This window comes from Pipistrellus hanaki, assembly GCF_964339955.1.
Source record: "Pipistrellus hanaki genome assembly, chromosome: 18".
Classification (NCBI taxonomy): domain Eukaryota; kingdom Metazoa; phylum Chordata; class Mammalia; order Chiroptera; family Vespertilionidae; genus Pipistrellus; species Pipistrellus hanaki.
The window spans coordinates 38,149,568-38,396,561 of record NC_140520.1 but is presented as its reverse complement, the minus strand read 5'-3'; the positions used below and the strand labels follow the sequence as shown (position 1 = coordinate 38,396,561).

Sequence of the window (246,994 nt, the reverse complement as noted above, 5' to 3'; positions counted from 1 at the left end):
CATGGGGAAGGGGAGAAACTGTACACACACTGTGCCGAGGGGCTATGGCGTGGGGTGTGGTTGGAGCCCCGGGGCAGCTGTACATAGGGCCCCCCGGTGCTGCTGGTCCGGGCCCCAGAGGAGCAGGGGGCACCTGCCAGACATGTGCTGGCCAGGGCACACCTCCACGCCCCTCTGGACAGGGAGGCAGTGAGCAGCCGCCTGGCTGTGCCCCCAGGCTTCTCTGGCTCCGGCTCATGAATCTACTTTCCCGACGATTCTGGGGTGATACGGGGGCTGCTGGTCCCAGAGCCCAGTCTGCTCAGGCCGCTGGCTCCAGGCCCTGCCATCCTGACCACCCCCGGCCCCGCTCCTCCTTCTCAATTCCTCTCTCTCTCTCTCTCTCTCTCTCTCTCTCTCTCTCTCTCTCTGGAATGTGCTTGCAATGTCCACCTGTGGCACTCTCCCCATTGCTGTGCTGTGTACCTTTGGACATTTTGTTTACCTCCATTTTAGTGGGTTCTCAAGAGGCAGAAAAGTTAAATGGGCCCATCAATCAGCCGCATTTTTGCCATGGTTTGATAAAACGTTTTTAAAAATTGATATTTAACAGGATAATTTCTATTTAACTGAAAATTAACTGCAATGACCTGCCTCTTCAGTGGAGATGGACAAGTGCACATTATGTATTATTATAAAATGACGGTGCTGAGCCCGGGACCGGACTGCCCTCCACTGGGCCTGGTGCACGTGGGGATCACCTTCCCCAGTAGCTTCATCTACAAAATGTCAATCTTACAATTAGCCCCGATTCCTGGTTAACTGGAGTGCTCAGAGGTTAAGTGGGAGGTTATTTACTAGACAGCTCAGGGCCTGCGTGTTTCCGGAGGTCCGGCCTGGCTGCCTCTCCCCGCCCGACCGGCAGGAAGGACAGGGACTGAGGGTCAGCTCTGCGGCCAGCCCGGCCTCTGCTCTGATCTGGTCTGAGTCACCCCCCATGCTGTCGCACCCGCAGACACACCGCAGGCCTAACAGCTCTACGTAAAGCTGCAGCTTCCCGCTGAGAACACACGCCCTCCTGAGGATCACCTACGACCAGCAATGCACCAGAGCCCACAGGCTGCTCACACATCACACAGGAAGTGTGTTCGATCTTGCCATCCATTTTTGTGAAGATGCAAAATTAAAACAAGGTCTCGTTTTCACCCATCAGTTAGAGCACATTTCTTTACGTCACAGCACGCACTGCTGTCTCCTCCCCACAGCAGGCACTGTGTCAGGGTGAGACCTCCTGTCAGGGAGAGACCTCCTGTCAGGGACTTTCAAAGCAGGACTTGAGAGCCTCAGAAACGCTCACTCCTAGGCACTCAGCAATTCTTCTTTTGTACATGAACTGTGTGTACACACACATGCACACACATACACAAACATGTGTGCACGTGTGTGCATGTACACATGTGTGTGCATGCACACACACATTGCAGATAGAAAGAGGGAGTTACTGATCCTGGCACCAAGAAAACAGAACTAAGCTGGGCCTATGCCGGGAAACCAGGAAGCATGGCCTCCTGCCCATTAGCCAGGGACCCCGGACTTCCACGTGTGGCCTCACTGATAGGAAGAGAGCGATTGTGGGCACGATGTCCTGAACCTCCCAGACACAGGGCCTGGGCTGCTCCCCACAGTGGCGTCCGTGAGCCCCAGGCCCTGGCTGCTCTGTGCACACCCAGCTAGGCTCTGTGGTTCCCTTTCTCTGGCCACGGCCACGGCCACAGGACAAGCCACGCTCCAAATCCAGAGTCCAGCCACCACCCGGCTGAAGACGCCACCCCCTGAGGAGACGTGCTGTTCAGCTGGGGACAACGCCAGCCTGCAGGAGGCACTGAAATGGCAGGCACCTCAGAAGACAAGTCCCCATTCCACCCGCTCTGTCTCCCTGACCCACCCTTTCTCGCCCAAGAACAGAGTGAGCTCAGATGAGAACTTAGGACCCGGGTGTGAAGCCAGACGCCCCTGCCTAGTTGTTGACCACCTGGGCCACTCAGCTACGCTCTCGGAGCCTCACTGTCCTCTGTGCAGAAAGCGGTGATGACACCCCTCCTCCTTCCCGTCTCACAGGTCTCGCCCTCACAGCGTGATGTTGGCCAAAGAGCGCCACACACTGAGGGTCCTCAACAAGGTCCGTGTGGCAGGGACTGTCAGGCATGTCTCCTCATTTAAAGGAGAAATCCAACCCCTGTGGGGTGGCCCGTCCTCCCCACTGTGCATGGCCAGATCCCGGGGGGGGGGGGGTGCCCCTCACTGCCCTGCCCTCCACACACTGTGCCTGGTGCTCCTTACACACTGAGGTCCGTGGGGGTGCGGGTGGGGGCCCCGGTGGGCCGCAGGGTGCATGCGTGGGGGCCCCGGGAAGACCCAGGCGCGAGCAGCAGCAGCTCTGGAGTGGCCACGTCCGAGGTCCGCCCTGAGCGCTGAGCGGGAGGTGCGCATGGAGCGCCTCCAGGCTGTGAGCCAGCAGGCGGCTTTGCGAGGAAGAGTCTGAGCCTGCCAGGTGGCCCCCATGGGACTGCCCGCCCGGGAGCCGTGTCCGGGGCAGGCAAACTCCTCACCCGATGGCAGGGTCCCAGGGGCTCCCACCACCCAGCCTCCCGCCAGGTCCGTCCGCGACAGGCCGGAACGGGTGGGTGTGCGAGGCGGCACCTTGAACGCGGCTTCCCAAGGACGGTCCGGGCGACTGTCACAGCCAGAGAGCCCCTCGGAGAGACGCCGGCGCCTGCGGGTTTACACTCGATCCAAATCCATCGCAGAGCCTGGCCGGGGCTCTGCTGGTGGAGTGTCCCCTGTCCACCCAGGGGCCGCTCATTCCTGGCCGGGGCACACACCGAGGTTTTGGGCTCAATCTCCGGCCACAGCTCAATGTTTCTCTCACCCTTCCTTTCTCTAAAAATTAATTTTTTAAGAATTCAAAATGATACAAGACAGGAAGCAGTTTGATGGGGACCTAGTATTTCTAAAAAGGAGGGAAATTAAAGAAATATCACATGTAAGTCAGGTGCTTTGCTTAATGCGCAGTCATTGCTTCAGTCTCATGTTTCCTTCCAGGGTCCCAGGAAAAGTGACTAACTGACCGCAGGCTGCTGTCTGTTCCCAGCATCAGCGGCTCCCACGCTGCTTGTGGTGTGTGGCCTTCACAAGATGTTAGCTGAATCCATGTTTTTAACTTTCGTATAGACGTAGTAGCTTTTAATTGCTATTATAAACCGCCATTTCTCTCTGAAACCTACATGCTTCAGCGCAAGGATTGCAAAATCTAAACGGCCCGGGGTCAGGCGGAGCTCAGCTGTGTGGAGGGCCGAGCCTGGGGTGATGGTGCTCTGGGCTCAGCCAGGTCCACGCTCACAGGAAGCCATTCCAATTAAAATAAGAAAAGCACTCACCACCGTGCTGACAACAAAACTCGGCTTCTATCAGGCCCGCCCACGTGGTTTCTCCTGAAACTACTTTCCCTGAGACCCCAAGCCCACATTTCTCCTGACCAGTTAAATCAGCTGCGGAAATAAGCCCAAACCAGCAAAGGCCAACCTGAACCCAGAAGCACCCTGGCCCGCCGAGCGAGGGCTGCCTGCCCCTGCTGCTGCCTCTCCTGTGGGCACGCACTGCACTCTCTCACCTGGGGTGTCTGCCTGACTGTGCATTTGAGCTTGATGTTCCACCAACAAGATATTCCTAAAGAGGCAACAAGTCCTACCTTCCTCTCGAGCTCTTTAAACACCTAAATAGGATAAAATGCTTTCAAGAGGAGTGGTTTCTTCATTCTTGTATTTGAATAATCCTTATGCTTTCCCAATGCCTGCACACGTTGTATTAGTCAGGCCAGGCCAGGTTTTGCTTCCGTAACAAACAACTCTCAAAGCCCAACCTAACAAACAGTCTCACTTGTGCTGCTTGTCCAGCAAGAGGGCCCTGCTCATTGTCACGTAGGGACCCAGCCCCCTGCGGCCAGATGTCATCTCCGTGGGAGCTTCTCTGGTCCCTGCCGCGGCAAGCAGAGTGCGGCTGGATGTGACACCCTGACCCTCAACGTGAGTGTGAGAGAGGGCGGGCTCTGCGATGGCCCTCACAGGCTCCAGGGGCCACACGGCAGGCTGACAAGCTCAGGGACCAAATGTAATCACACAGGCTGTTCTGATCACAAATCCCCGACCCGGCGGGTCATGGCGAGCAGGCCCGTCCCAGGCCTGCAGCTGCCTTAGCAAAGGCCAGGCTTTGACTCGAGTGAGCCCTGGCCATGGCTGTGCTGGGATGACACGCCTTTGAGTTGTCAGTCACTGTCTCTTCCAAACCCTGGAAGGCTCAGCTGCCGGCTCCGGAGCAGGAGACCACAGTGCCCTCCTGAGACCTTGTCGCCGCATACATCTCCATGTGCTGTAGATGTCCACTGTCCTGCACCCACGCATGTAAAAGACGTGTGTGTCTCTCTGTTTTACTTCTCATCTAAACCTAGAGATTTTTCCCACCTGCCCCCTCAGTCACCCTGCCATGAACTTCATGCACCTTCCTCACATCCTCTCCTGTGACTCTGAGGGCGGAATGGAACTGTGTTTTTCCAGCACTTCCTGGTCCCTGGAAGTCTGCTTCCGGGCGCTGACCACATGAGCGCTGCGCAAACTGTGCTCTGGGTTTGGACGTCTTTTGTGCAGAGGAGGCAGCACGGACAGCACCCGGGGGGGGGGGGGGGGGCGGCACAGAGCTGGCTGTGCACAGAGGAGGCAGCACGGACAGCACCCGAGGGGGGGGGGGGGCAGAGCTGGCTGTGCACAGAGGAGGTGGCGTGGACAGCACCCAGGGGGCGCAGAGCTGCCTGTGGCACTATGCCTCCGGAGGGACCAGACTCAGAGTCAGTGTCTCCTGGGGAAAGTCGAGCTCCTTACTGGGGGGCAGAAGCAAAATCTTGCTTCCTTTAGTCTGAGTTCAAGGCCGTTCCCTCACAGCACACCCTCACCCCTCGGCTGTGTTAGCTGGGTGTTTTTCTTTCCCACTGAGCTAGTTCGTTCACTTCTGCCCTCCTGGACTCAGAGGCTATTTGAGTGACAGGATGTCACAGCTGTGGCATGGCCTTGCTTTATTACATATACACAGAGCTTCGAGCTGTAATTATGTTGCAGAAAACCCAGATTTTATCATTTGAAATTTTTTATTTATTTTAACAACCTATTACAATAATAATGTGGGAGGAAAAAAAAAAGGTCTGGAATAGCTGCAGCAGTCTTGAGAAAGAAGAACAAAGTTGGAGGAATCAGAACACCAGATCTCAAGCTATACTACAAAGTCACTGTAATCAAAACAGCCTGGGGCTGGGACGAATGGAACAGAATAGAGACTCAGAAATTGACCCAAGCCATTACACTCAATTAATATTGGACAAAGGAGGCAAGAGCATACAATGGAGTCAAGACAGTCTCTTCAATAAATGGTGTTGAGGAAATTGGACAAATACATGCAAAAAAAATGAAACTAGACCACCAACTTACTAGTAAATCATACCCAGGAATAAACTCAAAGTGGATAAAAGACTTAAATGTAAGTCAGGAAACCATAAAAACCCTAGAAGAACCCATAGGCAGCAAAATCTCAGACATCTCTCATAGCAATGTTTACAGATACATCTCCTAGGGCAGTGGTTGCCAACTCATTGGTCAACAGAGCAAAATATCAACAGTACAACAATAGAAATTTCTTTTGAGAGCCAATTTACACTTCTTCTAATGCTACTTCTTCAAAACAGACTCCCTCAGGCCGTGGTATTTTGTAGAAGAGCCACAATCAAGGGGCCAAAGAGCCGCATGTGGCTTTCAAGCTGCAGTTTGCCTACCACAGTCTTAGGGCAAAGGAAACTAAGGAGGAAATAAGCAAATGGGACTACATCAAAATAAAAAGCTTCTGCACAGCAAAAGAAACCATCAATAAAATGAAAAAGGAGCCCCCTTTATGGGAGAACATATTTAGCAACAATACATCTGATAAAGGGTTAATATCCAAAATATATAAGGAACTCATACAACTTAACAAAAGGAAGACAAACAATCCAATTAAAAATGGGCAATGGACCTAAATAGACACTTTTCCAAAAAGGACGTATAGATGGCCAAAGGACATATGAAAAAATCCTCCAAGTCCCTGACCATCAGAGAGTTACAAATGAAAACAATAATGAGGTATCACATCACACTGTCAGAATGGCTCCCATCAACAAATCTATAAATGCCAAGTGCTGGCGAGGATGTGGAGAAAAAGGAGCCCTAGTGCGCTGCTGGTGGGAATGCAGACTGGTGTAGTCATTATGGAAACAGTATGGAGTTTCCTCAAAAATTTAAATATGGAACTGCCATGTGACCCAGTTATTCCACTTCTAGGAATATATCCTAAGAAACCCGAAACACCCATCAGAAAGAATGGATGCGCCTCTATGTTCATAGCAGCACAGTTTACAATAACTAAGATCTGAAAACAACCCAAGTGCCCATCAGCAGACGAGTGGATAAAAAGCTGTGGTACATTTACATCAGAGAACACTGTGCAGCAGTAAAAAGAAGGATCTCTTACCCTTTGAGACAGCACGAAGGGACCTGGAGTGTATCATGCTAAGTAAAATAAGCCGGTCAGAAAAAGGCAAATACCACATGGTCTCACTTATATATGGAATTTAATGAACAAAATAAACTGATGAACAAAATAGATCCAGAGACACAGAAGCATGGAACAGACTGTCAAATCTCAGAGGAAAGTTGGGAGTAGCGAGGGGAGTGGGAAGAGATCAACCAAATAATTTGTATTCATATATGCATAAAACATACATCAGACAATAGGGTGGTGAAGGCGTGGGTAGGGGTCAAGGGTGAGCTAGAAGGGGTCAATGGGGGGTGGAGACAGAAGGAATACATGTATTCCTATATAAAAAAGCATAATATGCAAATCAACTGAACAGCAGAAAGACCAGTTGGTGGTGGGGGAGGGCCCGGTGAGCAGGCAGTACCAGGCCAGCCAAGGCAAGTGCCAGTTGGCAGAGGGAGGGGATAGCAATGGGCTTGGGGGAGGGGGGAGGGAGGTGGCAGCAACCAGCAGCAGTGGAGGGGTGACGGGGGCAGGGTGGGGAGTAGGAGGGGACAGGGCCTCACCGGCTGGCGCCATTCCCTGTTCGGCTGCCCAGTCACCTCCTGCAGAGGGAGGCCAGACTGTGGCTTAGGCCTGCTCCCAGCTGTCAGTAGGACATCCCCTGAGGGCCCCCGAACTGTGAGAGGGTGCAGGTTGGGCTGAGGGACTCTCTCTCCCCCCTCCCATCCCCGAGTGCATGAATTTTCATGCACTGGGCCTCTAGTTCTTTAAATAATAAATATTAAAAAAAGAAAAGAAATTTAGGCATTTGCCTGGCTCAGCTGGTTGAGCGTTGTCCAATGCACGGAAAGGTTGCCGATTCAAGTTGCCTGAGTTGAAGGTTTGATCCCCACTAGGCAGACAATCTATATTTCACTCTCACATCAATGTTTCTCTCTCTACCACCCTCTCTCTCTGAAAATCAATTTAAACATCTTTTTCAAAAAATAAATTTAGGCTATGTTTTCTCTCATTCTTATTTTGAATTTTTTTCAGAGTTCAGAATTAATAAATTCCTTAGACAATTGGCATCCCAGTCTGTAGTTAACAAGCAGATTTGCATAACATCGATAAGCCCGTTCCTGTGTGTGCGTGATGGGGTGTGTTAGCTAGTAGGCCTGCCTGTGTCTGCATTTCTAGGGCCCCTGGGATGAAATTACTATGAAAAATGGGAGGCAGTCTATTTTCCTCAACTTTCCTGAAACCCGTTTCACGCCTCCTTATTTAATATGCGTAAGTGAAGGATGCTGACTCCTAAGGAAGCTGAGTGAGAGGAGTGATTCCTCGCCGATGCCTGTGAACAGCTATGGGCTAGTATTTCTGAAGGTCAGAAAGTGACTTGCCTGATGTTTTCGGAATTACATTTTAAGTCTAGACCTGGAAGATCCATGTGCAAGGAGTTCCAAACCTGAGGGACATTTCAGGGTGGTGTCTTAACACTGCCAAGAACACGCTTTACTCAAAAGTAATTCAGGAGGCAAAATGCACACATAGACTTCTAATTTTTTCACCAGTAGAGCACGAATTATAATACCTAACTCATTGTTGTGTCTGCCACATCACAGTGGGCCGACGGTTTCCATCCTCATCAGTATACTAATACTACAGGCTGGTGCATGCATGCGTCTGTGCACTGGGGGGCCCCTCCGCTTGGCCTGTGGGGATCAGTGGATCTCTGTGCCGCTGCAGCCTGGCCTTACCCGTCAGCTCATCGGGCTCCAGCCCGTTGTCCCCATTGATCCCGCACAGCACGAAGTAGTGTGCAAAGTGGCAGGCCGCCAGGGAGGAGCCCAAGCCCAGCCTGGGTGCTGCGCCACCCACTCATCCTGGCCACGCTGAGTTGTGCCTGCTGCCACCCCACTAAGGTGCACAGGGGGAGTGTCCATGGGAGAGGCTTGCGCCAACACAGCTGCACTCGCCAGCCATGAGACCTGCGTCTGGCACCAGTCTGTCAGTGAGCAGTGCTCCCCCTGTGGGAGTGCCTAACCACCAGAGGGCAGCTCCTGCATTGAGTGTCTGCCCCCTGGTGGTCAGTGCATGTCATAGTGACTGCCTGTCATCTGGTTGACCGGTTGTCTGGTTGCTTAGGCTTTTATATATAAGATACTAATGAAATTTTTTAAAATTAAAAAAAAAAATAGATGAATGGTTTTCAACTTTTCTTTTTAGCCACAAATTCATTTAGTCAAATATTTTAAATGCAAACCATGCATATGTGAAGTGCACATGTAAAACAAAATTGCTCTGGTTGAAAAGAATAGAGACCCTGAGCTCCCCGAACCCCCAATTCCAACCTCTCCTCTGCACTGGGGCTACATAGAAAATATTGGGGAAATCACACTTCATATAGTTTTCCTCTCTTCCGGAAAGCAGAGGTTCCTGTGAAACCTTCTTTAAGCCAAAATGGCACAAAACAGGGGAGCAATTACCACTGATTTTTATGGAAAAGTTCTAAGCATTCCCAGACACAAAAAACAACCGACCAAATCACACCTGACACAGGCAACCTGCAGGAGCACTCACCAGCTGCGAAGGCGGGAGCAGTGGGTGCCATCCGCAGCAGCATGCAGACACGGTGAAGGCGGGAACAGTCGGTAAATGCTCAGCTACAGAAAGCAGAAGGAACATACATGCAGTGTAGTTTACTTGCTAGCATGATGCCACATCAACGCTGAGCACAGTGCTTGCTTTTCCTGTTGTTTTGTAAAAGTGAAAACCCTCTCTGGGTTCCCTCCCATTAGCAAATCTGGTGCCAACATAGTACTTTGCTAAAAACCATATTTCAGGTGGTTCTGAATGATGGTTGTTCTGTATTTTAGTTGTAACTTTGATGTGGTTGTGAGGAGTGGTAAGGACCAAGTTTATCTATGCTGGCTTCTTGGTTCTCCTGAGCTTTGGGATTCTTATCCTTGTTATACAGATGGGGAAAGGAGACACAGAGAGTCTGCCACAGTGGGTAAGGGCATAAGTGGAAAAGCTTGGATCTGAACCAGAATTTGACTTCCTTCAAAGCTTCAGCTCTTTCCACTTTATTATGTGTTTCTCAAACTAGCTCTCCAGACAATTGATGGGTTTTCTGTAATGAGTTTTAAAATTCCATTTTCAGTTTTATGGTAATCCTCAAATGGTAATGTTTGGCTATTCTGGTTCATCTCAATAGGCACCTTAAAAGCAAGCTCTGCCCCAGATTTCAGTGTCCTCCTTTGTTTCCACTTGCAGTGACCTCATCACCAAAGGGCAGTCCTTGAACAACTCCCTGCGATGAGGGAAGAGGGGAAGTGAGCAGAGGACAAACAGTGCCTGTGCCTGCGACAACGCCGCAGGCTGCCGAGCAGACGCCCAGCAGCAGCGGTGCAGTCAGCACAGGGCTGATGTGGGTGAGGCGGGTGATGTGGGTGAGGCGGGTGATGACGGCCATCAGATGCCAGGCACGTCATGCCAGGCACCCTCACGTCATGCATTCCATCATTGTTACGTTTGCATCTGGATTTGTGTTTAGTTGGTGAGATTGTTCGGGTGTATTAAGCTCTTACGTGAACTGCTTCTATCTAGTTCTCTGACCCCATGAACATAATTTAACATGGGATCCTTTCAAAGGGATCTGGACACATTGCCACTTGAAAAACGGCCCAGAATGAATGGCCCCGTCTCTGAGTTTGTCTCAGGAAACTTTGGGGATAAGAATCTGAAGATGGGCCGATTCACGTGGAAGTGTCCTCAATTCTATCAAATGGCCGGTCGCCTATTTTTCTTTATTCCAAGTTGACTAAGTACCATAAAATATAATCCTATATCTTTTTGGTTGTAGTATCTCACTTTATTCAAATTAGTAACTCTAACACTTAATCCTAATTTTCAGCTTTTTGGATCAATTTTCAAATCTTATTATTTTACTTTTAAGTCTAGCAAATCTTAACAGTCATATTTGGGGTGAAGGAGACATTATGAATGTTTGGTCCCATTTACAAACTTGGTTAAGCTCCTTTATAGACTGTAAATTGCACTTATAAATCTAATGTATTCAATTTCTTCTCCAAACACTTCTATTATCTGGCTGAAAAAGTTTGCCTATACTTAAGTAATTCTTATAAATCTAATAAATTAGATTTAAATACAATGGACCTTACCTTCTCTTAATTATCTTAACACCGTATGTAAAATTAGTAAGATTTCAACCTAAATTTACAGGACTAACTCAATTTCTCAATTGTTTATTTTAAATTGAAGTTACAAAGCTAAACTGTTTTCTAAGAGGTCATTCTAAGTATCTAAACATTACCAGTGACTAAAATTACAAATCTTTCCAGATTCCTGAGACAGACATTAATACTATAGTCTGGTCTTTTAAATGTTTCAATACTTAATTCTAAATCTTGTGAGTTTTTAAAGATGCTTACACAGTAAAGAAACAATTTTGTTACCCACAGAACTTGGGGGTAACATCTGAACCAGTTAAGGTTACCTGAGGACCAGGGTTCTGTAGGTGCTTACAGCCTGGTTCCATTTACCAAGGTTCTACCAAAACCCGCCAGCAGGTGGCCTCACAGACCCTCTAGTAGTGGCACTAGTAGTCCACATATTACATGATTTTCTCCATTTACCCCAGAAAACTGCATTCCCATTAAAAAACGACAGCACCTGATTGCATTTTCCAGTTAATTCTAATTACATTTAAATACAATTGAGCTGACAGAATCTTGCATTCTTTTCCTGTCTGTCTTTTCTCTTATTATAGCTTTGAATTGTGGATCTCTCGTGACTGGCTGCCTTGCCAATCACAACTTTTAAGTGGCACAACTTGTATCTAAGGCTCATGGCAATGGCTTGGGGAATCCAGCCCAGTTATTTTCACTTTTGTATGTCTATTTGGAACTCTCTGTTCAGTCATAATGTTGTAAGAACTATGAACAAGAAAGCAGACAAAAGCTTCAGCTTCTGTTCTTTTTAATACGATGTGGACCTCCAGACTTGAGACGCAGGGGAAGCTTCTCCAACTCTGATTTCCGTGGCCGTGGCCACCAACCGTGAACTGCCACATGGCCCTGGCTCGCAGAAGGAAGACTAGAGCCGGTGGCCTCATGGTCTGCAGGCAATGTCACAGTAAACCAGGATCCAGGTGTCAGGGTGACTATTGGGCCAGGAACAAACCCAGGTAGGTCTCATGGTAAGAGGTGGCATGGAGGGGTGGGGGTTGCAGAAGATGCCACTTGTGATCTCTAGTCCACATTTCCCTCTTCTTTGGGGCACACGGCTAGGCTACATTTCCCAGACTCCCTTGTGGTTAGATGTGGCCATGTGACTGGGTTCTAGCCAATAAAACGTGAATAGATACGACAGGCTCCCCCTCCAGCTCTGTCCCCTAAAAATCTCCCTTCCCCTATCCTGAGCATTCTTTTCCCCTGCGACTGGCAGAAATGGAGACAACCCCAAGGTAATCGTGGCAGCCACAGTTAGAAGATGGCACACCCTCCATCAGCCCCTTCTTCTATCAGCCCCGATACACATCAAAAAACAAGCCTGCCCTGTGTTTGAGCCATGATCCATGACCGACTTGAATGGCGGCCAGTTCACGTCATCAGTAGTAGGATGGACCTCCGCCTTACGTCCTCTACGAAGGGTCCATTCATTAGTAATCTCTCTAGCAGAAGGTGCCCCTCACAGGCCCACTCAGAATGGAGCCTGTCGACAGTGGGACCCGGCACATCGACACACAATGGACTCAGTGTGTGTCCTCCATCACCAGTGTCTGTAAGTGGTTCCAGCATCCCACTCCGCGTCAGACTGGAAGAAGGTGGATAGGGCGGCTGTGCATGTGCCTTCCTCACCAGGCAGGAGGCATTGCTGCCAGTAAGTCGACAAAGTACGTCCCCCATGGCACAGGTCAGGATGCCACTGCCCAGGCTGACCCACCGGGAATGAGCCCACGTGGCCTGGAGGCTGCTTAGCACAGGGTCAGCAGACAGAGCGGGCTGGTCTTCCCTACGGGAGCCATCACATGGAAGGGGCCGTCAGGACTGTCCTGGGACTGGGCACACAGCCAGCTCCCCATGGGCACAGTATTTCCTCTCGGGGGTGGCCCACCTGGGCACCACGTAGACCCTTCAGCGTTCAGCTCGGGTACCACCTGCTCCCACAAGCCCCAGGTCCCTCAGCCCGGCTCGTGTCTCCCTGCTTGCTTTCCCACAGTCCCCAGCATTCTGTATAGGATGCATTTGCTTACTGTTCGCAGTCCGCCCTCTACCCCACCCTGCCTTCCTCGCCATGCATGTGTCATTCAAGAAAGACTTGTAACTGGATTGTGAGCATGTATTTGGCCTCATATAGATCGTCCAACAGATTAAGTAGCTGGAATGTCAATCTCCAACTACCTCTTCACCATATTTTATGAGTCACAATGCTTGGATGTCTGATTTCTCCTTCTCAGCAACACAATGAGAACTCTCTAAATCCTGCTTTTTGTCACAGGATAACAACCGAACACAAATGGGTTAATGGTGCAGTGATCTGTTTGACATGAGAGGGGGGGAAAGATACGGAGAAATGTTATTAAAAATACAGCCCTAGCAGGACTGGGGCTCATTACCTCTGCAGCACAAGCAAGACACCAGGCCTGTGAGTCCAGGTGTTAATTGGCCGGCAGAGGGCTCCTGATTGCTCCCATAATACCACACACAGAGAGAGAAGCAGGAAATTCAATCAAAGACCATCCCACTCCCAGGAAGGGCCCCATGCTATCGTGGTGTCATGCAAATTGGGTTTAATTTACTGCATGTCTTTCTGCTTCCATAGAATCTGCGGAGGAAAATGGGTCTTTCTCTGCTTCTGGCTGTAAAGTCCTGCGCCTCAGAGGGCTCAGGTCAGGGTGGCGTCTGAGAGGAGGAATGCGAGCAGGAGCAGCCCTGGGAAAGCACGGAGGGCAAGCCCACAGCACCGCTATGAGGGGGGTCCCCATTGCCCTGGGGGGGTTGGTCTGTGTAATAGGAACACGGGAATGACCTTCTTCCCAGCCAAGCGGCTGCTGTGGGCAGGTCCTTGAGCCCTCAGGGATGGAGCATTAGCCGTTGTCATGGTTTGCAGGAGGGTGATTGGAAGCACAGCCTGCAGCCACACTGGTCAGCGCAGGGGCAGGTAAGCACAGGGAGCACCGGGGAGGAACCTCGGCAGGTCGCTGGCTCCACTGTGTGATCTGCGTCGTGCCGACCGGTGCACACCTGCCAGGCCAGGCCGGCCCGTGGCTGCCAGAGAGACGGGAGGGGCTGCGTGTGGCCAGGCTTGTTAGGAGGAAGCACCCTCCACCGTCACGCACACACAGAGCACACCTTACGGCCATGACCACAACCTGGGAGTCCTGTTATGCTGCCCACCAAGACATGTTATAGATAACATAACATGTCTGGTAACAGCCTTTCCCTTCACCCCGTGCACACACAGCCGGCACCCTAGACCTGACCCTGTGACTCCCCTGCTGGAGGCGAGGCCTCTGGGAGAGACGGGAACCTTGAGGCTGGACCTGCTAACTATTGTGGTTTCCTGTTTGCACTCCTTTCACTGAGGCAAATGCTGCTCCTGACTCGTCTAATGATTTCCCGAGTGTCAGCTTCAGTGCGAGAGGCAGGGGGCCTGGAGGAGCAGGGAAACCTGCCCCGTGGGCCTCTCACTCTGGTGTGTCTGTTGGGTAAATGACTCATTTAGTTGAATCATGGAAAGTTGTTCAGTGGGATTGAGACCAGGTACACAGCCTTGAAGGACCCCCCCCCCCAAGGCCTCCACACCAGTCTCCTGGGTCCCCTGTCAAACTGGCCTCGCCCCCTGCCTGCCCTCACCCCTAGCCTTGGCCTCAGAGACTAATGACCAGGTCACACACACCAGGAACTGAACAGTCCTGACTCTCTCCTTCCCCCGAGCCCCGCTCAGCGCTCACCAACATTAGCATCATCTGTGGAATGTTTGTGAAGCTGGTCTGTGGGAAGGTTTGCTGGATTGAATTTGCTAAGTAGAACGGTTATTTTATAAATATAAAATAAACTAGGGGCCCAGTGCACAAATATGTCACCTTGAAAAGAACCAGCAGCAGCTGCTGCCCCAATCGCCCCTCAGGAGCAGGGGAAGATAGAGAAGCCCTCAGGGGCATCAGGGTTGGCAGCTGCAACTCACACCCACTGACAGCACAGGGGTGTGAGTGAGGCCTGCACCAGCAGCAGGTGTGAGCACCTAGTGGGACAGTGGCGCACAGGAGCAAAGAATTTTCAGTAACACCAGAGGCTCTCCCTGATGACAGTGACTGGTGCCTCACCTTGGTCTGGTACCCCTGCTCACCTGCTCCACCACCCCACCATGGCCAATGCCCACCATGTTCTGCACTCACCCTCTGGTTGTCAGCACACATCATAGTGACCAGTTGCTCGACTGTTCCACCATTGGGTCTATTTGCATATTAGGGTTTTATATATAGAGATAACATAACATGCATACATGATCTGCCTCCCAGGCAGTGTACATATATCAATGTGACCAGTGCCACACGCTTGTACTCAAACCCTGTCCCTGCTTCTAGTCACCTCATGGAACTTGGCAGTTCCTTTAGGTTTGTAGAGTCTGAACCTCCTGATCTGTAAGAAGTGACACACCGAGCACTCATCCCCAAGGCTGCTTGGAGGACTCCTGATCTGTAAGAAGTGACACTGTGATCCCTCCACCCTGAGGCTGCTGGGAGGCCTGAGGGCTGGCAGTAGTATCTGTGCATGCCAGGTGCTCAGTACACCAGCAGTCATTTCCTGTCCCTCGTGGCTTCATCGTGAGTGTCACATGCAAACAGTGCACCATCGCACATGGGAGGACCTATTTCCTGTGGGAGAGTCTGTGAGCTTTGGTTTGGTCAGTAAGTTGCCAGCCAGCCCGGGTATAGCCACGTCTGGTGACCCCTATCTTCAGGTCACGGGAGATGGTCTAGCACTCCCACTGCAGTCACCCCCTTGTCGCATGCGGCCACAGGACACCAGGAATGTCGAGTTTGTGGAAGGGAAGGGAGGGATTCTGTCCTCAGGGGACCAAAGGTCAAACCAGGTGAGACTCCCCGGGAGCTGGCTGAGCGGTGTCAGCTGAGAGGGTTCACTGGTCAGACTCACATTTTCAGCTCCCACCCTCTACCAGCTGGCGATAGAGCCCTAGCGTGTGATCGTGGTTAGGGCCATCGGAGGACACGCCCTGGCATGGAAGTCTGTCTTGTGGGGCTTGTTAGCCGGAATGCTATCCAGCTAAATAGCTCTCACTTACTCCCCAGAGCCAGCTGCCCTGCTGGGCAGTTCCTTTCATTGTTGAGATGTTAAATGTTCTCTTTCCACCTGCCTCCACCCTCGCGCCCTGCCCGACTCTAGACCAGGTTAACGGAGAGTTATTTGGGCTCAGAAAGATTTAGAATGGACTGGCTTCTCCTGAGTGAGGAAAGGCCCTACTGTAGTGCCACCCCATTCTCTCCCTTCCGAGGAGTCATAAAAAGTAGATCATGTGTTCGAATGAGCTGCTGCGAGAGAGAGGACACACAAATCACTGGAATGCCTGGCTCATTTGGCAATTACCTGTAGTATCCAAAGCACTGAGAGTTGGAGAGATTTTGTTTTCACCAACCAGATTGTGCACAAGGGACAAGTGGTCCGGGTGCAAAAAGGGCCATTGTTGACCAGTGTGCCCATCAGCAGGCGCGATCCCAGAGGCAGGGGCTCCATCTGCCAGAGGCAGGGGTTCAGTCTGCAGGCCACGCATCCCCTGTCATCCAAGGACTCCCGCCTCAGGGCTGGGCACCTTCTCCTTGGGAGATTTGTTTTGCCTGTGAAATGCAAATGTTCAAACAAAGCCAGATGGGTGGGAAGGAGCTCATCTCTCATGTCTTTCATCATCTGGTGATTTTGTCCATGTTCTGGTCTTAAAGGAGTCCCGCCCTGCTCAGAATGGCCCAAACAGCCCAGAGACCTTCGGAGATGCCTCTAACTCTCAGCTTGCTACACGTGTCTCTGTGGATGGGAACCTGGCCACAGGGCCTCAGAGTCCCCCTTTGGGGTATATGCTCACCAACTGGGAGATATTTGACCCTGACCCTCAAAAAAAAGAGGCTAATCTTCTTTAGTAACATGGCCTGACCCCAATATAAAATGGACAGTGGAGAGGTTAGCTAGTTAATGGCACCATTAATTTTAATACTGTTAACATAAAAAATAGTCAAGCCTGTGAAGTATTTTTGTGAGTTTATTTGAGCCTTCCCTAAGCTTATCAGGCTAGCATGTGGCCCCTTCTGTCCACAATACTATCTTGCAGCTGGGACCTTTTTCAACATTCCCAAAGGAAATGGATGGAGGTCCCATCTATCCAAGCCATTATGACTCTCAGGAGATCATAAGCTATGTGCTTTCTGTAAACTAGAAAAATATCCCCAAATAAAAAGAAACATTCCAGAAGTGGGTGAATGGATTTGTCAGTTCATTGCCAACATTTGGGTGGCCACCCAGTCCTTAAGGTATAGAAAACAACTGTCCTTGTTTTCAATACAGTCTTCACAGAGCAATTCAGCCCACCAAACATCTTACCTTCCCCAGATCTCCCTATGCATCTCAAAGGCTTATAAATAATTGGCTTTATGAAACCAAAGTCCTAGGACCTTTGAAATACAAATTTCTGGAAGATGATCTTTTATCAAAAGGGAAAAAACTTTAGCCACCTAAGCAAATCAATTTAACTTATTTTGAAATAGGACAACGAAGGGGCTTGATCAATACTTGAGCCAATTAAACAGACAAGGTTGAATCATATTTAATTAAGTGTCTTTCTTTTCCAATATTGCCAGCTGCATGGGAGAGCAGCAGGTCATCCACAAAAAACTCCTCTCCCCCCTCCCCTTCCCCCTCCCCCACACACACACTCACACATAAGTCAGCTGCTTATATTGGGTAGGACAGAGTACATGGGGAAGTAGTCAGAGGAATCTGAATGGGTTTAATGGTTACAGGCAATGCATGCTGGGTGTTACAAAGGGCAGGCCCCTCAGGACTCCATTGTTTGGGCAACAAGGTTGTTAATTTCTCTTTGATGAAAGGCGGTTCTCAGATAAGAAGAATGGACCCAATTTCCAGGCTAATCCCAGGCCTATAGCTCCCAGCCAGGTCAGAATGTGTTTTCTTTAATCAGAACAAAGCAATCACAGTTATCAGAGCATGATTAAAATCACATAACTATAGCTGGTCCCCAATATTCTATTTCTCCCTCCTGCCCTTAACAATTTCAACTTTTTCTTTTTAGATTAGTAAATTTGAAAATTATTCAATATCTAGTTATTTTGAAATAACACAAAATATTGAAACATTGATAGCTTTACAAGTCTTAAGTCTGCCTGCTTTTGGTTTTTCATTGCAAAGTCTGTAAATGGATTTGAAGCTGCTAAAGTAATGACTTGTGCTTTGTTGAAGGTGTGTTTCTTGGAAGTGAGGGTGTGTTTAGAATGTGTTCATAAGCATCAATCTAAGGAATGCTGGTTTGGGAAGCCACCTATTGTCTTCACTAGCAGAGAGGTGTGGACAAGAAGCCAGGAATGCTGGGGACCCTTGAGCTTTCTCATCATCTGCAGGGGAGGGTACATCTATCTGTCAGCTGTGGAATAAATCCACCATCAAGATGGATCTTCAGCAAGATGTATCTGGTCAATGTTGACTAGGTAAACCTGCCTTCTAGGCATGGAGTCACCTGCCCACATGATGTCCCCAGGTGACACCTGGATGATGAGGTTCTGTGAGTCAGCACTTGGTCACCCCTGACATCTAAAGGGACCCTTCTCTCGTGCTTGTTTGACTGGAGGTGAGTCCCCTGCCTGAGTCGGGTTAAATCCATTCCCAGGGCATCTAGTCAATGTTCTGGCCATTGGTGAGGCCGCCTTCAGGACATGGGGCAAACACATCCACAAACACTCTTTCTCCTCGTATTGCTAGACATTAATTTTGACAAACCCACTGTTTTCATGTCACATCTTATGCCTCTGGGGTTTCTGACTTTTCAGTGAGCCAAAGCAGCCCACCCAGGCTCACCACTTTTCTACGTCACTTCTGGGGAGCACCCGCCAGGCCTCTCCTGCTGCTTAATCCCGTCGATTGGAGCCCAGACTTCCTTTGTCTCCACTGAGCATTCACATTAAAGTTTTTATCAAAAGCAAATGAGAAAAGTTTTATATTCTCTATAAAAATTAGTACCTCGAATTATGTGTGTGGCCTCCATATATGCAGTCTTCATGTGTATGGTCCTTGTGTAATCTGTGCTTGTCTGTGTATCATGTGTGGAGTGTTTCCTACCTCCAGATAGTGAGAAATGGCTCTCCTGTCACATGACGGAGGACTAAGCATGGCGAAATGAGACTATTAACAGCACTCTCGACAGTGGGCGCCCATTGTACAGGATCACACATGGGGCAGGGGCAGCCTGTTTATGTAGCCCCTCCTCCGGCTCCTCATTGGCTGAGGACTATTTGGTCACCTGTTTCCTAAAGGTCTCCCAGGTCTTACTATCTCCCATTGGGTTGTTTAAAAAATGGACTGGGCCCTTTCCTAGTCACCTCCATCTCCCTTTGTGTAGGGCCGTGGTCTGCAAATTGTAGCTCCTGAGCCACATGTGGCTCTTTGGCCTCTTGAATGTGGCTCTTCCACAAAATACCACAGCCTGGGCGAGTCTATTTTAAAGAAGTAATGTTAGAAGAAGTTTAAGTTTTAAAAATTTGGCTCTCAAAAGTTATGCTGTTGATATTTGTCTCTGTGGACTAATGAGTTTGCCTACCACTTGTCTAGGCCCTAGGGGAATCTTCCTGGAAAATGTGCTACCGGCCACGTGCAAAGCTCTTCAGCCTCTCTCCACCCCACACCCTAAGTGCTCTGCGGAAATTCAGCAGCCGCCGGGCCACATGCTCTTTCTGTTCTTTGAAGATAAATCAGGGCATGTTTCTTACAAGATGGCATTACAAGGTGTGATATTTTATTGGCCTAAAAAATTAAATATTTACATAGATTAAACAGAATACTGTAGTCTGTTAAATCATTTGATATTAAAACAGATTTAAGTTTGATTGATATCTCTCAGAGTTATTAGCATAAAATGTGTGTTTGCTTCACCTAGGTTTACAAAGAATTTATGATATGATCTTTTGGTTAAGTATATTTGACAACCTTTCCAAAATTAAAATTTTAAGAGATTTTTAACCAAGAAATGACTTTTTCCAATGGGCCCTGGAAGATCTCAAGGATTTATTCTCTCTCCTAAATTTCTTTTGAACTAATCATGCCTATTTGATATGCTTGAAAAAATTACATGAGAACCTTTGTCAAATAAAAATTAATAATAATAATAGCTATTCTATTTATGTACATGTATTCTTATTAAAATGAATGTTCTAGAAATTTCAGTCTGCTCTAGAAAGGAACTTACCAAGATTCAAAGCCAAGCACAAATAGGAAACTCTCAAGGGTAGCAGGTATCAGGTCAGTGACACTAATAAGTTATTTTGTTAAAAAAAAAAATGTTTTTATTGCCTGAGCGAGAGAAAGGAAAAGAGTGTGAGAGAGATAGAAACATGGATGAGAGAGGAGCATCACTGGGCTGCCTCTTGCATGCCCCATACCAGGTATGAGCCTGCAATCCAGCACATGCCCTGACCGGGAATCTAACCAGTGACCTCCTGGTGCGTGGGTCTACGTTCAACTATTGAACCACACCGGCTGGGTTATCACCGTGTCATTCTAAGTTTTGTCATTCCTAGGCAGTCATTGTTTTGCTCTGATGCACTTGCAAATATGTCTCATCTTTGGGAAGGTTTGTGGAAAGGATGCTAACTTATTCTAAATTACAGGTCTCCAAGCAGGTCATGTCTTTGAATGAAGATTTATGGAACTCTAAGAAATATCTGGATTCATGTAAATACTGGCACATAATCAAAACAAATAAAAATTAATAACATGAAACTAAGTGAATTGAGAATAATCATTATTCTTATGACTGTTCAAAATATTGCTGATTGTTGAAAAAGTCTTTCTGTTTTCCAAATGTAAGGAAGCTCGTTTGTTTTTCCCTAGAACAATTTGGTAATTACATCCTCGTAGCAATATTGCAGCATTTATATTTTTCTCCCTCCATAATCTCTCCACCATTTGGCAACTCTCAATAAGTTAGCATTCTTTTCATGACAATATATTTATTTGCATAAATCCAACAAGAATTTGTTCTCTTCATAATAGGACACATAAGACCAGTTTCCAATTGTGGTTTTATTAACCAAGTTTTTGACTGGAATGTCAGGACCAAGAGGGACATGCTGACCTCTGGGTGTCACCAGAAAGGCTGAGGCATTGAGACTGACTTCAACCTCAGAGTCCTGGGGGGACACGGCCTGGTGCCCTGCTGGCCAGTGGCTCATGCAGTCTTTCTGGGTAAGGAACAAAGGTTGCCTTCCTGAGACATGGCAAGGAGAGGACCCAGACAGTTCGGGGCCTCAAAATTGTGAGGGATCCACCCAAACCCTCAATGGCAACTGCATGGCTTGGCTTCTGTGCCCTGAAGGGCTGCCTAAGGCTCAAGCTGAAGATTCCCGGGGAGTGAAATGCCAGCAAAGCCACTTTGAAGAAGCCTGTATGGTCAGTGGCTGTTCTTGTGTTTTTATACAAATAACCTGGCCGGACTGGAACCAGGCCTACCACAGCCTCTGATAAGAACAATTTTAGGGGGAAATCGTGTTTTGATGGAAATCGCAATGGCCAGCTGTGAATATTGGACTCCAGTGCTGTTTGCAGTCTCTGAAGTTTACCGCTTTGCTAGTCCCTGTGAACTGAGCTGGTTCCTGCCTCCGTGGCTGTCTTCCGCCTCCACTCAGCGGCACCCCCTCCTTTGATGTGGAATTGCTGAGAGCCACTGCGGCAGGCCAGCCGCCCGGAACTCGCCGGGGCACAGGAGGCCATGGCCGTGATGGTCCACTTGCCGGTGAAGCGTCGCCAGGCGTCAGGCGTCCGTCTGTCCCAGCCAGGTCCCTCGGAGCCTGGTCGGCGGGCAGACAGTGGCTCCAATGCTGTGACCACTGACCTGGTTTTCGCTTCTGTTTGCACAGACAGGCTCCCGATCAAACACGACTGCTGTGCACCCTGTGCAGCCCCACGGGAGCCCCTGCACCAGCCCCTCCGAGCAGCGGCGCGTACCTCTCAGATCTCACGGACCACTGGTTACCGACCGCTGTCCTAAAGCAGCTCCAACAGTTCCACTGAACCCACTTCCTTCCGGGACTAAATATGGAGGCAATGAAATACGCAGCCACCTACCAACTTCGTTTCTGAAATGATACAACGATTCCATTAAAGAGCTATTTCAGGTTATTCCACCCAGCCTGCCCATCTGTGGGACCATCAGCTAAGAGCCCTCTGTCCCAGTCTTGGGTCCCACTCCCGGTCCCCAGAGATCAGGAGGGAGAGACTGCCACGCCCCACAGGCTGGGACCACGGCCCTGTCAGCAGGAAGCCGTGACAGAAGACAGACTGTCCTCCCTCGTCACCACTAAAAGATTCCAGGGTGGAAGTCTCTGAGGGGGAATGAGATGGGCCAGGGAGCCAGGACAAGTGGAACAGGGAAACGGAAGCAGGGAGCTGAGCACACTGCAGAGCAATGCCCAGCAGATCAGAAGGTCCCCTCGGAGAGATGACACTGGGCCTCCGTGGTGTTTCAGCTCCAGCGGCACCAGGACCAGTGGTGATGACTGACGACCTGCCCTGACACTGACCCGTCGGTGGAGACCACGGCCTGGAGGAGCCCACCCAGAAAATGGTGACTGTTCTGCTGAACCCTCCCTCCGACCTCCCCTAAGGTTCCGCCTGTGAGAGAGAAATGAGCGCCTCAAGACAAAGGACAGGGCCTGCTCCCCTCCGGAGGGCAGCCCACCAGTCCCTCTCCCTCCTCTCCCCTCCCTCCCCCAAAGGCACCTCCGACCCCAAAGGACCCCGCAGGCTCGCAGCCAGGGTCATGGGCAGCGGCAGCTCCCCCTGGCCTGACCCCAGCCCCTTCGCTCTGACCGCCCGGAGAGCGAGGCAGCCCGGGCTCCCGCGGCTTCTCCTGTGCGAGGCCCCGTCTTGTTTCACAGCCTCCGCTTTGATCGAAGTTCCCTCACGGCCACCGGGGCGTGTGCTGTGACATCTTTCCCGCACGAAGTGGAGAGCCCACACACCAGCTGGCCCTGTCCGGTGGCACGGCGCCATGTGTAAGTGCTTTGTGACATGTGCTGAGGTTGATCAGGCCTTCGCAGGGTCTAGCCCCATGGTCGGCAAAAGGTGGCTCAGAGCCACATTCGGCCCTTTGGCCCCTTGAGTGTGGCTCTTCCACAAAAATACCACGGCCTGGGAGAGTCTAGGTTGAAGAAGTAGTGTTAGAAGAAGTTTAAGTTTAAAAGATTTGGCTCTCCAAAGAAATTTCCATCGTTGTGCTGTTGACATTTGGCTCTGCTGATTACTGAGTTTGCCGACCACTGGGCTAGCCTGACCCATGGGAAACGCGGGCCTTGAGGGTGGCCGTGGAGAGGCAGGGCATGCCCCGTTCCCACCAGATGTTCTTACACAAAAACACATAGAAGTGGCTTCATCTACCTCCTAGAATAGGAGTCGGCAACCTCTTTTCACAAAGGCTCAGGGAGGAAATATGTCAGGTTCACAGTCATGGTCTTGTGACACGGAAGCGCCACAGACGGTGTGAGCCCGTGAGCGTAGCCATGTTCTCATTAAACCACAGGCCAGCGGGGGGAGGCGTGGCAGTGGAGGCCGGACTGGGCAGCCCCCTCTGAGGGTAAACGCAATTGCTTCTCGATGGACAGTCGCCCGTGACTCAGAGGCCACAGTAACCACGACCGCCTCCTACTCCACAGCCCACTCTGCCACCCCCTCAGCCCGGCCACAGAGGGCGGCAATGTCAGCCACACAGGGCAGTGCCGACAGCCCTTTCCACCGCAGGGCACCGTGTCTGCTCACATTCGGCAGCACGCCTGAAATATACGTGCTGCTGATCGATCTACAAATAGATTAGGTAGACTTTTGATTGCTTCTCATCGGATGGCTACTGTTGTGTTGGCTGCTGTCACTCCTGTGTCTGGTAATCTAAGGGACCAGAGGTCGGGGCCCCTCACTAAATAGCTGGGTGTTGCATGTTTTGGCAAGTCCTGTGGCACGTGGCTGAGGACTGTGACATGGAGGGTTTGTAGCCTAAACTGCTGGACAGGTGAGGGCAGAGGTGAACTCTGGCGGACGGTGAGGGACAGGTGAAATCTGGCGGACAGGTGAAATCTGGCGGGCTAGGTTTGACCAACTACAGAAAAGAGGCAAGAAGGAAGCGCAAACTTGGTTAAAAGCCCCATTTTGCACAGGAAAGCTAGACGCCCAAACCGCAGAGAATGTACACAACGAGCTACTGCGCCCCTGGCTCTCTGAGGAGTGTGTGCGAAGCCTAGAAAACCGGGAGGCACGGCGAGAACTGGGAATTTTAACAACATCAGAAGCACACGCCCATACATATTCAGCTGATCTTCAAAAGAAGCACGGCCTGGAGACCCCGCAGGAGAGCCCGTAGGGTTCCGCAGCCTGCTCTGTGCACGGGAAACGCTGGTGTTTGAAGCCAGCCCCTTCCTTCTCTGATGCTGGGAGGGTAGAGCCACGGTGGTTTAATTAGGTCCTTAAAGTTAATCAATCACCTGGTTGTTGTTAAAATAATCAGGTTTTCAAATGAGTTCAGCTTTTGTTTTTCAATTTCAGCGTGTGACCATTTGCACTTTGAAATGGGTTCGGACGAAGCCCCGCCCCTGCCCCCTGCATTGCTCCTGAGAAAGACCAAACACAGGACTGGCCTCCGAGGGGGCTCGCCTGGCCCCAACTCCTTCCCCGTCACCAGCACTACGCTCAGTTCCCACGGCTCTGCCGCCATCACCATCACCCTCGCCCGCCCTCGTGGCATCGCTCGCTCTGCCCATCCCAGCCACCTCCTCACCTGAGCCCCGGGCACCGTCACAGAACCTGCCGGAGCCTTTGAGCTCCGTGTGCTGCCACGCCCAGTGAGGGACAGCGAGACCGGCTACCCCTTCGCCATGCGCCCACCCTGAGCAGGAGATGCACAGGAAGTGGCTGTGTTCCTGGGCTCCACATAACACCCGTGTGCAGGTGGGACCAGAATAAGTGGAAAAGAGGTGGTGACAGAGTTCAAGGTAGCCATGAGAAGTCCACAGAAAGTTTTATTTCCCGGGAAGATCACGGACCAATAAAGTCCAGCTTGGAGGTTGGAGGTTCCCAGGGAGGCCCAGGTAGCTTGCTAACTGTAACCCAAACCCTAACCCTAAGCCTAATCCTAACCCTAACCCTAACCCTAACCCAAACCTTAACCCTAACCCTAACCCAAACCCAAACCCTAACCCTAACCCTAACCCTAACCTAAACCTTAACCCTAACCCTAACCCTAACCTAAACCCTAACCCTAACCCTAACCCTAACCCTAAACCTAACCTCTAACCCTAACCCTAACCCTAAACGTAACCCACACCCTAACCCACATCCTAACCCTAACCCTAACTCTAACCTCTAAACCTAACCCACACCCTAACTCACATCCTAACCCTAATCCTAACCCTAACCTCTAGCCCTAACCCACACCCTAACCCTAACCACTAACCCTAACCTCTAACCCTAACCCACACTCTAACCCACATCCTAACCCTAACCCTAACCCCAATCCTAACCCTAACATCTAACCCTATGCCACACCCTAACCCTAACCCCTAGCCCTAACCCTAACCCTAACCCTAACCCTAACCTAACCCTAACCCAAACCTAACCCTAACCTTAACTGCTCCCGGCCTTCCTCTGCGGGCCCCAGTCAGCACCTCCAGCTCCGGCCGCACGTCTGTCTTGGCGCCTCGGCCCTGGGTTTGAGCCGCGGAGAAGTTGGGGTCGGGTCCAATGCCACAGGGACTCGAAGGCCACATGTTTTAAAGGTGTTTCATGTTCTAACAAGTCTGTGGCAGCCGGCTGAGGGAGGCCATCCGAAACATGCTCGATCCTCCATGTCCTGCGACTGCCCTTGGGCCGGCCACCCCCTGCTGTGTGCTGAGGGAGGGACAGTGGTCACACTTCCACCGCCACTCGGGACAACCTGCATCTCCGGACATTGCCACCTGGTCCCTGGGGAGCAAGACCACCGCCGAGGCAACCGCCGCCAGGGCTGCTCCTGGCTAAAGCAAGGGACACAGGAACTCCCTCTGGGAGCGGCCGGGCGGGCGGCGTGGTTCTCGGGGGGCAGGAGGCTGAGACCCTGCACGGGCACCCGCCCCTGGAGGACGCTGCCCCGACTTCAAGTCACTTCTGTCCACACTCGGACCCCCACCCCTCAGTCCTTACGTCAGCTTTCTAAAGACTGGTTCCTTCACCTGACCGGTGTGGCTCAGTGGATAGAGCGTCGGCCTGTGGACTGAAGGGTCCCAGGTTCGATTCCGGTCAAGGGCATGTACCTTGGTTGCGGGCACATCCCCAGTGGGGGGTGTGCAGGAGGCAGCTGGTTGATGACTCTCTCTCATCGATGTCTCTAACTCTCTATCCCTCTCCCTTCCTCTCTGTAAAAAAATCAATAAAATATATTTAAAAAACAAAACAAAACTGGTTGTCATGTGGGTCGCAGGGCAGCCCAGGCAGGTGGCCTTCGGGGCAGAGCCCAAGGGGGGCATCTGGGGGCAGCAGGCCCGGGAAAGCTGGCCTTGTCCTTCCCACTCGCGCTTCCGTTCCGCAGTGCGTGTCCCGTGCCCGCTGCACGGAGCGTGGCCAGCGCCCCCTCCCGCGGGGCGGGGCGGGGCCACTCTGGGCCTGCCTGGCTTGTTTCCTGTTTGTGTTATAAACACCATATCGTCCATGGAACACAACGCTCCCTCCCCATCGTCCCCCCTGCCTGCCGGTCCCTCTGTGTCCTCCCCTCCCTTCCCCCTCCCCCCCAGGGAAACGCCCCGAATCTTATCCTTACCTTCCCACTGTCCTCCAGGCCGGGAGTGTCGCCCCCTGCAGGTGGGGGCTCTGCTCCAGCTCTAACACATGCCACCGGGCTGTGGGTGAACTTCCACACGCAGAGCGTGCAGTCTCCCTGGATTCTTCCAGAACCCCGGCCTGTGTGTGTCCGGAGCAGGGCCGCCCGGTGCAGCTTGGCTCCCGTCCTGGACTCTGAACCTCAGGGAGGACCCATGTGTGAGACAGAAGACAGGAGAGGAGACCCTGGGGGAGGAGACCCTGGGGGAGGGGACCCTGGGGGAGGGGACCCTGGGGGAGGAGACCCTGGGGGAGGAGACCTGGGGGAGGGGACCCTGGAGGAGGGGACCCTGGGGGAGGAGACCTGGGGGAGGGGACCCTGCGTGGGTAACATTGGTAGCAATTCTCATCCCTGTTGATTCCACTTGGCAGAAATGGGTCTGCAGGCGCCTGCCCTATTGGCTGAGCTTCTAGCGCCCTCCAGTGGCCATATTGTGGAATTGCTCTCATCGCCCTGGGAGCTCCTTTCAATAATGAGTGTCCTGTGCTCCCTTCCTCCTGAGTGGACTGTAGGACGTGTGCACAGAAATCCAAAACAGCCATCAAACTAGAGCTGTGATATGAAGTAAAACGTCCAAAGGAACTCACTTTAAAGTAAAATTAAAGTAAGGAATTAATAGAGTAAGTGCATATATCCATAAACACACCCATCCGCACATAAGTATACAGATGATATAAATGGCCCGGCCCAGGGTTCGAGAAGACAGCTATCAGGATCCCAGTGGTGTGATGTGCTGACCTGGGCGGGGGCAGCAGCCCAGGGCTGGGATGCTTTCTTGAATAAGTGAAAAGAAATCCAGTAAAATCCTGAACAGAAGAAAGAGTATTGCGGCAGCTCCGTCCCCGGGGCGGGAAGGGTCATGACACTGCAGGGAGGGGTCACGCTTCCCCGTGGCACGGAGCCGGGCCGCCCTCCGGCCTTCCTGTGCAAGCACCGCCCACTGTTACTGTTTGGCAGAGCTGTGCCACACTGCAGGCGGACTGCCCCTCATTCAGGGACATGAAGGCCCCGGGCATAGGGTGCCGGGAGGAGACGGGACGTGGGTGGTGAGCTCTGTGCACTGTCACATGGTGTGTAAGCATGTGGTTTTAGGGACCAATGTCACCCACACACGTAATAAGAAGAGAGCCCTCATCCCCACCCGCAATGCCGGCAAGACTCCTGGTGCGATGGCGGTCAGACGCCCACCGTTTGCTGATGGTTCTGAGCAGAGCCAGGCCTGGGCTCACAGAGAGCGCGGGAGGGGGCGCGGGTCCTGTCTGCCTCCAGAGGGCACCGCAGGGTACAGACCTACAACCACCACCAGCCACAGAACGCCAGCCCCAGCACACTGTGGGCACTCATTGTCACGGGCTGGCTCTAGTACTCCAGCCTCGCCCCGACAGGTGGGTTAAAATCTCCAGACCAGAGCCCGGGGCAGGAATTTGTAAAACTGCCCCTGAGGCCAAGCCCTCGGGGGGGGGGGGGGGACCACAAGGCGGCTTCCTGCACACCAATGTGGAGGTGAGCATCTCGGTGACTTTATGGCCAGAACCATCGCTCCCCCGCAGCATAGAGTCACCGGAGCTTTCCGCCCAGCGGTGCTGCCACCCCCTGCCCTCCCGGTCAGTGAAGCCAGGTCTGGGGCTGGAGCAGTTAAATTCAAGAGACTAGCGGGGGCCGGACCCAGGGGCTGTTCGAGGTGCAGGTTTCTGAATTGCCGGAGAGACGAGTAAATACTGAGACCTGGCTGCCTGGTCAGCTGGAGGCTGGGCACCAGGAACTGCTGGGCGGTCCAGGCGAGGCCTTGGGGGCGGGGGACAGAGACAGAGAGGACGGTGTGCCCGTGGTGCTCCTTCTCCAGCCCAGGAACGCTAAGCAGGGACAGTAAGGAACGTCATGCCCAGTCAGTACAGGGCACGTGGGGCAGTATGACGGCCACGCCACTGCCGGCAATTCAGAAGAAGCAGGGAGCATGTGCGGATCATCGGGTGCCCTGACGGTGCCTGACTGTGTGACCTGGACCATCAGAAATGACCCTTCAGAGCTCAGGGTCTGGGCATAACCAGCAGGGACAGGTGAGTCGACACAGTGTCCTCCGTGGGACATGCACATGTGTGCCCACCTCCTAGATCTCGCCTCATCTCAGGAGACACCGTGACACGTCACCACAGGGAGGGGACAGAAACCTGGCCTGTGACAAATCAAAGCACAACCCACCCACTCCTCCGCAGGTCACAGGAGACAAAGACGGAAGGGGTGGGGAAGGAGCACTGACCAGCGTGAGGCAGACGCCCCCTGCAGCTCTGTAAGAAGTCATGAGACCATGGGAGAGATACGGATACGGAGGGAGTGTTTGATGATATTAAGGAATTATTGTTAATTTGGGGGGTATGACAACGATAGGTTCTATTTTTCAAAGAGTCTATATGTAGAGGTATTTTCTAAAGCATTGGAATGGAAACTAGAGGTCCGGTGCATGAATTCGTGAACAGGTGGGGTTCCTCTGGTTGGCCTGCCAGGATCAGGCCAAAACCCACAGTCCAACGCTGCCTGTAGCTCCTGCCTGCCCCTCCCGCTCATCCCAGCCACACTGCGCCTGCCACGGGCTCCCACCCAATCAGTCCCATTAGGAGAGTCTTGTGCTGCTGCTGCAGTGCTCACCTGCCACTAGCCCTGTGTCTGGGCCCTCCCGAGGGGAGTGGCCTGCAGGATTGGGCTGAAACCAGCTCTCCTACATCCCTGAGGGATCCCAGATTTCGAGAGGGCACAGACCAGGCTGAGGGACTCTACCAGTACACAATTGGGCCAGGGAGGAACCATGTGAGGGCTCCAGGGCAAGTCCGGCCCATCTCGCTCAATCCTGATAGGCCAGGCCCCAGTAGCAAGCTAACTTACCAGTCAGAGTGTCTGCCTCCTAGTGGTCAGTGCACGTCATAGTGTCTGGTAGACCAGTTGATTGTCTGCTCCCAGTGGTCAGTGCACGTCATAGCAAGCAGTTGAGAGGCCTTAGTATATTATTAGCATATTATGCTTTGATTGGTTAAACAGTTGACCAGCCACCGGACAACTGTACACTTAGCATATTAGGCTTTCATTATATAGGACTAGAGGCCTAGTGGTGGGGGGACGGGCGGGGGGGAGGGTCCCTTTCTGCCCAACCTGCAACCTCTCACAATCCAGGACTGCTGGCTCCTAACCACTCACCTGCCTGCCTGCCTGCCTGATCACCCCTAACCATTCTCCCCTGCTGGCCTGATCACCCCTAACTGCTATCCCCTGTCAGCCTTATAACCCCTAACCACCTCTGCCTCAGCCTTGCCACCATGGCTTTGTATGGAAGTACATGCGGAAGATGTCAGGTCTAACGGTCTAATTAGCATATTACCCTTTTATTAGTATTGATGATATAGCTTGTCTCAATATAGTTGCAGGAGTGGAGGTGATAGGCTGCAGGTGGGGGCACAAAGTAAAATAAGACGGGCTATGTCCAGGTACTCTTTACTTCACTTACTGTTACTTAAACCATGTGTAGTTAGAGCTGCCTTTAAAATGTCACTTGGTTTCCCCAGCAACCACAGTGCTGTCAGTGTTCCTATCCTCTTCTGATCACTATGGACCTCTGACCTCCCTTCCCATCCAGGGTCCATCACCGGAGACCCCGCGGCTTACCCTGGTGGCTGCCAGTGGGAACAAGACCCACCTTTGGAGGAAGAGGAAGTTGCAGGTGGGAAAGGAAAAGCCACTCCCTGATTTAGCACCCACACCTAACCCCAGTGCATGCACGGCACTCACACTTGACCCCAGGTGCATGTGGGTCTCCGTGCTGTTCATACCTGACCCCAGGTGCATCTGGATCTCAGGGTGCTCACACCTGGCCCTAGTGCATGCAGGTCTGCACGGTGCTCACACCTGACTCTGGGTGCATGGGGTCTCCATGGTGCTCACACCTGACCTTGGTGCATGGGGGTCTCCACAGCAGCACCTCCTCCAGCACCACTGGTGGCCTACAGGTCGCTGCAGGACTGACACTGCCTGATGTTAATACAGACACACACAGGTTAGGGGCTCAGCCACCGTCACCACCACAGATGCCCCACCAAGTGGTAGGCCCACAATTTCTATCCATGGCTATAAGTCAGAGGTGCCTGTGACCCCTTCTGAGGTTCCACACTTTCCAGAGCAGCTGGCAGAACTCAGGGAAGCACTTACGGTGAAGTTTGCTGTGTAAAAGGGATGCCATGCAGGTTTCATGTGAACAGCCAGAGGGGAGAGGCCCACGGTGAGACCAGAGGGTCCTGAGCACAGAGCCTCTGCCCACAGAGTTGGGGCGCCGCCCTCCGTGTTCCCCAGGCCCGAGCTTCTGGGTTTTCTGTGGAGGCCCCACCGTGAGCTCAATCTCCAGCCCTCCGGTCCTCCAGAGAGCGGGCTGGAGCTGGAGAGTCCAAGCTTCTCGTCACAGCTGGTCATTGGTGACCAGCCCCCATCAGAAATCAGCCAGGGTCACTCCTGTCACCCAGGAGATTGATAAATATCCAGGATCTGTGCCAGGAACCAGGGGCAGACACCAACATATAAACAAAGTCTCTTTTGTCACAAAGGGAGGGGAGGGGCTGCAGAATGCAGGCATCCTCTGGCCCTGCCTTGTCCCTGAGCCTGGTTGTAATATCAGCAGAGGAGTTGCAATTCTGAGTGTGACCACAAGGTGGAGCACTTGCCCTTCAGAGGAAACCTTGCACAGCTTCTGGGTGCACCTAAGCAAGGAGGCTGGTCCTGATCCCTGCCTGTCCCTGACCATCTCAGCAGAGCCTGGCGCACCCCCTACCCCCTTCCACTGCTCCCTGCCACCTCCTCCCTCACCCCCCCCACACACACACACACACTCTCACACACACACTTCAGCCCGCTGAAGTTAGTTGTGTTTGTTGTTTACATTTCGTCAAAATTCAGCTTGTCAGCTAATTTATTTTATTACTGCTGGCTTCTGTCTTCTGAGATATATTTTTCAGACCAATCCTCCCTGTTTTTTGTTTTATTTCATTTACTTTGATTTTGTATTTAAAGGCAAACTAGATAGAAAAATATCTGTCCACAAACGTCACTTGGAGACGTATTGAGGGCTGCCTGCCTTTTATCTTTATCCCCAGACTTGCTGTCCTGCTGTGAGCACACGCCTGGCCACCAGTCTGGCCTGTGGGAGAGGCCATGGTGCCCTCACCACACACACACACACACACACACACACTCTCTCTCTCTCTCTCTCTCTCACTCACACACTTGACATACTCATGCACATACAATCATAAATGCACTCACTCATATATATCAGTCCATATACCTTCACACGTGCACACACACCTGCATGCATGCACACACTCACACTCGTGCAAATGCACACTGACACACCTAATATTCCCCTCACACACGCACACACAGCTCATGCTGCCATGCACATCCCAGCTAAGACACTGCAGTGTACAGTTTTTCTGCCTCTCCCTGGCATCTGCATCCGTGTTCCGCATTAGGTACAAGTAAACGTTTTAAAGGAAACTAACCAGACACTCGAAACAGGAAGAGGGGACTTTTAACTGATCGACTCTCTTTCCAGTAGAGCAAACACTGGTATACTCACCCCTCCCAAAGGTGTTACAAACGTCATGTGACACTGGAATTTGGGCACCAGTTCGTCCACACCAGGGCTGGAAGTCAGAGTGGAGCGTGTACAGGATGGTGTTGCTCAGAGTGGCCTGTCCCATGGGGATGGCGGGCCCCGGTGAGCACTGTCACCCATTTTACTGAGGCCACTGTCACCACACCACACTAGCCGGAGAACGTGAGTGGCACTTGCCATTGAATGGAAGCTCTGTGGCCAGAGCATGGCCGAAGCATCTCACTGTGTGCCCAGCGCTGTAGAGCCCGGCGCCCATGTCCTCACGGGGGTCTGAATGTGGGAGCACAGTGAGTGAACGTGCAAGTGTGAGTGAGCATGTGGGTGGTGAGTGTGCATGTGTGAGGGAGTAAGCGTGAGTGAGCCTGCGAGTGTGAGTGTAAGGGAGCGTTTGAGTGTGAGTATGCAAGTATGAGTGAGTGTGAAAGTATGAGTGTGTGAGTGTGAGTATGAGGAAGGGTGCAAGTATGAATGATCCTGTGAATGTGAGTGCTAGTGTGAGTGAGCATGTGGGTGTGTGAGTGTGCAAGTGTGAGGGAGTGTGCAAGTGTGAATGTGAATGAGTGTGCAAGGGTGTGGGTCTGAGTGTGTGAGTGTGTAGGTATGTGAGTGTGAGTGTGAAAGTGTGTGTGCAGGTGAGTGAATGTGATGTGAGTGTGCAAGTGTGAGTGACCGTGTGGGTGGGTGTTTGAAAAGTGTTAGTTGAATAAGAGAAGGTGGCTCAAAGTCACACAAAATAGAGGGCACTTAAATTTGACTCCAGCTGTCTTTAAAGTGCATATCCTATCTAATAAAAGAGTAATATGGAAATTAACCATCACTCTGCTGCACCCACAAACCACACCCACCAGCCATTCAGGAGCAAGTATGCAAACTAACCCAACTAAGATGGCTGTGGCCACGGAGCTAGCAGGAGACTTGGGTTTCCCGGGCAATGGAGGAAGCCAAGCTTTCTGCACACCCTGGCAGGCCCAGGCTTCTGCTCAACACTACGAAGCTTCAATTATAGAAGATAAATAAATTCCAGCCAGGACCAGTTTGGCTCAGTGGATAGAGCGTCGGCCTGCGGACTGAAAGGTCCCAGGTTCTATTCCAGTCAAGGGCATGTACCTTGGTTGCAGGCACATCCCCAGTGGGGGGTGTGCAAGAGGCAGATGGTCGATATTTCTCTCTCATCAATGTTTCTAACTCTCTGTCCCTCTCAATTCCTCTCTGTGTAAAATCAATAAAATATATATATATATATTTTTTTTTTTAAAAAAGAAGAAGATAGATAGATAAATTCCAACAAAAATGGCAGCAGCCACAGAGCTGGAGAGAGCAGGAGGCTTAAGTTGCCCCTGGCAATGGAGGAAGCCAACCTTCTGGAAGCCCTGGCCTGCCTTGGCCTCTGCTACAAAGTTTCAATATAGAAGATAAATAAATCCCAGATACCAAGGCCTCTGCTTGGGTCACTGGGGGATGTGGCTGGCCTGCAAACCACCACAGGCCCCTCTCCTAGGCCACTCCATACCCCAAGGGAACCCCCACCCTGATCTGAGACATCCTTCAGGGCAAACCAACTGGCCCCCACCCATGCACCAGGCTTCTATTCTATCTAATAAAAGAGTAATATGCAAATTGACCCTCACTCCAACACACAAGATGGCTATCCCCATGTGGACACAAGATGGCTGCCACAAGGTGGCCTGAAAGGGAGGGCAGTTGGGGTCAATCAAGCCTGCCAGGGAGGGCAGCTGGGGGGAGACCCAGGCCTGCAGGGGAGGGTAGTTAGGGGTGACGGGGCTGGCAGAGGAAGGAAGTTAGGAGTGACTAGGTCTTCAGGGAAGGGCAGTTGCGGGGGGGTACCCAGGTCTGCAGGGGAGAGCAGTTGGGGACACCTGGCCTGCAAGGGAGGGCAGTTAGGAATCATCAGGCCTGAAGGGGAGGGCAGTTAGGGACAAACAGACTGGCAAGGAAGCAGTTAGGCATCAATCAGGCTGGCAGGGGAGTGGTTCGGGGTGATCAGGCTGGCAGGCAGAAGTGATTAGGGGCAATTAGGAAGGCAGGCAGGCAAGCAGTTGGGAGCAGCAGTCCTGGATTGTGAGAGGGATATCTGACTACCCGTTTAGGCCCGATCCTATTTAGACATCCCTCAAGGGGTCCCAGATTGGAGAGGGTGCAGGTTGGGCTGAGGGACACACACTGCATGCACAAATTTTGTGCACCGGGTCTCTAGTCTACCTAATAAAAGAATAACATGTTAATTGACTGTACCTTCACGATGCCTACCTAATCAGGAGTGAGTATGCAAATTAACCCAACAAAGATGAAGGGTTAATTTGCATATGTAGGTGTAGAGCAGCTTGGGGCAGGGCAGGACACTTGCATCGTCACCATGGTGATGATGCAGGCATTCCACTCCACCCCACCTGCTCCGGGCCTCTGGGCAGTGTGGGAAGGCAGAAAGGTGGCTCTGGCCGGATCAAAGGTGGTGCCAGCAGCCAGGAAAAGGAAGGCCCATTCTTGCATGAATCTTCATGCATCAGGCTTCTAGTCTATAATAATAAAAGTGTAATATGCTAATTAGACCAGACAGCCAAATGACCTTCTGGACGTCATTCTGGATGTCCTTCTGGACGAAACTGCGGTAGTGGGGGCCAAGGCAGAAGTGATTAGGAGTGAGTGGTTAGGGGTGATCAGGCAGGCCAGGAAGATGAGCAGTTAGAAGCCAGATTGTAAGAGGGATGTCTAACTGCCAGTGTAGCCTCAATCCCACAGCAGTTGGACATCCCTGAGGGGTCCCGGATTGTGAAAGGGTGCAGGCTGGGCTGAGAGAGCCCCTCCCCATGCACGAATTTTGGCACCAAGCCTCTAGTTCTTATATAATGTTACTAGAGGCCCAATGCATGAAACTTGTGCACAGGTCGGGTCCCTAGAGACTGCCAGCTGGGGCCTCCCATATCGCCACCTGGTGGTACATCATAGTGAGCGATTGAACTCCTAGTCAATCAAACTCCAGAAGGGACACCATGCATATTAGGGTTTTACATGTAGAGATTAGCCAATGTCACCCCAATAAATGTAACTTAAAAACAAACAAATAAAATCAAGTGCATATTTCTCTAGTGCTGTGGTCGGCAAACTATGGCTCAGGAGCCACAAGTAGCTCTTTGGCCCCTTGAGTGTGGCTCTTCCACAAAATACCACAGCCTGGGCGAGTCTATTTTGAAGAAGTGGCATTGGAAAAAGTTTAAGGTTAAAAATTTTGGCTCTCTCTGCCGAAACCAGTTTGGCTCAGTGGTAGAGCGTCGGTCTGCAGACTGAAAGGTCCCAGGTTCGATTCCGGTCAAGGGCATGTACATTGGTTGAGGGCACGTCCCCAGTAGGGGGTGTGCAAGAGGCAGCTGATCAATGTTTCTCTCTCATTGACGTTTCTAGCGCTCTAGCTCTCTCCCTTCCTCTCTGCAAAATATCAATAAAATATATATATTTTTAAATAAATAAATAAAAAATTTGGCTCTCAAAAGAAATTTCAGTCCTTGCACTGTTGATATTTGGCTCTGTGGACTAATGAGTTTGCCGACCACTGCTCTAGTGCAACTATTGTCATGTGAGGTGACCGCCACCCAGAGCGTCGGTGGGCCAGCTGCCCGGCCTGTGGTAGGCTGCCCCAGCAGGTGCCTACAATGCTCACTCCTCGCCCTGTCCGGGTGCGTGACAGGCAGCTGCCGCCTGGCACATGGTTCAACTCGGACACTTTTCACGTAGCCTTTTAAGCTACAAATCCCTGTTTTGACTTTTAAAAGTCTCACCCATTGAGCTTTTTAACTCTATTGTTAAGCTGTTTCTGTCTACTTTTCTTAGACTTTCTCTAGAAATGCTGAGCTACTTTGGGGAATTCCAAGATCTAAACATCTGGCTGGAGGTTGCTGTAAAGATCTCTCTCCTCTGAGCGCGCCACCTCTCCTGGAGCCGCAGAATCGGAGTCCTGATTGCCGGGCAGGCGTGGCCGGCAGCGGCCGGTGCGTCGGGGAGGGACTTGGACAGAGGCCGGAAGCTCCCTGCTCGGTGTGCCCGCAGATTCCTTTGTCCGTTCGACCTGCAAAACCTCCCAACCCTGCCCTTCGCTGCCTGGTTTCCCTTGCCCCCTGTGGCGGTTTCCTTTCCTGACCCGCCAGCGCCTCCTGCTGAGCTCCCTCTGGAAGGGGGTCTGAGTGCAGAAGGAGGTGCGGGCCTGTCGGAGAGCTGGCCCTCAGCACAGGGCCCAGGCAGGAGCGCCCTGAGCGGTCACCGAGGCTGGGCCAGGTGGCCGCTTCCAAGCACAAGGAGAGACTGGGCGTGACATGACTGGGGTAACAGGCTCCTGCATCTTAAATTGGGAGCAAATGGACCCCCCGATTGACGTCCAAATGGAGCTCTGCCACCTTCCCTGCCAGCCTCGGGCCCCAGGGCACCTGCTGTGTGAGGGTGCGAGTGGCCAGGACAGCATGGCCACCCCCTGGAGCGCTAACAGAAGTGAGGACCGGACCCACGATTTCCGCAAAAGCAGACATTGGCCACACAGGTCACTCCGCTTGGCGGCTGGGCTGGCAGCACTCCCCTCTCTGCCCTCGCCCTCGAGCTGTGCCAGACTGCACCTGCCCCTGTGGGCCAGCAGGCTGAGGCCCTGGAGGGAAGAGCGCGCCGTGTTTGGGGTCATAGGGCAAACACTGGTGAGGGGAGTTGGCACCGAGCCCTGTGTGGGGACGCGAGAGCCGCTCGGTGAGCAGACCTGCCTGGCTCCTCAGCTCCCGGGCTGGGGGTCGCAGGGTGAGGGGCTCTGGAGGGTAGACTTGGGGGTCGGGGCGTTCCTGGGGCTGTGAGATCGAAGGTGAGTCTCACAGGCAGCCAGGAGCTGGCTCTGCGGCATTGGGGTGGGAACAGCCTCCCCCGACCCCCAGGCCGGCTAAGGAGGGTGAGCAGCCACAGGGAGGAGGAGAGGCGGAGGGCCTCGTCCAGAACCAGCGCCCCGGGAGGGGGCCGTTGTCCAGCCCTGTGACCAGAATGCTGTGTAATCACCGGCTTTTAAAGTCCCCTCCTCCCGCCTCCCTTTAACCCTACAGCTTCCTGACAACCTGCCACCGGCAGCCGGGGCGGCCGGGAGCCCCGCTGTGCCCGCAGGTGCCGCCTGTCGGTGCCCGCGCTGTCACCGCCTCGTCCAGGTGATTAATTAGCGGGGCCGTGCGGGAGGGTGCGGGCTCCGCATCTGCCCCGTGACAGCGGGGGCGCGGGCCGTGTCACCTCTCCCTCTCGCTGCTCCGAAGCCTAATTGGCTGTGACACCAGGCCAGCTGCTGGGACGGTGGAACGGCGGGCGCGGCCGGGCAGGTGGGCACTGAGCCACCCGCGGCTCGGACGCAGCTTTCCACCAAGTCCAGGCAGCGGCCTCAGCCTCACATCCTGCTTCTTCTTCCCCCCTCTGCCCCCACCTCACCCCCCCACCCCCGTCACAGCCAGGAGGTGGGCACAGAGGCAGGGGGAGGCTGGGGGTTCCCCCTGGGCCCCAGGTAGCACCCTGTCCCCTAACACCCAGCATCTCCTTCCCTCGGGCGACAGCAGTGCCTGGCTCCTGTGCTGTGGACCCAATGCCACCAGATTCACTCCTGGAAGGAGGGGCTTCGAGCTGGGGGGCTGGAGCCCCAGGACCTGGCCGGGGGGAGACGCCTGAGGAGGCCTGGCATGGGAAGGCGAAGGGCAGGCCCGTGGCGGGGAATAGGGTTCAAGAAGGAGCACGTTCTTTTAGAAAACATGGCCCCCTGACAGCGGACGCCCCTAAACCGCCCCCCACCCAGGGGCGACTGCACTGGTGACCAGAGGCCCCTGGGCTGAGGGCAGAGGGAAGGCCCTCGGGGCACAGGAAGGGGCGGAGCTTCTCCTCCCCGGGTGGGCGGGTCTCCTGCCTGGGTGGGTGGGGGGAGGGAGGGTAAGGCAGGCTCCCTGGCCTTTCCATCCTGGTGCTGAGTTGAGCTGGTGGTGAATCTGGGTGGCGAGTGCCTTCCTTAGCCCTCACAGAACTCGGCCTGTGCCAGGCACCGCGATGGGCACCGGAGCCAGGAGAGCGGGAGGCCCCACAGCAAGTTCTGGGAATAACCAGGAGGCAGTGCCAGGGAGCTGGCACAGGCCACCGGCTGGAGTCAGGGTGGGCTGGGCAGGGTGGCCCAGCCTGCACCTGGACAGGCACCCAAGGACAGGATGGGCAGAGACACCGGGAGGACTGGCAGGTCCCCCTGTGGTGCGTGGGCAGCTAGACTAGTCCTGCCGGCAGGTGCAGAGGCTGCTGGCCACACGCACGCGGAGCGAGGCCTGGAGCTGCGGCTGCGGCCGGGGCAGCAACAGCTCGTTAGGGCAGGTCTGTGTGCACAGGTAGCGGGCACCAGGTGCCCCACCTGTGTCAGTGCTGGAGCAGCTGCAGCTGCCACCCTCCTGCTGCCCGCCATCCCACAAGCTGGTTCAGGCCACCTGGAGGATGGCAGGCCTGGACTCAGAGGGCAGCCAGATCATGGGGGGCTGTGGGGAGGGGTGCCCTGCCCCCTTTCTGGGTCCTCAGCCCTGGGACCAGGGACATTGGAGCCGGGCTGGGAGGCTGGAGGTGCCCCCCAGGGTCCGCATATCCCATGTCCCCATTAATAGAGAGTACATTCCACACGCCCAAAGGCGCCGGCCCTTCCCTGGGCTCAGACTCACACACATGGGGGCCGGGAGGTGCACCTGGAGAGGAGCGGGGCCTCTTTCCATGCTTGTCCTCTAACGGAGGGCGAGCCCCCAGCACAGCGTGCCAGGACAGCGAGGGCAGCGACCGGGCGGGCCTGCCCCCCACGAGGGCATGAGCCATAGACACGCAAGGCGAACGGGAGATACAGGGCTGCACCTGGCGGGCACTCAGGGACTCTGGGCACTGAGACCAGGGCTGCCAAGCCCTGCCCAGGTGTGTCCCCGCCTTCCAGAGGTCACAGCCCAGCGGGAGGTGCAGACAGGCCTGGGCAGTGCGGGCAGAGCACTCAGCCTCCAGGAATGCCAGGCGAGGATACATGAGGAGGGGACAGAGCTGGCAGAGAGAAGGGACAGTGCAGGGCTGACAGGTGCCGGTGCTGGTGAAATCGCCGGCGCTCTCTGACCGCGCTCGGCTCCCACGGGGAGCAGGAGAGTGCGTCAGGGCTGAGTGCTGTGCTACGTGGGTGTGAGGGGACACTGAGGCCCCGGCCACCTGCACGGCCGCCCACCCTCCAGGCAGAGCCGGCGGAGCCAGGCAGTCTGTCTTCCGTGCCACCCGCTGGCCTCCCTGAGTCTGGCCTCTAACACAGTGGGCATCTAGACTCTTGGGAAACTTGATTTCAAAAATAAACGATAAAATAAAACAGGTGGAGAGCTCTGGTCTGAGGTCAAGTAAGTTTGGGCAACGTCACTTGCACACTCCTGGGTGGAGTTCACTCTGCACACGCCCTGCTCCAGGCTCTGAGAAGCCCCAAAGCAGATTTTATAAGGTGCTGCTGCCCACATCCACCTCAGCACAGACCAGACGCCCCTTCCCATGACACCCACTGGCCCCGAGGGAGCTGGGGGTGTGGGGTGGTGGGTGTGGCTGCCACATGGGTCCTTAGTGACAGTTAGAAGCCCACCATTTACAGGAGACCCTGACGGGGACATGCCTCCTGGAGCCACAGGGGTGATGATTCCTGAGGCCATGGGGAGGCAGACATAGCCCCGCCCTGTGCCGGGACCACAGCTCCCGAGTGGTCTCCCCACAGCCATGGGGCCACCTCTGGGACAGAGGACGGTGAGGCACCGCTCCTCAAACAGCGCCCACAGCGCAGGGAGGAGGATGCAGGCCCCGGGCACCCCGAGGGAGGACAGCGGGAGGGGGCCGCCTCCTCTGCTCAGGATGCGCTCTCCCGCCTGAGCCTCCGCCCAGCCGGCTGCGGGACGGAGCGGGAGATGTTAAAGGGAGTCCCATCGGCTCCTCTCCATCGCACCGGGAAACTCGGTTGCCCCCCATACATGCCACAAACAGGGATGAATCCACCACATGCCGAACGGGATGGCACTCCAACCCCCTCAGGCACCGGCCGGGCCAGACCCTCTGAGAGGCGAGCAGGTGCCCAGAGGTGCACAGTAAACGGCCAGAAGCCCTTCACTGCGAGCACCTTGGTGCTCCAGCCACGTCTTGGCGTGTTTCACACCATTTTGCCCAGAGGCAGGGAGACTGACAGATGGATGTTTCCAATCTGCTTCCCATCTGATCCTTGCGTATCTCATCCTACCTAATAAAAGAGTAATATGCAAATTAACCATCACTCCGCTACACCCACCAGCCATGCCCACCAGCCAATCCCAGCGAGTATGCAGATAAACCCAACCAAGATGGCTACACCCAAAGAAAGCAGGAGGGAGGCTTGGGTTTCCCAGGCAATGGAAGAAGCCAAGCTTTCCGCCTGCCCTTGCCAGCCTAAGCCTCCACTCAAGGCTACAAAGTTTCAATTATAGAAGGTAAACAAATCCAAACAGAAATGGCTGCAGCCATGGAGGAGCAGGAGGCTTGGTACCCTTTCAGGCTACAAAGTTTCAATTGTAGAAGGTAAATAAATTCCAGATACCAGGACCTCCGCTTGGGTCACCAGGGGGTGTGGCTGGCCTGCAAACCACCACAGACCCCTCACTCAGACCACCCCATGCCCCAAGGGAACCCCCACCCTGATTTAGGGCAAACCAACTGGCCCCCAACCATACACTGGGCCTCTATCCTATATAATAAAAGAGTAATATGCAGATTGACCATCACTCCAACACACAATAGCTTCCCCCATATAGTCAAAGATGGCTGCCTCTATGTGGACACCACAAGATGGCTAGCAGGAGAGGGCAGTTGAGAGGCAACAGGCCTGCAAGGGAGGGCAGTTGGAGGTGATGAACCCTGTAGGGGAGGGCAGTTAGTGGTGACCAGGCCAGTAGAGGATGGAAATTGGGGGCAAACAGGCTGGGAGGGGAACAGTTAGATATCAATCAGGTTGGCATGGGAGTGGTTAGAAGGTGATCAGGCTGGGCTGAGGGACACACACACACACACACACACACACACACACACACCACCCTGTACACGAATTTCATGCACCGGGCCTCTAGTTTAAATATAAACACATAACCTAAGCAGCATGTCTCGTGCTTCCTGGCACCCAGACACGTGTCATCATAGCGCCAGGAAGTCTGTGGGTGTCGCACTCAGACAGCCAGGCATTCGGTGTTGCAACAGCAGGGTTTGATCCTGGAGCAGGAAGAAGTCTGCTATGGGGATGGCCCCACTCATTCTGTGCTGCCCCTCCCTGCCGAGGCCCTCAGCACCCACCTAGGCTCCCAGGGAGGGCGCCATGGGAACCGGCGCCGCTGAGCTGCACTCTGCCCCGCACCTCAGGCCATGGCCAGAGGGGCAGGGTCCCCCCCACCAGCCTGCCGTCCACAGCTCACAGACACAGGAAGAGGACGTGGACGTGGACGAGGGCAGGAGCGGCAGGAGGAGGCAGGAAGCAGGACAAGGGGAGGAGAAGGTGGGAGGAAGCGGGAAGCGGGACAAGGGGAGGAGAAGGACACGGCGGAGGGTGCTCTCAGGGAGGCAGACTGCTGCTGGCAGAGCGCACGTGGGGCATCACAGTCGTAATTAAAACCTCTCCGTCAGATGCTGCGGGGAGACGGGTTGTCACTTTGTGTTAAAGGGATCCTGGCCGGGGCCCTCGGAGGGCGGCTGCCTGCGGCCCGTCAGCTGTTCCGTGCAGGGGAGCCAGCAGCCAGGATGCGCCCCGGCCGGGCACGGGAAACGGTGCTGCCCACGTCCTGTCTGCCGCCCGGAAAAACAGACGTGTCTTGTGCCACCCCAGCCCCATGGCCGTCCGGCTTGCACGGCTGAGGCCCCAAACACCGCAGACTCCCGTCCAGTATGGCTTCTTAGGAAGGCGAGGCCGGAAGTTCAAGAGGCCCTGGGCTGGGCAGGGCAGTGCCCGAGGGGAGGGGAGGGAGCTGGGCTGGACAGTGCCCCAGGGACAGGAGAGGGGCTGGGCTGGGCAGTGCCCGAGGGGCAGGGGAGGGGGCTGGGCTGGGCAGGGTACAGCGGCCCCGGTCCCCCTCTGCAGCCTCTGTAAGCCCCTCGCCCCTGGCTGCTGGCCTGCACCTCGGCTGCAGCCGCTGGCTCCGCGCCTGTCCTTCCCCGCACATGGAACGGCTCTGGCCGACAGGTGCGGGAGCAGGTGAGCCCCGGCGGCTCTCATTAGCACGTAGCCGGCTGGTCCCGTCAGCGCTCTGTCAGCCGGGGAGTGAGGTCCCACACACCAGCCTTTGGCTGCACGGCTGTGCTCCCTGGACGTGTGGCCAACTGGCTGGCCACAGAAGCACAGCAGACCTCCCTCGGAGCCCGCACCTGCCCTGTCCCCGCCCCGGAGCACGTCCTCTGCGCTGGGCACGCCCTGCCCTCACCGGAGCCAACGGCGCCGGCAGCATCCTCAGCGCCTCCAGGACAGCGAGGAGAGCGCCTGGCGGGCGGGACATTGCCGATCATTCTGACACACTCGCCTCTGGACTGGAGAAAGAACCCGCACAAACAACTTAATAAGAAAAGACAAACAGCCCAATCTTTTAAATGGGCCCGAGCTCTAAACAGAGATTTTCCCAAAGACATAAAAAGGGCTGAAAAGCTCCCCCAAAGGTGCCAGCACTGTGGGCCGTCAGGGAAATGCAAAGCAAACCCACAGAAAATGGCACCCGCACCCTCAAGGGATCCCTCACAGAGGTGGGCTACGCCATAGCCAGTGTGGCCCCGTGGACAGAGCACTGGCCTGTGGGCTGAAGGGTCCCAGGTTTGATTCCAGGTCAGGGCACATGCCTGGGTTGTGGGCTCGATCCCCAGTAGGGGGCGTGCAGGAGGCAGCTGATCAATGATTCTCTCTCATCACTATCTCTCTCTCCCTCTCCCTTCCTCTCTGAAATCAATAACAAAATATATATTTTAAATGAGTCGGGCTGCAGGGTGGATGCGGACAGGAGAAATGGACCCTCAGCTCTGAGGCTGGGACATAAGCGGCAGCTGCCTGGGAGAGGCTTCGGGGTTAGACCAGCAGTTTCGCTCCCATGTACAAACCTGGGAAACGAGAGCCTGTGTCCATTCAAACACATGTGGGTATGTTCACCGTATCAGGACGCGGAGACCGCCCCTGCCCCCACGATGGGTGGATGCGTGAAGCCGGCGTGCCATGCCCCGTGATAGAGAGGATGCCCGCGTGGTGGCCGGAGAACGCTGCCCCGGGAAAGAAGCCCGCCACCGGGCCACACGCTGTTCGAGTGCGTTTAGTGAAGTGTGCAGTGCAGACAATCCCGAAACACGGAGAGCCGGCTCACTGCTGCCCGTGCCCGGCAGGGAGGTGTGGGGGATGGGCAGCGCCCGCCAGGGCTCGAGGTCACCAGCTGTCTGACCAGCTGCACCACCAGACCAGACGTGATGCAGCACACGGAACCGAGGGTCCACAGGCCAGGGATGTGGCCCGGGTGGGTCCTCAGAGGGGTCTGGACCACTCATGCCCCCTCTGGGATTCACACGCACGCACGCACGCACGCCCTCCTGCCTGCCCAGACGCACCCACGAGCACAGGCGGCAGCAGGTCGGGAGAACGGAAATAAACGTCCAGCGAACAGCACACACCGCAGGAGGCGTCTGTCCGCTCTCCTTTCCTAATGCTGCCCGGAGCCGACGCCCTGGGCTCACGCCTCCTGGGAACAGGAGCCCCCGGGCAGCACGCTCCCAGCTCCGGCCACCCCTTCCTCAGAGCATCCCTCCGAGCTCTCGCTCCAGAAACCGCCTGCCTCACAAGCCCTCGCTCAGGCACACTACTGGGATGGAGGCCACTGCTCACCTTCCCGGGAGGCACTGGATGGCCAGCCTGGCGCTGAAGGAATCTGATCTGTACTTTTCATTGCTGAGCAGAGAGATGAGTTCGGAAAGGTAGGCTCTGGGCTTGGGCATAGCTGGTCATGGACTTGGGGATCAGAACCCAGGTCTTAGGAAATGGTCCATTTCCATGACAGCACTGCCGCTGATCATGGATCTGAAGATTCATGGGATGGCGAGAAAGAGTTTTGTGGAGATAAGACATTGGGCCCCTGGAAGACCCTCAAATTGCCTGCATGTACACAAGCACTTTTTGTATTAAATAAGGTAGTTCATTCACTAGATCTCTTCTCTCATGGAGTGCTTTGGGTTTTTTATTGTGGGAAACACACACCATAAGATGTGCCGTCTGCCCCTGTGAGGTGCCTGCCCCGCAGCATTGCCGACACTCCCATTGTCCTGCCCCCGGACCACCGTCCGCAGACCTCTGCTCATCTCACAGGATGGAACTCTCTGCCCAATAAACGCCAGCTCCCGGGGCCCCCCGGCCCTGGCACCCTCCATCGGACTTTCTGCTCTGGCCAGACGGCATTGCCAGCAGCTTTTCACATCGGGGCTGCCCGGCCGGATGGGCGTGGCCAGGCGGGATCTGGGCGGCTCCGGGTGGCTGTGCCAGCGTCTAATTTAAGTGACACTCCCGCTGGGCAGGCGCCCCCGGGCCTCGGGGGCCTCCAAAGCAGCTCGTGGGATGAAGGGAACCGTCCAACCCAGTGAGCGAGCGGGGTTGTGGGCAGGAGAGGCCGGAGGAGGATGCAGAGGGCGGCCTGCACTCTGACCAACGCAGCGCGTCCCTGGGGACAGGCAGGCACTCGCTGACCGACAGCAATAAGGACGGAGCAGCTGGTGTGCCATTCATAGCCCGGGGCTCCGGGGCTTCCCCTTCACCCCGCCCCCCAGGGGGGCAAACAGGGCGTGCTGTCGCCCATGTGCACGGGGAGCCCTGCAGCCACCCTGCGGACACGACTTCAGAGCCTTACCTTCTCAACTCGCTTCCCCAGGTGCCTGACCTTCATTTCCTGACCTCGGGGTGACGCCTCATAAAGGCACAATTGCACCCCCTCCCCGCAGCGCCTCCTAAGCAGTTCAATCCATGTAAACAGTCCCTGGTCCCTGTACATGGCGGCCGTCTTCCAGGCGGAGCTGCAGGGGGTGCGGAGTCCCCATCCTCTTCTCCTTTGTCCCAAGTGGTCCCTGCTGCGGGGGGTGGACTCACCGACACCAGGAACAGTGACAGTGCTGACCAGAGCGAGAGAGCCATGCCTGCAGCAGCACCGGCACCAACAGAAAGCAGGCAGCGGTGCGGGTCCTGTAACTGGTGGCCACGCGGGAGGGGTGGCAGGCGGCGTCTCTCCAAAGGGCCAGCGGGAAATGTTCAAGGAGGAGGTAATGGGGCACCCTCCACGGGCTGAATGAAATATGAACGTGGGGAGTTCGTAGAGGGGGTGTTGTGGGTACGAATCCCCAGGGAATGCCCTAAGCGTGGGTTTGAAGTGAGACCCTTGGGTTTGAGTTCAGGCCCCGCTCTCACTCGCTTTGACTCTTCAGTAAGACCTACATTGTCTGAGCCTTTTGTTTTAAAACTGGAGAACGGGTATGACAGCAGCGGCCTCCTTCCCGGGCACAGGGAGAAGCCGTGCATTGCAGGGGCGGTGTGAACACTTTGGGGTGCCCTTCACGGCAGGGGAGCTGCGTCCAGTGTGCGGGTACCTGCTTGCTGGAAGGAAGTAGCACGGTCCACGTCCCCGGCACTGGGGTCAGCATCGGTGAGGACACGAGGAAGTACAGGCTTCTGAGCCCCGAGCTGGGGCCTCCATTCAGCAGGCGGGGCTGTGGCCGAGGAGCCCGTGGTTTTAAAGATTCCCACTGGTGCCCTGGCCAGGCGGCTCAGCTGGTTGGAGCATCGTCCCAAACACCAGAAGGCCGCGGGTTTGAACCCTAGCTGAGGTGCATATGGAGGCAGCCAATTATTGTTTCTCTCTTCCCACCCCCTCTCTCTAAAATCAATAACAACATATGCTGGTGATGATTTATAGCAGAAATTCCCCTGCTGATTTTAATGCCCCTCCTGACCTCAGTCAACTGCAGGGTGAGCTCAGGCTGGGTCTGAAGTGAAAGTAAGTCCTTCTCTGAGCACCCCGGGGAGCGGGATGGAGCCCAGATGCTGGGCCGCTGGCTGGTGCTTCTGGGTTCAAGCCCTGGTGAGGGCTCGGTGGGTGCAGCCCCTGGAGGCCCGAGCTCCGTCTTCCTGAGGCTCGAGATGAAGCCGCCTCGGCAGGGCCCAGAGGGGGGCTCTGGCGGGAGCGGAGAGGAGGGATAACGATAATAATAAATGCGAAGCGAGTGCATAGAGACATTTCGGAAAGGCGAGCAGCAGGGTTTAATGGTCATCTGTGGGGGAGGGGGGAGCTGAGGCCCTGCCTCCGGAGAGTTCCAGGGGCCTTGTTCAGGGACCAGGGCTGTGCAGACCTGAGGAAGGAGGAAGCTGGGCCTGGGAGCGGCTCTTGCTCTCTGCAGTTGTCAGTGAGTTATAATTAGCGGGAGAGACCGCGTTAGGCCAGTGCCCACTCCCAGCCCTGTATGTAGTCACATCGCACCAAGTTCAGAATGTGGAGGACTCAGCGACTCAGCCAGCGTTCACTGGGCACTAACCTTGGGCTCCCTGCTGCGCAGAGACCTGGACACTGGTCCTCCCCTCTGTACCTAACTGTCCACAAACCCAATGGCCCAGAATCTACAAGTCTTTAGGTCTGACCAAGTTCTTTCACACCCATTGAAGCCCAGACATCTAACGGTCTATCCCACATCAATGTTTAGAAGCATAATAGCATCACTAGACCCCATTTTCCCCCAAACAGGCTCCCCCTTCAGTGTCTTCCATGCTAGTTAGCCTTTCCCACGGCTCAGCTCCAAAATCTGGGGGTCCTTCTGGACTCCTTCCTTACCGTGGGCATTGGCCCACCTGTGGACTCACCCCCACAGGACAGCAGAGTCTGTCCTCTGCAGCACCACCCGGTGCAGACAGATCACATCCCTCCGCCGATGGTGCCCAGGCCTCCCAGCTTCCCTCTGGAGCCTGGTGCCCGCTGGCCCAGCAGCCCGGCAGCCTGTGCTGTCCTGTAAAAGGAGTCACAGTCCCCGTAGTTCCCTCTCCACCAATGGCTCTCCTGTGCTCAGAGCAGAAGCCAAACCCTCTGCCTGCCCGCTCGCCCGCTGCATCCTCATGGACCCCTTTCCTTTCCGCGCACAGCCCTGGTCCAGCTCACCGTGCTTCCCGGCCTCCAGGCCCTCGTGCCCCGGGGCCCTAGCACGCCCTCCTCTCCTCGCCTCCAGTGCTCTTCCCCAGGTCACTGCGTCACTGACTTCCTGGGCTGCTCCAGGTTTTTGTTCTAATCTCACCTTCACAATGAGGCCTGCTCACCATTCTGCCTCAACATTTCCTCTGCAACTCTCCACACACACTCCCGTGCCTCCTACTCAATATATTCCCTAGCTCTTCTCAGCTCCCAGCATTTTAGGGATCACGCATATTTATTAAGTGCTGTTTGTTACTGTCTGCTCCCTGCTAGAATGGAAGGGCGACGAAGTCCCAGACTGTTTGTTTTGTTCACTGAGCTACTCCAGGCCCCTGGCACAGTGCCAGGCTCCATAAACCATCCTATCTAATAAAGAGATAATATGCAGATTGACCATCATTCCAACACACAAGATGGCTGTCCCATGTGGACTCAAGATGGTCGCCACAAGATGGCCAGCAGGGGAGGACAGTTGGGAGGGACCAGGCCTGATAGGGAGGGCAGTTGGGGGCAATCAGTCCTGCAGGAGAAGACAGGGTTACAAGGCCTGCAGGGGAGGGCAGTTAAGGGAGGACCAGGCCTGCAGGGGAGAGCAGTTGGGCAATCGGGTCAGCAGGGGAGCAGTTAAACATCAATCAGACTGGCAAGGGGAATAGTTAGGGGGTGATCAGGCTGTCAGGCAGAAGCAGTTAAGGGCAATCAGGCAGGCAGGCGGGTGAGCAGTTGGGAGTCAGCAGTCCTGGATTGTGAGAGGGATGTCTGACTGCCCATTGGAATCGGGCCTAAACAGGCAGTCCGACATCTCTCAAGGGGTCCCAGATTGGAGAGGGTGCAGGCTTGGCTGAGGGACCCCCCACCCTCTTGTGCACGAATTTTGTGCACCGGGCCTCTAGTCATAGAATATACTTCCTATGCGCAGATATGCTCACTGGGAGCTTCCTTTCTCAGGAACGACTTAGTTAACCCTCCCCACAGCCCTACACACAGGCAACCCTGTTCTCCCTCATTTACAAACAACAGTTTTGACCTTGTTGGCTTTGCAGATGGGGGCAGGGGGTCATGAGCCCAGAAATGTGGGCGGCCTCGGGAGCCACAAAAGGCAAGACAATGGCTTCTCCCTTGATCACTCAAAGGGACACCCTGATTCTAGTCCCACAGGACCCATGCCGACATCTGACCGGTGGAACTGTAAGATAATAAATATGTATTATTAAGGCCACTCAGCTTGGGGTCAGTTGTTACAGCAGCAATGGAAACACATACCCCGGAAACAGATATCCCTGTAACCTTTGCCCATCGGCCCTAATCGCCTGGGAGTCCCCCAAAACCTGCCTCCTTCCCTGAAGCAGACTCTCAGTGGCTAGCAGACGCATTTCCGATTCATTACTATTCGCTGGAAACATGTCCCCCCACGGTCTGGCCATTCAGCCCACCTCAGGCAGGTCAGGGCCGTGTGGCCAGGCAACCACGTGGGCATCCAACCACTCATGTGACAAAGGAAGAAAACAAAGAAGGGACAGATGCTCGGGGCAGATCCTGGGCCCTATGGACCTGGCCTCACGGAAAGCCGCGTTTCTAAAGCGTGAGGGCCAGATCTCAGCCCGGCTCTCTCCACGGGCCCAGCAGCCACCCCGTCGGGACCAGTGGGGCTGCGACTCGCCTCATGGCCCGTGCATTGCAGACCTGGAGGAAACTGGCCCTGAGGGATGCGCACGGTGCGGGATTTTTGTTTTCTAAAACCTCAGCATGCGGACGGGTTAGAGAGGACCCAGTTGGGGACAACAAACACAGCTCCCTTTGTTCGTCCGTCAGGGCTGGACGAGCGCCTGGCAGCCCGGTGAGCTCGGCCGGGCTGGGCTAACCTGGCCCTGTCCGCTTAAAAATGTTTGACTTGATTGCACAGCAAAATGCTTTTGAAAAGCTGGGCTATTATCCCTGAAATAAAAAAATTAAAAAAATTTGAAAAGCACCTTTGAAGTCAGCTGCCCAGATGAAGCCTGTGACATCAGAGCGATGGAGATAAGTGGGGGTGAACAAGGCGGCCATTGAGTGCCACCGGCCGGCCCACGCCGCACTTTACACCCCACCGGCAGGAGGCGGAGATGAAAGACGCACCGGCAGCCCGCCTGACCCCGGGCCGGCTATCTCCACCTGATTGCACCGCGCCGGCCGCCGGGAACAGACCCTCACTGTCTACCTGGTGCAGGTGAGTGTCCGCTGGGCGGAGCCAGGCGCTGGGCCAGGGAGGGGAATGCCACGCATAGCACGAGGGCCAGGAGGGCTCCCGGAATCAAGCCCGTCTTTATTACCGCTCGCTCCTCTCCCGGGCCGGGCGGGGCAGCTAAGTGCAAATCAAGGGCAACAAAGAGGGCCCGGGACGAGTGGTGACAGACAGGCAGCTCCCTCCCCGCCAGGGACATCACACAGGAACCCGGCACCCACATACAAGTGGGTTTCTGAGTTTCACGCAGAAACTCCCTCCCCTCCAGGGACATCACCCAGAAACCCACATACAAGCCGCCAGGACCGTGCTGCAGTGGTGGACGGGTACACACCGCACCTGGCTCTGGCATCCCCTCCTACAGGTGCCAGCTCGTGCCCTCAGAGTGCAGCCCGAGCACAGGTCTGCCCTGGCTCCTGAGGTAGAACCTGGTTCCCCGAGTCACTGGGAGGGCTGTAAGCACCGCTGGCTGGGCCCACCCAGACTGTCTTTTCCGCGAGTTTGCATTTCTGACCATTCCCAGGCGATGCTGCAGCTCCGGGCCAGGCCCACACCGGGAAGACCCTGGTCTTAGGGTGCTGGTCACACTGCTCCCTGCCGCCGTTATCCCCGGGCCCCTCCAGCTGGGACATCTACGGGGTCAGGCTGTAGCAGTGCTGAGGGCGCCAGCGCGGACAACGGGCTGCAGGTGGACAGCAGGCTGCTTGCCCCGGAATTCTAGAACAAATGGGGACAAACTAAGCCCCCGAGTTTTCTTCCCGGAGTGCAGAGTGGGTTTGCAATTAAACAAACAAACAAACAGCAGCACAGACACGTTGTCTCGTGCAGAAGTGCAGGAACACACACCCAGACCAACTCCAGCCCGGGCCGAGGGAGTGGGGAGAGGGGAGGGAGGGAAGGTAGCCTGGGCTCCTGGAGGGGCACAGGGGGGTCAGGCAGCTGTGGACACCGCAGCCTGTTCCCGCAGCCCCAACAGCCTGTGCGGGTGCCCAGCCCACAGCGGCCAGGCGACCACAGAAAGATGGTCTCCCCAGGAGGGCAAACCGCACATCCTTTCCCGGCACCTGTGCCCGGCGGTCGGCTGCCTGGCTCTCTGCTCAGGGGCAAACATCCCCAGTGGAGAGAGATGACGGATTGGTCTTGGCTCTGGCTTGGGGGCCACCAGAAGTGCCCTGGCCTGGGCTGCCCACCCTCCTGGGTGGGGTGCCCCTGGGGCTGACTTCACACTCCCACACACGGGTCACCATGGGTCAGGAAAGGTCAGGCTCATGCTTCCAGTGGCCACACTTAGGAGGCACGTATGTCCCCGCTAGCAGCGGCCACGGGCAAAGGAGGGGACTTTAGGAGGGAGCCCACAGGACAGTGTGTGCCGCCAGAGATGCCGGCCTGGGACCACCCGCTAGTGAGAAGCTAATGTTTTCAAAGCAGCAAATGGCCCAGTGCCCAGCACACAGCTGATCAGAACTGATCAAAGAAAAGCACTTTTTCAACAGCCAGAGATCAGCTCAGGAGTGGGCCTCGGCGTTCCTGACCGTGGGTTATTCCACGAAGCATCTTCCTTGAGCTCTTTTCTCCCCCCCCCCCCCACTTGCCACACACACACACACACACACACACGCACGCACGCACGCACGCACACCAGAGCCCAATGCCGCGGCAGAGCGAGAAAGTGGCCTGGACGGGGAGTTGAGGTGAGTGGGGGGCTGGTGCCACAGCCATCTCCCCGTCAGTCAGTTTCTTCCCACACCGGCAGCGCGCTGGGCTCAGGTCACGGCCCGGCCCCTCATTCAGAGCCGCTTTGATGAACAGGTGAATGGCTCCACTTGTTCCTCTGGCAGATGTGCGGTCGGAGCTCCTTCCCTGTGATTATGATTTTCTTTGGTCAAAAGGAGAGTAACTTGAGAAAGCTGGTCCGGGGAGGAAGACAGGAGGCAGCACAGATGAATTTTTGAACTCTCAGGCCGTATAACCCGCCAACGACCTTCTTATTAAGTGTCATTACCGGCCCCGGGCCCCGGCGGCAGGGCCCCCAGAGAGGCTGAGCCGGCTGCTGCAGGGCCCCCTCTGTCCACTGGGCTGTGAACTCCCGGGTGGTCGTGGGCCGAGTGGCTCCTAAGGCCAAAGACCTCACTCGGGTCCGGAAGAACGTGTAGCGTCCACCATTAGGCCCAGGCCCCACTTAAGAGACTAAAGATGTGTTGATGCAGCCAAGCTCCCCAATGTCAGTTCCTGGGAAGTCGCTGAGGCCTCTCCCCACGCTCCCCAGAGGCCACATCAGCCCCGACTTGTTGGTCCAGTGAGTCCTCCGGAATGGGGACGTGCTGGTCTCGGGGCTCCCTACAGGCCACGCTGGCCGCTCCTCCTCGCGGTGCAATTGTGGAAAGTGTGCAGACGCCTGCCGCCCACCCGCCATCTCAGGGCCGTCCCAGGGACTCCCAGAGCAGAGGAGCGTGAGGACGGCCCTGGGAGTGAGGCGTGTCAGGAGCGGGGGATGGAGACTGAAGCAGGAGTAAGGTGTTTCCTAAAGAGGAGCATTTATATATATATATATATTTTATTGGTTTTTTACAGAGAGGAAGGGAAAGGGACAGAGAGCTAGAAACATCAATGAAAGAGAAACATTGACCAGTTGCCTCCTACATACCTCCCACTGGGAATGTGCCTGCAATCAATGTTCATGCCCTTGACCGGAATCGAACCCGGGACCTTTCAGTCCACAGGCCGACGCTCTATCCACTGAGCCAAACCAGTTTTGGCATAAAGAGGAGCATTTTATCTTAAACGTCGACAAGGGTATTAGAGTCTCCATCAATATACCTGTGCCCCACTGACACACTCCTCTAAGCCTGGAGCCCCTTTGTACTCAGAGGGCAGGAATCCAGCTGGACAAACAAGGTCACAGAGGACACTCTCTGCTGAGAACAGGCCGCCAGCCCCATCCTTTCTCTGAGAGAGACCAGCCAGGACACTGACCACCGGAGACCGTGGGGCCGGAAGAATCTTAGCTCATCTCGGTACTTTGGGCCAGGCCACTGTCTACTGGGGGCAGATCACCTGGCCCCACTAACTGTCTGGAGACCCGGATGCAAGAAAGGGATATTATCATGCAGTCTCCGAACTCAGTGTCTCTAAAGGAAGTTGCCAAGTTGAAAGCTGTGTGTGTGTGTGTGTGTGTGTGTGTGTGTGTGTGTGTGTGTGAAATCAGTTTGCTGCTGAACTAGGTGATAAAAAATCTATGGAGAACCTGAAGGAATCATGAGCCCTGAGCAGAGCAGTGATGGGGTAACCACAGGGGTTTGACTGAGACACTTAGAGGGGGAACCTGGGCAGGTCGGACAGCCCCCTGGGCAAGAAGGAGGGAGAATGTCCTGGACTCTTGTCCGGATTACACACAGTGCGGGTGGTGAGGGCACAGCTCCAAAGGAAAGGCTGTAACAGGAAGTTGTATTTACTGAGCACATGCTAACACCCTTGGTGAGCCAGGGGCGCTTGGGCCACGCCCACGGAGAGCCATTCCAACCTTGTGAGGTAAGCATGACCCCGTCCTGCTTCTCGGATGAGACAACTGAGGTTTCGGAGATTAGCTAGCTCTCTGAGACCCCCTTCTTCTTTCTCCTGTCCTCCTTCCTCCTTTTCTTTACCTTCCGAGTGTCAGTCATGGTCACCAGCTCAACAGAGAGCAAGAGACAGTCCTGGCCCTCCAGGCTCACGTGGCAGTGGATGAGCGTGTTCCCCGAGCCTGGACTAGAACGTGTCCAGCATCAGGCAGGTGAGGACCGGAGCCAGGGGAATGCCTGCCCTATGGCAGGGCAGAGCGCAAGGGTGGGAACCGGCTTCTCCTCAGCACAGACGCTGGGAAAGCGCTTGCTCGACAGCATCTGACAGAGGTCTGAGTGAAGGGTGAGGCGCCTTCAGGGTCTTTGGGAGAGCATCCCGGACGGAGAGCATCCAAGAGCAAGGCAGGCTAGGTCAGAGGAAGAGCAGGGTCCTGGGGACCAGCGAGCTGGGTGCCCGTCAGCAGAGAACACCACGAGAGGGCAGGTGGGGAGCAGCCGGAGCCGCGTGTGCAGCTTGCATGCACCCTGGTGCGTGCGGCTCACCCCGAGGTCCGCACCAGGGGCCTTAAGCGCCATGAGAAAGTACTGGCCACAGAGCTGAGAGAGGTGGTAAGTGCCCGACAGAGGAAGGGGTTGAGGTGTGGCAGCGAGGCCAGGTGCCGACGCAGAGGCTGGGAACCAGGCAGGACTCAGGTTGTATCAGAAGGTATGGAGGGCCCACGGGATTGCCTTCAGGATGCAGAGGAACCCAGACACATGCGCTGGCCATACACCACGCCAAGCCCCGGGCCATACACCACGCCCACCCCCTGGCAATACACCATACGGTAGACTAGCCTCCCGCATCTCTCTCAGTCCTCCTGTTACCCCGAAACCTCTCTGCACCCACTCTGCCCTCAAGCTGTCCAGCCCCAAGTGAGGCCCAGCAAGTGTTCATGAGGAAATGACACCTCTTCAGACCTCTTCCCCCGGGAGATGACGGGGCTGGGCGAGCTGCCTTAGAAGGTCCTTTGAATTCTCACTTTCCGTGCTCTGTGGTCTGCTTCCCTGTCATGTGGAGTGAAAGTCAGCGAGGTGAGGTGTGGATGTCTGTGGAGTTTGTTTTTCTGTAGGAATGTGTCTTTTCAGTGTTGTTTGGACAGGTGCTAAGCACCCTGTCCTATTACTCCTAAAAAAGTCATGGTGCTATGGAATCATTAGGGCTCTTGTGAGTTTACAATTATTTAATGAATTAGTAATTAAAATTATTGAAAATTCAGCTGCTCAGTACACAGTTGGGTGGGTTCTCAAAGAACTAAACACAGAATCACCACATGATCCAGCAATCCACTCCCCAATATCCAGGGTGTCCACCTAAAATGTATACACACGTCAACAGCTGATAACTCAACTCATGTTCCTCCTTTTCAGATTTAGCCATTGGAATGAATAACGGTTCAGAGTACACATTGTTGGGACATGCTATGCATCCAAAAGAACTGAAAACAGGAACTTGAGTAGATCCCTGTGCACGACTGCAGGTAGAAGCACTGCTCAAAGCAGCCAAAGGCTGGAGCGGAGCACATGTCCACGCTGGGTGAACGGGTGAGCATCTGGCATGTACACCCGTGGAACATTCCTCCGCCACGGGAAGGCGTGAAGCACTGACCACAGACCACAGAGTGGATGAGCACTGAAAACACTGCACTTAGAAACACACCGGGCCCTCGGGGTCACACATCCTAGCTTCCACCTGCATGAAACAGCCAGACGAGACCCTCCCCGGAGACAGGCAGCATCCGTGATTGGTGGGGCAGGGGGTGCAGGTGGAAAGTCCTGATTAGTGGGCACGGAGAGGTGAGACATGTGAGAGCTGGACGGAGGTGCTGGTGCACAGCGTGGGAATCACTACCTGCCTCTGGGCAGCACCATTTGGTCTCCCACTTTATGTTTGTGAATTTTCCCTCAGTTAAGAGCTAGGACAGTCCTCACCGCCACCACCGCAGCCTTCCCCTCGCCGTGGAAGTTCCAGGGACAGTGCTGATTTAGGTGATGTGTGGTGTCTGACTACCTCGGGAGGAGGCGAAAGGAGGACTCGGGGGAGGTGGGTCCCATCCCCTCTGGCCTCTGCCCTTCCAGAAGCCTGCCCACCATCCGCTGTCCTCTGTTGCAGAGCAGAGCACCTCCTGGGTCAGCGCTTCCAGCACACGCCCAGCAGAGGGCGCTCGCACACCCAGAGAGCACATATTGGGAAGTTGGACAGAAGGTACTTTAGCACCCAGAGCTGAGCTGGGGCAGCAGGAGGAGGGAAATCAAACCCTCACGGGCAGGTCCTCGTGAGCTCTCCATCCTCACTGGGGAATCGTCCGTCATCTGGGGAACTTCCCTTCGGGCCTACTGGACCTCATTCCAGGTGGATATGGTGAGTGTGTCTGATGTCCGTGAGAGTAAGAGGTGCAGACACACACATGCACACGCAGGCACATGCAGGCACACACAGGCACACACAGGCACACGCAGGCACACACAGGCACACGCAGGCAGAGAAGCATGTGCATGTACAGACACACAGATTCAGAAGCCGAGTCCCGCGGCGGAGACGCCACCCCTCGTGCTGCTCACGGCCATGCAGCTCGGCGACCCTGATCAAGGCTCAGGCCTGTGGGGAACAAATTGTCCGCTTCCGGGATGGGAACTGTTCCAGGAACAAGGACGCTGCGTGAAAGTCATCATCCTGGATCAGTACCGGTGAGCGTTCCTATGCCACTGCCGGCCTGGCCACTGGGTCATCCCACGAGCTGCTGAAATCGACTCTAACCATTGGCAGAGCCTGGCCCCGGCCTCTGTCTTTCTGAACATCTCAGCCGGGGGACCCCACTGACTCCACAGCTGCCCTGTCCGGGCCCGTCGATCACCTTTACCGCTGGACACTTGGGGAACCGAGCAGCATCCCCTTTCCCGAATGTGGAAATGTTCGGTTAGAAATGGAAATGCACAGGCCACTGGTCTGGGGAGTGAGGCTCGGGCCCTGAGGACGGGGCGGAAATGTCGCCTGTCCGGCTGTCCTGCCCCAGGGACAGGAACGTGGCCTTCCTGCCTCTCCCCAGCCTCCTCCCCTCCCACTCTGTCTCTCTGTAGCCCAGGCTGATGTCTCCAGACGGGCACAGTCTGAGTTCCCGGCTCCAGAAAAAGTGGACAAAGCCACACTCGGCCTGGGTTGGGCAGCCGGAGGGATCACAAAGGGAAAATCATTAGAAACGTACTAAGCTGAATATGTACAACTGAGGATGCTGAGTGTGCCCACGCTGCTGCTACTTTATTTACTTAGTAAAATCAGCCTGTGTGAGGGGCAGAGACCGGCAGTGTGTGTTCGAAGGCCTGGGCTCTGAGGGGTGACCGCCATCCCAATGTTAACAGCACAAGGCCTCCCCAGTTTTGCAAGGAGAGTGACACGTGTGGGAGGGCCAAGTCCAAGGCAAGCGCAGAGTCTGGGGCGGCGACCTTGTCCCACCTCACCATCGATGGACCTCAGCCTGCGGGGGCGGAGCCTCAGGCCCGGAGCCACAGGTGGGCAGTGCGGTGGGGAAGCTCAGAGGCGCTGCCGGGCCGGCCTACCGTCCGCTCCTCAGCTCTGTGACGCCGAGACGCGCACACAACATGCCTCCCCTGGGGCTTCCAGGAAAATCGGGGCAATGGATGCCCATCCTGCTCCCTTCAGCGGTGAGTGAGGAGCCGTGAGCGCAACTGAAAGCAAGTTGCATGCTCTGAGCTCGTCTGCACAGCTTTCTTCATAGAATGGCATTTCCTTCTCCCCCAGACAGGGCACGAGTGTTCATTGTAACAGTTAAATGGATTCCCTCTTCTCTTCTAACTTTTTATTTGGCATGATTTCAAATTACAGAGAAGTTATTAAAAAGTACAAAAAAAAAGCCCATACGTTACTTACCTTGATATCTATCTCTATTATCTATCTACCTACTAGTATCTATCTATCTATCTATCTATCCATCCATCTATCTATCTGTCAGTGTGTCTATCTATCTATCTATCTATCACCATCTATCTATCTCCCAGGTAGCCCCAAGTCCCTCTATCTCTAAACACCTCAGCAAATATCTCCCAAGAATGAGAGCAATCTCATTGGTTGCCCAGTGCCATTGCCAACATCAGCACACATAGCATTGCTGTGACCCAGCTTAGCCCGCGTCCCTGTTGTCTCCATCCTGCAAAGCTCTTTTTCCTCATTCACAACCCAGCCCAGGACGCGGCTCCTGCTCAGGGTCCTGACAGGTTAGTCTCCTCTCCTCTGGCTCTGCTCTCTGTCTCTCCTCCTCCCCCAAGGCTGCACTTTCTGAGCAACGCTGGCAGCTGCCTGGTAGAACCCTCACCTTGGGCTTGGGTTTGTCTGGGGTCTGCTCAGAAACGCGAGAGCATGAGTTTGAAGGAAATCCCGCAAAGAGAGGCCCTCAGCTTCCTCGTAGGAAGCACGGTGTCAGGGGGCCTTGCTCTGGGAGCAGGAACCCAGCTCGCCTGGACAAGGAGGGGTTTCCCCACCAGGAGGCCACCCCTTTCCCTCTGTCCTTCTGCTCCTGGTAAAACTAGCACCCACCAACTGAGCCTCCGTTGGTGATTCCTGGTTGAAGGAATGAAGACTCTGGTGGCTGTGAAATGGGAATTTAACTCCATTGTTTTTTCTGTTCTTGGCTGGAACCTAATTATTCCTCCCCCGTGTCTTAATTTGTTCACTGATTGAGCTGCATCAGCGCGGACACGTGGCTCTGGTTTGACTTGAGAGGGTAATGAACTGGGTCGTTATTTGTTCTGATGCTCAGATGTCCCCGCTTTGACAGTGGGAGCCTCTCCAGCTGAACTCAGGTCGTGCGGGCACATCGCCATCACCTGTTTTTAGCACGGCCTTCATTCCGGGCACAACAGCTGCTCTTGGAGCGCCTGTGTCTGATTCTCCTTCTCTCCGCTTCCTTCCCTGGGAAATGGTCATTAGAACTCAGGACTGGGGCCAGTAGGTGTGCTTGCTGCTCCTGAGTGTCACTGCTTCCAGGCCCTCTCAGGAACACGTCATTTTAAAAGGTTTTCTAAGTAATTGATGAATGTCAGATATATAGGCCAAGAGGTTCCTCAAAGATTAAAAATTTCAAAATGATCCAGCAATCCCGCCTCTGGACATTTACCTAAAGGAAATGAGAACAGGACCCCAGAGAGGCATTGTACCCCCACATTTGCCATAGCAATATCCACAATAGTAGAGGCATAGAAATAACTGTGTCCACAGATGGATGAATGGACAAAGAAGATGTCAGCGTGATGTCTCTCTCTCTCTCTTTCTCTCTCTCTCTCTCTCTCTCTCCCTCCCTCCCTCCTTACCTTCCTACCTCCTCCCCCCCCCCCTCTCTCTCACACACACACACACACACTCCACACACTGCGTGGAGGCCACGCCTGTCACCCGCACACACAGCAGATGTGCGTTCATACCCGCATGCTCCTCCACACCAGTTCACTCAGCCCAGCCTCCCACGTGGGTGACTCCCTCCAGGACAGCGGGGGCCCTGGCTCCTGTCCCCAAATCCTCATTTGCCCAAATCTGGAGCAGAACACCCACACCGTAGTTTCAGAACTGCTAACCCATCCTCCAAGGAAAGACAAACCTCCGGCGTCCAGTTCAGGAGGGTCCGTGGCTCGTTCTGACTTCAGATCGAGGAGCTCGGAGGCGGCGCGGTGGCCAACGTCCCGTGGGGCCGCCATGTGGCCGCGTCAGCGTGGCCGCACTTTTCACAGGAAGTGCCAGGGGCTCCGTGCGTTTCTGTTTGTGTTCCGCTTTACGGTCTTCCCCCGTTCGTGGTGATTGGACTTTGTTGAGTAGTAAAACATCGACATGGTTCCAAGGTTAAAGATTTGCACCAAGAGATATTTTTAAAGAAGTGTCACGTCCGCCCAGCTCGCCACTCCATCCTCACCGCCCCTCGGAAGGAGCCGGGCTTGCTCGTTTGGGGTTTATCCTTCCTGTATTTATTCTGGCAAAAAAGCAGCAGATGCGTATGTATTTCTTTATAATAGTCAGTACCAGGGTTCTTCCTGGCGTAGAGAGGGGCACCGTCCCGCCCTCCACAAACACACACACACACACACACACACACAGACACACACACAGACACACAGACACACACACACAGAGACACAGACACACATACACACACACACACACACACACACACACACCAGATCGGGCTGCCCCTCCGCTGACTCGGAGGGCCGGAGGGTCAGCGGGGGACACAGAGCCAGCTCGGAGCTGAGTGGATGTTACAAGTTCACTGCGGTCTGAGCCCACATCCATCAACCGGCTGCTAATCCTTCCTGACAGACGTCCCAGGAGAAACTTGAAGTGCTAACGAGTTCCAGAGTTTAACGAGTGCGAGCGCCAGCGCTTGTGTTCCGGAGGCTGGAAGGAGAAGTGCTCCGTTTCCATCTGACTGACCGTGACAAGCCACCAGCACAGCGCCCGCCGCCCCGCCTGCGTGTTCTCCCCCGACCCCGGGCCCGGAGATCCGCCTCCATCTCTAGAGTTTCGTCCCCATAAGCCTGTGCTCGGGAGACCCCAGAGCCTCAAGCCCCAATCCCTTCTTAAGAGGCATTTGATATGCCACCCGCGGGTGACAATGGCAGGTCTGTCTGCGCCATGGCTCCCGGCCTCCCGGCCACAGGTGAGGAAGGAGGACGGTGCTCCACCCGGCTGCACCTGCGCTCCCTGAGCGAGCCAGGAATGTGAGCGATTCCAGTGTCTCCGCCGAGAACTCAGCTGCGTCGCCTGGGACACACGGGGCACTTTGCTCCTTTGTTCCCGCTGCCCTCCTTGGCAGGACACGGCCCCTGGGGACGGCAGGTGAAGAGCCTCAGGCGGCTGCCCAGCTCAGGGCGCAGCTGCAGCCGAGGCGGCGGCCTCTGTGGCCTGCAGGCCTGGGCAGCATGGGCCCGCCCGGGCATAGGAGCCCCGCTCTGCTAGGTGTGCAGGGACAGAGCGTTCCTCTCCGCCCCCCCGCCCCTCCACCATTTCCACACACAGCCCAGCAGGGTAGGGGGTGCGTGCCCTTAGGGCAGAGAAGAGTGAGTTCCCTCCCTGATCCCCTCTCTAACCTCCGCAGGCTGACAGCGCCCCTCGAGCCCCAGGAGGCTCAGGATGGGGAGGACATGTTGATGGATTGTAACGTATATGCTGGCGCAGTAACATCCCGGCGAGGCCCTTTGACAGAATCTCGGGTTTGGGAGGGCCTCAGAGGTCACAGGCCTGTCTCCCTCTGCCCAGCCGTCCTTCTGCAACACCGGTGACAGCTGGCCACAGCCTCTGGCCCCGCACGCCCAGTGATAGGGAACTCTATACCGCTCAACAGCAGACTCCTGCGCATCCTCCAAGACCCTGATCCGATGGCATCTGCCGCTCCAGCTTCTGCCCACTCCCCCAGCAGGCCACCTCCCGGACTGGCGGCTCTCCCTCCTCCGGAGCCTGACCTTGGGATTTCTCTGCTCATCGTCTGTCTCTCCTGTTGGTCTCAGAGCTCTTTAAGGGAGCAACATACCACACACCTTCATCTCCTCAGGTCTTTGTAAAAATATATTTTTATTGATTTCAGAGAGGAAGGAAGAGGGAGAGAGAGAGAGAGAAACATCAACGATGAGGGAGAATCATTGATCAGCTGCCTCCTGCATGCACCCTGTGGATTGAGCCCCCAACCTGGGCATGTGCCCTGACCTCGACCTCCTGGTTCATAGGTTGACACTCAACCACTGAGCCACACAGGCCAGGTGTCTCCTCAGCTCTTAATTCAACACCTGACACTCAGGCGCTGTTCCAATAATTGTTGTTGAATATGCAAATGAGCACATTCCCCTAAGAGCGCTCATTCAGTCAAACAGCTACAGTTATAACTGGAAATTCCATGCTCACACTGCGTTCCTGTCTCGTGGCCTGCATTTGGGGAAATTCATGTATTACTTCTGCAGTCAGAGAGAGGAATGCCTTTATTTTCCTTTTATGTGAGTTTACAACCAACTCCCAACGGGAAGGAGCCAGCGGCGTCTCGGTCCTAAATGCAGGGTTTGGGTCCAGACAGACCCAAGCTAACCTTCCAGGCCCAGCAGGGACCCTCCTTACGGTCCCTCATCAGGGGTATGGACTCACAGACAGAGTGAGCCTGGGTTTCAGGCCAGGACCTCGGCCGTCAGGAAACACCCTATTGTTACGAATCTCCTTTAATCCCCACAAGCTAGGTAATGGGGGGGCATCAGCACCCCGTTGTCCAGAGGTGGGTGCGAGTCTGAGGCGGAAAGTCCTTCACCCGAGTCGGCCTGACAGGGGAGCCCCACTCATGAGCTGAACGTCCACGTGAATCTGTGCCAGCGCCGCAGACCCTGCCTTGGCTGATGGTGCAGAGGCTCAGGGCATTCAGAGTGTCTCCAGCTTCTGTGTGTGAGAGGTGGCAAGGGCTGTCCGGAATCCCAGAGAGACAGCGCCATGTGCGTTCAGGAGTGTGTGTGTGGAGGGGGCGGGAGGGGGGGGGGACCTTGAAAAGAAGAACACTGAGGTCCGGGGATGCTCACGGGCGTTGCTGATGTTTGGAGGCCGGACCCAGACCTGGCAGCCACCCAGCCCGTCTCTCCTCCCCACTAATTCAGCCTCCTTCCACACTCCCTCATGGGACTCCGGACGGCCAGCCATAGGCTCCCAGCAAGGACTCTGGCTCCCGCAGAGCCGCGGTCCAGCGCTGTCCTCCAGAAGGCTCTGGGCCTGCAGGAGGGTTTGTGGGCTTCCTGGTGCCTTTCTCTGGGCGCTGGCTGCTCCAAGGCAGGTCACACTGCCAGCTTCCGGTGAAGGCACCCGAGGTGGTTTGGGAGCCAGCGGTGATGTCACCTGGAGAGGCCGGGAGGAGGAAGAGGCCAAGAGGAGGAGAGGCCGGGAGGAGGAGGCCAGGAGGAGGGAGGCTGGGAGGAGAGGCCGGGAGGAGGAGAGGCGGGGAGGAGGAGAGGCGGGGAGGAGGAGGCCGAGAGGAGGAGACGCAGGGAGGAGAGGCCAGGATCAGGAGGAGGCTGGAAAGATGAGAGGCCGGGATGAGGAGGAGGCGGGGAAGAGGAGAGGCTGGGAGGAGGAGAGGCCGGGAGGAGGAGAGGCCGGGAGGAGGAGAGGCCGGGAGGAGGAGGCTGGGAGGAGGAGAGGCCGGGAGGAGGAGAGGCCAGGAGGAGGAGAGGCCGGGAGGAGGAGGCCGGGAGGAGGAGAGGCCGGGAGGAGGAGAGGCCGGGAGGAGGAGGAGGCCGGGAGGAGGAGAGGCCGGGAGGAGGAGAGGCCGGGAGGAGGAGAGGCCGGGAGGAGGAGGCTGGGAGGAGGAGAGGCCGGGAGGAGGAGAGGCTGGGAGGAGGAGAGGCTGGGAGTAGAGGCCGGGAGGGGGAAGCCGGGAGGAGAAATGTGCACTGGCGGGCAGCGTTCCTGTGAGTGGGAACCCAGTCCGTTCTTTGCCGTTTGAGGCCGGGATGAAGCGGCTCCTGGGGAAGCACCTTAGGGACATGGGCGGGGAAGGAGGGAGAGCTTCCTTTGGGGTTTCCCAAACACCCCCTCGTGCTTGTTTCTCCTCAGTCACGGCCTTCCTCCTGGCCCGGAGCCCGCCCCCGACCTGCCCCCGGTAACCGGAGCCCCGGGGCACAAAGCCCCACTGTCCACGGTGATGTTATCAGCGGCCTGGCCTGCTCCCCGGGAGACAGCCGGCCAGGGTGGCCGCCCGGGGCTGAAACAGGACTCTGCCGCGGAGGACAGAGTGCCTTTGTGAGGAGCGTATCTGGCTCAGCCTGTTCGTGCTGAGGTCCCCACAGCGTGTCCTCCCACTTCCAGCACCAGGCCCCGCGGCAGCGGCTCCGCCCTGGGGTGCTGGGCGGCCGGAGCGGGGGTGGGGTTGGGGGCTGCATGGCTCCCCTCAGCTCCAGTCTTGGGGCCACAGAACTCTGAGCCATTATGCTATGTAACGCAGACAAGCCTGTGGCTGGCCCAGCTCTGCTCCAGAGCATGAGAGCAGGTTAGAGCAGGGCAGCCTGGCAGTCAGAGAGAGACACAGTGTCCTCCATGGGGGACCACGTAACCTCTGATGAACCGTTGAATGCGTGCACCCCAACACACCAGCTCGGTGCTCAGGACATGTCTCTTGACCTCTCCAAGCCTCAGTTTCCCTGTCTGTCAAGTGGAGATACTGTGCCCACTTGGCAGAGTCACTGTGATGAATGCAGACATCAAATTCAGACCAACCGGCCTGGGGCCGATGCTCAAAGAGCAGCAACGTCAGCGCCGAAAGGGTTCCCACCCCATCTCCAGAGCCGTTAGCGTGGGCCTGCGGCCTCATCACCCCGTGAACACAGCGTGGAGATCGGCACAAACTGGCAGAAAACCAGCAAATAAAACCAATGCCTTTGAATGCCAACACCCCTTTTCTAAAATACGTTCTTACTGATTTCAGAGAGGAAGGGAGAGAGACAGAAACATCAGTGATGAGAAAGAGTCATGGATTGAATGACTCCTGCACGCCCCACACTGGGGATCAAGCCCACAAACCAGGCCTGTGCCCTGACTGGGAATGTAACCGTGACCTCCTGGTTCATAGGTCCACACTCAGCCACTGAGCCGCACGGGCCAGGCTCATCACCTCTTAATGACATACACTGCCCACGTCCACAGGCGGGGCTCGGAGGACGCTGCCTGCTGGAAACCAGAGGGTCTGGTGTCTGGAGTCCCAGCCCCCACCTCCAACGCAATTGACGGTTCACTCCTAGGGCAGGGTCTGATGGGACGCACAGAACCATCCAGCCCTCAGCGAGTCCAGTCTGACTGGAGTGAGGACAGGCAGGACAGCACGGGGGAGGGGCTCAGCTGGGAAGAGACGATCGGGTCCCCTCCCAGGCTTTGCCGCCTGCCCGCTGGGACTGAGGCCAGGACTGTGAAGCCGCTGAGCCTTTATCGGTAACATGCCGAGTGGGTGTGAGAACGCAAGGGGCGGGTCTACTGGGCTCAGCAAATATTTGCCAAATAAATGACTTTGGTGGCGGAATTGCACTAGGAAGGGGAGAAAGGCCACCGCAGGGCACCATTGGGGGTGAGACCAGCTTGTAGCACTACTGACCATGCTGGACATGCAGGGGCAGAGTGCTCCCTAACCAGCCCTCTGACCGCCTCGGAGAGAAGAACGAGGCCAACGAAAAGCTTGAATACGGAGAAGCTGGAAACTGCCAGGAAGTGACGTCCGAGCTTCGCCTGCTGCATGCAGCCCGTGCTGGGCCTCCCTGGTTCTGGGGTCAGCTCCCCGGGCAGCCCCAGCAAGCCCACCGACAGGCGGGACACGGAGCTACAGATACTGAGTCCTACTAGCAGATGGCCACGGAGCACATAGTGCGTGCCACGCTGGGTGCTTCGCCCAATGGGGAGCGCCTGTGGTCAGGGGAGGGGGCCGTGCTGGTTCGGATCCGGCTTCCTGTTTAGGCAGGACTGAACGCCCTGTGGACAAAGAGGAGGGCCGGTGGCTCCATCCTGGTGATGGCAGCCTGGCACAGCGCCTCTCCTCGCGGCTGCTGGCACCTCCTGGGTGTGTAGCTCCTTCTTGCTGCCGGATCGCTGAGGATCCCATAAAATGTTCTCTCAGCTCATACATGCTTAGAAAATGCTGTCCCTCACCACAGCCCCGCTTAGACAGCACCGCCAGGCCAACGCGGGCAGCTCTCCGGCACAGTGGCCCCTCGAGAGCAGGTCAGGTGTCTGAGGGCGAACACAGGTGTTTGACAGCCAGCTGTCCTGGCCCGGGGTGACGGCACAGCTGGGAGGGAGCCAGGCCGGGAACCCCCTGGAGCTGGTCTCAGGAGTGAACAGCCCCTATCGGGTGACACCTCGACCAGGATCCTGGACACCATCGCTGGGGGCACGGACCCGGACCTCACAGGGTTTGCTGAGGTGGCCGGACCATTGAACGGCCCTGGTCCCAGTCTGGGCCCGTGGCCCTGGTGGCACAGGCCTCCCTGTGCTTGGGGGCGGGCCACGTGGAGTGGCGGGTGGCTCTGATCGGCCAGCCCTGCTCTGAGCAGGAGCCAGGACCTGCCTGCCGCGGGAGCCCAGGGACAGACATGGAGCAGAACGGGTCCTCGGTCAGAACGCTGCGGCGGTCTGCCTCCGGTCACCGCGGCACCGGCTCTGAGGCCCGGCTGCCGCCCACACGTCAGGCTCCTTCTGCACAGCTCCTCCTGGGCTGGCAGAGCGCCGCTCCCCGCAGCTGGCGGGCAGAGCGGGAACCTCTCCTGACGCAGATGCTCTTCCAGGTGCGGTGGAGGCCTCTGCTCTCTCCTGATTGTCCATTATGATCTGAAATTCCACAATCAGACATGCATTCCTTTGGCTCAGTAATTCCTTCCCTGTTAGAGCCGTGTCAGTCAGTCACACTCTGTGGCTGCATCGGGCCCACCCCTGCCTTAGGAGCTGCTCCCTGAGCTGGGGCGGGGGGGGGGGGGGGGGGAGTTCCCAGAAGAGGAGTTCAAGCCCCAAGCTTCTGTCGCCTCCTCAGCTTTCCCCAGTGACCTGGCCCTGCCCCAGGTTAAACATTAGCAGCCCTGTGATGCGCTTCCCGGAGGATGCCGCTTTATTTCTGCTCCCCCTGCGTGTCCTGCCTCTCCCCCGGGGTGTTCTCTAATGGGGGTGGCATTCACACTACTAACAGCACAAAGGCTTGGGGGCCAGAGGCCTGGCTTCCTGTTGGGCTGCCGCTCAGCAGCTGCGTGACTGTGGCCAATGCACTGGTCTCAGCCTCGGGCTGGGCGGTAAGTTCTCTCTTCCCAGCAGGGGCTGTGAAGGTGCAGGTGGGGGTCACAGCAGGCCCTTTCTCTCCCTCTCCCTCGCTCTGGCCTGACCTGAGAGTCCATGGAATCCTCCGGCCTTGCTCAGCTTCTGGCCCGGACACCATGCACCCTCCTCATGGCCCGGCCTGGTGGTGTTTCCTTTCCCTGGCTCTAGTCTCTCTCCTGCCATGCTGCTCTGGTGAGCTGGCCACAGGGCAGCGGGTCCTGAGGAGACCGGTGCCTTTTCTGAGCCACTAGAACGGAAATCCCAGTGCTCCCCAAAGAGGGCTGACCCATCCAGCCATGCCCGAATCTCCAGGTGTGTGCTAACCCGCGGACTCCCAGCTTGCCCCTACCTCCCACACCAACACCCCTGGGAATGTGGCCTGAACCCCATGTTTGCCAGTCAGGTGAGTCTTACGTACTCGAAGCCTGAGGGCTATTGTCTGACACTCTACGCTTAGTATTTATACCGACTATTGCAACGAAGCCTGGGAACGCATTTCAAGACCACCTTTTCCACTGGTCATGAGCCCCAAGGAAATAATGGGCCTGGATGCTCACAGCTGGCTAGTGACAGACACAGGGGTAATCCAAGTTCAATGCTCCCGGGTTCAGCTCTCGCTCCTCTGCACCATGCTGCCCTGAGGCAGGTTAGTAAGAAGCTAGAAAAAGTTATTGACAAGTGGAATGGGAAGACTGAGAAAGCGAGCTAAAGAGTCAGCTGAGCAATGTACAGCTCGCTAATACAGAGCAAGATCTTTTTTTTTTATTTAATATTTTATTGATTTTTCAGAGAGGAAGGGAGAGGGATAGAGAGTTAGAATCATTGATGAGAGAGAATCATCGACCAGCTGCCTCCTGCACACTCCCCATCGGGGATGTGCCCGCAACCAATGTACACGCCCTTGACCGGAATTGAACCTGGGATCTTTCAGTCTGCAGGCCCACGCTGAGCCGAACTGGTTTCAGCCAGAGCAAGATCTTATCTTCCCAACCAAGGACCTTTAGGAGCAAATGGTTTCCACATCCCAGACTGCCGGGCAGACCCACCAGGGTTCCAGTCCCGCTCTGGTGACAATCTCTGAAGGTGAAACTGACCAGAGAATGACCTTGATCCCTCTTATGTGGTCATTTTACTGCAGTAGCAAATCAAAAAACACACTGAGAAAACTGATGAATATTCTGATTGAGACCTCCCTACAATTCTGGCCTTTAGAAAACAGATAAAAAACCCTTAAGACCAAGGACCCAGTCCATGCTCTCCCCTGGGCACTTCCCCCACCTCTTTCCTCGGGAGTGTGTCTCTGCTTTCTTTCTCCTAAGCTCTGAAGGTTCTGATGAGACTTGCAACCAAGTGAGCAGTAGGCAGCAGCAGCTCGTCCGGGGCTAACCCCCGGAACCCATTCCCCAGGATTCTCCTTTGGCCTCTGTAACTTGTTTCCTGTATCCACACAGCCCAGAGCGGCTCACTTCTCCTGCCTCTGTGACTGCCTTCCCCAAGGCCACGCAGCCCAGTGGGCTCACTCTGCGCTGGGATCTTGCCTCTTCTGTCCCAAGCCCTGCCTTGGTTGTACTGCTCCAGCTTTAATCGATGTCCTCTCCTTATCACCTGGACTCATGTCGTGAAAGCTTCCCAGTGCAGAGTAAAAACCCACACATTCCAGACCGGGCTAGGCCACCTGCCTCAGTCCTGGTCCCTTCCCAGTAAAAGTCTGGCCCTCCAACCACCCTCAGTCCTTTCAGACAAAGAGCCTACTTGACAGAGGACCCACACAGGCCTCAGATTCTGCAGGAAAACATAAAAAAAAAAAAAAAAAAAAAAAAAAAAAAAAAAAAAAAGTGTGTGTGTGTGTGTGTGTGAGAAATAGAGAGAGAGAGCTCCCTCTTTTCCTGCCTCTATTCATTATTATTTTTTTCTTATTTTAAAATTCACCATAGAGGTTAGATGCCTGATACGTTCTTTTTAAATTCCTGAAAGTACAATCATAATTAAATTCCATTACAGGGAAGGAATTTGGATGAATACTGACATGTCTTCTTAGGACTGAGATTGGATCTATGTGCCCACTTAAGTGTCTTACATGCTTCCTTATATTGGAAGCTGTTATATCAGGTTCCATGCTCCTAACCTGATAAAAGATTTCTGGACCCGCGCACTCATTTAAAACATTAGCTACTGCCTGGTGGAAAAATGGATTTAATGGTGCGCCAGGAAGAGGGAAGATGAAAGAGCAGGGGTCTGACTGTCAGCAGGCTCGAGGTTCCAGCCCCGAGAGTGGCTGTGGAACCCTGGGTAGGTCATTGGAAAAATCAGGTAGGAAACGTGAGTGCTTCATGCACTGTGTTCTGGTGAGCCGGGAAGACATGCACATTCTTATAGCCAAGGCGATGGCGATGCGGAAGGAAAGAACCCTGTGGAACTGCCTCATCCCAGCCTTCCCCACACCTGTCGCATTCTCCACGCAGGAGGAGTTTACTGAGCACCTACACTGTGCCCGGCACTGTTCCGGGAACGGGGATTCAGCGGGAACAAAACACACAGGGATGCCCTCCTCACATCTTAGCAGGCAGACACGCGAACAAAACAACAGTTCAATAGACAGCATATTAGATGATGGACAGGATTATGGAATTCAAGAAATCAGGGAAGAGGGCTGAGTAGAAATGAGGCGAGGGACCAGTATTCATTAAGAATAATTATTGTAACATCTCTGGACCTGACGTTTTGCAAACACTACAAGCGGGGCATCCTGCCTGGAAAGTGCCTCGAGCCTGTCTGCTGTAAGTCGTCTCTTTCCCTCTGTGCATGTGGGAAGTAGGGAGGGGAGAGTGTGTCTCTGGCACACAGCTGGTCACTGGGTCAGATTCCTCCCACGATGTCACGTGAGTATAGTTATGCCAGGTGCCTCGGGAGACACCAAGGCAGAGACCATTCCCCTTGCCCTGATGCCATTGAGTGTCTCATCGGATGTGACATGGAGAAGACACCTCCAGGTCAGTGTCTGCCTGGAGCGGAATAAGGGAGACAGAACATGCTCTGTCCCCCGGTGGCCGTCCACCCTCGTCAATGGCCCAGTGCCCTCGTCAATGGCCCAGTGCCCTCGTCAATGACCCAGTGCCCTCGTCAATGGCCCAATGCCCTTGAAAGGACCCAGTGCCCTCATCAATGACCCAGTGCCATCACTTCACCAATTTGGGTCTCAATTTTGCGAAGTTGTTTATACTGGTGAAATACTACCATGTTTCCCCGAAAATAAGACATCCTCCGAAAATAAGACCTACTTACAGGTTTCCTTCTGAGTGAAATATAAGGCATCCCCCCGAAAATAAGGCCCCCCCCAGGCTAAACATGAGAGATTTGGTCCACTGATTCTGAAAGAAATAGAGTTACAAGAAATTCACCAGGAAATTCAGGAATTGGATTGTTATGATGATGTTCCAGAAGATGATGACATGATTGTCATTGAATAAATGAGTAAATTCTTGATACTGTAGGATTCACAGTTTGTCTGGTTTGTGTTGACAACTACTGTATTACCATACCGTATACAGGTAATAAATTTCCTTTATCTTCATTTAACAATAAATGTGTACCGTATTCTTTTTCATGGAAAAATAAGACATCCCCTGAAAATAAGACCTAGAGCATCTTTGGGAGCAAAAATTAATATAAGACACTGTCTTATTTTCGGGGAAACAGGGTATTTAGCATATTTGTAGGAGACAGATTTATTCATGCACTTTTGCTAGGCTCGTTAGAACAGGGCCAGTTAGAACTAGGCCACGGTCCAGGGTGGAGGGGACCTGTGGGAACTGGCAGACACTACCGGACCAGTTTCTGTTTAACCGCACAGCCCCGGACATGGAGACGAGCATCGCCGGTATCGCCAGAGCTCGGAGAGAAGGAAGGGCCCTCGCAGCGCAGGGCAGCGCCGTGAAAACGAGCCGGGGGAGAGCACCGGTGGGCAGGCGTCGTGGGCCCGGAACGCCTGGAGCCAGGGCCGTGCTGGGCCCATCGGTCCGACCCAGAGAGGTTGGCCGGGAGCACGGGAGTGCTCTGGATGCCTCCCAGCCACGGGCCAGATAGGATGGGGGCTGGAGCACTCACAAGTGTCCATCAAGCGGGACCCAGAGGCCCAGGGCACAGAATCCTGGAATGAGAAGGTGGGAATCCAGCCCCATCAAAGGAGGAGCCCGCTAATGCAAGCCCAGCTTGAAGCCCAGTTCCTGTCAGCTGGACCGCACTGCGTGTAGCTACTTAGCACAACGGGCACGTGATCAGGCCGTGGAGGCAGGAACTGCCTAGGGAGTTGGGTTTAGTTTGAAAACGAAGTCCACCCGTGGGAAAATGCAAATTCATCACGTCAGGGGCATCCCTTTCCGCAGCCCCCGGGGCAGTGTCAGATCGGGGTGAAGAGAAGCATTTCAGCCCTTATGGCAGGGGGTGTACTGGGCACAGCACAGCACCAGGGAGGAAGAGCGTCTGGTGCCGAAGGCCGAGCCTCCGCAGCGCCTCACGGATGGGACTAGCAAAGATGACCAGATCGTCCCGTTTTTGGTGGGACAGTCCCGATTTTAACACTGCAGGACACAGAAAAAATTGTTAAAAACCGGGACTGTCCAGCCAAAAGCAGGACGTCTGGTCACCTTAGACTAGACAGTCCCGCACCTCAGACCCCCTCCTGCCCCCACCTGCGCTGATGCTGCACCTGGGAACCTCCCCAAAGCCCGGCCCCCTGTGCTGTCTCCAGACGCAAATGAGAGCAGCAGCGACCCCCGCGGCCAGCCTCCCTGTGGGGACAGACGGATGGGATGGGGCCTGGTGAGAAGGTGGGAGGAGGAGGTCTGATCCTCGGACTCCCCAGATCCGGCTGAGAGACTGGAGGACACACAGCCCTTAGCATCGTTCGGGGAGACAAAGCTTCACAGGCGGCTGACGGTTCCCCGGGGTTTGCCTTTCGTGGAGTGGGTGTAAGAAGCACCATGTTTGGGGTGCACCGACCAGCAAACATGTACGTGGAGCTGTGGCCGCCACATTGAGGGGAAGAAAGACTTCCGTCACCCTCAGTGGCTGGACATCTCTGATGTCACCGCCTAAGGCTGGCTGCAGATCGCCTGCTGGTTCCCACTGAGCTTTGTGTATCTGTTCTGCTGGCGGAGAGCTTCAGAACGCCACACATCCCACGCTCAGAAACTGCTTTTGGGGAGGGCTCTTCATGTTCCCTCTGCTACTTACAGTGTCTTAAGGACACGAACAGCTCCGAGGCGGGTACTATTATACCCATTTTACAGAAAAGAAAGCTGAGGCCCGGAGACAGCAAGTCACTTCCTAAAGGCCACATCGCACAGGGACACTGCCGGTGGGAGCTGGGATTGGACCCAGCAGGCCCGATTCCAAAGCTTGCACCCTTAGCCCAGTCAACGCCCTGTCACATAGGCTAGAAAAGTGAAAAAACGTGCAAAAGCTGCTGAATTGGGAATGTGGCCAAACATCACAAACACCATGGAAGAGCTCAGAGCCTTGCTGCAGTGGGCCAAATGTGATGCCCAATTATTCGGAAACTAGTGAGAAATAAAATAAAAGCCGTATGCTGTTAGGGACCCGGATGTTGGACGGACTTCTGACTGTGATCCTGTGTGTCCGTGTGACTGCGTCTTCTTTCTTACCGATTGAGACAACCAGTCAGCTGCCTGGGCTGGACTGATACCAATCCATTCGTTTAGAATGCAGTAATTGGTGTAAATCACTTATAAATGTTCCTAAGCAGCCTCCGGGCATTGTAACCGCTATGTGGCTTGCCTGGGATGCAGACACACACCAGTCGCTCTGTGTAATCCATCTCCCTCCCTGATACACTGCTCTCAATGATTGTCCGATGGCATGGGCTGCACGGGGGAACGGCCTGAATCACACGAACCTCAGCGTGCTGACCCTTGGAATCCCGAGGTCCCCTGGCCACATGAGAGCCTGGCAGGTCACTCCTGAGAGGGACAGAATTTTTCTCCTGTGATATCCTAGGCACCTGCCATGCAGGTACTCAGCTCATTAAACAGGAAGGCAAGGGAGAGGAAGGGAAGAAAAGGAAAGGGAAGAGGAGGGGAGGGGAATGGGAGGAAAGAAGAGGGGAGGAAGAAAGAGGAAGGACAAAGAGCCCCAGGTGTCATCATGTTTAGGGCCTTGACTCTCCTGTGCAGCCTGCAGAGGCGTGTGCCCTGAGACGGCGCCCAGGCCAGGCAGCGGAGCTGGCAGCATCCCTCAGGCTTTCAGGAGCACCTATGGGAGGCGAAGGTGGGTCAAGGGCAAGGGGATGAGGGCGGCGGGTCACCTCTTAAACTTATGCTGATGCTCCCTAGCCCCGGTGCTTTGCCACAAGACCTCCCTGGAAACAGGTTTCTGGGCCTTTCGCCTCCGGAGCTCTGGGGCTCTAGCCCCCTCCCAGGCTGCTGGCTGCTGTCTGAACCCCCGCGTGGCAGACAGTCTTCCTGCCAATCAAGATAAGGGCAAGGCAAGGTGCTGACAGTGAGTGTCACCGGCCTCGCCTCGCGGGAGCAGGCAGGCCCCGGCTGCTGAGTGAGTGTGAATGCAGACGGTGATGGAGGGGAGACACCTGCTCGCCCCGGGGCAGGGCCAGGTCACCGTGGGCTCAGGTCAAGAAATGGAGAGGGCCCTGGGGCCGGGAGGCCAGGGGTCCACCCCTCCCTCCTTCCCCGGAGCTCACGGAGCCCCCCTAAGGTAAGAGGCTGAGGACTGCCTTCCAGGTGAGCCTGGCAGCAGGTGGGGGCCACGGGGCCACGGGGGCCAGGGAGCTGGAGGAAGCATTGTGTGGCTCCTGTCTGCCCAGCCATGAGGCAGAGCCCTCCCAGGGCCACACCTGTGGGAGAAGGTGACCTGGAGCCGTCCCAGGGCCAACACTGCTGGGGCCCTATCCCCCCCACCTCCTCTCCACCAGCCAGTGCCCGCCCCAGTCAGCATGTGGCTTTAGATCCAAAGGGCCAGGAGTTGGGACACTGTTGAGTGGCTTCTAGGATCCATGGCACCCAGGCTGCTGGGTGGTGGTCAGCAACAGCTGTAGCCACAGTCCCAGGACGTTGGGACGCAGAGCCACGTAGCAGGCGCCGTCAGCGTGACCACACTGGAGGGCCACAGAGGCGGTGTGGGAGGGAGTCAGTAAAGCAGGGAGGGGCACGGTGTCCCAAGGCCATGCTGGTGCTGAGGTCATAGCACCCTCCCCCCAGTACACCTCGGTCTCCAGGCGAAACCCTTTCACTCCAGGACAGCACCGTGTCCCCTGTGGAGCCAGCTCACCTCCCCGAGCAGGTCCACCCTTGCCCTCAGCATTTGCCCAGGACACTGGGCCCAGGTGTTGCTTTGATGTGTGTGGCATTGCGGCTGCCGTTGTGTGTCTGCTTCAGTCCTGGGGCAGCGCCCGGGACCCCTCGCTGCGCTGGTGCGGAGTGTGCGCTGCTCGGGCTGCATTTGGTGAAGGAGAAGGCGAGCAGCCCGCCCCGGGGCACCCATCCCTCCCAGGACCGACCAGGCCATCCTGCCCGCGTTATGTCCGAATGAGACACCCGTCTTTCCATGTGACAGGGCCAAGGCCGGTGTTGGCCTTCTGGGTGTTTCATTCACTCAGCGAATAGCTCCCCAGCGTCTGTTACCTGTCAGGCTCTGTGCTGGGTGCTGGAGTCTACCCAGCAGGACACACAGCTCACTGCAGGCTCGCCTCTCCCTGCCTCCCAGGTCACGGTCCCAGGGCCTGTCTGCCTCGCTCAGCAGCCGCGTTGCCCTGATCCTGGGCCATAAGCAGGCCAAGGCACAGGCCATTCTCAGCGAATCACAAAGTTACAGTCAGCTCCTCTGGTAAGGAAATGCGAACACACTGTGTGCAGCCTGGCGTGGCCACTTCAACAGCCATCGGTCACGACCCCTCCCCTGGCCATGCAGGCCTGATGCGCCCTTGCTCTCTGGCTCCTTCGGTATTCCCTGTCTGCTGAGTATCGAGGTAAACGGAGGTAGAAAGAGGAAAAGAGGAAGCTAATGGAAGAAAAAAAGAGGAGTCCAGCCAGCGTGGCCCAGTGGTTGAGCATCAGCCTGTGAACCTGGAGGTCACAGTTCGATTCCCAGTCAGGGCACAGGCCCGGGTTGTGGCTTGATACTCGATCATGTAGGAGGCAGCCGATCAGTGATTCTCACCACTGATATTTCTCTCTCTCTCTCTGTCTCCCTTCTTCTCTGAAATCAATAAAAATATTTTTTTAAAAAAAAAAAAAAAAGGAAGAAAGGAAGAGGGTTCAGCCCCCCAGACACACGCAGCCCAAGGCAAGTAAGCTTCCACTGCAAAGCAGCCACTGCCCAGCTTCCTCCAGCTCAGAACCAGACTCCTCCTGCCTCTTCCCGTCCATGTTTGGAACACGTGCTGAGCCCACGTTCCCTGGGTTCTGATGAAGCAGACCCCACAGCATGTGGCTGCTGAGCCCTTGAAATGCAGCCACTGGGACGTGCTGAACAATGACATTTGTGATATGCTGGGTTTATAAAATGTATTATTAAATTAATGCAATGCGTTGCTTCCAGCTTTCTGCCCTGGCCGGTGAGTGACTTAAATGGCAGTGTGTGTGTCTATGGAGAGAGAGCACCGCCCTGCGCCTGTGCCCTCCAGGTCAGATCAGCAGGCTGGCCCCATCCCCCAGCCCACGCTGACGCTTCTCCTGCCCAGAAACCTCGCCGTTTAGCTCCAAGCCACGCTCCCTGCCGCCTTTGCAGAGCGCGGTCACTGGCGTGGCATCACTCAGAGCTGGCCCTTGCCCTCTGCCGATAGCATCAGAGAAGCCCTGCCTGAAACGTGATCTCCCAGCAAATCTCAGGCCATCAGGCGCGATCTGAGGACAAAGAGGGGCTGCTGATGGAATGTCCCCGTCCCTACACGAAGGTCAATCCCAATCCCTCCTTTCTCCCCTCCCCGCCCTCCCACACCCGAGACCTTCATTTTCTGGCAAAGTTCCTCAAAGACCCTCCTCTGAGCCTGCACTCCCTGCCAGGCGGGAGTCCACAGCAGTCCAGCAGCAACGGGGCACTGAGCAGCCTCCCCACAGCCCCCCAAATGCTCACTGGCCAGCAGCCTCCCTCTCCCCTCACCCCGAGTGCTCACCCCAGCAGACTGCATCCCAGACACAGCCCTGAGGTCCCACAAGGGCAGGTTCAGTTTGATTCCCAGTCAGGGCAAAAGCCTGGGTTGTGGCTTGATACTCGATCATGCAGGAGGCAGCCGATCAGTGATTCTCACTGATTGCCAGGTTCTATGTTTGCATTTGTTGGAGGGGATCTTCCTGGACAGTGGAGGGTGGGCGTGGCAGGTTCCCTAGTTCTAAAGGTATCACGTGTGCCCAGTTCCTTGAGCCCCAAAGTCTCTCACTCCCTCCTCTTCTCCCTACTAGTGACCACGTCCTGTGACTTCTGCCACCAAGCGACGCCCCATGTTAGTGCCCCCCGTCCCCCTCCCTTCAGCCAGGCCACTGCTCTGCATCAAGTGACCACAGGGAGTGCCACCCGGCTCAGGCAGCCACTCACCCCCCTTCCACCCCAGGTCCCTGCGGGCAAGCTGCGCCTTAGCCCCAGCTCCCGAGGGGGAGAGGGAAGTCTGAGGGGCGGCAGGAAGTGGCAGAATGAGATGGCACCTGAGGCCACGCTGGTTTCCTGTCCCAAAGGACTGATCATTTCCATCTAAGCTGCATCCTCTCCCACTGGCCAATGTCCAGGCGAAAAGTGACAAGTCTAAGCCATACCCCAGGGGTTCAACATCTCTTCTTTTTTTTTTAATATATTTTGTTGATTTTTCACAGAGAAGAAGGGAGAGGGATGGAGAGTTAGAAACACCAATGAGAGAGAAATATTGATCAGCTGCCTCCTGTACACCCCCCTACTGGGGATGTGCCCACAACCAAGGTACATGCCCCTGACCGGAATCGAACCTGGGACCCTTCAGTTCGCAGGCCTGATGCTCTACATACTGAGCAACACCAGTTTTCGCAACATCTGACTCTTGGGGGTCTGGGCTTCCGAGTCCTGACTTGCTGGAATCTATACTTACCTGAAACTTTGTAAGGATGGAAGCTGTGTCCTTTTCTTTTAAAAAAAAAAATATATTTTTATTGATTTCAGAGAGGGAGAAAGAGAGATAGAAACATCAATGATGAGAGAGAATCATGGATCGGCTGCCTCCTACATGCCCTCTACTGGGGACCAAGCCCACAACCAAGGCATGTGCCCTGACTGGGAATCGAACAGGGACCTCCTGCTTCATAGGTCGACACTCAACCACTGAGCCACACCAGCCATGCGTGTCCTTATCTTGATCACACCCCAAATTTGCCTCCTTCCTGGTGATGCTCGGACAGGTTTGTGGGATGAACCATTGCTGCCCCCAATGGGTAAGCACAGTTTTGGGGGGCCTGTGAGACCCTCCTGGTCCCCCGCCCCCCGGCCCCCATCTGATTTCACAGCCTGTGTTGCCAATCTGCACCCTGCACCCTGCTCCCTATGCTCCGACGTTCTGGCCATGCCGCCATCATCCCCTGCTCCTCCTGTAACATTTCTTCTTTCTGGACTATGCTCCCCACCTGTGCTCCACCTCCCAAGGCCCAGTGTAAACATCACCTCCCAGGACGCCACCCCCCTCCACCTGCCTGCTGGGAAGCCGCACCCACCTGTCGAGGCCCCGGCGATCCTCACGCTGTGTCCAGATCCTCTTCTGACCAGGAGCCCTGTCCTCTGGGAAAGGTGACTGTTCCCGGAGTGCAGTGGCTGGAGACTGCACTGTCGCTTTATTTTATTTGTGATGGAGGACTGAGGCCGGAGCGTGAGGGCTCAGGTACAGGCCAAAGGCCATCAGGAAGGAAAGCTTCTCCCCAGATTCCAGAGATTCTGGCCTGACTGAGGAAGCGGGGGAGGGTCCACGCGCTCCTGGTGCGGCTCTGAGAGCAGCCAGAGGAACGGCCACGTCATCCACACAGCTGCAACCGCCCCTCCGCTGCGGAGGAGGCCCAGCTGGAGCACCTGTGGCCCAGACCATCCTCACGTCCTCAGTCACAGGGACCCTCCCGCCCTGTCCGTCCTGCCCCATTGGCTCCCGCCCGTGAGCATGCTGTCTGCACTCGTCACTATTTACCTGCATGGTCTGTGGGCCGGAGATTTCTCCCTCACCCGCCAGCTTTGTGTCAGGATCCAGTCTGCTGTGAGCCACATAAACACACAACAGGGCAGCTTTGGAACACAGGTTTATTTCTCCCAGGAGAGTTAGGGCCTGGACAGTCAGGCAGGGAATGCAGTGTGCCTCCCGGGAATCCTCAGGAGTCCGGGCTCCTCCTGCCTTGTCCCTCAACGTGTGCTCTCTGTTCACAAGTTCACGTCCTGGTCTGAGATCGCTGCTCCCCTCCAGCCATTGCACCTGCGCTCCAGCCAGGAGGACGTGGCACCGAGGTGCTGCCCGTGATGCTCCTGACGCCCCATTGGGCGGGCGTGGGCAGAGGAGCCGCTCAGCTGGGCTGGCCTTTGAGGGACAGAAGCTTTATTCCGAGTAACCGGGACCACAGACCTGATGGTACCGTATGAGAATAGAACAAAGGGAACGACCAGCAGCCCTGGCCATACCTGTCTCCTTGGCAATCAGTGGAGACACCCCTCACCAGCACCTTCACCATCAGCCCCTAGAAGCCTCAGACACACCCCTGGGCAGCACTCCCCTCCCTCCAGCGGGCCCCGCACTGGCCCGTGGGGCCTGCCTCCCGTCCTCGGGGCTCTGGCCATGCTGGTCCTGCTGTTTGAGGCCCTCCCTCCTCTCAGAGCCTCTCAGTCCCGCCCACTCTGCAGGCCCAGCCCGGGCCCTCTGCCTGGGGAAGCCTGGCCCACCCTGTGGCCTCTCTCCTGGTGCCCGGAGCACACGTCACCTACGCCAGCAGCGGACGCGGGCCTACAGGGAGTTCCTGCGCGTCCTTTACCGGCATCCATCGCCAGCTCCCCGCGGGCGGGAAAGGTTCACTCCACGCCCCACCCCTGCCCTCGGAAGTCAGACAAATGAGAACGCTGAGGCTGGCCGAGCGTCCCCGACCCCGGCTTCTCACCTATGAAATGAGGGAGCGACACCTGCCCCTCCAGCCTCTGCTCTCAAGACCCTGACTGAGGGTAGGCCGGGCAGGCCCTCCTCCTGGGGGTCGCTGGCTCCATCTCAGCAGGAGGGGGGCCCTTTTCTCCTTGTTTTTGGGGAGTCACCCTTTCCCTTCATGGGAAGCTCGCCATCAGCCCCGCCCCACGTCCCTGTGACAACACACCAGCCCCCTGGTCCCCACCCCTATCCCACCCCCATGCCCCAAATAAACAGCAGCTCGTGTGTAAGAGGTTTTTAATGTCATCTCGGTTTGCAAGGTGGAGGAGCGGAACGGGGCCTCTATTCGGCTCACTCACAGGGGACCTGCTGCCTTGTCCGGGGACCTTCCCACCGAGGCCGGCGGCCCCACCGCGCCGCCTGCTGTCCGCTCGCCGGGCTGGCTGAGGCTGGTTGCATAAATTATTAACCAGAGCACAAATATCACATGACCACGACGCTGCCGCCAGGGCATGCTCCCTCCTGCCTGGGTCTGAGTGACGGGCGAGCGCTGGGTCCAAGGCTGATGGTGGCGTCGTCCCCGCAGGCAGCGGCCTGGACCGGGCCTGGCAGGGCCCAGAGGACCGCCTTCCCTGGCACCGCGCTCCTTTCCCGGCACAGAAGCAGCCCATCTTAGCAGCACCTGGAGGACGGGGCAGCTCACCCCGTGTGTGATGGCAGCGGGGTCCTCGGGGTCAGGTCAGCAAAGTGAGCCTAAGGGGGGCCCTGGCTCCCACCTGGACCCGTGAGCCCCGAGAACAGAGCCCAGGACAGGCCAGCACACGACATGTGAGAAGTACAGACATATTTCGGCCTTTCCCGGCCACATACACTCCGTGCAGTCTCCTTCCCTTTTAACAACCTTTAAAGCCATAGGAACCCTTCTTCGCTGCGGCTTGCCCCTGATCTGGAACCCCACGATGCCCTCCTGTGCCCACAGCCACAGCCCCCTCCCGAGGACTCTGGTGCCCCCGCTGTCCTGCCTGGTGTCTGAGCCTGGCTTCCCAGAAGGGGCTCCAGGCACCGTGGCTCTCAGGGCACAGGAGCCCCAGCTCTGCAGGCCCAGGGTCCGCCTCCGCCCCGGGACTGGTCTGGTTGTGGTTTGAACAAACCTCAGATACTCGTCTCAGCCCATGTGTCCTGGGGGTGACCAGGCCTTGGGTCCCCCATAAGGTACGTATGGACTATCGACCTCACCCCACCTGCAGATGATGCCAGACAAGAGCAGAACGGACTGCCTGGCACCACCAACAACCACATGTCACAATTTTGAAGAAACAAGGAGTGGGGTTCCCCCTCTCCAGGAGTGTAGCCATGAACTGTGCTGTCCCGGGCCAGTGCCAGGCCCCAGAGAGGGCCAAGCCCAGGAGAGGACCTGCTGGCCACGCTGAGCTGCTGCCCACACTCCGTGGTGCTGACGACAGAGCCCGGAGCCGGGGGCCGCGGGAGCAGCCCTCCCTGCCTGCACAGGTCTCTTCCAACGAGAAATAAAGTTTATAAAAGTAATTCCTCTCATTTTATAACTTAAGTGCATCAAGCGTTTCCTTAAATAGAGCTCACACTGAAAATAACCACACCTCTGCTGCCCAGGCGTGTCTGCCATCACGGGCACAGACTCTGCAGATGACGTGTGAAAGGTCACTCACACACCTGCCTGCCTGCCCGCCTGCCTGCCCGCCCGCCTGCCGTGGTTGTACGGATGAAGAGACGTGTGCACCTCTTGACAAGCGCTTCCTGAGGAGGTGGGAAGCGGTTAGGGTCTCTACTATCTAGCCTGCATGACAATGTCTACATTAAACATCCCTGTCCTCAGCGACAAACACGCCTGCAAACCTAACGCTAAGACTCTTATTAAAACATTAAACTATGAGATCTGTTATGCATCCAGTCTTTGGAAATGCCAGCCACCCCCTTCGGCAGCATCTCCGACAAGACACCCTCCCCCGCCGCCTCGTCCCGGCCTCCGGCCCTGCAGCCAGCGGCCCTCCCGCGTGTGGTGTTCCATACGGAGCCCGGCCACCGAGCTCTGGGGGAGGCTCAAGAGGTGAAGTAAGAATTCTGCATGGAGTACAGGTGGTCAATGGGGTTCCCCACTCTGGACTGCAGGGGCCCGGCTTCCGAGGTTGCTAGGAAACAGTCACCCAGGTTACTGAGGGAGGTGTCGTCACTATCCAGGTCGTGGAAAAGGGGCTCGGCACCTGAAATGAAGAAGAAACACAGGCGTGAGGGTCTGAAAGCAGGGACTCCCCTGGGTGCTGAGAAACACACCAGCACCCAGCATTCTGGCGTGCGGGTGCCGTGGAAGGCTACACGGACAGAGTCCCTGTCCACAGGCCTCTAGTCTCCTGGGGCTCATGTCTGCAGTGCAACAACTGAAAACACGCCAAACGCCAAGCTGAGCGCAGGGAAAAGAGGGCAGTCAACCACCTCCCCTCCGTGACAGCGCAGTCAGGGGCGCGGCACCTCTGCCTCCCGCATCTGTATGCGGGCAAGCAGAAGGGGACCCCCGACCGGCCAGCTGGAGGCCACGTGACAACCAGAGGCGCATGCCCTTCACTCCACTCCAAGTCAACCGGACAGGGAAAACCAGTTTGCTGGGCTTGTCTCGCGGTTTTAATGGTTCATTTTACTGAAGGGTCCTCAGGGCCTGTATGTAGTAAGACGCCTGGGACTGGAAAGTTAAGAATCAGCAAAAAGGCATTTGCCCAGTTTTCCACAGCTGTGGAGTGACGACGGGTACAGAGGAAGCCAACACCACGATGGCGGCGGGTCAGCGAGGACCGCAGGCCCAGCCTGCACTGGGTTTATCGGACGCATTGAGGGCAGACAGGGTCAACGTGAAGCGCAGGGGGGCTTTTAACATAAAGGGCATGAGAACTTGGACCACACGCGTGCGCTGAGGCCTGTCTCAGATGCTGTTTTGGAGGCTTGCCATTCAGACTTTGCTTTTAGCTCTCGGGCTGTGTGTGCGGATTCCACCGGCAGGGGCTGCTGCCCGGGCCGCTGACCTCGTGTAAACTGCTGCCGGGTACCTGGCCCTGAGGTCCAACCCCAGCCGCCCAGCTAGAGCTCACCCAGCCACTGGCGAGTGCAGAGGCTCAGCTCTCCACACACCAGGATTTAGACCCCCGTGCTGGAGGGTGGGTGTGGGAATTGGGGTTCTTTGGACCTCTCAGGTCAGCTTCTGCTTCAGGAATTCCAGGAGAACCGAGCAGGCGTCCATGTGGTCCAATGAGAACAGCGTTTTCTCAGCTTTTATGTATTTCCTTCCCGTGAAAGTTCACTGTCCTTGGGCCTCCTGCCTAGATCCGTGGTCTGCAAACTGCGGCTCTTTGGCCCCTTGAGTGTGGCTCTTCCACAAAATACCAAGGCCTGGACGAGTCTATTTTGAAGAAGTGGCATTAGAAGTTTAAGTTTAGCCGATACCGGTTTGGCTCAGTGGATAGAGCATTGGTCTGCGGACTGAAAGGTCCCAGGTTCGATTCCGGTCAAGGGCATGTACCTTGGTTGCGGGCACATCCCCGGTAGGGGGTGTGCAAGAGGCAGCTGGTGGATGTTTCTCTCTCATCGATGTTTCTAGCTTTCTATCCCTCTCCCTTCCTCTCTGTAAAAAATCAATAAAATATATTTTTAAAAAGAACTTTAAGTTTAAAAAACTTGGTTCTCAAAAGAAATGTCAATCTTTGTACTGTTGATATTTGGCTCTGTGGACTAATGAGTTTGCCGACCACTGGCCTAGGTCATGCTGACAGGGCTGACAGACGCGCCGGCCCCTCTCCGGAGGGAAGGACGGGAAGTTCAGCCAGGCAGGCGGGAAGCACAACCTCCTGCTTAAAACCGAGAACTCAGCGGCGCTGAGGGGAGTGAACGGAGACAGCGCTGGTGACCTGCCTGCCGGGTGCTCTGTGGCCCCTGCGTGGGGACCCAGCAGGACTTCCTGGGCCTCGTGGGGCATGCAGCTTCAGGAGACAGCTGGGAACGGGCGGATGTGTTTGCGCAGAAAAGAAACGCACACAAGCAAGCTGTGATGGTCCCTGTGAGGTGGCGGCCTGGGGGCCAGCAGGGGCCACATCGGAGGGTGGGCCTGGGGCAGTAGAACTGAGTGCTTCCTTGACAAATACCATTAAACCAAAGGTGAGCATTGAGGAGGGCCATCCTGCAGGCAGACCACGTGCACCTGCAGGCACAGGAAGGTCCTGTTTCCTCACTTCCTGAGGGGCGGGCTGAGGCAGCAGCGTGGCCCTCCTCACTCCCCCGCCCGCGGAGGCCTCTTACCATAGGGGTGCATGTGGTCTCCAGGCATCTGGGGCGGGGTGAGGCCCTGCCGGAAGGGGTCCGCGCTGTACACGCCCTGCTCCATGGCCAGCAGCTGCTGCGGGGTGGGCAGGGCCGTGTAGGGGCTCATGATGCCTTCCAGCCCGGTGCTCCCGCCGCCGTTGGTCTGAGCTGTGGGACAAAGAGGCCAGGTCACCTCCCATGCAGCCCGCATCTCCCGCCGGGCAGGGGGACACAGAGCATCTTCCAAACATCACAGCCCTCATCCCAGGGCCCCGCCGGGCACTGGTCTTTGCTGCGGCTCCATACAGAGAGGAGAGTGGAGAGCAGGCGGGGGCAGCGCAGGGAGTCTGGGCTGCCCTGGGCACCCCCGTAGCCTGACCCCGTGGACCACGCAGGGCTGCGTAAGCGACCTCACAACGCAGCAGCCGACTTCCCCAGAGATGGTGTCCAGAGAGCAGGGAGCAGAAACTGCCACATCCTGTAAGACCTGCCCTCAGGGGTCACACCCAATCAGCCTATTCAGTGACTAAGGGGACTGCAGGCTGTGGCCACCGGGGGAAGAGCATCTCGTCAAAGGACTGTGTGGCCACGGCTAAGTCACTTCTTACTGGCTGGGTCAGGGCTTTCCATTCACAGAGGGGACAGATGTGAACTGACTGGCGGGTCCCAGCCTGCGCCTTATGAGAGCGTCCTGAACCACGCCATTGAAACAAAGGCATCTGCCGAAACCGGTTTGGCTCAATGGATAGAGCGTTGGCCTGCGGACTGAAAGGTCCCGGGTTCGCTTCTGGTCAAGGGCATGTACCTTGGTTGTGGGCACATCCCCAGTGGGGGGTGTGCAGGAGGCAGCTGGTAGATGTTTCTCTCTCATCAATGTTTTTAACTCTCCTGAGAGCCGTGTGAGAAGCTGGGGAACTCTGGGCCGCCAGTGGCGTCCTGGCTGAGCCCAGTGTCAAGGTCCACCCAGGTTCGTGGAGCGTTGCTTGGGGCCTTCCGAGTGTGGCTGCAGACCAGCAGCTGCGGGAGCTTGTTAGACATGCAGGTTCCCAGGCCCCGCCCCGATCTTACAGCCAGAGTCTGTGCTGTTGCAGGTGCAGGTGGCCCACGTGTGGGTGATGGGCATGTGAGAGCCTGTCTTAGGAGCAGGCAGACCATTGGGGGATCTGGGGAACGGACGGCTGAGTGGGGCCATATCACTTCAACGGACGTTTTTCTAAAACCGTCACTCTTGATTGAATGTTTTGAGCTTCCTTGAAGACTCCCAACTGTCCTTTTTTCCCTCCCCAGTCCTCGTTTAAAAATGAGGTTGAGCCCGGCCATGTGGCTCCGTGGCTGAGCATTGACCTATGAACCAGGAGGTCAGGGTTTGATTCCCGCTTTGAGCACATGCCTGGGTTGCGGGCTCAATCCCCAGTGGGGGGCATGCAGAAGGCAGCCAATCAATGATTCTCTCTCATCATTGATGTTTCCATCTCTCTCTCCCTCTCCCTTCCTCTCTGAAATCAATTCAAAATACAGTTTAAAGAAATGAGGTTCATGCAGGAACTCTGAATCAGAGAGAGGGGTCTGGGTTCCTGATGGGCCCCTTCCTCCTGTGGGGCCTCGGTCAGCCTCGTGGACCCTTTAGTACCGTCACCGCCGGCCTCGGGGTGGCTCTGTCAGTGTCAGGCCAGCAGGCGGGAGCCGGGCTGTGAACTAGAAACTTGCTCCGCAAAGCAGGCAATTACTCGTTTACTGTCATCATCCCCCCGTTTTACGTAATTTTGACAAAGGCGGAGTCACAACGTGCTTCATGGGGCTGATCTGCCCGAGGACGGAGGACTAGGCAGGACGAGGCGCTGCAGGCCATCCTCACTGTCCCGACACTGGGCAGGGCCAGGGCAGGTGCTCAGGCAAGCCCAGCGCCCCCTCCCGCAGGCGGATCCAGGCTGCAGCGGTGCCAACCGGTCACAGCTCCTCGGGCTCAGTTCCCGCACAGCGAGGCCAGGCTCCACCCGCACGGCGAGGCCAGGCGTCTGGGAGCCCACAGGGGCCGTCCAGGAAGCGGGGCAGCTGGAGGCTGTGGCAGGGGATCGGCCTGGCAAGGCCGGCGTTAGGGCCCTTACCTGAGCTCAGCCGCTGCGTGTTCTGCTGGTCCTGCTGCTGCTGCTGCCGCCGGGCCAGCTTCTTCATCTGCGGCGGAGAGACCCAGGGTTAGACGGCAGGGGACTGGCAGGGGCTCAGGCCTCGGGGACGGCCGCGTGAAGGGCGGGAACAGGCCCCCAGAGGTGACGCACATGCAGCGCCCGGAGTTAGCTGCCGGTGCTTTGCCGTGTGGAATGGCAGCTCTGGGCAGCCATGGTGTCTCAGCAGGAGCAGCGAGTCCCTCCCCACAAACAAAACTTGCTGCTGATGTTGAGAGTTTTACATGAGGTCTGCGTGCGGGGAGGGGCCTGCAGCCTGGCAGGGGCTGCCCCCAGGGTGTGAGCTGGGGTGAACTAGAGGCTGTCCACATCACTCCCCTGCCTGCTGGTCCTCGGGTCTGCGGACCCACTGGGAGGGTCAGCCTCCAGGTAAGGAGCTCACCCCCAAAGACCATGAGGGCACACACTTCCTGAAGGAACACTGTGACCCGGTGTTTCTCAAACTATGTTCCGTGAACAGCGAGGGTCCCATGAGATACCAATATCCACTGGAGTGTGTGCGTGGAGACGCTAGGTTACAAAATAATTCTCTACTACGAGGCTCCCCAGAGCTCCGCAGGTGCTCCATGCCACGTGACTCCGCAGGCTGCCGGCCCTTCACACCCTTTAGCCATGAAACCCTCCCATGGGAAGGACCATGGAAGGCACAATAACGGCGTGTTCCAAGAAACTCAGGGAGGCACACGCTCCTTAAACCGTTATGTAAATAGCGAGCTGTAATTCGTCGCCCGCTGATGCTCAAGGCTCTCAAGCAATGGGCCACCGGACATGTGAATTCAAGTCTAAAGTAAAAGACTGTGCCCTGCTGGTGTAGCTCAGTGATTGAGATTGCTGGTTCGATTCCTGGTCAGGGAACATGCCAGGGTTGCAGGCCTGATTTGGGGGGGGGGGGGGGGGGGGAGTAGGAGGTGGCTGGTTGATGATGTTTCTATCTCTATCCTCCCTTCCTCCTCTCTCTCTCAAATCAATAAAAACATTTACAGTAAAGGCCTGCCCGGGAGAATGAAGATGGTACTATGAAGACGTGGCCTGCACTGGTTAGGTGGGTTGGGGGGACAAGTGGGAGGCTGTTGCTCTGGGAGAGGCGGGAGGCGTCCGCGGGCCATCATGTCGAGGTAGAACAGTCATATGTGGGCCTTTGGTTTCTCTCTGACATTTGAAAAGAACTTTGAATCTGGGTAAAACTAATGTAACTTAAAGAACCTGCTTTTCCCAAAAGGCACAGGAAGACACTTGTTCACGCACACACGCACACGCAGGCCAGGCCCACAGTCATGGCCACGAGAAAAACAGAGGCCATTTCACCAGGACAAACGCCCACCACTCCGCAGCCACGCGGCTGGGCCTCAGATGACTGTTGAGAGCAGAACCTCGAAGTCGAGGGAACGCTCCATGAGTGAGCTGTCGGCCAGGACACGGCCCCCTCTCCCGTCCCAGGGGCCCGCCCCCAACAGGCAGGCTGAGGCGCCGGCTACCTTGGCTCGCTGGTTCTGGAACCACACCTGGACCACACGGACGCTCAGCCCGGTCTCTGCAGCCAGCGTCTCCCTCACCTGGAAAAACAGAGCGTTAGACCATGAAGGAAAGGTGGGAACTCCGTGCAGAGCGCGGGAGGCCTGAGGGGTCTGGTGCCGGCACGGCACTGCCCGACGTGCAGCCAGATGGAAGCACGGGAACAGAGAGGGTCTCCCAGGCGCACGGGGAGGAGTGAGTGTCCCCTTAGAAGTGAATAAGAGGTCTTTGGGGCATCCCCGACTCTGGAAATCAGGCTTTCAGATGGCTCTCAAGCTTTGCAAAGCCTATGCCCAGCCGACCACCATGCGTGTGCACTGACCCTCTCAAGGAGCACCCAGAGTGAAGGCTGCCAAGCAAAACACAGTGGTTCTCTTCTCTGTCCTAATTCATGACCTGAGTGTTCGGTTCTGTCCCCCAGCTCTGGGTGACCAGGTGTTTCACGAACACTCATTCATGTTCAGTAACCCCACGAGAGCCTGGCCCAAAAAGACTGCGACGGCCTCCGGATTCCGGCAGAGCAGACGCCCTGGACAGGCACACACCCTGGGGCCCTGCAGAGTGGGGCCATGGGGACCCCCACCATGAAGATCTGTGTTTAAATATCTGCCCTCGTGTAGACGCACGCCGAGGGGCCGGAGCAGCATGGCCCTGCTAGTCGGATTCGGGAGGAGCTCCCTGAGTGAGCCCATCAGCAGGGCGGCCAGGAGGCCTGGGGGGGGGGGGGGGGGAGGATCAGACCAGTGCACAGCACAGCCTTCTGTACACAGCTATGCCCAGGGACCCGCCTTCACCGTGAGACCCTCGCCGCCCTGCAGAGGCCCAGCCCAAGAGCTGCCTGTTCTGCAGAGCCTGCTGACTCCCAGGCACAGGGGCCTTTCCCGCCGCCCCGGCCCTGGCCACGCGGCCTCTCTCAGGTGCAGTCATGTGCACGCGTGTCTGCTGCCAAGGCTGGAGGCTGCCGGGACCCGCTGGGCACAGGCCCACGGGGGTGAGCGTTCAGTGCACGCACACAAGCACCATGAGGGTGGTCATTTGTCCTGGGCGAGCTGACGGCAGGCCATTTCACTTTCCCCAGGACCGCCCAGAGTCCAGAGAAGCGCCGAGCACTCTGCTGTGAATAGCTCCAATCTCTCCAGTGTTGCTCCTCCCCGGCTTCCCCGCACGCCAACTTAGTGGGGCTGGCCAAGGCCGGTCGTGGCGTGGAAAGTGGGTGCGTGGGAGTGGGAGTGAAACCCAGGAGGGCTTCCCTGGGCTTGCTGGGTGACGTAGCCTCTGGCCTTCTGCTATCTTCCGGAGAACAGCATCAGGTGCCGCTCTCAATCAGCCCAACCCTCGAAGGAGAGGCTGGTGACAGCGGAACCTGAGCCCACAGGCTGCAGCCCTGCCCTGCCCAGGGGCAGGAAATCACTGAGGGCTGGAAACCACGGAGGTGGTGTTTGTTACGGCAGCAAACCATGAATGACACAGATACAGATGCAGAAAAAACAATGCTAAAGTGTTCATGTGTTTCCTCCATGAAATTCAATGGGGGCTTTCTTATCTGTATCACATACGTGACAGGGACCAGCTTGTGACAGGCAGCCACAAACGGCAGCTGCTCAATGCACAGGCCAGCGCTCCGTGGCAGAGACCAGTGTCCCCAACACCCACCCTCTGCCTCCTATCAGCACCCGGATCCCAGCTTCAGCACAGCACGTGGTCGGCCGGGCAGACTCACTCCAGTCTCCCTGCAGGAGGCCGTCCCAGGATCACATTTTGGCCAAACACATATGAATGAAAGTGACGCAAAGAATCCTGGGTTTGCCCTTAAAGAGGCAGCTGCCTGCCCTCCACTTCCTCTTTCTCCATCACAATGGCTGCAAGCAATGGTGAGAACCAACTAGCTCCGGCCACGCGATGGCCAGCAGGGCGGCCCAGCAGCCTAGGACTGTCACCGCCAGACTGTGACCCCTGAGAGAAGTAAGTGTCTCCCTCATCCAACCTCTGCTGCGTTCTGTTTTGTTTTTCATGAAAATTCACAGCAGCCTGATCCGTAACAAGTGAATGAACAAACGAACGATGGCCCATCCGGATGGCAGGATGCCATTCAACAGCCAAAGCCAAGGAATGACACACAGACGAGTCCCCAGGTCACCTCCCCAAGAGGAACAAACGGGAGCAAAACCAGAGCGGACCACCAGCCCGCAGTGTGGCTCTCGGTCCCAGCACCGTGGTCACCCCAAGTGGCACCTGTGCTCTTCCCATTGGCCAGCGGAGTGACGGGTGTGAGCAGGCAGCCGGCGGAGTGGGCACGCTCACAGGAAAGCTCGGGCGGTTCTGGCCACAGCCTCAGACCCCAGAGTCCCCCACCCCGCTCCAGGCCACTGCACAGACCGAGCAGCCTCCCGCCGCCCTGACCCCAGGTGCCTGTGACCACGCCAGAGGAGTGGGGTGACCACGTAGAAGTGGGCAGGGCCCATCCCCCCTCTTTCCTCCCGTACCTTTCTGCATGGCTTGGATGACACCTCAAACGAGGCCTTGAACGCCCTCCTCTGCTGGGTGGTCAGGATGGTTCGGGGCCGTTTGGGGCGCTTGTGGTCCTTGCCGTCCTCGGCCGCTCCTTTCCCTGCCCCGTGGGCGGCCTTGCAGAGACTGTCTTCATCGTCACTTTTGCCTGAAAAGGTAGAAAGGGGGTGTCCCTCGCGGCCACTGCCTGGGGCAGCGCGATTCCCTAAGAGGCGCTCGGCCCACGCCTCCGAGGCTTACACGGGAGTGCGCGCTGGTGCTCGGTGCTCCGATGGGGCGGCCCAGGCAGGGCTGAGAGGCACCCCAGCGAGATGGTTCTCCCGAGTGTGTCCTCGCCTGGACCTCCCGGGGTGGGGAGTGGCTTAGCGCTCTACAACTCCGTTCCCTTACTGCAAACCCGGGTGTAAGAGAACCTCCCTCTTTGGGGTCTGAGAGGATTCAGGGGCTGACAGGTAAGGCCCACAGAATGCTGCTTGGCGTAAAATAAATGCCAGTCTGCTGGCACTGCTGCGTAGCTGTCACTGCTCCATCCAGACCTGGAGCGAGGGCCCAGGACCTGCAGACCACCCACATGCACAGACTGGTTCTCAGGATGGGGAGGCGGGAAGAGGAAGGCTGGGAGGGGCAGGTGGAGGGGGGCGGGGAGGGGGGTGGAGAGAGGACGAGGCTCCGGTTGGTGCTCCGCCACTGCTGTTGTTTTGGGAACATTTCTCCCTCTGCGGCCTCCTCTGGCCGCCCACCTCTCTGCTCTCTGCAGCCCCCTGGCCCTCCAGGAATCATGTGACACTTTAGAAGGGGTGTGCGGCCTCCTCTGTAAGCAGCCAGAGCCACGTTTTCCTCCGCAGATCCACGGTCTCCACTGCAGCTGCAACTCCGCTGTCACCTTGTGAAGGCAGCCGCAGACATGAGTGGGCACCGCTGTGGGCCACTGTGTGCCACCAGGCCCTGCTCCAGGTCCCTGACCTCCTGGCCCACCCTGCCAGGCTGGGCACTGGGCAGCAAGCACTGGGCATTGGGCACGGAGCAGTCAGTGCTGGAGGCTGCTGTGTTCTCCCCACAGCCTGTGACACACGTAACAGAGGCGGGTGGGGCCTCAGGTGAGCCTGGAGGAGTTGGGAGGAGGCCGGGATTGTGGAGGAGAAGGGGGGGGGGGGGCACGGGAGAATTTGCCAGGACAGGAGGCAGGGAAGTGGAGGCGGGGCCCCAGCTCCCAGGCACAGCTGTGCTCCAGCGGGACGAGGCAGCAGGTAAAATCCCGCAGGCGGCCAGCGAGGGTCCCGAGAAGGGCAGTCCCCGCAGCTGCTGTGTGGAAACTGCCTTCCCCACGATTCCTCACGGGGTCTCCCTGAGACCCAGAGCAGCCGGGTCCGCACCGGGACTGGCTCCTTCTGTCATTTGCTCAGTCAGCCAGCAGCGGGGCTCACATGTGGTCACGGCACAAGGACTCCTTGGGACAGAGGGACGGTGCCACCCTGCCCCTGCCCTCAGAGTCCCAGCGGCTAGAGGAAAGAGACCCCGCACCCGAACATGGCCCACGGGAGGGCGTGGGGGAAGGGGACACGGTGCGGGTGTCGCTGGAATTAGAAATGACTGACACAACCCACGTCCAGGAGAGGGGCGCTGTGTGTCAGGAGAGCGCCTTCAGGGCGGGGCAGCCCTTGTTCACCGCGAGGCGATACGGAAACGCCCATGTGGCCTGGACCAGACACGCAGCCTTCACAGCGCCTTGTTTCACTGCGGCAGGACGCGGCAGGAAATGGGCATTAGCCTTTTTTCACAGAAGTGTAAACTGAGGCCAGGGGAGGGGTGACCTCTGGCCCAAAGGCACACAGCGGGGAGCGCTGTCTCCCCTCCCCCGCCCACCTGACGGCCGTGGAGATCTGATTATCAGGAGCCGCCCGGCTGGGCGGCCAGTTATTACAGGGTGAGGACAGAGGGCTCACAGGGCAGGTGCTCAGGGCCTGATCGTGCACCTGTGTGCCTCCTGGAAGAGCCACTCTTTCAGTCCCAAAGGGACAGAGCTTACTTTAAACCCAGGTCCCCCACTAGTCCCCTCCCTTCTGAGCACCCCCTCCCCCACTGCCAGCCCCACTGAGGGAGGCCTCACCCCGGTGCACCGGCCACAGCACACAGTGGCCACGCTGCGCTCAGCCAGGCCCGAGGTAGCGTCCCAAGAAAGACACCTTTGTTCAGCCAGGACCACTTTGGATGGGGATCCTGTGCCAGGCTGGGGGAGGGTGCTGGGTCAGAACCAGGGCATGCCAGCTCAGCCATCCCCAGGCCCCAGGGGAGCTGGGCTCCACTCGGGAGTGCTGGCCACCCGCCACGGCCTGGACGCCCCTCTCCCCTGCTTGGCTGCTGCCCAGGAAGGGGAACCTTGTGCTCTGGAGGTTTACAGGAATAAGGACAGTGATGGTGCAATTACTGTGGATCTGTATCAGACCCGGGCCTTTCCGAGTGCAAATGGGCTTTATGCACACACACGCACACACATACACACACATGCACACAGTCACATTAAATGCATACACGTGGAAGCACACACACATCCACATGCATGCACACCTGTGCACACATGCACACACTCATATATGTGTACACATATGCATTTCACACTCATGTTCATGCTCATGCACATACTCTCACATACATAGCCACACGCATGCCGTCACACATGTGCATATACATGCACACGTACACATACAATACACACATTCAGTCACATATGCATACACATGTGCTCCACATGAAGGCCCATGCATTCATATGCTTGCACACTTACTCGCTCACATGCATGCTCACACATGTGTGCGCGCACATGCACAGACATACACACATGCACACTCACATGCATGCATACACACATGGGTACACAGCCACAAACTCCCACACTCTGTATCTTTTCTTCTTTGAGTTTTTCTATCGCTTCCTCCTTCCCCTCTGTAATGAGAACCTGGCCACATGCAACTCACACTGGCTAGCACTATGGGAATGCTGAAGGTCCCTGGCACAGATGTGCCATACACATCTGCATATGTACGATGAAATACCGATCATCAGGACATCAGAAAACCCCTCCATACCCACGTCACTGCGTTCAAATCGAGCATGGGGAGAGGCACTAAATAAAAACCATATCTTGCACCATCCTCTCTTGGCCAGCCTCTGAGCAGGAACCCGGGGCAAAACAAGCTGGATCAGATATTGGGGCTTGGCGCTCGGTCCCAGTGAAAGCTCAGAGCTGGCCGCCGGTGGCTCACAGGCGTGGGTGTGGCCACAAGACATGACACTGCGCTCGGTTCATATCCGTAAGGGCTGCGGTCCGCTCCCAGCACCGCCTTCAGTGGACCGAACGCCGAGTCTCTTTGGAAGAGTCCCATCTGGCCACATTACTCATGTGTTCAGGAGGATCAAATTATTTATTTGAGGAAATGAAATTGTGTATAGGCAGGGGTGGAAGCCAAGGAGTTAATTATTTCCCCAAATTGAAAAGGACCCAGACAGCACTCCTCGAGGTGACTGTGGAATTGGGGGAGCTGGCAAACATCTAAATGTTCCCCCTGCAGAGTGACCCCTGCCTGAACAGTCCCTGTGGACTTAGTCCCAGAGAGATGCTGCCCAGGTGAGGACCATGCTGCCCAGGTGAGGACCACGGCGGGTCTGACTGCCTGTGCCGTTGGCAGAGACGCCTGGTTCTGACCCAGGCAAGCTAAGGCCACACCCAGCGGCCTGTGCCTTCAGATTCCAGTCTGTCCCACAAGCCACTGGTAGGCTCCAAAGATCAGGGAGAGTTGAGAACAGACACCCAGCCTCTGTTCTTACTGCCACCACTCACCAGCTGTGTGATCTAAGGCAAATGACCTGACCTCTCTCTGCCCTATCCTCCCAATTTGTAAAACCGGGAGTCTAAAGACCTGACAGGCAGGCCTGATAGGATTGTTTCACAAATAGTGGGAGCTGGCCAAAGCACTTTGAGAAAAAATTGTAAAATGCTATTAAAATGTAAGATATTTTAAATATTTTTATTGTGCCCGATAAACTTAGTAGAGATCCCCAGTGGCTATGAACCCTACAGGAGAAGGAGGAGCAGACCGGATCAAAAAGTCCTGCGTCTAAGGGGAGAAGGCAGATGGTGAATAGAATGAAAAGCTAACTTAGTCTGTGACAAGGCTGAGTGCTAAGAACACAATAAAACAGCCGAGAGCCAAGGGAGACGCGGAGGTTCCTTCGGGCCCGCACTTCTGCCTCACCACCAAGGTCCCAGCTCACCTCCCCGTCACCGTCAGCGCCTGTCCTTGCCGGTCTCCCTCCCAAACGCCCAGAGCACATGCCGCTGCTACACACACCTGTTCCTCAGGACGTTCTGACCAGAAGACATTGTATGTTGTCTTGTTCTCTAACCACTCAGGGAGGAGCAGCATCACGCACCACGAGCTCTCAGTGTGAATGTTAAGACTCCACACTGAACTGGTACAAACCCCGCCCTGGTGGCTGTGGGGGGCAGGCGGCTCGGGGCTGTGCTTGGAGGAACCACCCAGGCTGGGCCCGAGCCGGCCCACGGCTCCCGGGCTCCGACAGCTGGTGTGGGATGGGATCGGGGACGTCTCCCCTCTGACAATCTCCCCGGGGAGGCTGTGCTGCTGGCTTAGGACCGCACCTGAGAACCTTGGCCTTACTCTGTGGACCTCTCCTTTCTTTGGGGGAAACTTATCAAATGAGAATCAACTAGACCATTTTATAATGTAAACAGTGAAGACTGATAAGCAGAGACTGAACCCACAGTGACCGCAACGCAGAAATCTGTGGCTCAGGACACTGTTTTAGGTGGGCTGGTCCCCACTGAGACGGTGACGCTGGACAGTGGTGAGGAGCAGCAAGCTGGCTGGCGAGCTCAGGGAGATGTCCCCGCAGAGGAGCAGATGCTGGGAGTGCTCAGCGCCAGGGCTGGGCCACAGCCTGTGAAGAGAATGGAGGTGGGGGTGGGGGGGCGGGAATCAGTGCCAGGCCACACTAGGGCATGCGGGCAGGTCAGGGACTTTGCATTTGTTCCCAGTGCAGCGGAGGCCACAGCTGGTCCGGGCAGCACCTGGATAGAACCTGCCCATCCCTCCCGCCCAGCTCAGGGCTTTCTTCTGCACTGTGCTCCCGTCTAATCCAGGCCACATACCTCTGCCTCCTCAGGTCAGCAGGAGGCCCCCGGCTTTTCTGAATACACATTGATTTTTAAATTATGTATCCACCAATATTATTGATATTGGAGAGGAAGGGAGAGGGAGAGAGAGATAGAAGCATCAATGATGAGAGAAAAACATTGATTGTCTGCCTCCTGACTGGGAATGGAACCCGAAACCTTGATTAGAATCGAACCTGGGACCTTTCAGTCCGCAGGCTGAAACTCTCTCCACTGAGCCAAACCAGCTAGGGCTGTACCCACCATTTTGGAAGCCTCTAATTTTCTTCCTCACCAGTGTCCCAAGCTGATGGGTTAGTGCCGTTCCTTGCACTCGGATCCCATCCTGGTCTCTCTGTGTCAGGAGAGGGTGCATCTGTCCGGTTCAGCCAATGGGAGGCGTTAACAGGGATGCCAGAGGAGAGTTAGAAACAAAGGTTTTCCTCGGCCTTCCCCGGCCGTGGGGGGAGCCTCTGGCTGTGGTTGCCTTCCTCCGTGTCTCCACGTCACACCTGCAAAGCCCACGGCCATTTCCGCGTCCCCCAGAAGTCACCTGTCCTTCTGGCTTCCTCTGCTGCACGTGTGTGACAGGCCTCACCCTCCCGAGCTGTTTGCATTTCAGCAATCTCACAGCCCTGTAACCAACGCTTGGTATCGACCTCTTTCTATTTTGAATGCCGACAGCTGTTTCTGCCCTCCTGGTTGGCCCCTGGCTGGTGCAGTTCTTGAGGTTGACAAGGGACTTCACAGGTGAGGCGATGTCCCTCCGTTCACCAGGTAAGCATCTCCAGGCACGCTGTTCGCTGGCCATCCTGACACCCACGTCAGCTCCAGTCCCCTCCTCCTTCCTCTCTTCCTCTGCGGAGCCGCCCTCACAAGGCTCCTCCTGAGCAGTGGTCAGGTGAGGAGACACGTGGTTCTTTACCCCGGGAATTGGACTTCAGGTGCAGAAGTCACAGGAAACAGGAACGCAGGGCCTACACGTGGTCAGCACCATGGCCAGATCCCAAAAGCAGCAGACAAAACCTGGGGCCAGAAAGGACTTTCAAGGGAATTCATTCCAGGGACTGGAGAGAAACTGGACAGCTGGCCATTTTTGCTAGCGAGAGCCCCTCTTAATTTGTCCCCAATATCTGCGCTGCTGTGCCATACACAGGCCAAGCTGTGACAGAGAGGCCGCCGCGCTGCCACGCCCAGAAGAGCGGACATCGAGGCGACCCCACAAGCTGTCCTGGAAGTCCCACACGCCTCCCCGAGCTGGGCTCCGTCCACTGCACGCAGGTACCTCCTCTAGGGGCCACCGAGAAGGAAAACACGACCAGCTCACTAATTAGTTTGTGGGCATAATCAGTCTTTGTGTTTTTTAAGGTTCTTGTTTTTTTATTATTTTTATAATATATTTTTATTGACTTCAGAGAGGAAAGGGGAGTGAGAGAGAAAGGTTCATCAGTGATGAGGGAGAATCACTGATGGCTGCCTCTGGCACGTCCTGGTTCCTGACATGGATCTTTCGGACACTGCCCAGGGGCAGAGCACAGGCGCCTGGGCTGAGGGGGCCCAAACTCTGGAAACACCTTCTCACAGCTGTTGCTTGAAACACATCATTGACACTGGCTTATTTCCTGATTGGTTCCTTCTTTGTACAATAGGAGGACTTCAAGTGCCACATGCTGCTTAATCCAGAGCGCTGGTTGGTGGGTTCCATGAATCCATAGCTCTTATAGCTGAATAGCCTTTCCTTCTTAAATCGATATAATGGGTATTTTTACTTTTAGCTGTTCTGAGAACTCTGAGGATTCTAGCCTTCAAGATACTCTGATACGAGTTTCTCCCAACAACCAGGGACTTTGATCACGAGCCTGCTGTTCCTGGAAATTCACCTGCATGGACAACCCACGTACATCAAGGTCAGGTGCGCCCCAGGCACCTGGCAAAGCACTCTCAGGGGGTCTCTCAGATGAAGGAAGTCCTCCTTCTGCCACCCCTGCTCCTCGGCACATCCAGGGTCAGACACTGAACTGGCTGGGGCGGGCTCTGCCAGACCTGCCCCTGCTCCGCAGTGTAGGGGGTGGGGGAGGGGTGCCCATGCTGGGGAGAGGCCGTGACATTTGGGGGAGAGGGGCAGCCCTGCCAAGCCCTTCCCACTGGAGTCACTGAGTCTGGGCGCAGAGACCCGGGTTCATCAGAGAAGGAGGTGGTTCCATTCCTTCCTCAGACCTCAGGGGAGGACTGGGAAAGGCCAGCCCGTTCAGCCAGCCTGCTGACAGGAATGCCCGGTCTCCATGGACCTCCCTCACCCACCCCGGAGCAGGCCTGCGGCATGGCACTGTCTCAGAGCCACGAGTCACCAGGAGGAAGGAGCGGTGGGGTGGAAAGTCTGCTTTGTCCATGGGAGGAGGCGTCTGGCACCCTTGCTTCGTCTGCTTTGCTGGTGGGGGGAAGGGAAGAGGGTCAGACATCTGCAAACATGAGGAGCTCCTCAAGGTCATCGTTGGCCGAGGAAATCAACGCAATTCGGAGTAAGCTGGCTGCCAGGGCCGCCAATTTGTGGCGGCGTCTTGGGTGAGTGCTGGCACCAAGGCCACCTTCCCTCCGCACATCCCACTTCACAGAGACCGCGGCGTCCTCTGTCCCTCCTTCAAGAACCCGAATTCCCTCTCGTCACAGCCCAGCTGCTGGAGAATCACGCCAGCTGCGGTGCCTTGTGTGTCTGTCAAGCAGCCGAACACACAGCTTCCGGCCCCAGCCAAGGGCACCGGAGGCAGCAGACGTCCTCACTGTCCTTGCAGGGCGTGACGGATGTCGAAGGGGACCAGGCCGAGTGCATATGTGTCACTCTCTCTTCACTGAGCACTTACTTTGCTCCGGGTCCAGGATGAGCACGTTGCCTGTGCTATCTGAGACAGCCTCGCACCAGCCCATCGACAAGTAAGGAGATGGAAGCTCCAAGGTCACCCAAGGTCACCGCTACCAGATAGAAGACCTGATAGTAAAACCCAGTGTCCAAAACCCCACAGTCTTTCTTTTAAAAGATGATTAACTGAGTCACTGACAAGTCCTGTCCCCAACTCTCCCTCTCTTCTCCAAAAGCACATAAACACTCAGAGAGCCCATGGAACCATCACCACCGTCCCAGACAGGGTGTCTCAGAGGCTGGCCACAGAATCAGGTCCAAGTGCTGTCAGAATGTGTAACACAGAGGTGGCGGTGACACTGGGGAGTGTGTGTGTGTGAGAGAGAGAGAGAGAGACAGAGATTTGTTAGTATACCACAGACTCAGAACTAAAGGAAATTAGAAGCTGTATTCCCAAGCCTTATCTGAGTCCTAAGTCTGCTCATAGTCACCCATTCATAACGTGTTCAAGGACATGACAACATACGTGTAGACAGAAGACTGCATTAGTCAGAACTGGATGGGTGGGACAGGGTAGAACAGAAACTCCACAATATCACAGGATTATTCTAGATTTTAAGAAAAGTTTTAAGGTGGGGATCAGTGGGTAACAATAGGGCTTAGCCAGTGCCTGCACCCACCCGTTCACTGGGAGACTCAGCTGACCGCAGCCTCCCGGGGCTGCATGCAGACCAGCTTCTGACGGCTCCGTGGGCGGCTCCCGTCTAGTCCATCTCCCATGGTACACGGATGTCGCCTCCCCCCCCCCCAGGGTCCGAGGCAGTGGGTCTGAGCAGCCTGAGAATCAATCGCAGGGCGGCCAGTTCCCAGGGGGGCCGCCAGGCCTGCTCTGAGAGCCAGCACCTACGTGCGCTGGTTGGTGTTACTGTCCTGCATTTCTCTCCATAGCAGTGCGAGCTCCGAAACCGCACCTGGGGCACTGCGACAGGAGTCTGGTTTCACACCCTTAGCTTTTCTGAGTCTCAAATCCACAGCCGGCCTCGCCTTGCACCCCGGCAGTGTCCACCTGCCCATGTCCATGCATGTGGTCCACAAACACCTTGAACTCACATGGCCCTGAATTCATTACTGAGATCCTTTCCTGAATTCCTACCTGCCCAGGGCCTCACCGTTCTCCCAACTTAGAGACCTCAGAGCCGTCCTCGGCTTTAGCTCTTCTCCCACAGCCAGCGCACTCGGTCCAGGGCTTCCTGCTCCCCGGCGGCTGCGTGGCCTGGTCTGTTCGCTTTGTATCCCCAGCCCCAGCATGGCGCCTGGCATGGAGCAGGAACCTCCAGGCACCGAATGAGTGCGTGGGGATGGATTTGTGAAACCTCTCTCTGCGTCCGAGCCTTCGCCTCTCACCCGGAAGACGTAGCCTTCCTTTCTGCCTCCCAGCTGGCAATGCCCCCTCCGACCCAGCTCCCCACTTCTCTGCGGACGGACAGACTGAGTGACCTCGCAGCTGCCTGTGCAAACTTCTATCAGACTCCCCACAACCACTGGACACATCCGAGTAAGACACACAAAACCCTGCACATCCAGGCATCAACCTCGCTGCCACCAACCCCAGGCCCTCATGCCCGGGGAGCCCACCAACCACCCTCCCCATGCCCGCCACAGCCCGGCTTTGCAGCTGCCCCAATATCACAGGATTATTCTATATTAAAACAAAAACAAAACAAAACAAAAGTCGGGAATCAGTGGGTAACACTTCAGGGCTTCCTTCTTTCACCTTTCCTTCTAACAGCATACTCGTATCCCTCTCACCATCCAAAAGGACTGTCTGTCCTGCCTCAGGGACAACGCCACGTCCATTGTGAAGGACTTTCCATCAGCCCCTGACCCCTCTGCCCAGGGGACTGTGGCCCCGCTGCCTGACTCAGGCTCCTCACTCTGGTGCCAGCGTGCACCCCACATTCCACTGCAGGCGCTTTGTTCAGGAGTTCTCACCACGGAGGACGGAGCGCTTACAGCACACGTTGTTTCCGATCCTCTTGTGATCACGACTGTCTGACCCGGTCTGACAGAGAGGGCCCTCGAGTTGTTTGCTGAATTGGCCTCAATTTAATTCTGTGAGCATCGCTCGAGAGGAAGGAACAGCGTGCAGCGCAGACGCCCGGAGATGGGCTGACCCTCCCCACAGGCCGCTGAAGCCTCAGTAATTACGGGGCAGATCTTCCCGGGCAGACGACCATTTGCATCTGAATGACCTGTGCGGATTTTCTGCTGTTGATGTTTCTGGGATTTTTCAGAGAAAGGCTTCTATTCTTTGATTCTTTCCTGGCGTGGAGAGGGGCCAGAAAGTTAATCTACCCATCACCCCCATCTGAGACCAGACAACCCGCCAGCAGTTCTGAGGAGAGAAATCCCACAGAAGCCAAGTGCCCAGCGCCGGGCAGCGCTGAGGCCCGAAGGGCCTGCGGCTCAGGCTCAGCTCCCAGGAGCCCCGAGGCCCGAGCTGGCCGCCCTGAGATCTAAACAACCTCTCATCTGCCTGCCTCCGGTGGATGGCTGGGCGTGGAGAGGAGTGAGCAGCTTCACCGGAGCTCAGTGCCCCTCAAGGCGGGGAGCAACCCACCAGACCAGGGCTGAGGCCCCAAGGAGCCCGGTCCAGTGGCCCGTCTGTGTGACTGGCCCCTCCTGAGCATGCGCAGGGGTGGACGGCTGGGGATGGAGAAAGGTAATCTCAGTACACACACTCACTCACAGACACTCACACACAGATACTCACACACTCACACTCACACACTCACACTCACACATTCACACTCACACATACACTCACCACACACACTCACACACACACTCACCACACACTCACACTCACACACACACTCACCACACACTCACACTCACACACACACTCACACTCAGACACACTCACACTCACAGACACACTCACCACACACACACTCACACTCACACTCACCACACACTCACAGACACACACATACCGGTACTCACTCTCACACACACACATTCACACACACACCACACACTCACAGACACACACATACCGGTATTCACTCACACACACTCACGCTCTCACACACACATTCACACACACACACAGGCACACACTCTCACACACACACACACACACACAAATCCCCAGCACCTGCTGCAGAAAGCCCTTTGGAGCCGGCAGGGCCCCGGGCTGGCAGGCCAGAGGCTTAGGTGGCGGTACTTTAATTAACTCTGCAGCCGCCGGGCCGCGAGGTGCCCTAATCCGCCGCCTGACGTCACCTGGGAACGGGCCGGCCTGGCCGAGGCCCGGGGACAGGCCGACCCCGCCGCCCGGGCCCCGCGCCCGGGGAATTAGGAGCGGGAGCCATGCGAGCTCACTTTTAATTGGAAACCGGGGCCGCTTTCAGAGCCGTGTTTACTCAGGCCCGGCTCCGGGAGCTCTAATTGAAGGGCCGGCTTTGGAGATTATGGCGAACATCTGGCCGCAGCACCGGCTCTTTATCTGCATTTTCTCATAAAACCGCCCGTGTGTTTCCGCGCTGCTCTCCCCCATTTCCGAAGGCCCCTGAAGAGCGGGCAGACTGTGAGAGAGGCGGGGGTGGGGGTAGGGGGGAGGCGGCACACTCCCCTCGGGCGCCCACCACCCCGCTGCGCTCGCCCCGCATGCACCACCTCCCACACTCCTGGCGCCTAGACAGTGCATGCCCTTGGCGCTCACCGCCTGGCACACCCTGCACCTGCCGCCTGGAGCACCTCACACCCACCGCCAGGCACCCCTCCACCTCACACACCCACGGACCAATGCACACCCTTGGCAGCCCCCTCAGGGCACACGGGCTCCCCAGAGGCTCCCTCAGACTCCACGTCACAGGGCGTCCCACTGGCTGGGCCCTGAGAGGGAGGAGCTGAGAAGGAAAAGAAACAGGACCAGAGACCTTTAGCGGAGGTGGAATTGTGAGGCACAGGCGGGAGGGAGTGGCCAAGGTAACGGGGAGGAAGTCACACTCCCCACCTTCCTCTAAGGCCCAGCGGGAGAGCCTCCATGTGCTTGGTTGAGGCCAAGGAGGGCACAAAAGGGAAAGGGGAACCCAGGTGTCTTAGGACAAAATCACATCTCCCCTGTTTACCTACCTTCCATCCATCCATCCATCCATCCATCCATCATTGTCTGTCTGTACCTCCCTGCAGACTCCGGCCCATCACCACCCTGTGCTCCCCCACCCCCACGGGATCCTCCTATCCAGGTTAAATACAAAACAAATTTATACTGCATGAGACACATACACACAGATGTTAATTCAAATTTAACTGGATTTCCATTGGCTAAATCTCACTGCCCTGCTCACTATTAGAAAAAAGCAACTCTGTATTTTAATTCCAGAGTCTTCCTGATCCGCACCAAAGCTCTGAGGTTGTGACAGAGCTGGCAAGGGCCCAAGTCTGCCCCTGAAGCTCCCTGACAGGAGCCAGCTGCCCACCCCCGGTCCCCCTCAGGCCTGGCCAGGGATGCCCCCCTGCCCCCTCAACCCCACCTAGGGATGCCCCCCTGCCCCCTCAGGCCCACCTAGGGAGCTTTACCAACAGCCAGCAGCCCAGTTGCCCCTCAGGCCCAGTAACCCTCTAGTCACATTCCAAAGTCACTTTTGAAATATACAAATAGAGCAAATCCAAAGGCCACCTCTCTGAAGAGTAACCCTCTCCTGAGGGTTATATAATATAATCTTATTTATCTCCCAGAGGCTCGGTGCACAAAATTCGTGCGAGAGCAGGCCTTCCTTCTCCCAGCTGCCGGCACCAGCTTCCCTCTGGCACCAGGAACCCAGGTTTCATCCGGAAAGTTGCCCGGAAGGATGTCTGGAAGGACATCTGCTCTAATAAGCATATCACACTTTTATTATTACAGATTTACCTGGCTACGGACTGCCTCTCTCCAATAGCCTGCAGGAGAGCAGTGTTCTTGCCCCAGCACCCACAACAGGCAGGCCCTCACCCCACACCAGGCGGCATCCTCACCCCACAGCAGGCAGGCCCTCACCCCACACCAGGCGGCATCCTCACCCCACAACAGGCAGGCCCTCACCCCACAACAGGCAGGCCCTCACCCCACAACAGGCAGGCCCTCACCCCACAACAGGCAGGCCCTCACCCCACAACAGGCAGGCCCTCACCCCACAACAGGCAGGCCCTCACCCTACAACAAGCAGCGTCCTCACCCCAGCACCCATAACAGGCCTATGACATGGTCAGTGCTCAACAACACTTGCTTGTCAATCAAGCCTCATACACTCCCCTGTGCCCTGCAGACTCCACGGAGGGGACGGCGGCAGAGTGGGGCCCACTGCTCCTCGTGCTTCCGGATTCCTAAGGTGAGCCTGCACACTCACCTCCAGTGCCGGCTTGGCCCCCCGCTCCCACCGAGCGCCCACGTGCCTCGCAGAATCGCTAGGAGAACACGAGCAAGCCTCTGGCTCCAGCACACACACCCAGACTGGAACCACCAAGAAATCAACGGCTCTCAAAGGACACGGTTCCCCATACACCTCCACGCACAACATAGCGAAGACTCAGAGGAAGCCCCAGGCCCGTCTGCCCCAACCCTAGGAAACTGGATTCAGGTTTCCTTAGGTCACCGCTACGGGGGCCAGGGCAGCATGGCGGGCACTCCTCCTGCTGCTCAGTGACCTGTCTGCTCTGAAGCACCTCAGATCCGCGTGGAACCTCTTGGTTGGAAATCTAAACATTGACGGGCGTGGCTGACTGAGCACCACCACCAGCGTCTGCCCTAACCCTTCAGCTCCTTAACGACACGAGAGCAAAGGGAGTCTCTGGTCCCTGAGCTCAGGGGTGAAGGCTGAGGTCAGGAATCCGCTGGGCATGGCAGGGACGGCGCTCGGACACCCATCAGTCACACGCCGAGTCCTGCCCCTGGAAACACACACCGGAGCGTGCTTCTCCTGAGCAGGAGGTGGGGGAGGGGGCGGGTGGCAGGACTTCCCAGGCCGCCAGCAGGAGCCGCAGGGGAGCTCTGATCGCACTGACTTCCCACTGTTGTGTCCGTTCGTTTAGCTAACGGGGCTGCCGTTGGCATGGCTGATGCTGCCCATCTGGCCAGAGAGGTCCATGTCCTTCCTACTGCCATCACATAAGCCACAGGAGCAGAACACACATTTGCTGAGTGATTGCAAAAGCAAAACAAACAAAAAACAATGCCAGTACAGTTGCACGCACTTGGAAAGAGCGTCTGCCCTGTACCACCTCCACCATCCTTGGACGTTCCGCAGCCTCCTGCTTTCTGGCAGCCAGTGCCCACGCGAAGCGTAGTGACAGTGATTAATTACCGCGGAGAGGAGGAGCTGGACATCAGAGAAGAAGGCGAACGCTTGACTGACTTGCGAGAGGGTGTAAGCTCAGCTCCAATCACCTTGTCTCCATTGCTCTAATGATGTGTGAAAAGGTTCTTCATTTGTGTGTCCCAGGTAGGACATCCTACTGGGCGCCTGGAGCAGCGCCACCACCTGCGGACAGGCTGCCAGCCGATCCAGCACCAGGCCTGAGGTCTGTGTTAATGGACACGGACATCCCAGCCACAGGCATCAGCCCAGGGCGAGAGAAGCCGGCTCTGCAGCCAGACTGCTTGGGTTCTCACTCCGGCGCTTTCTTGACTCACTGCAGGACCCTGAGCACATCTGTCCGTGCTCATCCCCTGACCTGGAGACCGGGATCAGCCTAACCCTGCCTCCCGGTCAGCTACACCTGACCGGTAAGGTAGCGACTCTGGCCAGCAGCTCCAGGCCATGCTTGTGCACAGGACGGGCTCAGGAGCTGAACCCTTCATAACCATTGTTGACCAATCATTGCTGAACATTGTCATCACCATGCAGCAACCCCAAAGGCCTGTGGCACATACCCAGTTTTTCTCTTACAGGGACTGTGTGTGAGAGACATGGACGCACGAAGCACACATGTAATGGCTGAAAGACCTCTGAAGCGATCATGTGCATTTCAATTATGGTTTTTATCAAAGTCACTAATTTTAAGCCCACATCGGAATTAAATCATCGTCGCTAGAGAAGAGATGGCACCTGTCTGAAGCTGTACCCTGCCTATGACATGTCAAGCACCAAAGACAAACCCCCCGACACCCAGTGACAGCTAGGGCGAGTGTCAAGTGTCCTGACTCCGTAATTGGTAGAATTAAGTTCTTATCCGGGCTTAGCCCTGACTCGAGGGCCCTGCACCCCGTCTCCCCGCCTCTCGGAGGAAGACAATAAATCCACCAGAAGCCACAGGCTCGGAGCAGAAGAGAGGTGCCCAGCCTCCAGCGGAGGCCACACAGCTCTGTCAGTTCCATGGCAGCGATGCAAACAGGAGGCGAAAGTACTGCCCCCCGCCTGCCTGCTCCCCAAGGAGGCCTTCGAACCACTCGGCACGCCACCCAGACCTCTGGGCTAGCACGGGATAGACACGCCTGCTCCTCGTGTCTCCGTACCCGTACCAGCAACGCTGCAGAGACAGCAGCCATTGCGTGTTCACTGTGTGCGGCCTGTGCCAAGGCCCTGTGGCCAGCGGTATAGCCCAGGTCTTTGGTCTTTGTCTGGACACCCAACACAGCACGCATACATGTAGAATACTGAAACAGCCCTGACTGGTTTGGCTCAGTGGATAGAGCGTCTGCCTATGGACTGAAAGGTCCCAGGTTCGATTCCAGTCAAGTGCATGTACCTTGGTTGCGGGCACATCCCCAGTATATGCAGAGGCTGATCAATGTTTCTCTCTCATCAATGTTTCTAACTCTCTATCCCTTCTCCCTTCCTCTCTGTAAAAAATCAATATATATATATATATATATATATATATATATATATATATATATATATATATTTTTTTAAAGACTGAAACATTTATTGCTTGAAATTTGAGGAATTCCCACCTATTCCAGAGCCGGGGGCTAGGTTTGTAGGAAACTGCCCTTTGAAACAGTAGTGTTCACACTTCCGACCTCAATCTGTCAGTGGGTTATGAAAATAAGGAGGCGGCTAAGACCAGCGTTAAAAAATAAATAGAACAGAAACTACTAGCATGAGGGACAAGCTGTGAGTAAATCTAAGTATTAAAACCTTATTTCATGCACACAATAGGAATGTGTACATTAAGTCATTATAAGAAATAGCTGTTACTGAGATGCAGCTAACATTTTCCAGGAAATGGTGTTGGAGAGAAGAGTCTTAAAAAACTGCTTTACATTAGCCCTGGGCGGGTGGCTCAGTTGGTTGGAGCATAGTCCTATGTGTGAAAAGGTTGTGGGTTCAATTCTCAATCGGGGCACTTACCTAGGTTGTGGGTTCGATCCTGACTCCCTCCCTTCCTCTCTCTTTGTAGTCAATAAAAGCATATCCTCAGGTGAGGATTAACAAAAATGACACCTGCCATTTACTGGGTATGAACCATGTTTCAGCCTTGTGCCTGGCTTCTCGGTGCTCTTGCTGCAAGCCGCACGGAAGTATGTCCCCCTCACTGAGGAGGAAGCACGGGCCTGCGTTCCCCCGGGCAGCGCGGTGAGTACAAGGCAAGACCCAAACCCAGACCCGCCTGGCTTCAGACCCCGAGCCCTGGCACCGCCACCCGAGAACCAGATCCACGTCCCTCCCACTGTCTTCTCCTCTCCTGTCTTATATTTAAAATTAATGTTGATGAACTGACAAGATAATCCCACAGGATAGCTGGGCATTTTTCAGAATGCGTGAGGTCACAGCTGCCTCTCCAATCTAATTTATTGGAGAACAAGAAGAGTTCCAAGATAGGTTGAAATACTTCTACAATGAATAAAAAAATCAGTTCCAAGACTGTAGAAGGCGGTGAAAGCCGATTTCTAAATACCTCGATGGCGCTGCCCGGGGGAGGAGAAAGGGGTATGTCACAGGGACAGCACAGGGGGCTGCTGGGACCCTCCAAAGCGTGACCTCACACCCCAAGGAAAGCCCAGTAGGCAGAGCGCCGACAAACTCCACTGTGTGGGGACCTTCATGCAGCTCCAGAGAGAAGAGCCACCCTGCACGGAGGTGCTTCTGCGCTGAGGACTCAGAGGCCAATGTCAGCAGGATAGCAGCCCAGGTTACCGAGCGCCGGCTGCGCGCCAGGCCCTGTGCTGGGACAGGTGAGCACACGCCATGGGGACGGAGCGGCCTCCGGGGGACCCGGGCCACCCGCACAGAAGGCCCACGCCTCAGCCGGGGAAGCCCTTCACAAAGGCAGGGCCTGGGAAAGAGCCGTCCTCCTGCTGACAGTGGACTCTCGAGGACAAAGAAGGGGCTCCGGCAGCGGCTCTTGGAGTGGGTCTGACCCAGGAAGAGGCAGCAAGCCAGGAGGTGTCATGGTTTGAGCCTTAGGGAAACTAACACAAGAATAAATCCGGGGTGTAATGTAACATGCATTCTCTTCTTTAGGTCAGAAAACCTCCAAGTGGCAAACCCCCCAAACAAGCAAAAAACAGTTCGATCCCATGCTGGGAACACTACATAAAAAATATTGTCCGAGGGAGAGACCAACAGGGAAATTCCAACTACGAGTTCCTAATAATTGCAAAAATGAAGGGGAAAAGGCAATGTAACAGAAATGTCACATAAAACTTTTGCAACTTTTGCAACGTGGAACCCTAGGTGGGACCCTGGGGTGGATGCAGCGTTAGCGAAAAGTCCTCGGAAACGTACAGTCTATCACTGAGTCAGCAGTGCTGAGCGGATGTTGATTTTATGGTTGACACCGCCCAGGTATCAAAATGTACACTTAACTGTCAACCTCAGGAGCAGCCGATGGAGGGTGCTTTGAAATTGCTCTGTAAATCTAAAATTCCATTTTGAAATAAAATTTTTAAAAATGGCTGCGTGAGACATTCTCAGATAACCTCTGAAGGGTATAAACACGTGCAGCGAGAGGGATAGATGATCAAGAAATGCGACATAGACCAGGCAGCAGCCATGGTTGCCCCCAAGCTCCCACTCGGACTGAAGAACCAAAAAAGCTACAGAAGTCCCAGGGCATCACATGACACGTAGTGATAACCGCATGGGCAGTCCAGGCCGCATATGGAAGGTGTTAGCCCCTCTGGGAGGCACATTCTAAAGGGATTGCAGCATGTTTACAGGCCGAGCACACAGCCTCTGGAGGGGCAGCTGGGAGGATGGGGAGCCGGAGGCAGAGAGAAGACACAGGGAGCACGTGGATCTGTCTGGGCTGAAAGATGGCCATGTCAGGCCCTGAGCCACGGCCAAGGCTGAGATAACACACAGACAGACAATGGGGCCGATGTAATAAGCAGACAATCCACACTTAGAATGTGAGGCCACGCCCGCCGGTGGGGCTCCGTGGGTGACCTATGAGCCAGGAGGTGGCAGTTCGATTCCCGGTCAGGGCACACGCCCAGGATGTGAGCTTGATCCCTAGTGGGGGGCGTGCAGGAGGCAATGATCCATGATTCTTTCTCATGGATGAAAGAAACATTTTTCTCTCTCTCCCTCTCCCTTTTTTGAAATCAATAAAATGTACATAAAAGAATGTGGGGTCAGGAGCTCCCCAGTGCTGACCAAGTATAGGCTGGATGAGCACTGGCAGGTGTTTGGCCTGGACAACCTCTAACGTGCCCACCAATCACAGAGCCGTGCTGGCTGCCGGGGGAAGGCTGGGGCATGAGTTGGTAGGTGTGTCCTAGGGTCCCTGGGCTCCGAGGGGCCCACAAGCCCAGAGAAAATAATCTCCTTCCGGCCACAGTCATTTGTTTGGGTGGCACTGGCAAGGCCCCTGGCACAGCGGGGACCAGGACAAGGGGAGCCTCTGGCCACCGCAGTGAGGAGACCCGGCCGCTGAATGTCTCCTGAGTGTGGTGTCCATGGAGCTGCACGTGTCACATGCTCTGTTCATGGGGACAGTCAGCGCCTTAAAACCACAGGCTCCAGAACCCAAGAGGAAGCAGCTTGGAGGTCACAGACCCGCCTTCCACGCCTGTCACTAAACTGTTAGTGGCAGCAGGTTCTCGTCCCACAAGGCAGCTGGTCTACCCTTGCCGGACACAGTTCTGACCCGCCTGGAACCGAGGTCTGCACCGCGCCCTGTGCTAGGTCTGCGCCTTCGGTGTGACGCTCAGAGCCCATCCACCTTACTTTTACACCGGTGAGCACGCTGCATTTCCTTAGCTAATATAACAAGCTAACCCCTCGCTCAAGGCTCTCCCTGCTTGTCAGTGACCCCATAAAAGGAATCATGTAAAATTAGACCAAATATCCTGAATGTGCTCTGAGCAACGTAAAAAATAATGGAGCTGCCATCAGATGAGACCGCCACCCACATACCTTTGTAAGATTACAAAGGCCCATGTTCTCTAGGGAGGGTTAGGAGAGAATCTTATCATCATTAATAGCTGGTTTATTAAACTAATAAAGGAAGAGATCAGAGGGGAGGGTCAGCCATCATACGCACGGTCATCTGGGCAGCTTCCTGCTCCCCAGGGAACCCCCGCTCCTTTCCCTGCAGATCCCTGAGGGAAGGCATGGAACAAATGGGGAGATGGGCACATGCCCCGTGAAGCTGGGGTGACGTAGAGAAGGCACTTGTCTGTCAGCCTGATCTGGTCGGAGGGTGGAGCCACTGCAAACATGAGAAACCTTGGAAAGTCAAAGTCCCCAGACAAAGAGCTCCCTCTCTTGCTCTGTGACCCACACTCACCGCTGCGCTCGCCTGTTCTCTCTCCATAGCCATGTGGCCTTCAGCAGCTGCGGGGCGCATGGCCATGTGGCCTCCATATGCAATGGACAGGGAACAAAGCCCGGATAGCCAGGTGCTGACCTGGGCTGTACCTTAGCATGGCCAGGAGCCTGGGCAGGGACCTTCACTCTGGCCCTGCGGAGGACAGGACTGGACTTCCTCCATGGCAGGAAGGACAGAAATAGGACCTTGGAGGGGATCCCCCTGATTTACATCATCACTAAAGCTTTCCATGAGCCATCCTCCCTGTGGCCTCAGGAGCTCCACTCACACTGCTAACGGTGACAGCCCTACCACTGCCACATTCCCGCTAGTTCCTGTGGACCTGTGGTCCGACAAAGCCCCAGCGAATTCCCCCAGGCAGCCCTTCCATGGAACTACCCCTGAATTCTAGAACCCGGTGGTCAGATTCCATCCTGCCAATGTTTGTTGGCTGGAGAGTCTTTGTGAACACTGAGCTGCCCGCTGCCGCCCAGCATTCCCTGCCAGGTTTGTGTCACCTATGAATCGAATAAACCCACTTTCTACCTCTTCGCCCAGGTTACCGATAAAAATGTTAAAGATGGTCCGGCCAGCGTGGCTCAGTGGTTGAGCCTTGACCTATGAACCTGAAGAACATGGTTTGATTCCCTGTCAGAGCACATACCGGGTTGCAGGCTCGGTCCCAGTAACGGGTGTGCAGGAGGCAGCCACTCCAGGATTCTCATCACTGATGTATCTATCCCTCTCCCTTCCTCTCTGAAATCAATAAAAATACATTTTTTAATGTTAACGATGACAGGTCAGACATTCCCTCCACAAGTACTTGTCTAGCACCTACCATTGGAGAGGCACTCAGGACAGGAGAGGAGAAATTATTTGTGGACTGGGACAGATCCCCAAATTGTAACCACTTAGGATCAGGTGCACATCTCCTGGGAGATTTCATTGGGTCATTAGGAACTTGCTGGCCACACCCCTCCTCCTGCTCACACCTCTCCTCTGCTCACACCTCTCCTCCTGCTCACACCTCTCCACCTGCTCACACCATCTCCTCCAGCTCACACCTCTCCTCCTGCTCACGACATCTCCTCCTGCTTACACCTCTCCTCCTGCTCACACCTTCTCCTTCTGCTCACACCCTCTCCTCCTGCTCACACCTCTCCTCCTGCTCACACCATCTCCTCCTGCTCACACCTCTCCACCGGCTCACACCCTCTCACACCCTCTCCTCCAACTCACGCCCTCTCCTCTGCTCACATCTCTCCTCCTGCTCACACCCTCCTCCTACTCACACCTCTCCTCCTGCTCACACCTCTCCTCCTGCTCACACCTCTCCTCCTGCTCACACCTCTCCTCCTGCTCACACCTTCTCCTCCTGCTCACACCCTCCTCCTACTCACACCTCTCCTCCTGCTCACACCTCTCCTCCTGCTCACACCTCTCCTCCTGCTCACACCCTCTCACACCCTCTCCTCCTGCTCACACCCTCTCCTCCTGCTCACACCCCTCCTCCTGCTCACACCCTGCTCCTACTCACACCCCTCCTCCTGCTCACACCCTCTCACACCCTCTCCTCCTGCTCACACCCTCTCCTCCTACTCACACCTCTCCTCCTGCTCACACCCTCTCACACCCTCTCCATCTGCTCACACTCTCTCCTCCTGCTCACACCTCTCCTCCTGCTCACACCTCTCCTCCTGCTCACACCCTCTCCTCCTGCTCACGCCCTCTCCTCCTGCTCACACCCTCTCCTCCTGCTCACACCTTTCCTCCTACTCATGCCCTCTTCTCTGCTCACACCCTCTCCTCCTGCTCACACCCTCTCCTCCTGCTCACGCCCTCTCCTCCTGCTCACACTGCTCCACCTGTGACCTCTCTGCCTGGGCTCCTAGGATGGCAAAGCACTGCTCCAGAGCCGACCGCCATCAGTGAGGTGGGCTTACTGCAAGATGTATATAACTGACAAAGCGAGGGCAACAGACAATATATTTGATTTTGGTTGAGACTTTAATGTCACCATTTAAAGCTGCACCAGCAATGAGAGATTTGGACCTGAAAGGAACCTGGGACTCTTCTAGAACCAGCCTCCTCCCCCCTCGCCAGCAGTGGTTCCACAGGGGTCTGTCTCCTGAAGAGCCTATCAGCCCCCATAACAGAAGCACTTCCGGACATTCCCCACGTGGGTCCCACTGCTCCCCTTTACTTTTTACCTGCGGTGTAGTTCTGCAGCTGGAACAGCACTATGCTGGCCAGATGCCTGAAGAGAGTAATGGCTTGTTAAGTTCTGCTTACGAAATCAGAAGAAAAATGGGTCTGTTCTAGATCTAGTCTGATCTAGACGTCCTCATTTAGTGCTCACTTTTCTAGCCGGATACAGTACTGTGACTCCTTCGTGACTCCTTCCCACCCCACGCCATCCTTGTCATTCGTGTCTGCCCCGCCCCCAGCCTCAGTGCACTCAGGCGTGGCTGCTGATGGCTGTGTCCGGAAACACCGGCATGTCCACAGCGGCCTCAAGAAGGGAGGTGAGGCAGCGGGCGCGGCTGGACCCATGGCGAGAAGGTGGCATCCAGCTTCTCCTCTGTCTGTGCACCCGGGGGTGGCGGCAGGAATGCATGGATGTCTCCCACTGAGTTGTCACCATTAAATCTGCAAGTGGCTGACTCGGTGAGCAAGGCCCACACCTGTGTGCCAGCTCCGACCGCGGCATCTATTCCATGTGAGAAAGGGTGGTGACCCCCGGGTACACACGACTTCCTAAGCCCTTGGGGAATTGAAAATTTTCACAATATTCTGGGGAGGAGGCCCAAGTGGGAGGACTCAGCAAGGTGCCCAGAGGGAAAGACAGTGGGCAGGCCTCCTTCCGCCGGGCGGGGCCACAGAGCTCGGATTAGATGAGCAGACAAGGCCCAGCAGAGTTGGCGATGAAGCCAACGGACCACGGCTCCACTCATCCCTCCCTGGAAGAGCATCCTGTGCCCACACACCAGGCAGAGCCTCTGGTGTCCGGGGGCTCCGTCTTCGGGATTTGGGGTCCGAGCTTTCAAGTTGCCTTGGCAGACATGAAAGGAGCTGGTAGGGCTGGGCATGCCTTCCATGCGTGTGCCGCTGCCAGGGAAAAGAGCCTGCCCTGGACCCGGGAGGGTGCACACGGGGGACGTGAGCCGGGGCTGCGGCCTGAGCTGAGCCAGCTGAGTGCAGGCTGCGGGCACTGCCAGCGGGAGGAGTCCCTCCGCCAGCCTCAGCCTGTGAGCATGCACATGAGAGTCTCCGGGGCCGCCGTGGGCCGGGTCATTTGTTACGTGGCACACCGTGGCCGTCCTGACTGTGAGAGATTGCTGCCAGCTACAGAGGAAGCTCCCAGAAGCACAGAGCTGCCTTCCATGGGCCAGGCCGCCTGGAGGACAGTCACCCCTCCCCATCCTGCCCTTTGGGGCCCCCGTGAGCACTCACCCGAGTCGGACACGGCTGGGCTCACCAGGCTGAGCAGCTCCCGCTCCTTCTCGTAGTCGCCTTTGCAGAGCAACTGGCCCTCCTTCAGCACGAACTCGTCCCCCTTCTGGAGCTGCCGCTCGCACACGCAGCAGCAGAAGCAGCCCAGGTGGTACACGCTCTTCTGGGCCCGCATCACAAACTCGTTGGGGGCGATGGCCTCGAAGCAGCCCCCGCATTTGACAGCAAACAGCCTGGGAGGGGGACAGAGGGGGGGTCTGTGACCGAGGTCCGCGGCCCCATGTCCCTCACACCAGCAGCAAAAGGAACCCAGAGAACGGGCCGAGGAGGCGTGGCCCCAGAGGACACACTGGGGCTCCCACCAAGGCCACGCCCGTCCTCGCATGCTGCAGGGTGGCCTGGGAGAGGCGCTCTTTTTCAAATGCCCTCGGGACAACCTGATCCTGTGTCAGAGCCTGCGGCATAAGCAAGAGATAATGTGCCCTAAAAATACCTCTGGTTCACCCCTGCTGGCATCCATGTCTCTATTTCCAAAACAAAGAGCTGTTTTCTTTTTGAAGCAACTGGGAAAGAAAGCCTCTCTGTGACGCCAGAGGGTCAAGGGCGTGGAAAGGCACCAGCTGACGGGAGAGGACATGGCAAGGCGGTGGAACTGCCCGAGGAGAACGCACCACTCCACGCCCGCTGCTCCCGGAGAGGAGGCAGCCCCTGGAGGAGGAACGGCCACCTCCCAGGGCCCCGTGAAGGACAGGCCAGCCCGCAGGCACGTCCCACACGGCCGTCAGAAGCACAGGCCTGGGCCGCCTCACAGTCCCCTTGCTCGCACCTGGAGCACCCGGCCGCCTCCCTCTTCCTGGAAACTTAAAGAAGGGGGTGAGGCTGGTGTGGCCCCAAACACAGGCCCAGGGGCCAGCACCCCCCCTCCTCCGCTGCCTGTGTGGGTGCTGTCGGGTCTGGGCCTCCAGGCGTACAGATCCCCTGACAAGTCGTCTTCACACACACACACACACACCCCCCCCCGTGCTGGGTGCTGTGCATCCGAAGAGCCACCTCTTCATCCCTGTGGGCCAACCTGAGCGCCGGTCAGTCCCTTCCGGGAGCCCCTCCTGGGCCCGTCATCCCAAGGCCCCTCTGCACCCTCCCTCCCCGGGCTGACACTCAGGAGAGAGGCCCAGGCGCCTGCAGCCGCAGGTGGCAACACCTGTGCTTGTTAGTCCTCCCCCCTGTGAGTCAGTGCCTCCTCCTCCTCCTCCTCAGGGTCGCCCCCACTACAACATTCGCCCCCACTGAGAGGGGGGTCCGGTGGGCTCCCCAGCAGCTGGGGAAGAGGCGGGCATTGTCTGGGCTCAAACCTCAGGCTAGTCAGTGGGGATTAGAGATGGGGACCGAGGTGCGGTGCTGTCTCTCCTCCACCAGGCCCCCTCATCTCACCTCTTGTCGCCCTCACTACCCCTGGGCACTCAGGGAGCAAAGCACACACAGCCCGTCACACAGCCCGTCACGTGTGCTACATGTGTGCACAGCTGCCGGCGCCACAGAGAACGCAGCTGCTGACACCACCTTCCACTTTCCTTGAAGGCTCAGAGCAAGTCCAGGTCAGAAGTCTAGATCCCAATTAAAACCCAGCTGTCTCTCCCAGTTTCCCAGGGCCTGCCCCCTTGGAATGCTACTGCGGCCTCGCTGGGGCAGCGCAGGCAGGTCTCACCACGGCCAGTTCTGCTGGGCATCGGGCAGCCCTGGCCCCCATCACAGATTCTCCTGGGAACGTGCTGTCCCCCTCACCGCAGGGGAGCGCCATGTGGCTGTGGGCAGGCACCAGGCAGGACCGGGGAGCCTGTCCTCGGCCCCACACAGGCCGCCGTGGCGTGAGTCTGAGGCGTGGGGGAGGGAGTACTCAGACAAGAGGGACAGAGGGCAGCAGGAGGCACGCCCCTCAGACAGTCTCTTCCGTCCCACAGGGGCCAGCTTGACGCCACCCCGCAGCCTCCGGCCTGCCCTGGAGGACGCAGAGAGGAGGAAGGGGCCGTTTGGGGCCAGAGCACAGGAGGTGGAGCAGGAAGACTGGCTCCTGGTCCGTCCTTTTCCCAGAGAACTCCGCTCGGACCTTCGACGGGCCAGAGTGACATGACACTTGGAGCCTGGGCAGACTCGGCGTTGTTCCGGGCGTCCCCCACTCCACACCTGTTAACCAGAGGCACCCAATCGCGAGCACCTCATCTCAGGCCCCAGACAGTTTCGGCATGACCTGCCTAGCCACCCAGTTCTCCAAACAAAGTCTTCCCAGAACTGTATCATTCACAGCTGCATCTTCATAAACACAACACAGCAAAGGCCAAAGGGATTGTGTGCAAACACACGCACACACACACACGCGCCACCGTATGTATGTATGTATAAGTCTGTGGGTGTGTGTGGGTGTGGCTGTTTGTTGTATTATATATATCTTTTGGAGGAACAAGAAGGAGGAAGGAAGTACCCAGAGTGGGAGAGGGACACGGGTGAGATGCAAGCCCGTGGGACTGTGGGAAACACATTTCTAAAAAGAATTGATCCATTGATTGATTGGCTGATGATTGATTTCTAGAGATTCCACTTAAAGAAATCTTTAAGCGGTTTCTCCTAAGCATGTCTGGAACTCCTCAGGCCAGAAAAGTCCTCAATTAGCTCCATTTCATGCTTCATGCTTCTCATGCAGGTTTGGAGCCCTGCTCTGTAGCCATGGAGACAGGAGGTTCCCAGAGCAGGATGAAGCTGGCACCTGAGGGGACAAGTCTCTGGCGGTCAGGAGAGGGGAGCTTGGGGGGGACGGGAGGGCTGTCCCTGAGCGGCAGGAAGAGCCAGCGGACGGCCTGCAAGGCCAGGTGGACAGTAGCCCTCGCTGCCCATGTGCGTCCAGGCAGAGCCACTCCGCCACTCTGCATCGCGGGTCCTGTCATAGCGACATAGCTCAGCCCAAACCATTCACTGCAGAGGAAAGGAGCTCGTGGAAGACAGAAACGGGAATTCATCTTTTCTGAACGCCCGCGTGGCGCCAGGAACTGCGGCATTGCTACAGCCACGGCCGCACCACTCTGGGGAAAGAGCTCGACGAGAACTCCTGTGTAAGCTCCGTTTCTCGGTATTGGGCCTTGGGGGCCGGCTCACAGGCTCTTCTCCCCTCTCTCCTGCGCCCTGTCCGGCCAGCACTGTCTTCTCAGCAGAACTAAGCAGAAAGATCAGCAGGTGGGATGCGGCCACAGCTCGTGTGAGGGTTTCTGGACCGGCCCCTGGCTCTGCAGGGTGTCCTGGGGCTGTGGCCCTGGGGGGACGGGCAGGAGTCAGGCCCCACCTGACCCCGTCGCGCTCTGGGCCCCAAAGTATCCAAAGGGACCCTGAGAGAGGCCTCTGCTGTGGATTTAGGTTAAGATCACTCAGTGCCTGGGAGCCCCCCAACTCAGCACCCCCGTGAGGAGGCCACGCTACCCCAACACGCTCAGGGACCAAGACAGTTCCTGCTGGGACCCCGCCCACTGGGAGCGTGGGGGCATTGTTCCTGCGGTGCCAGCAGAAATGCAGGCCAGCGGGTTGGGCCAGGAGGAGCCTGGAAAGCTCAGCCACAGACACGGAGCTGTGGGAACAGCAAGAGCAGAGGCGGCATGGAGCCATCAAATCCCCTTAGATCCAGGTCCCCACCCCCCACACACGCCACCGCTCAGCTCTGTGACCTTGGTCTGCGGATGGCAGTGTTCACTCACCAATGACTGGACCATGGAAAGAACCAGCCTCACAGAGCCCGGTAAGGACCAAACGCATTAAACAGTGCTTGGCACATGTAAGCCTTCAACAACATGGGAACCATACGGTGATGGTGAAGAGCGTGGAGAATCAGGATTAGTAAAGGAGATGGAGAGAGAGGACTGGGCAGGTAGGTCAGACCGAGGTCATGAGCGATGCAAGGATGTGGAGGCCAGCTTTTCGGTTGTGCTGGCTGTGACGTGGGGACCAGATCCCACCCGCAGCAGTGGCCTTGGGCTGGGCATTTGTCTGGCTTTACCCGGCTCAGCGTTCTAGCATGCATCTGTGAAATGCCTTCTAGCTCTATCAAGTAACAACCAAGTGATTTTCTCCTCAGTATCAATACTTCTGACTTTTTTACCTATGAATGCTCGTGCCTTCCTCCACTCTCTGCTCACCTGACCCTTGTCCACTAGATGCAGACACTAGAAGCTGCATCATCCCCATAACTGCCCTGCGCAGAGAGACTGCAGCCGAGCACAGGGAGACTGTAGCACATGGCAGCCTCATCAACACCCAGCACCACCCTCCCTCCCCCCGGCAAGTGCTTGGAGACCCAGGAGGACTGAGCAGGAATATAGGGGACCCCACCATGACACCCCAGGGCAGGTTTGCAAGGTTGAGCTCTTCATTAATCTGAACCCAGAATCCTGAAGACATCAGAGGGGGCTCCTCCGAGCCTCTGCACCACGGAAAATCACACAGCTTCCAACCTGAGCAGCTGGGTGTGTCCGGGTCTCACTCCGCCAGAATGCGCAGAGAACTGCTGTCAGCCTCCATCAGCAAGCGCTGCAGGCGAGGCACCTTTTCCGCAGCACTGCCCAGCCCCCTCCATGGGGGTTATTGCATTTTTAATTAGTTTTTAGAAAGAGAGGAAAGGGGAGGGGTTGAGGGAGAGAAAGAAACATCCATTTGTCGTTCCACTTGCATGTGCATTCAGTGATTGATTCTGGTATGTGCCCTGACCAGGGATCGGAACCACAGCATTGGCCTATCAGGATGACCATCCAACCAACGGAGCTCCTGGCCAGGGCCCAGCAGTGTATGTCTAAGTCCTGGGTTGAGGAATGTGGGAGAAGGTCTTTGTGTCCCTCTGCAATGCAGGCTCAGTTTCCACCCTCTCCACCAGGGGGCAGTACAGCAGCATTCACGGATGCCATGTTGACTTGGTAACTGAGGTCATCCAGGCACCAAGACAGGCATTGGCCATAAGCCAAGACTGTCTGCCGGGAGGCTCTGTGGCCGGGAGCCTGGGAGACCATGTGGCTGAACATGGGGAGTATTCAAAAGTATTGGGAACCAAAAGCATGGCTTGTGGCCTTAGAAGTAGTGACACAAGCAACCTTGTCAGCTGGCTCCAGGTCTCTGTCCTTGAGGCTGAGCCAACACCATCACAATAAGCGCCGGAGCCCGTGGGCCCGGGGCGGTGGGAAAGTCTGCAGGGACAATAGACGTGGCAGCATCTTCTATAGGAGACAGTCTCGGGGCTCTGCGGTGGGGAGAAAATGGGAAACAATAGTGTCTGGCTCAGCCAATCAGAGGCTCCGTGTCCTGGGGTCCTGGGGAGCAGTGGGGGCCGTGCAAAGGGATGGGAATGGGGAGTGCGGTGTCTGCACCGCCCAGAGCACCTCGCTGAGAAGCTCGGCATCCATCGCAAAGGGTGGCTGAGTCCCTCCCTCGTTCTCACACAGCGTCTGGTCCAGGGTGAGCCAGGCAGAGCAGGGACAGCATGGTTTTCCAGTCTGATAGGACCTGGGTTCAAGTCTCAGTTCCTTCCACCTCTGAGAACGTGGTCACCCTCCCGGAGCGCCTGCTGCTCCATAGATGAGTCATCACAACCTCCCGAGACCCTTGGAGACTGATGAGACGGCGTGCTGGAAGTATCTGACACTCGCAGAAACCAATTGGACATATATGCCCACGTCAATACCGGTGTGAGACCGTTTATTTCAAGACGAAGCCGTAATTCGGACTCCATGCATTTCTCAAGGCTGTGACTCTCGTTACAACAAATTAAACCAAACGCCAACAAGCCTTTCCCAGGTCACTGGCGGAGACCCACAGGCATAAGGAAAGGGCATGTGCTTGAGGAGATGGAAGGTGCCTCACATTCAGGCGACCATGGCTCTGGGCTCCCCTCACCCGAGGTCCGTGCTGACATTAGCGTTGCAACGGGTGGTGGCCAGCGCCCCGGCCACTGCTTGACGACACCCTCCATTCAGGGAGTCGGCAGCACTGTGTGTTGAGCCAACCAGAGCCAACAGGTGCTGCTTGGCACGCTGTCACTCTCTGGCAGATACCTGGGAGCCCCCTTCCGGTACCATCTCAGGGTCGGGTGATGCTGCTCACAGGCTGTGGGCCTGCGCTGAGACATCTCTCTTCTTCTCCTGCTTCCCGGGCTGTCAGGCCCCCTCAAGGTCAGTCAGCCTCACCCCTCACGTTATAACTGGAAAGAAACCAATGCTGAAAAGGAGCAGGGACCCACCCCGACCACAGAGAACATGAAGGTCACGAGAGAGCCAGGCAGAGCTTGGGGCTCAGTCCACAGTCAGAAATAAAGGAGGCTCAATACGGCCCAACTGGGGATAGAAAGGTGTCCCTGGGCCCCTGGGCCGTCACCCTAACCAGCTGAGTGAGTGGCTAGTGGGTGAGACAGTGAGTCGCTCCTGCTCTCTCGGTGCCCTCTCCCCTCCCCCCAGCTCTCCCCTCTCTTTCTGCTGAAACCTAGAAAGCTGTCTAGGAGTCAGGCTGCAGAGCAGAAGACCGCGGTGAAGGTGTGGATTCCACACCCTGGGCCGAGGTGGCACAGCGCAGATCACAGGCTTCCCACAGTGTCACGCAGACAAGCAAACATGGCGAGAAACATAAGGCAGGCGCACGGAAAATATATGTTTCCTTTTTAGGGAGTTAAAGGTTTGGTTTCCTTTGAAAATGTCAGTATTCCTTTCCCTTCATCCTCATTAGCCTCCTGGGACCCTCGTAAGCATACCCAGCACACACAGAGCCAGGGATGAGGTATTTTTAGCTGATATTCTGGGCACAGATTCCTATTGTTTCACGATTTTTGGCTTGGCTGGATGGCACGTGGCCAATACAATGTATACTCTTACAAAGAATGCATGTTCCTGGCTGCCTGCATGTGCGTGTGTGTGTGTGTGTGTGTGTGTGTGAGAGAGAGAGAGAGAGAGAGAGAGAGAGAGAGAGAGAGAGGGAGACAACAGTGGGCGGACAGCGCTTTATTGATGATGTTTTGATGGGAAGGATTCTGAGAGCCCAGCAGGGGGCAACACAGAGCTCTCCGTGAATCCTGAGCGCTTTTGTTGCCATCACTCTCATTTTTACCATTGTGCTCTGCAGGGCGACAACGCCCTATTGTCTCAACCGAGAGCTCCTCAGAGAGTCAACCAATACAGGCAGCACAGTGTCAGGAACTACACAAATTCTCAAAGTCATGGCCTGGCTTCCAATCTGCTGGTGCTCCAGCAGACAGTCCATGATCACGCTCAAACCCCAGGAGTGCTGACGCTCTCCCTTCTCCTCACACAGGAGGTGGGCAAAGTAGGTTAATAATAATAATAATAATAATAATAATAATAAACACAGTAACTAATTATTAAGTAATAAAAGAATAAACTCTGTTTCATGAACTGACAACTGTAAACCTAATTTGCCCATGACTGTATATATAGGATGTCCCCCCAAAATGTATACACACTGTAACAGCTCAGTTACACTGTCTTTGTAATCATCCAAAGTGTGTGTGCACATTTTTGGGACATCCTATACATAACACCTGTTCGTAAGGATCACCCAGTCTTCTCGGGGTGACAAGAAAAGACAATCACAGATGGACAATCTGCAGAAAGACCTCCTGCCACCGTGGCAGCAGAGCCACAGGGAACAGCCACGCGGGACTGCCCTTCCCACATGCAGGGGCACAATCTCTCTGGTGATCTCAATCTGCAGAATGCGTTTCGTTCAAAATTCTCAAAGCCTGTGGGATGCTGGGAAACCTCTCAGCTCTGAATGGGGGCGGGCAGGGCAGACTGTTATCTGAATCCATTGGCCTCATCACACAGGCTCTGCGCACACCCAAGATCCAGCACGAAGAGCCAGGTGTCCTGCACCACCCACACAGCCTCTCCCTCATGAGGCCGTGTCCCCTCCTGTCTGGCTAGACCCCGGGTGTCCTGAGAGCTCAGGAAGGTTCCAGCTCTTGTTCTCTTTATTTTCCCCTTCATTCTTTTACTCTTTTATCCTTCAACTCTCTCCTCGCCCTGAAAAACTGAAAGACACCTCCTCCCCCCCCCCCAATCAGGATGGCTACTATGAAAAGGAAATCTGGGGAAGATACAGAGAACTTAGAACCCATCTGCACTACTGTCTGCAAATGGTGCTGCTGACATAGAAAATTATACCTCAGGTCCTCAAAAAATTAAAAATAGAATTGCCTGCATGACCCAGTGGCTCTGCTTCTAGGTAAATACCCCAAATAATTGAAAGCAGGGGCTCAAAGAGATGTCTGTACACGCGTGTTCACGGCAGCACTATGTACAACAGCCAGAGGGTGGAAACCACAGGTGAATGATAAGCCAAATCAGGGAGATGCCACAGAAGTGTATTGTAATGGAGTATTATTCAGCCTTAAGAAGGAAGGAAATTCTGACACATGTGCAACGTAATGAGAACATTATGTTAAATGAACTAAACCAGTCACAAAGGGACAAGCACTGTATGATTCCACTTATAGGAGACTAGAGGCCTGGTGCATGAGATTTGTGCACTCGCAGGGGGTCCCTCAGCTAGGCCTGTGCCCTCTCACAGTCTGGGAGCCCTCGAAGGATGTCCAACTGACGGCTTAGACCTGCTCAGGGAGCGGACCTAAGCCAGCAGTCGGATATCCTTAACACTGCCACAGAGGCAGGAGAAGCTCCCACCACTGGCACTGCACTTGCCAGCCATGAGCCCAGCTTCTAGCTGAGCGGCACTCCCCCACTGTAGGAGCACAATGACGGCCAGGGGGCAGCTCCTGTGTTGAGCAAACAGTCATTCCGCCATTCAGTCAATTTGCATATCAGCCTTTTATTATATAGGATAATTTGAGTAGTGAAGTTCATAGCGACAGAAAGTAGAATGGTGGGTGCAGGGTTTGGGGGAGGTGGGACTGGGAAGTTACTGTTTAATGGGTGTGGAGTTTCAGTTTTGCAAGATGAAAAGAGTTCTGGAGATGGATGGTGGTGATCATAGCACAACAATGTGAATGCACTTAATGCCACTGAACTGTTAAACCTGGTTGACATAAATTTTGTGTTATAAATTTGATGGTAAGCATTACCATAACTTTTAAAAATTAAAAAAATAACTGGAAAACAATGATCTTTCATACTCTACCTCCCATGACCAAAAATCTCAGTGACTGTGTTCCCAGTTGAAAAATCTCACCTGCCCAGACTCCCTTGCAGGACAGGGAACTGAGGGGGATGGAGGGATGGAGAGTGGGATGTTTTGGAAAAACTCTCATTCTCTTTATGAGATGAAAAAGGCTCAGCTGTTGCATACATTTTGCCTTCACCTTTTCCCTTATTTCTGTCCCTGGGATTAAAATGTAACACCTGGGGTTGAGTCAGCCATCTTGGCACTAAGAGAATAAACGCCACCTGTTAAAGATGCAGAGCAAGAGGAGAGAATCCTGGATCCCTGAAAGCTTCCTGAGCAGTTGCACCATCCTTGGACTTCCTACTTCTTGACTCCCTTTCAGTGGGAAAAGTAAAATCTCCTTTTCATTAACGCGCGTGTCAGGAAGCAGGTGTGTGAAGCCAGATGATCCCAGAAGGGCCTGCCCTTTCCATTCAAGGTCTAGTGGGCCCATGGCAACTCCTCCACGTAGGCACCAGCCTGCATCACTTCAAATTCACTCAAAGGCTACATCACATTTTTGTATCATTACATTTATATATTTCTCCCAAATTGGGGGTGGGGGGTGGGTGTCCTTCTCTTGACCCCTACCTACATATTGATTTGACAGCCTTTGTAGAAAATTTCAAAAACAAATTATTTGTATTTCCTATCTCCAGCTCCTCTGCTTCCACTCTCTTTTAAGGCCAATCCCATTAGGCACTTGTCTCACTCTAACAAACCTTCCTTTGAAGGCCACTAATGATGTCCACTCATGATGACCTGGCATTGCGGTCACCTGGCTTCAGAACCCCTCACTCCCCTAGCTCACCAGGCACCTTCTCCATCTCCTTGCTCATCTCCCTCAACCTGAAATGTCTCATCCTCTTTTCTATCTAAACTCATTGTCCTTGGTGACTTACCCAGTCTCACCTAAATTACTTCCAATGGCTTCGAAATGTCTCTCTCCACCTCAGATCTCTCTCCCAAGTCTAACTACCCACCTACTCAATATTGGACTTCTCATCGAAATCTCCAACTTAACACCAAAGCAGAATTCCTGATCACATCCCACCCACTTCACACCCCAACTCAAACCAGCTCCAACCAACCACAGCTGCCACTCCCCTGTGGATAAACAGCACCTACAACTTTTCTGTTGCTCCAGACAAACATTTCAGAACCATTCCTGACTCCTGCCCACAATCCCATTAAACTGTCCACCAGCCATGTCTGCTCCACCTCCCAGGGATAACCGGACCTGACCACTCACCCCCTCCGCCTGCTCTCCCCGCACCCTGCCGGGTCCTCACAGTTTCCCGCTGCACCGCCCGCTCCTTCCTGCCTCCTGGCCCGTTCATGGCCAACCAGAAGCCAGAGGATCCCACTGATGGGCTGTGGTGGCCCTGCACTGTCCGAAGGCCGCGGTCACTGGGATGCTGGGAGGGGAGGAGGGAATCTGGGAGTGATGAAGGGAACGAAGCCCTAAACAAGAACCTTCAGTAATAACTGGAACCTGAGCAGCGTGACGGGGCGCACATGCTGCGTGGAGACTCCGGAGCGAGCCAGGCTGTCCCGACAAGAAGCCCACGGCGAGTTCAGCAGGTGGGAAAGCGACCGGCTTGCCTGCTCCCTGCCAACACAGAGGAGCGTCGGGAGAAAACGCGGGAAATGTGTGCTTCCTGCCAGATGCAAGCTTGTTCTGGCCCAGTGGAGGAGGGCTGCTAAGCTGACTGCGGCCTCTTTCATAGGAAACGGGGGATCTAGACACCCCTTTGAGCTGAGGCATGAAGGGCAGCCAGCACACAGAGTTGATGCAGAAGGAGCCTGGACAGGCATGGACCCCTCACCCCACTCCCAGATTCCCTCCTCCCCTTCCAGCATCCCAGTGACCGCGGCCTCTGGACAGTGCAGACACCACTGCACCTCTGGAGCCCCCTGTGCCTGCTAAGAGAATGCTGACCTGGCTGGCAGCAGTGCCCATCCCAGGACAAGTCATAATTCATCTCAGCAGGTGACCGACCTCTTTCCCCTTTGCCAGTGCCCAGCTCTGGGGCGGGCACAAGGCCCAGTTACCGCCAAAGGGATAAGAGGTAAAGTGGGGGGAGGGGTTCCTGAGAAAGAGGGAACTCTATGAGTGAGAAGCAAACATCGAAGAAGCCATAGCCCAGCTCTTTGCACCTCAGGCCGCCCGGCTGCAGAGCGCGTCCGGGAGGGTGGGACCACCCCACAGGCACGCTGGCCAGCAGGGAGGGTGGGGTCAAGATAGAGGCTGGACTCTGAGGACCTGGCTGAACTGCCAAACCAACAGTGACCCTGCTCCCAACGGCTGTGGGCCGAAGGCCCTGCTCCTTCCACGTTGTTCCTTGCGTCCCAGGACCTGCGAGCCTTCCGCTTACCTGGGCTCTGGCTGCAGGCCGCCTCAGGGTCCTGTGCAGTTGCCGTCACAGCACATGGCTCCCGCGGGACAGACTTGGGAGGGAGCAGCTCCCCCAGCCCGGGCTGGCAGCAGCTCAACCTGAGAGGCCAGGGCCCGAGGCCCACGCTGAGCCCCACGCTGGAGGGACCAGAACCACTTTCCCCGCTGCTGGGCGGGTACAGCACTTGGAAAGCAGTGGGTGTGCCGAGCAGAGAGCAGGCTCGGGCCCTGGCTGACCCCAAAGGCCACTGCGTGGAGGATCCGCCCCCAGCGAGGCCCCGGGCATGACCAGCGATGTTTCCCCAGACCCTCGCTGCCTAGGATGCGAAAGCAAATTCCACCACAGGTTCAAGTTAATTGCAAACATTTGCTGCTGTGGAGAACCCCATTTTTCAAGAGCCCACAGAGATCTGGTTACACCAGTGGCTGAAGCACCAACCAGCTCCCTTCGCTCGTGGAAAGCAGCAGGGCCACCGTGAGGTGCCACAAACTGTGGACAGGCCCGCACTCCCTCCTCCCTCCCGTCATGCCATCTGTCCCTGCGTCACTGGCTCAAACCAATGCGTACCCCAGGCCCGAGAGCGTGCATGCCTCCATCGGCACAGACCACAGCCACGGGGAGGGGGAAGACGGGCAGGAGGGGAGGGGGGAGGAGAGGAGGGTGCGGACAGGCTGGGGGCTGCTGGCCAGGTTCCATGGTCCGGTGCTGAAGTAAGAGGCACAGAGAAACCCAGAGGCCCCGGGAGGCCCGGAGCAGCCAGGCCGGGTCCGCGCGGGGTCTCTGAGCGATCGTTATTGATGGTGTGGTTTAGGAAGAGGCCAGGGAGGTGAACTGGGGGCTGACAAGGCCCTGGGCTCACGGCGCTGCCTGGGGAGGTCCCCAAGCAGCATGAGGGGCTGGGAAGGAGGTGGGACTTAGATATTCGCGAACATTCTTCTACGGGCCACAGACAGGCATTTGTCAGCACAGCGCTGGCGGCACGAGGAGGAAACGGAGGGCTTTCGTGGCCAGCCCTGCGTCGCACCCACATCCCCCCAGTCCCCTGGGCTGCATTCCATGGTTTGGATTTGTACCAGCCCAGCTGGAGGCGGGCGAGGCCCCGTGGGCGGGCGACGAGGACCTCGGCTGTGAGGCCTGGGCTCCTGCACTGCCTGGGGCAGGTCCTCCCGCTGTCACTCCAGCTCGGGAGGAGGGCTGTGTGAAGCCATCACCACCCGGCAGTGACCTGCCATGTGTGGGGACTCGTCCCTGGGCCCTTGCAAAGGGAAGCCACGTGGGTGGTCTGAAGACTGCAGCCTGCATGGCCAGCTTCACGGGGAGCCCAACACCCCCAGCAGGCACCTCCTAACAGCCAGTCACGAGCCAGGCAAGTCTATGCACACAAAGGCCATTCTCTGACAGATGCCACATGGAGCCACCGCGAAGGGGAGAGACCTGCCCAGAAAGTCAGGGCCCCCGGCTGGTCAGGGCCCTGTCTGGGCTCCGGTACAATGGACACCCCTCCCCACTCCCTTGTTCTGTCTCTGCAGTGAATGTGCCCCGCACAGCCTGCAGCACATGGCTAAGTGACGGCTTGTCTGTAATATCCAGCGTTGTTACGCGCACGCATCCTGAGTCGCTCATGCGAGGACACCAAGACGGCCCTACTGCAGGGTCCCAGGTCCAGTGCGGGCGCGAGAAAAGCTGAGGGACAGCAGGAGTGGCTGAGGCTTCCTGGTGAGGGGCCAGGACCGCAGAGAGACGCTGCAGGCAGCGCCAAGGTAGGCGAGACACAAGACTGGCAGCATCATGCTCGCCGAACCCTTATGCCCGAGGCACTCCTCCGGGTGTTCGATGGGTCCTGGGCCCCTCATCACCACCCTGAGTCAGACACAGTCAGCACCCGCTTCCCAGGCTGGGGAGCTGGAGAGGTTCCCCCCCCCCCCGGCCCCTCCTCCCAGCCTGCCTGTGCGTGTGGCCCCGGGTCCCGGGAGAGCACACCTGCTGGGGCTGGAGTGACCGTCCCCTCCACCGTTCAGGCCAGTTTTGTGTCTCACCACCGCGTCCCCACATCAGGCCTCTGCACTTACAGCCACGTGGGCTAAGAGCCCTCCACACGTGGTTCATGTCACCGGTTTTTGCCTGTGGGCCTCTCCCTGCCCTCTCCCCGCACCATCCCAGGGAACGCACACAGGGCTCAGCACAAGCCCAGCTCGAGCGCGGATCCTCTCCGTCAGACCGGACGGGACTGGAATGACTTGAACTAATTTGGAGGAGAGGTCGGGGCGTGGATGTCAGGCTGACTGCCGAGCCAGAACAGTGAGGAATGACCCACCTTCCCTGTGCCAGACTCCGGGGGTGAGTCCTGACGGCGGACATCAGAGGCGGCGGCTGGCTGAGACGCCGCCACCCCCGGGGAGCCCGTGGGATGGTCTCCGGCCACAGCCTCGGGGCTGCACGGCCCCCTGAAACTTTATGGCCCCGTTGCCATGGAGGTCTCGGATGTAACGCACCGTGGAGGCAAAGCTGGAAACGCCCGGAGGCGAGACTCTGGTGGGAACCCATTCAAGAGTGAGTTACTTCACCGCTCTGAGCCTCAGTTTCCCCACCGGTAACGTGGAGATGACAACGCTGTCTCATGATGTCATGGGGGATTAAACGCAGCAGCAGCAGGAGAGGAGAGTACTGGAGCACAGGAGGCCTCAGTCACTGATAGCACACAGTTCCTGGCCTGTTCTGGACAATCAGTTAACCAGCAGGAAGGAAGGGCTGTGCTCCTGGCTGGGCCGGTGTGGGGGGTGGGGAGACCCTGAGCAGCTATGCTCCTGATCCTCTGGTCTGAGCACTCCTGATGCCGTGTATGTGTACATGTGCATGTGCGTGCATGTTCACATGTGCATGTGTGTGCGTGCATTGCGTGTGCACATGTGCGTATGTGTGTGTGTGTGTGTGTGTGTGTCTTCCGCCCATGAATTTTGAACACCGGCCAACCCTGAGAACGAGCGCAGACGGGGCCAGGCAGCGAGATAACCACAACCGTGCTGGGACCGACGCTGAGGTTTCACAAAGGCAGGAGCGTGAGTGGTGGGACTGTGCGAGAGGCTGGGGGGGCGGAGGGGGAGGATGAGGAGACCCGGAAGGACTCTCCCAGAGCGAGCCATCCACACGGCCCCGGGAATGCGTGCTCGGGCCGCTGCCCAACAGAAACCCCCGGCCGCGCGTTCCCGAACCCTCGCTGCCCGCGTGCCCGTCAGGAGGCCTGAGAACTCCGCCAGCCCCTCCCTTTCCGACGACAAGAGCTGGGACCTCAACGTTGGGCCCTTGCCAACAAGAGCTCTTCAATCATAAAAATATTCCAGCAGACAGCCGGCCGAGAGCGGCCCTCGCCTTGCCCGGCAGGCTCTGGCATAGCCAGCCCCGTCGGTTTCCCCCCGCAGGCACCCGAGGGTCCCAGGAGGACCCCGCACATGCGACTAATGGTGACATACAAGGCACAGAGGCAGTGAGGAGGAGCAGAGGCAGGGGAGTCCTGGCTGAGGGGTGCTGAGCCTCCCAGGCCAGGCCCCTCCAGTCAGTGACCCTCAGCAATGTGGGCAGCGTCTGAATGCGTGAGAAGCTGGAAGCAGGGATTGGGGAGGGGGCGGGGTACAGCTCTGGAGGCTTCTGTCTGACTGTTCAGGACTGGAAAGGTGACGCCGGGGAGGGGTTCCCCTGGACCCATGGGGAGCGGCAGGCAGGGAGGCGTGGCCAGCTGGCAGGGAGGTGGATGGCGACATCAGGCCAGCATGGAGGGACCCTGCAAACGGGAGGGGCTCGGGTCAGAGGGGTCTGTGGGTGGCATGTCTCCGCGATGAAGTTGTCTTGGCATCTGCCCGCCTCTCCACCCTCAGCCAGGGCTCACTCCCAGGAGCACCAGCTTCCAGAGGCCCCTCTGCCAAGCCTCCGCCTGGAAGAGGCGTTCCGGGGCCGTGCCAGCATCTGGGACGCTGTTGGGGTGCCGACAGGCTCTGCGGCCCAGGGTGGCATCGTTTGCTGCGTCCTCCTCCTCAGACTCCCTCTCACGCGGGGGACAGTGTTCCTCTCTGCTCCACGGGCACCCTGCCTCCCGTGGCCACAGCCTCTGGCCTCAGGCCTGGAATCCCTGCCCCACCCCCACCCCGGGCACAGCAGCACTTGGAATGCTTCCTGCCAGCGTGGCAGAGGAAGGGGCGTGTGGGTGAGAATGCAGCCCTTCCGACTGGCTTGGGTCAGTGAGGAACTAGAGTGGGGTTCCCCAGGGGCCTACAAACCCCAGCGAGTGTACAACCTGTCTATCAGTGCAGTGAATTTTGGGGAATAACTAGTAGCTAAGATATCAGTTACCCGCATTGTCGCTGCCACAGGTGTTTCAGCTCTGCCGGCCGCTGCGAGGGCTCCGTGTCTTCACTGTCCCTCCGGCCCCCCCCGCCCCCCGTGATCTCCCAACCTCACGGCTCCATGAGCCCAGGCACCCACTCCACCGCTTTAGGACCGGCTCCTGGCGTGGCTGGCAGTGGGCAGGGGACAGGACGGGACGAGGTTCACGCACAGGCCCTGGGGACAGCACACCGGAAGCCTAGTCCGGGCAGAGGCCAGCAGGGTGGCATCGGCGTCAGCCCTGCATGGGCACTGAGGGCAGCAGCCAGGCCGAGGGTGGGCCTTGCTCTGTGAGGCCACAGGGATGCGCAGCCCTGGAGGACACAGCTAGGGGCCACCCGAATCTGAGGACCCCGAGGGACTCAGTGACTCCCACGCAGACCCAGAGCTGATCGCTCTGAATACAAACTCCCCAACCATGTCCTAGTGGCTCCAGGGCCCGAGGGACACTAGCTTACGGCCCGTCCAGCAGCCCTGGGTGCCCAGCTCAGCGCCCCTGCCCGACACCACAGCCGCATGCAGCTGTCCTTCCCCGGGAACCTGAGTTAACTCCACCTCCCTGCGGCCCTCCCAGTGCCCAGCTCCTCTGCTCTCTCAGTACAGGGAGCCCGGCTTCCGTGTGCCTCGGTTTCCCCTTTGGGGAATCGGGTCGGTGCCGCTGTGCATCCGTCGAAGGAGTGTATTGAACGCCCTCCAGAAGCGGCACAGGGAAAACCTGTCCTCCCAACAATGTCTCTGCGGCAATAAGAGTAATGTGCACTATTAGTTCCAACAAATGACCGCGCTCGGTCTGTGCAGCAGCCTCACTGCACAACAATAAACACATCAACTGCCCCCGAGACGCTCCGTGCAGACCTGGCGGGAGGGGGGCGCGAGCGAGCCGCTCAATGACCCTTCCATCCCGCGGTCCCCTCTCCCCGGGGCGGGCAAGTGCTCGTTTTACTGCCTGGCAACCGGGCTGGGACTAAGCTTGCTAAAATATGAGTGTGTTTTTGGCTGGAGTACCAGAGAGCCCGCAGCCCTATGGAGAGAGAAAAATTGAACACACCAGGCCATGGCTCCAGAAAGGGGGCGAATCAGGCTTCCCGCGGGGCAGGCTGGGCCGTGGCATTCTTCGGATAATGCTGAACAAACCCCGAACAAAGGCGGCCAACCTAGCGGCGTGTTCGCAAAGTGTGTTCTCAGCAGATTCGGGCTCCCCGGCCCCGAGCGGCTCTGCGGCCCGGGTCCCACCCTAAGCGTCCCGTTTTTCCGCACTGCTCCCCTGTCTGAATTCCTACAGGTCCTGCCAATCAGAATTCCTCACCTCAGGCTCGGGGGGCCTGGCAACCAGGCAAGCGCTGGCGCTTTTAAACCTGGTCCCAGCCCCTAAAAACAGCGCCACCCCCACCCCAGACCTCAGGGAACGCGTGGCTGAAGTTAAAGATGAGGATGTGGGGCTTTGGATTCTCCTCCGTGCCACCTCCGATGACACCCTCATATTGTCTTGGCCCTGCCCTAGACTGCTCCCCGAGATCCTAGAAGTTCCAAGGTGAGGTTCTCATTGTTTTAAAGCCATGGTCACTGTTAGTACTGCCAGTGCTGGTGCGTCTGCTAGGAAGGCAGCTCGGTGGCCTGGCGGGGGTGGGGGTGGGGGGCTCTGTGGTTCAGCCTGCCTTTCGATCGCAGAAGGTATAGGGTCTGGCGGCAATGGCGGAAGGCGTTTCCATATCTGACATCCCTGTGGTGGCCACGTACTCCTCACCACCCCCGGACAACCTGCAGACTGGGCGGGCCCTTCTGGCACGCAGTGGACAGTGGATCTGGAGGCCTGGAGACTAGACGGGGCCCGTGTGCAGACACCATCTGCAAAGGCATTGAGGTCAACGGCTTTCCGGCACCAGGAGGCGCCTCTCCACTCCAGGCGATGAGAGCGGACCCAGAGGCCAGGGCCCCACATGCCTGGTGACGTCTGTGAGGGGGACGGGGCTCCATCGGGGACCTTTTCTGCCCATGCAGCTCCCGGAGCCCTCAGGATGAAGGGCTGAGAAGCAGAAAGCACTTTTGGTGAGAAAGAAGATGCAGAGATGCAAGTTACTCAGTTTTCTGGAAAATCCCCCAAGCCTCTCCAGTTCTTACAGCTGAGTGAGTGCGGCTGCCCAGATCCTGGCTGCAGCCGAGAAGGCACACCCAGCCCCTAACCACAGACCAGGCCTGGGAGCTACAAGCGGACTGCTCGCAGACGGAGGTCTGACAGATCTGGGATGGAGGACAGAACGACCGGGCCCCAGAACTGGACAGTGGAGTGCAGGTCCACCCCCAGGAGACAGAGACCGGGTGGCTGGCGGTGAGGCCACCGGAACTCCCCGGCCGACCTCAGACAGAGGGAACGCAGGCTTTAGGGATGACGGCAGCACTGTGTGCAGGGGTGGGCGTGCCCTCGGCCACATGCACCCACAGGAGCAGTGTCCGTCACATATGTGTGTGCGGGGAGCTCACTACCCAGAATCCTGCCTGACCCAGGGATTTCCCATCTTTTCCATTTCACGGCACATAAGCTAATTAAACTTCTGCGGCACACCAAAAAATATACCTATTTTTTGTGTATACCCATCTGATAAAAAACTAGGTATAATTTAAATTCATGCACACCGGGTAGCCATTGTTGTGTTGGCTGCTGGCATTTCTCTATTTGCCCGTGTAAGGGGAAGAGGTCAGTGCCCCTGGCTACACTGCGTGTTTTAAAAATCCTTGCAGCACAGGGTTGAGAATCACGGGACTCACCAGTTGTCAATGTGCAGTAGTTACCTGCTGACTGACAGCAAGGCTGCTGACTTTTAGATTATCTGCCTAACTTCCCGGTTTTCCCCCGTGGAGGGTGGTGGGTTTTCCCCGACAAATCAGCCTCTTCCTCAGCCCCTTGTGGTCAGGGGCCCGCAGGTGTGAGCCGGCTGGTGGGGGTTTAGGAGCTTCAGTGCCTCAAGCAGCGAACAGGAGGGAGCACACGGCCCGTCCCAGCCCAAGGCTGGCCGTGCCTGCTTCCTGCTGGACCCTGAACCCTGGGTCCTGGGCCTCTGCTCTTCCCTCTCCACACATTCCACCCACGTCATCCGTTCAACCCCATGGTTTCAACCCCATCCACCAGCTGATGATCCCAAATCGCTGCCTCTGGCCACACCTCCAGCCTCCAACATCTCCACTGGACACACAACACACAACTCACACCTATGTAATGTGGCCAAACAGAACTCTGTGCCGCACCCCATCTAAGTTGTCCACGTGGGCCAGTGGGGTGTGCATCTGTGGAGTCACCTCTGTTCTTGTCTGTGCCTCACCCCCACGTCTGTGCCTCACCCTACTGTCTGTCAGCCAGGCCAGCTGACACAGCAGCAGTGATCTGGAAACGCCATCGGAGCTCACTCCAGGGTGGCAAGCTCTCCAGTGCTTTCCCAGAGGATTTAGAGCAAAATCCAAAATCCTTACTTGAATTTACCCAAACTCCCTGCCTCTGTGTCCAACCCCCGGTCACACCACAGTCAGCGTCCGGCCATCTGCTCTGGCCGCACCGGCTTCTGTGCCTCATGCTTGTTCCCAACTGGGGGGCCATGTTTTCTGCCTGCCACAGCCACCTGCTCCCCATCACACAGTGGCCCCTGCTGGCACTCAGGTCTAGCTCCAATAGGCCCCCTGCCCCCACCCTGCAGTACCCATAGGTCACTGCTCCTCTGATCTGTGTCTCTACCCCTGGTCCGTCTCCTCCAGTCCAATGTAGCTCCAAATACCGTTCAAATGTATGTCTCTTCCAACCAACAAAGTACACACACACACACAGCCCCAGACATTCAGGTAGGATTCCCTCCTCATTCTCACCTCCCACGAAGCACCTTGTACCACCAACCTACCCGGTAATGAACATCCCTTTGTTGCCAGGAGGCAGGAGAAAGACATCTATGTATATAAAAGCCTAAGCAACCCAAATAACTGGAACAACCTGTCAACCAGTCGCTATGACAAACACTGACCACCAGAGGGCAGACGCTCAATGCAGGAGCTGCCTCTGGTGGTCAGTGTGCTCCCAAAGCCAACCTCTCCTGGCTGTCCAATCTCCCACGGCTGGCCAGCCAACTTCCCACGGTCCCTCCCCCGTCCCTCTCCCTGGCCAGCAGATCGGCCCAGCCCCAATCGACCCAGCCCTGAAAGGAACTGGACAAGATGACCCTAATCACAGGCCAGGCCTAGGGACCCCACCCATGCACAGATTCATGCACTGGGCCTCTAGTTATTGAATAATCATCACATCCATAGGCAGGAAGTAAAGAGAAGATCCGAATTCACTCCCTCTCCCCCAACCTCCATCACTACAAACTGTCACTGTGTCCACCCAAACATTGAAGAGGCAGGATTGAGATCAGAGGTCCTGGGTGTGTGTCCAGGTATCAGCCCCTTACTACGTAGGGATGAAAGCAAGCAGCCTCCGGACCACGCTGTGTTTTTCTCAGCGGGCAGGTGACCGTCCCATCAGCCTGCCCACCTGTCAGCATGTGACACGCACAGGAGAGCCGCCGTCTGCACGGTGCGCACCCTGAGCAGCGCCCAGGCAGCATCGCTGAGACAAAGGGCATCTGTGACAACTGCAGAAGCCCACCTGGTCCCCGATGTCACTGATAACTGATCGCCTGGCCCTGTGTGTGCGTGTGAGTGTGTGTGCGTGTGTGTGTGTGAGTGTGTGTGTGTGTGTGTGTGCGCGCGTGCATGCGTGCATGCGTGTGTGTGTGTGTGTGTGTGTGTGCTGAGGTTGGACTAGGAGGTGGATGGAGAAGGCCTGCTAAAGAGGAACTTGAAAGGACGCATCTCCCCGCACACACGGACTCACTGGTAGCCAGGGCTCTTGGCAGGAGGCCGGGTCAGAGTGGATTACGGCCCGCAGTATAGGCGGCCGGTGCATGCACAGCACTCCAGGGAGCTGCCCTCTGATCTGAGCTGGTGATACTGGCAAGCAGGGCCTCTTACACTTTCCTCCTCTGGGGAGAGCGCTTGTTTTCATCAGGATTTATGGGTGCGTCTGCCGAGCACAGGCAGGGATGCCAATACCTAGCTCACAGACGACGGCGGGTGTCCTGTCTCATGGGGAGTGCAGGCGGAGACACGGGGAGTCTTCAGATTTCTGACCAGCCTGTGCGGCCACCAGCATGGGAGCCACAGCACCAACAGCTGTTGCCTTCAGGACAGCCAGGAGGCCTCGGTTTCTCCATCTGTGAAATGGGTGACGGGAGACCTGGAAGCTGACCTTGGCAAGCTCTGGCACTGAGGAAGGGCTTGAGGTTTGGAAGAACATCATTTATGCCTCAGCCAGGTGCCCACCATGACGTTCCTAAAAGATCAAATGTGGTTCCCTGACCTAATGAATGGGGCCCCAGCCTGGACACAGGGACCCACGGGGAGAGTGAGAGAATCCCCCTCCACGTCACAGGCAGGGCCCATCATACACTGAAGGATTCCTGGGAGAGAGTCCTGGGGGAACTCTGGCCTCTACAACCCACCCAGGATGGGGCCGTGTGGACCCTGGGAGGTGGCTCATCCATAAAATGAGATGGCATGATCCCGGTTTCAGCCCCCTCCCCTTAGTCCTAAACGCTGATTCTGTAAGTCTGGTTCTCTCCACGACACCCACCAAACCAGGGCGCACTGAGGGAGGCGGGACAGCCGTGCAGACCAGTCTGGCCTGAGAGCTGCTCTGGTCTCCGGGGCCTGAGCCCAGTCCTCTGGCCCAGAAGACGGAGGCTCAGTCTCCAAGGTGAGTGCACGCGTGCAGCTTCCTCTGGGGATTAGCGCGGAGCCTGCGAGGACCAGCTGTCCCATCGCCGCCAGGAGAAGGTTCCAGGGCTTAGGCGGGAAGTAGGAACCGTTCCCAGCCAGGAGGGGTGACGTGGCCACGGGTTACCAACAGGAGCGGGGTAAGCTCCTTTTCCACACGCCTGTCAGCTGGGTGGGCCCTTGACCATCCGAGGGAGCTCAGTGGTGTGGGCTTGGAGTAGGGAGGAGGGACTCCAAGACTCCCCACTTCGCCAGCCAGGTGATGGAATAGCTGATTAGAAAAATGCAGCCCCTCGCTTTGGCCAGTAGGGAGGACATGGGTTTTATCCAGACTCAAGGTCTGAAATAGAAGGAGGCAGGGCCCCCAGCTGTTGTTGTGCGGAGGGAGGGGGGAAGCAGAGGGGGACTGGTCTGTTGTCCAGGACTCAGGCTGCCTCCTGCATTCATATCTCTCTATCTATCCCTCTCCCTCTTCCTCCCCCTCTCCCTCTCTGGGTGATTGTGGACAAACTACTTTAAACCCCTAAACCTTAATGCAGGGGTCTTCAAACTACGGCCCGCGGGCCACATGCAGCCCCCAGGGGAGTCTGATCCTGCCCGCCAGGTTTTTTGGGCAGTGAGCGCAGCCAAGGTGTTACAGTAGGAATTAGTAGTTCATATAGTCCGGCCCTCCAGCTCTCTGAGGGACCGTGATCTGGCCCCCACTTTAAAAAGTTTGAGGACCCCTGCCTTAATGTGTTCATCTGTAAAATGGGTTCAATGTTCCCACATTGAAGGGTTCTCATATCTTATAGCAGCACCTGTTGTGTAGACGGTCAGTGAGTGCCCAAGTGTCCGTCTTCCCTCCTGGGTCCGTGCAGGCGGTGCCAATGGGCCTCAGAATTCCACCCAGAACAGGAGCTGGGTAGACTAGTCAGGATGGACCCTCGGCCCGTCTAAATCATCCCCACCTGGGCCACCAGGCTCACAGCACCGGAAACCAGAATCTGAGGTTCCACACTCGGCTTTGCCCCAATCATGTTACTTTCACCTCCCTGTGCCTCCGTTTCCCCCGGCGGGGAAGTGCTCCCAATCACCGAGCACTAAAATGAGCACTTCCCGCACCTGCTCTCCTTTACCTTGGGGAGCCCGGGGAGGGGGTGGGGGTTGCTGAGTCATTTCAGGACCCGGGGCTCCAGGACTCAGTTCAGCCTCCCCAGCCCATTTTTAACTCCGCCAAGAGGTGTTCTGTGCTCTGGCAGGCTGTGTCTAGAAATGGTGAGAGAAGACTCAGGGTAACATCACACAGTACAAGAGGTTTGGTGCTGGAAGGAACCAAAGATGCGGAAGTCCTGCGGAGTCCCAGTGACCTCCTTCAGCCCTCACATCCCTGCCCGCCCCTCACCCTGCCGGTCAGAACCCAGGAGACAGCCACACGGAAATTGGCAATAGGACTAGTTAACAGGAAAAGTAAACCAAGGCCGCCCACTGTGTTTATTCTGCTAACAGGAAGCTACAGGAGCTTCAGAAACGCAAACGATGGGTGGTCTCGTCCACACCCAGTCTGCCGCCTGGGGCAGCATGGGGTGGGCTTCCTTCCACAGAAGCCACCGGGTCAGCCCGATCCACCGAACCCTAAAGGTGCTTCTGGGGCAGAACATGACCGGGGCCTGGAGATCCTCCTCGCACAGGAGGGCCTGTCTCTCTGGGGCTTCGAGCACTGGCCTTTCTCACGCTGCTCCGGGCGGGAGCCTGGATGGCACCCTCCTGTAAGCAGGCAGCCCGGGTTCAGAACGGAGTGTGCCCCAAAGCCATGGTGGGTGAGGCTGCGAAAGGCAGACCCTATGCCTCCCTGGGTCACACCAGAGCCCGGAAGCTCCAGCTCTGCATCAGCACGGGTGGGGCAGGCCCTCGCCCCGGCCCCGCCTTCCAGGGCCTCCTGGAACTGCCCTCCCCCTACCCCCAGGCTGCACCCCCAGGAGCCCCACGCCTGCCCTGGGGCCATCAACAGCCTCCGGGCAGCCTGGCCGGCAGATGCACTGGCCCCACCGTCATCCACTTCCAAAATGGCTTTGCCAGAAAGAAAAAGGAAAAAAACCCTAACAAATGACAACAAATGGGCAGATGGCTCTATGTCAGAAAGTGGAGCCGCAGACCACCCCCCAACCCGGCCGCCCAGCAGCCCGGCAGGCCTGTCCAGGGCGTTCTCCCCAGGGTCCCCGCGTGGTGGCCCCGCTGGAGGGACAGCGTTATTCATTAACTTCCTGTATGAAAACCGAGTAATAAACCGCAGTGGGTTCGGCACATCAGAGGAGGGTTCACCCTCCTCCTGGCACCGGGCTAGCCTGCCACACTCCGCCCCGGAACAAACACGGCTAGCCGGCATTATTACATGGAGATAACGAAATTCAGGCCATCCAGGGGGTGACACGGAGGAAGAGCTGAGAGCATGGGGAGCCGGTGAGGCAGGCGGCCCCAGCGACCCCTCCCAGCCCTGCGATTCAGACCACGCGCAGAGATCGGGGCAGAAAGGTGTCTGGAGACGAGAAGTGTTGTGTTCCTGTGACCAGCGGGGAGCGAGCCGTCGCCCCTGTAACAGCCACTTAGCTCTGATCTCCCCCCAGGGGCCGACCTGTGAGAGCCGCAGGCAGCTGGCCCCTCGCAGGGGCTGTGCCGGAGCACGGGCGGCGGGAGGCTGCCTCGGACAGGGCCCCTGGGCCGGCCTGCAGGCAGCGAGACATGGTTACAGATTCCAGGTCTGGGGGGACCCCGCGTCTCCTAGGTTACAGCTTCCAACGGTGTTTCCTTTATTACAACATAAAAGGTATGTTCTCCAGGGACTGCTCACACATCTGTACGAAGCCAGCGTGTGTGTGTGTGTGTGTGTGTGTGTGTGTGTGCGCGCGCGTGTCCACGCTCAGCAGCTGCCGCAAGCATGACCCAGCTCTTCCAGGAACCTCTCCGACACGTCAAACGCTCACACAGGCAGGGACTTGCCGTGTCCCGGCAGCCGGCGAGCAGGCGTGTGCTGGGCATCGGAGGCAAACAGTCTCAGGACTCTAATTAATAAAACAGGAATTTCCTTTAGATTCAGCTCCATAAAAACCACCAGGTAATATCCGCTGGCAGCGTGAGCCGCCGGAGCCAGCAGCTGGGCTGAGTGGACAGAGCAAATATGTCTGCCCTCCCCCACACACACACACCCCTGCCCAGGGCATCTTTAAAACCCCCGCCCCACCTCCGGCCTCCGCGGGGCCCTCACCAGTCCTTTGTGGTCCCAGCGGGAAGGTGTGGCCAGGCGTCCATCTGGAGTCGGAAGTGGGTGGGGCATTGTCGATGCACCTGAAACCCCCACCCAAAGCCAACGAAACGTGTGCTCCGCCCCTCATCTGGCTGCTGATGAACCTGGGAGCCAGCGGCCTGGACACACGCACCAACACAGTGGGACCGGGAGGGCCTGGGTGCTCTGAGCACCCCAGCGGGCTTCGGGCCCCTTGTCACCCAAGCCTGGCCATGAGGCAGCGGAAAGTGCCCTGGACCTGACGGGGAGGTGATCTGACATTCCTTCTTCGAAATGTCGCCAAGTCTACCTGGCCTCCGACACCACCGGCCACTCCCCAGCACACCTGAGGTCACTCCGCATGCAGTCATGTTCCCGGTCCGTGTCCCGGACCTCAGAGCTGACCATGAATGCTGAGTGTCACTGCATGCTCAGGGTGGGGACAGAGCCACCACACACGCCGGTTTTCACGGGTGATTCTCATGCATGTAAACCAGAGGGATGGAGTTCCCTCCTTCTTCCCTCCTGTACTGAATCTGTTAAGTTCATATCCAGTTTCTGCATAAGGCCTCCAGCTTGGGCGCCTGCGCCCAGTTAGAACAGGTGGAATGCCTGCAGTCTGAGTGTGAGGCGTAGGGTGTGGTGGGTCCCTGCACACTGCAGGCCACGCTGTGCTAACACTGCGCGGGCACTTCCAGCTGCACCCTGTGCTCAGCAGCTCAGCAGCTGGCGCCGCGGCGCTGGCCTCGGTTCACAGCACAGGCCTGGGCCCTGAAGGGCACACTGAGGGGCATGACCCAGAGACTCGGCTTCCCAGGCGCGACCACCAGACGCAGAAGTGGCCGAAGGTGAGTGAAGTGGCAGGTCTGCCCTGGGTTAGAGGTGAAGAGGGCTCACAGCCGGTCTCGCCTCGTTCCGTGTTCTGGGCGCCTTGTGCATCGAGAAAACGGGGTGGGTGAAGTGGGCGATGCCCTCAGTGTGGCCAGGAGTCCCCTGAATTCAAAGTAATGCAGATGCCAGTTATAAAGGAACGTGGGTTAGAGGGATCCCCACAAAACGTATCGGCAGGACAGAGCCATGGGAGGGAAGACCTGACCCATCGATTCCTTCCAGAGAGTGGGTGACAGACAATTCTCAATTCCCTCCTTGCGGTTCTTTTCCTGTGTTCCAAATTTTCTATAATAAACATGTAGCCCTTTTATAATCAGACTAGAGGCTGGTGCATGAAATTTGTGCACGGGGGTGGGGGGTTCCCTCAGCCCAGCCTGGACCCTCTTCAATCCAGGATCCCTCAGGGAATGTCCGACTGCTGGCAGTTGGATATCCTTCTCACAATCTGGGACTGCTGGCTCCTAACTGTTCATCTGCCTGCCTGCCTGATCACCCCTAACTGCCCCCCCCCCGCGCCAGCCTGATCACCCCTAACCACCTCTGCCTGCCCCCTCACTAACCCCCCTGCCGTCCTGGTTACCCCATGCAGCCTGCTGTTTGGTTGTTACTGTGAGGGTATTGTGACCAATTTGCATATTGCCCTTTTATTAATATAGATATCATTCTATTTTAAAGAGAAATAACCTAATCATATCACCTCGACAAACTAGAAGTTTCATTTTTCCCTGGGCTCCTAGATATAAGCGCCCAGCCCTGCCAGACCAGGGCATCCTGTCAATGTCGCCTAACATTCCACATCCTTGTGTGAAAGCGGTGGCATCTGATTCCTCCAGGAAGGCACTGAAAGGAGAGGTCCTCCTAGTGCCAGTTCTCACCACACGCCCAGGAGGAAAGCATGCCCAAGGGGAGGCGAGGCGGGCGTGAGGCGGGCGGCAGGAACTCGCGCACGGCACTGATAGGGGAGAAGTGAAGTGTGGGACTGGGCACAGTCCAGGCTCTGTCCTGACCTACAGGACTCTGTCGACTCTGATCTCATTCAAAGTGTTTCTTCGGCCAGAAAAGGTGGGTCAGAAATAGCTGTGACCTTTAGAGAACTGATTAAGGATCCAGGTGAGCAATCCCACTCAAGACACATCTGGAAACTGATCCAATTAACTGGCTTGTGAGTTCCTTTAAGTTGCTCAAGTACACACAGACACACATTTATAAGGGACACACACTTGGAAGGCACAGCCCCTCTCTTATAAATTAATGCCCAAACTTCTTCCCAGGCTTCAGAGAATTGCTGGAGCAGCCATATGGTCCACGTGGCCAGCGAAAGTGCATTTTCCTCCCAGAGCAGAGCTGATGCTCTCACAGCCGGTCCTCTGTGTCCGCAGGGGATTCAGAGCCCCGTGGACACCAACAGCCCAGGGGCTCAGATCCCTCCTATCAACTGGCTCTGTATGTGCCCCACACTCATCGTCCCTACATTTTAATACATTTTTATCCTCTTCTGAGCACATGGTGGGTTTTTGTTGTTGTTGTTTTAATATATATTTATTGATTTCAGAGAGGAAGGAAGAGGGAGAGAGACAGAAACATCAGTGATGAGAGAATCATGGATTGGCTGCCTCCTGCATGCCCCCTACTAAGGATTGAGCCCACAACCCAAGCATGTGGTCCTGACCGGGAATTGAACCATGACCTCCTGATTCATAGGTTGACACTCAGCCACTGAGCCATGCCAGCCGGGCAGAATATGGTGCTTTTTTAATTGATTTTAGAGACAGAGGAAGGGGAAAGAGAGAGAGAAAGAAACATCTACCAGTTGCCTCCTGTATGCCTCCCACCCAGGTATCATACTCGAAATCTTTGGGGTATGGGATGACGCTCCAACCGACTGAGCACCCGGCCAGGGCCTACCCCTAACTTTACTTCCAGTGCCGAGTGCCCGCCATGTGAGCCAGTTACTCCGAGCTTTCGGGGAAGAGTGACGAAGAGGAGATCTGTGCCTTCTGCAGAGACACACCCTCCTGGGCCTCCCTGCCCAGCTCACGTCAGCAACGATGTAACCTTCTTTTTAGTATTTTTGATCCGTGGTTGGTTGGATCCAGGGATATGGAAGCCACGGAGGGCCAGCTGCGCTGCTGAAAAACCCAGCAGAGCCCTAAGCCCAGCCTTGCCCGCTGAGCCCTTCCTCCCGACCTCCTCGCCCCTGACCAAAGCCGTGCCTGGGCCCTGCCGGGGACTGACCAGTCCGGGAGAACTCCCCCTTTGCTGAGTGCTCCCCCCTACTCCCCACCACCACCCCGCATCAAACTCTCTATCCTTGGACACTTTCTCTTCAAAAGCGGAGCTGAAATCCGGAGGCTCCGGTGTGTGGGACCATCCCCTGGTGCAGGTCTCAGCATGGCCATGCGGCCAGGCAGGTCTGGGCTCACGCTGCCAGCTGGGAAGCGAGAGCGGATTTGTGAGCAAGGACCTCTGTCACCAAAAATGAAGTGACTTTAGAGGCCCACTGGCTGCCCTTGTTGTCACTTTCAGCTGAAAGGCTGGTGGCTGGTCAGGGGGACAGCATGGCTGGGGTGGAGGACGCTGTCAGGGGTCAAAGGAGAAAGTCAGCACCATCAGTGGAAGGTTCTAGATCACATGTGTCAAACACAAGGCCCGCGGGCCAAATCCAGCCCGCCAGGCCTTGCAATGTGGCCCGCACCGCGCTGTCATCACTGCACTCCGCTGTCAGTTTATGACATTGTCAGTTTATGACTGTTCAGTAAACCATTCGGCCCGCGATTTAGGCTGGATTTTAGATTTTGGCCCCTTCTCTGGTTGAGTTCGACACCCCTATTCTAGATGGAGGTCAGAATGCCTGGGCACCCAGCCAGGGCCAGAGCCAGAGCCAAACAGGGAGGCCTGGCTGCAAGGACATCGCTGACACAGGTCCGTGGGGGACCGGGGGGTGACATTCCAAGTGGCCTGTGGCCGGGGTCACCTCTCCTCACAATGTCCCAGAAGGAAGCACAGAGCCGCCTTCCTGCCCTGAGTCCCCATGACGTCCCCGACAACAAGGGCAGCCAATGGCCTCACAGGTCCCGGCAGCCGCCAGCAGTGACGGGAGGAGCGGCTCCCGCTGGGCCCGGATATGAAGATGACATCAGCACCACGGGAAGCGTGTCCACAGGGCAGGGACCCCGGCACCTCTGAGAGGCTGAGCTGGTGACAGAACCGTCCGGTGTCATCCTCCCAGCAACACCGGGCGGAGCTGTCCTCCTCCAGATGAAACGGTGCCCGAGGGCAGTCCTCAGACCGAGACGTCAGCACCGCCAGGTCCTGTGCCAGCTCAGCCCACACACCCTCCCCGCCTGCTCACGGAAGCCATGGCCGGGCATGGGCATGCCCACCTGGATGCACACCAGCTTCCCGCGGTGTTTCCGAGCCACAGGGAGAGGGAGCGCCCTTGGTAAGGGGACCGGGGTCACAACGAGCAGCTCAATGAGGCATCTGCTCCGCGGGGCCTGTGGCCTCTCCGTCCTCACAGCCGGTCCCAGCTGCGTGGCTCTGGGAGGCCCCCAGAGTCCCCCTCTCCCTGCCGAGCTGCCTGCCCACCATGGGACCATGTTCTCCACTACAGAAAGCTGAGTGCCATGGGTGGAAGGAATCCGCTTCCTGGAAGATATCATTATACTTCCGGGGGGGGGGGGGGGCAGGAAAAGGGAACCAAAGCCTCAACAAGTAACAGCAGCGAGAAGCCTTCCACAAAGGCTCGTCCGAGCGACGGGCCAAACCACCGGGTTCAGCGGAAGGTGCCGCAAACCCAGTTCCCGGGGCACATGGGCCACGGAGAAAAGGCACACGGGGGGGACCTCAATTATGATTCGGTTTCAGGAAGTTCAAGCGTTTCCCTTGGAGCTTCTGCATGTCGGACTGATGACCTGGCAACCAAGAACCACACCGGGAAAAGGAAGGGACTCTGGAAGCTGTACTACCAGCAGCTGCCAAGCGGTGCCGTCAGCCCCTCCAACTGCTGCCGCGCCTCCCCAGTCCTTCCCCATCCCCCAGGCCCGCCCGAGCCTGGCCTGCCCCAGCATGGCTGTCGGTCCCTGGAGTCAGGCACAAAGACTGGCTGCTCGAGAACCTTCTGAGGGGCGAGGGCTGCTGTGTCAGACTCCTCGGAGACCCCTGGGAAGAGGCAGGCGTGGAGACTCTGGGTCACCGGGATTCGCGCTCAGCATGACACCAGCGGGCGGGCGGGAGCAGGCCGGCTCCCTCACAGCCCAACTCTCCGTCCATATCCTGCTTCTCACCCAACCACAGCGATCTCAGCTGGCCAGCCCGCCATCAGCCATGCTCAGGGCCTGGGCCTGGTGCAGGGCTGCCCACCTAGCTCCCCCTGTGGCAGGGGCTTTCTCCTTGCTCACGTCCCCTCGGGTGGGGGCAGCTTGCAGGGCCTTCCTTAGCAGAGTTCCCCAGACACTCAGGAGAGCGCCTGGTCCCTCTTCTCCCTCAGAGCCTCGCCCTGACCCGGGGATGCCCTGGCCGCCCTCCTCCCTCACGCCTGGTTTCCCAGTGCAGAGAACTGCCAGCGAGAGGGCTCCTCGGCCCTTTCGGGAGAGCCTGCTTCCTGCAGCAGCCAGGAAGCCCTCGTCCACGTCCACGGCTGACCACGTGCAGCCGCTCCTCTGCCCTCCCCGTCATCCCCTCCGCTCCCGGCAGCTCCCGGAGCCTGCAGGCCTGCCACAGCGCGGAGGAGACATTAAAAACGAATTGCAGCACCTTTGCTCAGCTGTAATTTGCATTTATTTCCACAGGACTATGTTATAGAAATGCCCAGACCCCTCCCCCATGCCCCCACACCCCCAGCCCCCCAGGCCGCCCACGGGCCAGGCGGGCTGCAGGCAGGTGGCACCGGCCAGCTCTCCCCAGAAGCTCCGGGTGGCAGCCGAGGGGCGGGAGTCACTGGGCAATGGGTTCTGATCAGGAGGAACTGCAGCCCAGATTGCTATTTTCCTTCCAAATGGACTCAGACTGAGACGCTGCCCATGTGCAAACATGCACGGACCTCACAAAGCCGCCGTCTCAGGACCAGCTTAACACAATCCCGCCTGTGCGGCCGGCAGCCACCGTGCCATCTGCGGGCACCTTGGGGGCGTGTTAATATCCTTCCCTGACAAGGGGCTCTGCTCAGCTCTGCTTCCCCCAGGCCGCCACCTGCCTGGGTCCCACCTGGCACCTGTGTGATTGAACACTGCACCACCACACACCACACACCACATACTACACACCACACACCATATACCACACACCACATACTACACACCACACATACCTCGCACACCACACACACCACACACACACACACACCACACCACACACACACACCACACACCACATACTACACACCACACATACCTCGCACACCACACACGCCACATACCACACACATACCACATACCACACACCACACATACCTCACACCACACATACCTCACACACTATACACACCACACATACCTCACACACCACACACCAATTACCACACACCACATACCAAACACCACACATACCTCACACACCACACATACACACACACACACACACACACACACACACACACACACGACAGCCTGCCAGACCTGGGAGACCCTGGTTCCTGTCGCTAACTTCTCTGCTCGCTCCGCACCCCGCCAAGGCCCTCCTCCCTGTTGACACAGACAAGCAGCATCTAAGCTGACGGAATTTGTGTTAAAAAACAAAAGGTGCGAACCCCTTTGCTAAATATGGACCCGCAGTGTCAGAAACCACAGCCAGGGGCCAAGCCGGCCCCTCAGAGGAGGACATTCAGGCCGGCAGGGGCAGAGGCACAGGAGGAGCTGAGGACACACATCAAGGACTTCCGCCTTCTGCCTTTGTTCTCCGCGGCCAAGGACCCTCCGGGAGCCACGGGCTTTCTCACGGTGAAGATCAGAGGAGTTATGGCTCTCGGGGAAGAGGGCCGGACCAAGGGAGGGAGGGCACCCAGAGATCTCCCACACCCGCGTCTCCTCCACGCGGACGAAGCCGGAGGCCCACGGGCCCCCCCACAGCGAGGTGACCTCCCCGGGCCCCCCACAGGCCGAACAGCAGACACAGGCGCCGACACCCCCCCAGCTCCCCACACTGTCCTCCACAGAGAGGGGCTCTGAGTGCCTGTGACCTGCTCCAACCTGACCCTGACCCCCTGGACAGCGAGGCTCCGTGTCCTCCACCACCCTTTCATTTGTGTTGCTCTTTTTTTTTTTTTTTCCATCTGTCATTATTGTTGAAAGTATTACAGAAGCCCCTGTCCCCCTCCACCCTGCACCCCACACACAGGCCTTCGCCACACCATGGTCTGTCCGTGCGTTGCTTTCGCTCTCACCTGGGTCCCAAGATGAATAGGGCAACAATATGACTGAATATCTGGCAGCATCGTTTTTGCAACATCACTGCCCACTGAGCCGCCTGGTGCCTAGGATAAATAATCTCCCCATGAGTCCTGACCCTTAGCGGAAAGCGCCAGGAGGGCTCTCTCTCCTGCCACACGGAGGTGCGCTGTCGGGTGAGCCGCTGTTTTCTTAAAACACAGAGCTGGTCCCTCCCTCCATCCCCGTGTGCAGCCCCGGGGGCAGGGGCCCTGGCCCACTCTGGTCTGAAGCGTGGTTCTGGAGCTGATCAGAATGGAGGTGAAGCCAGGCTCCATGCTTTCTAACTGGTCACCCCGGCCTCGGTTTCCTCATCTGTGAAATGGAACAGCAACGGAGCCCACCTCCTGGGAGATGGCTGGTGGGGTGGCTGCCTCTGCCGACCCCCGCCATCAGCGGATGTCTGCTCCAGTCCTGTGGAAGCTGTGCCCCCACCTCCTCCCTGCCCAGCGTGAGCAGCACGCAGAGTGGACGGTGAGTGAGACAGGGCTCAGCCCGAGACGCTGCGATGACCCCACTGGTCTGTGCATGCGGCCGCGGGAACGAGAACTCCCCGTGGCTTCACGCGAGGGGCTCGGCCGTGCGGGCCACGGGCCACGCTTCCCTCCCTCCTTCCAGAAACAGCAGTGAAACAAATGGCAGGAAATCATCCTGCTGACCAGCCCGGCGCGGCGCTGGGCGTGGAGAGAAAGCAAGAGAGCGAACAGGGAGGAAGAAACGGAGGACGTGAGAGGGGAGCTCCGACTTCCCTGTGAAAACCCCTCCGGCTCCACCGTGGGCCTCGTCACTCCGTCTGTCCGACCCTCACCCACCCGGTTCCAGCAAGGCTGAAAGCTTACAGACCTGGCTGTCCCGAGACGGGCGGCCAGTCCACAGAGGCTCGGAGAGCCGCCGAGCCAGACAGGAAGACAGACAGGAGCGACGGCTCGGCCAGGCCCACGGACGCTGTGCAACCCGAGGCAGTCGTTAGCCACACGCCCGCGACTTAGGTAAATGCCAGCCGTCAGACCTCGTCCTGGGCACCTCCGCAGCAGGAGCTCGGCTGATGCGCAGCACGTACACACGTAACAAAGACGCCAGCTGGTTCCCGGGACCTCCAGGCCCCTTCACCCCACACAACCATCCGGCAGCATCCACAGCTGCCTGGGCACCGCACACCTCCACTCCTGTCCACCGAGCCTGGCCGGGCACGGGACCCAGAAGGGGCCTGACCAGTCCCAGCATGCACCTCGTCCGAGCAGCTGTGTCTGAACATGTGGACTCAGGTCTTCAATGAGAACAGCCTCTAAGTCCGGCGCACTTTAACTTCCAAAAAGTCAGCAAAGGCCACCAACCACGTCACCCAGGCTGCTCTGCTCCTCGCTGGTCCTGTGACATCGACCCCAGACCAATGCCAGAGGCTGAGCAGAGAGGGGCACCTGGCACCTGCCCTCAGCACCTGAGAACGGGACGCCCTGCAGAGCCGACCCCCGCAGCCTGGCACACCAGCCACGGGGCCACAGCCCGGTCCAGGCACCGCGACGGCGAAGGGAGCATAAGGGGCGGTGAGACAGCTGCTCAGGCAGCAGGGCTCGGACACGCCTGGCGCAATGGCTATGGGTCACTGCGATGCATCTGGTCAGAACCGAAGTAAACAAGACCACCCGCCAAGGTCAAATAGGAAGGACACCGAATCTCTGCAGCCACGCTAAGAACCTACTAGGATTCACACTTTCCCAGAAGCTGCACGGCTAGTCCTCACAACAATTCTATAAAATGGTCCCTGTCACCCCCATTTTACAGGTGAGGCCATCGAGGCTCAGAAAGGTTCAGTGGCTGACGAAAGCCACGTGGTTTGCAAGTGGCCACATGGTGCGGTCCCCACGCTCACAGCGGGATCTGTGCCTGAGACGGTGGCTGTGGCCCGTGGAGACGGAATCCCAGCCCGAGAACACAGCCCTGACCCTCGGCCTCGGACACGCAGACACAGTGTTGCTCTTTGGGCACATGCATCCTGGGGCGCACGCATCCTGGGGCACACGCATCCTGGGGTGCATGCATCCTGGAAGCACGCATCCTGGAAGCACGCATCCTGGAAGCACCTCCTGGCGGCAGTGGGCCCTGCCCGCCGGAGGGCTCCTCCCGGGCTGCGGACGTGGCTGTTATTATGGATGATGCTTGGAGAGGCTCACGGCGTCTCAGATTCTAGGCCGGCTGGTCCCCTTTGGAAAGAGGAGCCGCTCATGGAAAAACCTCCCTTTCCGTCCTGCGTCGAGACATTCCTCGGGCGACTGGAGGGGAGCCCCTTCCCCAGGCCGCCGCCATTTGGAAGTGATTACGGCGGAGATGCCCTGACAGCGTGAATGATGCCGAGGGCTCGCTCCTGGATGCGAGCGCTGGCCGCGCGGCCCCACCCCCCGCCTTGGCACACGCCGCTGCCGAGCGCCTCGAGTCCCACGTGGACGCCGATTTCCAAGGCTTGTTTCTGATGCAGGGATCAACGTTAATAACAAAAACCTGGCAGGGAAGGCACCTCTGTCTCGCAAGAGCCCCCAGTGGCCAAGCCCAGGACGTCCTGGTGGGGGGCAGCAGGCGGACTGTCAGCTCATTTGTTACCTCTCGCCCGGGATGCACGGGCACCCGTGACCCCTCCCAGGCCTCTGCCTCGGATCTGACAGCAGCAGCAGCTGTCTGCACGGTGCCTTCGGCCCCTCTTCCTGGAGGGCCCCCCAGCCCAGCCCAGCCCATCCTTCCTGCAGGTTCAGCTCCTGCTCAGCTTGGGGTGACGGGAACCCGGTAAGGCTCTCTGCAGCTTCCCCAGAGAGGAACCCCCAGGCAGTGGGACCTGACCCAGCCAGGTGTCCAAGGGGACAGTGAGCCACCTCTGCAGAGGTCCCCGCGCGCGTGCGAGCCAGAGAGGAGTCCACCGCCGCCCTGAGAAACTGCCCTGCCTGCAGCTCCCGCAGCCCGGTCAGTCGGTCAGAGACACTGCGAGTGAGGGCAGTCCTCCTGCCAGCCCAGGTGGGTGCCAAAGGAGGCACGCTGTGGCCTGTCAGTCACACTCCCTCACGGCCCGTGTCCTGGCTTCATGACCATAAACTCGAGCTACTCGAGGACGGACCGTGGACTTGCTATCAGCCAGGCTGGGCTCTTCCACCTTCCGGACTCTGTTCCCTGCGTTCGGCTCTCCCCGGCTGGGCTGGTTCAGGTGCTTCCGATCAGCCACAGAACAAGCGAGAGGAGCCCCTTTGTTTCCTACCCCACAGATCGCATCCGACTTTCTGACAACGGGAACGAAATGCAAAGCTGCTCCCCCGAATCTCCGGGCACCCGAGAGGTGGCCGTGGCTGGATGTGCTCACACCCCGGGGACACGGGACCAGGCAGGGCTCTGTGCACAACGAGTTCACACGGGGCCTGCACCCCAGGGCCGAGGGGGCCAGGCACTCCCCTCCCCCCCCATCCCCCTCCTGCTCTCTGCTCCGGCTCTGTGGCCTCATCTCAGTGGATACTTGGGAAGTTGTGCAGGTCCCGTGTCAGGGCCCCTGGGTGTGTGGCTGGTCCCTGAGGTCCCTGTGAGACGCTGTCGCTGGATGGGGAGCCCAGCCCCTGGTGGCTGTGGACCTGCAAGCCGAGGGCGCCCTGTGGCGGCTCAAGAGGCGCCTCGGGGAGTCATCGTGGGTCACTGATGCCCTCAGGGAGGTGCACAGACGGCACTTGCCGGGAGGTCCCCCAAATCTGGAGTCTGTTTCTATTCAGGCGTCCCCACTTCTTTCATTTCTCACAGCCAGGAAGTTTAGGCTTATCTGGAATCTCACGCAAATGGAACAGAATCCTAAGATCTGAACATTTCCGTCAACGGGACGCCCCTTTTTCTTTCCCCGGGGCCCCCTCCGCTGCTGAGGAAGGCACTGGAGTCAGAGTGCTCAGAACCAGCCTCCCCCCGCCCTGAGGGGCACGCAGGCCTCATGAAGGTTCACACCACATGGAAAATGGCCTCCTGTGAGGACAGGCTGGCCGGTCGCCTTGGTGCGCTCCCAGCTCCCAGCGGGGGGGTGTGATAAGAAGCCTCCTGGGAAGTAGGTTCTGGAACCACATCCCCAAGCCCAGGAGCACCCCGCTCAAGTGAGGTCACCGACAGGCATGGAGGCCCCGCCCGCCGCCCGGCACCCACAGCCTGTGTCCCTGACAGGCAGGCCTGAGACAGGATGTAGACTCCATGGGGTGCCCTCCGACCTCTGACCTCTTACCCAGACCGTATCAAAAGGAAAGGCAGCACCCTGGGCTGGACGGAGCACAGACAGAGGGGTGCTACCCTGAGGCTCCCGCCAAGGCGAGCCGTGGTCATCAGGCCCCCTCCCTGCATGCCGCCGCAGGCTCCCGGAAAGAGGATGTGCCCGCGCTGAGACCGGGCCCCAGGAGCTTCTCAGAGGGCACGGGGGGGCGGGGATCGGGGAAGAGCTGCCGTTCCGGGCCCAGGAGGGGACCCCTGGTGCCAGCGTGCCACTCAAGCAGATGGCCCTGCACTGCCCACTTTCCCTCTAGAAGAGGCGGCACACACTGCCACGTCTCTGACCCCCCCTTCTCGCCAGGTCTGCTGTCTTCCTGTTTTCCAGATCCTGGACTCCAGCCCAGCGGTTCTAAAGGGCCGGGATCGGCCTGTGACCGTGCTGAAGGCTGTGAGTGGGAAACGGGCCCCGAGGACGGAGAAGAGCTGCCCCGCGCTGGCTGTGTGGACGGCAGCGTGCCAGGCTGGACGGAGCGGCTGGGAGGCCAGGGGCTGCGAGGCCCCGAGCCCAGCACCCATTGTTCGGAGATTCCACGGCGTTCCTGCCGAAACTTTTCCACACACGTCAGTGTGCTTACCGGGACGGATTAAAGACGTCTGAGTACAGTCTGACTGTGTCCCGCACCGGGAATCTAGATGGGGGTGCAAGGGTGAAGGGCCAGATTCAGGGCCCCGGTGTTGAGACTGGCAGCTTCCCCTTCCTGTGTCCTGGGCCAGCCACCATGCCGTAAGGAAGCTCAAGCAGCCTGTGAACAGCCGACAGGGAGGGGCCCAAACCCCAGCCACAGCCCAGGCGGGATCCCAGGCCAGAGTTACCATGGAAACAGACCTTCTGTCCCAGCTGAGCCATCGGACTGACAGGGCTTCCGAAGCAACGAGCCATCCCTGCTGAGCCCCACCAACTGCAGCGCCTCAGCACACACACAGCTGCTGTGGCTCCGGCCACCGCCTCCGGGGGCGGGGGACGGGGGGGGGGGGGTTGGTGGGGAAGGACATGCTGAGAGTTTGTGTTCAGACTTAGTGGAGGAAAGGGGACTGGACAAATACAGGAGTTCTCTTCCCACTGCTGCTCACTAGCTCTTTCAGAGGCTACGCACCAGAAAACTAGTCCCCGAGGAGTGCCATTCGGTCAATGACCTAGCCCACCATGGTCCTTGGCAAGTCCATCCGGCAGGACCAGCAGGATCAAGGGGCCCAGTGAGAAAGGGAAAATGCAGGACCCTTTCTTGAAATTAGGAATTACAATTTAATAATGATATTAAATTATTAAAGATTCCATTTTAATCACTTAAACCAGTGGTCAGCAAACTCATTCGTCCACAGAGCCAAATATCAACAGTACGATTTAAATTCCTTTGGAGAGACAAATTTTTTAAACTTAAACTTCTTCTAACGCCACTTCTTCAAAATAGACTCACCCAGGCCATGGTATTTTGTGGAAGAGCCACTCTCAAGGGGCCAAAGAGCCACATGTGGCTCAAGAACCACAGTTTGATTTAAACTAATTGTTAATTAATGATTTAAGAACTATGAAGATGGGGCAGCAGAAACTCAAGCCAACTTTGGGCCCTTCTGAGCACACAGAAGGGAGACCACACCGACCACACTCCCAGGAAGCCACCCTATACCACCTCACGTCACCGGCACACACACCCTACCCCAGGGAGCCGCCTCCCCGGCTCCTCACGTCACCCACCCTGCCGTGTGCACTGGAGCACACCAGACACAGTGGGCAGAACACCAGCCCCTCGCCATGGACATGGAGAAATGATGACCAATTTCATATTTAGTCACACATGTGCCCTCTCCTGTGCTTGTGGCTGCAGCTGCAGCTGTGGCTATGGCTGTGGCTGGGGTTGTGGCTGAGGCTATGGCTGTGGTTGGGGTTGTAGCTGTGGCTGTGGCTGTGGCTGTGGTTGGGGTTGTGGCTGTGGCTGTGGCTGTGGCTGTGGCTGTGGTTGGGGTTGTGGCTGTGGCTGTGTTGGATCATTGAGTTTTTTACTATTCATAAAAGAGTGGGTGGGGTTTGAAGAAAGCACCAAAGATGGCACAGGGTCTCAGGGCTGGGGACTGGGGACTACTGTCCCACCCAGGCCTGAGCCGATAGGGTCAGGAGCAGCTACTGCAGAGATGACAGCTGACAGCAGCTCCGGCTGCCGTGAAAGTGCCAAGCCCCCAAACGGAGCCACACAGGGAAGGAGCCAGGGGCGTGGGCACCCAGCTCCACACCTCACCTGCCTCAGGTCACCACAGGAAGCCCTGGGAAGCTCTCCTGGGAAATCTCGAAAGACAGCCCACGTCACAGGAGGGTCCCCGTGGCCCTGTCCCCAGCCGCCCTCAGAAAGCAGGGCTGCAGTGGCCGCCGAGTGACGAGGCAGGAGTGGCAGTGCGAGGACCTAGCCAGCCCTGGTCCCACCGAGGAGGGGTGACAGCGAGCAGACGCGGCCTCCACAAGCTGCCACCTCCTGAGAGGCCACGGCTGCTCAGCCGCGTGGGGGGAGGTCGCAGGAGGTCACCACGGGTGCTCTGAGCTCAGAGCAGTCCACGGCGGCAGGTGGGAAGGGAGACAGACGTAACCGAGCCCGCCTCTCAGTGAGGAGGCTTCCACGTCTCGGAGGACTTGTTCTCATGCCGGCACTTCGCGGGGGCAAGTCTCTGCAGTGACGTCCCAGGCCGGCCTCTCCTGGTTTACGACCAGAGCGGGCCGGGGCAGGGGCCCCGTTAGGGAACAGGCTGCCCTTTCACCTGTTCCCTGCTGTGTGTCTCAGCTTCTCTTTCTCATTTCATTTCTCTTTGTCTTGCTTTTACCTTTTAGAAATGGTATTTTCTTTCAACACCTTTATTTCTCTACCTCCCAGTACAAGGCCTGGCTCCCTCTTCTCTTTAGTCTCTGCTGGAAAAGACAGCACACACGCCACAGCTTCCACCCAGACTTCCAGGAGCTTCTGCCCAAAGCAGAGCCAGCTCCCACCCCGTCCAGCAGCCCGGCGGTCACCTGTCCATGCACAGACTCCCCGTCACCATGACAATGACAGGACCAGCCCAGGGCGCCGCTGCAGCTGATGGTCCATGGGACGCACAGGGATCACAGCAATGCCCTGGAGACGGGCCTCAGGGGATAATCGCCTTAGTGCCCTGTCCTGTCTCCCCGCCAGGTGAAGGGACAATCAGACACCTGCCCGAGAAAGACATTCTGGAGTCCCACTGTGTGTCCCTCGTCCCTCGTGGTGAGGCCACAGACCCTGTCAGCGAGCTCTGTCGGAGCCGCTCCCTCCCCCTTTACTCCGAGCCGGTTAATGACAGCGGCAACCACAGCCTCTGTGCTGTGGAGGCGATGTCACCGAGGCCACCTCCTCGCCTCTCCCGAGCTCCCCGCACCCACACCGGCCAGGAACACCGGGAAAAGCCACTTCCCCGTCGGCACCGGCTCCAGCCTTGGCTCACAGCCCAGGGACACGCGGCAATCCTGCCGCCCGCTTCCCCTCCACCCCGCCCACCCCCCGCGCTTTGAAATGTGTGGCTGCAGCAGGCATTGAGGATGGAATACAGCTCTGGGCCACAGAGGAAATTATCCCCATCATCCTGCGTTTGGCCCCTCACCCAGCACTGGGAGCTCAGAGTGGCCGTGGTCTGAGAGCAGGTGGCATTGTTGTCACCATAATTCAACTTATTATTAAATTAAAAAAAATCTTTACCTGAGGATGTATTTTCCATTGATAATTAGAGTGAAAGGAAGAGTGGGGGGAGAGAGAAAAACATCGATGTGAGAGAGAAACAGGGGTTGGTTGCACACACAAATGGTACACACACGCACACCACACAACCTGTCCCCTGGTGGGTTGGTCCGACGCAGTCCTGCCTCAGCAGGACCCACGCCTCAGATCGGGCCCTCCCGGCTGAGGACTGACCACGGCCCAGGCGGAGAGCCAGCAGCCTGGCCCCCTCCGGACACCTGCCCGCCCTGGACAGCCCTGCTGGCGGCTGAGAGGCCTCCTCGCCGAGGTGAGGCCTGAAACAGGCCTCCGGGGCGCCCAGGGCTCTGAGCCCTGAGGTCCCCGTGGCCCCGGCGGGCTCTCCGCGGGGGGGCCTCGGACACGATCGGGGAGGACCCACTGGTGTCTCCACAGCAGGGGCTGGGATTGAAGTCCGGCTGCCAGCGGACAGACACCTCGCCACTGTTTGGGTGACGTGGTGGCCAGGCCATTTCACTTCTTTTTTTTTTTTTTTAAGTTTTTTTTTTTTTTAATATATTTTATTGATTTTTTTTGACCCCCTCCCTCCCTCCCACACATCCTCTCCCTCCCCAGAGTTTTGTGTCCATTGGTTGCACTTATATGCATGTATACAAGTCCTTTGGTTGATCTATTATCTCCCCCAGATCTTCCTCCCCTCCCCGCTGTAATTTGACAGTCTACTTGTTGATATACTGTCTCTATATCTATCTTATGGTTCTGCTGAGTGAAATAAGCCAATCAATGAAAGAGAAACACCACATGACCTCACTCATTTGTGGATAATAAAGAACATTTCACTTCTTGATAGGAGTGCGGTTTTCTTTCTCAGTTGGGGAGCTTAGCCACCCAGGTTTTTTATCTTACGTGTGTGTGCATATGTATGTGTGTGCATGTGTGTGCGTGTTTGAAGGGAGGGAGAGAACACAGGTCTGAGAGGCAGGTGCACACTGCGCAGAGCAGGGCCGTCCCGGCCCAGGACGTGCTGAGAGCACCTGGCGGACGCCACACAGGGAGCTGGCGGCGGAGCGCATGTCCGGTCCTTCCCGAACTGGAGGAGAGAAGGAAACGCAGGAGGAGAGCGTGAGCACAGCCCCGCGTCCGCACCTTCCCCGGGAGCAGGGTGAACCCGCAGGCCCCCCTGCAACAGGATGGGGCTACACCCTATTTTTTTAATCTTTCGTGTGTGTGTGTGCATGTGTGTGTGCATGTGTGTGTGTGCAGGACCCTGGTCAAGGGCAAGTCCCCGAACATGAGTTCATAACAAACAAATCCAAAATGATCCATAGGAGCAGCTGTGAAATTTACCTTAAATGCCAGAAAAGTGAGTTTTTTCACATATTTCTGAACACCCCCCTACACACACACAGGACCTGCACATGTATGGTACACACACGCACACACACACACACACACACACAGGACCCACACACATATAGTATACACACACACAGGACCCAACACACACAGTGTACACACAGCACACACACATAGAGTACACACACACACAGAGTACAAACACACATACACAGTACCACATGCACATACACAGTACACACACAGTACACACACAATACACACACAGTATACACACACACAGTACCCGTGCGCACACACAGTACACATAAACACACAGAGAGTACACACACACACACACACACACAGGAGCCGTCCACGGGTGAGTGACTTTGCCCATCCACAGGTGCTCTGAACTGTGGGCCCCGCTCCGATGAGGGCTGTGAAGAGAGGCACCCCAAACAGGTCCCCTTCTTACTGTCAAAACCACAGAAGTGACCTCCAGCTGGCACATGCCCCACCCCGGCTCCAGCACCTGCGGGGCGCACTGGGCTTTCCCGGAGAACACGGAGGCCGCGGAGGCCGTGCACCTGAGCCCGCCTCGGTCAGACACACCGCGCTCAGGCCGCCGCTGGGTCGGAAGTGACTTGTTAACACAAAACAGCCAGAACGACCCGGACACGGGGTGCAGCTCACTGCGCACTCGGGCGCGGGGTCGGCGTCCACCATGTGCGGGGGGTGGGCAGCCATCTGGTCCCCCAGGCACAGGCAGGCGGCAGCCTAAGGGTGACAGCCCGGGGTCCAGCCTGCGGAGCGGGGCTCCGGGCCTGGAGATTTCTGCAAACTATTATCTCATTTGGTTCCCTCGCTGCATTACGGGGGATTTAAAACACATCGCCGCCAGCTGAAGTGGGTTCTGGTAAATTTCTGAGAGCTCGCGCGGGCCGCACGTCATCCCCGGGTTCAGGGTCAACAGTGCGTTAATGACCCCCCACTTATCCGCGGGTAATTCACTCCCTGGCAACTGCCTGCTCCGTGGCAGAAACGCAGGAAGCAATTAATAGGTGCCACAAAAGCAGCCTGGGGGAGGGTGCTTCCCCCAGCAAGAGGCAAAGCAAGGCGCTGCCCTTCCTGCAGGCAGAGGTCCGCTCAGCGGGGGACGGGCGCAGGGAATGGCCGGCTCCATGTCCCCGCCCGGCCCCGGCCCGCTGGGAATGGAGGTGACTCTCCTCAGCGCCTGCTCCTGCCTCCTTGTGAAGAAGCAGTCTTCCTGCTGCTACCAGCGTCCACGCGCCACCTCTGCCACATCCTGCTCACAGGACGGCTGTGTTCAAGCAGAAGTAATTTAATAACAGCCCATAAAAACCAAGCCAGAGAGCAGTCACTCGTTAACCAAGAAAACAGCCCACTGCAAACGCAGAAATGCCACCCGAGCCCCTCCAGACAGAGGGGTTAAGTGCCTCGCGTGGGCACCGAGGGCTACGAGGCAGGTCTGGAGCCACAGACACCCCAGCTTTCTATGCAGAGTGTCCGCTAGGGCGTTAGGCGGCTCCTTCCCCAGGCCTCCAAGCCCTCTGCCTCCACCAGGGCTGAGGCTGCAGGCCCTGCTCTCAGACCACGGCCGCTCCGGGGCTGTGCGCCCGGGAGGAGATGTGGGTGGAAGACCCCGGTGGTTCCCGGAGAGCCGCCTGAGGAGAAGCGCACTCAGCTGCTGGGACCCTGAGGCCCTCTGTCCTCACCTTCGCTCCTGCCGCCTTCATCCTGCTGGGATGGGGATGGGAGGCTGGGCTGCATCCTCTTGGCCATGAGAACTGGGGCTGGTGCTGAGGATGGGGAGGAGGGAGACGGGGCTGGTGCTGAGGATGGAGATGAGGGAGACAGGGCTGGTGCTGAGGATGGGGATGAGGGAGACGGGGCTGGTGCTGAGGATGGGGAGGAGGGAGACAGGGCTGGTGCTGAGGATGGGGAGGAGGGAGGCGGGGCTGGTGCTGAGGATGGAGATGAGGGAGGCGGGGCTGGTGCTGAGGATGGGGATGAGGGAGATGGGGCTGGTGCTGAGGATGGGGATGAGGGAGATGGGGCTGGTGCTGAGGATGGGGATGAGGGAGACAGGGCTGGTGCTGAGGATGGCAGGAGGCAACCAACCCCTGTTTCTCTCTCACATCGATGTTTTTCTCTCTCCCCCCACTCTTCCTTTCACTCTAATTATCAATGGAAAATACATCCTCAGGTAAAGATTTTTTTTAATTTAATAATAAGTTGAATTATGGTGACAACAATGCCACCTCACTGAGGGGCAGAAAGGCGTGAATCCATGCAGAAATGTTTACAGCAGCTTTGTCATGGTCACTAGAACATGAAGCAAGCACGCGGTCCTTCATGGGTGAACAGATAAACCGCGGTCCGTCCAGATGGTGGGACAGGGTTCTATGCCAAGGAGAAGTGAACTACGGAGCCACAAAAGCACGTGGAGGAAAGGGGAATGCGTGTAGCTGAGCAAAGGAGGCGGTCTGGAGGGACGGCACGTTGTGATTCCGAGTGTGTGACTTCTGTGCATCAAAAGGCGGGAGCCAGAAAATGAAAAGACAAGCCACAGAATGGGAGAAAGTATTTGCAAATCATGTAACTGATAGAGGTCTATTGTCCAAAATATTAAAGGCTCTTAGAATTCAACCACCAAAAAATGAAACACACAGTTAAAAGATGGTAAAGGACTTAAACAGACACTTCCCAGAGAAGACTGGCAAATGGCCAGTAAGCACAGGAAAAGATTCTCAACATGGTCCGTCATCAGGACAATCAGTCAGAACCACAATGAGATACCTCTTCTCACCCACTAGGATGGCTGCAGTCAAAGACAGTGGAAAATAACAAGCGTCCGTGAGCATGGGAGAAACTGGAACCGTCACATACTGCTGGTGGGAATGAAAATGCCAGAGCCGCTGGGGAAAATAGTTGGGCTGTTTCTCTCCCCTCCGGCTCCTCCCCTGGGAGGGTCCGCTCCCCTCCCGCTCCTCCCCTGGGAGGGTCCTCTCCCCTCCGGCTCCTCCCCTGGGAGGGTCCTCTCCGGTCAGGGGTCCAGGCCTGCCCCCAGCCCATGGTCACCCTGAGTAAGGTAACCTCTCCAGGCCACGCTTCCTTAGATGTAACATGGGTTGGTCAGAATTCAATGGAAAAATACACCTGCTAAAATTATAGTTTTCTCCAGGGCAATAATACCACACAGTCCACCACAGGGGTGGTCATAGTGATAAATGACAAAACATGTATGTAAATACTTTGTAAACTATGAAGGACCACAACCTGTGTAAGGTGAGAACATCATTACACCAGCGTTTCCCGGCCTCCAGACATTCCCACGTCACAGACGTGCTCTCTGCCACGCGTGTCACCACCAGGACAATGGCAACCCATTCCCTGTGTCCACGGACTCGTTCCGCTTACACAGGCTTACCAGAAAGTAGCAACGTGCTATCGCTGCCATGCCTGCGGCTTTGGCGCCATCCTTTCTGATGCCCGTTAGAAGTAAAGAGCTGATACCACACTAAAACATGTGCCCCTGCGGGCCAGGCAGACCCCCACCTGCTCCACTTCTGGCCACACACCTTGGACCTCTGCCACGTGCCTTCCTAGGGGCCTGACCGGTGGAAGCTTGCCTCCCCTCGAAAGCCTTCCCTGATTTCCTTTGCGGAACGTTTTGCTCCTCAAGACAAGCCCGGATGCTGAGTTCACCCTCCACCACCTGGCACTTGTTGGTCTCACCACCCTCAGCACTTGCCAGCCTGTGCCCACCACCCTCAGCACTTGCCAGCCTGTGCCCCGAACTCCTGCACAGACCCTGCGCCATGCGAGGCCGGGCTCGCCGCTCCTCCTCTCCCTCCACGGGCCCCGCTGCAGTCAGCGAGCACGTGCTGAGGGGTGAGCGCTTCAGGAATGAGAGGTGCCCCCACCACATGCTCACAGCCCTTTTCGGTCACCTCCCTCCGGACGGCAGAAAGAACCTGGCCTGCGCCACCTCCTCGTCTTCCCCGTGGCCCGTCCGCAGCGTGGCTCAGGCCTCCCCTCGGTGGGCAGGACGCTTGTTGAGTGAAGCTCGTGCCAGGCACACCGCCTGCGGCCACAGGTTTGGGGGAGTGAGGGCGGAGGTGGGACATGGCCCAGAAGGTGTGACTGCAGACCCCCTGCAGGTCACAGAGACAGCACAGCGGTCAGTGGGGAGGGCCAAGGCCACCTGAGGCTGACCCACGGCCCCAGAGCAACCGGGACCACCCAGCTCGCCCAGGGCTCCAGACCCACCTCCCCTCGCCAGGCCCAGGGAGGCTCTGCCTGATGAGGGCCGGGTCCCAGCGTGATACTCCCCTAATTTAAGGTGACCAGAAGTCCCCCTTTGGCGGGACGGTCCCGATTTTCTGGTCACCTTACCCTAATTAGAAGTGTCCACCGCGCACTTGGCCGTGAGTCTCGCCGCCCCAACTACAGAAGCTGGGGCGCAGTGCGGTGAGCCCATCGGACACTGAGCAACCCCAGGGCAGCCCTTTATCACCCGCTCTGTGGGAGAGGGGGAAGCAGAGGCGCCGAGAGGCCAGGGAGCGAGCACCTCCAGCTGCCGCACTGCGCCCCGTGCTCATCGGGCAGCAGTAAAGGTGAACACGGTGATGGTCCGGAACCTTCCAGGTGCGGTCTTTGTAGTCCACAAGCGTCATCAGGTTCCATCTCCTGCATCCTCATACGCCTGACACCCCATTTGTCACAAAAATAAAAAAAACAGGCCCCAGTGACCACAGCCTGGGCTTCTGCTCCCAGACCCAGTGCTCTTTGACCTCCGTCAGCTGACGAGGCCCGCTCTCTTTGTGCGGGACACGGGGGACAGCAGACAGGTGTTTGACATAAGGACCTAAGCACCTTCCGTGCCATCATCACACCAAGGATTCACTCTAGGTTCAAAGGCATCGCTAGAAAACCTGCTGCTAGCTGAGCTGGCGCCTCTCCACATAGCACCCCATCCTCAGCCTGGAGGCCACGGCCCTCACCCCGGCGGCTGCACAGCCCCAAGCGGCCCGAGGGACCCAAATATGCCCATCCCAGTACCACCAGGACACCTCTGACATGCTGCAGTCTCCACCAATCGCATCCCACGGTCTCAGCCTGGCCTGCTGGTGTGGCTCAGTGGTTGCGCATTGATCCATGAACTAGGAGGTCACAGTTCAATTCCCAGTCAGGGCACATTCCCGGGTTTGAGGCTCGATCCCCAGTAGGGGGCATGCAGGAGGCAGCTGATCAATGGTTCTCTCTTATCATTGATGTTTCTCCCTCCCTCTCCCTTCCTCTCTCTGAAAACATTATTTTTTAAAAATGTGTTTCCTGGAATATCTTCGCCAGGGTTTTCTCTATTTAAAAAAAAAGTTATTGGCCCGGCCCCTCCCGCCGCCCGGCCTCCCCGGACTGGCCTGGCGTCCGCACACCGGCCAGGCTTCCTCTCTGCAGAGTCTGGGATTCTCTGTGCTTGCGAATACCATCAGGGATGGAACTCAGACTTCAGTTCCACCCTCACCTTTCCCTCCTTACGTTCCGTGTTGTGTCCTGCAGCAGTGGTATCGGGGAGAAGTGTGCTTGCTCCCCACACGGCTCACCTCAGATCTCCGGGTGTGTGCTCCCAGCACCTCTCCCGCGGCCTCGGCCCCCGTCGAGGGCCATCTGTGACAGCCGCGGTCCCTGGAGGGCCAGGGCGGCCTCGTCTCCGTTAATTGCCACGTCTTGTGCATGTGATTTCAATAACGTCTCTCTAATTACTTCACATATCTCCGCGCTCCCTCGCTCCCGTGCCCCTTCCTCCTGGAGGGCCCGAGACTGATGAACTCAAACCGCCAGCCAGCCTCGGGCACACGCTGCCACGAGCAGAGATCCGCGGAGTTAATAAGCCGGGCGAGTTAATAAACCCGGCTTCCCAAAGCTAATAACCTGGAGCAGCGGTGATTACTGTTTCCACCGCGATCACAGCATCGCCATATTGCTGTTGTCCTGCCTCCTCCACCGGCCTCCTCAGGCTCCAGGCCTGCCCCCCTCCCAGCGGGGCAGCAATATCGGAGCGGTCCCCGGGCTCCGCGGGCCCTGGCAGAGGAAGCAATATCGAAGCTCTCGGCCGCGGTCCCCGCGGGCTCAGCTCTGCCCTTTCATATTACACGCTCTCCTGTCAGCCCGCCGCTGGCTCATCTCCCCAGCGGGAGGAGGCAGGCCCGGAATGCTGATGAAGGTGGGAGCTGATGGGCTGGGGCAGAGAGCTGGGCAGGGGGTGCTGGTTTGGGAGGAGTCGGGGGTCAGAGGCTCAGATTTCCACGGGGCCTCTGAGCTCTCGCTTCTCTGCACCCTCATTGCTCCTGGTTGTCTCAGGACCCGCTGGGAAGAGCTCACATCAGGGCGAGATTAAACCGGGCACCTCTCCCTGAAGGGCCAGGGGCACCGGGAGGGCAGCAGCCTGCAGAGCTGGCCGGTGGTCTGGGACGCGTGGAGAAGGCGTCCCCGGGCAGCAGGGCCTGGCCAGCCTCCCACCTTATGGATGAAGAAATGGAGGCCCGACTGAGTCACGTGAGGGCGGGGAGTGGAGGACCGGGGTGGGCCCTGGCCTCTTGTCCCCGCTGCTTTCTGTAGGGATTTTCTTCCCCGGCTCTTCCCAGCCCCCCTCACTCTGCTTCCTGGTATCAGATCTCCAAACCTAACTCATCCGTCCCCCCACCAGCTCAGTCCCTGTGGGTCCTCCCAGGGACAGCTCCGCGGAGATGGAGAAACCCAGACGCCCCGTGTCCACGCCCAGCAGCTGGAGCGGGGCTTTGGAGGCCAGGGCAGAGGTGGGCTTGGCAGGTTGGGGCCAAAGCCACTGTCGAGGGCAGGCAAGAGCTAAGGAGAGGACGACAGGAAGGGACCACAGAGGGACCAGCCGGAGGAAGAGGAAGTCCCGAGGAGAGAAGACCCAACTCAAGCCAGACCATGGCCGATGCCACCTTTCCCACTGTCAGAGCCACGCACAGGCCACGCCGTGTTCCAGGGGCGGCCGCAGCAGAGGGGGTCCCAGGAGGAGCCGGTCACCCTGACTCACCAGAGCCAAGCCTGACTTCAGAGAAAGAGCCAGTGCCCGCCATGCCGGCCTCTGGGTGTGCCGGCTGAGCCTGTCCCAGCACCAACCAAGACTCCAGACATGCAGGCAGCCGTGGCTGGAGCTGACTCCATGCAGGAGCCCCTCCCCACGGACCAGCTCCAGCTCCTCGCCTGCAGCTCTGCCTCCAGCAGGCAGCCGGGCTGGGCCCAGGAGGGCTGGACCCGGGAGCGCTGGGGTCTGGACGCACCGGGGAGGAGCAGCCCCTGCCCCGCTCGGGGCCACACAGTCCTGCAGGGAGCTCCTGCCGCTCAGGCAGCCCCGGGCAGGCGAGGCCGTGTAATTCAGGCTGTGGGACCGCATTGTTCAGCTGTAAATCCTCTCCTAAGAGGCCTCTCCTGGGAATCCGCAGGGGTGGGGAGCCCAGAGCTGCCCTGCCAGCACCTCTATCATGAAGTCCAGCAAGGAGCCGTAATGGGAAAATTGTTCCCTCTAATGTGGAGGCCCGGACCCCGCACGCTTCATTCATGCGGCTCCAGGGAGACCCGGGGGGGAGGGGAAGGAGGAAGAGAGAAGAACACCCCGGGAGCCAGGAGAAAGCAAAGCTCCTTAACCACACACGGTACGGTGCCCTCCTGTGGCCTCAGGATCCACATCGAACCCGGTGTGTTCTGACGGCGGCCCCCGGGCCGAGGGCTCTCTGCGGCTGATGCTGGGACCGAGGTGTGGAAGTCAGTCCCAGCACCAACGCCAGCCTGCCTGTCAGTGTGTGATGGAGGCGGGGCACGCAGGTGCCGTTTCTCGTCCATCCTGGGCGGAGGTGTCCCCCGCAGCAGCATCTGAGCCCGCGGTTAACAGGCAGGTGCAGTGAGCGCGATGTGAGCCCCACCATGCAGCGCACATCTGTCCCAGCACCCGGAGCGCCCAGCCCAGCCTGGGACAGGTGACCCACCCGCGGGGGCCCCGGCAGGGCTGGTGCCCGGGCCCTTGATGGCCAGCATCCTGCTGGAGGCACAGCCGTGCACATGAGCCTTGGAAGTGGGCCTGTGTGGGATCTGGCCCCACGCAGTCTGTCACACCCCCGGAGACAGGTCAGGCAGGCCTCCCCTAGCCAGAGTTCTGGGCTTCCTCTGAGCAGCAGAGGGAGGTGGTGCCCCATCCTCTCACTCTCCGAGGCTCCTGTTCCACCTCAAGCCCACGTGGAGAGAAGGCGGTCCCAAGGCAGCCCTGGCTGCTGCGGCTCTGTCAGGAGGGAGAGGAAGCCCACCTCTCAGGCGCAGAGAGCTCAGAACACTGGCATTGCCAGGGCTCCCACGGCACTGCCGGGCACGCCTGGTCCGGAGAGGCCTGAGTCGGGCCCTGCAGGGCCGCCCACCCGGCCTCTCAGGTGCACCGAGCTGAGACCTGGCCGGGCCTCTCAGGGGGGCTGGGTCTCGCTGTCCCCAAGCCCTGCTACCCCAGAGGCCGCTCAGTCAAGAGCAACAGCGGGCGCTGCAGGGTCCGGACATAACCCGTGCCCGAGGACAGGACAGGGAGCGAGGCCGCACAGCCCGAGAAGCGGGAAGAGAACAGCAACGTGGTGGAAGGCGGCCAGTGCCCTCTTGTCAAAACTACCCCAAGCCTGACTGGGGTGCAGGAGAAGAAAGGGTAACACACGAAGGACACTCGGATTCTGGTGGAGACTGACGGGGCAGGTCCTCTGGAAACACGGTAACTGCAGTCACATCAAATAACCAGTGTTGTTACGACTAACCAATGCTGTCTCTAAGACAGGCGTATTTCTTGTGTGTGTGCACACATGCGTGTGCATGTGCATGTGAGTGTGAGAGTGTGCGTGTCCGTGTGCGTGTGCATGTGCGTGTGTGTGTGTGTGTGTGTGTGTGTTTGTGTGTGTGCACGCACAGCCCAGTGGGGGATTAGGGGCCCGGTGCTGGGCCTGCCACCAGCCATGTGATGCTCACGGAGGCAAAATGAGAAGATGACCTCAGGCAGGACTAGCAGCACCCACTGCCTCGCAGTGACCTGCCAGGAGAGCCCAAGTGCACCTATGCCACCTCCACCCTCCCAGCAGCCCTAGTGCAGGCGCAGACTCCATGGTCAGAGGAGGAACTGAGGCTCACAGGCCGGAGCAAGGCTGGCAGAAAGGCCTCTCCCGCAGTGACTCGCACCCCTTTAGACCAGCCTCCCACAGACAGATAGGAACTCCAGACAAAACAGAGAAACAGCAGTGTGAGAACACACAGGGCCCGACGCAGGCAGACACGGAAAAAGGGTCAGCACGGAGGAAGGGACTGGAGAGGGGTGATTCTCCTGTTTTTACAGCGTTTACTCAGAGTAACGAGGACACTCGATGGAAAACCCAGTCTTCCCGGCTGATCAGACCGGAGGACAGAATGAATGAAGGCAACCACAGCAGCCAAGAAGGAGAGCCGAGATTGAGAAGACGCGGCGAGGAGGGCCCCACATCTGCCCACCGGCTCTGGCTGGCTCTCCGCTGGCCCCTGGGCCGCACCTGTGCCGGGTGGTGCGTCATGGAACGGAACTGAGACGCTACCTGCTGCCAAGCAGGGAAGACAGAGTTTACCGTTTGAGTTCAGCCAAGCTGACTTGCCTACTCGAAATGTCTTAAAACACAAATGTTTTATAAAGAAACACAAGAATCCAGATTGTCTACAATGTATCACGACCAGGATACAATGCAAAGTCACCAACATGAGCCAAGCTCAGGAGAAAGGAGGGTCAACAGTGATAACCCCCAAATCACCCAAAAATGTAAAGCCACCTCTTACAACCATGCTCAGAGATGTAAAGGCAAACATGCTCAAAAAGAATGAAAAGATGGGAAGTGCCACAGAGAAATTCAAACTATGAAAAGGAACCCAATGGATACTGCTGGGGCAGTTGGAGCACCACCATCTGATACAACGCTCTGCAGTGAAGAAGCTGTCACTTCTTTGCTGTAAATACCCTTCCACTCGCCACATATGGCCACAGCATGCTTACAGCATGGTTAGTGCAACTGAACAACTGAGCTTCTGATTGCACTCCATTTTAATTAATTTCAGTGTAAACAGCCACATGTGGCTAGTGGCTACTGTACTGGGCAGAGCAGCTCTAGCACCAAAAAGTACAATATCTAAGATCAGCTGAACAGCAGATTGGAAATGACAAAGAAAGTATTGATGAACTTAAAGATAGATCAATAGAAATGATCTAATCTGAAGAACAGAAAACAAACACAGAAACAAAACACAAAGACAGAAAGTAAATAGACTCCAAGGTTCCTACATGCTATATGCAGTGGCACAATATCAACTCTAAGTACATTGCAAGCAATTAGATATGCATATGGTAATGCTAAGAACAACCAATAAAAATTAATAACTAATAAAAACGTAAGAAACAGTTAAAAGGCCAATAATAAATTCTAAAAATATAATCCGTGTAGCGAAAAGAAAATATGAGAACAAAAATTGGAAGAAAAAAAGGAAAGCTGGCATAAAAATAGCAAAATGGCAGTCTGAAATGCAACTATACCAATAATTACAGTAAGTGCTAATAGGCCAAACACTTCAATTCAAAGAGATTGTCAGAAAGATTTTTTTAAAGCAAGATTCATCTATATGCTGTCTCCAGGAGTTATACCTCAAAATAAGTAGAAATCAGGCAATTTGTCCCATTTTTAATTACTACAATATCCACACCAATGAAGTGCCTTCCTTCTTTAAAAACCTAATGATTCCACAAGTCTATGTGGATATGCACACAGACACAAACATATATATAACATGTAAATGTAGTTTACACTCAGGATGCTATTGTGGTCAAATGCGCATGTGCCCAAACCTAGAAGAGACCGTTTGCCAAGTTGGCGTAGCCCTCACCGTTGCTTCCGTCCTCCACCACAGTCTACTCTGTCAGGGAGCCGGAGAGCTGCTTGTGTAACTGTATGATCAGGCCAACAAACAATCATAATTGTTGGCAAAGACAGGGAAACACGAGGCAGCATCACAAGTTTGCTAATTGCTTTTCAACTCAGGATCAATGCAGCCCGCAGTAGCGGACGGCAGCAGCTCAGTCTACCCGTCCGCTCACGTAAGACCACAACGCAGAGCAGACTTTCTGGTTTTCTAAAAGCTCCTGTTCGCAGAGAACGTGCTTTTCACTCCGAGGTTTCCTCCTTGCATCGGATGTGTGTTTTTACTTCTCAAGGCAATCTGTCTGCTTTTATACCCTTTTAACGTATTAGGTGTATCCGCTGAGAATTCTTAGAAAAGGCATGCTGAGGTTTACAAGTAATGAGAGAAACAACCACCGGAATGAGGATAAAAGTGCCCGTGTGGGCACAGTCTACCACGGGCCGGCATCGCCAGGCACCGGTGAGTAAATTACTGGTATACTTAGCTGGCTCCTCACCAGACGCTGTGTGCACATGTCACCCTCCACCCCGGCAGCATGTGGAGGGGAGGGGGGCGTCTGCCTTTCGAAGTCAGGAGGCACACTCCCCAAGGCTAACCCACCGAGGAGCAGAGCTGGGCCTCGAACCCTTGTCCGTCTGTCTTCTGCCATCCGTCCTGGCGATGCTGCACTCTCCGTGCAATGTGTGCTTAACCCAGTCCCTTTCTTCCGGTCATTAACTCAACCGTGTTGGGGTCTCAGGCAAGCTTCCAGGATCTGATAAACCCGATGGTCCCACGCCCCACACTGTGCTGCGCCCCGTCAGACCTGCACACCAGGCACTTGGCCTTGGACTCTGGGCTGGCTGTGGCTGATTAGTGGTTACCTACCCCTCCTCAGTGCTGGTGAGTCTGAGGGTACCAGTGGTCCCCATGGAAACCAGGAGCATGGATTCGGCTCTCTGGGGACAGGTCACACCTCTGGCCTTGCTCAATGATGTCACATTTACATACCCTCAGGTACAGAAGGAGAGAGTGTCCGTGTGTGTGTGTGTGTATGTGTGTGTGTGTGTGTGTGTGTGTTTCTACCCTGAAAAGTGGCAACTCGCAGCCACGCTTCCTGCCCAAGGCTGCACGTGCCTGATGAGGAGCCAGTGGCCCGAGACATCCAGCCGAGGCCCTGGGTACCGGCTCCCCTGAGCTCCTTCTACAAGCACTATCCAGTCATAACCAAGAATAAGTGCCGTCAGGACAGAGGCCACAGCTGACCGAAGACCCCAGGCCGGGCATGTTCTCCTCACGTCTCGTCCCAGGAAAGAGCTCAGCCTGGTAAACACTCAGGAACTCCCTGCAGTCTGTGGCACTTGCCTTTACTGGCGGTGGCCTTACCACACTGCAGGTGAGGGAGCTCCGAACTTCCTTCCTCCCTGTCCACCAGCAGTGTGAGCGTGCAGCTGAGCTCGCTGGACCGGAGGGCTGGGCCCTGCCACGTGGCGTCCATCGGGAGGGCTGAGCGCTGGGCCTGCCAGGCTGGTCTCTGTGGCATGTTAAGTGAGTTCCCGGAAGTCCTTTAACCACTCAGTACCTGAGCTGGGGCACAGGCCAGGGATGGAGACCATGTGGCTGAGCCAGGTTAACTAGGCTTCGCTCCTGATGCCTCTCTGACAGCCCCTCCATGTCTGTGCTGCCATGTGAAAGGCGGCGGGCCATTTGCCTCTACTCTTAGCTGTCGGCAGGGAAACTAGGAGTAATGCAGCATGGAGTGCTGCAGCCTCACCCACAATCTCCCTCCTCGTGCCTGAGCGCGATCGAAACACTTGTTGCGGGTCGACAAGTAGAAAGCTTCATTTCATGAATCAGCCAGGTGTCTATAATGTCAAATAACCCGCCATCGATCTATTGATATTTCCCTCTGAATGTGCGGTCACAGCGTCCTTGGTAACACCAATCTTGAGTTCATTCCCTTCTAAGTTCAGAGGTTTGGTGCTTGTCACCTTTTCTTTCCCGGGGCCACATGGAGAGGACAGCCCTCGACCTAGGGGACTGTTCCCACCAACCTCACACTGCTCCCCTCATCCCCTCATGCTTCACGGTGGGGGGGGGGGGGCGTAGGGGGGGGAGTTCAAGGCCAGAGACAGCCTCAGGGACAACCTCAGAGGGTAGATGTTCGCCTGGGTCTGCCGGCCAAGCCGAGGGAGAGGCGGGACTGACTCTGGGTTATCCGCCAGGTCACCAGCCTCCTGCGTGGACAGGACTGCAAAATGAGGGGCAGCAGCCGCTGTGTGTGCTGAGAGCAGGACCGTGTCCCCACACGGGAGTCCCTTCTCCCAGAATTCTTGAGTGTCACAGCCAGCAAAAGCCTGTACGCTTGCAGGCACGCAGGTGAGCTGTGGCCACGCTCCTGGCCTGCGGGGCTGGCACCCTGTCCTCCGGACCATGCTCCAGCCACACGGAGCTCTGCACGGAGGAGGGGCAGGGACGGAAGCGGGTGGAGAGTGAGCTTCACCCAGAGATTGGCGTCTGAAGGACTCAGGCTAGAGCCTGGGAGACGCTGGGGAGAAGCCCTGTGGGAAGCTGCAGAGGCCACGGTAGGAGGCCCCAGCAGGGAGGCCCCATAGAGCCATGGAGAGCTGACCACCCCGCCAGCCCCGACAGTGTGACCAGCTCCGGCGGGTCCACAGAGAGCAGAGGACAAAGGAGCGCATGGTGAGGAAAGGCCTCAAAGGGCATGGCTGTGCCAGCTGTCCCTGACCCGCCCCGGGCTCCTCCTCCGGCAGGTGGACGTCCCCTCACTCCTGGGCCTCCAGCCTCCTCCTCTCCTGGCCAGACTCCCTCAGCCACCGAGCAAGCTCACACACTCATTCTAAACCATCTCCCCACCCGGCCTCCTCCCTCCTCCCACCCGGCTCTCCGGAGAGCTGGACACAGCCTCTCGCTGCCCTCTGGTTCTCTGACCTGTCCAGCCCATTGAAACACCATCCTGATCCTTCCGCCTCTGGTAAGGACTCTGGGTCAGGTTACCAATGACTAACTGCCAAGTCCAAGGGCAAAGAGCTGGCCATGCTTCTCGAGCATCCCCGCCGCTGCCTTCTTCCAGACCCCTGCCCGGTCATCCCCTCCCAGACCGTGGCCTGTCCGGGGCCCTGAGCACGGTGCTGCCCGCCCTCGGCCCTCTCCTCAGCCTGCAGCACCTGGGGCGCCCTCCGTGTGGCCACAGGACGGCCTCACCTGGAGCGCCGCCCGCATCTGTTTGCTGTTCAGTGTCTGTCACCTCTCCTGTGACCGGCTTCCCCACAGGACCAGCATGCACCTGCCTAATACCTACCACACACCGCGCTCCGTGAAGACGCCGGAGATACGGGCGTCAAACAAAACCGAACGGTGCAGGAGCAGGAAAGTCCCTGAACTCAGAGCTTTTCATCTAGTGACACCAACAGGCAACAAACAACAAATAACTGTGTATTTCACACCCCGGCGAGCACAGGGAGGAGAGGGAGCAGCCGTGGTAAGACAGAGCCCAGGGCTTTACAATCAAGGGCTGGTCTCCATCCCCTGGCCCCGCCCCCATTTCACTCTTTTGAGCACCTGTTTCCTGTCCCTCCGCAGCCGCCTGGCTCACAGCACACCTGTGCTCTGTTTATTCTTTCCTGCAGACCGGGCCCGGCAGGGAGCCACCAGGTCTGTCTGACGAGGATGGGGGTGACCTCATTAATGAACCAGCTGTTTATGCATCCAGGGAAGTCTCCGTTTGAGAAATCCGCATACAACTAGTCAAGTGCATCCCAGTTTCATTAAATGCCATTTTACAGAGATTAAATTCATCCAGACATTCCATCTCTCTGAGATTGACCAGAACTAAGAGCACCACGTGTCAGTACCGGTGAGAGAAATAACACAATTCGGGAATACTTAATCTCCTTACCTACCGAGGCCCCAATGTCCCTTTGCCAGTCCAGCCAGGCCAAGCAATAAGCAAGGCGGAACCCACAGCCGGAGTGAGACCCTTGGGCACAGTGGGACCTTCTCGCTGGGCGGGCCTGTCTGCAACCCAGCCCAGTCCCCGGGGAGCCCGGACAGGCCTCATCCGGGTCCCGTGGACATTATTCTGAGAGATTCCAGATCCGAAACTTCACAGCCCTCCCCCCACGCGCAGAGGGGCTCCGGGGCAAGTCTCCAAAGGCAATGCTGGGAACCGAGAGGAGGACCAAGGACGCCGCCACCTTGCTGTCACTCTCCCGGCAGGCAGAGCGGCCACGATGAGGGATGGCAGGGGAGGGGCGAATGGGCCGGATAGACAGGAGCGATGGCGGGCATGGCCAAGCTCACACACACACACACACCCACAGCCACGGCCTCCCTCCCACACCGCAGGCCTGAGCGGTGGGTGGGACCAGTTGTCTGAGAGAGGGTTCAACAGGACAGGCCGATAGCAGTGCCCTCAGCTGTGCGCACCAGAATTCACACAGCAGATGGGAGAGGAACGGAAAGGCCCTGGACCCGAGCCGGTGGCTGGGATGGCCTGCAGTGCCTGGGACCTCTCTGAGCATCACTTTCCTCAACCACAAAATGCAGGAAAATAGCGCGCTTACCTAACTGGTAAATGTGGGTGAGGTCCCATGGGCCTGATATGGATGAGGCTTTTGGAAAATTATAAAGGAAACTAGCCCTCAGCCAGGCCTGCCCCCTCTCAGGAGGCGACCAGGCGATCAGGGAAGGTGATTCCCCCATCACACCTCTGCTGCTACCACTGCCGGCAAGCCTCAGCTGGCCCTGGTTACCTGAGCCTTGGGTGGCCCTGAGTGTCTGGGTAGCCACCATCCAAGGCTTGCCTGCACCTTGGGCAGCCCTGGACACCTGGGGGAGTCTGGAGGCAGGCACGTAGGGCGGGCCTGGCTGTGCTGTGCACCTACCACCCCGGTGGGGCTGAGGGGATGGGGTGCCACCATCTTGTGGCTGTGGGCACCACCATCTTGGAGAGTGTGACAGTCAATTAGCATATTCCCTCCTTATTGGCTGTGGGTACCACCATCTTTGTGAGGGCATGATGGTCAATTAGCATACTCTCTCTTTACTAGATAGGACCATTGTCCTAGCAGATCCTTTTATGGCATTTTCTACAAGCTAAGCAATTTATCTATGCACTTTACAAGTATTACTCCAACATTACCCAATGGGGGAGGACTGTTGCGTCCCTGTCTTAGAGAGAGAGAATGGGCACAGACAAGGAAGGACCCTTGCTCACGATCACACAGCTGGTAAACCAGAGCAAGGCCTGGGTCACAGGCACGGAGCCCACGCTCTCCACCACGGCACTGTCACTGCACGTGGCTCCTGAGAAGAGTTGTCTTCTGCTCACATTAACCAATCAGCACAGCACCACCCTGCTCAGCTCTCCATCTCCCACAGAGGCTTTCTTATGTAACCGTCACAACAGCCCCACGGGGGTTGTTACTCTACTCCTCTGTATAGCTGAGGACAGTGAGCGTGGACATCTCTGGACGTGCACTTCACATTACTTTTCTAATAATGCGCAGAGCTGTGCAATCCCAAATCATTCTCATTCACAGCCCCGCCTAACCCCTCCCACCTGTGACTCCTAAAATGAGGATCCCAACCAGCAACAGCGCACACAAGAAGTAACACCCAGAAGAGCGGAGCGTGCGGAACCGCTGGCCTCACAGGGATGCCATCAGGGGAGCGCCGGGCACAGTGACGTTTGCATTCCTCCCAAAATCATCTCCTTCACCGGCCCATCCGAGGCCCTACACCCTGTCATGAGCTAGTCATTCCTGTGAGTGAACAGTCTGGGAGCCCTCAGCTAAAAAGTATCTTTGGAAGGGATGCAAATGATCACATGCGTCCCAGGGGATTAGTTCACAGCGTCTCCGCAGGGCGGCAGCTGGCTGAGCCGGCTCCAGCCGGCACACAGGGCGACCTGGAACTTTCAAGGTCACAGAATGGGCTCCGTGCATAAGGCCAGCCAGAGGCGAGGCGGAGATCCTGAGCGTGGGGTTGGAAAGCTGGGGCTGAATCCAGGGGTGCAGGGGCTGAGAGCCCCAGCGACAAGATGGGAGCAGGGACCAGGGACACCCCAGCCAGAGACCGCAGGGAGGGTCCCTGGGGCCTCGCTCCCTCTGGATTTCCAAAGCCCACCTCAGGGGCGGAGTGCTGTGTGACCCATGAAGATGGCGGGGTAAACACTGTCCCAGGACACATCACCCGTACCGGCGAAGGCACCGGGCACACATTCACGGCCCCTAACCGTCACCCCGAGTCACGGCATGGGATCCTGCAAACCGAGAGTAACGCCTCACCAGCCATCGAGCTGAGCCCTGGCCCGGGAGGGCAGTCATTTCTCGCATTAAAGACTCATCTGTTCCATCCAGGCACAGACGGCGGGAATTCCATAGGCGGGAGGGGGCTAGCGGGAGGGGCCAGAGACCCTCAGATAGCCTGGGCGGGAAGCAGGTTACAGTGCCAGTGCGTGACACACCAGAGCACATTCGTGTGTTCCCATTTAATTACCGTGTGACTGTCCGTACCAACAACTGTGAGCCTGCCCCTGTCCCCCCTGTGCAGCACGGGCCCAGCCACAGCGCTGCCAGATGCCAAGGCTGTCTTTATAGTCTCATTGGCCTGAGGGACAGGTAGTCCAGCCCACAGTGGCCAGGCATCGGTCAGGGCTCGTTCGTTAGGTGGTAATGAGGGTGAAACCCCAATCTAAGAGGCTGCAGAGACAGGAGAAACAGAAAAGGCACTTATTACCCAAAAATAGGGTCCCACTGGCACCTCAGGGGACTGGAGGAGACCAGGCTCCCTCACGTGACGCCAGCTAGCAGGCCAGGGAAAGCTCCGTGCGGTGCGTATTTGTAGTCGTGGCATGATGGGGCGCTGAGGGGTCTGGCACAGTTTCACTCACTCTGGCTCGGCTCAGCTGCCGAGGGTCACCACGGCAACGCACTGCACAGACAAAGGTTTTAAAACCCCTTTGGTGCTTGGCAGGTGTGGCTCAGTGGTTGAGCATCAACCTATGAACCAGGAGGACATGGTTCCATTCCCACACAATCTCCAGTGGAGAGGAGAGGGGTGTTGGAGGCAGCCGATCCACGATTCTTTCTCATCATTGATATTTCTATCTCTCTCCCCCGTGCCCTTCCTCTCTAATATCAATAAAAATATGTTTTTAAATCTTTTTGTGCCCTGGCTAGTGTGCCCAGTGGTTAGAGCATCAGACTGCACACTGAAAAAGTCTTGGGTTTAATTCCCAGTCAAGAGCATATCTGGGGCCGAAGCCAGTTTGGCTCAGTGGATAGAGCGTCGGCCTGCGGACTGGAAGGTCCCGGGTTTGATTCTGGTCAAGGGCATGTACATTGGTTGCAGGCACATCCCCAGTAGGGGGTGTGCAGGAGGCAGCTGATCGATGATTCTCTCTCATCGATGTTTCTAACTCTCTATCCCTCTCTCTTCCTCTCTGTAAAAAATCAATAAAATATATTTTTTTTAAAAAGAGCGTATCTGGATTATGGGTTCACTCCCCACCCCTGGTTGGGGTGCGTGAGGGAGGCAACCAATCGCCGTGTCTCACATTGATGTTTCTCTCCCTCTCTTTCTTGCTTTTCCCTCCCTTCCACTCTCTCTGATTAGCAATGGAAAAAATATCCTAGGTGAGGATTAACAAAACAAAAAAAAAACACAAACAAAAACCTTTTGTAACTACCCAAACTATTGGTGACGGGGCCAGGTGCACCCGCGGGCGGTTTGATTCCTTCCAGGGCCTCCTCACCGAGGCTCCGCGTTCCTGCAGCGTTCCGACCGCGGGCTCAGCCAGCCGGAGCGTAATCCCTGTTCTGAGTCGGGTTTTATTTATTTCCAGGAGTGAGAAGGCAAACATGTAGCGAGATTAAAGTGTTTGCACCCCCTTTTCAGCCCAGGGATCTCTAATCCGCCTGCTAATGAACGCCAGGCCCATGGCTGTTTTTATTAATTTCATCTCCGCTAAAAATACAGACGCCGATGAGCGTGCCTGACTGAAATAACAATCTGACATTTGGAAGGGGCTCGCTTCATTTCGGCAGAGCACCTTCCAAATGTGACAGGGACACAGAGCCGCCCCTCCCCGTGACAGGGACACCCCGTGCACCAGGCAAAGACGAGAAGGGGAGAGGGTGGACCTCAGAGGTGCAGCCCCGTCTCTGTGGTCCCAAAAGCAGCACAGAAGCGGACATGCCTGGTCTCTCTGTCCTCTGACGACGTCTACAGAACGTTTCTACACTTGGATCCGAAATCACCAGCCTCCCAACCAGCTCCGGAAGGCTGCTGGCAGGAACCCTGCTCCACGTGTCGCCAAGAGACTTTCAGAACAACATGCAGGTATTCCCAGGGGGGAGACAGGCGTGCTGGACACGAGGGCTCCACACCGGACAGGCCCAGTGCCCCATGCAGCCCCACCGCCTCAGCTCACCTGCTCGCCAGGAGTCTCCCCTGAAGGCGGGAAAGGCACTTAAAAGTCCACGGTAGGAAGATGTTTGAAAAAGGTTGGGAAGCATTCAAGGAGAGTTCAGAGTGAAGGCAGGACTGATTTTTAACTCTTTCTACAGTGGTTGTGACTCCACTTCCCCCATAATTCATCGCCATGTGTTGTATAATCAAGTTAACCTAACTCGATAGGAGGTATCTTAGACGATATAATTCAATAATGACATTTTATGTATGCACATAGTCTAAGCAGCCTCACTAAATTTCTGGTAATATCATGAGTATTCTAAATCCTTGTTTATTTTCTCACTTCTAAATACTTGGACCCAAAACATTTCTTTGACCATGAAACAGTAATTAGCTGATAATTTAATAAATGAAGCTGTTCTCACTGGAGACACACCACATCTTCATTATCTGCGAAAACCTCCCAGAATTAAGAAGGGGCAGTGAGAGCGCGTCTCTAGAATTGCCAACAGGATTTTGGTGAAGACAAAAACCATAAATAGGAAAAATGAAACTAAAACTGCAGCAAACAGCGAACTGTCAGAAGTCCCTGCCACAGAGCGGGGAAGAGCAATAGGCACGCGTAGCCAGGGGGTGACAACATCCCCGACCGCTCCGCCCGGGACCCTCACCCTTCGTAGAGAGAATCAGAGGCACCACAGCCCCTCCACAGGCAGCGTTCCTCTCGAGGTCCCAGGACTCCACAAATATCTCCCCTGCGATCTGATCCTATTTCAGAATGTTTAGTCTTAGATTCCAAGAAAGCCCTGCCCGGGGACCAATATGTAAAAAAAAGAAAACACCTCTGAGCGAGGACTGTTCCAATCATCCTCTAAATAAGAGACAGAGGATGTCACACACACACACTCACACACACACACACTATACACACACCACACACACACACACACACACACACCACACACACACACACACACACACACTATACACACACTATACACACACACACACACACACACACACCCCATAGACACACACACACACACACTACACACATCATCCACACACACACACACACACACACACACACACAGGGCCACAGCCTGGGGATGGCGCTGCATATTCCGGGCTAAGCCCCCAGCAATTTAACACAGACGGTAGTTTATGACCGAGCTGTGTCTGATTGCTGTGTTCCTTGCATTTTATTATGCCCGGCCCGGGGCCAGCCATGGAGAAAGTCCAGCAGAAATGGAACAGTGGCCTCTGCCGTTTCATGGGTGGCTCCTTTGAGGAGGAACTTCGGGCCCAATTCAGATCTCCACAGAGTGTCCCCGTAACAAAACCAAACTAACAGATTCCAACAAAGGCCATTCCCTCAGGCATCCTCTCCGAGGGGCTGCCAATTGGCAAGTCCAAAAGGGGATGCTCCTGAGGTAGGTTCTCAGAGGGCTGTGTGCGGAGCCCCGATTCGCCGTTTCCGCAGAGCTGAGCGAGGGGAGGCCCCGGGGTCCCCGGAGAGGCTCCCAGGCCTGCGATCTGCTGGCACGGGAGGCGTTTATGCTGCTGGGAGAGCAGCCCGGACGACAGCACTTCCATCCCAGATGGCTTCGGCGCAATCTCCGGACAATGATAAACCTCCCAGGTGAGGGGAACGTGCCCTGCAGATGGCGGAGCCGCCAGGCGCAGGGAGGACACAGCACCCACCGGAGCGCCTGGAGCCCTTCCAGAGGCCTGGGATCCACTGTGTGGCACGCCCTGCTCCGCGCCTCTCCTGCCTCCGCTTCGGTCCGACTGCAGTATTCGCTTGGAAAAACTTAGGGAAAACCGCAAACTCCCCACATCGCAGGACTCCGTTCCATAGGGACCAGAGCTCTGTAAAAAGAAGTCCCCAAGGCTGAGAAGCATTTTGCTCGTCTGCTCGCTTCGGGAACACGGAAGACGGCTGGGTCCAGTCCTGAACCACCCGCACCTCCAGCGTCCCGGAACGTGCGCCCACGGTCTTCTCCGACCCCGGGAGCTGTCCCCACCGGACCAGACCAGTCTTTTTCCCCGAACAATCAAGGTCCCGCCCAGTTCTTCATTTCTGGACGTGCGTAAATCAGCGCTCTCCGCTCGGGCCCTCAATGCTTATTTGTTTTGGATGACTCAGAGACAGATTGCTCCTCGGGGCGTCCTCGTGCAGGACAGAAATATTCAACAGCGCATCCTGAAGCTTTCAAATGAGCGGCCGTGCGCCTGAGGTACCCCTGTCCATTCCCTTTTTTAATCAGACATTGAGAGGGTGTGATGACTAGTTGATAGAATAGAAATTTCACTTTTTAACTGGCTGCCTGACACCAGGAACTGGCAGCTAATAATTCAAGTGCAAAACTGCCCAACAGCCAGCAATGCACATACGAGCGGCTAAAACATACGTGACCAGCGTGCCTGTGACCGTGAGCATGGCGTGCACGGCGCCCGGACGCACGGCAGCTGCCTGCCTCGTCACTGTCGTATCTAGAGAGAGCCTCTGGAGTTCATGGGTTTGGATACCAGGACACCTCCCAGATGCTCATTTTCTATGACGCACCCCACAATCCCCCAAAATCGTGTCCAACCACTTCAACTTCTATTGTATTTTCCTCTCCATTTGCCTCGGCTGGGCCTCAAATTTTTAAAAGATCCAGTGAAAGAAAAGCAAAATTGTGTTTATAAATGCACGTGTTAGAGAGGAGAGGAGCTTTCGGTTTTGTGACTCTGATCTAAAATTGGACTGTATTCCTCTCCAGGGTACGTGCCTGGCCATCCGGACACTGCTGCCCAGCTCCCGCCCAAACCCTCAGGAGAAAGGCTTCCCAGAAACACTTGGTGGCCAGGGCAGGATGGGAAAGGCGCTGGCTACCGCCCCCTGAGGGCAGACTGAGGCTAGTCCCACACACACACACACACACACACACAGCCCTGCCCTGCACATAGAAGCAGGTCCCTGCAATAATAAAGGAGTTTGTCTTGAGCCCAATTTTAAAACAAAGACACAATCCTCCCCTTTCTCTCCCACCACGCAGACTAACACCATGGAGATGGTCAAATATATTAAAACCCCGTTTTGTTGGAAGAAGAATGGGAGTGGGGTGGGGTGAGGGGCAGAGGAGGAGGGGACGGGGGAATAAAATTAATCCAAGAAAGCAACTGACAGGCGGGGGACACAGGCACGGAGCCTCGGCATCCTCGCTCCCGTCTCGGACATCTGTTTCCGAAGCGTTGGTGGAAATTAAAATGGAAGCCCTCCCGGCACCATCGCCCTCTCTCCGAACAGCGCGGCCGCTCGCCTCCTCTCTAAGCCCTCCTGGCTCTGGCCAACAGCTGGCTAACTGATCCCTGCAATTTTCTCTCCACAGAAACCCTTTCGAGGGGAGAAGGGACCCTAAGTGGGCTAATCAGCGATCGCCAAGCCTGGGGGCTGGGGTGGAGGACGTGGTTGTGTGAAGGGCCTACAACAGCTTCCTCTCCACACGGCCTGGCTCCTTAAAGGGGACCTCCGGCCACACAGCTGTGTTGACCCTCCAGCCTTTTCTGATTTTTTTTTTTTTAACAAACAGAGTAGGAATTCACAACCCAAATCCCTTCCCTAAGCCCCAATGCTGTTGAATCTGCTAGTGTTCTGCCCAACGATGTGGACATTTCGGTAATCGTCGATAAGCAGAAAGATAAAGATTGGGTCTGCACAATCCACCGCCTCCAGGCAGAAAGCGAGAGGCCAAACCGGAGCTCTCTCCGGAGGTGAGACTTGCTTGTGTGGGCAGAATGCTCCATCACCTAAACATCGCGCCTCTCCTCAGACAGGCAGCAGGAGCAGCCGGCCAGGGCCAGACACAGGCCTCTGCCTTCAGTGCAGCCATCATCACCACGCCGACGCAGACACAAGCTTTCTCTCTGTCCTGTTCTGCATGGTACAGCTCACCCCACACCAGCACCTGCTTTTAGGGCTGAAAATGTAAAGGTATCTCTTCAAAACACACCAATGCCCTGCCCTCTGCCCACATGGGGTGAACTCAGGTATCTCATGCAAAGCAGCACTGGGTGGCAGAAAGAGTATCTGGTGTGGGCTCACCGGTGTCACAGCTTTGTCACATTTAAACCCAAAACGTGGCGACACAGAGAGGAACACATTCGTTTTTCCGGTGCTCTTGTTCCATGGAGACTGCTGCACACCCCGCGCACCCCTCGCTGTGTGTCTGTAGAAGTGGGACCCAACCCCCTCCAGCACCCTCAGAGAGCTCAGAACCCCCTCCAGCACCCTCAGAGAGCTGCCCTTTCCTTCACCAGCCACAAATGCTCCCCAGGCTCCCGCGCACACGCCACACAGACCAGCCCCAAGCACAGACACAGGCCTCGGTCTCAGCCGAGTTGGGTCCTTCAAGACCCTCTGAGGCACTGTAAAGTTCCAGTTAATTTGCCGTTTTGACAGGGAGAGCAGTCCCCCTCCAAGCTCCTCAGAGCCAACCTGAAGGCACTCCCAGCCTCACCCAGGCTTCAAGTAGCACAAGTCCCCGATTCCCAGTAATGGCTTTCTCAAATACCGGCTCCTACTTCACCTCAAAGCACACCCGGCGCTCAGGAGGGAATTCCCCCTTCCCCGTGGCCCAAAGGCAAGCCAGGGATCGGGAGGAGGCTGGATGGAACTCGGATGGAACTGGGACTGGGAGAGGCCCAAGGGTGGCCCAGCAGCCCGGTGGAGGGGTTTGCAGGACCGCTGAGGGCGGGGAGAGCACAGGGAGAGAAAAGGCAAATGGGTGCACCAATGCTCCGGGCCGCAGCTCCACGTCTGCCCACAGTCTGTGGGGACCCCAGGGTGTGACAAAGCCTGGGGGAACGGCGCAGGGGACCGGGGCCTCGGCATCCAGCAGCCTCGGGGCTGGCATCAGCGTGTGGGGAGCGCAGGCAGGCGGGTAAGGTGGGCCGGGAACCGCCAGGAGACACTGGCTGCAGCAGGGCACCCCCAAGGAAGGGGGTTGAAGGGAAGAGCTTGACGGGCGTCCCACGTTGGGGCGGGGGACCCGAGAGGACCGAAAAGTGGGCCCGCTGACCACCAAGGGAGCCTCCCGGTGAGTCCGGGGCAGCGGGTGTCGCTGCGTTTCTCCCCTCCCGGAGGTGCAGAACTGGGGGCCGGCACCCGGTTTCTCCGCGCTCCGGGGCTCCCCGTGGCGCCGGGGGCCGGGGCCGCGGACACTCACTTCTCGTAGTCGTACTTGCAGTAGAGCTTGCGGTCGCGGTAGAAGCAGGTGGTCTCCAGGGGCTCCTTGCAGGAGGCGCACTGCACGCACTGCTCGTGCCAGAAGCTGTCGTTGAGCCGCAGCAGAAACCGGTCGGAGATAACCCGCTGGCAGCCCTCGCACACCGACCTGGGGCTCGCCGCCCGGCCTGCAGCGACAAGGGTTCCGGGTGAGCATCCTCCTCCGCGGGACCTGCCACCCCGCCGCCGCCGCCGCCGCCGCCGCCGCAGCGCTCGCTCCGCGGAGGCCCCTGAGGCCCCGCCACCGGAAGCCCCGTGTGAGCCTCGCAGCCCGGTTTGGAGACAGAAAAGTCAAACCAGGCGGCACCGCCAATAAAGTCGGAAGGTTTGGCTTGTACCGCGGAGGGAGAGGACTCTGTAAGAGGCTTTAGTTATCAAACGTCCTGGGAACCATAGACTACAATGCCCTGGGCTCCGGGTATCGGCCATGAAATCCGCCCTCTGCGAGTCTCCACTGACCCAGTAAAACTGCGTGTATACAAACAATTTATTTCGTTTTACTTTTGCTAAAACGAAGTCCTAGATTTTTTTTTGATTTTTTTTTTTTTTGAGAGAGAGAGAGAGAGAGAGAGAAGTCTACTTTTTTTCTTTTCGTCCCAAAAAGTCCCGCGTACAGAAAAATGCCCTCTCGCATCAGGCAAACTGTTCAAAACAATGAACCCCAAACTGCTGCGTACGGGCCGCTGTGCACACTGCGGACCGGCTTTTCCTAACGCGGCAGCAGCTTAAAGAGAAGGGAAGCCCAGGGGAGAGGCCGCGGACCGGGAGGCCTGCGGGCGCAGCCGCTGCCGGAGTGCGATCGGACGGACCGCTCAGCGCCGGCCCTCCCTCCGGGTCCTGGTCCCGTTCGCGTCCTTAGTCCTGGGGATGGGAGGAGGTCTGGGCCGCCTCCGTTGGCACATTTCACCTTGTTGAGGGGGCCTCGCCTGGGAACTAGCCTTGAGCATGATGTCCGAAGGACCTGCCCTTCCCAGTTACACTCCCTGCGCTTCCCCTGAGGCCGCCTGGCTGGAGAGCCGCGGTCGCGGGGCCCGGCGGGCAGCGGGGGAGCGGGCCGACGCCTCTCGCTGCAGACGTTCTCTCCTCTGTCTGCCCGGCTCCCGGCGGGGATGTGCCCGCGGAGCCCGGGCACCCGCTGCCTGCTGCCCGCTTCGGGCGGAGGGCGCCCCGCGCCAGGACCTGCCGGCCGAGCCTACGCCCTCCGGTGCCCGCACCAGGAAGGTTCCGGACGGGCCCTGGGAGAGAAGGACGCAGCTGGGAGACTGTTCTCCGGGGAGCTGCGGGGCTCCCCTACATGGGGCTTCTCCCCGAACTGCTCCCCTTGGCCTTCCCCCGCGCTAGCAGATCCCAAAGTCAAAGGACTGGACGAAACGAAAACGCCTCCCTCACAGACACACGGAGCGCCCGCACCCCAGACCTGAGAGGTGCGAGGAGCGGGCCGGGCGGGCGAGGTCGGGGTGGCCCTGGACGCACAGTGCCCCGCGGGCCCTCCGGAGGGGCCGGGCAGCGGGACGAGCTCCGGCTCCCGGTAATCAAAGCCGAGCGAGGCCCCCGCCGCGACGCTGATCCTGGCCGCCCTGCCCGCCGCCCGGGAAGCAGTGGTCCCTCCGGGCGAGGCCCGGCCCGGGCGCAGGCGGTGGGTGCGAGGCGCCTCCTGGAACCCGGGAGCCTCCAGGCCGCGCATCTGAAAGACGTCGCTCCGCTCAGAGATGAAAACCTGGTGCTGGTGGTTGTGAATCGCTTGTCACTCACATGCCCCCGAGCAGCAGCTCCGGGGCCTGCGGTGCCCGCGCGCCAGGCCAGGTCCTCGGTGGGTTTGGAGCCGGAGGGACCGGGGCCGCGGACGGACGGGGCTCCGCCGGGTGCAGGAAGCAGGGCGCAGGCTCCCGTTGCGCAGCGCGTCCCGCCGGCGGCTCCAGCCGGGGCCAACGGAGAGGGGGCGCCGAGGGCGCGGGGCTGAGCACTCACTCACCCAGCAGCGAGGAGAAGGCGGCCGGCGTCTCCATCGCGCCCGGGAAGCTCTCCTCCACCTTCAGGCCCTCCAGCATGCTCGGGCCGGGCCGCGGAGACCTGCGGAGGATGGGAAACGCCGCTCTGGGCGCCCGTGCCCCCAGACCCGCCCCGAACTCCGGGAACGGCGAGGGAGCGGCCTGGGAGCGGGGCTGGGGGCAGAGGCCGCCGGCGGGAGGAGCGCGGGGTGGGCGGGGAACGAGTCACCGCGAGCGGCTCCAACTGCTCTGACTTCACTCGAAGTCCACGCGGCGTTATGTACTGCGGCCTCCGCCCCCCACTGCGCGTCCTCCTCCTGCCCAGTCCCCTCCTGGCCCGGCCCCACCCGCCCCGTCCCCACCGACCCCAGCCTCCCCTGCGGGGGGCCCCGGGAGTCCCCCCCAAACCCCACTCCCTCCCGGGTAGGATGGGCGGAAAGGCCGGGGCACGCGGGACCACAATCTCCACCGCGGCCCGCGTCCGGCCGTCCTGGGCGCCCTCACCTGCCCCGGCCGGGACGGCGGAGCCGCGGTCCCCGCTCCGGCCCTGGGCGCCCTCCGCCCTCCGCCGCCGGTGCCGGGAGCGGCTGCCGTGCAGAGGAGCCGCCGGGGCGGAGCCGCCGGCCCCGCGCTCTTGGCCGCATTTCAAATCAACTTTCCGAGCCGCCCGCCCAGCCGCGGCCCCGCCGCCTCCCCTACCTGCCGAGCGGGCCGGCCGCGCGGAGCGGGACCGGCGTGGGCGCCGGCGGCGCGGGCCCTCGAGGCTGCGGGGAGCCCGGGACGGAGCCCGGGACGGAGCCCGGGACGGAGCCCGGGACGGAGCCCGGGACGGAGCCCGGGACGGAGCCCGGGACGGAGCCCGGGACGGAGCCCGGGACGGAGCCCGGGACGGAGCCCGCTCCCCGGCAGCGGGCAGGGCGGGGACGTGGCCGCGGGCGGCGGCCTTCCCGGGACGTCCGCCCGCCCAGGCGCTCCTCGAGGCAGAGGGAGGGCCGAGCTTCCCGGCGGTGGGGAGGCGCGGGGCGGCCCGCGGCCCGGGTGCGGGTCGGGCCAGGTTTGCCGGGGCTGGGAGCTGCGTACGGAGGGTGGGGAGCTCGGGGAGGGGCTGGAGCGAGTCCCGAGGAGGGGCCGCCGCGCTCCGTTCCCAGCCGGCTGCGAGGCCTCTGCCGGGCGCGGCGCACGGCCTTGGAGTCCTCCCCGGCCTCCAAGGTTCCTCCCTCCAAGGGTAATCGCCTCCCGAGGGCGCTCGGGCCTGCACCCGGCTCCCCGCGCCCCCGGATCCGCGGCCCGCACACCGCTGCCAGCGAGGAAGCTGCAGAGCCCTCATGCTGGCGGGCGGCGGGGCGCGCGTGGAAGCCACTTGCAGCACAGTTTCCACCCATGAGCTCCCAGCTCTCCGAGCTCCTTATGGTCACCCCAGGGCCCGGCGAGTTCCGAGGTTGGGCTGGAAACCTGCTCACCCACTGGGGACGCCGGTGCGGATGCCATAGGATCCCTGAGGCCTGGATGAGGCCGGGATGGGCAGCCCAGGAGGTCTGACTCCCACAGGAGCTGCAGTGACACTGGGAGGAGCGGGAAACCAAGGGGGGTGTCCCCAAGAGGGAAGCAAAGTGTCTGGGGCATGCACCCCAACCTCAGAAGCTGGGTCCTAAGGTCTGTGTGTCCAGGAGGCGGTCATGGTGCCGGGCCCAGGCAGACAGTCCATAAAGCCTGAAGCTGGCTAGCAGTTCGCCAGCATTCATTTTGTGCTGAGCTTGGCTAGCTCCTTCAGTCTCTACAACAACCCTCTGAGGTGGAGAAGCCACTATCCCATCATCACAGGGGAGCAGAGCGAGGCTTGGGGTGCACCTGAGAACCCCAGGAAGGTCTGGCTCCCGGGCTTCCCCAGGCCTCTCCCTGTGCTGTCGGGGCTGCATTAGAATCGCCAGGCACCGTGGCAAAGTGAGCCTGCGCAGGCGAGATGCCACTTAGCGAGCATGCCCTGTTACCTTCTCCAAGGTCAGGGCCAGCTTTTTTAAGTTCCTGGCAACCCTTGCTCCAAGGGGCCGGGCGGTGACCCCGCTGGCCACTGCACGTGCCTCCTGCCAGCAGACACACGTGTGGCTTCAGGGAACTGTGGGAAGGGCCAGGGAACTGCAGGCTTTACTTTCGTTGTGGCTTCTACCTCAGGCCCTTTCACTGCACGATGCTGCTCCATCTTCCCAGCAACCTCCGACCTGGGCAGAACAAGCCTCCTTCCCCGGGCGTCTCTGCGGCTTCGCAGGGCTGGGAGGGTTCCCGAGGTGCCCAGATGGCTGGTGGCATGTCCCCTGGCACCTGTCCCTGGTGCTTCCTGCCATCCCAGGAAGAGTGGGGTGTGGAAAAACATGCAGTACAAGTACTCCTAGGATAATATATAAAATAGAAGTTAGGCGGGTCACATACCGTCATAAGGAACATGTGTAAGTGCCCGGCAGCGTTTGGGGCTCCTGCACAGAAGAAACGTGGTGAACTGGGGGAGGGATGTGCCCTCTCTGTCGCCCATGTTTAGTGAAGTGTCTTCCCCTGCTGGTGGGCCTCGGGCGCCTGCAGGATGAGCCTGGCTCCCAGTCATGCTATGAAGCCCGGGTTCCTGTGCAGAGCCAGGCCGGGACCCGGATGAATAAACACTGTTTGTTTTACTGGTGTGTGCAGAATGCTCCCTGCAGGGGGTGGGGGGACAGCGGGGAGGTGAGAGCACACTGAACACGCTGGGTCCGGAACCAAATCAAAGGCTGAGCTCCACCCCCAGCTCTGCTCTCGAGTCAGGGGCCACCGTGTCCCCTGGACAACAGCACTCCCTCCGGCATGAGGGGCTGCATCCACGGTCCGTAAGCCTCGTCATCTGAAGTCTGTGGAATCAAACGGGCGGAGGGCGGAGAGGGGGTGGGAGAGCTGAGGGGGCAGGGAAACCCGCAGGGCCTCGTCAGATGATTCGCAGAATCCATCCAGGTGCAGACTGTGATGGGTCTAAGTCTGAACGGTGAAGGTTTCTCTTCTGAGGTTTATGTGACCTCTCCCAGTGTGTTGGGTGCTCAGTGCCACCCTGGCCCACATCCTTTCCCTTCTGTCTTAATGGGCAGGCACCGTCCCTGCCGTAGAAGTTCCTCCTGAGCAGCCTGGTGGTTTTCCACCGCAAACTCGGCCTCTATCGTTGTACCTTTTTGATGACATGGGAGGGGACTGGCAAGGTCCCCCAGGTTACAAGGGCCCGAGATGTGCCACCGCCGTGGAGCCGCCCCTTTCTGCAGCAGCAAACAGGGAGGACACTCCCCGCCCTGAGAGTCTGTGGCTGAGGTTCAGGGAGAGACAATCTGGAGGGGAGGCAGAGGGAGAAGACAGCAACACGGTTTGACTTTGCCTTTCTTGGTCTCGTTTCTGTGTTTTATTAAGGGGAAATTGTGCTATTTGTTTTTTTTTAAATGTCAAAGTGCATTCCAAGTGAGAGGAAAATAACCAAACACGTGATACGCCCCCCGTGGTGTGGCCCTTCCGAGGCAGAGGGACTGGCATGGGGGCACCCTGGAATGCAGACCGCGTGGCCTCTGGGCTCCTGGCCAAAGGCTCTGTCCTCGTGGGCAGTCAGACCTCTCTAAGGAGCCAGGGGACCAGGTGCCTCCACTCTTCCTGGAGGCAGAGGCATCCCAAAGCAGCTTCCGGAAGAGGAGGAAGTCAGGCGAACGTGGATCTCTGGCCAGCAGGGTAAGGATGGCCAGGCACGGGGAACACTGGGCCAGGCGGGCCAAGGCGCCCTTCTAAGCACCGAGCATGGGTTTTATAGGAGGATCACAAGGTCAGCGTCAAGTTCACCTGTTCACCAGCACCGGGCACACCAGAGAAAGTCAAGGAATACTTGGTGATTAAGTGGAGAATGCCCTGAATTTCAGTCTGTCATGGGGTCTGATGGAAAGAGAGAGATCTGAGTTCAAATCCAGGATTAGCCAAAGGACAAATATGCATAACTCATAGACACAGACAACAGTGTAGGATGGCCGGAGGGAAGGGGGCATGGGGGCCGGGGAGACAGACACAGGGGGAGGGTGGGGACATCTATAATAGCGTCAATAATTTCTTAAAATCTCATTTGCTGTCTATCTTAAATCACTCACCTCTCCGGCTCCAGGTCACTTATCTGTACAAGAAAGGAGTGACGTCTATCTCTGATAACAGAGACGTCAGGTGGAAACATCTAGCAATCTGGTTAAGCTGGTGTTAAGTGTATGGCTGTTCCCCACTGCCTCCCCATGAAGAAGTGGGCAGCGTCTGAAGGAAAGTCATCGCAGCTGGGAGGGCACTGCAGGTTAGAGGTGACCCGAGGCTGCTCACGGATTCCACCTCTTATGATGCCTTTGGGCATCCCTTAACGGCTCTAAGCCTGTTTTCCTGTTGCGTACACTGGGGAATAATTGGGGTGTTCTTTTGCATGTTAAATGAAATAAAACAAAGTACCTAGCACAGTGATAGGCACATAATAAGATTCCACGAACTTCAGTTGCTGTCACAGTCATCATCATCATCTCACCATCATCATCACTGCCACCACCATTATCACCATCATCACCATTATCACCACCATCATCACCATCATCACCATTATCATCACCACTATCATCACCACCATCATCATCACCATCACCACTATCATCACCATCATCACCATCATCATCACCATCATTACCATCATCACCACCATCATCACCACCATCATCACCACCATGATCACCACCATCACCACTATCATCACCACCACCACTATCATCACCATCATCATCACCACCACCACCATTGTCACCATCACTGCTATCATCACCACCACCACTATCACCACCATCATCATCACCATCATCACCACCATCACCACTATCACCATCATCATCATTATCATCACCATTATCATCATCATCACCACCACCATCATGATCATCATCATTGTACAAACACCGATATTTGATGAGGTGGAGGGGTCCAGCTGTGACTTCAGTTAAAAGGAATTGAACCAAATTGAAGACAGTCTTTGACTGTGAAGGAACTTCCTTGGGGATAATCCCACATGCTCTGTAACAAGTGCCCAGACTGCAGGCTTCCTGCATCAGCCTCTCACTACCAGGCTCTCACAAGCCCCACCTTTGGCATCTGTATGTGACATTTCACACCAAATACCTAGAACCTTGAACTAATGGGGGAGGGGCACAAACAGTGAATTCCCGGGCCCCTAAACAGAGAGATGTGTGAAGAGGTGGGGGCTGTCACCATCTGGACCCAGGCCCTGGTCCTCGTGCCCACCACACCTCAGTGCCCACCACACCTCAGTGCCACACAGTAAATGTGGAGGTGGGTTAGGCAGAGGTCCCCAGGCACGAGGCCCTTAGAGCTCCGAGCAAGCCCCTCACGTGGGCAATGCCCAGCACAGGGGCAGCTTTGTGCTGAGCAGATGTGGAGACCACCACCAGCAACCCTGGCTTACAGGTATTCCAGGAAGGAAGGGACCCACCTGTACCTCCACCCACTGAGGACATTAAATCCCAATGGCTGCTGAGAGGACACTGGGGCATCCTCAGCCCTGACCCTGCACACCCCTCCTTCTGCCTGTGGGTGCTTTCTGTTCACTCAGCAGGTATGTTCATGGGCTATATCCCACCCATTTCCAAAAAGGATCTGAGGTGACATGCAAGCAGAATGAATACAAAATGGATTTTTTAATTAAAGTTATACACCAGGCACAGAAAAGCAACCCCCCCACCCCCCAAATAATACTTGGGGCTACTATTTAATTGTGATCGGATATTAAATGTCACTCAGCTTACAAGGTGAAACAGGACAGGGAAGTCCAGCGCTATTGTGAGGCACACAGCGAAGTGTGGACTGGCTACGTTTATACGTCCAGTTGGTTTCAGGAGAAAGTCTGTAATAAAAGGACAAAAATACATTGAAATCTGTGACCTCGTTGTCAGGGCTGAGACATTTTTGTCTTTAAGGGTGTACAAAGGAGTAGGTTTACAGTTATTCCTATAGAAAACAATACACTAATTAATAAATAATGATACAAGAATAAATTCTGTGTTTTGTGTACTCACAACTGTAAACCTCCTCTGCCTTGCCCTTTATATAACGACTGAGCCTCACCTTTTCTGAGAAGAATTTTAATAACATAAGATATATACAAAAAACTAATAAGTAAGATGATGGGCTAGGAGTAGGGAAAATACATAATGCGGATATGCTGACTGTGAGTCTCCGTCTTACTCACCACAGTTTGGTCCAACACAGCTCTGGACAATACTTGGCACCTGCTCTGTGTGACTGTTTGCAGGAACCAACAGTTACTGTGGTTGAGAGTCAAATTGCCTTTGAGCTTCCTGGTAGCCAGAGCAAAAAGGGAAACAGCCTGAATGGGCTTGCGTAAGCCAAAAAAGGAAGTGTAGCCTCCATCCCACAGCTCCAGATCTCTGTGCCACTGGGCAAACGGAGCCTTTTTCCCCAGTCCTCAGCACAACCTCGCACACCAAGAATATCTGTGGTGTGGACACATTACTGAGGTCATGAAAAGGGATTACTGATGCATCTAAAATATAGCCCATCCCACATTTCTTATCCAATGAGTAATCCATCTACAACCCTTTATGAGCCTTAAAAAATGGGGGGATTCATCAGGCATTCTGGGCAGATAGCCTGGGGAACACACAGAGGGCGGAGCCCAGGTGAGTCCAGGATCTCTGGCATCAGGGCGGGGGTCTGAATCCCGGGCCTGGGAGCTTGTTAGTCTGCGGGCAGACGGCAGAGGCCTGTGGGCGTCTGGGCTGGGGAGTAAGATGGCAAGGTGTGGTCTGCGATGTGGACACCTGGCCACCCTGTGGCTGGCAATGAAAGGGACAGGCGTTATTACTCTGGCATAAGCAAGACACCAGGGCCTGCCCCAGGGCAGGGAAGCAGCCGAGAACGTCCGGGAGAAGAATGGACAAGTCCCCTCTGGATGCAGCCAGCAAAGCTCTGTGCTGGCCGGTGACAGGGGAAGAAGACAGGAGAGAGGCGCTGAAGAGCGGGGACATGGCGGGGCAGCCACGGGGCAGGGGGAGAGGAGGGACGGTGCAGGGACGTGTGGTGACCTTCCAAGTGTTTGCACATTCATTAGCTCATGGGTCTCACACGCAGCTGAGGAGTCCGCCCTGAGCGTCAGCCCGAAAGCACTCTGTCCGGCCGGAGCTGCCAAGTGTCCGTGACCGCAGCCTGGCCTCCGACCCGTCCTGGCCGCAGGGCGCCTGCGGCAGCCGCAGGCCTCGCCGTGACTGCCCCCCGCCCCCCTGGTTCTGGGCCAGCAGCGGAGAGCCAGGTAGTGGAGCGGCTGCCTGCCCTGCTGGCCCCAGCGCAGAGGGTGTGCCCGGAGCCCTGCCAGAACCTCCCGGACATCTGGGCAGGGTGGAGCGGAGGACACCGTCCGTGCTCCTGGCGGCTCAGCTTCTCCCCAGCGCTGGCTCTGGCTTCCCACTGACTCACTTGCAGACATGGTAGTGGCCTCATCCCCCACTCCCCACCCCAGGGCAGCAGTCTCCCCAGCGCCTCCCACAGTGCAGCCTCCTGAGCAGAAACAGGAGCTGGTGGTGGGAAGTCAGCCTGGAGGCACCTGTGGGCGCAGCCAGCCCAGCCCCTGCTCCACAGACCGGAGCCCAGGCCCCTGCTGTCCCGTGTCATCATCACCGCAGGTCCGAGGCGTGCAGGGCGGGTCCTCTGACAGAGCCCCTGTCGCAGGAGAGCCAGGTTTCTCCTCACAACCATCTACACCAACGGTTCTGGCCTCCCCCGCCTCTCCCCGACACTAACTCTGAGCACTGCCCCTGCCCCACGGGGATGGGGACCTTACCCAGCTGCCTGCCTGCCCACCCTGCCCCTCCCCCATGCTCTCCAGCAGGCCGTGGGGGCCTCCTAGGGTCCCTCTGGGCTGCCGAGCGCAGGTCCCGTGGTGTCCCCTGTCCGTGCCGTCTCCGGGCCCATCCACCTGTGCCCGCAGAGCTCTGTCCGCTCCTGCCCATCGGAGCTGCTGGCAGGTGGGGAGGGAAGAAGGAAAGGCAGACGCTGACGAGGTTCAAAGCGGGGTAGGCAGACTGCGGTGGCGGCGGCCGCCTGCAGCCCGTCTCCCCACCTGCCGGGTCCTGGTGCTCCGGTCCTCCGGAATCTCTTCTCCCTGGCAATAAACCTGAAAGACAGGCCTGCTCCCCGCTGTAACCCAAGGCAATGCTGCTCAGAGCTGCTCTTTCGTTGTCCTCTTGTGAAGCCCCTGCAGTCTTCGTGTCCCTCTGCTTCCATCTCCAACGTGTGGGCGGAACCGTTCAGGGAACAGGAGCCACAGGCCCGTGTCAGGGCAGCGCAGGCACAGCTTCTGCTCAGCGCTCAGCAGGCCGCCTGGGCACAGACTGAACATTCACCACCTGACGCTTTACATAGCGCCTGCTGCCCGGGTGACAGGACACTGCGGTCCCAGGCCAGTGTCCGGCTGTGGAGTCTGCTCCTGGCCATGCAGACAGCGAGTGGAGACCTCAGTGATGAGATTTTTATTTTATTTTTTTAATATATTTTATTGATTTTTCACAGAGAGGAAGAGAGAGGGATAGAGAGTTAGAAATATCGATGAGAGAGAATCATCTATCAGCTGCCTCTTGCACACCCCCCACTGGGGACATGCCCCCAACCAAGGCCCTTGACCAGAATCGAACCCAGGACCCTTCAGTCTGCAGGCCGACGCTTTATCCACTGAGCCAAACCGGTTTCAGCAAGACTTTTATTCCTTTTGAAGGAAGACATCGTCACTAGAGTGCTGAGTGCTCCCTCATCTGATCGGGGATCCAAGGCCAGCCTGAAGTTCAGGGCAGCAGGGGAAGCCCCATGGGCCAGCAGGGCACACTGCCTCCTGCAGAACCACATGTGTCCACAAGAGGGTGGCAGCTCCGGGGCAGGTGCTCCCGGGGCCTCCCCTGGGGAGGGCAGCCCAGAGACCCCTGGCTTGCCTTCTGCACGGAACTCTCTCCAGCGTGATGGCCAGGAGCCCAGGCGGCCAGCCTGACAGCTGGGGGTTGGTCATCAATCCTGTTGAAGCATCAACAATAGCAAATAGGAAAGGGGGACACTGGTTGGTCCCTCCCACGGCTCCTGGCCCACTCCGGGCCCGGCCCTCGTTTGCACCTTCCCCCCGCGAGCGGCTCCCGGGTCCGCCTCGGAGCCCAGCCCATCTCCGCCGCTGCATCAGGTCTGAGTTTTTCATTCCACCACCTCCCTTTGTTGAACTGAAGTAGGGGACCTCCTGCGGCTGCTATATTTGCGATGACCTGGTGCCCTCCCTGGCCTCTCTGTGACCTAGGTAACCGCGCGATGCCTAGTTAACTGTTCTTTGTATGAAATTCTTGCCGTTTCAGTCACTGGTCGGCGTCTGTCCCCTAACCAGGCTCTGGCTGATGCATAACTTTTGTCAGGCCTCAACCTCACCCGGGATTCCGCTGTGAATGCTGGATCACAGGCACCTGGAGCCCTTGGGATTTAAGTCCACAAACACCCGATGTGTACCCCAAGGAAAGACAAGGGCTTGGCATGAGACGCTGTCTCGGGTGTTGTACCCTTAGGACCCAACTGGGCCCCAGACTGTGCTTTTAGGGGGGTCGGAAGGGACCCGCCGCCTGTTTCTCTGCCCTCTCTGGCCCAGCCACAGCCCCAGCCACACAAGGAGCCAGAGGAAGCCACGCCTGGGCTTCACGTAGGCGCCCAGTTTGCACCTGTGTCTGGTCAGGAGAGCCCTGCCTGCACTCGCCTGCGAGAAGAGGGAGGAGCCCCCTCAGACGTCCTAACCGCACAGGAGGGCCCGGTGGTCACACTGAAGGAAGACCGAACTGCAAAGGAAGAAGGCCCTTCATGTCAGCAGCAGAAATTACTTTCTAGTGAAAAATCTTAAAAATGAAATGCCTGGTGGCAGCCCTGGACAGTGCCGGGGAGACGCCCACCTGCTCACCAAGGCGGAGCCTCCAGGGAGGCCTCTCCGAGGGGCAGCGTGCTGGCCGTGGCGTTTGGAAATAGCGGCCGTCACCGAGAACGCCGAGTCGCCAGATGATCTCCCTGGGATTCCGTCCCGAAGCCAGCTTCTGTCCCTTGCCCAATGCCACCACAGGACCCACCTGCTCCCCACAGTGCTGTGAACTCAAGCGCCCCCTGGTGGTCAGTGTCTGGAGGTGCATGGGGCAGCCTCCCAGCCTCCAGGCCCACCAGAGTTGGAAGTTACCTTACCCAAATCTTCATGTTCTCTTTCCACACCCCTACAGGGCTAAGCAAATTCCAGCCTCCTAGCCCCCCATTGCTTCCCGCTTTTTCTCTCCAGCGTGGCCACCTCGGGGGCCTTTTAAATCAAAACTGCCCACTTAACCAACAGTCTCCTCGTGGGTCACGGAGGAAGGGATGGCACTGTTGGGGGGTGCAGGGGAGTGACGATAGGGAGTCCCTGCCAACTCTCCGACTTCCTGGTCTCAGAGGTCTGTCAGGGAGGACCCAGAGCCGACACCGGCACGTCCTCGCAGGCCCAGGCCCTCAGCTGTCTCCGGCCACAGCCCCAGGACCAGAGAAGCCCCTTGTCAACTGCTCTCCTCTGGGGACTACCAGCCACAACTGGGCAACCCCAACTCAGCAGTGGTGGCCTTCCCGTTTCAAGAATTCATTTCATGCGCTGGCCAGGTAGCTAGGGTGGTTAGAGCATTATCCCCGATGCACCGAGGTTGTGGGTTCAAACCCCAGTCAGGCACATGCAAGAATCAACCACTGAATGCGTAAATGCGTGGAACAACAAATCGATGTTACTCTCTTTCTCTCTCCCCCTTCATCTCTCTCTCCCACTAAATTCAATAAATAAAAATTATTTTTAAAATAATTCACTTCATAAAATAAAGTTGAACAGTAAAAATTCAGCTTCCTTCTTTAGTCTCCTCCCCAGGACCCCTGGTGGTGTGGGAGTCATTCTGGAGCAGCTCTCTGACCTTCCTGCCCCTCCCCACTCGCTGCAGCTGTCAGAGCGCTGGGGCTGGGGTGCAGGAGGCCAGGCTAGGCAGATGTACAGGGTCAGGGCAGGGGGGCAGGAGGCCAGGCCAGGCGGGTGGACAGGGTCAGGGCTGGGAGGGCAGGAAGCCAGGCCAGGCGGGTGGACAGGGTCAGGGTTGGGGGGCAGGAGGCCAGGCCAGGCGGGTGGACAGGGTCAGGGTTGGGGGGCAGGAATGACTGCAGGGCCTTGTCTCCCAGCTCTGTGCCAGTCTCAGCCACCAAGGAGAACTGAATGCGAGACACGCGTTTCTCTTGGGACTAGTCTACTTCCACTTTGGCAAATAGCGGCCCCACGCCGCCCCGCCCTGCCCCGCCCACAGGCCACGTTCCCGTGGAAGACGTGGCAAATCCACTAACTGGTCACGGCAGAGAGGAGCTGAGACGCAGCTCAGATTCCTGCTCTGCTTCAAGCTCCCAGAGCCACTCCCAGTCAGGGAGCAAGAGAAAGCCTTCCTGCCGAGCCTGGCCCGTCTTAGAACAAACATCAACATAAGCGTGTGCTTTACTGTCCTCGGCACCTCACTGTTCCAGATCTGAGTTCCCGGCCTACGGCCTTGTCAGTATCTCAAATCCTCCCCCTTTTAAAATGTGGGTTTCTCCGGTCCTTTAAGACACCCTGAACAAGATGGCGCCCCGGCCTTTCACTGGCTCCCCTTCTGCCCGTCCCACCGGCCCTGGACACACAGGCCTCAGCCTCACACCCTCAGGCTGCTGTCCGCCATTTCTTTATCAGAGAGGCTCCTGCCCCTCTCCGGGCGGCAGGCTCCTCTGCTCCATCTACTCTGACCTGCGGCCCCCGTTTTTCTCCCGCCGGCATCGCCGCAGGTCCCCACGGGTGGTGTGTGAGCTGGTTTTCTGTTTGGCCCTGAGAGGAGGGCTGTGAGGTCAGGGCTGACACCCCTCCTGAGCCGTCCACGGACACGCTTCGGGGTCGGCCACCCGAGCCCACGCGTCAAGCCAGGAGCCCGGGAGGAACCGCAGGCGCACTGAGCCCAGCAGCTCGCGGAGGGCTGGGACAGACAGGAGGCAGGAGGTGGACGGCCTCTGGCGAGCTCTGACCCCATGACATAACCAGCCGCTTCGAGCAGCACGCACAGCCATCGTTCTACTGTAAACATAAACATTCTTATGATAAAAACACTGAGACGGACAACATATTTACAAACATGCAAGAAGCATGCCCTCAACACGTATAAAATGCCTCACCAGCTCAGCTGTTTGGAAGTCAGGCCAAAGGGAATTCCTGGGAAGTCCAGACCATTAACACTGTTCATCAAATGTGCTTCATCCTTCTCAGACCCGGGAGTGCCTCATATTCACCACTCAGACACTCAATATCTCTATCCCACCTCACCCAGCGCCACTGCCAAGAAAAGCCACATGGCCGCCTTCAGGCAGCAGCAGCGACGACAGTGGCCAGAACTAGCCGGCACAGGAAATGCCTGCGATTCGGTCATCTTGCTCACCAAAAGCGAGGGGGGCTCTTGCTGGCCGTCCTCGCCTGTGGAAGGGAAATCCGCCAGCATCTGCGTCAGGAGGAGCTGGAGGAAACTGCAGTGATGAAGATAACCTCACATGACATTGATAACCAATGTCTAGTCCATCGCCTGGCCGTGCTTTCCTCGGGTAACCCACCTAAGAGCCACACGGGGTGAGAACTGTGATCACCCCCATTTCACAGATGAGAACACTGAGGTACAGAGAACTCTGTGACAAAGGAGAAAGCGGGCCCAGGAACACATTTCCGACAGTTCCAACCGCGGAAGCGGAAGTGACAGCTTCAGTTAGAAACGCCCTGTCGGTCAAAGGATGAGCTGCACGGAACAGAGGCCAGAGGGGAGGCAAACCACCCCGCGCCTCGGGGAGCTCAGGGGGCGCTCAGGGCGTGGTGTCCCTGCCCTGTGGGACAGGTGGGGACTGACCACACCAGCCGCATCCCTGAGACCCCAGCGTGAGGACTCCTGCAGGGGGTCTGAGTTTCCGTAAACCCACCAGATGCCAGGCCCAGGCGTGTTGGCAGCTGCGTTCAGCACTGGACTGGTCTCCATCACATGTGTGCAGAGAGCCCGGCCCTGTGGCAGGCAGGGCCTCCGCCACCTGCTGGGCCACTTCTGTGTGACCACCTCAACCAACACAGTGGCCCTGCGCGCAGTGGGAGCTTCTCCTTCAAGCCTGGGCCGCCCGGGTCCTCGGAGCTCGGCTGACCCCCAGCTATAAGCAGGGACCGCCCGCAAAGCCAGCGGGGGTGGCGATGGAGGCTCAGGGCGACAGCCAACCTTCTCCGCTCGCGCGTGCAGTCTGCCAGTGACTGGAACCATGTGAGCTGGGGGCGCTGTCCGGGCTGCCACGCTCTCCTGTGCTCACAGAAGGCCACTGGGATGTGATTCCTGATCACCCACAGCAGCCCTCCTGGCCTGGTCCGGCCCGCGGGGGAGGGGGAGAGGGCGAGGGCACTCCTGTGAGGAGGCTCCCAGTTCTTCCCACTCACACGTGGGCCTCCGCTGTTCCCCTCACTCGTCCTGTGGCCCCTAAGTAGCTGGCATAAGCCCAGCGCCTCGCTCACATGTCACAGGCCCTGCACGTGACGGCCAGCTCGATTCTCGGCAGGAGCCCATCCGGCCTCCTCTCCCGGTCACTGCAGCGTCCCCTCCCCAAGCCGTCACCGCCCGGCGAGCTCACCGCGGTCCTGGGGGCCAGAGCCAGCTGCTCGGGGTGCCACGGGCACGGAGGGCGGCGTTCCGAGGCTGAGCTCCCTTCAGACCTCCTTCCCCCGGAGGAATGGAGCCGGGTCACTGCCCCTTCTGGGGACAGGTGGCCTTCGTCCTGGCCCCTGCTGGTCCTCTGGGGCTGAAGAGATCCCACACTCCCCAGAGCGCTGCTGCCTCCAGAGGGATCCCCAAGTTACTCCAACCCCGTGACCCGTCTTCCCTCCAGAGGCAGAGCTGTGAGGCTGGTGGGCTCGGAGTGGAGCCCGGGTGGCCGGCTGTTCCAGCACCTGTGCCTGACGCTGTCCCAGCGTGGCCACGGCGAGGTGAGCGGGGCTCGGGATGGACTTGTTCCTCCCTCCAGCTCCTTCTCTGCGGACACCCACTTCCCACGTCGGTGCTTACCTTCGGGAAGAGAATCCTGTGTCCTTAACAGAAAGAAACATGCCGTTTTCACGTTAGCATTTGTAGCGGTTAGTCCAAGTTAGCGTGGTTTAAGAGTTGATGTTTCTATTTGAAAAACTGGCCCGTGTCCCGGGAGCCCATGCCTCGGCGGTGAGTGCTCCCAGGCCTGTCCCTCCCGCCACCAGGTCCCTCCCGCCGGCTGGCTGTCCCTCACCTGCCAGACGGGCACAGCCGCAGCCGCCTCTCCCACTCCATGGCCCGCAGGCTCCGTGGGAGACGTTGTCAGTTCCTCTCCCCCCCGCACCCTCACCCCCGGCCCCAGTGAGGTGAAAAGGACACAGGCGGGAGTCTCGGCTCTTAGCTGGAAAAGCCCCACACCGGGTGAAGCCCCGTGGCTCCTCGGTCACAGGAAGCACTGACAGATGCCCAGCCCGTCCGACCACCGGCAGTGCCCGGCTCCCCGAGGGAGCCCTGGGCGAGGAGGGGAAGCACATCTTGGAACCCCACTGCGTTCACCTCCCCGGGGTCCCGGGCGCTCACAGGGCGAGCCTGGCCAGTCACACCTGGCTCCCCCCCAGTCCGCCACCCAGCGAGGCCTCCTCGCCTGAAGCTGCGGGATGATGCCCCTGGCGTTGGGAAGGCCAGAGGGCACCCTTCAGGGAAAGAGTGCCTCACCCCACCCCACTGTGACCCCGGCCACACCCACGCCCACTCCGCAACCAGGACCCCCGGGCACTTGCTGTGCGGCCCAATGGGCTGAGGTCGCCTCATGCCAGCCCTGCCCCCAGCAGCCCACGGGTTCCGGTCAGTGCCGGGGCCTCAGGTAGACACGGGTGTGCTGGCAGCGAAAGCCCTCCCAGGTGCTTCCGGGCCATTCCTTGGGCCCTGAGATGATGCCCTGCCCTTCCCCTCTCTCCCCCCACCCCCTGCCCCACCGGCTTTGCATGAAGTCCCCCCGCATCCTCTCCATCCTCAATGGGCCTCTGTGTCTGTGAGTTACATTTTATAAGCCAATTAGGCAGGGATCTCAGAATGGTTTGCGATGGTGTTTTCCATTGGTGTTTGGCAGTGTTATGGACCAACAAAAATAAAAGGCTTCACGTTTTAACAAGCAAGAGCATCCAACACACAATTTAAAAAACACCCACAAAATCTTGGAAGATGTAGGCATGTGCAGCCCGCCCTCAGCAGCCGCACAGAATGCGGGAAGGGGAAGGAAGCACACACACAGAGAGACACACACACACACACACACACACACACACACAGAGAGACACACACAGAGAGAGACACACATACACTCACACAGAGACACACACAGATACACACACAGAGACACATACACAGACACACACACACACGGGTAATTAACACGCTGAGCACTGCCCAGGGCTCAGCCAGGAGGGCGGGCTGGCAGTTCGGGAAACTGAGGCTCAGACAGGACAGTGGTTGCTGTGCCCTGATGAGCTGGGCAGGCCCTCCCTGTGCCCAGTGCCCCGGCACAGGAGCGAAGCGGGCAGCCAGGTCTTCACTCAGCCCTGCCTCCCGGGCCCTGGGCAGGAGAGGGCAGGGCTGGGGCATCGCTCCGGCCCGGAGCTGGAGGCCAGCCCTCCCCCGGATGGGCCCCGAGCTCTCTGGCCAAACCACGGGGAGGGTGAGGCCGGAGCAGGAGCAGGGAGGGGCTGCCAGCTGTTGCTGGTTGCTGTTTCTGAATTCAAAGAAAACACGGAACCGAGCAAGGAGGGAGCAGAGTTCAGGGGAGGATCTGGCGGGGCCGGGCAGACCCCTGGCCCGCCTCCAGAACTCTCTCTGGAAAGGGCGCGGCCGGAGCGTGTGATGAGAGCTCGGCGAGGACTCGCCGCGGGTGATGGATGACGGGCTGGAACCCGTCCACACCACAAATTTGTTCCTGTACACCCGGCAGCCGGCAGCCGCGCAGGGAGAGCAGGCCCTGCCTCGATGGCCCTTCCCCGGGGCCGGCACGGGCTTCCCTGGGGCTTGGCGTCCGGTCCTTGCCCACCTTGCCCCGGGCTGGGGTCCCAGATCCACCTTTGGGTCTCGTCCGTCCGCCCCGGTCCCTCCAGCCCGGCCCTCCCTCCGCGGCTGGGCCCAGCCTCCACCCCGCAGCTGCCAGAGCCGTGTTTCCGCTCCCTGGTTTTAATCATGTAACATCCCCACTCGGAGGGGCGGACGCGGTCCCAGTGGCCTTATATGTCAAATCTCAATTTCTAACCGTGAGCGCGAGCCCCCCCCACGGCCCCCCATCTCGCCTGCCCCCCTCCCCCCTCAGCGCTGCTCTCCAAGCCCATCCCTGCAGAACTCCGGCTCAGATCGTGCAAAACCCAACACCACCCCCGCCCCTTAGTCACCCCGCAAGTATTTACTGAGCATCTATAAAGCGAGCTGGCGCGGTGCAGATACAGACGAGCGGGAGAGCGGGCGTCACAGCCTCCGAGGGCAGGAGACACGAACAAGAGGTGAACGCGCTGGCTCCCAGTCGCCACGGAAACCGCGTTGCCCACATTTAACCCCGAACACCACTGTTTGAACTAGACCCTGACGCAGGCCGGTGGTGCTGACGCCTGGGTGCCGGATCAGGGGTTTCCTTCCTCTGCTGCTGGGGAGTCTCAGAACGTCACTGCTAATCAGAAGCAAACTGTTTTGTGACATTTCTTACTTTTTCTGGTTTAAAAAGCCACCCCATCTCTCTTAAGGAAATTTTGAAACTACGTAAGGTATAAATAAGATTAAAGCCACCCACAATTCCAATACTAGCACATCACACACATCCACGTTTTCTGTGAGCACCTACCCACAGTCACTTCTTCACAAAATTGGGCTCGCATCGCACACAATGCGTCTTCAGCTAAACGTGACAGTCACAATAGCTTTCCTCGGCACCACACCCTCGCTGTCCATGTCTTCATCACTCAGAGCAGTGGTCGGCAAACTGTGGTTCCTGAGCCACATGTGGCTCTTTGGCCCCTTGAGTTCTTAGCAAAGGCCAGCTTAGGAGTACCCTGATTAAGTTAATAACAATGTACCTACCTATATAGTTTAAGTTTAAAAAATTTGGCTCGCAAAAGATATTTCAATCGTTGTCCTGTTGCTATTTGGCTCTGGTGACTAATGAGTTTGCCAACCACTGACTTAGAGCAGAGGAACCCCGTGAGTGGTTCCATCAGTTCTTCGTCCTGGAAGAGGGAGGAAGTGGTGAGGGGCTGAAAATAGGCTTTGAGTCTCGGAGACGTGGGTTCGAACCCTGGCTTGCACCCTTGCTCACTGCAGCCTCAGGCCCATGGACTAGCCTTTCTGGTCTCCCCTCTCTCACCACGGCATGGCAGCAATGCCGTCCTCCGCCTGGACATTCCGTGATGCTGAGAATAAAACCAGAGGCCGGCTTCGCTGGGCTGCCGCACAGCACTCAGCTGACGGCGGCCGTCAGCCTGCGCACGTCCTCGGAGCATGCTCCTGGAGGTAAAGCTCTGGGTGAGTGTGACCACAGGTAAGCGTGTTGAGGCATGCTGCCAAGCTGCACTATAAAATAGTGAATGAGTTTCATTTAAAAAGGGGGAGATGGGGCCGAAACTGGTTTGGCTCAGTGGATAGAGCGTCGGCCTGCGGACAGAAGAGTCCCAGGTTCGATTCCAGTCAAGGGCATGTACCTTGGTTGAGGGCACATCCCCAGTAGGGGGTGTGCAAGAGGCAGCTGATTGATGATTCTCTCATCAATGTTTCTAACTCTATCCCTCTCTCTTCCTCTCTGTAAAAAAATCAATAAAATGTAAAACTATATAAAATAAATAAATAAATAAATAAAAGGGGGAGATGGGGAGAGGGAGATGGGGAGAAACGTTTAAAATCAAACTTGCATTGAGCCCTGGGTGCCCACTGCTATGACGGCTCATGCAGGAACACACACGTGGGCCTCGCCCAGCCCTCTGATGCCATCCCCTGGTTGGGCACCAGCCTCTGCCGCCAGAATCTGTCCTCGCTGCCCAGAGGCTCCCTGGCGGCACCGTCCAGCCCGGCCTCTCCACCCGCCCAGGGCTCCTCCTGAGGCCCTCAGCGCCCGCTCGCCCGAGAGGCCTCTGCTCTGTCGCCCAGGCCTGTGGTCTCTGCCACGGCTCCCACGGGCGGCCCACCAGTGGACAGTGAGCTGTGAGCTGAGCCTTGCAGGCTGCAGCCCGGCTCTCAGCTCTCAGTGAGCCATTTGCTGTCGGGAGAGAACACCTTGTCCGCAGGCCAGCCGTGTTCGGGAGGATCTCAGCCTCCAAAACACCCGAAGCGAAGATGCTCTTTGCAGCGGGCTGTGCCCATCGAGGCTCACTCCTTGCCCCCCCCCACCCGTCAGCCACCCCCACCATGCGCATGTTTTATGTCCCAGGGGCCCTGCCATCCCCCCTGTTATCCGCCCGCCATCTCAGCTTGAAAAATCTCCCCTTGACTCGTGCTTTCATGCAGCCCCTGCCCCGCTGTCGGCCCCAATCAGCCTGCATTTGGAGCCCGCACTCCCACCGCCTCCTGCCCTGCGTGGGGGAGGCGGGGGGGAGAGCCGTGCCCACCAGCATTCCTGCACATCCAGACATGAAAGCGGGCAGCCCGCACCCTCCCCGCTCACTCCTCCGTACCGGCCAGCCCTCCGCTTTGATGTCGGAGACGATCTGAAGGAAGAGGATCTACCGTGACCTCCTGGCCTGGAATGCCGAGAAAGCAATTACCGGCGAGGGAGCGCAGGGGGCACAGGGGGAGGGGGCAGAAATGAATGGGGCGCGGGGACCGCAGGGGGCACAGGAGGCACGGGGGTGGGGGGTGAGAGAAGGGGGCACGGGGAGCAGACAGGGGACGGGATAAGCCAGTGAGGACGGCTTTGTTTCCTCAACTCCGGTGCCACCTGGCTCAGGGCTGACCAGCAGGACCCTCTCCTGGACGATCTCGGGGCCCCCACTTACCCGATCCCAGGGCCCCATAATCCACTCCAAACCGGGTGGATCCTGAGTTCCCTCAATCCTCGGGCTCAGAGCAGGACTCACTAAGAGCCCCGGGGACTTCCCAGCAGCCAGGTGGGTTCAAAACCACAAGGGGGTGGCCGAAGGGGATTACCTGGGAGGCCCTGAGGTCCTGGAGAGGGAGGCGCTCTCCTGCCAGACCCAGGGCCTCAAGGACCAGCTCCTCCCAGCACCGTGATTATGGAGCCGAGGAGCGGGCTATGGGGTGGAGGCTGCAGGGTGGAGGCTGTGGTGTGGAGGCTGCGGGGTGAAGCGGCCTTTCAGCGCACAGGCCTGGCAGCAAGAGGGACGTCCATCCCCCTGCCGCACACAGGGCCCCGGCACTGCTCCTCCTCTGCTCCTCAGCGAGCCCAGCACGCCCTGTCGAACCGTCACCTGTGCCTCCCGCACTGCCTGGCACATGGCCTCAGCACCCAGGGGTGCGCCCACCAGCACAGAACATGCAGCTACAACCAGCCACGCCTGTGAACAGTGCTACTCACACACACACATGCACACACTCTCTCTTACACACACATGCACACACTCTCTCTTACACATGCATGCACACACTCTTACACACACATACACACGTGCACACATCTGTGTGTGCAGAGGCACCCACACATGCATGCACACATGTGCACACTCTTGCGCGTGCACACGTGTGTGCTTACATATACGGGCATGCACACAAATGCACATACACATGCATGTGCATATACATGCAGACACACACACACTGACGGAACATTGGGCCAGGTCTGCATGTTACTGGCCCATCTTTCATTCATGTCTCTGATTAGGGTGTCCTCCCCAGGAGGTCCTCCCAGCCCCTCTGTCGAAGGCGGGGATGCCCTCCCCACACTGCGTCCTTGCTTCCTGCCCCCCCCGCCCATGGCATCCTCGCCTCCCTTCCTCGCACAACGCCTCCCTCACGCCCTCTCCCTGGAACAGAACTCGCTCCCCGAGGTTCCTCGGGGGTTCCCATTGCCGGAATGCTAACTCCATGCGAGCAGACGATTTTTCTGCCCATTTCTGAGTCCTGAGAGCTGGCAGCGCTGAGCGCAGCGCGAATGACCAGCTGCCCAGAGCCTCCAGGGTGTCAGGTCCGGAGGCGTGTCAGCCGGGAGGCGGGCGGCTGAGCCTGATTTTACTTTAATGCCCCGGGTTTCGGTGGGCCAGCTAGGGAGCCACTTCTATAGGGCTGGGACACCCCCAAGTCCAGGCCCCCCCCTAAGGAGGTGAAGATTCTTCTGGAAGAGGTTGCTGGAAAAGGAGATTTTTGCAAATAACGGCTCAAAATGTCACATAATGTCATTTCACACCCAAGTCAAAGGATGGATGGTTGCAGGATGGGTCCTCGGCGCGTCGTGCCTGGAATTCCTCCGTTTCCGAAGGAAGAGCCGCTGCTGACAGGCGTTAGCCCGTTAGAAATATGACGGCGGCCGGACCCTGAGGGGGCTGACCAGGCTCGGAAGGCTGGACGCGGAGTTTCTGTTTGTTCGCTTGTTCTGCAGCCGCTGGAAGTTTTTGTGGTGGAGGGGCGAGCTCACACCGCTGGAAAGCCTGAGACCCAGTGCGTGCCCTCAGCCCGGCCTCTTAGCCTGGGGCCCGGGGTCCCCTCCCGCCGATGGCAGCACGCCCTCACACGCAGCGGTGCACGGACATGCCCACGCCCAGGTCTCAGATTCGCTGCTCCTTCTGGGCACAAGGTCCCCACAGTCGGATGTTGTGCACCCTGCTTTGGCCAGTGGCCGTGGGTGGTGGCGTGGGTGGTGGCTGCGGGGCCATTTCACAGCCAGCCTGCGTCTCCTGCTCCCCTTCCTGCCACAGTGGGCCAGAAGTCTGGCGTCAACAGGGAGGTGGGGACGACCAGCGTGGCCCCCAGCATCCGCCCTCCACAGCGCCGCCTCTGGTCCCAGGAGCCTGCAGCGCGGGGAGCAGCGCTGCTGTTCGCTCACGCACCGAGCCGTCTAGCTGTCACAGCAGCAAGCGTGGCCTCGCCTGGCGGACACGCACCGAGAGCGGCGGTCGCCACTGCACAGCTCGTGTGACCCCGGCCACTGCTGCTCCTCTCCCTGCGCCAGGGGACGAGCTCAGGCTCAGACCGTTCCACGCCACCCCGCCCAGGGGCGCAGTCCATGGGCCTGCAGGCCTCGGCCAGGGAGCTGGCAGTGGGTGGCATGAGATGGGACCGGCGCTGGAAGTCACCTGCTGGGCCCAGCGCCTGGTGTGGAACCAACATCCTGACCTCTGACCTGCCCGGCCCCCTGGGAGCTTTGAGAGACACACTCCGAGGCCCGGCTCTGCGGCCGGGGCTGAGCTGGAGGCGGGTTTTCCGTCCGGGACGATGGCTCCAGGACACCTTCCTCTTACCCTCTGGCCACCAGAGCAGCTGGCTGGGCCCGAAGGTCAGGGGGTTTAGCACTTCCGGCGTCCAGCTCGGACCTCGGCACACGTGTCAGCAGCCTGTGCCGGAACCGCGGGCTCTCAGTCAGAGGTCCCAGAGGGCAGTGGGACCCCAGGGTGCTGATCCACCTCTCAGGGGCACCACTGGGGACAAGGCCCCCCTTTCTGGTGCAAAGAGCTGACAGGGCTGGGAGATGGCTAAGCAGACACCTCCTCGGGACAGGCCTCAGCTTGCTCTGGAGGCCGGGTTTCTAGACCAGAGAGGCCTCATGGGGGTGGGAGGAGAAGGGCGCTCGGGGGAAGGGTCCTTGGCCTCCTGCCTGGGCACAGGGCTCACCTCCAAGCCCCTCCTGGCTTCCCCTGAGCCCGCTCCTGGCAGGGCCGCTCCTGGTCCCTCCCAGCCGGGCTGGAGGGGCTGCAGCCAGGGAGCCAGTGGGGATGGGGTTTCCCGAGCCTCCTGGCAGGACTGCAGGGGCCTCTCGGTGGGCATGCCACGGCCAGGCTGCTGGGTGCTCGCCCAGTTCTAGCGCCAGACGCCCTGGCAGAGGGCAAGGCAGGTGCTGCTCTGTGGGCGAGCACACCCGGCTGCCCAGGAGGTCACGCTGCAAATTAGCCACCAAAAGCCCCAAAGGCTAACACCCCGTCGTCATGGACACAGGCAGGCAAGCCTCCCTGCCTCCCACTCACCTGCCTGTGTCTGAGGCCAGGAGGACGCAGTGCGGTCTCTCTCTGCGGCCCCGTCTCCCCGCCACAGGCTCAGAGGGTCCGCCTCTGCCCTCCTGCAGGCACAGCAGCCTCGTCCCACCTCCACGGCCGCTCGCTCCGCCAGGCAGGAAGTGGGGCTGGCACACAGTCCTGAGGCCATGAACCCCTGTTTGGGCACTGCCCCCAGGGCTGATGGGAGAAGCCCTGAGGATGCCCTTGGCCCCAATAACCCAGTCATCTGTTCATCCTGGTACCCGGTCTGCCTCCATCCCCACATACCTGCCTGCACCTGTTACCAACTTCCAAAAAGGCCTGGAAAGACAGTGATGGCCGAGACAGGAAGGCGGCCACGGGCGGGCACCGAAGGCGAGGGTGGAGTGAAGGACAGGAATTCTTGTGCCAGAAAAGCAAGGTCGTTCCCTGACCCGGGCATGGCGTGGCCCGAGCCCCTGAGGACCACGGGGAAGGGAGGAGGAGGAGCGGCCGAGCCTGCGTCCCTGTGCGAGAACCTTCCCAGGCGGCGGCAAGGCAGACATTCCCGAGCTTCGGAGGACAAGCACGTGTGTTGTAGAGCTCCCTGTAGGAACACCACCGCACATCAAAACAGACAGTCCTCTCCAAGCGCGTTTCTCCAGAACAGCCCGCGGAGAAAGGACGTGACGGATGGCTGGGCTCTGGGCAGGGTCTGCTGCCCCGTGCAGGGGCGAGGCCGCAGGAACCCCTGGCTGCCAGGGAGGCGTCCAGAGCCCGCCGCCTCGGAGAAGCTGTGTCCGAGCTGTGGACAGCAGAGGGGCTTGTCCCAGCTTCTTAAGATACGTTTTTATTGATTGAGAGAGAGGAGTGGAGGAGAGAGAGAGAAACATCAACGAGAGAGAAACATGGATCGGCTGCTCCTGCACACCCCCCACTGGGGATCGAGCCCACAACCGGGGATGAGCCCTGACCGGTGACTGCGGGCTTCGTGGGTCCACGCTCAACCACTGAGCCACACCAGCCAGGCGTGCTCAGCCCTTAAAGCTCTGAGAGGAAATGGCAGTAAGTCAGGTCCTGTCCTGGACCAGCTTCAAAGTGCATTTTTGCAAACAAACAGCTGCCCACCGCTTTGCCTGCCTTACCTACCCCACAGTCCCGCCTCCCACAGCCACACGGGCCCACGTGAGAGGGTGGCCTCGCTGTCACTCCCGAGGCCGCCTCCCCTTTGCCTCAGCCACTGCCCAGCAGACTGCCTTCCAGGAGATGGACAGTGCGGTTTGGAGGGCGCTGAGGCCCTCGGAAATACATTGAGATTCTCGTTCTGGCTCAGCGTTATCTTCATGCAGCTCCGGCCTTTCCCCTTTGTGTGACTCGGACTGCTGTCCGCACCCTCCGCTGGCCCCGGGCAGTGTCACTGCTTCTGGTCACTGGACAGCTGGACGCAGGTCAGGCCCTGCTCCGCCTCCCACCCACCGCCCGCCCAGAGGGCCTTGGCTACCAACGCTGGACGTGGGGGTAGAGACGGTGCCCCGGGACCTCCTGTCTGCCCTCCCTGGGAGCACCCCGAAAGCGTCCTTCTGTCCACACCCCAGCCCCCACCACCAAGCTCGCCCCCGAGGGGGTGAAACCGCCGGCAGACGTGAGCACAGTGGCTCGGCCAGGCTGGGAGCGGCAGCTCGGGCTGGAAGGCCAGGAGGGAACATCCTTCGTGGGAAAGAAGACGTGTCCCTGGCTGCGAACCAGCCGAGCAGCTGTCCGGCCGTCAGCCGCGCCGGGGGAGCCGCTCTCCGAGGGAGGACGTGTCTGAGGGGTGAGATCCGGAATTCCAGGGAAGTCGCAGCGCTGACACCCTGGGTCTGTGCTTTCTGTCCCCCGGCTGAAGGCAAGTGGGCGGCGGGCTGCTGTGACCACGTGGCCAGTCCCCTCCCTGGACCCACTGCCTCCGGACGGGTGGTGCTCCGTGACCTGGGCCAGGCGCTCCGAGCTGGGCTTGTTCTGCCCTCTGCTGGCCACGGGACCGAGACCCTGGGCCTAAGAGGGCAGAGGCTCCACTCACCCTGTACCGCGAGCCCTGTCCGCCCTGTAAGAGGGGCCCGGTCTGCCCCGTAACAGGGGCGCGGTCCGCCCTGTAACGGGGCCCGGTCCGCCCTGTAACGGGGGCCCAGTCAGCCTGTAACGGGGCCCGGTCCACCCTGTAACGGGGCCCGGTCCGCCCTGTAAGAGGGGCCCGGTCTGCCCCGTAACAGGGCCGCCCTGTAAGAGGGCCCGGTCCGCCCTGTAAGAGGGGCCCGGTCGGCCCTGTAACGGGGCCCGGTCCGCCCTGTAAGAGGGGCCGGTCCGCCCTGTAACGGGGCCCGGTCCGCCCTGTAAGAGGGGCCGGTCCGCCCTGTAACGGGCCCCGGTCCGCCCTGTAACGGGGCCCGGTCCGCCCTGTAACGGGCCCCGGTCCGCCCTGTAACGGGGGCCGGTCCGCCCTGTAACGGGGGCCGGTCCGCCTGTAACGGGGGCCGGTCCGCCCTGTAACGGCGGCCGGTCCGCCCTGTAAGAGGGCCCGGTCCGCCCTGTAAGAGGGCCCGGTCCGCCCTGTAACGGGGCCCGGTCCGCCCTGTAAGAGGGGCCCGGTCCGCCCTGTAACGGGGCCCGGTCCGCCCTGTAAGAGGGGCCGGTCCGCCCTGTAACGGGGCCCGGTCCGCCCTGTAACGGGGCCCGGTCCGCCCTGTAAGAGGGGCCCGGTCGGCCCTGTAACGGGGCCCGGTCCGCCCTGTAAGAGGGGCCGGTCCGCCCTGTAACGGGGCCCGGTCCGCCCTGTAAGAGGGGCCGGTCCGCCCTGTAACGGGGGCCGGTCCGCCCTGTAACGGGGCCCGGTCCGCCCTGTAACGGGCCCCGGTCCGCCCTGTAACGGGGGCCGGTCCGCCCTGTAACGGGGGCCCGGTCCGCCCTGTAAGAGGGGCCGGTCCGCGCTGTAACGGGGCCCGGTCCGCCCTGTAAGAGGGCCCGGTCCGCCCTGTAACGGGGCCCGGTCCGCCCTGTAAGAGGGGCCCGGTCGGCCCTGTAACGGGGCCCGGTCCGCCCTGTAAGAGGGGCCGGTCCGCCCTGTAACGGGGGCCGGTCCGCCCTGTAACGGGGCCCGGTCCGCCCTGTAACGGGGGCCGGTCCGCCCTGTAACGGGGGCGCGGTCCGCCCTGTAAGAGGGCCCGGTCCGCCCTGTAACGGGGCCCGGTCCGCCCTGTAACGGGGGCCGGTCCGCCCTGTAACGGGGCCCGGTCCGCCCTGTAAGAGGGCCCGGTCCGCCCTGTAACGGGGCCCGGTCCGCCCTGTAACGGGCCCCGGTCCGCCCTGTAACGGGGGCCGGTCCGCCCTGTAACGGGGGCCGGTCCGCCCTGTAACGGGGGCGCGGTCCGCCCTGTAAGAGGGGCCCGGTCCGCCCTGTAACGGGGCCCGGTCCGCCCTGTAACGGGGGCCGGTCCGCCCTGTAACGGGGGCCGGTCCGCCCTGTAAGAGGGCCCGGTCCGCCCTGTAACGGGGCCCGGTCCGCCCTGTAACGGGGCCGGTCGGCCCTGTAACGGGGCCCGGTCCGCCCTGTAAGAGGGGCCCGGTCGGCCCTGTAACGGGGGCCGGTCCGCCCTGTAACGGGGCCCGGTCCGCCCTGTAACGGGGGCCGGTCCGCCCTGTAACGGGGGCCGGTCCGCCCTGTAACGGGGGCCGGTCCGCCCTGTAACGGGGCCCGGTCCGCCCTGTAACGGGGGCCGGTCCGCCCTGTAACGGGGCCCGGTCCGCCCTGTAAGAGGGCCCGGTCCGCCCTGTAACGGGGCCCGGTCCGCCCTGTAACGGGGCCCGGTCCGCCCTGTAAGAGGGGCCCGGTCCGCCCTGTAACGGGGCCGGTCCGCCCTGTAACGGGGCCCGGTCCGCCCTGTAAGAGGGGCCCGGTCGGCCCTGTAACGGGGGCCGGTCCGCCCTGTAACGGGGCCCGGTCCGCCCTGTAACGGGGGCCGGTCCGCCCTGTAACGGGGGCCCGGTCCGCCCTGTAACGGGGGCCGGTCCGCCCTGTAACGGGGGCCGGTCCGCCCTGTAACGGGGCCCGGTCCGCCCTGTAACGGGGGCCGGTCCGCCCTGTAACGGGGGCCGATCCGCCCTGTAACGGGGGCCGGTCCGCCCTGTAACGGGGGCAGGCACGGCCAGTGCCTTTCCGTGTGTGCGGGGCCACTCGCAGTTTTTCCCTGAAACACGGGCCCATGGACACTCACAGCAGCCGCGCTCAGGGCCCCGCTCAGCCTTCGGGGCTCTGATTACCGCGGCCCGGGAGCTGCTGTGTTACATGGCTGGCACTGACCTTCAGCATCATACGTGACCGGTGACTCAAGTCACAGGCCTGTGTGCCCTCCAGTGGTGAGGGGCTGCAGGCTGGGGGCGCCGGCTCCTCTGAGTACACAGGACTCTGATGGAAGCCTCACCCACAGACCCCTCCCTCCCCACAGACCCCTCCCTCCCCCACTGACCTGACCCTCCTCCACCCTCCCCCACCGACCCCTCCCTCACCCACAGACCCCTCCCTCCCCCACTGACCCCTCCTTCCCCCACAGACCTCACCCTCCTCCACCCTCCCCCACAGACCCCTCCCTCCCCACAGACCCTCCCTCCCCCACAGACCCCCTCCCTCCCCCACAGACCCCACCCTCCCCACAGACACACCTCCCCCACAGACCCCTCCCTCCCCCACTGACCCCTCCCTCCCCCACAGACCTCACCCTCCACCCTCCCCCACAGACCCCTCCCCCCCACAAACCCCACCCTCCCCACAGACCCCTCCTTCCCCACAGACCCCACCCTCCCCCACAGACCCCTCCCTCCTCCACCCTCCCCCACAGACCCCACCCTCCCCACAGACCCCACCCTCCTCCACCCTCCCCCACAGACCCCACCCTCCTCCACCCTCCCCCACAGACCCCACCCTCCCCACAGACCCCACCCTCCTCCACCCTCCCCCACAGACCCCTCCCTCCCACACAGACCCCTCCCTCCCCACAGACACACCCTCCCCACAGACCCCTCCCTCCCCACAGACCCCACCCTCCCCACAGACACACCCTCCCCCACAGACCCCTCCCTCCCCACAGACCCCACCCTCCCCACAGACCCACCCTCCCCCACAGACTCCTCCCTCCCCACAGACCCCTCCCTCCCCACAGACCCCACCCTCCCCCACAGACCCCTCCCTCCCCACAGACCCCACCCTCCTCCACCCTCCCCCACAGACCCCTCCCTCCCACACAGACCCCACCCTCCCCACAGACCCACCCTCCCCCACAGACTCCTCCCTCCCCACAGACCCCTCCCTCCCCACAGACCCCACCCTCCCCACAGACCCCTCCTTCCCCACAGACCCCTCCCTCCCCACAGACCCCACCCTCCCCACAGACACACCCTCCCCACAGACCCCACCCTCCCCACAGACACACCTCCCCCACAGACCCCACCCTCCCCACAGACACACCTCCCCCACAGACCCCTCCCTCCCCCACTGACCCCTCCCTCCCCACAGACCCCACCCTCCACCCTCCCCCACAGACCCCTCCCCCCCACAAACCCCACCCTCCCCACAGACCCCTCCTTCCCCACAGACCCCACCCTCCCCCACAGACCTCACCCTCCTCCACCCTCCCCCACAGACCTCACCCTCCCCACAGACCCCACCCTCCTCCACCCTCCCCCACAGACCCCACCCTCCTCCACCCTCCCCCACAGACCCCACCCTCCCCCACTGACCCCTCCCTCCCCCACAGACCCCTCCCTCCCCCACAGACCCCTCCCCCCCACAAACCCCACCCTCCCCACAGACCCCTCCTTCCCCACAGACCCCACCCTCCCCGCAGACCCCACCCTCCTCCACCCTCCCCCACAGACCCCACTCTCCCCACAGACCCCACCCTCCTCCACCCTCCCCCACAGACCCCACCCTCCCACACAGACCTCACCCTCCCCCACAGACCTCACTCTCCCCACAGACCCCACCCTCCTCCACCCTCCCGCACAGACCCCTCCCTCCCACACAGACCCCTCCCTCCCCACAGACCCCTCCCCCCCACAGACCCCTCCCTCCCCACACAGACCCCTCCCTCCCCACAGACCCCTCCCCCCCACAGACCCCTCCCTCCCCACAGACCCCTCCCTCCCCACAGACCCCTCCCCCCCACAGACCCCTCCCTCCCACACAGACCCCTCCCTCCCCACAGACCCCTCCCCCCCACAGACCCCTCCCTCCCCACAGACCCCTCCCTCCCCACAGACCCACCCTCTCCCACAGACCCCACCCTCTGCACAGACCCCTCCCTCCCCACAGACCCCACCCTCTGCACAGACCCCTCCCTCCCCACAGACCCACCCTCCCCCACAGACCCCTCCCTCCCCACAGACCCCTCCCCCCCACAGACCCCTCCCTCCCCACAGACCCCTCCCTCCCCACAGACCCACCCTCCCCCACAGACCCCTCCCTCCCCACAGACCCCACCCTCTCCCACAGACCCCACCCTCCCCCACAGACCCCTCCCTCCCCCACAGACCCCTCCCTCCCCCACAGACCTCCCCCTCCCCACAGACCCCACCCTCCCCACAGACCCCACCCTCCCCCACAGACCCCTCCCTCCCCCACAGACCTCCCCCTCCCCACAGACCCACCCTCCCCCACAGACCTCCCCCTCCCCACAGACCCCACCCTCCCCACAGACCCCACCCTCCCCCACAGACCCCTCCCTCCCCACAGACCCACCCTCCCCCACAGACCCCTCCCTCCACACAGACCCCACCCTCCCCCACAGGCCTCACCCTCCCCCACAGACCCCACCCTCCTCCACCCTCCCCCACAGACCCCACCCTCCTCCACCCTCCCCCATACACCCCACCCTCCCCCACAGACCCCACCCTCCCCACAGACCCTCCCTCCCCACAGACTCCTCCCTCCCCACAGACCCCTCCCTTCCCTCAGACCCCTCCCTCCCCACAGACCCCATCTTCCCCCACAGACCTCACCCTCCTCCACCCTCCCCCACAGACCCCATCTTCCCCCACAGACCCCACCAGACCCCATCCTTCCCTTTTGAGATTCCTCTTCTGAGCTCCTCTCCCCAGAAGCTAACACTCCTGGGCACAAAAGTCTTGTCAGGGGCCTATTTGACCTATGAGTCCATTGATGGATCATTTTTTAAAATATATTTTTATTGATTTCAGAGAGGAAGGCATAGGGAGAGAGAGATAGGAACATCAATGACAGAGAGAATCATTGATCAGCTAACTCCTGCACTCCCTTACTGGGGAATGAGCCCACATCGGACATGTGCCCTTGCCGGAATCGAACTGGGGTCCCTTCAGTCTGTGGGCTGACGTTCTATCCACTGAGCCACACTGGCCAGGGCTAGGCTCATTTTTCCAACTACTGGTTTCCCTCATTTCCGAAGGTGAGGGGTCCCAGGAAGCCTTTGTCACCCCAAATGGCAGGGCGAAGGCGCCATCACTGGAGCTCACAGGGAAGCGTTTCTGGGCTCAGAGCCCCAGAAGCACCAGACAAACTGTGCCACAGCAGGCCGCTGGGCAGCACGCCGCAGGCCCGTGGGCAGCCATGCCCGGCTGCAGAGCGGAGTCACAGGGCACTGGTGTCGCTGCCTGGGAGGCCAGAGGCCGGAGCTGCGCCCGCTTTGCGCCTTGTTCTCTAAGCGGAGCCTCGGGCTTCCCTCCGTCAGTGAAAGCAGGTGTGCAAACCGGTGCTAATGCAGGGCTCTCCTAAGCTACAGAGCTGTGCTGCCTGTTCGTGGTGAGCTCAGAGGCCGCCTCCCGGAAGGTGCCTGCGCCGCCCCGGCTGGCGGCAGAGGGCGCCCACACCCAGCAACCTTGGCCCCAGGTCCCCGGGGCTGGGCGGTCACCACACCCGCAGCTGCCTGGATGGAGGAGCCTCCTGGCCTGGCCCGCAGTGTGGACGGAGCTCGCCGTGTGTGTGTGTGTGTGTGTGTGTGTGTGTGTGTGTGTGTGGTGTGTGTGTGTGGTGTGTGTAGTGTGTGTGTGTGGTGTGTGGTGTGTGTGGTGTGTGTGTGTGGTGCGTGTAGTGTGTGGTGTGTGTGTGTGGTGTGTGTAGTGTGTGGTGTGTGTGTGCATGTGTGCGTGTGTGCGTGTGTGTGCTTGAGTATGTAGTGTGTGTGTGGTGTGTGTGTGTGTGTGTGCGTGTGTGCGTGTGTGCATGTGTTTGCTTGAGTATGTAGTGTGTGTGTGTGTGTGTGTGTGTGTGCGTGTGCACTGTCACTTTCCATGGAGGGTGACAGCGGCTCTTCCCAGGCTGCGACAGGCTTTGCTGTCCTTCTTCCTTCCGGTGACAGCGGCTCCTGGGCGAGCCGGCCCCTGCCTGGATCGGACCTGGGTGGAGCTCAGGACCCCCAGTTCAAAAGTCCAGTCTGATCCAAACTCCCATCTCACAGCGACTGCAAAGCCTCACGCTGAGGCCTGCCCGCGGGCCCGGGGACTGCCGGCGGAGACCCGGCAGTTCTCTCTCTACCCCCCCCCCCCTCCTAGCCCTTTGAGCCTGACCGCCCTCCCTCCACGGGGAAGAGGGGGGTGCCCAGCGGTGCCTCTCACATGTCCCCCCCGATGGCTCTGGTCAGGGCCCAGGTGAGCCGTTCAGGCCCCGAGGGCAGGGGCGCACCACAGGTACCCACTGCGGGCACCACACGCCCGCCCTCACCCCGTGTGTGATGCGAAGCAGCCTCTGCTGGGCCCTGTCTGCGCACAGCAGTCCACCACGGCCTCTCCTGCCCTGGCCCACAGCAAATGCCCTTGGGCTCGCTGCCTTCAGAGGCTCTAAGCTTGCCCCTCAGGAAATGCCAGTCCTGGCCTGACCCAGGCGGGTGTGGGGACAGTCACTGCCGCCCTCTCTCCCTGCCCACCTCACCCCATGGTGGCCGGTTTTCAGAGATCCGGGTCTGGAGGAGCATCGGCCTTATGCCCACAGGCCCCCACTCCCCTGGGGGCTCTGAGAAGCCTCCAGCCAGGAGACACCAGCCTCCCCTTCCCGCCGGAGCCCCCCCCCCCCCAGGCCCTGGAGGCTCCCTCCTGGGCCTGGGGGGGGGGGGGGTGAAGCCACAGCTCTGGCCTGACTTCCTTTATTCTTCGCAATTCTCTCCTCACACCTCCGCCTCCCGTGGGTGGAGGTGAGGAAGGGACGATGACAGGATGCACGCGTGTGCTGTACCTTGTGCCGCATGGGTGCGTCGGGCGGCTCCTGTCTGGGGCACGAGGGCCCCCTGGGCTCCCCGGGGCTTTAGCCAGACCCCAAACGAGAGGAGCACCTGCCTTTCCGTCCCATTCGCGAGGCGGTGCGGCAGACGCCCAGCCCGGTATTGTGCGTGCGGGGACGCTGGGGGGAGGGGGGGGAGGCCACACGCACTGCAGACGTGTAGCAGCACCCACGCCCTCTGCCCGGGGCGACAGCTCAGGTGCTGCCAGACCTTGGGGAGCGGGGCGGGCAGAGCAGCCTGTCCCCGGGGAGAGCGCTGCAGGGAAATAGTGGAAGTGGCTGAGCGAGGAAGTCCCCTAGAGCGAAACCCGGGACCGTGGTGGCCTCACTGGAGGGTATGAGCTCCAGGGTCAAGGCCAGGAAGTGATTGCTGTGTGAGTGTCGGTGACCCCTGGGGAGTGAACGGGCTGCGGCAGCCCGCCTCCGCCTCCTGCCCACCACGGAGGCCGGAGGGCCTGTGTCTGAGGAGCCGTGACTGCAGCCCAGCCCTGGCTCCCGCAGGCGTTGGGGTGGGGGGGTGCCTTGTGGATGCTGGGCGGGGAGGCCCCAGTGACATCAGACAGACAGCCCTGCCCTCTGGGAGCCCAGCCTGCACACAGTAGGGCTCTGAGGGCGAGCTGGGAGGTGCTCTCTCCCCTCTCAGAGCAGGTGACGTGGGGGAGGTGACAGTGGAAACGGAAGTGGGTGGACACTAGTCGTCCCAAGAAGCCTCCGCCCAGAGGCCGTCTCTGCTCGGCCTGATGCTCGATTCCCCCTGGACAAGGCCGTCTGCTGGCTATTCTCAGCAGGAAGAAACAAACAGAAAGCCAGCTGACTCTGGAGCACAGGGTTTCCTCCCAGTCTCTGCAGGGGCTGCCCCGGGGCCAGCCGCTCCACGCGGACCCGGGCATTGCTCCCTCTTTGGGAGGCTGGCTCCCGCACGGAGGTCAGCTGTGCGATGTGACTGCTCAGCCCTCCGCTTTCCGCGGGAAGTGAAAAGTAACGGAGCCGCTCCTGTGCACAGAGGCCACGTTAGCTTTCCAAGAACATCCGGGAAGGTCCCGGCCCTCAGAGAGAGGCTGTCCTGAGGCGTGGGAACTTAACACGACCCGCGTGATCAGGGCCCACTCAGGGTCTGGTTTCTGGAGGAGGCCGCACACTGAAATGAAGAGAGAGACTGGAAAAGAGTTAATTTGGGACAAATGGGGGGCCCGGCAGGAGTCCACCTCTGTGGGAAGACTGCCACCAGGCTCTGGCCTTGCTCTCCCTTTTACTGAGGCTGTGGGATACACCCAGTACCCTTTCCCAAAGCAGCTTTGGGAAACACCCATAGCCCTCAGGCAGGTAATAAGCGGAGTATCGTATCAGTAAGCATTTACATGATTACAAGATGGGGAAGCTGCCTCAGTTACCATTGTCTCAATTAGATGGGGAGTGTGGCTCAAGGTTGACCAGCCTCTTTCTATTAGTGAGACAATGATTGGTTCCCGGCACTCCAGCATGCAAACCCCAGCTCAAAGGCGTGTGTAGAAAGGTTCTTTATTATAAACATCACGTTCCAGAGCGGGAAGGGGCGGGTGGGAAGTGCAGGCGCGAGGGCGGGACCGGGCCCCACACGCCTGCCCGGCTGCGGTGGCCGGGGGTCAGGTGACCTGCAGCGGGGTCTCCAGCATCTCCATGAGGAAGGTGTCGATGGGCGTGTCCCCGATGAGCTTGAAGAAGAAGAGGTGCTCCAGGCACTTGAGGCCGATGGAGCGCAGGGCGGGCAGGCGCAGCAGCAGCTTGGCGAACCTGCGGGGGACGGAGGGTCAGACCCTGCACAGCTGCAGGGCAGGGCCAGGGGCAGGGCCGGGGGCAGGGCCAGGGGGCAGGAGCCATGGCAGCCACAGGGGCGGGGCCAGGGGCAGGGCCAGGGGGCAGGCCACTGGATCCTTGCTCCCGCAGGGATGAGGCAGCAGAGAACCTAACCCCAGGGGTGGGAGGGGAGGGCAGCAGAGAGGGCTGGAAGGGAGGTATCTTCTTAAAGGGGACACTTCTGATGGGAAGAGTCACAACGGGAATCTCGGCACCCTGAAAACACATGCTTCTGTGTTCATGCCACAAGGAAATGTGTCAACATAAGGAAAATAGACCAGCGCCGGGTACTGTTCGCATGGAAAAACTTCAGTCTGTGCCCAGGCGGACACGAACCTTCCAGCGTGTGGTCACACAGCCGAGGGCATGTGGAAGGTGCCACGTGCAGGCGGCAAAGGGCAGCTGGGGGAAGGGGAGGCTGAGCCCGGCGGCTGCACCAGAGGCTTTTACAGAATTTGGCAAAGGACACGGCTTCTCTGTAAAGTGCACAGCCAGACTGACTCTGGAAATGCTGTTTTAGGCTGGGAATGCCAGCTCTACAGTTGGAACCTGCTGAGTGTGCTGTACTGTGGCTCTCTGCTGTCTGTCCTGGATGTCGGAGCTGAGATGGGGACCAGGAACTAAAAGGCTCAAAGTCACAGCCTGGGGTCTGCCTGCTGTCCGGCCTCCAGAGTCTGCCCCGGCCGGCGGCAGTATTCTGAAGTGTCCACAGGGTGGCAGCACTGCACCACTGAGAGCCAGGCCTCCCCACCCCGGATGCCCTCCACCCTTTTCTGCACCTCCCCACCAGGCTGAGCCCAGGGCCAGCCCTGAAGGAGCTGCTCAGCCTCAGGGTGGTCACCCTTGAACTTCTCCCTGAACTCCCAAGCTCTGCCCAAGCGCAGGCCCCTGGCAGCCGCTCTGGGAAAAACGGGCAGGTTGCAGCATTTTTTAAGGGACAGTCATAGAAGCAGCCGGAATGCCAAGCCGGGGCAGTGACTAAGACATCAGGACACACCCCCTGAAGTCCGATGGAGCCGTGGGAAGCAGTGACGTGGTTTGGACACCTGATGACACGCCTGGAATGGCTGTGCGAGGGAGAGCCCGCCAGGCTGTGTAGCTTCCGGCTGTAAGCGCTCCTTGTCTACACAGGAGATGGGAGGAAATACACCCCAAACTCACATCCACGTTACTCCCTGTTTCATGTGTTAACATATTCTCCTTGTTTCCTACCAAAGCTTGCTCTGCTCTTGTAATTAGGAAAAAGCAAGTTTGGGTATCCTGGGGTTTGGGTAGTTGTGGGTTGGTTTAAGATAAAGAACACGACTAGAGCCATTCTGAGAATGGGCTGCAGGTGCACTTCTCCCAACAACTGCACACAGTGTGCTAACAAACGCCAGTGTGTGCTCACAAACGCCAGTGTGTGCTCACAAACGCCAGTGTGAGCTCACAAACGCCACAATGTGTGCTCACAAACTCCAGTGTGTGCTCACAAACGCCACAATGTGTGCTCACAAACGCCAGTGTGTGCTCACAAACGCCAGTGTGTGCTCAAAACCCCACAGTGTGTGCTCACAAACGCCAGTGTGTGCTCACAAACGCCAGTGTGTGCTCACAAACGCCACAGTGTGTGCTCACAAACGCCAGTGTGTGCCCACAAACGCCAGTGTGTGCTCACAAACACCACAGTGTGTGCTCACAAACGCCAGTGTGTGCTCACAAACGCCAGTGTGTGCTCACAAACACCACAGTGTGTGCTCACAAACACCAGTGTGTGCTCACAAATGCCACAGTGTGTGCTCACAAACGCCAGTGTGTGCTCACAAACGCCAGTGTGTGCTCACAAACACCACAGTGTGTGCTCACAAACGCCAGTGCGTGCTCACAAACGCCAGTGCGTGCTCACAAACGCCAGTGCGTGCTCGCAAACGCCAGTGTGTGCTCGCAAACGCCACAGTGTGTGCTCGCAAACGCCACAGTGTGTGCTCGCAAACACCACAGTGTGTGCTCGCAAACGCCAGTGTGTGCTCACAAACGCCACAGTGTGTGCTCACAAACACCAGTGTGTGCTCACAAACACCACAGTGTGTGCTCACAACGGGAAGGTTGCCTCAGTGCTGCATTCAGCAGAATCCCCCACAGGCTGAGGGCAGAGGCATCAAGCCTGGTTTTGTGCCCTTCAGTCTCACCTGCAGCAGGAGACGCTCCTGTCTGTCCACCAACCCCCTGCCCTCCCTCCCACTAGCCTCTTACTCCTCTGTCATCCCTCCATGGCTATGGCACTGGGTGGCCATGTGACCAAGTTCTCACCCACGGAAGTGAGCACAGGGAGGGTCTTTCCAGAGGGAGGGGCTGCCCTCAGGCGCCCACCTCTGGTTCTGTTGGGTTTGATGGAGACTTGAGTTAATACCCTCCCCTGGCTTTTCAGGCCATTTCACTGTGGACATTGCCTTTGCTGCCACCACACCGTTATCCCCCCTCCGGACAGGCACAAAGCAGTCTCCGCCCAGAAAAATCCCACCGAGTCCTTTAAAAGCCGCTGACTCCCCTCACGGGGGCCGGAGCCATCCCGGCTCAGCCACCTGGTGTGCGGATGATCGAGTAAATTCGAGATCCCTCGCCATTCGCCTAGTGCAGTCCTCGACCTAACAGCTCCGGGTGCACGGAGCAGGAAGCTGGCAGCAGGCCCGGTGGGGTGTGCACAGTCCTCTCACAGCAGCGGACTGGTTCGCGAGTCAGCGTGGAGCCTGGGTCTGCTCTGTGGTGGCATTTGGGAGGTCTGCGGCCCTGGGCACCCCCTCACACCCGTTTCCACACCCCCTGGCTGGGGCCACCACTCGGGGCAGTTCCAGCCTTCGACAGACAGAGGCCCGGCCTCCGGCCAGTGGACAGGAGCTGGTGTGTGAGCAGGAAAGGGCTTCGCAGAAGTCCGCCCTCACCCAGTCACCGGGGAGAACGGGGAGCCTAGAACAGTAGCGCTAACACCAACACGGATGTCTTCGGGCAGTTTTTAAAGCTTGGCCTTCAGTTTCCTGTGAGATTTGAGACCTGAGCAGCGGAGGAGGGGTGCTCTCACTCAGCTGTGCTTCGGGGGAAGGCCTGAGAGAAGAGCTCTGTGGCCTGGGAAGACCGTGGGCGACGGCCAGCTGGTCTGAGCGCTCCTGGCCAGCGTCCTTCTCCAACGAGGAGCCCTGGCCCAGGCCAGCGCGCTGGAGGCCACAGGGCAGCCCGCGACCAAGGTCACCTCTGCTGGCTACAGAGCGTCTCCGGCAGGGACTGCGGGCAGGAGGAGCAATGCGGTCCCTGGCAATGCCAGCCCTTTGGCACCAGGGAGGCCTGGGCTCCTGTTCAGCCACATCCCCCCCCCCACACACACACACACACACACACACCCTCCCTGCACACCACTCTGTGACCTTGGGCAGCTCCTGCCTTCCTGAGCTCCGTGCCCGCTTAGAAATCAGAGACAATGAGACCCACACATCCGTGCACCTGCTAGTGCGTCGGCGCTTAAAGACAGACCTCTGGGCACGGCCTGGGCTCTGCGTCCCAGAGCTGGCCGGGGGTTAAGTCCTATTTGGGACACTCTCCACCATGCCTGCGGTCACTGCCTGCCTGTGCGGCCAGCCTCCCGCGCCTCACCTGCCTGGCTGGTCCGGGTACTTCTGCTTGGTGTAGGCCTCGAGGGTGGCGTAGACCTTCTCCCGGAGGGTCTCCACCTCAGAGGGGTTGGACAGACCCTTGGCATCTGGAACAGACGACTGATTTTAAGCTCCGGTGATGCCCTCCGCAGAGGCGGTCCCACACCCACACCCCCACCTCCCACCCCCCCACCCGCAGTCACCAGACGCCCACGGGAGGGAGCAACTGGGAAACATTGACCCCAGACGGCAGGGCCTAGGTGCCCACAGCCGGCTCCCAGGAGGAGTATTCTCTCATCTGGGCCATTCCAGAAACAGTCCCTTCACGTGTGGGCCTACTGTGTGCTAAGCATGGACTCAATGATGAGATGGTACAAAGCCAGAGACCGGGGCCCACACCAATGAAATGGGCACCAACTACAGTTCCCAGAGCCCATTCCACCCTCTCCACCACCACAGGCAGCTGGGAAGCTGCACCTCTCCCCTTGACACCCCCTCTTCCTGCCTGCAGGTCACCAGGACACCATCTATGCTCCCGCGCGCCGCCCCCCCATCCCATCCCCCACTCCACCCCCACCCCCCCACCCCCCCACCCCACCCCCCGTCTCCCTGGTGTCCCTTCTCAGGCGCTTTCTGAACCTTCCTCTCCCCCAGGTTCTCACCCCCGCCCCATGGCCCCGCTTCCACCAGTGAGAACTCCCCTTTCCCACCTGCTCAGGGAAACGAAGCCAACAGCTCTGAGAACCATATCTAACCCCTCTCTTCCTCCCATCGGCACATCCACATCTAATCCATCGGCAGATCCTGGGGCTTTGCCTGAAATTCCGTGCTGACTCCGCCCACTCTGCCCACCTCCCCCGCTGCCACCCAAGGCCACTGCCATCTCCTCTCCACCACCCGAACACCCACACCCACTCAGGCTTTCCAAGGAGCGCTGGAGCGGAGGCCGCGAGGAGCCGGCCCCGAGCCCCCGGACAGTCTCCGGCCCCTGTCCCACCCTGTGAGCTCCGGCCGGCGTGCTGTGCTGGGCGGAGCCGTGAGGAGCCGGCCCCGGGCCCCCGGACAGTCTCCGGCCCCTGTCCCAGCCTGTGAGCTCCGGCCGGCGTGCGGCGCTGGCGGAGCCGCACACGCCTCACCTGGGTTGAACAGCACGATGGCGCGCAGGCAGCCCAGCTCCGACTTGTCCATCTGCATGTCTTTCATTTTGGAGACCAGCTCGGTCAGGACTCTGTCCCAGGAAACACGACAGGCGACATGAGGCCAGGACAGCGAGCACGAGCGACATCTCCCCTGCACCGCCCCGAGGCGGACGATGCCCGGGGAGTACGGTGCGGCCTGATCTCAGACATGGAAACACGCAGCGGTGCAGAGCCAGGGCGGCCCAGAACCACGTCCAAGGCACACAGGGGCGGTGACTCAGCTGGAGAGGCACCGGGGGTTGGAATCAGTGGAAATGCCACAGGCCGAGCAGAGGGGGACAGCACGCAGTGACCGGAGAAGCCTGCAGGCAGGACGGGCCAGAGCCCACAGAGGACCAGGCTGGTCTGCGTGGACACGTGGTGGGGATGACACAGGAGAGGTGGACCTCACATGGCCACGGACCGACTGTGATGGAGCCGGGGGCGGAGGGGGGCCTGCACTCAGACAGAGACCTCCTCTCTCCTGTCCTCCATCCTCTCACCGGAGCCGTTCACCTCTCATTCCCCTCGCCCCTGAGCACACGCTGACTCCCCCAGCAGCATGTGGGGTGCAGAATCCCAGACGGAGGCCGTCACCACCGGACCTGAGATCCTGGCCTGTCTCCTCGGGCCCGGTCCTGGCGCCCTGCCCATCCCGCCCTGAGGAGAAGCAGGTCAACACCCCACCCCCAAGTTAGTAGGTCATGCTACCACCAGACTCTCACTCCACAGGGGTCACGGGTCCCCCTGTTTGCCCGAGACCGCTCCGCCTCGCGGTCTCAGCCTTTCTCTTCCTCCTCCCTCAGCCTCCAGCCCACATTCTCACTGGTCCCGGGCTCTGCTTCTAGCCATGGGTGGCTCTGGGCTCTGTCCACCCACATCCCATCACTGCCCACAGCACATGTGCACACATGCACGCACACACACACGTGCACAGATGAAGGCACACACCCGACGGCGCAGAAGACACACCTGTCGAAGATGGAGCCCACGCCGGCGCTGTGGGCGCTGCTCCGGTGCACGTGCAGCCCGGTGGCCAGGAGGATGCCGTCCTGCACCGAGACCGAGCGGTGCGAGAAGGAGGCGATCAGAAGCTCGTTCCACCCTGCGGACCAGAGGAGGCCGCGAGGGCCGGTCTGATTCACGGAAACCCCGGAGACAAAGCCGGACGGCAGTCCGCGAGGTGAAATGCTGGGGTTCCCTGGCTCATGGCTCCCCCACAGCCTCCCCAGTGCAGCCCGGAAGGCCAGCTTGAGGTCAGGGCTCTGCTTCGTCCATCAGCAAATATGGACTGAGCGTGGGATAGGAAGAGCACTGTGTCCACTGTCACTGAGGGGCTCAGAGCGGCTGGTGTCTGTGGGGACAAGGGGGCGCTGGCCGGCTGGAGCTCAGGTCAGCTGGGGCTCCGTGTCTCCCGAGGACGTGGCTCCCAGCCTCCGCCAGCCTTCACGGCGCCCGCCTGCGGCTCGGCGAGGAGGAGGCCTGGCAGGTGGCAGCTGTCCGTGCCCCAGAAACGGAAGCCGCCGAGGGCGCGGCACCAAGAACCTCAAAATAGGAAGGGCCGGGCGCCTGGGCCACGCCTGCGCCTAAGCTGGTGGCACCCCGCCGCCCTGAGGGTGGGAATGTCTGCACCCCCAGTTCAGTGTGGCTCCAGGCGGCCTCCACCCGGAGGCTGAGCTGTCTTCGGAAGTGAGCCGGCCTGGGGTGGAGGGAGGGCGCTTGGGGCCCGGACTAGGAAGCCGGGGACATTCACGCGGAAGAGTCACGTGAATGACTGCCCGCAGGGACTGTCCCCGGGAGTGGGAGTGTCTGGGAGGTCCCCCCACGTTGAGAGCCTGCGGATCGCCCAGAGAAGGAGCCACCCCCGCTACCGGCCCTCAGGGGGCGCCCCGCTCGGGGGTCAGTGTCCCCGGGAACGCCCAGTGGACCCCGCCACCGCCCCGCAGCAGGCCCGGCCCTACCTGCGCGGAGCAGGATGACCTGGTCCTCCAGCGTGAGGCCCGAGAAGTGGGGGATGCGCTTGGCCCACTCCACCAGGGTGAACAGCTGCTTGTCGGCCGCGTGGCAGATGTTGGTGACCGGGTCGTTGGTCTGAAACGGGACAGGCTCTGGGGCCGGAGTCGGGGCCCCGCGCGCCCTCCCTCCGCCTCACCACCCCTCCGCCCAGGCCGGGCGTGGCCGGCGCCCGGCACCTACGGAGCTCTCCATGCTCAGGTCCCCGTAGGCCTCCGTCTTGGGCTCCACGGCCAGCTCCGCCTCCAGGATCCGCTCCACCGGCATGCCTTCCTGGGCGCCGCCCGCGCACTCCGCCTCGCTCTCCGCCCGCTCCCGGCTCCTCTGCCTCTCCTCCTGCACGGCTGGCACACGGGACCCGCGATGGCACCCGTGCCAGGAGAGCCTGCCTACGCCTCCTGTGTAGGTGGGCGTCACCTCGGTGCTGAATGGGGTGCCTTGGTGCTGACAGGGGCTACCTGCTCACACCGGTGCGGCTGCGCGGGCCTGGAGCCCACGTCCTCCACAGTCTGAAGTTCTGACCACCTCCCATCTGCCCTCTCTTCTCGAGCCTCTCTCCTGTGCCCACAGTCCCTCCGGCCTCTCGCTTCCCTCCCTCCTGCCTCTGTCCACGCCCCAAGCTCCCCTCTGAGGGGCTGGCAGCCACTGGCTGAGGAGTGGATGGAGCCGGGCGGCACCTCTGACCTGTCCTGCACAGGCCCCTGGTCTAAAGGAGGAGGGCGGAGGGTCTCGCACCCTCAGCCCCTGGGGGTCCCACCAGCAGCCCCGGGAAAACGGTCCTCAGTGGTGGGGTGGGGCCAGGTGGGAAGGGGGAGCCAGGAACCAAGGAGGGAGGAGAAAGCAGGGGCAGGGAGAGGAGAGGAGCGAGCAGGAGAGAGAAGAGGGAACGCAGAGTGCTGGGGTCAATGCCCTCCTTTTGAAAACAGCTCCACTTTCTGGCTAAGCGACACCAGACACAGCCCTCCGCCTGCCCAGCCTCCGTCTCCCCGATGGGAAGGGGGAGCTGTGGTCCTTGACTGAGATCGTCCGGTGAGGATCCAGTGAGAGGATTACAGAAAGTTCACAGGTGGGTATTTCCTCTTCCTGCCGCTCTGAACCCCCCGGGCTTCTGCCCGGTCCGGTCCCGCCTCCTGATCGGTCCTTCCTCCTCCAGCTCTGCCTCCTCCCCTCCCTCCTGCCCCGCCGTCCTCACAGCCTGCCACACACAGAGCTGTCACACGCACTCAGATCAGCTGCATCTGCTGGCTACAGGAGATCGTGTCTTGTGTTAATTTTTCAAGGTTAAATCCGGGAAAGCAGGTGAAGGGGCCTCGATAGGCTTTTAAGGAAAATCCCCTGCAGGCCTCACAGGAAGGGGCCTGGGCCTCGGGGACGGTCTGCCCCCATTCTCCGTGAATGGCGTGACCCTGGCCACAGAGCACGCTGTCCTGCTGCTGGGCAGACATTCTGAGCTGCTACCCACCTCAGGGCACAGCCAGGGGTGCTGGGCGACCTTAACTGGACCCATGTCCTACCTTACCACAGACTGCCAACCATCAAACGGAAGAAGCTGTCCAGTGTGAATGAATCAAATTACACCTTTTTTCGGTCTGGTTAGCCAAAGAAATGGTTCGATTTTTGGTGTCCCACAGAATCTGAGTAATTGGTTAATGTGCGCTGGGAGGTGGAAGAAGTTGTAATGGCCGCTTTAGTTCAGGCGGATGCACTTCGCACGTCAACCTGAGACTGGTCTCCCCGCCCTGGGGGTGAGCGGCCACAGACTCCGCCCTCTGGCCGGTGGGGTGCTGGGGTCATTGCAGGGCAGGGGCAGCGACAGAGAACCCCCCTGCTCCTGCCTCCCTCCCCAGCCTGAGGCCACTGGGGGGAGGTCTGGAGGGGAGGGGCCTCACCCCTGCCCTCCGCTGGGAACCGGCGGGCCTGGGACACGCTCCCCTCGCCGGCTCACACTGGCCCGGCTCAGACTCCCCAGCGGACACGCCGGCTCCGAGCTCGGTCCTCCGGCGGCCTCTCACAGGGGCTCAGGCCCTCTCCCTTCCTCGGCCGTGGGGGTTGGGGCGCCCTTCCCTCAGGCAGACCCCCGGGCTGAGGCACCGGACGGACCGCACCGGGTCCGAGAGGCAGCCTCGCACACGGACACCACGCACACAGCCTGCTGGGGAACCAGAGGCTGTTCCGTGCGTCCGTGCTGCTCAGTGACCTCACGTGAACAGAACGCGCTCCGGGGCTTTTCCTCCCTGCAGCAGTGCGGCCGGCCGCCTGCCCTGGAGACGTCCCGGCTCAACAGCGCTGCCCACGGCCTTCCTGAGGGAGGCGCTCGGCCTGTGACTGCTGAGGCCATGACCCCAAAGACGTACGCCCACCGCGGGGACCTGCAGCCGCCAGCGTGTCAGCAGCCCGTGGACCCACCGGCTTCCCCAGAGGGAGGCGCAGGATGGGGGGAGATGGGGCCCCACCCAGGCTGTCCCCGTCCCTGCAGGGCAGGCGCCAGGGCCCTCTCACCGGGCCTCAGATTGCTCTCTGCCCTGGAAGGTCCGGAGTGAGCATCGTCTGAGCACCAAGGAACAGGGGGTGGGAGCGGGAAGCTGTCCCCCCTCCTGTGGGAACAGGTTCCCTCGGGCAGGGACGCCCATCTGACTGCGGGCACTGCAGCCGCCCTCCCGCCCTCTCCCCGGGCCCTGCCCCCCACCCTCTCCTGGGCCCTGCCCCCCCACCCCCTCCCCGGGCCCTGCCCCCCCACCCCCTCCCCGGGCCCTGCCCTCCACCCCCTCCCCGGGCCCTGCCCCCCACCCCCTCCCCGGGCCCTGCCCCCCACCCTCTCCCCGGCCCTGCTCTGCCACGTGCCCACGGGTCCCGGGCTGCGCAGTGCCCACCTTCCCGCTTCATGCCCATGACCAGGCACTTCTGGTAGCGGCAATACTGGCAGCGGTTGCGCTGGCGCTTGTCGATGAGGCAGTCCTTGTTGTCCCGGCAGGTGTACAGCAGGTCCTTGCGGATCGTGCGCTTGAAGAAGCCTTTGCAGCCCTCACAGCTGTACACGCCGTAGTGCTTGCCTGTGGGAGAACGGCCACGTGTGCGCCTGCTCCTGTGCCCTCCACCCCCAGAAACTGGCGTGTGCCATGGGCAAGAAGCAAAGATGGCCCTCTGAGAAGCCCAAGGCCTGTCCCCCCCACACTGAGCCCGAGGCCTGTCCCCCCACACTGAGCCCGAGGCCTGTCCCCCCACACTGAACCCGAGGCCTGTCCCCCCCACACTGAGCCCCAGGCCTGTCCCCCCACACTGAGCCCGAGGCCTGTCCCCCCCACACTGAGCCCGAAGCCTGTCCCCCCACACTGAGCCCGAGGCCTGTCCCCCCCACACTGAGCCCGAGGCCTGTCCCCCCACACTGAGCCCCAGGCCTGTCTCCCCCACACTGAGCCCAAGGCCTGTCCCCCCCACACTGAGCCCCAGGCCTGTCCCCCCACACTGAGCCCGAGGCCTGTCCCCCCCACACTGAGCCCGAGGCCTGTCCCCCCCACACTGAGCCCGAGGCCTGTCCCCCCTACACTGAGCCCCAGGCCTGTCCCCCCACACTGAGCCCCAGGCCTGTCCCCCCCACACTGAGCCCGAGGCCTGTCCCCCCACACTGAGCCCGAGCCCTGTCCCCCCACACTGAGCCCGAGACCTGTCCCCCCCACACTGAGCCCCAGCTCCTGTCCCCCCCACACTGAGCCTGAGGCCTGACCCCCCCACACTGAGCCCCAGCTCCTGTCCCCCCCACAATGAGCCTGAGGCCTGTCCCCCCCACACTGAGCCCCAGCTTGTGTCCCCCCCACTCTGAGCCCCAGGCCTGTCCCCCCCACTCTGAGCCCCAGGCCTGTCCCCCCACACTGAGCCCGAGGCCTGTCCCCCCACACTGAGCCCGAGGCCTGTCCCCCCCACACTGAGCCCCAGCTCCTGTCCCCCCCACACTGAGCCCGAGGCCTGTCCCCCCCACACTGAGCCCCAGGCCTGTCCCCCCACACTGAGCCCGAGGCCTGTCCCTCCCCCACACTGAGCCCCAGGCCTGTCCCCCACACTGAGCCCCTCCAGGCGGTCCCTGGGGGCACGGATCCCAGGGGCGCTATTGGAAAGGTCTGAGCTCAGGTTTGTTTGCATTTATGTATCAGTAACTCGGTGTTTAGTTAACTCGCTCTGCCTCCAGTGGACCTCAGGTCTCAGTAAGAGGATTTTTTCTCCTTGCCGGAGGCCCCCAGCTTCTCTGACAGTTCCCCAGAGGGAGCCCCAAAGACGCCAGGACCCCCTCAAAGCATTACCTCCTCTCTGCACCGAGCGGCTCTGCCCTGAGTGCTCCCCTCCCGCCAGCGGGAGGAGTAAACAGGCCTGGTCTTCCCAGCACAACGGGCTGCGGCCGGAGCTGGGCCCGGGCCCGCTGGGCGGTGGCTTTGCTGGACCCGAACAGCCTCCCTCACCACCTGCTCCACCATCCAGGTCCGCGGCCCCGCCGCCAGGCCAGTGTGTGCGGGAGAGCCAGCATCCCTTCCCCCCACCCCCACCCCCAGGCGCCCACCACCGCGCACGCACCTGAGGACCGGTCCCCGCAGATGGCGCAGATGTGCTTGACCAGCGGCCCAGGGCTGGCGGACGGGTAGTTCATGGTCCCGAGCCCGGGGAGCCCGGCCAGCGGCTTCACGTCCTCGGAAAGGCTGACCCCGCTGACCACATTGAGCTGCGGAGAGAGCAGGGCGGTGAGGACGGAGCCAGCCGCCAGGAGGCCGAGGCCCGGGGAGCGCGGGTCTGCCTAGGAGGGGCTCCGCGCTGAGCGCAGGGGCCAGGTGCCCGTGGTCCTGGGAGAAGCCTGGGCAGAAGCGCATCAGTTCTCTCTCTTCCCAGAGCACAGGCTCCGTGGGGCCAGCACCCTGGGCTCCCTCCTCCTGGTGCCGCCCTGCTGGCAGTGCGGGGAGCTGCCCAGGTGAGATCTGATCACGCCCCTCATACACCCCTCCCCCCTCCCTGGGGCATCAGCTCCTCCTGCCCCCAGGCCATTGCTGAGGGCTCTGTGCTTCCCAGAGGTCAGCAGAGCCTCCCGCGTGCTCGGTGCCGTGGGCACAGCTCACCTCGGGCAGCGCAGGGAGAGGCAGAGCCTACAGACCCGTCTCTGTTCCTGGCAGGGGCAGGCCTGGCGGGGCAGACAGGCCGCCTGAGGCAGCACACGCAGGGGAGGGGGTGTTGGAGTGACCATGGAAGCAGCTTGGGGTGGAGGGGTCCCTGGCCTCCGTGTGGTCCGTGTGAGCTGTGGGGCACACGCCCAGCCCGGTGACTGGGAATCTCACACCGACCAATGGCCGCGTTCTTCCCGAGTCTGGCATGGGCAGAGGGAAGGGCGGGTGGACAGAACTTGGAGCCCAGAGGCGCCTTCCCCCTGCACCAGCTCAGCGGGCACTCAGCCCTGGGCGCAGGGGGTGGCCTGGGCGCAGGGGGCCAGGAGGTGGTCTGGGCGCAGGAGGCCAGGGGGTGGCCTGGGCGCAGGAGGCCAGGGGGTGGCTGGGGCGCAGTGGGAAGCGGGGACGGACAGCCTCAGCCCCGGCTCGGCACCAGAGCTGCCGGGAAGCGTTTAATTAACGTCCAGGAGCCCGGCTGGTGCTCAGCGGTTTGAGCATCCGGATCCACAGGGCACAGGTCGGATCTCCGATCAGCACACAAGCAAGTCAACTAATGAACGCAGCTACAGTGCAACAACAGACTGATGTTTCTCTCTCTCTCTCCTCTCCTCTCTCTCTCTGTCTCTCTCCCCACCACCACCACCACTCCTTCCCCCTCCTCTTTTTATACGGGCATCTCAACTTCACGCCCAGTTTGGTTTGCCCTGCTCACACACTGGGAGCACGGAAATAATCAGACGCCTGGACGCACACCCCGCCCCCCAGAGCTGGAGCCAGCGAGCCCAGCCCTCGGCCTGGCCTGGTGCTCAGTTACCGGGTAACGGTGTGCCGCCAGACTGAGCATCGCCGTGCAATGCGGATGGCGTCCCTGTGGAGCCCCCGGCCCCGATGCCTGCACGCTGCCCGTGTGGCCTGCGGGACGCACAGAAGGCCCTAATCGTCTTTGACTCAGTTTCCCCGTCTGTAAACTGAGCACGGGAACACATGCCCGAGCTGCAGGCGGGCCAGAGGAGATAATGGTGCCAAGTGCCGACCCTGATGCCCGGCACACACCATCATTCCAGTGAATCTGGGCAGTGCAGACCCTCCCACAGCGTGCCAGGAACCGGGCAGTGACGCGAGGCACGCTGGCCAGGGGCAGAGGGTTCCATTTCTCAGCTGGGGGGCGTCAGAAAACTATGGATGTTGTCATTACCCTGGGTGGTTCTTATTTTTGCACACGTGACCCCCTGCAGCGCGCACTGATTTTTAAGAAACGGGCAGCTTCCTATCAGTGTGAATTCTGGGCGACATTTTGTGCCTCAAGAAGCAGGTCCACCCCATGAAATGGGAGCGTTTAGGTCAGATGACCCCCACAAAGAGCCTCTAGCCGACCAGGGCCCTGACCCCTAACCCTCAGACGCTCGGAAAGGTCACGGAACGAGGAGGCCCCGCCTCCTGGGCTCAGGAGGCCGTGCCTGCCTCGGCCCCTGCCCGTCGCCGCCGGCCGGTGTGCCCCTGCAGTGGCTGCAGTGACCCCGAAGCAGCACTCACTGGGGCGGCTGCCATCGGTGCCACCGGCTCTGGGAAGCCTGCTCAACACTAATCAAATATTTAATCTTCACAACCCTGTGGGCCTTCCTACTTTCAGACGAGGAATTGAGCCCTAACGTGTCTTATTCATTTACTAGTGACCTGCTGCAGGAATATTCCTGTAAGACTTCCGGCGGGCTTCCCTCCCGCCACCGCCATCTCTCCCGCCACCGCCATCTCTCCCACCCGCCCGCCTCACCCTGCCCCACCCCGTACACGCTGCCAGTGCTTTCCCTCCAGCAGCGGCAGCTGCCTTGCTTTCCACTTTCCCTCCCTCTTTCTTCTATGCTGTCTTCAGTCTTCATTCCTCCCTCCACGTATGCAAATTAACCACCATCTTTGTTAGGTTGATTTGCATATTTGTTCCGATTGGCTGGTGGGCATGGCTTGCAGGTGTGGCAGAGTGGTGGTTAATTTGCATATTGCTCTATTATTAGGTAGGATTCTTTCAGAAATCCTGTGGGGGCACAAGAAGAAAGACACACAGGCACTGCCTCAAGGACCTAGCCATTAAGTCAGGGTAGTTTAAGAAGAAAGACCATGAGCAATGGAGATCAGGGAGGACTTCCTGAAGGAGGTGGCATCTGAGCTGGGACTGGACAGCCTTCACCAATGGGCAGGATTAGGATGAGCCAGTGATGAGCAGAAGGCTGTGAGCGCCCAGGCCTGTAAGGAAGAGTGTCCGGTGGACGGATGGGGTCTCAGGGGAGGCGGCTGGGACAGAGCCCGGGCTTGACTGCCTGGCTAAGGGGCGGGCTGAGGTTGGGAGGCCAGGAGGAGCCGTTGGAGGTTCTGAGCAGAGGAGCAACGTCCTCCACCTCCGCCTCGGGCAGCAGCACGGGAAAAGCCTGAGGAGACACACAGTCTGTCGCACCGGCCCACGTGCCTTCCAGGCCCGGCAGGCGGAAGGAATGGCCCTCGGACCCTGGGGCCCCCGGCCTGGCAGCCCCTCTCCCACCCTCCTGAGACTGGTGGTGGGAGGGGGTGGCTGGGGCAGCTGAGCTGCTTTCGGCCCCAATGACCCCACGGAAGGCAGGGTGTGGCCGGCGGCTGCAGGAAGGCTCTCCCTTTCGAGTGGCGCCCAGTTAACCGGGTGAGGGTCCAGGCCATGAGGACTGAGCCCTCCCGGGAGAGAGGAGCCCTGTGGCCAGACCCACCCTCCCTCACAGTGCCCGGCTGCACGACGGAGCCAGGCCCGTCCCAGAGACCCGGCTCCCGTCTACACGCAGGCCAGCGGGGCTCAGACACGGCGCGTGTGCGGGCAGGTGAGCAGGAGGGAGGTAGACTGAGAAGGGGTCACATCCTGGCCGGGGTTCAGCCAGACCTGCTTTTATTTGAATGAATATCAGGCTTTTAAATAGGATTTCACTAGAAAAGATGTGGTGTCCTCACTTTCCTTCAGTCACCGGGCAAGGGGGCCTGTAAGATCTGCTCTAGCTCTAACCCTGCGCTTGCTCTAACGATGCAGACATCTGAGGGAGCGGCAGCTACCAATGCCCCTGGGCAGGAACAGGTGCGAGGGGGCCGTTAGGGGCAGGGGCAGGGGGGGCAGAGGGAGCGCACCAAGGACACGCAGGCCTGTGCCAAGGCCCCCAGCACACATCACGTACAATGTGCAGCATGCACACTCACACTCACACTACTCTCTCACACATAAACACACACAGTGACACACACACACACACAAACTCACACATACACACACTAACACAATGACACACACATTCACACATACAAACTCACATACACACACTCACACTACTCTCTCACACATAAACACACACACACTCACACAGTGACACACACATTCACACACACAAACTCACACATACACACACTCACACAGTGACACACACATTCACACACAAACTCACATACACACACTCACACTACTCTCTCACACAGTGACACACACACTCACACAGTGACACACACATTCACACACACACACTCACACATAAACACACACATTCACACACACAAAATTCACATACACACTCTCACACTACTCTCTCACACATAAACACACACACTCACACAGTGACACACACATTCACACACACACAAACTCACTACTCTCTCACAAATAAACACACACTCACAGTGTGACACACTCACATTCACACACACATTCACACATACACTCACACTCACACTACTCTCACACATAAACACACAATCTCGCACACACTGACGTACACATTCACACACACACATATACCCACACTCACACTCACACATTCACACACTCATACACACTCACACAGATTCACACTCACACAAACACACACACACTGATACGCACTCACACATGCACATTTACTCTCACACACGCATACTCACACACATGCACACGCACATCCAGGAGAAGGTGGCCTGGGCCATTTTGTCCGGGAGCTGCATACACACCTGCCGATCCCCACTTGGTGCTTTTAGGAACCGCTCGTTCCCTCAGCCATTCTCACCAGGCAGGGCACGGTTTCAGACATTTCCAAGTCTCAGAGCCAAGCTCAGCGAGCACTTGCTGAAATGAACTCCTCTAGAACCTTCCAGCTGCAGAGGACACCTGAGCCGGGGTCACCGGGGTGCAGGGCTTAGGAATAATAGTGATAACTCTGGTTGCCGTGAGCATTGTAAGCACCTAAGAAGTGTTTTTTCAAATCCACATCTCTGATTTCCATAAAAATCGCTGTCAGGCGGTCAGGACACGTTACCCGCCAGGTCAAGTGGTGGGATCACGGTTTGCCCAGGGAGGCTCAGCCCCTGCCCCACACTCACACAGGTCCCTTCACCGCTCAAGACTGAAGACCCAGCAAGCACCAAGAGAAGCTCAAACCCCGAGGAGCAGAGCTCGGGCAGGGTCTGCCCGCTGCCCCTCAGGGCCGCCCCCTGGGCCCCTCGCACTTACCTGGCCTGTCACAGAAGGCTCATGTTCCCTGCAAGGCCCACGCAGCCCCTCGGCCCGGGATGCTCGGGGACAGCTGCCGACGGCTCAGAGTCGCCGGCGCAGAGGGCACTTCTGTCCTGTGTCCTCTAACTAACTGGGCCAAGTGTCCCGCCGTGGATCCGGAGCCCCAGCCCACACGCCGGTGCCTGGGCCGCAGGCTCCCAGGGCCTGGCAAGCTGCACGGCGCTCCCAGAGCCAAGTTCGGCCTTGGCTTCTGCACGCAGCCCAGTTGGCCAGGAGCACGCCTTCCGCTGACCTTTCAACCCCGATCCCTCTGTACAGACATTCCGGCCAAGAGCAGCAGTGCGCGTGCACCGGGCCGTGACGCAGACCTGTGGCCCGGAGTGTGGCCACTACGGCAGCGTCGGGGACGGTGCCGGCCCCTCCCCACCACAGCCCGTCTCCGTCCATCCCCTCGCCTGTCCATGTCTTCATGGCGATCACGGCTGCTGGCTGAGGCTCGGTCCTGCACTCGCTGCGGCTGCCAGGCAGGGAAGACCTTGGCTGCACAGGTCAGAGCTTCCCCCCGGAGGACCTCGTCAGCAGGCATCGGGAGGAATGAGCTCCGTTTGCAGAGTTTGCTTTGTCCCAGAGCCTCCACGTACTTCCCTGTCTCTGTCCTACTGGCTTTGCCTATTTCCCTGGAATCCATTGACATGAAAGAAGATAAAGGTCTCCCATTCTGAAGGGGGTGTCACCAGTTCTGTGGTTACAGGGTGAGCATGGCATCGATACGGTCCATCCCACCGCCATCTGGTCCACGCTCCTCTGAGCCTCCCACACCCTCCTGGACCCCATGACTGGGAGGCCACTGGCCTTTTCCATCATCCCTCCGACTCCACGCCACACCACGGACAGGAAGTACAGCACGGCTCCCAAGACCCTCAGGGGCACTGATCGCTCCTAAGTCTTCACATGCTTCACATGCTTCTTTGTAGAATCTCCCCGTGACAGCACAGCCCACCCCGAGGCGGCCACGGGCGCTTCGGAGGCGGTGGGTCTTCGTGAAGCTGGCATGAGCAGAGACCGCCCTGCCCTGCGCTCTCCTGACTCTGTCTGGACGTGGCCCCTCCTGTGAGGTGCCCCCAGGAGAGGTGCCCCAGGGAGCTGCTGTGCCCTGAGTCTGGGACCCGAGGGGCAGACATGGACCCAGCCTCAGCCTAGCCTGGCTCACCCACCACCTGAGCAGAGCCATCCTAACTGACACAGAAACGAGGTTGAGGGGGAAAATGTGTGTGATTTTCAACACATGACACATTGGGGACTGGTTGTTATGCGGCATCATCACACAAAAGCTGACCACTACAAGCTGCCTTCAGTGTGACATTGCTAGGAGGAAGGGAAAGGCTTCAGGCCACCCTTTGGGGCCTCAGAACAGCAAGGTGGGGTCCACCACACACACACACACACACACACACACACACAGCCCCTCTCCTGAGAAGCATGAACCAGACTCCCAGCCACACGGTGCCCTTCGTCCCCTAGGATTGCCCTGCCGGAGGACACACTTCGCGGAGGGCCTGCAGGAGGGAAGTCTACAGACAACCCGGGCCTTCCGCCCGCACACAGCAGGCACCTGCTCGGTGCTGCTCTGCTCCAGGAGCACCTGTGGGAGTGGCTGGGGGCTCACTTACCTGGGAGCTGGGCGGGGCGACCAGGTTGATTCCTGGAGGGGCTGCCAGCGCTCCCGAGGGCGGCCCCATGGCAGACGTGATGACGCGATACGGAGAGCCCAGGGCATTGAGGGGGGCCCCCACCGCACTCAGAGTCCGCGGAGCGCTCACAGGGGTGTCCGTGTAGCTGGGGTGGCTGTCCATGGGCTTCCCTGTGGACAAGGCTGCCGACGGGCTCATGGACGTGGAGCCGGAGTGGCCGGGGGAGCCTGTGGGAGGAGAGCACAGGTGAGGGGCTGGGGAGCACAGTGCTGGGAGCAGCCCCAGGTTTGTTTCCTGCCTCCCCTCCCTCCCTCCCTCCCGCCACAGGCTGGGAGAATACAGGAAGCAAAGAGCAGAGGGAGAGACGTTGTCCTGATGTTTCTCTGTCCCCACCTGCATTCCACCTTCAACTGCATCCGACCAGCCAGGGCCACGGGCCGTCCGCAGGTCCCAGGTCTGGGCAGCTGTGGCCGGGCCGGCCAGCCGGGGAAAATGAGTCCATCCCACCCCAGAGGGTGGAGAGCAGGTGCCGGGGGCTCTGGACTCCCTGCCTCACAGCCACGTCGCATGAGACAGGAGTCGGGAGACCTGCGTGCCCTCGCCCTGGTCGTCATGGACTTTCCTTACGGTGCCGGGTGCATGCCGGGACCGGTTTGGCTCAGTGGATAGAGTGTCGGCCTGCAGACTGAAAGGTGCTGGGTGCTGGGGATGCAGAGCCCAAAATAACATAATCCTCCCCACCCCGCCTCTGGCAACCACACCTGTTCTCTGTCTCTGAGTCAGTTTTCATTTTGCTTTGTTTTGTGTCAGACTCCACAGGTAAGTGAGGTCATGTGGTATTTGTCTTTCTCTGAGTACAATACCCTCAAGGTCCATCCATGTTGTCACAAATGGCAGGCTCCCCTCCCCCCCTTGTGTGGCCGAGTAATATTTCACTGTGTGTCTGCACCACATCTTTATCCATCCACCCACCCACAGACATGCAGGCTGCTGGGAGGAACGCCACAGTGAGCACAGGGCAGCATCTTCTCACTGCAGAACTCTGTACACTCAGCTCGCTCAGCTGAGGCCTGGCGTGGAGAGCATGCTGCCTCCCACGCCTGAGCAAGATCTGATCCCCTACTCCAAGCAAGTCAGACTCAAAGGCTAGCTCGGACCAAATAAACAAGATGTAAGTGTAGGTGGACTGCAAAAAAATTTTTTTTAAAAAACTTCAATTTCATTGAAATGCAGGTTTATTTCAATTAGAGACACGCTGAATACAAAGGGCTGAAATAAATGAATCGTCATTAACATAAAATAATAGAGCATTTTAATAAAAATTAATATTTTCTTGAACATTAACTTACCAGACACTGAGTAACTGCACAAATAAATAATTGTAAGGCAAATGAACCTACTTTTCTTGTTCTCTGAATGCGAAATATTTCCTGTTGCGCACACCAAACAAGTCAGTTCAAGACGAATGACATGGCCATCGGCTAAAACATTCGCTGCTAGTATTAGTGGGGAGAAACGATGTGCCTGAATGTGAGGCACGTAAGGGAAGTGAATGCAGCACCGTTATAGTAATCAGTCATTAGCTGTGGAGAGCACCTCCAGCGTTTGGACAGGTTCGAGCCTCGGACTAATGAGAGGGCACAGTCCTCTCATGGCAAAGCTACATGCAGGTCCCAACGTAGAGGGCAAAGCCCTCCCAGCACAATTACAGCCAAAGGCTATATGGTCCGAACCTGTGGCCCCAGGTGGCTGAGTTATGTAGGCTGCAGGAGGTTCAGCAAGGAAACAAAGTTTGATCAGGTGCATGTAACTGAGTAGATTCCAAACCTGTGAGAACATTGTAAACATCTTGACCATGCCCTTACTTTGCCTCATGAAATCTGGCTATAAAATAAAGACGGCTTGCAAGCTATGGCGCTGTCTCTCCATCAGAGAAGCAGTGTCCCACCTAGTCCCAATCTTATTCTCTTATCTGTCTTTTCTAATTCTTCATCGCCCCCCTCCCCTCAGGTTCACCCACAGCCCTGCTGAGCACAGCACATTAGCAAATGTTGTAGTTTGTTATTAATCTTATATAATAAAAGCCCAATATGCTAAGTATCTGGTCATCTGTTCAACAAATCAAAGTGTAATATACTAATGATATGCTAAGGCTGTTCAACTGCTCACTATGATGTGCACTGACCACCAGGGGGCAGATGCTCTGACAGGTAAGTTAGCCTGCTGCTGGGGTCCCACCTATCAGGACTGAGTGATACAGGCCTTCCAATGGCCCCTCCCTCTGGCGGGCTGGCTGGACCCCACCATGCATGAATTCGTGCACTGGGCCTCTAGTTATGTATAATAGGATATTGTAAAAATTAAGTTACATCGCATTTTCTGAATGGGTGTAAACAGTCATATTCTGGGCCAGACTGCCCCTCCATCATCCCAGCCCCCCTCCCCCAGGGGTCCTCATAACCCAGACTGGTGCCCAGAGATCCCCCCTGCTGACCTCATTCTGAATAGCTAATGCCTTACTGGCTGCCACACAACTTTTACCCCACCCCTTGCTGCCAACAGCTGGCACTGTGGGGCCGGAACGTGGCAGATGCTCAAGACTACTGCTTGACTCATCAATGAATGAGGTCATTTTTGCTAATTAACATATGTAACCATATATAGCATCAGCAGAAAGTACTGGCATAAGAAATCTGTCTCTGATAATTATCCAAGCCAAAACCTCTGAAACCGCACAATGAGGAATTGTGTGGAGGCTGAAGGGGCTCATTGAGAAAAAGAAGCTGGGTACTCAGAACCACAGAAGTCTGACCAAGGTGAGGAAGTTGCTTAGCAACCTGAGCCTCAGCCAATCAAAGCAAAATGTCACCCGTGGGTCTTTCTGATTGGAGCAAATGGCCTGGCGTTCCACCCCTTTGCTATTGTGCTGGTCAGAGAGTTTGCTGTCCTGTTAGGAGGGAAACTTGTAATGAGTTACTGATAACAAGACCCACCCATGGGAGGAGCCGGAGTTAACACCGCTGCTTCAGAGAGTCCGCAGCTGCATGGGAGCCAGGGAGCACTCAGACCCCATCCCCGCCACCCTCCCAGGCCTTTCCCCACTGCGGGGTGTGGAACATAAGCCTGGTGACCACAGAGCCTCCCGCACCGGCCTGTCCTTCCCGCCCTGGGGAGGCTCACAGCCCGGCTGCCAGGGAGTGCCAGCACCGCCCCCAGGGCACTGTAATGGCACCTCCTCCGCTGAGTCGCGGTAACAGCAGCAAATAACGTTTGGTGACGATACCAGGAGCAGACAGGGTTCTAAACAGGTCACATATGTGACCCACTTCCCACCGCACAGGCGAGGCCGAGCTCTGCTTGCTCTGCACAAACGCAGCACCGGGACCGAGGGAGGGACAGGCTTGCTCTGGGGAAAGGCTGGCAAACGGCGAGGCGGGTCGGGACCCAGGGAAGCAGCAGGCGCGAGTGTCCAGGCCGCTGGTGCTGAGTGTCCAGGCCGCCCTGCAGCTCGTACTCAGTCCCCTTTAAGGTGACCAGACGTCCCGCTTTTGGCGGGACAGTCCTGATTTTTAACAATTTGTCCCACGGCGTTTTAAAAAAGTTTTAACAATTTGTCCCACGGCGTTTTTAAAACGCCGTGGGACGTGGGACAAATTGTCACAAATCGGGACTGGCGGGATGTCTGGTCACCTTACTTTATCAGCGTCTAAAAAAGACATTGCTCCTAAGGACCTGACGCTGCACAGAGAATGCTGAACTCCAGGAAAAGCCTCCACAAAATGTTGTTTTCTTCAGATAGATTAACAGCCTAATAAAGGGAGGGGGACTTTTAAGGCGATGTTGCTCCAGTTTGTCTGTAGTCATGTGACTTAAAACACCTCTGTTCTATTGAGATATAATCTGCAAGCTTGAGAGAAGTTAGAAAAAGAAACAAATCATTCCAAAATATGCGAGCAGAATCCTAAATTGCAGTTTTCTTGGCACATATACAGTAACTACAACACATTTTTCATTTAGAAAGTGGGGGGGGGGGGCGGTTATTTCCCTCTTGTAATTCTCACTCAGCACACTGAGAATTCCATTTGAAGGACCCACAGAATGCACACCATCCCAACGCTCACCCCCTGGGAGGTGCCGGCTAGCTCCGGCTCCTCCATCTGGCTCTCCGGGCCCGACCTCTGCCCGCCCTTCCCAGCCACCCCGTCCTCCCGGGATTCTGAGCCCAGCGCTTTCTGACCAGGAGCCTCCTGCTCTGACCTGGCCCTACAACCACCTCCGCTTCAGCTCCTGCCTCAGGACCCTCCCCTCCTTCCCCGGAGCAGGAGGGCCGCTCTGAGCCAGGGCCATGCAGCATGCCTTGTTCTGTGTTTGAATTTTCCTCTGCGTTTGCAGAAGCATTTTCACACAAACGTCTGACTGCACAGCCACCTGAGATTAGACAGGAAGGACGTTCCCAGGCATCGCCTCTGCCTTGTCACCCACGGGGAACTCGGCCCCGAGAGGAATCCCAGGAGCAGGGAGACGTGGAGGCCGCCTCACGGGAGCGGCAGCCTCTCAAGAGGAAAATAAAGGAACGCGTGGATAGAGCGTCAGCCTGCAGACTGAAGGGTCCCGGGTTTGATTCCGGTCAAGGGCATGTAACTTGGTTGCGGGCACATCCCCAGTAGGAGGTGTGCAGGAGGCAGCTGATAGATGACTCTCTCTCATCGATGTTTCTCTCTATGTCTCTCCCTTCCTCTCTGTATAAAAATCAATAAAACATATATTTTTTAAAAAGATTAAAATAAATAGCCGAAACCGGTTTGGCTCAGCGGTAGAGCGTTCATCTGCGGACTGAAAGGTCCCAGGTTTGATTCCGGTCAGGGGCATGTACCTTGGTTGCGGGCACATCCCCGGTGGGGGGGGTGCAAGAGGCAGCTGGTCAATGATTCTCTCTCATCGATGTTTCTAGCTCTCTATCTCTCTCCCTTCCTCTCTGTAAGAAATCAATAAAATATATTTTTTTAAGAAAAGATTAAAATAAATAAATAAAGGCCTTATTTTCAAATACAGTCACATTTTAAAAAATAAAAATAAAAAACACAAGGGCTCAGCCCTGGCTCTGCCACCGTGGCCTCTCCGAGGACAAGAGGACCCAGCAGTGGAGCCCAGAGGGACCAACACACCTCCCCCCCCCCGCCCCCCCTAGAGCAGCCCCGCCAGCCGCCCGGCCTGTCAGAGCTGAGAGGGGCGGCTGATTCCCCAAAGCAGGCGGGCTGCCGGGCTGCTGGCTGCTCAGGTGGGGGCAGGGCTGCTGCCTCCGTGCCGGGAAGGGGGCAGCCCTCCCTCTCTCTCCCCCACTGCCGCCCCTGCACTAGTGATGGAGGGAGTGAAAAGCAGAAGATTGATAATCAGCCTCATTATTACCAGCATTATATATAATTATAGCAAAACCTCACTCATTTGGATCAATTGAGAGAGAAATCCGTCTAAATTCCTGACAACTTGGCAGATCACTTTTAAATTATAATTTTATTACTTCTAAGTAACACACGTGAGGAGTTGTGTTTCAAGTACCACAAGCTAATGGTTATTAAGTGGGGATTTTATGAAATCTGCTTTAAAAGACTCTTTTGTAATTAAGACCCCGTTAATATGCTAATGACACTCCTGCTCTGCTTTTCAAATTGCTTGAAAACAGATGCAATTTAAATAGGCTCAGGACTGCGACAATCTCATTTGCTTCACAAACCTTTGGGGGGGTTATTTCTGTTGTTTATTTATTTGTTTGTTTTTGGCGAATGAGCAAACACAAACTAGTTCGTGCCGCAGTGGCTTACCCACGGTTCCGAGTACTAGTGCGTCATAAACGGATATCCACAGCCACTTCGCTGTGGGTGACGCCAGGCTCTGGGGACTTGAAGAGCCACTTCCCTTTACAGAAAACAACCCCACATGCCGAAACCGGTTTGGCTCAGTGGATAGAGCATCAGCCTGCGGACTGAAGGGTCCTGAGTTCGACTCCAGTCAAGGGCATGTACATTGGTTGCGGGCACATCCCCAGTGGGGGGTGGGGGGGGTGCAGGAGGCAGCTGATCGATGATTCCCTCTCATCGATGTTTCTAACTATTTATCCCTCTTTCTTCCTTTCTGTAAAAAATCAATAAAATATGCCGAACCGGTTTGGCTCAGTGGATAGAACGTCGGCCTGCGGACTGAAAGGTCCCAGGTTTGATTCCGGTCAAGGGCATGTACCTTGGTTGCGGGCACATCCCCAGTAGGGGGTGTTCAAGAGGCAGCTGATCGATGTTTCTCTCTCATCGATGTTTCTAACTCTCTATCCCTCTCTCTTCCTCTCTGTAAGAAGTCAATAAAATATATTTAAAAAGAAAAAAAAATATATAAAAAAATCAATAAAATATATTGAAAGAAAGAAAGAAAGAAAGAAAGAAAGAAAGAAAGAAAGAAAGAAAGAAGAAAACGACCCCACGGAGGCCCACTTGCTGGCGGCCACAGAGGACACAGCTCCTCACCATGAGCGCCGCCTCACCCTCGCTCAGCCCCTCCGTTCCGTGCTCCCAGTCTCCATATTCTCTGGTTCAGTCCAAACGTGTTTGATGAGCGCCTACTCTGTGCCAGGTCCGTGCTGGGCACTTGGCAGGTAGTGGGCCCTGCTGGGCACTGTGGTCACGTCACTCAAGATTCAGCCTGGCGCAGTGTCGGCGAGTCGGGCAGTGTCCCCGTTCAGTGGGGAAGCAGGTTGGGGTGATAACGTGGCCCTTCCCAGGGCTGGCGAGTTATTCCGCATCTGGATTCTGAGTGGCGTTCCGCGCAGTGGTCAGCGTTCCTGCCTGTGACCCACGGCAGCCTGCCCCAGGAGCCACACGGGAGCCTTGCAGGGACAGGCGGGTGTTACATTGTCCCTAAGACAGAGAGGCTCGGGGTGCAGGGGTGCCCCTTACAAAACACAGCCCTGCTCCTTTAGCCACTTCCGAATACGGAACCGTGTGCAGGTCGGGCCTCTAGGACAAATGCCAGTGAGTGGTGAGGCGTTTGCTGAGGTGACCCCTTGCTCTTCGAATCCCTGGATGGCACTGGTGTCGACAAGTCCCACTTTTGGCGGGACAGTCCCAATTTTTTTTTTAAACATATTTTATTGATTTTTTACAGAGAGGAAGAGAGAGGAATAGAGAGTTAGAAACATCGATGAGAGAGAATCATTGATCAGCTGCTTCTTGCACACCCCCCACTGGGGATGTGCCTGCAATGAAGGTACATGCCCCTGACTGGAATTGAACCCCGGACTTTTCAGTCCGCAGACAGATGCTCTACCACTGAGGCAAACCGGTTTCGGCAGACAGTCCCAATTTTTAACAATTTGTCGGGACTTTTTTAAAACGCCGCGGGAGGTGGGACAAATTGTTAAAAATCAAGCGGGACATCTGGTCACCTTACCAAGCCCGCCTCCCTAAGCCCGCCTCCCTCTGCCTCCCTGACCTTGTGCTCAGCTGTGTGCTCCAGGCTCTGAGCACAGGCTGTCTCCCAAGCACAGCGGTCACCATAAAGCACAGTGAGCGGGCCCTGGCCGGGCAGCTCAGTAGGTTAGACTGAGCGTCGTCCCAACATGCCAAGGTTGCCGGTTTGATCCCTGATCAGAGCACATTTAAGAATCAACCAGTTAATGCATAAATAAATGGAACAACAAATCTCTCTCCCCCTTCCTCTCACTCTAAAATCAATCAGTAAATCTAAGAACACAGTGACAATGTCTGTCCACTGCAGCGTCGCCATTGGTAACGCGCACTGCGTCATCCGCTCTCAGGTTAAGACCTACAATCCTGGGATCTGTTACGTTAACTGAGGCCCGAGAAATATTTCCAGGAATAACTGGTCTCCAGGTGTCCTGCAGACGTTCCTCCGGGCAGAGGACGGGCCTCAGGACCTGGGGTCCCACTGTGCCCAGCAGCTGATTGACAGGCATTCCTAGGACAGTCTGGGGTCTTCCTCCCTGCTGGTGACCTCTAACCTTTGCTCTGCTCCCCACATTCCTGGGACTGAGACCCCAACCCCTCCACAAGCTGCTGCCCCATGACAGTGGCCAATAAAGGGGGGGACAAAGGAGATACCGAGTCACAGAAACAAAACCCGCAGCCAGCCCGGAGGAAACGTCCCCGCGGACTTATTAGGCACGTTCCCTGCTGCTCCTCTGACTCCTCGTACGTGCTTTCTGAGCTCAAGATCACACACCTTTCCGTTTTTAGGTTCAGCTGTGGGGTTCTGGGACCCCATCTGGAGTCTGAGTTGATCGTGAACCCGGACGCTCTGTCTCCCTGCCGCCTCAGTCACAGCCTGTGGTCAGGGGGCCGGGGGCCTGTTGACCGCGGGGGTTGGAGGTCGCAGGTCACTGCTGTCTTCCTGCCAGCTCTCGTGAGGGAAGGGGTGAGCTGCTCAGACAGAACTCCAGGAGCTGGTGCGGAATCCTCATCTTCCTCACTGCCCTGGCCCGCACCTGTGAGCGCACAGCCCCACACGTCAGAACCAGACCGCCTCCTCAGAGAAAAAGCTACAAACAGAATTCTAGCGGAATTTAGCACCAGGGTCTCCCAGAGGAAGACCAGGCCAGAGAGGCCATCAGAGGCAACTCAGCGGAGCGCAGACTCTGCGGCCAAGGGCCTGGTCCCACTCCGGCCGTGCCTTCCGCCAGCTGCGCGGCCTGACAATGCCCCGTGCCCTGATCTGCCGGGGAGCATGAAGGGGGCTCAGAGGGCCGCGAGGAAAGTGAGGGACCGGCCGGCACTGCAGGGGCGGCGTGAGGAGAGATGAGAGCCTCCCGCCCGCCCGCCTGCGGATTACCGCACGATCGGATGTGGATTACGGGCTCGGTGTGCCATCTTCTTAGAGGTGACAACTGTCTCCGCAGACAAACAAGCCTCGTCCCGAGCGGCTGGCCAGCCGGGACTCGGTGTTGGAGACAGGGTTCTCGCCTGATCGCAGGACATGCGGAGGGACGAGAGGGCGCCTCTGTGGGACCACTGCCACCGGCCAGCCCCTCCCTTCGGCCAACCCGAGTCCGGGTCACTTCACTGCAGGACGATGGTCTGACAGTGGTGAGCGCAGCCCGCACACAGATTCCAGGAGCCGCTTCCTGAGGCTGATCTGCTTCCCCCAAATCCCACGTGAGGCCCAGGTGCCGGGGGCCCCAGCGCTGCGTGCAGAGGGCAGGGGCACGCCCACAGTGCCCCTGCCCACAGCTCCGGCCTGGAGCCATGGGGTGGGTGGCTGCAGTGCCCCCTCCCAGCCTGGTGTGCCCGTCCCGCGGCCGCCCTGCAGGCCCTCCCCGCGGGCAGACCTCCGGCGACACGGCCTGTCCCTGTCCCAGCAGCCTCTTCCCGCCGAGCAAACAGCACAGCAGGGCGACAAAATGAGACAAACCACTGCCCCTCCCAGCCATGAGGCGGCAGCGTGGCGTCAGAGGGGCAACTAACCGACCTGGGAGCCTCTCCTCCAGCTCTGCCAGCACCTCGCCCTCCCCGCTGCCCGGCCTGCCTGGCCTCTGTCTCAAACGGAACGCACCACATCCCGCGGTTCCCGCAACCAGGACCGTCCCGCCAGCCAGTCTCCGAGAACTTCCTTCTGCCTCCCCCGACTCCTAGTTCACCCTGCCACAGAGACGTTCGGTTTCTAAAGTTAATTTGCATGTTAGCGCTTAAGTCAAACGGAGGGAATGAGCATATTCACTTGCATTAAGTGCCCCATGCGGGCCGTGCTGCAGCAGCTGCTTTTCCGGCGTTAGCTTATGGATTCTCTCAGCAATGTCCTAAGGACGGGATTACAAGCTCCATTTTACAGAGGAAGACACTGAGGCTCAGAGGGGTTCAATGTCCTGCTTAAGCTCACACGGCTAGTCAGTGAAAACTACCGTAGGAACCAAACTCAGTTCCTTCCTTCCCTCCCTTCTTCCATTCCTCCCTCCTTCCCTTCTTCCATCCCTCTCTCCCTCCCTCCCTCCTTCCTTCCCTCCCTCATCTCCATTCTCTCCCAAACTCCTCCTCCTTCAACCCTTTATTCACCCCAATTGTTGCCACGGGTCTCCTTGGCTGTCAGGAGGCCAGGGCCTCACAGACTTGGGGGACCAGGGTCTCTTCAGACCCCGAACGCGGAGGCAACGGAGAAAGGTCTGCTGGGCAGTGGATGGGCCCAGGATGGGCACTGAGAAGGCGGTTCACACCCAGGCCAGCGACCAGCTGTGAACTAGAGGTCGGATGTCTGGGCCCAGGCTTGGCCGCCACGCTCACTGGCCGTCACAGACTGGCCCCAGTAACCCCAATTCAGCCTCTTCCAGGATCACCGCCAACCCCACACCCCTGCCCAGGGGCCACCCCCACACCCCTGCCCAGGGGCCATCCCTACACCCTCTGCCCAGGGGCCATCCCCACACCCCCTGCCCAGGGGCCACCTCCACACCCTCCGCCCAGGGGCCACCCCCACACCCCTGCCCAGGAGCCATCCCTACACCCTCCGCCCAGGAGCCACCCCCACACCCCCTGCCCAGGGGCCACCCCCACACCCCTGCCCAGGGGCCACCCCCACACCCCTGCCCAGGGGCCACCCCCACACCCTCCGCCCAGGGGCCACCCCCACACCCCTGCCCAGGGGCAACTCCACACCCCCTGCCCAGGGGCCACCCCCACACCCCTGCCCAGGGGCAACCCCACACCCTCTGCCCAGGGGCCACCCCCACACCCCTGCCCAGGGGCAACCCCACACCCCCTGCCCAGGGGCCATCCACACACCCTCCGCCCAGGGGCCACCCCCACACCCTCCGCCCAGGAGCCACCCCCACACCCCCTGCCCAGAGGCCACCCCTACATCATTACATGCGTGTGCATGATGAGCCCACCCATCCCTGCATGAAGGGGCCACGACCGTGTTGCATGCACATCTGTATCCTGGCACCTGACAGCACGCGGCTCGGAACCAGCACTGTACCACTGTCACACAAACACTGTACCCCCCAAATGGACGGACAGCCTCTGCCTGACGCCCCCAGAGGGACCACAGCACCGCGCGTGCCCAGCACAGCCCAGAGCGTCCTGCCCAGCACCACGTGGGAAAGCTACCTGCCTGCCCGCACGGAGTCAGGAGAGCAGAGCTTTTCCTTCTGAGACATGAGAGAAACTTCTGCTCTGTCCCGCCTGCCAGCAGCCCGGGCAGGACAGCAGCTCCCCGGCCCGGGCGGCGCGGCCCCCACAGCTGACGGAGGCGGCAGCCGGTCAGCTGTCCCTTCCGTTCTCTCGGGTGGGCGCCTGTCACGGACTCCGGGGCCTGGGGGAGTGTGGCCGGGTGATGGTCGCCAGCCAGCCGACCCGGGAAGTGATGGCGGTGACCCTGCCAGGAACGCGGCAGCAGGGGGGCGGCCAGGGCTTTTAGCAAAACAAAAGGCAAGAACACAGGAGGGATAGCACTGTGCAAGTCAAAGCGTTGTGTTTGCTTTTAAAATCTACTTTTAATGCAGCAGGCTCTCGTTCAGAGTGTCCCTGAGACACTCTGAACGAGAGTGTCCCTTAGCAGAGAGGTCCCTCCCTCTCCCCTCTCCTCACTGCGAGCTAAGTCATCTTTAACTCTCCACTTCACACACTCTCACACACACACACTCACACTCACACCCACACTCACACACACTCACACTCACACTCACACACTCACACACACTCACACACACTCACTCTCACACTGTCATGCACACACACACACACACACACACACACACACACACGCCGCTGCAACAGTGCACAGCTTCCTGCTGGCCTCCCATGTGCAGACCCGCACACACTCCCCCGTGCTCTCACTCGGAGGTGCAAAAGCACTGTCACCACGGCCGTCTCTCCCCTCCCTCGTGCACACACACACTGACACACAAGCACAGTGCACACGCGTGTGCACAGAGAGGATTCAGTACTAATCCCGTTAGCGGTCCCCGTGTCCCCTCCTCTCCCAGGACAGTCCGGAGGTGCCACACTCACCGCCAAAGCTGGTGGGGAACTTCATGAAGTGAGGGTAATTCCCGTACATGTCTGCTCCTCAGCTCATAGTCCTCGCCGGTCTCTGACGATCGCGGCCCCAGCCCAGGCAGCGCCGTGCCTTTCACAGTGGGCGCCCGAGAGTGGTCATCGCCACCCCGCAGCCGGCTGCACGGGCTGGGCCGGCCCCCGGGGATTAGCCAGGAATCCGCCTCTCCGCTGGGGCGGCCGCATAGCTCTGAGCCCGGCAGCTGGTGCCTGTCAGTAATCACGCATAATGCCGCCGCTGCTGCCTCTGCCGCCGCCTCTGCCACTGAGATCCGGTGCTGTCTGATTAACTCCCGGCTGCGGCTGCTCCCCGCGCCCGCGGCCCCAGGGGTCCTCCTGGTGGCACGATCTGTTATCCGGGAAGCGATCGATGTGTGACCGCCCCACAGGAGGTCAGGAGAGAGGGGGAGGTGGCCAGGGGCGGGAGACTCTTCAGGCGCCTTTTCCTGGACTTGCACCCACAAAAATCAATGGGTTTTATTAAAATGCACTTTCTCAGTCCGGCCGCTCTGTGTCCGATGCACTTGCTGCGGGACCTGAGAGTGGCCGTGGGAGGGGCAGCACTGAGCGCGGGGCTAGGGCAGCCCTGGGTCCGGAGGGCTCCCCTGAGTCGGCCGGGGCGCTGGCTCTCACGGGGGAACGAGACCGGTGCAGCGGGGAGCCCCGCTCCCATCACAGGGAGGGCGGGCATGCTGGCCCCACACTGGGGCCATTCACTGGCCTTTCCCTGGAGGGGGCACTCACCTCCATCCCGTCAAAGCGTCTGAGTCCTCCCGGATGCAGACCCTCCCTGGGCGGAACCCACCCACAAATCAAGTTCAGGTCCCCTTCGAGGTCCGGCCACGGCTCAGCCTACACCTGAACACCCCCAAGGAGGGGCTTCCTCCTCTCCCACCCCATTTCCCGCCGTTCTCCCCGTGAGAAAGTGTTTTGTGGAGCTGACATCGGCCCCTTCCCCTGCAGCTCCTGCCCACAGGTTCCAGGCGCCTCCCTGGAGCCACGCAAGAGACGTCGAGGGCTGTCACTGTGGGATCTTCTGCAAATTCAGACACAAACCTGTGCCCACAGACTATGCCTCCTGGCACGGTCACCTCTTCCAGCCCATGGTCCCGAGCACCAGCATGCATTGCCGACCTCTCCTTTCCCAGCGCTGCCCTGGAATTCAGAGCTGCCCCGGGAAGCAGGTCCCCTGCTTGGATGCGACACCCTCCTCCTGGTGCTGTGTGGGCAGGGCCCTGGGGTGCTGTCAGGCCCCGAGGGGTCCGCTGAGCCCTGACACTGGACCAAGGATCCGAGGGTTTCTCCCACACGGCCTTGGACAGAGCAAGCGAGGAGGGAGATCAAGTCAGAGCCCCAGGGGAGAAAACCAAGACTCCGGGCTGGAGGAGCAGGAACAGAGGAGGAAAGAGCCAGAGCAGAGACGGCATCGGGGGCATCAGCCCCACAGTTAACTTCCATCGAGAGAACCTGACAGCCCAGGTCCGTCTTCTTATCCACAGCTGCACCCCATTCCTGGGCGGGGGCTCGGAGGCCAGGGGGCACCCCCTCACTCTCTGCCATGAAATCCGGGTCCACGCCCTCTCTCCATCGCGGGGACCCCGCTGCTTTCGCCCAGTATGTCTCTTATGCCTCCTCATCCCGTGGCTTCTGAGGACCCCGAGCGCCTTTCATAGTGCATCCGACTCCTGGGTGCAAATGCCGAAAAGGACACAGCAAGGTCCACGTCTTAGAGCCGCCACCGATACGTCCACTCACCAGTGCCGGGCCCCGTCCCGCCACGTTCCCTGGCCTGGCTTGATCTGGAGAGGTTGGGTCCGTAGAGAAAGCATCAGCACGGAAGCCAGCGGCTGGACGCAAGTCCCAGGCCACCGCTGACCACCTCACCATATACTGGCCAGTTCCCCGGTCCCTGGGCCGCAGCTACTGCATGGTTTGTCATGAGGATCAAATAAGCCACACATTTAACACCCAGAATACACCAGAGGCACGGCAGGTGCGTACATCTCTCTCCATGATGACGATGGTGCTGACATATGCTCCTTCTCTCCTTTTGCTCATTTGTAAAATGTCCTCCGAGCAGGGCTGGATGATTCTAGAGCAGCGGTTCTCAACCTTCCTCATGCCGCAACCCTTTAATACAGTTCCTCCTGTTGTGGTGACCCCCAACCATAAAATTATTTTCTTGGCTACTTTATAACTCTACAACAGTGGTTCTAAACCTGTGTGTTGTGGAGAACACAAATATCTACATTGCGATTCATTAACAGTAGCAAAATTACAGTTGTGAAGTAGCAAGGAAAATAATGTTATGGTTGGGGGTCATCACAACATGAGCAGCTGTATTAAAGGGTCGAGGCATGAGGAAGGTTGAGAACCACTGGGACAGAGCATCCTTCGACCTCCACTTCAACTCGAATGAATCCAGCCCCCTTGGCAGAGCGGTCCATTCTCCCCACGGAGGTCTCAGGAACACGCGTCTTACTGACGCACAAACCACATTTCCCCTCGCACACCCGGCGGAGGAGGAAGCACACCGTCCCGCACACGGCCTTTCAGTGAACCGCAAGTGCTCTTCCAAGGACTCCAACCATCCTCTAAACAGCACCCTCCCGGGCCCCGTCCAAGGTCAATGTCACGATGGCCTGCGTGGTGGTGGACTCGGTCTTCCTCCCTTTGATCGGTGAGGTGCGTTTTCCACAGAATGGAAAGCAGATTCCTCGGCCTGGCGGGGAGACACTTCACGTCCTGGCATCTCTGGAAAGTGCTGGGACAGCCACCCCCAGGCCCACGGACACACGGCTCCGCCTCGCCAGCCCGTGACCTTGGACAGCGAGCTCACTCTCCGCGGAGGCACCCAGGCGGCGGCCTCGCTGAGCTTCCTGGGCTTGTTTTGGTTTTGGACTCAGACGGGACGGTGGCTGTGCATGTGTTTTGCTTGGGGGTGGTTTGCGGTTTTTGTTTCTCTTAGACCGTAAGGAAGTCATACTTCCTTGGTCCTCTCTTCCCTTTCTCTGTGAGTCCCTTCTGGTCTGAATGCTTCGCTCACGGTGGGAGTACTGTTGGCTTACTCCAACTTCTGG

At 58.2% G+C, this 246,994-nt stretch overlaps 2 protein-coding genes across 4 annotated transcripts; both read right to left on the bottom strand.

Moving 5' to 3' along the window:
• Nucleotides 1–78,622: 78,622 nt before the first annotated feature.
• On the bottom strand, nt 78,623–181,218 carry LMX1A (LIM homeobox transcription factor 1 alpha). Of its 2 annotated transcripts, none has more exons than XM_084867124.1 (9): nt 181,073–181,218; nt 180,358–180,455; nt 178,327–178,513; nt 112,069–112,301; nt 88,822–88,994; nt 86,302–86,379; nt 84,749–84,815; nt 82,641–82,811; nt 78,623–80,563 (listed from the first exon to the last, which is right to left on the bottom strand). In XM_084867124.1, exons 2-9 carry the CDS (start codon nt 180,431–180,433, stop codon nt 80,403–80,405), a joined length of 1,146 nt encoding a protein of 381 aa, XP_084723250.1. In that variant the 5' UTR covers nt 180,434–180,455; nt 181,073–181,218; the 3' UTR covers nt 78,623–80,402. The 2 variants fall into 2 exon arrangements, with proteins under 2 accessions (XP_084723250.1, XP_084723251.1); XM_084867125.1 differs by lacking the exon at nt 181,073–181,218 and adding an exon at nt 180,878–180,950.
• Nucleotides 181,219–213,409: 32,191 nt separating this feature from the next.
• On the bottom strand, nt 213,410–244,198 carry RXRG (retinoid X receptor gamma). Of its 2 annotated transcripts, XM_084865182.1 has the most exons (10): nt 243,870–244,198; nt 231,847–232,094; nt 225,116–225,260; nt 223,426–223,605; nt 220,739–220,899; nt 220,504–220,633; nt 219,515–219,647; nt 218,501–218,592; nt 217,366–217,471; nt 213,410–213,681 (listed from the first exon to the last, which is right to left on the bottom strand). In XM_084865182.1, exons 1-10 carry the CDS (start codon nt 243,916–243,918, stop codon nt 213,534–213,536), a joined length of 1,392 nt encoding a protein of 463 aa, XP_084721308.1. In that variant the 5' UTR covers nt 243,919–244,198; the 3' UTR covers nt 213,410–213,533. The 2 variants fall into 2 exon arrangements, with proteins under 2 accessions (XP_084721308.1, XP_084721309.1); XM_084865183.1 differs by lacking the exons at nt 231,847–232,094; nt 243,870–244,198 and adding an exon at nt 230,174–230,383.
• Between the last annotated feature and the right edge of the window lie 2,796 nt (nt 244,199–246,994).

Coding starts and splice junctions, on each gene's coding strand:
- LMX1A (XM_084867124.1), bottom strand. CDS start 180,433: ATGCTGGAGGGCCTGAAGGTGGAGGAGAGCTTCCCGGGCGCGATGGAG. Junction 178,514..180,357: donor CGCCTTCTCCTCGCTGCTGG/GTGAGTGAGTGC, acceptor TTGTCGCTGCAG/GCCGGGCGGCGAGCCCCAGG. Junction 80,564..82,640: donor AGACCACATGCACCCCTATG/GTAAGAGGCCTC, acceptor TCTTCATTTCAG/GTGCCGAGCCCCTTTTCCAC.
- RXRG (XM_084865182.1), bottom strand. CDS start 243,918: ATGTACGGGAATTACCCTCACTTCATGAAGTTCCCCACCAGCTTTGGC. Junction 220,634..220,738: donor ACCTGAGCATGGAGAGCTCC/GTAGGTGCCGGG, acceptor GTCCCGTTTCAG/ACCAACGACCCGGTCACCAA. Junction 213,682..217,365: donor TACCCGGACCAGCCAGGCAG/GTGAGGCGCGGG, acceptor CGTCCCCCGCAG/GTTCGCCAAGCTGCTGCTGC.